The 241,281-nt window shown below is 40.4% G+C and overlaps 16 protein-coding genes and 2 long non-coding RNA genes across 25 annotated transcripts; 7 read left to right on the top strand and 11 right to left on the bottom strand.

The window, feature by feature from the left end:
- The first annotated feature begins 986 nt into the window (after positions 1-986).
- On the top strand, positions 987-23,665 carry bcl2l11 (BCL2 like 11). 5 transcript variants are annotated; one of them, XM_068327899.1, is made up of 5 exons: positions 987-1,320; positions 2,204-2,960; positions 3,237-3,685; positions 6,528-6,649; positions 15,415-16,830. In XM_068327899.1, the coding sequence occupies exons 2-5, from the start codon at positions 2,923-2,925 to the stop codon at positions 15,577-15,579; spliced, it is 774 nt and encodes a 257-aa protein (XP_068184000.1). In that variant the 5' UTR covers positions 987-1,320; positions 2,204-2,922; the 3' UTR covers positions 15,580-16,830. The 5 variants fall into 5 exon arrangements, with proteins under 5 accessions (XP_068184000.1, XP_068184001.1, XP_068184003.1 ...); XM_068327900.1 differs by lacking the exon at positions 2,204-2,960; XM_068327902.1 differs by lacking the exons at positions 987-1,320; positions 15,415-16,830 and adding an exon at positions 20,991-23,665 and having other exon boundaries at positions 1,361-2,960.
- An 8,439-nt stretch (positions 23,666-32,104) lies between these two features.
- On the bottom strand, positions 32,105-59,946 carry LOC137603993 (uncharacterized). The gene is made up of 3 exons (XR_011037376.1): positions 59,671-59,946; positions 37,686-37,743; positions 32,105-33,471 (listed from the first exon to the last, which is right to left on the bottom strand). It is a non-coding gene; the product is annotated as an uncharacterized lncRNA (long non-coding RNA).
- A 3,713-nt stretch (positions 59,947-63,659) lies between these two features.
- On the bottom strand, positions 63,660-92,015 carry anapc1 (anaphase promoting complex subunit 1). 3 transcript variants are annotated; one of them, XM_068327549.1, is made up of 53 exons: positions 91,857-92,015; positions 90,991-91,230; positions 90,506-90,670; positions 90,217-90,259; positions 90,017-90,114; positions 89,552-89,634; positions 89,267-89,340; positions 89,044-89,189; positions 88,824-88,963; positions 88,521-88,649; positions 88,061-88,279; positions 87,771-87,866; positions 87,558-87,648; positions 86,639-86,704; positions 86,397-86,534; positions 86,145-86,288; positions 85,661-85,721; positions 83,312-83,367; positions 83,078-83,209; positions 82,896-82,970; positions 82,353-82,472; positions 81,818-81,987; positions 80,367-80,458; positions 79,778-79,926; positions 78,513-78,591; positions 77,848-77,881; positions 77,585-77,658; positions 77,054-77,232; positions 76,477-76,563; positions 76,244-76,383; positions 76,012-76,130; positions 75,813-75,934; positions 75,476-75,616; positions 74,048-74,200; positions 73,762-73,843; positions 73,396-73,487; positions 72,927-73,061; positions 72,704-72,786; positions 71,794-71,872; positions 71,635-71,709; positions 71,204-71,256; positions 70,971-71,118; positions 70,683-70,879; positions 69,099-69,185; positions 68,866-68,983; positions 67,699-67,776; positions 67,510-67,577; positions 67,209-67,347; positions 66,726-66,812; positions 65,939-66,034; positions 64,963-65,206; positions 64,107-64,238; positions 63,660-63,987 (listed from the first exon to the last, which is right to left on the bottom strand). In XM_068327549.1, the coding sequence occupies exons 2-53, from the start codon at positions 91,204-91,206 to the stop codon at positions 63,845-63,847; spliced, it is 5,967 nt and encodes a 1,988-aa protein (XP_068183650.1). In that variant the 5' UTR covers positions 91,207-91,230; positions 91,857-92,015; the 3' UTR covers positions 63,660-63,844. The 3 variants fall into 3 exon arrangements, 2 of the variants coding, with proteins under 2 accessions (XP_068183650.1, XP_068183651.1); XM_068327550.1 differs by having other exon boundaries at positions 65,017-65,206; XR_011037324.1 differs by lacking the exons at positions 63,660-63,987; positions 64,107-64,238; positions 64,963-65,206; positions 65,939-66,034; positions 66,726-66,812 and having other exon boundaries at positions 67,275-67,347; positions 68,866-69,014.
- A 7,315-nt stretch (positions 92,016-99,330) lies between these two features.
- vip (vasoactive intestinal peptide) lies at positions 99,331-104,041 on the top strand. The gene is made up of 6 exons (XM_068327710.1): positions 99,331-99,452; positions 100,325-100,429; positions 100,867-100,971; positions 101,813-101,938; positions 102,446-102,557; positions 102,641-104,041. Coding segments are annotated over exons 1-6 (459 nt in total). The 5' UTR covers positions 99,331-99,450; the 3' UTR covers positions 102,650-104,041.
- A 6,974-nt stretch (positions 104,042-111,015) lies between these two features.
- Positions 111,016-114,352, bottom strand: fbxo5 (F-box protein 5). The gene is made up of 6 exons (XM_068327905.1): positions 114,268-114,352; positions 112,950-113,558; positions 112,497-112,667; positions 112,321-112,411; positions 111,698-111,901; positions 111,016-111,546 (listed from the first exon to the last, which is right to left on the bottom strand). Exons 2-6 carry the CDS (start codon positions 113,534-113,536, stop codon positions 111,286-111,288), a joined length of 1,314 nt encoding a protein of 437 aa, XP_068184006.1. The 5' UTR covers positions 113,537-113,558; positions 114,268-114,352; the 3' UTR covers positions 111,016-111,285.
- Positions 114,353-114,933: 581 nt separating this feature from the next.
- mtrf1l (mitochondrial translational release factor 1-like) lies at positions 114,934-118,383 on the top strand. Its single transcript, XM_068327746.1, has 8 exons — positions 114,934-115,705; positions 116,391-116,470; positions 116,635-116,739; positions 116,872-116,950; positions 117,093-117,256; positions 117,447-117,564; positions 117,885-118,021; positions 118,117-118,383. The coding sequence occupies exons 1-8, from the start codon at positions 115,240-115,242 to the stop codon at positions 118,327-118,329; spliced, it is 1,362 nt and encodes a 453-aa protein (XP_068183847.1). The 5' UTR covers positions 114,934-115,239; the 3' UTR covers positions 118,330-118,383.
- A 540-nt stretch (positions 118,384-118,923) lies between these two features.
- Positions 118,924-127,320, top strand: LOC137604189 (deubiquitinase DESI2). Its single transcript, XM_068328153.1, has 5 exons — positions 118,924-119,452; positions 123,459-123,531; positions 123,620-123,713; positions 124,336-124,477; positions 124,587-127,320. Exons 1-5 carry the CDS (start codon positions 119,405-119,407, stop codon positions 124,866-124,868), a joined length of 639 nt encoding a protein of 212 aa, XP_068184254.1. The 5' UTR covers positions 118,924-119,404; the 3' UTR covers positions 124,869-127,320.
- Positions 127,321-127,908: 588 nt separating this feature from the next.
- LOC137603885 (cytochrome P450 3A56-like) lies at positions 127,909-132,128 on the bottom strand. 2 transcript variants are annotated; one of them, XM_068327718.1, is made up of 13 exons: positions 131,416-132,128; positions 131,206-131,299; positions 130,955-131,007; positions 130,614-130,713; positions 130,239-130,352; positions 130,045-130,130; positions 129,818-129,960; positions 129,594-129,718; positions 129,345-129,429; positions 128,994-129,154; positions 128,678-128,904; positions 128,394-128,556; positions 127,909-128,298 (listed from the first exon to the last, which is right to left on the bottom strand). In XM_068327718.1, exons 1-13 carry the CDS (start codon positions 131,637-131,639, stop codon positions 128,224-128,226), a joined length of 1,650 nt encoding a protein of 549 aa, XP_068183819.1. In that variant the 5' UTR covers positions 131,640-132,128; the 3' UTR covers positions 127,909-128,223. The 2 variants fall into 2 exon arrangements, with proteins under 2 accessions (XP_068183819.1, XP_068183818.1); XM_068327717.1 differs by having other exon boundaries at positions 129,818-130,130.
- A 793-nt stretch (positions 132,129-132,921) lies between these two features.
- Positions 132,922-133,723, top strand: mrpl57 (mitochondrial ribosomal protein L57). Its single transcript, XM_068328011.1, has 2 exons — positions 132,922-132,951; positions 133,397-133,723. Exons 1-2 carry the CDS (start codon positions 132,922-132,924, stop codon positions 133,721-133,723), a joined length of 357 nt encoding a protein of 118 aa, XP_068184112.1.
- Positions 133,724-135,382: 1,659 nt separating this feature from the next.
- Positions 135,383-167,689, top strand: kcnh1a (potassium voltage-gated channel, subfamily H (eag-related), member 1a). Its single transcript, XM_068327193.1, has 12 exons — positions 135,383-136,007; positions 140,793-140,916; positions 144,046-144,152; positions 144,486-144,614; positions 145,499-145,617; positions 145,823-146,215; positions 153,299-153,456; positions 154,727-154,998; positions 159,890-160,089; positions 162,222-162,474; positions 163,576-163,772; positions 165,857-167,689. Exons 1-12 carry the CDS (start codon positions 135,935-135,937, stop codon positions 166,739-166,741), a joined length of 2,910 nt encoding a protein of 969 aa, XP_068183294.1. The 5' UTR covers positions 135,383-135,934; the 3' UTR covers positions 166,742-167,689.
- Positions 167,690-170,218: 2,529 nt separating this feature from the next.
- hhat (hedgehog acyltransferase) lies at positions 170,219-180,635 on the bottom strand. The gene is made up of 12 exons (XM_068327182.1): positions 180,350-180,635; positions 179,553-179,705; positions 179,395-179,459; positions 179,083-179,196; positions 178,791-178,985; positions 177,506-177,718; positions 177,054-177,228; positions 176,821-176,971; positions 175,554-175,589; positions 173,603-173,804; positions 173,220-173,364; positions 170,219-170,869 (listed from the first exon to the last, which is right to left on the bottom strand). The coding sequence occupies exons 2-12, from the start codon at positions 179,671-179,673 to the stop codon at positions 170,784-170,786; spliced, it is 1,503 nt and encodes a 500-aa protein (XP_068183283.1). The 5' UTR covers positions 179,674-179,705; positions 180,350-180,635; the 3' UTR covers positions 170,219-170,783.
- Positions 180,636-181,211: 576 nt separating this feature from the next.
- myoz1a (myozenin 1a) lies at positions 181,212-186,539 on the bottom strand. The gene is made up of 7 exons (XM_068326555.1): positions 186,440-186,539; positions 186,281-186,316; positions 184,643-184,729; positions 184,176-184,363; positions 182,730-183,012; positions 182,090-182,252; positions 181,212-182,015 (listed from the first exon to the last, which is right to left on the bottom strand). The coding sequence occupies exons 3-7, from the start codon at positions 184,725-184,727 to the stop codon at positions 181,784-181,786; spliced, it is 951 nt and encodes a 316-aa protein (XP_068182656.1). The 5' UTR covers positions 184,728-184,729; positions 186,281-186,316; positions 186,440-186,539; the 3' UTR covers positions 181,212-181,783.
- A 1,252-nt stretch (positions 186,540-187,791) lies between these two features.
- Positions 187,792-195,809, bottom strand: LOC137603847 (high-affinity choline transporter 1-like). Its single transcript, XM_068327661.1, has 8 exons — positions 195,468-195,809; positions 193,185-193,301; positions 192,866-193,021; positions 190,668-190,816; positions 190,438-190,581; positions 190,090-190,243; positions 189,787-190,004; positions 187,792-189,218 (listed from the first exon to the last, which is right to left on the bottom strand). The coding sequence occupies exons 1-8, from the start codon at positions 195,649-195,651 to the stop codon at positions 188,676-188,678; spliced, it is 1,665 nt and encodes a 554-aa protein (XP_068183762.1). The 5' UTR covers positions 195,652-195,809; the 3' UTR covers positions 187,792-188,675.
- On the top strand, positions 194,810-200,472 carry LOC137603849 (uncharacterized). The gene is made up of 3 exons (XR_011037331.1): positions 194,810-194,947; positions 195,477-195,606; positions 199,845-200,472. It is a non-coding gene; the product is annotated as an uncharacterized lncRNA (long non-coding RNA).
- On the bottom strand, positions 198,011-205,275 carry LOC137603848 (high-affinity choline transporter 1-like). Its single transcript, XM_068327662.1, has 8 exons — positions 205,092-205,275; positions 204,845-204,961; positions 204,171-204,326; positions 203,298-203,446; positions 203,071-203,214; positions 202,409-202,562; positions 201,056-201,273; positions 198,011-198,855 (listed from the first exon to the last, which is right to left on the bottom strand). The coding sequence occupies exons 1-8, from the start codon at positions 205,273-205,275 to the stop codon at positions 198,319-198,321; spliced, it is 1,659 nt and encodes a 552-aa protein (XP_068183763.1). The 3' UTR covers positions 198,011-198,318.
- A 3,515-nt stretch (positions 205,276-208,790) lies between these two features.
- Positions 208,791-214,439, bottom strand: LOC137604075 (high-affinity choline transporter 1-like). The gene is made up of 8 exons (XM_068328010.1): positions 214,256-214,439; positions 214,050-214,166; positions 213,380-213,535; positions 212,372-212,520; positions 212,145-212,288; positions 211,642-211,795; positions 210,253-210,470; positions 208,791-209,345 (listed from the first exon to the last, which is right to left on the bottom strand). The coding sequence occupies exons 1-8, from the start codon at positions 214,437-214,439 to the stop codon at positions 208,791-208,793; spliced, it is 1,677 nt and encodes a 558-aa protein (XP_068184111.1).
- A 755-nt stretch (positions 214,440-215,194) lies between these two features.
- LOC137603716 (high-affinity choline transporter 1-like) lies at positions 215,195-223,716 on the bottom strand. Its single transcript, XM_068327432.1, has 8 exons — positions 223,473-223,716; positions 223,225-223,341; positions 221,513-221,668; positions 220,108-220,256; positions 219,874-220,017; positions 218,543-218,696; positions 217,536-217,753; positions 215,195-217,120 (listed from the first exon to the last, which is right to left on the bottom strand). Exons 1-8 carry the CDS (start codon positions 223,675-223,677, stop codon positions 216,584-216,586), a joined length of 1,680 nt encoding a protein of 559 aa, XP_068183533.1. The 5' UTR covers positions 223,678-223,716; the 3' UTR covers positions 215,195-216,583.
- A 9,774-nt stretch (positions 223,717-233,490) lies between these two features.
- On the bottom strand, positions 233,491-240,055 carry LOC137604073 (high-affinity choline transporter 1-like). Its single transcript, XM_068328007.1, has 9 exons — positions 239,872-240,055; positions 238,684-238,800; positions 238,011-238,166; positions 237,784-237,932; positions 237,562-237,705; positions 237,017-237,170; positions 236,312-236,529; positions 235,616-236,065; positions 233,491-233,523 (listed from the first exon to the last, which is right to left on the bottom strand). The coding sequence occupies exons 1-9, from the start codon at positions 240,053-240,055 to the stop codon at positions 233,491-233,493; spliced, it is 1,605 nt and encodes a 534-aa protein (XP_068184108.1).
- Between the last annotated feature and the right edge of the window lie 1,226 nt (positions 240,056-241,281).

Genomic DNA, 241,281 nt, shown 5'->3' with positions numbered 1-241,281 from the left:
AACGTGTCCCTATATTCAGTTATTAAGGAACCAATCAGAAATGAGGATTGTAGCTCAAAATGACGCATGAAGGAACCAGACACATGCACATCCCTAATTTAAGATTTTTCAGCACTGTATTTCCTCTTTTTTTTCCAGACACACATGCAAGTCTTTCCTCAGAATAATAAATGGTGCTGGCAAAACTCTCAGGATGATGATTCATGGGAGCAACAAGCTCAAACTGGTTCTTCTTTCATGACGGGGGCAATTGCACTGTGGGCGTTGGTTTCATCCAGATTGTGAGCATCTCAGTTATAAAAAAAAATAAAAAGTGTTCTTTATGTTGTCTTGGTGCAAATGTGGGAAGGATGGTTATGAATTTAGATCACAGTTGATCCAGGATTACGACAGGAGCTCATCACGCTGCAGGAAATTGAGAATCAAAAGATTTTGACCAGATTTTGTCAATCAGCTTGTCAAAAAGTCTGAAACACAAGTGCGTTATTGTTTATTCCAAAGAGATCGATGTATTTATCCGGGGGTTTTTTTTTTCAAACAGGAAATAACAAAATAGAGAAAAGTCTCCTTGCTATAAATGAACACCGTTTCTCCCCACACTTTCATTTGCGTAGTTGTAGAGTTCAGTTTGAGCGACGCGCACAGGAGGAAACAGAAAAAACTAACTGACAAGAAGTACCGACAGTACAGCTCTAAAAATGGGATTAAAATCTGGTTACAATAAATCTGTAGCATGAAACTGAACTACAGACACAGACAGAGACGCATCTGTGGCTTCTGCTGCCACTTCCCTCCTGCGCGTCCACGCGTCGGCCAGCAGCCGCTGGAGCGATGCCACGGGGTCCTGGCCTGGAAGACAGGGGGAGACAGAGAAAATAAAACAGAGCCAAAGGAGAGACTCCACCCTCCAGAGGGTGGATCGTGGTTTCAGAGGAGGAGCGCCCATATCAGCCCGTGTTCAGAGGGTACATTCGGCAGAGGGAGGGAGGAAGGAAACACTTTCAGGGCAGGCAAATGCGCAGTTTCTGTCCGGAGTTTGTTTACCTCCTCTAGCGCAGGTTCCAATCGGACCAGGCGGATTATTCAGCCATACCTCCAACTTCGACAAAAAAAAACAACTCAGGAATTTATTCATCTTTATTAACTTTTTTTATTTTATTTCCACAAGTCGATGTCTTGCTGAGTGTGGACTCGTGGATCCTATTTGGACTTGCATTGATTTTATTTAGACGGATTTATTTTACAACCACTGTGTCATCGTCGCGTAATTGTTCGGAGTTAGCGGTGATGTCAAGCCGCTGACATGCATCACCCGTCCAGGTGAGTTTGGACAGCGCACAAAAGGTGTGTGTATGTATGTATGCGTGTGTGTATGTGTGTGTGTGTGTGTGTGTGTGTGTGTGTGTGATGGCAAATTATCACCGAGAAGAGAATGCCATGCGCACGCATGGACGCAACCGAAATGATCATCGTGTAATATCCACCTAGTACATCAGTAAAAGTTCTAAACGACCTTTTCCTGCTTTGTGAAGCTTTATAACATTCGAGTGACGTTGTTTTGGGAGTATGTCACTGACTTCTGCAGCGAGCCTCCGACTTTGCCGGTTTGTTTGGCGACGCAGTGCGCCATCAGTTCCTGTTATTGACCTCACAACCATTGCATGCGCGGGATTAAGACAATAAACGGTGTGCGCTTCTTTTGTTGCGCAGTTTATAAATTGGCATTTTAAACTATACGTATTTGCAGAGACTATAAATAAAACTTTTTTTAAAAAATAGGATGTTTTTCTTCAGGAATGGATTTTTTGTTGTTTGTTTCTTTTTTTTATTATTATTATAATCGACGTCACAAATTTCAGCCGCTTTTTTTTTTTTTTTTTTAAATTTACCAAATGTGGCCAGTCGATATATCAGGTCTTTCTTTTTTTTAAAAACCCAAGCGGGTTCACCCAGACCGGTATGAGACCCGCATGGCGACAAAAAGGAAACTCTCGGACTGCACGTAAGTCTATAAGTTTGCGCGCCCTGCAGGAGGCGCACACGCACCACTGCGCTTCGGAGAAGAAAGTTACATATACGGTACAGTTGGCTGATCGAAAGCGTAATCCACGTGATGAGGCATTCCACGTGACTTCTGCGTGTTTTGAACGTTGGTATCTATGTAATAATAAAGTTTCTCAAATCTTGGACTCTGAAATGTCAGGTTGTTCTGGATGGACCTTCGTGTCATCAGAGGCGCAGAGACTCCGGACGGTTCCCGCACGGTCACGGAGCGATGGCGCAGAATTTGTGCTGAAATCATCTTGTGAAACAGTTACGTGACGCCTGATTATGCACCTTGTCTTTGTTTTCCGGTACTGGCGTTTTGCGGGCTTCCCTTTCTCCCACCCCTCCCATCACCTCCCCTTCTGCCTTTCCTCTGTGCGCGATTTGTGTGCGTGTGTGTGTGTGTGTGTGTGTGTGTGTGTGTGTGTGTGTGTGTGTGTGTGTGTGTGCGCCTCCTTCCACACTCAAGTCTCTCTCCTTGTCGCGCACGGATCTGCGCCCAAGTCCTAAAGAAAGGTTTTACCAGTTGCGTGATGACGAGGCGCCGCGCCCGGCTAAATTGCGGCTTTTTTAATTATTATTTCTCATCGCGTAATTAATGCGTAAAAATGCGAAACGGTGAGAATCTTCATCGGATGTGCGTAAACGTTTTACCGGTGCGTGGAGACAAACAGTTGATCGTAATTTTAAAACATTTTGACGGAGTGGTGGATCATCGCCGATGCGAGTTAGAGTTTCGGTTTGAATCCACTGCGCTGAGGCGGATTTCCACGGGAAAAAACTCCAGTCATCCCCAATTATTTTCCTCACGAATCAAACCAAAAGGGCTTCGGTCAGCATCTTTGCTCGAACAGAGACACACCGGACGCCTCGCCTATGCAGGAATCACCGACGCAAAGTCTCGAAAGGCTCCGGTGAGTATCAGCTGCGGTGAAAGACGAGTTAGAACCCATTAACTTTAACATAAAAACCAACTTTTCGATCCATTTGTTGCCAGCATGAGCATAACCGGATATATTTGTATATTTGTACAAGTTCTTAAGGCATAAAACCGAAATGACCGGATCCAGCCGTGACGCAGCGGTGCGTCGCGTCGTATCCACCTGTAGCGGCAGAGCCGTGAGGCTATAGGCTGCCTGTCCAGAGTGATGAGAGCCCAGGCTGACGGTGACACTCTGTTCATTCAACAGACCACCAAACCGGTCCGATGGTTCGACCCCGATAACGACGAGTCAAGAGAGCGGAGGAGATCCAACACCCGCCGGTGCGTCTGGAGCGCAAATCTCCCGTTCAGACAGCGGCAGCGAGCGGAGCGCGGGCAGCCCCAGCTCCAACGGAGGAGGAGGAGGAGGAGAACCGGACTCGGCGTCTAGGTGCAGAACCGCTCGGATCTCCCCTCCTCCCCTGGACAGCCTCGGCGTGTTTCAGACGAGGTCAATATTCCACATCCCGCGACGCACCTCCAGCGGATATTTCTCCTCCGACGGGGACTCGTTGCCGAGCTCCCCGCTGTCCCCGAAGGCAGCGACGGCTGACAGAGCCACGCAGACTCCGAGCCCCACCGGCCAGGTGATCCAACACGCCCTGCAGTGCATGGCTGAGGCGCACGGTGGAGGACCGGGAGCGCACCAGCAGCACGGTGAGCAAAAGGCACTTATGCACGAAACCGATGATTAGTTGAACACACGGTTGAAGGTTTCTCACCACAAAGTCCACCTGCATAAATAGAACCCAAATCTATTTTTAAAAGAAAACAAGAACAAAAGCATCTTGATGATTTTTTAAATTTTTTTACTCACTGACTAATCTTATCCACGAGGGTATGAGGGCTGGATTTTACTACTCTGGAGTGACTCCATCTGTTTTCACATTCTGATTTATTGACTAATATGACTAATATGGCTCATTCAATTGCCCCCCCCCTCCCCTCCAGACGGAAATCCAGGAAAGTCAGGGTGAAACATGTGCATCGGTGCAGCTAAACATGTTTCTGTTGATCACTGAATCATGACATCGTTCTTCCACCGCGTTCAAGTGTGTAATACCACCTAACCCCCCTCACCCCCCTCCAGGATAGACTTCGTTCACACAATAGTAACATTTAATACACGTGTTTATTTAATCAGAGTGAAGAAACGTGGATTCTACAAACCTGAAGCCTCGCTTGTATCAAATTACATTCCCTTAACTCTTGGGTTTGGACTGAGACAAACACAAAAACACCTTGTGATTGTGTAACAGTGAGTGTAGATCTTGTTTTTTGTGTTTGCCATCACTCTCTCAGACAGACTAAGGAGGCTTTGTTAGACCTGCTGATGTTGGATCGCTGCCCTGAATTCAGCGAATCCAGCTGAGTCAGATCTAGAAGGAGAATTATGAAGCTTGACTTCAGTGTATGTGTGTGTGTGTGTGTGTGTGTGTGGACTGTTCAAGAAGAAGAACGGATGCAGCAATCTGTCAGTGACAATGCAGGAAAATTACTTTCTTTACAGCCGCGATAAATTAATGTCATGCAGGTCTTCTGGGTAGACAGTCCCACTGTCACAGATCCCAGATCTGATCCCTAGCAGGAATAATAAAATGATCTGGACACACATCTATAAATGCAGGAGACAGCTCAGCTGCTGTTTCTGTGTCGCCTCATCTGTCGTTGAATAGTAGCTAAATAAAGAGAACCCCTTACACATAAAGTACATATGATGATCCAGCAGATCCAGATTCCAATCCAGTGAGATATGTCAAATCATTCAACATGCATCACACAACAAAACAATTCCACGTGCATGCTTTTAGCTTGAAGCTAAAGCTACCTGCTGCTTGGTAACAATAACGTGAGAAACAGGAAACAGCCTTTATTTGGATGAATTTACTTTTATTATTTCACTTTGTTTTTTGATCAGACATACAGATGTGTTTCCAGAGAACTAAAACCTCCATAATCCCCGTCTTATTGTAACCTTTAGTCTCATGACTACTTTTTATAATAGCAGTGATTAGCTGCAGTGATTGCCTTGTGTCTCTTTCATGCTTTTACGCTATGAAGCCAGACGGGTGAGATACGAGTCAAAACAGAGGGACGGGTGTCTTTTGTGAGCTGCAGACAGAGACCCCCCTCGCCTCTCACTGGTATCTGATTCATCCGTCAGATAGGACGGGCGGGAGATAAATGCACACTCATAGAAAACATACAATCTAATGCAACGCGAATCTGGCTTGTGCGAGATAGAGCTTAAGGAGGATCCGTTTATCATCTGTTTGTTGCTGCTCTCTGACAGCCTGATTACAGCCGTCCTATCACAACACTTCCTCCGTCTGCAGCAGGAAGATCACATCTGCAGTCGTTTTCTTTTTATTCCGGCTCAGCCAGTTGGGTCAGATTTTATTCTAAAATCACCTCGGCTTGCACAAACGCAGTTTTAAATCCATCACATTTGCTGCCAGAAGCTGAGTCATGTTTGATTTTGCCTGAAAGTATTACAAATGTGAATTTTCTCCGAGTGAATATTGACTGTACTTTATAAACCTTTTCTATCCACCAAGCAAATTTCAGATCCAACATGTGACATCGTCATTACTAAACCATGATGTTAGAGACTTTTTTAAATTGCATGAATATGAACACAGCACGAGGAAAGTCGCACCCATCTTTAACATAGCCTGGCTTTCCGATGATGTACTCAATTCTAAATTATGCTATTTTTTTCAGAGAATAAAAAAATAAGTCATTTGATGTAGTTAAATGATGTCGCCCTGTTGGTTTGCTCATATTTTGAAAAAAAACTACTCGAATTCCACAATTAAGGCTGTTTGGATTGGTAAATTATAAGAAATCTGCATTAAAGTTGATGTTCGCATTTTTATCAGCCTAAAAAAATACAGTCTGTCATGCACTGGAGACCAGGTGACCTCCTCTGAGCTCTTCTCCTCTGGAGGAAAGCAAACTGCATCCGAATCCATGAGGAATTTAATCTCATTTCTTTTCTCTCGTTTGGTGTCGCCGCTGTTCAAACGGGGCACCGACCCCCTCCGGCTCGTGAGCAGCGATCGGACATCTGGTTTGTGATCTCTTGGAAACTTCACAGGAAAGGCCCGCTGTATTTTTCCCATGCTCTGACGCGTTCTTTGCAGCCACGGGTCACTCTGTTGACTTCCCCATATTCCCCATTGTAAACCCTCCTGCGGATGTTGTTCAGCTGGGTCGTCTCTTCAATATCTGAGGATGGAAGAAATGTTAAGTCTCGGTTTCACAACAGCGTTTGTGAGTCATTAGTGACGATGAGGTCGGAGCCTTTCATGGTCACGCTTTAGTTCTGACTGGATGTATGAAAACACATGAACCACAAAAACACGTTTATGCATACATATGCCTTCATTCACAAGTCGGCCGATAGACGGGTGTGTGTTTTGCAGGAATGAAGCGTGACAAAGATGCTGCTCAAATATTTTGGAACGGATTTACAGCAAATCTGTATCTGTTTCAGGATTCACTCCCAGCTCCTCTAGCATGTGGTCACAAAACGCAGCGAGGGACATGCAGACGGTGGCCATTGGACGAGAGCTCCGGCGCATCGGAGATGACTTCAACAGACAGCTCCTTTTAAGGGTCAGTGATCATGATTTTGCTTGTGTGTGTGTGTCGTTGCTAAGAGAAACTGTGGATGTTGAATAGCTGATTGGCTGAAAGAAGAAGACTTTGTACACTAACTCTAAGAATATACTCATATAGCAAAAAACAAAACAAAAGGTGCGTGAGACAAACATGCTGCCGGGGATGATGGGAAAAAGCCTGTGACCAGCTGGGGTTTTTTTTTTTTCTGCTGCGCTCCGGGTGAGAAAAAAAAAAAATCAAAGAGCTCCTGATCAGAAAATAACCAAGCAAACCCCCCAGAGCGGAAGGCAATCCACAGTAACCACCGCAAAGCGTAAAACAAATAAGAGAAAACAGCCATATGATGCAGAACACCATCGATCAGAGAGGAGGACAGACTGCTATTGTCTCCTGAACCAATGTCTGTCGCTGAACAAGAGGAAGAAATTCCAATATTCCGAAATTCGCGAAGGACGTCTGTGAACGTGACTATTTGGAAACGCCGTCTCATATCAGAGGTCGAAGCGCGTTGAGAGGAAGATGAGTTCGCTGACAACACATCAGGATGTGACAGTGTCAGAGTCTGATTTTTGATCTACTAAAGATGTTATTGTGGAGTAATATCAATCTGAATAATGCTGTTCATTTGTCAGCCTGACAGACAGGGTGTGTTGTAATTTGTAAAGTTGTAAGAAGTGTTCACTTCCTCTTGGCAACAAATTTAGATGTCGTGTCATCGCAGCTTCATTTACCCCTCAGTCAGAGAGCCGACAGGATATGTGGGAGAACGGAAATGGAAAATAAAAGCAAAAGGTTGGTTTGAATTCATTTGAACGTTGTCATAAAAATTGATCAATAACAGCTACTAATACTCAACTGATCACCCCCCCCCCCTACACACACACACACACGCGCACACACATGAAGTACACATAAAAAATCCATAATATCCCTCAAGCGATGATGTTTTTGTTACGCCTGTGGTTCTGCATCACATGCATCACAGCGCTGGATCCTTAATCTATCCTTCAGGCCTTGATTAATCATTGCATTCATCTGAATGATCAAATTCACAACCCGCACACTCCCTGAACATCAAGTTAGAAGCCTGGGAAAGTCAGGAGTTCAACAGCGGATCATATCAAGGGGGAATCGTCTCATATAAGGTCACTCAGGGTGAAGCTTTCGCGACTGTGACTCACAGAAACACGTGAGAACGTCCTGAATTCACGCTGTGACTCACCACTACCAGAAGGAAAGAGAGGTGATGTCTGCAAAGAACAATAAGAAGTCAGAATGTTAAAGCCAGCGCCCTCGCCAGGTGCTGGTGTCGCTGTGGACTGGTGCACCTGCATGGTTACACATGATTTCATAACCACAGCAGCGCAACGCTTTGTTCACGAGTCAGCTCTTTACTGGTAGGAAGCCAAGGAGGGATTGCATCCTTATCACTTTAGGTACTTGTGTGTTATGGTGTCTGCATCCGGTGCTTGGAGTTTAATGGTTCTCGGCGCACGGTGGAACTACAACCACCAATCCAAAGCTTGACTCCACACAATGCGTCCATTATCTGTGCAGAGGAGCTGGTGTGAGTCAGCGCGTCTGGTCCGGTAACCGGAAATTGAATCTAGCCCCCACACCCTGGAGGGATTACATCCGTCATGTGCAATGGATAAGTTGAAAGCTCTGACAGGAACTTGGGAAATTTGAAGTTTTAGTTTTTTCTAACAGGGACAACAGAATCATTAAGAATCAGCTTGATTCGCATTGGTTTTGAGTGTGGGGGCAGCTGCTCCCTGAACACCTCCCTCTGGAAGTGGATCCAGACCCAGACATACTTTGTCCTATGACTTTTGGAGCTAAAAATCTTTAAGTTTCAATTAAAAATGATTTTTCAGGATTTACTTCAAAATATTTCCAGAAAAAAAAACCCCCTCTGAATCATCACTCAGTTTCATTTGCTTGAAGGATTTAGACCCGGAGGCTGAGGTGCATCGTGTCCGGATACAGAACCATCATCATCGTCATCTGAGAATGCACCAAATGTCACCAACACACAGATGTTTTCTCTCCTTTCACTTCATTTTGTTGTCTCAGAAATTATTAAAATACACAAGAATACATAACAACAACATACTGTATAACAATGTGTCATAACAATGGGATTCGCTATTTGCCAAGAAATGATGGACAGCCAATATAATCGCAAGTAATTATTTGTTTTTCAGTAATCCTCTCATGCTTATCCAGTCTTTTTTTTACGTGTGCATGCGTACACACACACACACACACACACACACACACACACACACACACACACACACAGTCACATAGTTAAACATTTACACAACATGTGCGTGATTATGTGTGTGAGTTTGCACAATGTGTGCATTTGTTTTCAAACATCTGTAAATGTGCTCAATACAGTGTCTTCTGTGTGCGTGTGTGTGTGTGTGTGTGTGTGTGTGTGTGTGTGTGTGTGTGTGTGTGTGTGTGTGTGATTCTAGTGTCCGTGACAGTGTAGATTCATTATAGCTCAGCCCTGTGGTTAAAAAAAAACTCTCAGGGAGCAAAGCACAAGGTCTAATTATCCTGCAAACACACACACACACACACACACACACACACACACACACACACACACACACACACACACACACACACACACACACACACACACACACACACACACACGTGTTAAACACTCCAGACACTCCAGACACACACTCTGTCATCATTAAGACGGAGGTAAAGTCCCTCGTTCTAAGGACAGAAATAACAGTCAGATGTCACTGATTGGCTGCTTGTGTCTTTGTTTATCAGCATGTGTACAGATAAACATTTGTTTATCCACGAGCAAATAGGAGACTAAACACTTATTGATTGTTGCAGTCGCCCGTTTATAGCCTAATAGCTAAAGACTTTTGTTTTTGATGATTGTTTTTTTCGATTGAGTGATTGCGATCTTTTCTAAACGCTGTAGTGCACCGATTCCACACACGTGCATCCAGTAATGTGATGTTTGTGTGATAACTGGTCTCCCAGAAACTCTGTGGTACTTAGACTCTTCAGGGGGATTTGCCTCGAAGCAGCGGTGAGCTCAGCAAAATCAGTCTGGATTCTGGTGGTGGCGGCGGCTGACGGCTGTCCAGAAACTTTTGAAATGATGGAGTTGGTGAAGATTGTGTGGTGATGGGGAGACTGTGGGTGCCTCTAAATTTCTAACCGACTTAAATTATCACATGTCATCTGCTGTGATGAATAATTATCCTTTACTTCACTTGTGTCACGATTGAAAAACATTATTATATGTCTCAAAAGTAAACTCTGAGTGCAGCTGTTGCCAGTGAGTGACCCCAGAGAAGAGCAAAATCTATTGTGACAGCGGCCGTTCCTTCTACCAGAAGGTCTGGCAGCGTCCCATTCCCTTCGTCTCCTCCAGGATTCGCCCACTCTGGTGTGTCTGAGCAGCTGCTGAGCTTCAACTGGTTCTCATTAGTCCCTGCAAACCCATGCTGTTGACTTTGTCAGCTTCAATCATGGACGGTCATTTCTCTGGTGTTAAGCACCTTGTTTGCATTTTAAAACATGGTGGTTATGAAGGCGATGATGATTTACAGGGAAGTGATTTTTGGGGTGACAAAAAAAATCATCAGTGGTGTTTGTAGAGCTGCAAAATAAAAGTACAGCCTTGAACTATGTTCTTTGATGCTTCGCGTATGTTTTCAAGTGGTTAGTAATTTTAAGGCGTGTCAGCACAAACAAAAATGTAACATAGGACTTCATTTTTTGCATTTTTAAGTCTTATATGAGAGACTAGACAAAATTCACACAAAAAATATCTGAAACAGGTTTGCCTGTTGGGAGTTACTGAGGAAACGGTAAAGAGAAGAGAGAATGAAACAATAATTTACTCTGTGTGCGTAGTGTGTGTGGTGTATCTTTGCGCGTGTGTGTGTGTGTGTGTTTGTGTGTGAGCTATTTTTGACACGCAGCATAGTAAGCTGTGGTGATCAAACAAAATTTTTTGAGGTTTTTGTAGCTGAATATTTCCACTGTGAAAAGGAAGAGACAAGAAGAAGAGCAAGACGAGGTAAAAATAGGGAAATCTATGACGTCGTGGAAAGTAAGGGGTTGTTTATCCGAGCATGCATTCATTTTCCAGAACCAAAGCTGCAACCCTAACCCGAGTCCTTCTCGGTAGGTGACTCCAGTTCTATCATTCTTTGAGGAAAAATAAACTAGAACCTACAATCAATAAGGAATGGTGACAAGTTTCCACGGGCATCCAAGGTTGAGTCCCAACGTGAGACATTTTTCTGCAACCCTAAACCTTGTTATTACCTAACCTAACTCTAACCATAACCTTAGTTACAACTCTAACCATAACCCTAGTTACAAGCCAAACTCTAACCAGGACACTAATCATAACCATAACTCTAAACCTGGTTTTAAGCCTAACCATAACACTAGTTGCAAACCGAACCCCAACCCTAACTCTAATCCCAATCCTGACCCTAGATACAACTCTAACCCTAACCCTGACCCTAGTTACAAATCTAACCCTGACCCTAGTTACAACTCTAACCCCAACCCTGACCCTAGTTACAACTCTAGCCCCAACCCTGACCCTAGTTACAAATCTAACCCTGACCCTAATTACAACTCTAACCCCAACCCTGACCCTAGTTACAAATCTAACCCTGACCCTAGTTGCAGTCCTAACCCTGGCTCTAAAGTAATCGCTGATCCCTGACAGGATTGTGTTGTAGCACATTATCCATACAGCTCATGTTACTGCCAGTCTGTCTCAGACTTTCTTCATTCTAAGTATCTACTATACATGAATTAGACCTTTTACACTCTGTTCACGGCTTTTCATTTCATTCCATTCGGTCTTGTAATGCATGAAAGCAAATATTGGATCCTAGAGTTTCCCACCAACGTGTGAACTTATCATCATAGGACAAGTTTGAGCTTATTAAAATGCAATAGAGGCCATATAAAATTAAGGTAAATTAAGGTAACATGATATTGATTGTGATCGATAACCTGCTGTTAAACTAAATGTTAAATCTCAACTGATTTACATGGAGAAAACAAGCTGCTGAAAGGAATACGGTATCTTGTTTAAATACGTGAGACAGTCACATACAGTCCGGTAAATGTACAGTTGTGCCATGTGATTGGTTGGCGGATTGACAACAAGTTTGAGTCATTGGGGTGCTGATTTGCTTTTTGAGTGCACTTTTTTCCATGACTATCAGCCTTCTTGTATCACACAGTGTACATACGTATTGCACATATTTGCACATGCTAACTTTTCTAACACTACATGTTGTGCATCTTGTAAAGTATTAGAAGCCTGCAGTGTTGGAAAAATACGGATGGCTGCAGGTCTTCTCTTCTCAGATGATGGACAGGGTTGTTTGAGGTAAGAGTTTACTTGGCTGTATGAGGATTATCCATGTGTGTCTGTTTGTGCGGGCGATGTGCGTGTGCTTTCCTCTTCTGTAACCCTCAGCTGTAATGTTGAATATCAAGAGTGTTGGCTGGTGAAACTGCTTTTGGCTCTTCCAGCTGAGGAACACATCTGCTTGTGATTACAATGAAGCCTCTCGTCCTGACTGCGAAACACTGAGCGATCACCAAACCAACAGGCTAGCCTTGGTGTCTACATGGTTTTAAGAAGAACACAAATAATAACTAACTTTTAGGAAGTTATTGCTTGTGTTTTGATTCAACAAACAAGATGCATTGCGAGTTTTGGAGACTCTGGTGGTTGTGTTTTTAAAGTTCGTAGAGAACAAGGGTAGCAGTTTTCCCATGCTAAGCTAGTACACTCATGTGCTTTGTTGGTGCTTTTTAAGCTTCTGTAGCTTTATATTGAACTGAGATTGACATCCATCAAAGATGTGACATTCAAAAGGTGGCAGGTCCTGGTTTAGTTCTTGTTTGATAGCTTATTCTTCCATGTTTTGCCCTTCTTTGCACTTCCTGTCCCAGTTTGTTCATCTGTGTTACCAACTTTAAAATGTTTAAGGTTCCAATCCTCTGATTGTCCTGCCTGGATCTACCTTGTCTTGTTGTCTTGTATGTTTGTTTCTTGCTTGTCTGTTGTTGATCTTAGTCACAACTTCAAGTCCTGCTCCTTTTCCATCCATATCTCCATGTTTCATGTACTTCAAGTTTTCTTATTTCATGACTTTTTTTTTTGTCTCTTGTATTTTGTCTTTTGACATTTCGGATATACCATGTACCAAATCAGTGTTGCCGGCCTTATGAATTTGCTTTCTGAAAACTGTTGTCCTGGTTTAGGACAAACCATTAAGAGTGAAAGCTGTGAACAGAGTGTTTTCTACTTGGTGCCTCAGGCCTATAACTGGATCCTCACTCTATCAAATCACTTGAAATTAATGGCAATCATCACACCGGATACAGAATTTTGGTTTTCAGAATGTCTGATTAATCTTAAGACAAATATCTCACTTCTTCCCTTCACTGGAGTTTTGGTTAGTCAGGTAGAAATAGCCTGACATGGATCAACAGATGAAGCATTTAAAGTCAAATAACTTGTCGGTCTGTTCTACTTTTCTTTTGAGACTTTTCTTTTTGTTTCTTTTAAATCTGTTTGCATGGTCTCTTCCCTCACAAAGCAAACTACAGACCTTTTTGACGGCTGAATCACGACAGTGGTTTGTGAGGTGAGGGAAAAGCACAGAAGCTCTGCCAACTCTAAAACCCTAAAGCTCTCATCTGTCTTTCAAAGCTGCTTTAAGGAGGAACTCTCAAGTGCAAAAGTACGATTGCATATTTAAAGGCCAGAAATGGAATAAGCAGAGAAAATAAATCACCGTAAGAAAATTTCAACCCATTTGCAGGAGTTCAAAATTCAACTTTTGAACTCCAAATGAAACGGGAGGCTGAAGGGATAGGGCTTCATATGAGATTCTACGCCCTCCAAAGTCTTGATTTATGATAATAGCAGATTAGGATATGGAGATGAAACCGAATCCTTCCAAAAGTTATTGTTTGGCAGTTTTGCCCTTCTCTTCACTGTCAAAAATAGTTTGTCCTTTGATGACATTTGGGAAACCGAAGGTTTAGTTGTGGCTTTTAGCGATACAGGACTCGTCATACAGCTTTGTCCTACTTGTGGCGTCTCCTTATATGTTGATTTAGTATTAGAATAGTCTTAGGGTGACTATTACTGGGGAAAAATCCCATAAAAGAGGAAAAACCATATCAGAATTTCTCCAGATGTGTTTACAGATTTTAATGTTACTCCACTTTTCTTGTTTCATGGGAGATTTAATTTCAAACATACAACCAGTAATATAATCAGACTAAATGTCTTAGCGGTTGTGTGTGGGTACCACAGAGCTTTCATTAACATCTTACATTAGCATTACGGTGCGCTCTTGATTACATCCTGATATTTAGCAGTATTTCCAGTTAGCCTAATATGCTAACAATTATGAATTATTAAAACCACCCTTTAGCTTTTGGGAATGCAGTCTTCATGTATAAGGAGTGGCATCCTGCACACCTCCATTGTTTGTGTCTATGAACAGGAATTAAAAGCAGGCATCTCCAAATAATACAACACATCACAGATGACTAAACTTCAGCTGATTCCATTCTTTTAGGAATCTTTGAGGCTTGTCAAACTGGTTACGTACACAGCCCTCATATTCAAGTCTGACTGCTCTTTGGTCATCTCTGAGTCAGAAACAGAATTTGAAGTGCTGTGATTCATCTCAGGGTTAACTAGTCTACCCCTCACCTGTTTCCTCCAGTGGTATTACAGGTTTCTGTGGTTTGTTTCAGCTTACTTTCCAGATCAAACCGCATAGCTTTGATATTCCTCTCATGCATTCGTTCGTAAAGATCCAGTTTTTCAAAGAACAGTCTCACCTCGGGGCGAAAGGCTTATTCTGTTCCAGTGGATGTCTGGGAGGCGTTGTACAGTAAGACGAGACAGTGTGAGGGAACTACGACATTTATCAGTTTTGCCTGAAGGCGATGTTTATGCTACCAGTAGAAATGTATGATAATAGTAATGTTTGAAAGGAACGCCTGCAGACTGGACGCGAGTATAAGAAAAACATTTTAGGTGCATCTACCTGGGAATCTAGTCAGACTGTACTTGGCTTCCTTTCTCAGCGTATTTCAACTCTGCAAACTCAGCTTGTTGGCAGCTTTTTTAAAAGGGAAATTGCGACATTTGTACAAATAAAGGTCAGTGTAATCATGACAGAGTGTAAATCACTCCACCTATTATTACTCTATAATGTGCTTTACAGCTCAAGAGGGTGATTTCCAGCATCTGATAACTGCCTCGATGAAGTCATCAAGTTATCTTGAAGTAGCTTTTAGCCTGTTCAAGTATTGGACAGTGGCTTTATGATAAATGCTGGATTCAATCTTTCTGGTGTGTTCTTTTAAATTTTTTACATTTGCTTTTTGGTTTATCCATAATTTTATATATTCCTTATCTGTGTATTTTTCTACATGTTCCCAAGTTTCTGATCTAAATAAAAATTTGTGAAAATGAATTGTGGGGTACCCCAAGGTTCAGCCCTCGGACCACTCCATGTTTTTTCCATTGTACCTCCTCTGACATCAACAACCGTGGCTTGCTACTGGATTTTTCCAATCATGTATCTGCCCAAGCTTTCAAATTGTCACTGCCTTCACAATCACAATGTATTTTCAACATTATTTGTGATGGATTCTCAAATGTTCATTCTTGTCTCTCCCTTTCTCTCTCTGTTTAGGGAATGGCAGGCAGACATAGATGGGTTGTGATTCGTCCACACTTGCTGCCACAAATCCACCAGGAGCCCGCCATGCTGCTCTGCATGAGCCTCCTCCTGCTTCTGATTGGACGGATGATCTATTTGCAAGGCGGCATGGACAGCCGGGACCCCTCTCAGGTTTAACGTTCTTGAAAACCCAGCAGACGTAGCTATTTATCTTTGATAATGTGTGTGTGTGGTCTATCACACTTTGAATCTCGAATGTCCTTCCTTTTCCGAAATAAGGATAGAGACTTTGGACTGGACTATGGAAACTGGAGATGATTCTTCGACACCTTTAAAGAACTCTAAAGTGTTTTTTTTTTCATTTGTTTTGTCTGTTTTTCTGTCAGTCTCTGAGCCTTTTGTAATTCTACCAAAGAGCTGAGATTTTGCACTCCTTTCCAGCATAGAGAGGGTCAAATCTTCTAAGTATGCCACACCTGTGGAAATTCAAATGTGCCTTGTACAGTTTTGTTTGCTTTATCTTGTGTTAGCTTCTTTTATGGTGTTTTTACTGCACAGAGGTTATGAGTTGCTCGGGTGATTAACTCTGCAGACCCAGGGGTTGTTCAAGCACTTGGGTCAAGTCCAGAAATATTTTATCCCAACTTTTCTCCCTCGGAATGTTTCAGTCAGAGAACAATGAGATGCTACTACAGGTTAAGATCAAGATTTTGAGACTTTTGCAGGACATAATAATATCTTCATTTAATTTTTTTTCAAGATATTCCTACTGTGCAGTTTAACATTTTGTTACCATGAATCCATGAGTTACGTCTGCTTGAGTACGTATTAAGTTAATGATATTCAACTGTACATAAACAAAGACTCCAGAAATGAGTTAAAATCCAACGTTATACCATCCCGTTATATTAATTTCCCAGAGATTAAGGTGGTTTTGTTTAAAAAAATGGGAAGTAATTTTATGATTCTAGGACAAAAATGCACCCTGGACTGATCAGCATATACAATATTAAGATTATTGTACAGGCATTAATGGTGTCATATTTCAATATCATGATTTAGTTTTTATCCACAGCAGCTCTTCTGTTGTCAGGGTAACGATTGCTATCCCTTAAAAGGTATTTTACCTGCATGAATCAATCCTGCCATTTCAGTAAAAAAATGAGACTATTTCTCTTTTCATTTCTACTAGTTTATTAGACATTTCTAGAAAATTTGTAGACTTTTTATCCAAGTGTCTCATGACACTTGTGCAACTTTTCAAACAGCTATTTGTGTTCATTTGTCAAATGAACATAAACATATTACGTTTTACATAGTTCATTTTAACATAAAAAATGATTGTCATAATTCAGCATGCATGATATTTTTTGTCTTCCTCGATGGTCCGTCTACTAAATCTGAACCTCCTGTGTTACGCTGGAGTTTTTCTGTTCAGAGAAAAAGAAACAGAACGATTATGAACAATCCTTGGTCAACTTCCAAACTGTTCCAGAGCAAAGTGGTTTTATTGTTGGTTGATTTTTTTGTACTTAGACATTTTTTCATTCTTTTATTCAGGGAATTTGTCAACTACAACCGATGCAAATCAGGCCACAGGCATGTGGTCTGAGCTCGGCGTAGTAAAGCACTGCAGCAGGCTTCAAGTATTTGACGTAAATCTTCCTCTGTTTGCATGTTTCTGTAACCTCTACTGGGATTTAATGGTAAAGGCACACGATTTATAAATAATTTCAGAATTACTTTTATCACAAATACCAGCTGTGTACACGGGTTCCCAAATGATGGTGGGAAAGAAAGAATTAAGGAGTTTAATTAGTCCCGTTTACTCACCCTTTACATGTTGCATTGACAAACCTCACTTTGCATTACTCAAATATTTAAAGCATTTTTCTGCTCTGATTGATCAAACTGGACTGGTTTCAGCCTCGGGACTTAGCATTAGCAGCCTGGCTGTGTGCAGCTGGGAAGCATGGGCTTATCAACAAGGTCATGCTATACTTTTATTAGCGCAGTGATTCAGACGCTGCCAAGTTTCCTCAAGCCTACCAGGCCAATAAACCCTTGATAGAGAGAGATTTCTGGACCACAACCAAACAGTGAATCATGCACAGTCGAAGGCTATTCAGCTGACCGAAGCAAAATAGACAGAGTAGTACAGGTAGGACAGCACAGAAAAGCTAGTAACCTCGGTGAAACAGATGTTGGGATGTTAATTGGGTGAACATGGAACAAAGAGATGAGTTTCTTTTATGCAAAACCAAAAGGATGCTCAGAATGCTTCTCACCACAGCGACATAAAGTTGATCGATATCCAAATTCAGCCGAGAAGGTGGATGCAACAACACGAATGAATCACAGGTTGTGTGTTTTCATTGCTTTCATCACACCTCAGCTCATTTCAGCCACAATCTGCAGAAGAAACATCGGAAAATCCTTCAGAATCACTGACGACCGTCTCGAAGGGGTTGTAAGAGATAGCTGAGACCTTCTAGGGATGTGATTGACCACCAGAACCAGAGTTAGAGGACCAAAGGATACAAATCAAACTTAAATACACTCAAAACAGCCACTGAGAGACTCAAATGATGAGAAACGCTTTCAAATCAGCCACAAAAAGATGCTTCAAAGTGAAACACCATGATCAGAAACAACTCAAAGCAACCACAAAGAGTCAGACGCGTTGGGCGCGTAGAATTATTAGTCGCAGATACTTGTGAAGTTGTTGCATTCATTTATTGTAATGAAAATAACACGTTTTCACTAAGATCACCCGTTGCGTTACTGTATGCCAAACTTCCTGGCCTGGCTCTTCCTCTGCTGTGACATTACAAGTGCTGTGACCACGTGTTGATCTCTGATGTGTTGCCATGTGAAACCTGAGACCTCATTTAGAAGTACTGTATTACAGCTGGAGCGCGAAAGGAGAGCATGGCAGCGAGGAAACCGAAAGATGAAATATTGTTTTGTGAAACCGATATGGAAACCCGGTACGGTGTCGATTCATAGTCCGTCATTTTGTGGGGTTTTTTCAGACATTCAGGTTTATCTTATGTTTGTTTGTTTTTTTTGCTGACTTCCATCGGCGTTCTTGGAGCCGCCGTTTGCTTGATCTGTTCAGATTCAAACAGGAGAATCAGTCAAAGTCTATATTTCATTTTCTGGGAAACAAACATACTCAGCTTGTTAAATTAGGAATTAAGTGACATTTAGCAGTAAAGGGGATAGAGATGCGATGCTGTATTGTGCTTTGCTGAAAATTGCTGTACAGAAATGCATCCATTGGAGCTGCTTTGGTTTGACTCAAAATCCTAGCGACTCCAAATGACCCAGTACAACTGTAGCTACATGACGTTTTTGTTTAAACTGTTATTGTACACTGAAATATTGTAATTATGATGTTTTAATTGATTCAAACTGCTGTAAATAAAGTTTTTACATCTTTTTACATAAATTGGGTGTCGCCGTGGGTGATGTGTGCCTTCCTGAGTATTTGGTTTATTTTAATATCGTTATTTAAATTCCCATCATCCCTATCAATTTAGTTTAACTCAACCATCAGTTTTGCCGGCTATAATGAACTTAAATCACCCGGCGCTGACTTATAGATTTGTTTTCCATTTTCATATCTTATGCTGGAGGAGCCAGTTCTTCATGCTACATGAACTTACAGCTGCAACTGGTCCTGGATCCAGTTTAACCGGCGTCAGCAAAGACGTGGCGAGTGAGGCGACCTCTTTCCATCAGGACTTTGACGCTACAGCCTACAAAAGCTTGAGTTTATGTATTCGAATGTTTGTTCGTTTGTTTTCTTGCACAGTGAACTCTGAGCTGTATACTCACCCACAAAACCGATTGTTAGGAAAAAATAAATAAAAACTCATTTGAATTACGTTAAAACAATTTCTGAAAAAAAATATGTTTTGCATTAAGTAAACAAGAAAAGACGACTTGATTCCATAGTTTCTTGTTTGATGTTTTTTACTCTGTAAAAGAAAATTTAAAAATAAACGATCATCTTCAATATTTCCCTTCAGCGGCTTCAGAGTTCACCTCGGGTCAGCGAACTCGGCCGGCATGAAAACTGATTTAGGTGAAATGAGGACTTTTCTTTTTTTCGAGTAATTGTCTGAGGCAGACTCTCTGGATTTCTGTCTTCTTTTCCTGTCTTTATAAGAGTGTGTGTGTGTGTGTGTGTGTGTGTGTGTGTGTGTGTGTGTGTGTGTGTGTGTGTGTGTGTGTACACAGAAGCCATTTATGCATGTGATTATGTCTATGTGTGTAAATGAGGTGTGTGTGTGTGTGTGTGTGTGTGTGTGTGTGTGTGTGTGTGTGTGTGTGTGTGTGTGTGTGTGTGTATATAGAAGACATGTAATTATCTGAGCATGTGTTTGTGCCAAGTCGTGGAAGGCACCGTACTTTCCATGTCCTGCCGTTGAGCATGTGCGTGCGCGCGCGCACACCCACACACACACACACACACACACACACACACACACACACACACACACACACACACTTTCTCAGACATGTTTATGAGTCACAGCAGCAGTCCAGCAGGGTGGATTCCTCCATTTAAGACAAACAGAAGTGCATTCTAACTCCTTGTAGTTTTAAGGTGAGATGAAAATGAAGACATCTAAACACACTTTCATGAGTCAGGTTTAATTCTGAGTCTGACTGAAGAGAAATTTCACACGTAACACAAGCACTACCTGAAGCAGAGGCTCTGCTTTGTTTATTTGTGAGGGCAGTGAATGAAGTGTCAGCGCTGAATGTTCAGCAGCAGGAAGACACGACGTGATGAGCACGAGCTTCTAACTGCAGCGCGGAAGGCATTCAGAAAATGTTCCTCCTCTTCCTGCATCTTTAGAATCTAAATCCTTAGAATCTAAATTAATACCATTTGAAATCATGTGTCAATAATCAAAAAATAGATTTCTGGAACTATCCTTTTGCCAGCCAGATATATCCAAATATTTATTTCCTACATTTAATTTTACAAATCAACAAACATTTTTTGCACAGCAGTGGGCCATTCAAGTTTTCAATGTCTGGGGCTTTTATTTTGAAGGCCACTGGAATCTAGTGTAGAATATATTGGAAAAGAGATCCAAAATTTGCATACATAATCAGATGTGCTGCAAAATATAACCATGATCAAGGTCCTACACTTCACACATTTACTCAAACATCGATCGACGTCTTTTCGAGATATCGTGCAGACAGACTAACAAACGCGGCTGATTGCAGCTGGTCTACCTCTAATTGGCAGAAGTGGTTAATTAAACCTTCGCTGTTTAGCATTTATAAATATTCATGAATGACTCAACAGACTGCATAAAGTAGCTGTAAACAGCTGTTCAGTCTTAAATTTTAAAATGCGAGGTGTTTGTCATTCAAGCTCATCTGCGGCAGTTCAGTTATTGATAGCGATATTGATCCATCATTCATTTGAGCTGTCCCCAGCACGGAGTCCTACCTCTGGTACCTGACATAATACTTCTAATAACAAAACCCGCGGCATGATTACAGATGAACGTTAAATATTGCTACCACTTTAAGGTTCTTTTGTGGTTTGGTTGCAGACATTGTGTCGCCTCCAGATTACCAGGAGGTACCACAGGAAGAAGAGCGGGAAGAAGAAGAAGCTCTGCCATGGATGTGAAGCAGTTTGATCCACCAGTGGTGTCAGAGGCATTCATATGGGACAAAAGACAAACACCTTTATCACTCAGAAAGCACTCACACAACATTTAGGATGTATTTTTCAAGTGTTGGACTAGTAGCTGTGTCATATTACGTACGACGCACAAAACAATTCCTGCCAGTCGATGCAGAAATTATTATATCAGACAAATTCCAGAAGAAATCCCTCTATTTTGGTTTCTGACCATTTGTCAATTCAAATGCATTCCAAATTCAATGCATTGTACGACAGCTGTAGGTCAAAGTTAACAAGTTGGCAATATAGATGCTAGTAAAGCTATCAGAAATGTATTTCCAAAACTATGTATTTAGTGCATTAGTTCCTTTATTTTGGCATTTCAAATCACCCTTCCTGTGTTCGTTTCATTTTCCTGTTCTACAATTGATTGATTTTGTCTTATTTTAAGCTGTATGGTTTGTTTACTAAGGCCTCAAATAAATACAGACGATGGAGTTAAACCGGTTTTTTCAGTAAGTCATGAATTTAAATTCTAGACACACTAAAAATTTGGAACATTTTTGGTTTTTTCGTCATCTTACAATTTCACAGGTTTCTTGGTTTCCTTGTCAAAAAGCATATCAGTAGGATTACAGAAAAAACTTTTAACATTAACAAACATTATATTACCATTTAATGAATGATTTATGACTGTATAATGCAGTCATAGGACTTTAAAAATGCGATGTTTTTATTTGTGTACATCTCCGTCTTAAGGTGTAAGCTTCAAGTAGTGTTGAATGACATGAACACATTTAGTTTATTTCTAGAGACGCAGCGATTGAGTCGGAGGTCGGAATGGTGCATTCCAAACCGCTCGACTTTATGCTGTTAGTTGAATAAAAATAAAACTGAGAAGAACAACTGTTTTTACTCCAAATCAAATTGAACCAGTGTCGACCTCGACTGCAGGGAGATCGCTCCTCTTGTCGGCATCCCTTAGTGAATTTTTTGGATTTAGCATCCTCACCAGATTCGCTCAGGCTAATCCATTTGGCTCTACTGTTTGGACATCAACCAAACAAGAACCAAAAATTAATCCACGACCACAGGCAGCCGGAGGAATCTCTCAGGAGGAGATGATGTCCGGTTCACGTCAGTTGTCAGTGTCAAACCTTTAAAAGTATTGACTGCACCAACCTGGATCAATAAGTGGATCTACACCCGTTTCTCCTTCCATTTTTATTTCCAGTGTCCAGTGAATACTGTTCTTGTCTTCCATCTGTATTTACTGTATGAGCAGCTCTGCAAAGTCAGGTGCAGCGTTGCAGCTCTTCGCCTCTGCATTACATCAGCCTCAGCGCTGCAGCAGCAGTCCAGAATACCAATGTAGTGTAAAACCCAGCCGGGGTCATCGGGACCGGGCCATTCAGGACCAAAATCCAGAAGAAACTGGTCCCAAATCGCACATTTAAGGAAAGAAAGGATTTACTTGAAACAAGGCTGATTCATAGGGAATCCAAACAGCTGGTAAAACCGTCCAAAAAAGAACAAAATAAACCAATGGGAGAAGAAACAGGAACCTGACTGGTGAAGTGTGCCAGCAAAGACAGACGTTGCTGCAAAGACAGGCACCAACAAGTGAAGTCAATTTAACATCCAGATTTGCACAAAAGATTAATACAACAACTAAATACTGAAACAATTTTACCAGAGATTCCCAAAATGACTTACTGTATAATAATCAAATCACGGTAACAGAGACCTTATTGTAAAGCAAGTTGAAGAGTTCAGTGTCATCGGTTGTTGTTTGATCCGCAGGTTAAAAACAGACCTTTGAGATAAAACAGAAGCTTTCTTGTCAATTAGCCGTGAAAATTTTGAACCTTCAAGTTTTCCCTTTGGATCAAGCGGCAAAAATGTTGTTACAAAACAAGTTTAACTTAATTGTCCCGACCTGACATTGCACAACCTGCAGTGCAACAATCGGGGCACATTGCAATGTCGATTTCCAAAATGACACATTGTGCAACAGCTAGCGTGCAAAATCACTAATCCTGCTTGGCAGGACACTGGTTAGGGAGATGAATTCAGACGAGATGAATGCACCAACTAGAAAACACAAGCAACAGTTGTTCACCCAGCCGGCTGAATGTCTTGCAAGGAGTTCGATGAGAAGATTGGTGCCAGTTTCACAACTCTTGTCGTTAGCGAAAAAGCATGGCAGTCGCAAGGAAAAAGATCTCTACTGTAAAATGAATATTCCATGTCTTTCTCTAACCCTGCTCCATTGTTCTGACTGTCAACAACAATAAACAGACCAAACTAAGTGTTTACTTCCTTTGCATGTTCTCATACCAGCAAACCTACTGCCTGTCGTCTCTGCATGCTTGTAAGTTACTGTTACTGTACACGGCAATAAACACAACTGAATTATTGGAAATGATAAATTGTGTCTGACTGAATGTACTTCCTGTACTGGCTTTCTGGTGCTCAACTTAACTTCCTGTTTACAGCTCCAACATCCCACAAAAAGCCCCCCCTCCTTCTCCAATAGGAAATGCTGCACACAGACCACAGCCTGCAGCTAAATTTATGACTTAGATCAAGATTATTTTCATGTCGTATATGCTTTTCTAGGAGACCGCTAAGATTTAAATGCGAGTGTTTCGCTTAGGCTCTCACCTCCGATTCCTTTGAAGTCAGTCATTAAATTTGAATGTATGTTAATTTTCCAGAAAACACAGTTAACACAGCAGAACGTCTCATGTCAGCCTCTAAAGACTCACTTTTTTAAACTACATGCTTTAAAAAAAGGCTCCAATGTTGTTGTGTTTTGCAGGATATAGTCAGATATTACTATATTGAGCAGATCTATACCTTCCCTTTCTTTCTAGGCGTCTTCATTCCCCTTCAGGTGACAAAAAAATGTGGGCCTGGACCCACAAAAGTCATTTCAAATCTGACACACATGATTGAGAATTAATGCCTGTGATAAAAACCAATTAGACTTTTATGTGGCAAAGAAATAGCAAATGTTAGGAATGAGAAATGAACGCTTTGGACGAGACTACGTATGTGCAGTGTTGTTGCTGCTGCTTCTTTGCCGGCGGGGTTAATGACAGGTTTAATCGCTGACATGTCAACACGTCAGCCACTGACTCAGATTCCGTGTTCTTCTGTCTCATGATGATATTACCCCCAGACAGAGGAAGCTCTCATCGGGCTTTTGGCTTCACACCAGCCTGACGGCGTCTATTAGATGCTTTTTCATGATTATCCTTCCTGTGGTTTGAAGGAACGTTTGAAACCACGTGTTTAGCATGAAATAATCTGTATATAATTTCACGGCTGAGGGAATTTAAAGGATATAAATCAGACAAGCACTGCTGCGGCAGCTGGTAAAGAGATTTTAAGGTGAATAAATGAATAATGGCAAAAATATGATTTGGCATCTCATTAGTCTCCCCCATGTAAGGAGGAAAAGTTCAACCAGAAAGATACAGCAGACTTTGTTTCATACTTGCTGTATTTTAGCAAATCTTTCATGAAATTTAGGTTTACGGTGAGGAATTAGTGTGTCTAAATATTACAATTCTTTTAACCACATAAAACCATTTTAATGCCTTATTAGTAACGATATATGTCATTGAGACGAGTAAGAATCCCCCCCCCCCTTCCTGGAGCCTACTTCCTCTCTCGTGGTGCTATGTAATATTTCATCAGCTGTTTGTCTCGCTGCAAACAGACGTCCAGACAAACACATATAATCTCTACAAAGCCGGTGACGACCCTTTCAATCCCACTTTAAGCCGGGGTCGACTGGACTGGACTGGAGAAACTAAAAGGATATTTTGAAAGTATCCAGGAAAAAAATATTTCAAAATACACCCCTACCCTCAGGCTCCCTCCTCATTATTTTAAAGGCATGACTAACCAGTAGAAATAACCAACATGAAGCCAAAACGGTTTTGCGTCCATGAGTGGATCTGATTTGTTGTTGTTGGAACGTTTCAAGATCTACTTTTCTTACACAAATACAAAACTAATTGAATCAGGTGCGGCGGCAAAAACTCCACCAAAGCCTTCAGATATCAAAAGTTTTCTCATCTTCAAAAGCAGAGGTGCTGAAGCTGTTCTGTAACCTCGGGCGACTAAAACTTCACACTGCAAAAATTGATTTTCTCACCGGGCCGATGATGCGAGATAGCTCCAAAGTTGAAAGGCTTGTGCAACATCCTGGACAGGAATTCTCATTTATTGCTTTTCTTTACTGTAGAAATGAAGCGTCGCTTTGTTTCAAAGCATTACGTTTTGTTGTCTCGTTTTTGCATCATTATGAGTACTTTATGTTGAACTGTTCTGTGTTGCAGTTTGATTAAAAATCCATCAAAGAAGGAATAAATTCACTACATTAAAATATATTCCACAAACTACAATTAACTTTAATCCAGCTGTTTACGTGCAGGATCAGAATCAGATGTGGTGTCACAAAAAGACATGTTGATGCAAGATTTGTTATGGTCACACATAAAAATCAGTCATTTCTGTGATTAACATAACAAAATCCTACTGCTTCAAAACAGTTTTATCTATTTTGTCATAAATTTTGTCAAAACTGAACTGGAAAAATTTGCAAACTTTATTTTGAGATTTCAAAAACCCATTCAGAATCCCCTTGTTGATGAAAATCTGAATCACCACCATCTTGACTGCATTAATAAAAGACCACCCACTGCCCAGGATGGACGTCACCAGAGGTCCAGCTGCAGAGACATTAATCATCAAACTGTTCAGATAGAAATTTTTTCAAACTTGCAGCATTTTCTTATTAAAATCATTAATGTTTCATGGAGAAAGTATTTTATAAAAAAGGTGCTTTAATAGATGGGAGGACCTTTTCTAAATTTGGATGACTGCTGGTTATGACCAATAGAAATTATCGTGGTATAAACCTGCACAAAATGCATTTGACACTCTGGTGACTCAAAAAAAAAATGTGCAAAACTCAGGGAAAAAGAAATCCTGAATTACATTAACAGTGTCATTTTTTTTTCATAATAATGTTTAACTACTATCAGCGACTGCAACCCAAACATACGATTCCTCGCCGAACTCTACAAAAATATATTAAAAACAGTCAAAAGATGCTTCACCTGATGTTTTGTTATTACATTGCATCATATTGGAGTTGTTTTGATGTGGATGCAGAGTCGCCTCACAGTTATGTCAAACCACATCTAAAAGTTTCCTGGTGGGTTCTGGAAAATATGTGTCACTGAACCAAACCACAAAAACAATCTATGCTGGTATTAATACAAGACGAGATCTGAGAGTCTGATTCCCATTCAGGCTTATTGTGTTTGTCATTAAATATAAGAATTATAAGACCTGTTTTATTACATTTACAGTTTCTATCAGTGTCTCCAAGAAAACCCCCCCCCCGACCAAAAACAGTTAGTTTCACTAATTAAAAGTGACTGCAAAGCAAACCTGTAGACACACGATAGACCGACCTGACCCCCATCTGAGTCTCAAATCTTCAGGTACTTTCCTGTTGGGCCTCGCCCCGTTCGGTGCTTATCACACCACACTGGAAGCCCTGCCTTTGATTTGTTCACCACCAATCAGATTGTCATCCAGTCTCATCCAGGCGGGAAAGCAAAGGGTGTGGTTGATTCTCATCATACCTTCCAAAAGTACCCAAAAAGAGGAGGGGTAAAGCCCGGATGTGGTTCTCATTAGGTGGCTGAAGAGAGGGGAGTCTGGTATATATTCCAAACCACAAATGGTTCAATGGAAACTTCTGCATGTAACTGGAAACCTCTGATGAAACAAGAATCACCTCATCTGGTGTTTGGGACTGACGGCAACCAAAACCAAAGCGTGGCGTTTTGCTCACTGGGTTCCTCCAGCGTGGAGAGGCGTCCCGGAAGATGGAAGCTGCTCGGTTTGGTTGAATATTTTTCTTCTCTCTGAAGCTACCCGGGAGCAGGTGGGTGTTTATTATATACCTTCTGATATCCTGTAAACAACATAGAGCAATGTAGGAAGTAGAGCTCAAACCCACCTGCTTCCTTCTTCTCTCTCATTGCCATTTAAATATGGACATCTGTTCACCACGGCGTCATTAGTTGATTATGTCCACGCCTGAACATGCCCCCACAACAACAAGCATCGCCACCTTCTGCATGGGAGGAGGACCGAACCTGAAAATACTGTCAGTTTCTGGTTTTGAGATGTGTGCTTTGCGTTAGAAATCTTTTTCTGCATGTCTAAATATGTAACAACCTGCTTTAAAATAGATCAATTCACTAAATATGACCTAATATTAGCTGATCACTGTGAACGTAAAAGGATTCTCAGACACCATTAGTCAGCATTTCAGCCAATGAGGGGCTGTTGCCTAGTGACTCAGAAGTCTTCCAGCCAATCCGAGTCCTGCATGTATTTAACTGCCGTGACTCATCTTCCCAGCATTAATGCGACAGCTGATTGGGCAGTGATTCAGCCTACCTGTCACAGCCTGCTGACGTGATTGGCTGGGCTATTCTTGTACAGATATATAAGCACAGCAGAGATTTTGTGGATGTATTTAGTGGAAGAGGGAGACAGAGAGGGAGAGGCCCAATGATAAAACAGATGAAACAGAGATAAAATATCTTTCTTTGGGATGAATAAAGAATTTTAAGGGTAAAACCAAACTGAACAAGAAAAAAAAAAGTTATATATTCTCATTTCTGGAAATCCCCGTTTTTCAATTATTGAAATAATTTATGTTCATTCCATAAAAGACCGGGCATCACTATTTCTAAGAGTAATATTCTGTCCTGGTGGAGATGTAAGCGCGCACTTGTGAGTCCAGTTTGGTGAGAATTAGAAAGCTTATTTGGAATAGAAACATTGCTAGAATTTAAATGAACATTAGGGACACAAGAATTTCAACATATTTTCACCAGCGATGATATCATGACAGGTGACGTCAGCAGTTTCACATTTCAACATGTCCTGCCTGATGTCCGGTTTGTCTGAACAAGAAAAACGTGTGTATTCTCAAACGTGTGTGTGTTCACCTCCCGCTCTCCACAGCAAAGAAGCTTCTCCATTTTAACCAAAGCTCACTCTGTAGCTCAAGAGGAATAACAAATTCCCTTTTTGTTGTTTCCACATCTACTTGTCAAATTTTGTAAGTAAATAACACCATGGTCACATTTCATACAAAATAAAAAACAACAACAACAACAACATTCATTTATTACTTTAAAACTCCACTCGGTTTTCTGATGGGATAAATCTATGACAAATGTTCGCTAAGTGCGGCTGCATTTGTTCATATCTTTACGACCCATCCTCCCAACCTGCTATCTTAATTTGAGAGTGTGTCCAACCGTGACTGCTGGTGTACACAAGACAACAAAACAACAGGCAGACATGAGAGGTAACTGTAACAACTCATTGACACCGATATAGCTTTGACATTTCCAGTTGTCACAACGCACGTCCAACACAACTGATGCAAATCTTATCTCAACTACTTTCAGAATAGCACATTGTACCACAGTGGGTGTATGTGCATGTGTGTGTGTGCTTGTGTGTGTGTGTGTGTGTGTGTGTGTATGCACGTGGTTTAAAACATGTCCAGGCAGGATTGAGCCACTTTTCATTGAAATGAACAAAACAAGTGGGCTTTCTGCGCGATTCCATTTATGAAGATTTAGTAGTTATGCTGAAACACCAAGCGGCAACAACTGGAAAATTAATTTCCCAGAAGAAGAAAATGCTTCAGAACGTATTTAGTGATTAGTAATGGGTTGTGTGGAGTGTCATTAAACAGTATCAGCATACCGGCCGCTGAGTAGAGGTGCAGAAAAGGACACAAAAGTTAAGTTTTATGTTGTTATGAACCCTTTAATCCAGGTTGTTTTGAGGATGCTGCAGGAGAAGCACAGGGAACGTCAGACAGATCCACCCGCTGTGTTTGTAGACCTGGAGAAAGCAAATAATAGCGTGGCGAGAGAGGAGTTGAGGCATCATATGAAGAGGTGTGGAGTGGTGATGTACGTCACAGCAGTGTGGGACATGCAACAGTGGTGCGAAGTGATGAAACGGTGGAGAAGTTGCTGTACTGGGGGTCACTTTGAGTCCTTTGAGTCTGCACTGGTGATGGAGGAGGAAAGGGAGGTGTCCCCATTCAATACTGTGTTTTCTTGCTGAGGATATTGCGTTAGAACAAGAACAGGTTGGGCCGAACCCGGAGAGATGGAGGTATGCACCGCAACAAAGAGGAATGCAGAACATGTGTCTGAAGAAGAGAGAGGAGATGGAGGTGTGGTGAGGCAGAACAGACACTAAAAGGTAACCGAGTTCACGTCGTTCGTCATCTCTGCAGGGGAAGGAGGAGAGGGGTGAGGACAGGGAATGCAGGACAGGGTTGAGTGGATATAGAAGAATTATAGGATGGATCTGTGGGAGAGGGCCATCCAGGTAGCAATACCGATCGTACTTGAGTGAAGGCAGCGGTGATGAAGAGGAGGAGGCAGAGGAGGTGCTGAGGTTTGCTTTCAGTCAAAATAAACACATTAACGGAGGAAGGACATCAAATTCATCCTTTTCTTGTTCTTTCCGTTTGTGTTGTCGCTCTGGAGTAACACGTGTTGGCAGCTCTGAACTTTAACCAATCTCTCTGTAATGGTGTTGAACTCTGTCCTGCAGCCGACGCCCTTTACGCTTTGAGCAGCGAGAGACGGAGGACTCAGGAGGACACGCAGCTACCGATACGATTCATGATCCAACAGAAACCAGTCCGCAAAACACGCAGGTTCAGCACATCCAGAATAATCAATGTCAGTGAGAAATAAATAAATAAATAAATACATTTAAAAAAAAACCTAGACAATAAATAAACAAACAGTGAGAAGGAATACGTAAAACAATACAGGTATGAACCACACACAGGTAGGAACCAAACAAAAGTTGGAACCAACACAGGTAAGAACCACACACAGGTGGGAACCAAACAGAAGTATGAAGCAAACACAGGTAGGAACCAAACACAGGTAAAAAAAAATAAACAAAAGTAGGAGCAATACACAGGTAGGAACCATACACAGGCAGTTCCAAACAAAAAATAGGAACGAAACACAGGTGGGAACCAAATATAGGTAGGAACCACAAGCAGCTGGAAACCAAACCCAGGTAGGACTCAAACATGGGTAAGTCATACACACAGGTGGGAACCAAACACAAGTAGGAACCACACACAGGTGGGAAATCACGTCAGACAACAATGGATGGAAAACACGTGGATGGAGAAGTTTTACAGAACATGAAACAAATGGATGAAACTACAAAAAATGCATAAAAAAAGAATATAAAGCAGGGAGGAGTAACTATGACGTGATCTTGACTCAACGACCTTTGACCTCACTCCACATTTTATCTGCGCAGACAGGTTCAACCAAATTCTACAACTGAATTTTTCATTAATTCTGACTCTAGTTTAGAGGTTTGTCTGGTTGAACTAAAAGAAAACACACATTTACACGATTACAGCAAACAAAATGACTTCCATGTTTCATATCTGGCGCTCAAAGCTCACGTTCCACCCTCCGCGGATCATCAATTCTCTCCGCTGCTGTTTACATCCACAAATTTAAAAATAGCAGTGTGTAATATTTCACCCGAAGCCGACCAACGTGTCTGTTTAGCTGGTTTAAGCCCCGCCTCCTCATTCCATAACGATTTATCCAGGCCACGATGTGACTGGTTTCTTCCTGTCACATGCCTTCATTCTCCCCCTAATTTCCATCTGGTTGTTTTTGTCCAATTGTGCCGAAACATAAACCAACACTTCGACTAAAAGGCATAAGTCATTTCCTGGGTGTCCATGCATGTGCATCAAATTTAAATCGCTCCCATTCAAGTTTAATCGACTGTAGACGCCGTGAGCGCAGCACAAAAGGAGTGATGAACTCTACTTTCTCAAGGCAAAGGACTCAGAAATCACCTTTCATTTCTGCTCTGTGACTTCGCACAAACGCACCGGTGACTAATTCACCACACCGACACGGCGACTTGTCATCCTGCATCACAGAAACAATGTGAACTTGTGCGTCGAACAAACACGTGAGGCTCGAGGCTCGACACGCAGACGACTCGTACCGCCGCCGTCTTGGAGGGAAGGTGCCGACGAGGTCGCTGCTTGTTGTTAGCGCCGCCAGAACGGTGAGGTCATGCTGCGAGGGCGAGGCCCACCGTCTTATCTGGGCCGTATACCATCAGAGCAGCTGTGTGTGTGTGTGTGTGTGTGTGTGTGTGTGTGTGTGTGTGTGTGCCTAAGCAACACATATTCAAATGTGATATGTAATATACATATTACATGTGTGTCTGGGACATGTCTGGGCATATTCACAGTCAGCACCGCAGAGACACTGCAATTACTGACACACACACACACACACACACACACACACGGAACTGAACCAATCTGATTCTAATAAAGAGACCCGGTGTCAGAAACTGTAGCAAAAAAAAGCACAAATATTTTTAAATTTCCTAAAATAACTTCTGAAATAAAATTGAGTGTCCTTCCAGATCTGCGGTGGTTGTTATCCTACGAACTCGTTCACCTCCGCCGGCTGACATACCTCCAGTAGGAATCATGCAGCAGCAGTTTGTTCTGTGTTTATTTAAGGGTTATTGATGAACTCTGTAGTCTGGTTCAGTAATTATTACCTCTGCAGAGGAGTCGTCAGTTTGTTTGTCTTTCACAGAGTAAGATAGGGCGTTCTGACTGCTTCTGTTTGTCACACATATATGTGTGTGTAATTAATGAAAGGCTACTTCAAACATCAAAGAGTGTGAACATAAAACCTGATGGGTAGGGTCGATGTCTAAGGGTGCCTTCAAGGCCCCGTCCCAGTTCCTCCTCTTTAACCCGACCTGACGTTTTCCAGCGTCTTGTTAGTTCTAAATAAGCATGTTGCTGCCGCCAATATCAACCAATCTGAATTCATGTGCAGACAGAACAAAAGAATAGACAAAAATAACACATAATAAATGCATAAAAATATTTATTGTCCAAAACTACAAGAAATAGTAGGTACAATGTATTAAACTTTTTTTTTTTTACACCTTTAATACCTGCTGCCAAAGTTTCTTTACCTTCAGGTCACATTTTTCTCTCATCCCCACTTTGACTTGACTCATTTTTTAATGTTAATTTTCTCTGTCATTTTCTTGTTATAATTTTTTTGGCAACTTTTATCTGCTGTTGTTTCCTATTAATGGACAGAAACAATGGGGGAGGGCGTGAAAGCAAGCATACTGGGTGAGCATAGAGATGTTAGCATCGCGTCAGTATAGGTGAACCAGACACAGAGCGAACAGCTAGTTTCATTTGCTTCACAGTAAGGATTCATTTCTAAAATGTAAAATAAAAAGCATGCCAAGTTCAACATGTGATTGACCTTTTATTTCTGCTTGATGACAGAATGAATACATTATCAAAATTCATCTAAATAGGGACTGGATCCTGGATCCGAGGTCTCAAACCTGCCCTCAAATGTACAGCAAATTCAGCTTCTTCATTAACAATTACCCCCACTGGTGGTTATTTTTCCCAACAATATTTTATTTTTTAATAATCTTATTGATGCTTTGATTTAGGAGTCCAGCTAAAAAGCAGAATTAAATAAAACTCAAAATCAAGAGAAATCTGTTGTTTAATAATTAAACTGGTCACATAGAGGAAGCACTGAGGTGGAAAATCAATTGTTCTTACTACATCTATGCATCTTATATATATTTATTTCTCAACAGTTGACGATGAAAACAAATATTTAGCGATAATCTCTCCAAATAATATTGAAAAAAGCAGTTCACTGCAATTAAAGAAATACTGTGTTATCATTTACACATAACCAAATACAAGGATTTAAATAAAGATTTTTACATCTACGTTCCTTTAAAACGAGCTTTACTGTTTTTATTTTCTGTTGCTTCCATTAAAAGGCGGTCAGGATTTTATAGGTAATCTTTTACTCGTGTGTTAACCACCGGCTATGATTTCAACAGCATCAGCATGATTCACCGGGTGTGGAGGTTTTGCTCCACAGCAGCCCGCAAACTGGAAAATTGGTTTGGAAAGCCAAAAAGAAAAGAACAGTTAACAACACCGACGACCTCCTGCAGGTGTTTCATGGCCAACGCAACAGTAAAACAATTTACTCCCTCTATAATTTGTTCTTTCTTTCAACATTTGAGCAAATATTTCTGGAGGGAACTCCGTGGAAATACAACCAACTGCAAACCACACGACACAAGCGCCGCCTCTTCTGCCACTGCCTGTGGTCGCCACTTACCAGCTTCCCCATCTCATGATGATGATGTCATGACCCCAAACGGATTCAGCAACATCTCAACTGGAACAAAACAAGAGGAAAACAGAGTTAAGATGCTTCAAAAGAGCGCCGAGCGCTTTGGGGTGTCAGACAAGTCAGAAATATAAAGACATGAGGTGACACAGCGGTCACGTGCTTCACAGGCTGAAACGGTACGTCACAACAAACAAACCATACACGAATAAAATATTTGGTTCTAATATACTCTATTCAATATACTTTAGTACTCTATTTAATATACTCTAAAGAGTATGTCGTTATTGGTGGGACATGAAGCGATGACTTGTTCATCTTCTGCAAGGACTCCCTGCTGGTCTCTGATGTGTTACCATGACAACAATCTTAAAAATAATTTTAAATTTCCCAGTTTGGGATAAATAAAGTATATCTATCAATCTATGACCATCAGTTTGGGTTTTATGTGCTTTACTGCAGGACAAACAAAACATTTTATTAATAAATGAATGTTTGTATCGTACAATAAACATCACATTGACAGCTGCAGCCAATAGCCTTTCCATTACGGAGAAGGATTTTCATACTGGTCATCTGGTTTGAACATTTCTGTTTTAATTGTGAGAAAAGTTTCAGGTTGATTGTGTTGCTCTGACGACGGTCCAAAAGGTAAACACTCTTAATAAGTAATAAAAATAAAAAAGCAGTAAAAGCCTGGAATCAAAGGAGTGGAAAAATACTATTAGTCTAATATTATTATTATATTATTATTATTATTATTGATAATAATAATAATAGCAACAGTAAGGTTACAAAAGTAAAATAGTGAGAATAATACTTATAGCAATAATAATAATAACAGTAGTTATATTAATAGCAATAATAGTAATAATAATAACAATCATAATAATGATATATCAATAATATTTATTGTAATATGTAATAGTATAGTAATAGTAGAAGTAAAAAATTTGAAATAATAATAAAATAATAATTAGTAATAATAATATAGTCATAATAATAGTAGAATTATAGTAGTAGCAGCAGCAGCAGTAGAATAGTATTAGTAGTGGTGGTAGTAATAGTAGTAGCAATAATAATAGCAATAATAAGTAGTAGTAAAAGAATCAAGGAGGTTTCCTTATGATCTAATCTTTTGACCAGTCAAGTTGTAACGGCTCCACCTTAAAGACTAGTAATAGTAACAAAAACAATAAGGCAGTCACAGACTGCAACATCCCGCGACACCCCTGAATTCAAGTTGTTACCCTGACCTACTTGCAGAGGTCAAAGATCAAAGCTAGTGCTCTGACCTATTTTCATAGATCAAAGCTAGTGCTTTGATTTACAGTCTTACACTGATCTCACTCGTCTTTCTATGTTATCCCATTCATGAGTGTAAAAGATAGATAGATAGATAGATAGATAGATAGATAGATAGATAGATAGATAGATAGATAGATAGATAGATAGATAGATAGATAGATAGATAGTTTAATGATCCCAACAAACACTGACAATTACAAAACATCACCGCTTTGAAGCGGGATGTGATTATAATAATATTGATAATAGCAATTATTATTACTGGAATATGTAATGGTAAAGTAATAATAATATAACTAACAAAACTAATAATAATAATAATAAAATAATAAATAATAGGCAGCAATACTAATAGTCATAAGAATCAGAATCCTTTATTAATCCCCCAAAGGGGAAATTGCTTAATAATAGTAGCAATAACAGCAGTAGTAGTAGTAATAGTCATAGTAGTGGTAGTAATAATTATAACAATAATAAGTAGTCATAAAACAATTGAGGAACAGTTTTCCTATGATCTAATCTTTTTACCAGTCACCTTTATTTTAAAGACTAGTAATTATGCAGTTGATTTTACAGATGGCTGACATCTGGACAGTCGTCACAGTTGAATGAGTTTATTTTTACTACTCTGCTTCTCAGTGGAAGGTTTTGTGCATCACTGCAGATGATGTGATAAAATTTAAAGTTTGTTTTTTCAGAGGAACAATCCTTTAGTTTTCCCTGAATGGAGATTCAAAGTCAGACACCAGTTATAAATAAGATGGATCAATCCAACATCCAACCTGTGCACCACAACATCCAAAAATTTTCATTTCATGACAGGTGTGTGGTAATAAAAATAAGGTGCCCACTGAATAAATCTAATATTTCTGCACTGTGAAGGTATAAAAATCTAATATTCCTAACATGAAGTTTGTGAGGAGTGACAGGAAGTTTCTTCATCTGAAATAGAATCAGAGTTTAAAATTCTGTTAAGGTTTGAATGTTAAGACAACACAAGCGTTAAAACATCTATGGAATCTGTCTGACAGGCTCTTCCTCCTCTAATGAATGTCCAACTTTAAGTCCCACAGGGAGACGCTGATCAACGACCTTTTGAGAAGCACAAAAAAAGATCAATTACACTCTTCCATTTTTAACTTTAACCCTCTTTCCTCACACTTTAACAAGCGACAGACTCATTTCTCATCTCCAGTCATGCTTTTAATCATTCTGTTAAGAGCTGAGGAGCTGAGTGTTGAGTGCAGCTCATCCTGAAGGCTTGTTTCAGTCCTGCTTTACCACGACAAGAATCAACTATTTCCTTTTTTTTTGTGGAGATCCAAAACACCAAAAGAAAAAAACAATTGACCTGAAAGGTCACCGTAAAACAATTGTTTACACAACGTTTATGCAGGATAGGGACTTAAGAGGCTGTCCGGGGATCTTTTTCACTCAGGACAAAGACGGATGGCTGGGATGAATTATTTACCGACAGGTCAGGATCGACTGGTCCGACGGAGCTTTGTCTTCCCCGCATTTCACTCTGTCGGGGCAGTCGCAGAAGAAACACCGATGATTTAAGAGAGAACAGCAGGTGCTTTAAAAGCTTGATGCTTCTGTTCAGACGTTCCAACGGCTCATCAAGGGAGGAGTGCAAGAGAAACTGACCACAGACTCTCACATTTATCTATAACAGAAGTTTTAAAGGCCTGTTTGGCTTTTGTTAAGATAAAAGTTGGATTATCCTTGAAGGAATTTTTTGAACCAACCAAAAATATTTTGCAGATGCCTCAAATGGCTCACTGATATTTTTCTGTTGAGCTGAATAAAATTAAATGGAAATATTTATACTTTAGGGGTAATTGTCAAATTACTCATTATCCTTTTACCTTTATGCATTTTTCACGTGTCATATACAAATTTATTAAATGAAACAAGATTTTAAAAATCCTATTTTGCCTTAAGTATTGATGATATATATGAATTAGTTAGCGCTACATTTATTAAAGCAACGTGTTTTAAAAATTGGTAACTGGTGTCTTTAATTTGATTTGAGATAGTTGCAGGTAGAAGATGCAGGCAGAAATTATAATAAACTCAAATAATTCCTTCACAATCAAAACATGTAATTGATAATTCTGAATTTCAAATGGTTTCTAATGAACCTGTACACAAAACAGATAAAATAGGGTCAAGTTAAAAACCTGCTGCTTTGAAGCGATGTCTGCTCTCACAAAAATACATTAAGGAGTAGTATGTGAACATCTTCACACAAATAAATATTTATTATAGTACTGTATATTTTGGAGGCCAGTAAAAATATGGGAAGCATTAATATTTTGAAGAAATTTAAACCTCATCAGAGACGACTCCCTGAAAGCAACATCTAAGACGTGGGCGAAGGAAAGCGAACCTGTCAAACACAGTCCTGGGCATAAGTACCACCATCTCTTTCGGTTGCCAGGTATCTCTCTATGCTAATGCACCAAACACACCATGACACACACACACACACACACACACACACACACCATGACACACACACACACGCACACACTTCCCTCTATCTGATGTCAGGACACTTAACAGTATTAATCACTGGTTCCTCATGATGAATGGATGGACTCCACTTAACATAATTAATCTGAGCTGCTGCTGCTGCTGCTGCAGGGCTGCAAGCCAGCCAGCTAGTCAGTCAGTCCAGTCAGTCAGTCAGTCAGTCTGTCAGTCAGTCCAGTCAGGACTACAGTACATGAAGGAGGACGATGAGGCTGGAGGATGAGGGATAACGGTGGTTGTTTTAGGACACCAGGTGTTCCCCTGGTTTAGATGCTGTTTGGTATTAAATATGTTCATGACATGTTTTTACGTGTCATGTTCACACGTCATGTTCATGTTCACACATTGTTTTTGAAGTTAAGATTTACAGTTTATGAAGAGTTATGTTATCAGAAATAAAGTAGGATTCTCACCGGATTGAGCGTCACTGAGGTCAGAGAGGTCGGAGCCAAGCTGGCGGGAATTCAAACCCTGGAAAGGAGAGAAAAATACGAACCTTTGTCAACATCGGGGGGGTCAATCAAATAAAATGCATTCATTAGTTTTTTCAGAAGTGCTGCATTATTTCTCAACGCTGGAGTCATATTTGAATGTGACAGTCGAGGCGGTGGATAACCACACACACATGCCTACAGACGCCTACATTCACACAAAAGCCTACAGTTATTCATGACTAAAGCTTTCACACACAGACGCAACAATCCAGCAGCCTGCAGCTCTTATTCTTGGTAAAAATTATTATTATTATTTATTATGACTATTATTTATTATTACTATTATTATTTATTTTATTATACTTATTTTATTTTTTTAATTTGAATCAATGCAAAGAAAGTTGTTAATATAAATAATAGGGAATGTTCGCAAGCTCTGTGATTCACACACACAGACACATACACAAAGCACTAATTGTGAAATCTGTGTTGTGCTGTGAAAATATAAATCACGGTTTTCTCATTGCGTAACAGCTTTCAGTATTTAACATCAAATTCGGTTGTCTAGTGATTTTTTTTTTTTAAAGAATGAAAATAAAATAAAAAAGTGGTTTTGAAAAACGCAGAAATTTCACACAGGTTTTGTAAATTCTTCTATTTACAGATTTACACGTTTAGAAAAAGCTGATTATAACGGGGATGCAAGCCAGTCAGAACATTAATTAAACACTATTATCTACAGTGTACACATTCACAATTGTTTATAGAAAACTAAAAATATGTCAGATCTGATGTCTTACCGGTTCATAAACTAAAAATAGCAGCATATTTTAATCAAACGTACGAGTGTTCTGTGAAACGCTCTCTTGTGGGATAAGTTTATAGCTACAATAGCAACCAGCATAATAGTGGGCCTTATAACATCACCATAGCAACACAACAGCAGCACAAATGGACTAAATAATTAAAATTAATGTAAATTCCTACCCATGGAAAAATTTTTGTATCATAATGATTTAATTACAGGTAATATGCTGATAAATGTTTTTTTGACATAATTATAAATGTTTTTTGAAGTGCTGCTCAACCACATTAGAAAAAATGTCAGCTAGGTATTTAATGTTCATCAAACTTGCTATATGTTAACCATCTAAAAGGAAATCCTTCAAAAAACATGCCATGGTGGCAGGGTAAGTAGGTTGGCAGGGTTTGCTGGGTTTTTGATGAAACAACCAGGCAAACAAGCAACACAGGAACCGGGTTTCAACGATAGATCCTGTACGACCGAAACAAAACGAAAGCACCTGTGGAATCTTCCTCACGATAACGTCAAATCGAGTTCCCGGTGATAGGTGCTGAGGAACATGCCTCATTTTTAACACTGAACATTGAACAGGGGCCACGAGCAGAGAGGCGGCTTCTAGTAAAAAAGAAAAAGCATGTCAGCAGGTAAATGAAGCTACGAAAGGGAAGTGAGGCGTTTGATTTTCGGTAAATATTAAAAACGGAAGAGCAAAGAAAAACAACCTCCGGCCTCCTGCAGCAGGAGGCGAATGTTCTCCTGCAGATCAAAACAAGGATGTCCCTCAGAAACTGGTGGTGTGCATGATTTAAAACCAAGCATTTAACTCATCCCTGATTCTGAACCCAGGTCAGGTCCCCCACGTGCTTCCCGTCAAGAAAACGAGTTGTAGTTTATACCCACTTGACACCAACGGGATCGAAGGGTCGTGCATCAGTCAGAACACAGAATCAATCTATCGAATAAAGCTTCTGTGGTTACTATGGTTACAGCTGTTAAGGACTTTGTTGACTTCAAGCTTGAATACTTTGTCTGTAAACAATTTAAAGCCAACACGGGCTGACCGCTGCAAACTCCTGCAGCACTGATGTTTCTTCACACATACGAGTACAAACTGATGAGAAGAGTAAATATTTCCAAAATCGACAAGTTAATAACTGATAATAGGTACAAATTAGTACCGCCGGAGGCGTAGCTCGAATAGCATGACACCATTTGACCTTCAGGCTCCGGTGTATTCCATTCTAAGGGAAAACGTAGGATTTTCCACGACTGCATTTGAAAGAGGAAAAGAAATTTTTTTTAAAAAGGAAGTGTAGAAAATTGTCAGTAAATAGTCGTCTGGAAAACCTGACGTTAAAAGAGAGAAATACTGTGAAATGATCAATTCTATAAATGTCAGGAACTCAAGCGCCAGTCCGTAAAACAAAAGGGAAAAGTTACATTCACGGAATTCAGTCAATCAGGTCTGAATATACAGGTTTTATTTCTGTTACTACGTCCTGTTGAGGATGACAACACTTGTTTGAACTCATTGCTCTTAGTCAGAAAATGATATGCTAATTCGTCTTCAATTCTGACCTTGATTGAACCCAGTATCTGCCTGAGCAACAAAGTGTGGAAATGACAGCTCAGATATTACAGCTCAGAATGCGTTTCAAAATATGAATCAGATAACTCGACATCTGAACAGTTTCAAATCCAAAAAATGAAACAGAAATAAAACAACACTTGACTTAAGACTCCCCAAAATAACTAATCAATGAAAAGTAATGATATTTTAAATTAAAGCCAGTGTAAATTCAATATTAAACATTCAAAAAACAACATAAGGGCCAGGCTCCAGACACAAAAGCTCTTCTCTGATCCTGAGGACTTGTGCGATGCTTTTTACAGACATTATCACAGAATCGCAGCCTGACGCAGCATCTCTACGGGTGACGGCAACACAACTGAAGCAGTGCATGAAGGGTCAACATGTGACTCTGATTTGAATGTGTAAATGTCAGTTCGGTCGGACAGATGAGCGCCGAGAAGAGGAAACAAGTTCTTTCACACGTTCTCATGCATGCAAAGACAACACAATGCAGACAACATGCAGAAAAAATGCTCGCATGCATGTAAAATGATTTCATTCAAACACTTAAGTTTAACGCCTGTTTGACAAAAATACTGTACATGCAAACAAATAACACGTAAAACAGGAGCATGATGACACTGTGCATGTTAGAGAACACACTATGTACATGTACACATGCACACACACCGTGTAAACACACACACACACACACAGACCAGACTATAGGAGAAAAAACATCACAAATAAACATACACAAACAGTTGTGTGTTCACAAATGTAGCAAGAAGCATATTATTATGTATTATTGTCATTATTATTATTATTATTATTGTCATTACTATATAATTATTATATGATTATTATTATTATTATTATTAGTGCATACACATAAGCTTCATCTGTTAGCATATCTGTGCAAACAATTAATGATGATGATAACGATAAATATTATTATAATTCATTATCATGACCATGTGTACGTCAACCAATAAAAACAGGCATACTGTAAAAATACACAAACAACTACTGCACATATTGAAAAATAAAACACATGCAGTCATCAAGTCACATTGAGCATTTAACGTACGCACACACACACATCAACGCAGAGTTGATTTAAGGCAGGAGATGACGCTCAACGGGCACACACACACACACACACACACACACACACATAATCCTAGTTTTAAATGTCTAAAGAAAAATTTGCACATACTATAAAACATACACACACACACACACACGGAACATTGTGCAAACACACAACACAACAATTAAGAAGAAACAGACACAATTTACAACCTGCAGACACATTCACACACTTCAGCTACACGCTGATCATTAAAGTAGAGAAAGAAACACACAGACACACACGCATCATCCTTGTTTTAAATGTGTAATAATGCAAATTTGCACATACACACTGCGCACAAGTTTTATAAATGTATGTACAGGGACATTGTGCAAACACACAAAACAACAATTCATAACAGACACACAATTTACAGCCTGCAGACACATTCACACACTTCAGATACACACAAATCATTGAATTAAAGTATCTCCATAAACACACACACACACACAGAACAAGTTAGTGCGGTGATTAGTCAAACAGTGTGATGCCACCCACGGCCTGTGAGCACGCAACATCGGCCGACTGAAACCATAAACAAGTTGATATTCATTCATCGTCTCATTTAAATCAGGGAGGGTCAACAAACGACGGTTCAAGTCGAAACGTCTGAAGGAAACCATGGCTTTCACTGTTCCTGAACACACCCTGAAGAGAAAGGCCGGGTCAATCGATCAGAAGAGATAGAAAATATTATATCTGGGTGATTATTCAAGACTGGTCACATTCCTGCAGGAGACAAGCAGCCCGTCAGGTGGCTTAGGAGAAAAAGGAAAATGGGCCACAATATTTATTTTTGAATAGAATTTGAATATTTTAAATGTCAATTTAATTTGAGTCATCAGCATTCAGATTACTGCAGGTACCACAACATATATTCAGTGGGTAACTGAAATAATCCCTCCATCTCAGTTATAAGATTAAAAAAGGAAAAATCATCAATGAGTGGTGTCAAAAATTAGGGGGTGCAAAACTGTGCAAATGCAAATTTTGAACTAAATTAAAATTGGCAGCTTCTTGCAGTTTGGATAATAAGATTTGTTTTTTAAATCAGCATCTGTTGTTGCTGAACAGGTGAAAACCTTGTTGCTTTTTTTCTTCCAGTCGAAACTGAGTGGGTTGAATATAACGAACATTTGAAGACAAATTTCCCCTCATGCTCTGGTAATATTATCACTCCAAAGCATCAGGGTTTCAGTTTGACTTGAATGGATTTATTTATAAGGTGAAAACAAGCCTGATGCCAAACAGGGTCACCGAAGAGCAGCTTTGAAAAACAAATCTGACACAAATCGATGTAAACTTCCCCTTTCAGCATCCAACCTTAAATTTAATCTATTAGATTCAACAGTGTGGCAATGGTCATATTTTAGATTTTAAAATTTTTGGTTTGATTAATTTAGTTTAATTTCAAACCCCAAAAAAAGCTATTTCTATAAATTTTAACTTTAAAGTGAAATCATAAAGTTTAACCTAAAATATTCTATAAATATTACATTTTAAATGTGTGTAATAGATGGAATATGAAGAAGCAAATCGCTCCAATAAATGAGTAAAAAATGTTTGCGAGTGTTTAACCCTGCTTCACCCACACTCACAGTTTCTATGTCACCTTTAAAGGTTCATCGATCAAAGTAATTTCATTCTGATTCAGAGTTTCACTTTTACTGCAACTTATATTTCATTTTTTAAAAATGCACACACCATGCAAAGAAGCTTTATGTACAATAATACAATAACACAACAAATAAACTACCTAATATTCATTCCTCACACTCATGAGGCCTGTGACTAAAACACCAAACAGCCCTGATGACAATTTTCTAGCGCCTGACAAAAACAGCAAACACAAAATCGGACAAGAACCAAGGTGGACAATTTTTCTCCAGACAGCAGAGCCTGAGGTTTTCGTCTCTGTGGGATCAGTGTGCATTTTGAAAAAGTGAAAAGGAAGCTGACATGAAAGTCTTTGTTTCTCTGCTGCTGACAATGTTTGACATAAAAGAAATATGAAAATTAAATAAGAAGACTTAAAGTAAAAGATTTTGTATTAATAATAATCTAAAATAAATGAACACGCTACAGCCATCGGACTTATTTTTTATTTAATCTGAGAAAATTTCTAATTTATTTCCTACTTTTCTTTCTATTTATTTTTTGTTTAAAAATAACAAAAGGGAGGAGAAAAGAGAAAGAAACACAATGAGGCCATTTTAATCATGACAAAAACACAACAAAAAGAAATATGAGAGTATTTCAACCCAAGTAAATCCACTTGTCTGAAATTCTGCTTTATATTTACGAGTCATAGCATCAGTTTCACCAAGAAGTGAGAGTGGAAAGAAAAGATCTGATCTGAATCATCATCTTTAATGTCTTCTTTATCAAACCGGATTTGATTTGTGCGCTTTCGCATAAATCAAATTAGTGAAGCAGGCGCCTCGACGAACGAACGACGAGAAGAGTGAAAGGAGAAAAGGGAAAGTTAGAAGGAGCCTTCAGAGACACGTGGGAGGCTGAGAGAACAGAGCAGAGGCCATCAGATGGTTGCCGTCTCCATTTTGAGGTGACGTGAACATCGTGTGCTCAAAGTGCTGCGGGGGTGAAGGGACAACCAGACACGGAGAGGCCTCGTAAATGTCCAGCCAACGCCTCACGCCTGCGTTCTTCCTCCTGCAGGCTCGAGTCAAATGTAGACGATTCGGCTTATTTTTGAACTGACTGACTCTAAACCTCCAGAGTATCCTCCAGTTGATTTTTTCTTTTTAAATATAAGTGCGATTAGTGAGGGCGTTATTGATCTGCTGCAGACTTTTCAAACAATAACACTCAAACACTTAGCATCCTTAGCATTACCACGAGTGCGATTAACGTTCATTGCAGTTTTACGGCTACGCCGTTGGACAATCTTCCAGAAGAGGATTCATCGAGCCGTTTTGGCTTCTCGGAACTGATCCGAGGTCAATCTCCCCGATGCACTTGCAGGAAAATGTCAAACCGACATGTCACTTCCTACTGCTGATTGGACTATCAGCGCTGACTTCCTCTTTCATGACAAGCCGACATTTGCAGCACCATTTGCGCCACCAAGATGGACGGGCCTAAAAATGTCCGGCTCCCATCTCAATTCAGTCTAAAGCGTCCGCTCAAATGTCCTGAGGGTAACTGTCGCAAAAAACTTTCCATGATGAGATACGTGAGATATATGACATATGAAGCAGCGGTCATCAGTGACCTCACCAGCATTTCAGTAAAAGATTAAACTATGCTAAAAATCTAAACGTGAGCCTGAACCATGAATCCGCTCGCTGTCAAATCAAAGGATTTTATTCATAGTTGTATTTTTGCATAAATGTGGTCGAAAAAAGGGGAAATCAAAACTTCCTATTATGAGGGTCTCGGTTTATATTTTGCATGTGATTTAGTGCCATCTAGTGGTTTGATTACAGATCATAACCAACTGAGCACCCCTCAACCTTCCCCCTCGCTTGCTGGAGAAAAAACTAGATTCTCTGTAGTTTGAGTTTGGTTTGTCCTTTTGGGCTACCGTAGAAACGTGACCCACAGGTGGCAGGAGAACAACACTTCATGTTCGTTGAGGAGAACAAAATGAAAACTCCTTTTAAGATCTTTGTCTCCCTCCCTCATGTTTGTCGGTGTGTTTATCACACAACAGAGGTAATATGTTCAATGGCAACATATCCAGCTAGACATGAAGAAGATGGTCACTGCAGCAGACAAAAACAAATGAAACCTGATTTTAAACCTTAAATCTGACAGTGAAGACTCAGCAAATTTTAAAAAAAGATCTGATCTATTACGTAAGAGTCTCAGCTTTGATGTACAAACGCAGCTCATCACGCGTCGCGCCACACACGCCTCACCTCATTGCTCAAAATTTATTTCCCTATATTTTCACGTGATCTGTAAGATGATTGTAACACCGATCAGGTGAGACGTGCAGCAGCCGCCTGCACACACAACAACCTGATGTTCATTTTACTTTCCAGAGCGGCGCCTCTTGGCGTCAACTTCATGTCAGAATCAAAAAACGACCAATCGGTCGAGCTGTCTGTCCCATTTTATGCAGGAAGCTTCCGTCTTCTGTTGCAGGAGTGGTGATAAACATGGCAACCCTGTTGGGTCACTCTCCTCGGCAACGGACAACACAAATGAACTCCGGCCTCAGAGCCGATTCTTGCCTTGCCCTCAAGGTGACAAAGGCGGCAAATTCAATTTGGCAAAGAAACCCATATATATATATATATATATATATATATATATATATATATAAATTATATTATATATTATATAATATATATTATATATTTTATAATATATTATATAATATATTATATTATATATTATATAATATATATATAATATATATTATATAATATATACATATATATTTATTAGTATTAAGGCTACGGTAAGACGAAACTAGCCACTGGCCTCAAAAGAGTTTTGAATAGACAAGCAGTGTGAAAATCTAGGGCACCACTGAGGTTATATATAGGTTATATATATTATCAGGTTATGTGTATTACAAAAATCACTGTTCCAGAGATTAATCTGGGATAGCTGATGAACTAAAACCTGGTTCAACATCTGCCTTCAATCACGGCTTTGTCAGAAATAATGTAAAGTCACACTTTTTCTCAGTACCAGCACAGATCGGATGAAGCTCAAATGAGACGCAGGAGGTCAATGGGTCACATGATCCCTCAGCCTCACAGGGTTTGTGGTGTACTGACAGGTGAGGATGAACACGTGAATGTACATCACCCCTAAAAACGGATCATAGTCAGTTATTTCTGGGTGAAACTATTGGGTTTATTTCTCTTCCAGCAAATTCTAAGAACCAAAACCGAGAACAGGCTTGTGGGTTTCATGCTCAACTATTCAGAGAGGCGCTTTGGATGGGAGTCAACGGCGTCGCTGCAACCTGACATTTAACATTTTGTGTGCATCATTGCCACCTGTGGAGCCAAATAAATCCCACGCACCCCTTTCACGTGAACTCAACACCGACTCCTCTTTCCTTTCATTCACAGGAACTTTGTTTCCTCCCTCCTTGATCATTTCTGACGTAACAGCATTTGGATTGTTTACTTGTCAACAAATTCAAAAGGTCCAGAGTGCAAAGAAACACACAAGCATCATGGATGTTGTTCACTATTGCAATCCCAGCATCCTTCTGGTGTAAACCCTCCAGAAAGTTCAGCTCATCCTCCAGAGGCCATCTCTATACACAGCAACCCGTGAATTTAGTATTTTTAGCCCCCTGGGTGATGTACCTGTTGTTTACAGTTGTGTGCAAGATTCAAATGAGTTTTCCTCTCAGTGTTAATGTTTAAAGGTCACGCTCGTCTGCTCTAAATGCCACGGCAATGCGTGGAACATCAGGAAGTGCTTCACACTGCAGACAGAAAAGTGACATTTCTGACAGGAGTTGAAGCAGGTGGTTTAATATTTCATCCTTCTGGAAATGACACCATGTGATCGTAAATATTTCAAATACATCATCAAATAACAATTATTAATTTACATATAGTCTCTGGACCCAGGCCGGTCCGGTGTATTTAACTGATGTTATTATTTAAAATGTCTCTGTAAACTTAAACTTAATGTTCAAAGATGCTTTATACAAACACAGCAGTGTTTTTTTGTGCGCCAAAAATGTTGCTATAATTATAAACCTCTCAGTATTTTTAAAAGCATTTTTGATGAGTCATTATATAGCACATGAATATCCGAGGATGTTAGTTTTTTATGCTTCACGTGCGTAAAATCTTGATATTTTCTACAATGTGTTCCACCAGTTTTCTGCAGATTTCACTGATGGTTTCAGAACTGCTCTTCCAGCCTGTTGCTGACTGTAACTTCACATCTAATCTCACAAAATTGTAGTAACTAAAAAAAACACAGTGTGTTCACTATATATAACAGCTGCTCTACCCATATCACTTCTTCTTTGTAAATCCCCAGGAAATCCATCCCTGGGCGTCTGAAGACATCAGAAACATCAAACTTTCTATTTTGCTCTGCGTCTTTATCAAGGCAGAAGTGACATTTTTCAATGATGATGACCAATAAAATCTTCTGGAGTTTTTTTTTTTTTTTTTGCAGGGGTCATCAAAGCATGAAGGATGGAGTTTTCAATCTGTAATCCAGTTTGGAGAGATTAAAAAAAAAAAATCAACTGAAGTCAGCGGTGACGCTGCGCGTCCTGCAGCCGCTGCGGATCTACGGTGCGTTAACGTGATCCGACGGGCCTGCGCTGACGTCATCGACGGAAGAAAGTAATAAAATCACCTGTTTTTACTAATCTATCCTTCAGAGCAACGACATAGTTTTCTTGTATTTCCGTACATTTTTAATTAACGTAGAATAAAACGCATGCTTGTTTGTTTGTTTGTTTTTTGTTCGACTGAATATCTGTTCTTTATGATTTGGAGCATTTAAATCACAACATTTGTTTAAGATGTGTTTTAAGCTCTGCTCCAGTCGATCCATGATCTGATTGGACATTAAAAGCTGCCTTTAGTCTCTTCTTAATATCCAGTTTCTGCTGACTTAAAGCGAGAGATGCCGTCGGGTTGAATTTTTATCTTCCTCACAACCGCAGGTGACTCAGAAACACACAAACACGCACGGGAAAATAAAGATATGAAACTTAATATAGCTGTTCAAAGAAGCTGTTCAAAGAGAAGGAAATTCAGACGACGATTTCACAGATTAGGAGCTGTCGCTGCTTGAAATCTGTTGTGGGATTTGCGCGAACCTTCCAAAAAAGACGCGTTCGGTTCCTGTTGTTCAATCACTGCGATATTACATCTGAGGAAAAGTGGGAATGTGTGTATAAACGTTAAGTATACTAATAATTTCTTAGTTTATTCTGAAAGAAGAGTATTTTTAATAATTATTATTAATTACTATTATTATTTATTATTAGACATAATATATATGTAATTTTAACAAAATAATTAACTGATCTCTTATTTAAAACGTGAATTAAAACAATGAACTCCTCATTTCTTTGTGAGAAGGTAAAACAAGTTTGTCTCCTCATTCTGACCTTTAGTTGATTTGCCATTATTTTCAGTCAAGAAAAAAAACCTTTATTAATAACGACACAACCCGGCGTCACGGGAAAAAGCTGGAAAAAGCACGCTTTAGCCTCAGAACAGCGTTTATGACGTCATATTTGTATTTATGACGTAGCAGCGACGTGGAAAGGAAATTCCACTAATTTAGAAATACATTTTAATTCTTTATGTTACAGGTTTAATAATTCAGTGATGTTAAAGCTCTATCAAATATTGGTATTGGCAATATTAAAGCAACAATCCTCCCTCAGACATGAATCAAACTGGATTTCAAAGCAAGGATTTATTTTTTTGCGGTTTAGCTTCATTTATTTTGCTCGTGGTGTGTTTGAACGCGTCACATAAAGCATTTCTGATCAACCCATTCATTGTTTTAATGATTTCCTGTAGCTGCCGCCGATTTTATATCAAATTTCCATCAGTAGCAAAAAGAAAAAAAACTCTGGAAAGTCGTACTAAAATGTATTTTCTCTACATCCCATTTAAAAATGATTTTTCTATTTTTTAATAAAGCCTGAAATTTATGGTGGGGAGAGTAACATTTAACACCTCGCTTGGGGAAACTTAAAATATTCGGGGGGGGGGTTTACACAAAAATTTTATTTTGAACTTGGTTGTCTATAAAACCCTGGAAAAGAAAAATTCGCGGTGGTAAAAAACATGAATTCCTTTTCTAAATATTCTTCACAGTAAATCCAACAAAACCAGCTGATAATGGGACTTTAAATAAATACCAACAAACGGCTGGACACTATCAACCCGATAAACCCGCAAATTCAAGGAAATATTAGCAGGAATATATCAATATTCAGATGAGACAAACAGAAATGTATGAATCTTAACATATAAATAAATATCCACAGTTTTAATCAGCAGAGCGGTGACTATTGAGGTTTGTGTTGTCGTTTTTTAACAGAAAGGATTCAGAAACAATGTTTTCCGTGCAGTGAGAGCTGATCCACAGGCGTGGTGGGGGTGGGGGGTGGGGGCGAGTGGGGCAGAATGATGATGCTGATGATGGGAAAACGCTGGAACACAAGGTGCAATTCAGTGAGGAGGAGTCTCCCTCTAGTGGACAGAGACGGTAACACATCTCTGGACCCTCAGGTCTCCCCTCTAGGTTTCAGGTTCTTACACCCTAACAGTAAACCGTCTGATCCTGAATGGAACGCAGCCCAACACCGATGCTGATTCCTTTGCAGAAAAATCTAAATATTAAAATAGATATAACCATCTAAAGCTATTACAATTACTCCCCACCCCCCCACCCCTTCAGACATGCAGCGCCATGAAAACTATGGAATATAAAATCAGCACAAAAAATGTGATCCAAGCACCACAGCTACAGAATCAGTCATAATGTTCTGGAAGTGTTACCAGCTCTCAGAGGAAGAGGACGGTGTGTATTTTACTCATCATCATTCATGATGTTATGTCTGTTGCTTGGGAGATTTAGATGAATTGTGTTTTGTTTCACAAAGTTAAAAATGTCCCTCATGTCACCACCGTGGGTTTAAACACACAGGAAGAGAAGCTCCATTTGTTCACGTGTGTTAGATACTTCACATCCAATAACTACTTTAGTCAGAAATACAACAACAAATATGTAAATATTTTCTATTCTACCCTACTTTGAAATCGGCAAAAATAAAAGCATAATTATTTAGAATGAAAAAAATAATAATCTAAACACACTTTTGAGAATATTCAACATAATATGTTGTTTAATGGATTGAGCATCAATTCTATTTGTATTCTTTAACGCCTGGGATCAATACGTTGATCTAATATGAGAAATATTCATTCATTAAAATGATCAAATCTCTCAATGGAGTCATAACTAGATCAACTACGTGAATTCAGGTTTTCACAAAGCAGAATTTGCAGATTTATGAGTCATTTTTCTGATGTTTTTGCTGCCGGGTCAGAAAGCGAGAATACGAGTTTTTGTCATCATTATTCTGTTACGAGCGATGTTTGTGTCGTTCTTAGTCATTTACTGTATGTCAAACCATCACACACCGCGAGTAAGGGTGCAACAAAACACACACACACACACAAAAACAATTCTGTCCCCGTTTTGCTTGTTTTATTTTCTCGTTTTCTCTGTTTTATTGCAGCTTATTTTGGTCTGTTTTTGTGTTCAGTAATTACTGTAAGGCGCTCACGGGGTTAAAAATACCCTCGGCTTGTTTCAAGTGGAGTGGAGTCAGAATTGCTCTGTTATTTCACATCCTGCTGCAGCTTTTCTCTGCTTTTTTTTTTTTATAGAGTCAATCTATCCTCTAACGCTGGACTTATTCTTTCCTTTACCTCCGGGGGCAGGAAGTGATTTAACAGCGAGCTGGATTATTAATAAAATTAGAATCTTATCCATCCATGGTCCCTACAGAGCCTGAAAGCTCTTCTTTAACTGGATTATTTTTAATGTATTTGTACATACAGTACTGTATGTACAAATACATTAAATACACTGTTACAATACAAACATCAGGCCCATCCTGTGACGCTGCACAGCGTTAAATGATCTATTTAGAGTCACAGGAGGAGTTCCAGCCAAAAAACCAGTGACCTACAAATGTTTTCAGGGCGCTTTGATGTTTATTGATCTGGAACCTGATGATCTTCCTTGTGAGGCCGCGCCCTTCACCATTTACAGTCTGTTAAAAATGGAACTTGATATTTCTGCACATTATTCACACACAGATTGTTGTCCTCCGGTGGACGTCATGAGTGATCCTGTGCAGACGGTGTGTGTCTTTCACGGTGTGGGGGTGGTAGACTATCTGGTGCTTCTCGTAGCAGCAGAGCGCTGACTCATCTCTGTCGCACACCCTCCCACACCCACCCACGCCACGCCGCTCTCGGTCTCTGTCAGTGGTGGTGATGTTGGGCCAAGGACATGATACCAAAACCAACTGCAGAGCTCGATCCGGACGCGCAGAGGACAAAAACACACGTTTACCGTAAACGGTGGGTGGGGGGCAGAGGTGGGTTTGGGTGTGGTAGTTATGAAGAACGAGTGCAGGCGTGAGAAAAAAAGAGAGAGAAAAAAGATGAGGGTGGAAATATGAGATGTATAATTATGATGAGCGAAACGTTTTAAAATCAAACTTTCAGCAAGGGGACTTCTGTTCATTTATCAGACCTTTCTAAGCCGATTAGAGCTAACTTGGCGCTTGCTGACCCGCCAAATGGCATAACAATCGGTTTGTGCCGTTTGACATTTAACCTCTAGGTTTACAGCAATACCACAACCGGCCACTAGAGGGCAGATGAAAAATTCACTCAGAATTTAGGCAAAATCAGTGAATATTTTCGCAAAAAAAGGATTCAAAAGTCAGCAAAACTTTGAAGGACGACAACACTGAACACACACACACACAGACACACACACACACACTGTTAGGCCTCATGGCTGATGTAGCGTCTGCAGCTCGGGGTTAATAAACAGACGTCACAAACGTCAGCTAACACTAAGCCTAGCTTCATTTGGCTATGTTAAGCGTGACATGTTGTCTTAACAGATCACAGTGATAATCACAGGTCACGTGACCCTCACTGACCCAAACGTCACGCGTTACCCCCACACACACACACACACACACACACACACACACACACACACACGGAAAAATAGAAAACCAGGGCTGCTGTTTTCTCTTCACAGATGTGGTCAGCGCGTCACGCCGTCTGGGACTACATGACTAACGTCGGATCAGCCTCAGATGTCGAGGGCCAGACACAGTCCTCATGATTTTATTTCTCATTTCCACTTTCTCATTGGCATGAGAAAAAGAAAAGACTTTTTCAGGCTGCGCTTCACGAACGAATCCTTTCCAACAAGGCTTGAAGTTAAACCTTCTTTTATTCACACCTGTTTTCTCACGTCAGCAGAAAAAAAAAAAAACCGAGCTGAAATCTGTTTTCCTTTTAAACTTCACCTCGTTTTCGGAAACGTCTAGAACCAGAACCGTTGATCTGACACTTTTCTCTCAACCCGTCTGAACATGAAAACCCGAACGGAGACCTGCATTCCTTCTTGGCTTCACAAAAAAGCCAGCCGATGCTTCGAAGAAAAAAAAAGGGGGTTCCACTCACCGATACGTCCTCATCCTCCTCTTCGTCAGAGAGCTGTCGCAGAGAAGTGAGAAGGGCAGAGAAACAGAGAGAGGAAAGAAGAAGGGAAGGAATGTTTTAATCACTTTGAAAGCAGCCAGTCATCTTCCCACACACATTTCTGAGTGTCATACTCACAGAAACACACACACACACACACACACACACACACAGAGACATCAAGGGACCCCCCAAACGTACAGATGTAGAGAAAGAACGACAAAGTAATGAGGTGGAATAGAAAAGAGGAATGAATAGAATGCAGAGCAGAAGCAGATGACAGAGGGAGGAGAGAGAAGAGTGGCTCAGCTGAGTCATCATCCACCACTTCCTCCAAGAGCTCTCTACTAATGAGTGGCCAACTTTCTGAGACAACACACACACACACACACACACACACACACTGTTCTTCCTCTTTCCCTGACGTCACCACCTTGTGACCGCCTGTCGAGCGACAGCGCCCTGAGAACTCGACCCCTGCAGCGACCTCGCCGTCCGCGTCATGAGAAGCTGTACAATCCCAGGCTAAATTTAGAACGCTTGAACCCCCTTTTCCCAGAACTACATCCATATTTGAACTTTGTTGGGGAAGTGGAATCGAGAATTTTTGGGAAAGACGTTTGTTTGCTTTCCAATCCGTTAGATTGGTGTTGAAACGGAACCACATGTCTTTTATAGAAGGAAAGTTTAAGTTCAGAAGCAACACGTTTCCTGTTCCTGCATCATGAGGGTTTTCATGGAATCCCGACTCGATTAATTCCAACTATAGAAGCCAACACCCGTCAGACTCTGGACAATCACAGTAAAGTAGAAGGATCACGCACATCAGGAGGTTTTGGGCTTGATTCCCATTAAAAAAAACAGGAAGTGTGTCACATTCCTTTGGCTCTTTGGTCTGGGTTCTCCAATCAATGATTCTTATATTAACGTGAATAGAAAGAGGCAAATCCAATGCAATGTTCATGTCAGAGTAAGGTCGGCCTGATGATGTCATTAATGCGCGCCTCCTGACGTCTGTTTAGCGTAGTTTAGCATAAAGCTAGCAGGAGGCAGAAGTGATCATCAACAGCTGTTGGCCTGACTGATCCAATCCCTTTCCTTTAATCTGCTTTCAAGTAGAAATACATAAATGAAAAGTCTGGTTTCCACAGGGGGGTCTGGTTTCTCTGGGTGGGTCTGGAGTCGCCCACCCCCACCCCCACCCCCCAGAGAGGAGAGGATCTGACTCACCTCCTCCTGAGTCCAAACAGCATTAGTGTGCAGTCAGTGCACTGAGACTCCATTGTGTTTCTGATTGGTCCACCGAGACACAGGCAGGCAGACAGTGTGTGTGTGTGTGTGTGTGTGTGTGTGTGTGTGTGTGGTGGGATGACTGAGACACTGAGGAGGTGAGTTATCCCGAGATAGTGTGGGAACCGATGAGGATTTCCCAATGTCTTCATCTTAAGAGTTTTTAGCGTGGGTGGTAATGTGTGTGTGTGTGTGTGTGTGTGTGTGTGTGTGTGTGTGTGTGTGTGTGTGTGTGTGTGGTCCTGTGGGCAGTACGTGTAATAAAAACAGAGACGAACCGTGTGTTTCCACTGTGACTAATTCTTGAGTAAGACTACCAGACTCGCTGCTGCAGGTGGTTCGTCTTTGTTTCTGAGGGTCGCTGAAAAGTTGACCTTCATCAAAGTCGAGTCCGACACTCCTTGGAGTCGTTACTGTTTGAACTGGGAATCTATATCAACTGAACGACACCCATGATGATGAGTCATGAGACAAAGTGGTGGAGAAAACACACCAGAGTTTAGTTGTTGTTCAAACATAAACGATGAACATTTAATACTAAAAGTTCTCACACTGAAACATTTACTCATCCAAAATCAAATGTAATAGAAGTTGCTTTTGTGTTGTTGATTTGAAATCTTTCCAGGATTTTTTTTAATCATCTGCTGAGGATAAATTCAATAAAAACGTGTGTTCATTCATCAATCAATCCATCAATACAGTCCCATAAACTAGAATAATCTAAAAAAAAAAAAAAAGTGAAATCTTTTGCGATCAAAACAAGTTTATTTTTCGATTATTGTAGCTTTTTAACAACGGCTAAGGCAAACACTGTTCACTAAAATGCTAACAATGTAGCATTTGGCTCAATCTTTGTTAGTGGTGATGCTTTTTTCTTTTCTCTAAAGGTGGACACAGATTTTTGTTGGGAATCGTTCCTGATTGGCTGAATCTGATTCTCCCGGTGGAGATCAGGTGACACACAAAGGAGCGTTTGATACGTTCACCTTTCATTAAAGGCCCGAGAAGATGCACACGCCCCATCTCGCCAAACTCTTAAACTTCAATTGTGGCTTCAATCAATAGCCGTGATAAAGAGGATTCTCACACACACACACACACACACACACACACACTTCACTGATCTCTATGACTGTGTGAAACTCAACCTGGCTGCTTCTCATTGCTCTCTCCAATTGATTTCTTTAACTGTGTCAATCAATATCGCCAGCTGGCACCACAACCCATCAATACCGCCCACTCCACGGGGTGAATAAAGAAGCTCCAGGGGGTTTGGAGTTTCTTTATTCACCCCATGGAAATGACACTTTGAAAGAATTCACTGATCGTGTGCTGAGGGCAGGAAGGCACTGATCATGAATCACAGTTGATGAGGATAAGAATGATGATGATAGATGTTGAAACACTGCCCTCTGCTGGCAGGAACAATTATCTCCTCCTCGACAGGTCAAACAGGTCAAAAGCCTTCATGGCTAAATGTCATTTCATCAATTACTTTAATAAAGACAAGTATATAAATGAGTTCACTTAACATATGGAGTGGCAGACTCCTCATCAGTTGAAGTACTTAAAAATAATTTCCTTTGTCTTTTCGAGCTGTAAATTTTAAAAATAGGTTTATGTACCACAGTTGTGTTAACTTGAAATCCAGTTGTAAAAATGCTAAAATTCTCACCTAACCTGTGAGGTGGAAGATAAAAAGTCTTGACAGGTGATAACAGAATTTATTCATATATCAGAACCAAAAAAATTTTTTAATTCACTAAACATGACATTTTGTGCATTGCATCATGTCAGCTTTGCCACTAGAGGGCGACATAAGCCCGTTTTCAGCACAGGGTGGCGCTGTTGTCTGCGCCTCATTTAAAAAGTGTAGTAAAAACTGTGCAGAATCCAAAAAAGAGTTTTTATATATATAAGAAAAGAAAGTTCTGCTTTCTAACATGTCTGACTTGTTAAAAATATTTTCAGGATGGATTATTGTTGTGTCTCAAACATAAACCAGCTCCTCTGTCATCAAGTGCAGCAACACTTTATGTATAAAACATGCATGGATGCTTCTTGACCTTTGAATTCCATTGATTAAAAAAGCAGATGTGTGAATTCATGCGAGTCAAGAAGCAATTTGCATTTTTCTAAAAAAAAATTTAAAAAAAGTAAGTTGTCAGTGAAAACTCTTCTTTTCTGAAGTTTCAGGCTCCGCCACCACCACTTCCTCTGCTAGCTTCAGGTCCTTACTGGAAACCAGTAGCTGTGAGTGAAAACCCCACCGTGGTAGCGTGGAGAACATTATTTAGTTAAATAGTTAGCTACAGAGTAAACTCTGTAAGTAACACACACCCTTTCACCCAGTTGCACCCTATGACAGCACTGGAAACCAGTTGTTTACCTGTAAAACAATGAACGCTCAGTGTGTGTTGTGCTGTTATAGTGCTATTGCTGCAGGTCAGGGAGAGGCTTTGTGTAAAAGTTCAAGTGCAGATAGCAGATATGGGATGTATGAGTGCATCCTGCAGAAATAGAGGGTGTAGCTCTATCCTGTTTTAATCTGCACCATCCGAATTAGAAACAATCAACTAGGCGTGCAGCATCCACTGATATGCAAAACCCTCTATGTCGGAGGCAAAGTAACGCAAAACAGTGATAAAACACCCACGCTGACTGTGTCCTCTAGGTTATCAGCTGATAGGAAAAACACGGTACGATAAGATAAAAATGCTGCTGACAGGTTCTGCTGATCATCCTTCCTCTAAACCCGCTGTAAAAAACAACAGAGGCTCCAGATATCTGCAGAAGTGACTCCTATTCAAACATCCAGCCATGCACTGTGCACAAAAACCCTAAAATACACACAAAGGCCTCCACATCTTCATGCAGTCTAAATTCAGATAGTGACATCATCACTCCCTGTTAATGGTTCAATTTAGAATTTTGCATTTAAAAAAAAAAGCCTCAAAAGGAAGACATTTATTTCTCACCATCCCTCAGGCTTCAGGGGTAAATTTGAAAGATGCACCACAACACCTGCAAAGCTACAGCCGAGGCAGCTGCGATGACTTCCTGAAAAGTTCATCTTGGAGATAAGAGTTTTTCCTCTCTGGATCCTTATTACTATATATAACAGCAGAGGCCTGACAGTGACACATGTGTTTGTGTTAGCATGCACCACAACACAAACTTACTGTGACACTGCTGAAAGATGGTCTGAGGGATTTTTTTTGTGTTTGTGAGGCTTTTGCAACTGGCAGCTGTAAAAAAAATTTATCTGTTCCATTGTTTTTGTTCAGGTGGGAAATCATCCAAAGAGAATATTTGAAATTTCACACCTTGAAAACTAATTACAGTAATCTGCATGACATCACCTCATTCTTATTTTATAGCATAAAAATAAATGGTAAGAGTTCATGCTTTAACCTTAAACTAGGGTAATTACCTCTTGGGTAGCTCCCTATTTAACCCAGACAAGTGAAAAATTAACAAAATAAATTCTAAATGTGAGCGTGTTGCTACAACATGCTAATGAGATCTAAAACCAAACATGGCTCAGTTTTGCTGCCCCCCAGTGGCCAGGAAGAGTCACCACAGGTTAAAGTTCAAGCTACCATCGTCAAAGTTTGTCAATTAAAAAGTTAAATCCAGTCTTTATTTGATTGGCTGATACTTTAAAGCCAGATGAAGATGGATTCTAAAGAATTGCTCCTCGTGAAGCTAGGCCATGTCTCTTTCCTGAATCTCCATAGCAGCATCTCCTGCGATGTCCGGTAATTTTAGCCGTACCGAGTCGCTGGGGAGTCTCCATGCTCACTGACCCACAACACAACGACCACACACAACAGGCAGAGAGGACATTCTTTACTGCGATCGTAGTTATGACCAAGATGCAAATTCACCATGGCGACTAAATTCCTGATCACCAAGTGCAAACATTGGTAGGGCAAACTCCTGGTGACATCTACACAAAGTGTACTGGGAGTTTTCTGCATGTGGTTTTAACATGAGCTCCGGTAAATATTTAACACGTTCAGGCAAGGAAAAAGTTTTACAGGTGAAAGAATCAAATGCCATTGTGCCAAACTTCCCAAATCCAGGACCTAAATTGACATCCGATTGAAGTTAGGAGTGCAAGATATTTTTCTTATGTACTTTGAATGCTTGGGATGCAAAAAGATGCAAGTGACAAGAGGAAGCTCGTGCTGCTGAGGTCGCTGGGAAATCGAACGAGGAAACTGAGTTGATGTCTTTACACCACACACATTTTCTGTTTCCCGCTTCACACACCCTCTTCCTCTTTTCCATATTTAGCTCATATCCGGGTCGGCGGCTCTAAACTTCTCAATGTTCCCGCCGCATGAACGGAGAAAACAGGGGCAGGGAAATCCCACCTTACTCATTATGAAAGATAGATTCACCAAAGTGCCACAAAGGGTTCATTTGCATCTCACTGAAGGAGAATAAAGTTGGTGGGGGCATGAGGGGGCGACCAACAATGGCCAAAAGGGAAATTCATTACAACTACATTGATTTGAAGGAGGAATGCTGTGACTGTAACTGTTACGTTGGTGAGTTTGTGACTATTGGAAATTTTAACATCAGAGCAAAAGGAAAGAGCCCACAGCTTCATATTGAATCATATGAAACAGAAAAAAAGACTAGTGTGGGAAGGAAAAAAGTCCAATCAAGGCCCACTTAGTCTTCAACCATAGATCGAGGTCCTCGTCAGCGGACGTCATAAGTGAGCAAAGCCTTGAAGCTTCTCCAGAGCTTCTGTGATTCACCTCCTTTATTTGTGGAGTTTTGTGTTCTGAGATGCATTCCAACGCAGGAATAACTCAGGAAGTGGAAACCAATTCCAGGTTCCTTGAGGTTATGAAAGAAATGTAACGCTTGAAATCAAATCTGAAACATATTCACGTTGAAGAGGATAAATTCACACAACGGCACACAGCAGCCACAAGCTCCCTCAGCTAGAAATGTATTTGTTTGTGTTTTATTCCTCATGTTTGTCTCATTTTCTTTTCACTAGTTGAAGCATAGAGCATGAACATGGATTACCTTTAAATAAAAACATCTACAAACAATTTTGAATCTTATTTTCAATAATGACAGACAAACTACTACGCAACTGTAGTTAAACTATGAAACTAAACATTTGTAAAAATAAACTGTTTAAAAGTTACCCCCAAAACTACCGTGTACTATTAATTCTTTACTGTGATGTTCAGATGTCACAAACTAATCATGTGATTTTCCTCATGCAACAAAAAAAAAGAAAGAAGAAAACTTATAATACAGAAGAATTATCTTAATAGGGAAATGAATTGCATTTGTCCGAGAGAACTTGAACGTAGCACTTCCCGAGCGCCTTCCCTTTCTTCAGGCATTCGAGTGACGCCCGGTGCATCCTGGTCATTCTTTCCAGGAGGTGACGCTCACAGCCAGACGTTACGCGCGGGATCAGGCGCGCAGCTGCATGAGATCAGGTGACGTCACAAGAGTTGGACTGTTTTGAGCGCAAACCGCGTGCTGTCCGTGACGCTTGTCCCGCACACATGACTAAACCGCAGAAAATGCTGCTGCCCATTACAACCGATGGGAAGGAGAAGCCATTCAATGCTTCTGAGAAGGGGAAGAGGAAGGTCTGGTTACTATCTCTGTCTGACACCACATACTTCCTTTTATCTGCGCGCAAAACGCCCATATGCGTCACTGTGCTGCACGGCGCTCAACGTTCTCAACTTTTTAGAATGTCTTAACAGCTCTGGAATGTTGAATTCAGTGCAGTAAAAACACACAAATGCATAAATATCCGCGTAACCACGCATTAATAAGTCAAGATTATGCAGTTTTGTATTCTCAGAAGGAGCGCAGCTGATCGGATGACTTTTACGCACAAAAATTCAAGACGGAAAATGAAGTGAGGGACTTACCCCGCATCCCTGGTGATGCCAGGCTGGCAACTCTTCACCTCGTTTTTCTTTTTAAACTCAGCCAACATCTCCGGGGAGCGATTTTGCAGCAGCAGTTGATATTTTCTGTCACTTCCAGGCTTTTGCAGTGGTGACTAAAAATCTTCCTGAACTCAATCCCTGCGCGCGTTTTCTCGCTGTCTGTCCTCAAGAGACTTTCTGAAACTTTCTTAATTGCTGCACCGGACCTGTCTTCTGTGGTTCAGCCATTCATATTGCGGGGGCTGAGAGATCAGCCCTGTAGCTTAATGCTTTTTTTTTTTTTTTGGTCACACCCACCTCCTGTCGGTCCTACCCTCTCTGCTGCACCAGAGGCCTCCTCATGAATGGAGCGCTTGTGTCGAGCGCGCATAGACGCAAGGGGAACGCGAACACACCATATTTCATTTAACAATAGGTCATAGTACAAACACACCTACCACTGACCTTCAGGGATGAATCATCAGCGTCAAAGTCGTGGATTAAACGACTATAACAATTTAGTTCTCATGCAGAAGTTAATATGTAAGTGGTGGAAGTTCAGGAGTTAAAAACAGACAGACTAAAGTGCTCATTTTCTGTTTCTGGAGTGAGAACATTCTGCCAATGGCATTGCTGGCATAAACCTTTTACAAGAAATAAGGTAAAATAATATAAACGTTTTTGATTCACTTTTTGCTGCAGCACAAAGTCTTACAATAGAACAGCGTACAGAAGTAAACGTGCAAAAAAGATGTCAAGGATCACAAGGAAAGATTCACTAAACACTGAAACTTCAGTCTGAGTCCACAGCCAGCCACTCTGATTGGATGTGAGTTTACACAAGAACAGCCTTTCCAGGAATATAAAATGTCAAGTTTTCTGTTCCAACAGATCTTCTAGATGTGAAGATATTTCTTAGCTAAACAAAATGAAGCATGGATGCCAGTGCAGCCATGATACATCATCTGGAAAGCATGAATATCTGCACAACTGACATATTTCACTCTGGACCGGAGCTGCTTCAGAGTTCAATTTATTTATTAAAACAGAAATATTAGCCCAAAGGACTGGCTGTCCTCCTCTCCCTCACCTTTCTCCATGTTTTCTGAGTGCATTGTGTAAACATATAATAAGCTGGCCCACCGGAAAAGTGATGGTGTTTCCTCCTATTTGACTGAATTAAAAGCAGAAGCTCTGGGCTGACTTCCCTGCTGCTTGTTTTATTAAAGCTTTTGGATGCGTTGCTCAAAGTTTGAAAATATATGGAAGCATCAAAACACACAGTTCTGACCCGCGTGTCCACAGGACGGATACGAAGGCTTCCTCATGTGATGGCGAAGCGAGAACATTCCTGTTGACATAATTTTTCAAACCGTGTGCTAACTCTGCTGCGCTGGTGTTGACACTGAGGATGTTTGAGAAAAGGGAAGTGAAGCTGCTAGGTCATTTCAGGATTATGAACTCTTTCCTGTATGAGTGCTTCAAAGACTTTGACCCCAAAATGACCCAAACCATCTGCTAGATCTCCATGCTACTTCTCCAGAACAATTCTGATGTTGACGTCTATCCGCTTTATCAGATCTGGACTTCAGATCCTGTTTTCCTTGGTGGGATCTATAAGTCAGGGCTCAAATGAAACGCAGCTCAATACTTTGTGCTGCCGTTTGGGAAGTGAAGAAGCCACTCTGTTGGAGGGCGTGCTCGCTGTGACACACACGGATTGGCTTGTTGTGGAAACCAACAACAGGATTACTGTACATCCTGGAGGTAGAACCTTTTCCCACAGACTGAATAAAGACAGGCTTGACAAACATCCAAACACACACCTCACTGCAGTCTGGGTGAAGTACCAATCACACATTATTACACAATCTTAGACTCAGATGGGAATCCAAACACCATCCACAATAATCTCCAGGGAACACAGTAACAAGTCGGCTCCCATTCTGCGCCAGAAGTGACTTTGATTCAGAGACAGATCAGTTGTTGCTACTGCTCTTCCATGAGTCTACAACACTAGAAAACGGAGCTGCCAACCTTCATTATTAGCATAAGATAATTAATCACAGGGCATATCTGAATATCCTTGTGATAGGGGCCTTGCGGGAACAGAGAGGTTTACGACTTCTAGGAATTGTACAGAGCTTCTTGCAGGCATGGGTTTGTGCATCATGCAGCCACGGGGTGGGTGAAGGCATGACATGCTTTACTTTGTTCTCAATAAAATAATCCTGTTTATCGAGCACATGATTATGCTCTTGTGAGTCTTGACCCCCCCCCCCGTGACACTTGAGGATTTGTCAGTGCAAAAAATGTTTTGGTTGAGCAAAGCATCAATTGCATGGACTGTGTCTCGCACGTTCTCGCATACAGGGAGGCCTCTTATGGAAATCCTGGGGTGTCGTACGTGCTCTGTGGTTGCGAAGCTGCTTGGAGGTCGTTCCAAATCATCTAAAATGACATGGGAGAAAGGTTGCGGTGGTGAAACTGTCGTTTAACTCGAAGGGAACTGCTCCGGTTGGTTCATGATGCAACTTTTGTGGTGTCGAAACTACATATTCAAGTGGCTTCATTTACGATCAGCCCAAGGCGTAGCTATGATACAACAGTTTAATCTAATCAGCATTCAGAATGCCTCACCCATCACATTTGATGTGTCACCTTTTGCATAAGGAGCGTTTTTAAGCGTTTTTAATAAGCTTATGCTTTAAACTCGAGAACGCCCAGAAAGGCACTTCAACTCCTGAAAATTGTCAGAAATCATTTGCAAAATGATGTGGACCAGATCCTGAATTAATTTTCACTTTCCACCAGGAATGGAAACGGGCCTTAACACATGCAAACACAAACGATCAGGATCTTGTCATGAGTTCCAGGTACTTTGCTTCATCCCTGACAGACATGTTGTGTTTAAAACGTACTTGGGGCTCGCTGTGGCCCTTCAGCACTGCAAAAATTCACTTCTAAAACAAGTTAGCTATAAAAGCTCAGTTAAGACAGAGAGGCCTTCAGTGGAGACTCAGTCATTATTAAAACCAGACGTGTGATGAGCTTAAAAACACTCCCTAGACGCTCACAGGCTGGGTTAGTTCCTGTTAACCCCGCGCTCTTTATTGGTTAATGTCATGAGACGTTTTCCTGGAACGTTCAAGACATGATGACATGGCATACGATGTGTTTCCAGGAAACAATACACATTATCAGCAAGCTGAACACACACAGGCTTGGTTATCTTCCAGAAAAGACACTGGATACCCTGTCAAACACAATACTTCACTCAACGTTAGGCATGTTGGTATCCTGACTACATGTCTTCACTCAGGGGCGAGTTTTGCTCAGGCGATCGTATGTCCACCCTGAAAAAACGAACACGCGATTACGAAAGACTTGGTTTTCAAATAAAGCACTGCCACGTGTTGTCAGGTTATATTTAAAATCACGTGAGGAGTGTCTGGTTGGTTCTCTCAGAGGCCCGTTGAATACTTTTGTTCGGCAGGAAGCGCCGCAGCGGTTAATGATGGGTGGGCCCGCAAATTCAACAGATGTGTTGAATTCCATGCAGTGTCCACCCACACCAGGAGTTATCCTCAGAATGAGGAAGAGTAGATTTACAGCTGATAGATGGGACTTTGCTTTATGTGATTATGACCTGCTGGCAAAAGAATATCCTGCTGTCAGGCAGCTGGAATGTGTTCCTCAGCTTTGATATACTGAAATGAACCCAGGTATGAAATTCCTCTCATTGCACAAGAAATTAAGAAGAGTAAACTCGACATGAGCGCACGGCCGCTCTGGGTGCTGCAGATCTGCAAGAAGGGTGTGGGATACTTGTATGTTGGGATGTTTTTCATTTGCTTTGGAATGTTCTCGGTGTTGGTTACACACAACACCTCCTTCGACACCACCAGCTACATTTAACTGTTGGTGTTTTTATATAAGGGAGCGGTCATTCGGGGTTGGGTCACAAATAAAAAACATATGAGCAAATCTGAAAAGCCAGTCAGTGATTTATTCCAAAAATACCACAATGTTGACAAAGATATGTCCTACACACACACACACACTCACGTGCACACACACACACACACACACACACTGGACATGACGGACTTGAGGCCCGGGACCTACATCTCTGAGAATTTGCTGACCCGTTGATTACCAACGAGCGCTGGGATCAAAACGCTTGCAGCGGGAAGCCCTGCAGCGTCAGCGGTCCTGATGCAGAACCGAGCAGGATGGGAATCAGCCTCAGCAGGTCTCTGAGGGGGATGCCCAGCTGGCTGCTGCGCGACAACAGATCCCCGAGCGAGCTGCAACCTGCAAAAGAGCGAGAGGAGAATTCAACCCGATGGCAGTTGTGTTTGGACAGTAAACAGAGTGTTTACTGGCAAACAGAAACACACACTTGTTTAGCCGTAGCACGCTGTTTGTCTTACCCTCCAGCTGTGTGTGTGTGTTCCTGAGACAGGGGATGGAGCGGTACACCAGGAAGCAGGCCAGCATGGCGGACGGGGCGTTCTGAGGAAGGGCCTCACCCCTCATGTAGGATCTCAACAAGGAGCTGTTGCCTAGGAGACAAAATGTTCATCAAGACACAAATCACAGATTTAATGTCGGTAACAGAACTCCAGGCTTAATCCTGAGTTTACAGTGTGGCGCGTGCGATGTGAAACGATTGTGTTGAACAACACATTTACATCCTTGTCTGTATGTACCGGTTTCAGAGAAGGAGCAGAAGTAAAAGCATTCTATCATGTCTTACATCATGACCGCTGCTTGAGATCTCCTCTGATAGATTTCCTTCAAAACAGCCAAGAAATGTCATGAAAAATTCATGTGAATGGAAGCAATGTTCACCTCATCATCACCGTGGTTGAAATACCTGTTTCCCACGCCTCTCAGTGCACCATTGACAACTGTGTGTGTGCCTGTGTGTGTGTGTGTGTGTGTTATGGAATGTGTGATTGTTTGACTGTATACACATTCCGCCCTGACATTCTAGTGCCTCACCCTGCACAGGAAAACATGCTCAAACACATCCATCCTCTGCGACTCGACTGGTGACACTGAGACTAAATAAAACTTTAGTCTCGTGGAATTAAAGCACAAAATGAGAAAGTGTTTTTCTTGTGTTTTTCCCGTCTCCTGTGGAGAGATGACTGTCTGAGCTGCTGTTCCGATGGTTATTTATGTTATTGGTTTATATATTAATGATTTTCATGGTTGATTGTGGATAAACAAATTGTGAAACTAATAATCGATTGTCAAAACAGTTGGAGATGTTTTAGTCACTTTGCAGTCGTCTATCAGTCCAAAACGAATTCCTCCATCTTATGTCCTCCTCACCCCCGAGCCAGCCGTCCAGCGCCACATCCACCATGTTCTTCATGACGGGCAGGAACTCTGAGGTAAGTAGCGCCTCGTGGCTGTTGGAGCGACCGTACAGCACCCGGCTGTCCCACAGCTCCACCACTAGACGCATTTGCCACAGGGGGAAGGTCTCCAGCAGGTTGCCCCGACGCACAGCACCGGCCGCCTGAGACACAGAGACGACACGAGGTAACGCACCCTCACTTTAGACTTCAGCTAAGTCTGTATCTGTCACTGGGTTTCCTTAAAACCTTATATAACTGATATCCGGTACTTTCTATGGCTAAAAAATGCAACTCAGGCCTGCCTGAGGTGGATCAACCAATCTGCTGCCTTGTCGCCCATCTCTGCACAATTATACATGAACATTGTGAGGTGCGTGCATCCAGTTCTCTGCCAGCCACAGTTTCCATAACACCCTTCTGCGTTTGTTCACACACATCTCCTCACGAACATAATTACAGCTGCGCTCATGTAATAACTGTTTCAGCGAAAGTTAAATATAGGCTCTCGGCGATAGCAAACACAAAGGAAATCAACATTTAAATGTACAGGACTCCTTGACACGTCAGTGAAATGTACGTAGATCAATTTGATCAAGGTTAAATGTAAATGTTAAATGAATAAGAACACCCACGTAAATTTTTAATTAATTTTCAAACTAGGGATGACTTTCAGAACCGGTTCCAAACCGGAGTTATCAAGACAATCAAATCTCAATTCTGTTTATCAGTTCAATACATTTAAAGTTACAGTTTCTGTGATGGCGATGTGCAACTTCTCCAGTTTCAGCCCCACAGGTTGGATAAAGTCATTTTATGTAGGGTAGGATACATAACTAACATGACTATGTGTGTGTATGTGTGTGTGTGTATGTGTGTGTGTGTGTGTACATCACCTGCTCAATAGCGATATATGTGGGCAGCATCTCTGGACATTCCTGTGTCACACATTCGTACAGCATCGCAGAGAACAATGCAAGAGAATCCCCTCTCTGCAAACAAGCAAAGAACAACGGAACATTATTTGTGCGGTTTTATTTTAATGACATCAAACAAAATGACTTTCACGTTATTTGACTTTACTTCTACTGTCCTGCACATGACGTGTTTGATGAACCCTGACTCGTAAACTGGATGTACTCACGTAAGACACACCTACCGCCGACAGCATCATTAAACCTGAACAACTGGAATATACCTTCCAGGTTATCTCGAAATGAAAACCTCAAAACAAGCGTGACCCATTAAAAACGGGTCACCGCCGCGGTCTGTGCATATCTGCCCAAAGGTAACTTAAACACCAGCAGCTACTTCCTTGAATTGTGGAAATCTATTCCCTGACCTTCGGAATAATGCAGACACCATTAGTCGTTGATGAGTTTAACAGAAAAAGGATTTTTCCAGACTTCTTTTTCATCAACATTTTACTAATCCTCTGAATGACTGGATTCAGGTTTCTAACTACTGTTTCTGTATTTCGAAAAATCCCTTTTGATTCCACATCAAGCAGCAGCCTGCAATTTTTTTAAGCTGCGACCATGAAAGTGCTTCGCCTGGTGGAACCAACCCACGTAGATTCGGGTTACTTTTGGTAAGTCTCAGGACAGTAACATGTCTGCATGAAATTACAGAGCAAACGTAGCTTCAGAGGGCAGCTCCATCTATATCTGTTTGCTAACTCACATATTTCATTCCGTCAGATGTTTTACAGAAGAACTTGGCGAAGGAGATCAAGGCGGGCTCTGAGGTGAACGTGGAGATGGTTTCAGGCTGCGAGGAAAATAACAGGAGAAAGTCGTAGTTATTTATATGAAACCATGAAGATGAAAAGGAAGTAGAAACACAGGGAAGGAAGAAGAAAAACATGAAGGTAGTGAGGATGAGTGGAATAAAAAATGTGTATTTTTTCCCCCTAATGTGACCAGCAGGGATACTGACAGAATTTACTGTTTCCATCAAGGAATGAGTAATAATCTGTCAACCACACAGCTGCAGGGTGATCCTGCTGGGACCGGAAACAACCCTCCACTGGGACGGAGCTCCATTTAAGTCCACTTCCACTTATTGGCTGAGATTAGGATCCTCATGATCAACACTGGAACTGGTCGGACTTGTGCTGATGGAAGTCAGTGTTTAATGTGTTGTGTGACGTCTCTGTGTGTTCACCTTGAATGCTCTGACTCCAGAGTTGTGGTGGTTGACGCTGGAGGCCAGCAGGCTCTTCCAGCCTTGGGGGTCATCTTTGTAGGGCAGCTGGCCGGCCCGTAGCTTCACATACAGAACCCCATCTCTGGACAGGATGGACCTGAGGGAGGGGGAATATACACATATACTAACCTGGGCACAGAATCAACACATAAGATTTAAGCTTCTCAGATTCTATAAATCCATCTTTGGAATGCCCGTAAGACTTCAGGCTTGAAATAAAACAGTTTGAAATAAAGTGTCCTGTCATATCTGCTCGTACTTCAGATGCTGGGTTTCTTTGCTGAGGTCTACAGACAGTTCCCAGTATCGCGGCCCCTTCACCTTCACCTGCAATAAACAGAAATTAGAAAGCAAGTCTGCGTTCGACTCATTTGACACCTCATACAGTAACAGATCGATCAACAAAGCTGAACGGTGACGTTTCAAAACGTGCTGCTCTGACACTTACCCGTTTTAGAAGGTGCAACTCAGGAAGCATGGTTGGAGCCATCAGTTCCACTGTCGTCTCCTCGTACCACTTTGTCTCCTGAAACAGGAAAAGCCGTCATCACAACACGCAAAAGAACAAAGGATCGTGTCTGCATAGTTAAAATTAAACTCCTCATGTTCCATTAAAAAGAAAAAACTATTTATTTAATCAACCGTCACAAACTTAGATAATATGTACAAATATTTGCATGACATTCAAGGAGTCAAGCTGAGCCCAGCGCTGTGAATTAAATTGAAGTGCGGAGTGAAGTCAGAGGTGGCGCTCGCTGTGACGACGACCGCCGTCCTTCATGTGTGGAAATATTCAAATAGAGGCTTAAAAGCTGATGAAGTTTTCTAAATCTCACAAAAACATCCCACTCACAGCATTCTGAGTGGTTATACAGCGGAAGCAGAAATCAATTGCTGCTGAATGATCTGAATCTAAAACAACTTTTGGAATGATTTTTTTATTTTTTTTTATTTTATATACTGGTTTGATCCCCGAAGGGAAATTAAGAACCCACACTCTAGCTACTGATTCAAACGCATGCATACATATATATTTGTGAGTACAGGCCCCTGTATCACACACACACACAAGGGGGCCTGTAGGCATGCAGGGGAGGTAGAGTGGCAGGCAGCTCCTTCTTGGTGCGCCTCAAATGAGCAATTTGTAAAGGGGACGGCACCTTGCTCAAGGGTGCCTCGGCAGTGCTCCGGAGGTGAGCTGACACCTCCCACTGTCAGCTCACCTCCGGGTATTTTTTTGGGGGGTGGGAGCGGGAATCGAACCGCCGATCTTAAATCATAGGACGACCCGCTCTACCGCCCGCTTTACCACTGCCACCCAAACGTAAATCGTAAACGTAAATTGATGACGTAAATCCTTTGACAGGCATTAAAATATACACGTAGGCATGGCCAAGAAGTGTTATCTTGAAACATGTATTGGTCACTAGTGATGTTAAAGCGACAATTAAACAAACAGAAAAGGAGAGGCAGTATCAGATGAATGGAAACCGTCTTAAGTCTTCTATCCAACAAAAGAGGAAGAGCAGCAATGTGTGGTTACACAACACTGGTTGGATTTCATTTCTAAAATACCATGGAGAACATTTTAAAAAATGCAAAGAACTGAACCGGCCTTGTAGGTGACCTCTAAGAGGGCATAGCAGGGCTTCAGGGAGTCTACGTCCACAGGGACCAACAGACGTGGCTCGGCAGCCAGCACGGCCAGGTGTCGCAGTGCCTGCAGGTGGTAGCTGTAGCAGGAAGTGCAGCATTAGCACAGGACTGTTGATTAAAGCAAAATACCAACAAAGAAATCGACACCAGTTTGTTTTTGGTTTGGTGCGGTGGTGGGAGGGGTGTCCTCACCGGTTGTCAGTGCTGTGAGCAGGAAAGTGTGGATAAAGGGCGCACAGCAGAGCAGCTATGGCTGAATTGGAGGTGCTCAGGGTGTACCTGCCAACAAAAACACAACAGAGATCTAATGTTAGTTTTTTGATTTCCAACCTGTAGGAATGGCGGGTCAGAACCGCTGTTCCACTTTAAGGTTTCCGATTAATACAGGTTTGTGTGCTGGCGTTTAAAAAAACTACCTCTACCTGGATAAGGATTCATTTGTAATTATCACAACCTGTCAAAACTGTCAATATCACACAAGTTAAATCTGACTTTTTTATAAATAAAGTGGGCGTGTGTTCTCACATAGTTGGCGTCATCAACAGCCACGACAGATTTGAATGTACTTAACAGAGTCCTTAAACATAGTAGCTGGCAGGTAATTGTCCACTTGGGTCCAGTTGGATCAAGCGGTAATTGCTGCCCGTACATAAGGGGTCAGGAGTGAGAGGTGTGAGGTAAAAGGAGGTGCCCCCCCCCCCGCCCCCCAGTTAAAAAGTTTCTTGGGGCAAAGAATCAACTACACTCGACATAATTTATGCGTCTCTCAACTTCACACATCACAACAATGACAATGACTAAGGGTGACTATGAATGAGGGATGACTGGTATCCAGTCGGGACGGAAAACCTCACCAAATATCTGATCAGAGCAAATTGACACAGAAATTCAAGTGTAAACAGACGTTTTGGGGTTTTGACATTTAGAATTAAAAAAAAATCTAACTCAACAGACTAAGATCCACGAGTCATCAGTTTCTCACATGTTGATCTCTGTTGTTTTCAACTTCCCATGCACAGACTTCCCCAACGGAAGGTCCCCCCCAAAAAAGAAATTTTGGTTGTTGTTAACGTCTGCTTTATCAAATGGATGTGTAGCAGAAAAAGTAAAATAGTTCACAAAAAAAAAGTATCTTAACAAATGTACTGGAAAATCCATCCATTTTCTTGTAGACAAGACATCCATTAGTCCAAACACAGTGTGAAAAAAATATTTTCACTTTGGTTTTCAGCTTAAATAGGAAGAGAAACTAACTGCGCAAACAGAGAGGGAGTGAATGAGGGAGGGAGGGTGAGGAGGCCCACAGCGTTGACAGGGAAAAGTAAGAGTCAGAAAATGAATGAAAAAACAAAACAGAGGAGTGTGATTGGAGTGATGGCTATGAAAATTTTTAAAAACATGAATACAAGAACAGAAATGAGTGAGAAACAAACGACAGGTATGAAGAGGTTGAGGGAAACAAAAATGAACTTAAACCTCTGCAGACCCGAGCTAACGCGCTTGTGATAACGCACACTGAGGTGCGTGACATCTGAACCGAGCCTCTGCAGCTGTGATAGCTTCGAGCTGTCAGGTCTAAAATAAAACTCCCTCAGATAAAACACTGCTCATCTGATAACAGCCACCAGCAGAGAAACGTATAATCAGACAGTCGGAGTGGTTTCTGTTGAACAAACACAGGCAGGGGTCAACCTGGTTTGGGTTAGTGCGTCTAAACGCACAAGGCAGCAATCAAAACAGACTAGCGTCTAATGTGTGTGTGTGTTGACATCCCACCTGCCCCCTCCCAGGAAGAGCAGACCCAGCGCCATATGATGAGCCATGTGGAAGCCGTAGTTCATCTCGCCGCCGGTTCTCTTGTGGAAGAAGCGACAGAGCTGCAGGACCTTCAGGTTCCCGGTGCCGGACATCACCATGGACATCGCCAGCAAGATCATCGACAGACCCGTTTGGAGATTGTAATATCCTGTTTGCTAGAGGAAACCAGGCAGAGAGACCAAATTGGGCCCTCGGAAGGCTTTTCTTCAATTAAACAAATACAGACAAACGTATGCAAACACTTACAGCCGCAGCTGTACCAGTGAAGGACATGATCTTCATGAAGGTCTTGGCAAACTCGTACAGGCAGTCGAAGGCGTCGGAGTTTGCTGAGCCAGCGAAGCGTAAGCCCAGCGCCATACAGGCCCCAGCTGTGATGTAGTCTTGGGCTTGACTGAGAGGAACGAAGAAGCATGATTAATATATGGTGGTGGGTCCTGGTGGAGAAGATCACGACCAGCCGAATGTTGAACACTCACGTCATGGTTTCCATGTTGATGTCCTCTGAAGAGTCAAACGTTCCCCTCATGATCTGAAAAAACGCAAATAGTCCACTTTGAAAAGTTAATTTGAAAAAACTGAATCGGAAAAAACATTAAGGAGATTACAAGACCACAGAAAAGAGTTCCTGGGATTTTCGTAGAATAAATCGATTTTATTATGACTCATAAGAGCAGGGTGAAGTTTAAAAAAAGTGAGCAAAAAGCTCATGATGTGTGGAATAATCCCCAAGCCTAACAAATGACAAAATCAGCACCTTCTGAAACTTAACCTGCAAAAATGTATTAAATGACGGAATAAACAGAAAGTCTGAGCTAAAGATTCTTCACAAGTCAGAGGGATGTGTTGCAGCATCGCAGCTTCAAACACGTCAACAGCCCAGTAATGCTCAGTGTCTGTACTTCCTCACCTGAGGTATGTTACTCTTGACCCACTCGGGATTCGGCAGGATTTCATCCCACATGATAATGCACCGTGCCAGAGTCTGAGAGGGTGAGGAAGCCAGATAGTCAGAGAGGCATTACGGAAAAGTCTTAAACATCAGAAACATCAATAGCGTCACACTAACCCTGAGCAGCAAAAACTCCGGCTTGATGAAATCCAGTAGGAACCAAGTATCTGGAGGTTTCAGCCAATCAGCGATCGACCTAGTGGACAGAACCAGGTAGGGATAAGGAGGTGCTAATACCCTCTTGAAACACCCTCTCAGCCAATAGACAGACAGCTTCAGACGAGCCGTGAAGGAAGCAGGAACTTCTTGACCAATTGCAGAGCGGTAGGAGTTGAAGGCTAGAAGGAGTGCTATGAAGCATAATGTGTCATCTGGACTCATTGAAGATGAGGACCTCATATGGATGATATAGGTGGAAAAAAGAAAGCACCATACCTCAGCCAAATCATGCTGTTATGCAGGCATAACCATCCTCTTTTAAAAAATTACAAAAGATAATGTATTTTTACATTTTTTAGTGTTATATTCCAGGATAATTTGGAAGTGAGTCAGTTTCTTTTTTTGGTTCTCTTTTTATAAAGCAGAAAAGGAGCGGTAGAACAAGAAATTAGTACATGTTGAGATGTAGAGTAGGCGCACACCCTTGGGCGCTCAGCCACAGACAATACGTGTGAGGAAAAATACCCAGTGGGTTGGATTAGCTTTCCAAAAATAAAGGCTCTTCACTCAAGTTCAGGGGACTGAAGATCAGCACCATGCTGGAACGCGTTAGCCAAAGAGTTTTCAACTTGAACAGACACTTGCCAATTTGTATTTTACGTGAAGCTAATCCCACCCGCTAAGTGTTTTATTACAGAAACAAGTACAAGTCATCAGTGACAAGACAGATACATAACCAAATTACAATTACTGAACCTGGTGGAACTGGAAGTACTATGAATAACTTGTATTTTACATTTATAAAAACACCGTCTTGTTACGTTCCAAGCTTAAAAAAGATGGCCGTCTTTCTTAGCTGTTTTCTCACCTGTTGTTGGTCTTAAGGTAGATCATGGCGAGGGCCAGTGTGGCCCCTGGACATGTCACATCAACATTTATAGTGTCACCCTCCTAGTGTTTGGATAAATCAGAATAATAAGTCATGCAGGCTAACAAGAACATTACACAAACCTGAAATAATGTTCGTATGACTGTATCACGTTCACGGTGGTTTAATAATGAAAGCATCACAAACAGCACTGTTCATCTACCTTGATCTGGTAACTGGGAGATTTGTGTCTCTCCCTGTTGGCTCCAGCCTGAGCTCTGCGATGGCCACCCACCATGTACTGATACAACTGCTCAGGGACATTCAGGTCTGTCATTCCGATCAGGTTACTGCCATGCTGCAAAAAAAAAAAAAAGACAGAGAGAAGGAGAGCAGGAGGATGGGGAAAGGAATGACAGAGGACGGAAGAACAGAGACAGAAACACAAAGGGATGAGTAACAAATGAGTAGAGAGTGAGAAAACAGCAGAAATGAGAAAGTGAGAAGAAGATATTTATCAACTCTTTAGTGGGGAATTCTTTTTTTCACTGTAGTATTTTTACACATGTCGGATTGAAACACACTCACAACGAATAAGAGATTCAATGCCTTGATCAAGGGCACCTTGGAAGCGCCCAGGACGTGACCTGGTACCGTTTTTAGAACATTAACATGTTTGATCATGGACTTACTCCCAGACAGACCATCCCCAGCGCCAGTCCAGCAGCCAGAGAATAGGACTCTCTGTCGGTACAGTACTCCATCTCTGGACCTGGAGGTCGACCTTAAAGACACACACACACATGCACACAAAAACACACACGTCAGAAAACAATTAAAAAACACTTTAGCATCATTGTTTTCAAAGTGTTAACAAAAATCTGCTTGGTAAATTTTCAGTCGATCAACTGATGGTTTGAACATATCAATGCTTTTCCAAAGCGTTACTCAGCACCTTTCCTTACAAGGTGACAGTACTATAAATCTAATAATTAAAAGTTTGAATTCTAGTTTTGTGTGATTCTTTTTGCTGCACGCACAAACACAAACGCACACACCTATCTCAGACAGCAAGACTTCAGCGTTGTGTCTGTGTCCTGTTCCCTGGTACACCAAACCGATGCCGATGACTGCAGCAACCTGCAGAACACATTTACAGAATTGTGGTTACATAGTGTGTGTGTGTGTGTGTGTCTGTGTGTGCGCGTGTGTGTGTAAACGTTCATAACCTTGCAGATTCAGTATGTGTGACACTTTGCAGAGACAGTTATTGCTATGCTACATGCACACTCAACTCATGGTGCTCTATTGTACCGATGCTTTGCATCGGGTGCTCAGGCCTACCTGGACGTTGTGCGGAACATCAAGCTCTGTGGAGGTGGGAGGGAGGAGGGCAGGGATGTGTATGCTGAGCAGACGGGTAATTGACATGTCCATGGTGCCCAGTCTGGCTGAGGAAACGCCCAGAAGTAGACCGATACTGGTCATCTCATGGCCCTGAGGGAGGTGCGAGGACAGAAAAAAGCATTCACTCAAAGAATGTTCAGTTTTAGTAAAACATTAGTTGACATGACTTCCAGTGTCATCTGCTCTGATTTTGGTTAGTTCACCTGTGTGTCTGTGTATGTCAGCTTGACAATTTGGATATTTTTTATCAATTATTTTTATCCATTTAATGGTTAAAATTCTTAATTTTTCTGGTGGATTTACTGTAAAAAATAAGAAGAAAAAAAACACCAACGCAATTTTTTTCTAAAAAAAGGGCTTCTGCAAAAATGTGAACACACTGGAATGGTTGAAAGATGAGGGACACACAGAAACACACACCCCGCCATAATTCTCTCTAAAACCACAACCACGTTCAGTTCCACTGAAGCAATCCAAAGTATGTCAGCGTTATTTCTGCTTTACAGCAAGAACAGAAACTCACAGAAAACCACCAGATACAGATCGGCCTTACTATCGGCCGCCTCCACAGCGTTCATTCAGACTGAAATGCTCTGTTACACTACACCTCCACCTACTGTGTAGCTCCGCTGCATTTCTTGCCATTTTCTTTGGACAATCAATCCAAAATGTTTTCTAAATATTCACTTGTATTGGTATAATTATAACATACAGTTGTAATTCATCTTAATTATTGGTGAACTTAATTAAGATGAAAGTTCTCAACTTCTTCAGATGGGATTTTTGAACACAATAAACATTTAAAAAGACTTCAAAGGTAACTTATCATCAACCATTAACACAAGCGTTGGAACAGTGTTTTCTAAATGGTTCTGTGTTGGTGAATTCATATTTTTAATTCATTCTTTTCAGGAAGTTGACACCTCTATTTATCTACCTGAAAAAATTCCAGAAGGCGATTTAAAAAGAAATGATTAAAAATCAGAGATCTTTGATCTCAAAGCCACATCTTTGCTCAAACTCTTTCATTCAGTAAACATGACTTTTGACTTGCGGCATCCTGTTTTTCTCACCTGAAAAAGGTGGATTAGTCGCTTCATTTCAAAGCCCTCAGAGGACAGAGTTTCATTTGACTCTCTGTTTGTATCTCAAGTCACTTTTTATGCCTCATGTAGTCATCTAGTTAAAAATCTAAATGTAGGAGTGCGAGTGTGCAAATTATAGGATGGGTGCATCCTTGTATAAACTATATTTAACTGCGTGCATCACCTGTTTGCACCAATAGAATAATAACTTATAGCACTGTATGATATAAACTGAGCACAGACACGTGTACAGTGTGTCCTTTTGTGCAGGTTTCCATACCTTTGTGAGGTAGTCATGTATGTTGAGCGTGGCCAGCTTGGTGAGGTGGCCATTTAGGCCCAGGGCCATAAGGAAGCCTGCATATTCATTAGCAAGCTCCGGGCTCTTTGGCTTGTTGTAAGCTATCCATGCCGAGTCCACCTTCATAAACAGAAAAACATCACCGATGAAAAAAATCATTCATATGTTTACAGTTGTAGTGTGAGAAAACTGAACTACTTGGACCAGAGCTTTAGACATCAGATGCTCGTGCCTCACAGGTTTTACAGTTTAGTATGCATGCGTGTATGGATGTAAAACTACACACAGTGCAGTGAAAATGCCGTGTCAGAGTGACCTGTGAAGCTGGGGCTATTTTGAGTCCGGCGGCTACTCCATTATGAAAACTGGGCCAGCTGGTCATGTTGGGAGGAACATCGATGTTACCGCTGTTCAAATCCACCAGGCCGGGGGCTCGGCCTGGAGCAAAAACACAGAAATAAATATGAATATAGACTCAGAGTACTTCAGATGCAACAACTATCAACATGCTTCACCTGTCAGGTTTAGTTTTGGGACGGGTAAAGGTTCGGTCGGCACAGGGTGGTAGGAGAACAGAGTGAAGAGGCCTCGGCCCACTGGAAGAGCCATGGTCCTTTGACACAGCTGCAGGAGTCTGGAGAAAACAGAGATGTGGAAATAAAGGAAGAATAGAATTAGGAAATCCAGTTAGAGATAGAGGTGTCAATATTCCAAGAGTAATCTGTCCTCACAAAATATTACGCTCACTTGTTCTCTTTCTCCTCTATGTACTCGTGGTCAGACACCTCTGGCAGCTGGACGACACTGACCCGGACCGGCCTGGAGCTCTGCAGGAGCCTCCTGACCTCCTGTACCCTCAGATCCTGACTCCAGATCAGTCCTGTCACCTGCAGGAGAAAGTAATCACATTTCCCCTGAGGAACTCCTGTATTTGTAACACCTTGCAATATGCCTGCCTCACTTTGACAACTAATGTTCACCTCCTGAATGATGTCAGACATCCCATCTTCTTCCTCGTCTGCTTCTGTGCTGGCAGGAGGCTCCAAGGACAGACCGGAGCCCACGGACTAAAGATGCACACACACACAAAGAAATGATTTACAGCCTGTTAGCGAACATTTGAGGTACTGCATTAGCATACAGATAGTGCTAGATCTTTTCTTAACTTTAATAACTAAATGTCATCAAGACGTTATTAGAAGTTTAGTTTTGGAAGCTGAATCTTCTGTGCTGCAGACTGAATAATGGAAGTATTACATGCTTAAACTTAAATTCTGTTATCAGTGCTTGAAATCACTACTTACAGACATATGTTAATATTATATAAACATATATAATATTAAAAACAAGATGTGAAAAATGACAAAAATATTTGGTGCTTTTTCTAAAAGCTATGAAGAAATGGCTAAGTTGCGAGGCCTTGGATGGATTGGTGGGATTATCGTACTTTGATTGTGCTCACAAATATTATCCAAGAAACCCGACGGGACAAGGTTTGAATCGAGAAGTATGATGTAGATCAAAATAAAGTGTTCAGTGCATTCTTGTCACACTCACAGCTTTGCTCTTGGCACGGGTCATTTTGTGGGCTTGTTTGGTCAGATCCTGCCGCCCAATCAGCATACAGACCTCCTCTGACCAATCTGAGCACGGTTGCTCCCGACAGTGGTAGATGGCCTCACGGATGGGCAAAGCCACGCCAAAGGGGACCGACTCCAGGTCTTTCAGAGTGAACCCTAAACCAGGAAAAAAGAGGAATACTTGGTACACAATTGAGTCAATCAAAATAATTATAAATAACAATCTTGACATCTTTATTTATTACACCACTGCACATACCTTTTTATATCGTACATACCTGTTTATTGTGTATTTTATTGTTGGCTTTCTATTAAGTAGGATTTTTGCTCTTTGCACTCTGCATTTTTTATTTGTGAACCAATCCTGTTTTATGTGCCTTCAATTGCCCCTTTGGGGACAAATAAGTTTTTGGAATTGAATTGAAAAGCTGTATTATAATTTTCTTATTTTATTTTTTGGGGGGGAGGGGAGGGGGGTCCTTCATCTGTATACAATCTAAGGTTTTACCTTCTGAGGTTAGCCAGACGACCAACTGCTCAGCCAGACTCCCACTGGAAGATTTCACCTTCACACTGCTCTGTCTAGAATAAAAACATTGATGTGATGAAAAACTGGTGCTTAAAAAAATAATGATGAATAATTTTAGAATAACTTTTCAAAAATACATTTGTTAAGAGGTTTGCCTTCTGGAGATTCTGACCTCCTCAAGGACACAGATTATAACAATTGCTTTTCAAAATGCATTCCTCCCTCATCACCTTGGGACTCACCTTCTGTAGTGTTGTTCGCTGACGCACTTCTGGCCTGAGAAAAGACAGGAAAAGAGGGAGGGTAGGGGTGAGAAAGGATGATCGTGGGGGGTTAGGTCAGTGGCTTGATGTCTTCCTACATGTTTATTCAACCCCTCAGACTTGTGCGACTCCTGAGGGAAACAACTCTTGACGGCTTTTGTTGATTGGTTACTAAAATCCATTAATAAAATAAAGGCGGCTTCCTTTAGAGGTGAGATGAAGGTGACATTTCCACACGAGTGAAGGATTTCACTTACGTGGGGCAATTTGTGCTGTCTAGTTTTGTTTTGTCTTTGATAATTGTTAAATACCGCTGAGAAAAAACAGTCTTTCTGGATTCTCACAGACTGTAAACAAAGTCAAGGACCGATCCTGCATCACTGGCAAAGAAGCCGATAAAATACCGACAGAGATTGTTGTCGTGTGGGCGCAGTATTGTGTTTTTGTAAAAGCTTAAACAAACACATGACATCAGATGCGAGTTGCGACGTCGGTGCAAAATGCCTTTCTTTCTTATGTTACTGGAAGCTGTGGGACTGTCTGGAGATAAGGGCTGCCTGTCAATACACCCAAACAGGGTGAAAGGGTTTGACACACATAGAAGACAAAAAAACAAAATGATCAATAAGGCTCGAACCACAAACCTGCAGAGAGTTTGACCAGGTACTTGGACACATCTGTAGACGTAGCGTTTTCATCTGCAGTGATGTAGAGAGCGTAACTCTGAGAGGCACAGAAAGATAGCAATAAAGATAACAGACATCGTACAACATGATCTTGAAATGTTTAACTACATTCATGCCAAAAACAATATTTTTTTTAAACACACATTACAAAGGTAATTTAGACTTTTTGAATTTACATTATTATTGATTTGATTGAAAAGTTTTTCAAGCAAATAAAAGATTTAAGTAAAAACATCATGAATAAAGTCTAAACTCATAAATTCCTACCCCTGTTCAGAAATGTCTTACCTTCCTTCTTAATTCTCTCTCCATCATCATACACATACACAAATACATACACTTATGTGTGTGTGTGTGTGTGTGTGTGTCTGAGTGTGTGTGTGTGTGTGTATCTTCTGACTAACACGAGCTAATAAATAAAAACTAAATGCGCGTCAGCAGCCTCCTGTAATGAGTACACGAGGCTGCTGTAGTTAAAGGAAGGTGAACTAAAGGGCGTCTCTTGACTCATTGCTCCAGTAATATCATTTCTATTCTGACTGGAGATGCCAGCAGACGGGTCTGCGAAAGTACAAGCCAGCTTACTCTGAGAAGAAACTGTACAAAAGTGATAGTTAGAGCTGCCATCTCAATGAGTAAGCAGTGAGTAAATTAAAGGGTGTCAAATTTATCCAAACATTCATGAAACATAAATCTAGTTTAAGAAAACTGAGGACAAAAACTTTCCATTTCTGTGTAAACTCTGACTATTAAAGTTCCCCCAGGACAAAACTTTTCCACTAAAATATTTTGGATGATATAAAACGGCTTGTCTGGACTTTTCCACAATTTAAACTGCTGTGTCTTTAATAAATACCCCTCATTCTGCGTGTCCACATCTCCAGCAATACCGTGGAGTAATTGCTCTCCGTGTTCATAAAAAGAATCACACACGTTACACAAATGGATATGTGTCTATCGAGGCTGAACTCTTTACCCACAACATCTCCCACTCATGCATGTGCTCTCACCAGAACGCCTGGGAACAGGCGAGTACAAAACATGCTGTTTGAACCAAGACCCTGAAAATATTGCAAAAGTTTTAACAGTTGAAAACTCTCAAGAACGTTGATGAAAATCTGAGCAGAATCACTCCCCAATGTATGATCTGTATCCGGTCTTCACCTGTGTCTGTATAGATGCTGTTGAGATATTTTTTTTACTAAAGCTATGAGCAGGCATACCAGAACCAACAGCTTGGTCCTCTGGCAAATCCCGGGCAGGTAAGGAAAGGGCGGGACTTCCTCCCCTCTTAGACAACTGCTGAGCCAGCTGAGCACACAGGGAGGCTCAGCTCGCAGGAAGGGCGCACGCTGCATCTGTCCAAAAAGGGCTAAAGAAAGAAAAGGTGAAGAAGAAGAAGGAGGACAAAGGGGGAAATGAGTAGAGATGAGAAAAGCAGGATTAGAGTGAGTGTGAGGAACACAAGGGGAAAAGTTTGGAGATGACTGAGCGTTTATCATGTTAGTTCGGATACTTTCCTTTTGAGGTCTCAGCCTCCGGCGCTGCTGAGAAAGCATCATCTTAAGATGCCAGTGAGTCAGAGGTCAGAATTATTTCCTCCCGTGTTTATGTTATCTCAACCCTCACATGTAACCACAACTAAAAATGCAGTGACGCAAGTTTGACATGGACTGCATTTGTGTTTGTGTCTATAAAACTACTTTAACAATGATATAAAGTTTGAACTGGATGTCCAGAGAGATGACAGTACGGCATGTCTCCTCCGTTTCCTGGCTTGATATCATCATGAGACGATAAATTGGGTCTTACCCTGGTCTATGAGGCAGCTCTCTTTGAAGCCGCTCATTAATGAAGGGTAATCCCTCCAGTACAAATCCACATACTCCTCCAGCTGAAGGTCACTGCAAGCAAAAACAAATCAATTCTAATATGTTAACAGAGCCATGCAGCGATGAACACATCGCACCTCAGAGACAGAAACAGCGTAAAAAAATCAAGATGTGTTTGCAGAGGACGCAGCCCACCCTGTAGCATGATGCCAAACTGAAGCTGGACATCAAATTTAAAAAAAGATGCACATCCTCAAAGAGCGTCTGTGGCATTTAACCCGGCAGCGAGTGGTAATTAAACACATACGTCGAGGATGAAACAGCCAAGACTTATCATCACTCCACTTCCCTTCAGATAATCGATAGTTTTTAATCGCAGCCTCGAGCCCTGACGCTCACACAGATTCCGCCTGTGTGTATAGAAATAATTACCAAGTGTACAATTAGCGACTTAGTACAAGTTATGAGAAACCCTGTAAAACTAATCTAGTAATCCAGGTAATCTGAATGTGTACTCCATCCTACTTTCAGCCTTCCGGTTCTGATGCTGCCACGGGGTCAAGTTGCTGTACAGTCTCATTAACTTGTGTGTATTTTTAGGGAAATTTATTGATATTTATTAATCTGTACATTAGCATTTCCAGCTCCTTGTGCATTTCCACCTTCACTCCTCCTACATGAGGAGGAGTGAAGGTGGTGAAGGAATGAGTACTGAGCACCACTTCCTGCAGGGAAGGAGGCATATTTAACAATTTATTTGTTTTTGCAGGAAGAAATTTCCTGCCACGGAAATTAATTTGGGCAAATATGAAGTGAAAGAAGGTGGCCAACATTTTTCAGTCTCCTCTTTTTACCTTACACTTGTTTTTAGAATTAATTCTTCAAGCTCTTAGTCAAACAATGGTGAACTAAAATGAAAGAACTAAAAGAAATTACTTGAAACAACAATCAGGATGTTTTTACGTCCCAACAGTTGACTGATAAAGCAAAAAGAGGGGAGACATTTGCACCACACTTCACAACAGCCCACATACTAACAACACATGCCAATTACTGTGAAGAGTGCTTAACTCTCCCACTCCGTTATTATCATCGCCACCAATCACACCAGACACTTGAAAGCCTGTTGAAGTTCGTTGCTCGGTACACGTCACTAAAGAGTCAGGATAACACCCAGGCTTTCATTCAAAACAATGAAATGTTTTTCTTCTTTTTTGACAGCCAAAGCAGTTAGACTAAAAGTGGACAAGTGGGGTTTTTTTCTTTGTTGTTAAAAATGGCACACATTAAAAACAGCAGTGTCTGTATTTTTGATTCTAAGTTTACTCCTCATATTAATTTAGTAATCCAAAAGAATCATCTGACCATCCAGCAACCATGTTTATGTTCCCTAACAGAGATGTCAAAATCCCTCCTACAGATAAAAGTTACCTGGCTAGCTGATGCAGCAGACAGACCAGAGACGAGGCTCTCGCTCGCTGCAGCTCGTTCAGCTTCAGCTCCTGATAGAGCAAATGGAGAATGTAGAAGAGAGCGGGAATGTGAGGGAAGAGAGGAGCTGAACTGTCCAGCTTCTGAGACGGACTAGGGGGAGAGGACACCTACGACACAGGAAGCACAAAACAGAAAACAGGACATAAAGCAAGATGCTGCCACTGCACAACGTAGTGAAAAGTCGCTGTTAAATGAAGACAGTCATGTACTCTCTACGTATACACCGTAGTGTATATTATATAAAAGTTGATATAATTACAGTATTTTTAAATAAGAATAAACAACCCTGGAATTACTGATGAACAGATTTGGTAAATTTGTCTTCAAGTTCATACCTTGCAAAATGTCTGTGTAATCTCTATTTCACAACAAACAGCGTCATTCTATTCATTATCTGAATTTGGAAACACATGTGCAGAAATGCTGTCAAACAACATGCAGGGAACGACTCCACCCAGTGTGAACCACTCACAAACGACAGGCCCTCAGTTTCTGTCAAAGTCTTGTTAGCGCCGCTGCAGTCTAGTGGACCACAGACCAGCTGAGAGTTCATCTGGCGCTTGTAATGACAGCCCATCAGGTAGTCCCAGTCCTTCAAAGAGAGTGAGAGACGAAGACAGAAGGAAGTATGTTCTCTGACCCGTGATGTACATTAAAAATCACAATAGGCTTTCAATATAAAACAAAGCATTTCCAGGATATTTCATTAAGAATCTGGAAAAAAGTGATGCTTTAAAATATTTTTTATCATTGTCATGTATTTGTTAACAGTGAATGATACTCAAGATGATGATGATGGAAAGAATGAGAAGTCTGGAGATCAATATGGACATATCTTCTTGTACTTTGCCAACATTACCTTTTATGACAGTTCTATGACATTCACTCTGGTAATGAAGTGTCCTTTTTTGTTGCGGTCCAATTTCTCCCACAAAGGTGAAACGTCCGACAGTGATTGTACGTTACCTTAAACTAGACATCACGAATGACAGCTGCTCGGACTATCGTCACTTACCTCATCAGAGCCACCATCAGAGGGACGCGCCTTTTTAGCTGCAATCACCGGAGAGAGGGGTACTTCAAAATGCAGCTGGAGAAGAGGAAGGGAGGGGGGGACGGAGAACAAGGTCAGGAGATGAAGATTATTGGTTTATAAATGAGGTTTTGGAATTTTAGAATGTGAAATTGCTCGCTCACATTTCGCGTCCACGTGAGACGTTCAGTGTTGTACCCCATGAGTGTCATGAAACAGGTGACGAACAGATTCCATTCCGCGTGAGCGCTGGGACCGCCGGGGGCATTGTAGATGTTGTACCACTTCACCAAGACCTGTAAAACAGCAGGTGAAGAGGCTTTACAGACTCCTTAGTGAGGTCAGAAAAGTAGAAGTTGAAGAATTGGATTTGTATTGCAAACATTAATTCTACAAACCTTCATGGCGGCTTCTTTGGGCAGGATGAAACGAATTGACTGGAGACATTTCCTCACTGAAGAAATAGGAGAGAGAGGGACAAAAGACGTTTCATAAAAGCTTTTCTCCTTTCTTTGCAAAAAAAACCAAACAAGGCAGTCAGTCTGTGCAACATCCCGCGACACGCCTGAATTCAAAATTTTACCCTGACCTACTTGCATAGTTCAAAGATCAAAGCTAGTGCTCTGACCTACTTTCATAGGTCAAAGCACTATGGTCTTAAACTGGCCTTCTCCCTCGTCTTTCTATCTTATCCGGTTCCTGAGTGTAAAAAAGTTGAAATTTGAACTTGACCTACTTTTCTCAAGGTCAAGATCTCATTTTCATCCCCTTTGCGCCCCAGCAATGTGCCTTTTGTTTCATCTTTCTGTCTGCGGTTGCGAAGATATTTGGTCGACTAACAGACGGACCAACGGACAGACGAACACATGAACACTGACAATTACAATACATCACTGCTTTGAAGCGGGATGTAAAAAGGATACTTATTGACATCTTTATTGATGACGCCACACACTCAACGTTAATCGTGTTTGGTTAATCGTTGTTCTCTCTCCTCATTATGTTCCCTAACAAGAGTCAGCAGCTATGTGATCATGACTTTCGTTTTTAATCCACTCAAAAAATTTTCAAAATATTGAAATTGATAAAATCCTATCTAGGGGCGGATCTTGGGCCAATGAAAGGTTGACTACATCACCAGATATTTTGGCAGAGTCGGGATGACTTTAGAGTGAAAATGAAATACGCAACCGTGGACTACTCATAATGTTTCACCAATAAGTTCCAGAGTTCCAGATCTATTGAATTAAAACATAAAGGACAAATATGTAGAGGGGTAGAGACGTGGCACTGCTGCAAATACATAGCTGGGATTATTCTGATTCAGAGTTGTGGAAACGGATTTCAAGAATCTATGAAAGAAGTTATATCCAAACTAAAAATTGATCTGGTTCTGCTGTCATAGAAAATCATATTTTTTTTAACATCCGTTTCCAAGGTTGATGAATTAAGTAACGTGATTAGATTTGCCGTGAGGCAGATCCAAGCAAAGTATTGTCACAGCAAAAATCCCCGTAATGTGTGTGCAGTGCGCTCCACCACTGGCGAAATGAAACAACGATTGATGAGTTCTCATCCATCACTCACGCGCTCCCATTTCTTCCTTCAAAGGCCTGTTGTATAATTAAGCATGACAGTGACGGTTTATTGGGGCCAAGTAAGGTTTTCAAAGAGTCAGTCTTGCTCGGGGAAGATTTTTTGAATAGTTCCCAATCAGTACTTTTCAATAAATGCATGAGTATAAGATCAGAGCATGTTTGAGCTTCCAGCCTTTTCATGAACACACACAATAGATTCATTTAACTGAATGGTTTTCTACCGATGGCGTCTGTCCCACCTAGACGAGATTTGGCCTTTTCTCCTTAAAATCATAAAAAACAAAAAAGGAAATTAAAAAGGAGTGAACACTACAAAGGTGATTAGTGTTACTAATTCTCCTGATAACTCCGACCAATAAGATTCCTTCTTGACATCACAAGGCCAACTTAATTGAATATCCAGAGTGGGAAAGGTCAAGGAAGAGGTGGAGATAAATGCCATTTAATTAGAAAGGGAACACCTCATCTGTTGGATTGATTACTAAATAATGGAGCGAAATGCATGGCAGACATACACAGAGTCAAAGTAATGCAGAACCTTAGTGATGCTAAAAGTTTAAACATAAAGCTTTAAGGAAAGTCAGAGGAGCTACAGGACAGCGATGGATTTAACTTTATGACTTATCACACACCAGATTGAAGGAATGATAAATGGGAGATTTTGAAGTTAACAACAGAAATAAGTCCTTTGAAAGAAATCCAGCTGCTTTTATAGCTGGTTGTATTATGTGTGCGTGCATGTGGGTGTGTACCTGTATTTGTCATGAATATGCACAGAAATACAATACCCCAACAGAATATTTCTTTCAATTTACCCACAAACATCAGCTGCCCAATAATTAGTAGTAGTTATTTGTACCAAAAACGTTTTTCTATTAGTGTGAAGAAAAAAATTCCCAAGCTATATTTATTTATAGTCCAATTATAATGAGCATGTGTGATGTGGAAAATGGATGAGGATTAAAAAAAAATGGACACTGAAACAAGAGTTTTTTTTCCATGTGCATCGGATTTTTCTCTCAAGGCTGCATTAAAAACCTGGATGTGTGTGTGTGTGTGTGTGTGTGTGTGTGTGTGTGTGTGTGTGTGTGTGTGTGTGTGTGTGTGTGCGTGCATGCGTGCGTGCGTGCGTGTGCGTCTCTCTCTCACCCAGCTCGGATGTCGCAATCTCCGGGATAGAAATCCTCAGCATCGTGCCACAGCTCAACTCCTAGAGAGACAGAACAAACACAAACCTTTACTTCAATGTCATTATCAGGGAAACACAGATAGAACGACTGCGCTAACTAATCATAAATAGAAGCAAAACATTTTAACTTGTTATAAAAACCCGCTGACACTTCGATAACTCAAGTCAGTAAATAGTCTTCATATTCTCACATCGCAGAGTCAAATGAGTAAACAATAAACGTGGAGGATGCGTCACAAGATGAGAAAACTCACTCACTTCTTCCTGCCTCACAGGAAATATTTAACACAGTTTCAGTCTATTTGTCTTGATATGTGTGCTTCAGATGGACTGGATGGATGTTTAATGGGTAGAATTTAAAGCAACAACAGATCAAACCACTCCTTCATACATGTGTTTACCATTTTAAACAATACATTCAAAAGTCACTTCTTGTAATAATACCAGAGTGACCCTGTTGGAGACCGGGTCCCGTAGGGCATGGATGTAAGGCGTGGCTTGTTGGAAAGTGTAATCCTCTAAAAATGAAGCTTCATGATGTTTAATGTTTGGACTTCTCAGCTCTGACACGGGTGATGGCATGGAAGCCTGAAGGAGAAAAGAGGATTGCAGTTTCTAAGTGATTTAGTGGAATTCAGGACGTGTCTCTCCACATTAATCTCTGAAACTATTAAAGCATGAACAGGATGTCGGTACCTCGTCCAGCCTTTGGAGATGCCTGCTGCCAGCATTCGTCGGAGTGCTAACATTCTCCAGCGGCGTGCTGAGATGAGGGAGGTGGTTGGTCAGGTTGAAGGTGGGCGACAGGAGTCCAGGAACAAAAACCTTACTGACCTAGAGGAGGAATCAAGAGGGACAGACAGGAAGTGTCATTCCCAGCACGTAAAGACTCCTCCATATCAATCTGCTGCAATAGACGAATAGGACCGAAGTCTTACCCTGGTAACTCCGGTGTAGAGAACCAGGCTGCCGCAGGCCTCCAGCACCAGCATGGCATCAATATTCTGATGATCAGACTTATAATGTCAGAAACATGTTCAGCTACCATAGTAGCAAATTAAAATGACTTCATGACAGAACACTGCTGCCGTTAATTCTGGACCATTATTGTAATTTAAAAGTTGGGCCTGTAAAATGTTCGAAAATTATTTGATAAGCGGTTGATGATGGACGGATGGATGAATTTCATAATGTCAAAGTGCAATGAAAAAACAAAGTCATATACTGAACTTTTAACATCCAGGGTTTTAAAGAAAATTCTTAAAAATTCTAATATGATTAATTATAAATATTGTTGCTTTATTTTTGCAAATTGCTTTGGCTTCTATACAATTGAAACAAGTTTAGCATAAAAACACAACTAAAAAATATTAGCTGCACTGCTGTTACACTTTTAACCCTGATTTTTGATGTTTTGCCTGCACTGCCCCTTTATAAATCTTTATGCTGACTACAGTATATGACCAAAGGCCTCGAGAGTAAAATACACGATTTATATCAGACCTCTGTTATATCAACATCTGTGATTGAATATGGGAGATTTAATTACACATGTGATTAGCTGTCAAAGCTAAACATTGTGCCGTAACCTTGGTTACAAGCATTAATTTAAACACACACACATGGAAAGTTGTAATCATGTTATGTTCTTCCCAGGTCACTACTGCACGCCAAATGTGAATGGAATTATAACCCCGACCTGATAAAACAGCTGATTAATAAACTTAAATTTAAAAGAAATCCTTCAAATAAAAAAAGCAATTGCAAAAAGTACCTTAAAACTTGATTTAAAAAACTGGAAATTACACATTTTATTTTCCTGTCACTCTGTAAATCTCATACATTCAAGATATTTACCTGCAGAGGCTCGGCATCTTTGGCAGGGATGCTCGTGACGGAGGCAAAGATGAGCTGAGACGTGTCGTTGCTCTCAATAAATTTCACACATCTGAGAGAGCAGGGAAAAAGGGGTTAACTCATCTCGATGTTTTATTGAACTGTACGTTCCATCATATAAAGTACAAGCATAATAGTAGGGCCTGGAGAACATATCCCTTCTTGGTTTTTGACCTGAGCTGCTGGTGAGATTCCACCAGAAAGCAGAGGTAGCGGTTCTCACAGAGGTCAGAGGACAGGAACACTTTAGAAGCCTGGCTGCTCATCTGCCTGTAAATAAAAGAGGTGAAAATTAGTGTGAAAGGACAGCAGGTATAAAACGAGAACATCAACAAACATTACTGTGCTTCAATATTTCTTAGTCACCAATGTAAATTGATTCATTCATTCCATTCATTTTCTGTACCCACTTTTGTTTGCTGTCGCGGGTCATGGACTGATGTAAATGGCCTGTTTGCTTGTACCTGTGAATACCAGCAGTAACCGTCTCACTCCATAGCTGCTCCATGCAGAGGTCAGGCATTATGGGCTCCAGCTCAGGCACCAACATGGTCTCATTGACAGTACTGCTCAGAGAGGGCAACAAGCCGTGCTGCCCCCTGGAGGACGGGCTTTGGAAAGACATGTTGAACCGAGATGCAGCGGAAAAGGACGGAGCAGCCATTCCTGGGGAGTGGGCACGGCTGGGGCAGAAGAGAAAAAAAACAACTTTTGACATTCCGTCACGTTAAAGCTCAGATTTTATTATCTTATGAACATAAATGTTACGATTTTTAAATCAATAACGCGTGTGTTTGCTTACATCAAACTCAAAACTAAGTTCACTTGTTTACCTTACATTTTGATCTTAACGAATACACACAGTAAAATGCAAATCAGCAGCTTAAAAATACGTATAACACAACATTAAGCACTTGCACTCACCTGAGAGCGGCCATGTTGGAGATACTCGGGGAGTGAACACGGGAGTGTGACCCTGGTGAAGACACAGTCAGCCTGCTCTGGTGGCCATGCAGAGTGCCGTAGTGGAGAGGAGAGCTGGTGCTAAGAGCGCTATGCAGGAGCAGAAAACACAACACTTAGTCTATTAATGGAGGGATATATAAGCTGCTGAATGTCCTGAAGATCAATGAAACTATTATTTTCCTTACTTTCTGTCCAGATAGTAATCAATTTATCAACTTATATCTGCATCTCTAAGCAAATACCAAATCTCACTTTAGTTACCTCTGTCCCATCACCCCACTGCCACCAGGGGAATCCAGGCGAGAGATATTCCGGAGGTAGGGGTTCAGGAAGCCTAAAGCCACCATACCCAACGATGTGCCGACTGGATCCGCAGGACGCCGGAGGACTGAAGAACGCTCCTGGAGGTGGCAAAAGTGTAGATGTTAGGGACAGGCTAACACTTGTGTTTATTCATATGTGCATCTGTGCGATTGCTCACATCAGCTGTAACCTTGCGTAGGAACCAGACAGAGTGTGTCCCCTGTATGGTGTCATAGGTGACAACTAGGGAGGGCTGACAACAGCTGAACACGATCTTAATGGCAGCATCTGATGCGTATTGCACTCGAGAGCCTTCATGCATGCCTGGAAAAAACGCACGTAAACACGAAATCAGGTCAAAATAAGGGAGAAGCGGGTGCCGGAGTGTTTGTGTGTCATACCTGCAGGTTTACACACTACTGGTGCGATCTCATCTATGGGATGCAGCATACTGAAAAATGTGGGCAGAGGTTCCCTGTAGAGAGAAATAAGCCAGTTATCTGACAAACTGGTTTGTATGCATATGAGCACAGTGTATTTGTGAGTGTGTGACTAGGAAGCCATCAGCAGTGTAGAAAAACTGGTTTATTCTGTGGGATTCCATGTGTGTCTGGATTTGTGTGCCATAAACCTGCATATTTCTGTACTGTTGTGTATGTGTGTGTGTGTGTACTGTTAAAATTTACCCGGGGGAGATTAGCTGTGCATCAGTCATTGTGGGTTTTCGTTCTAACAAAAGTCCAAACTTGGTCGCCCAGACATCTGAGACCTGGATGAGACGTCCACATAGATAGGAGACATTTTTAAACAAGTCGTTATGGCTGTAATTTAATAAACTATAATAATAAATCATTCTAGAATTTTTCTAACAAACATTTACACTTCTCGATGTCATACATCCAGCCCCTTAAATTTAGAATGGTTGGTTTTTCTAAAGACTATTTGTGCCAGTCTCTCATCTGCTCAGCAAACTGAGGATTTTGAATCCCTGTATGGACAAAAAAATGTACTCAAATTAAATCTAAAACTAAAATATGTGAAATAATATATGTGATATGTTTTTTGGCCCCGTTCAATGCTGCAGTCGATTTGAGAGATTCCACTTGGTAGGTTTTCTTGAATCACATGACAACTTTCTATCCGTTTCTCACCTGGAAGGGTAGCGGTGAGATGAAATCTTTTCCACCCACAGTGTGAACATTGACACAGCTACTTTGGATGATGCAGACAGTCTGCTCTACTTCATCCTCTGAAAAACAACAAAGAAGATGTCATTTTCATCAACATCTGTTTAAACTGCGATGTAAATATAAATGTTTCAAAGGCAAAAGATGTGTAATGATAAGAGTACCATCTTTCTTATTTTGTGGAACAGCAAAGTTACACCATAAAGCCTGCAAACAAAATAAACAAAAGCATAAATGCCAAGAAAAAATTCTAAAATACATTAAAATTATGCAAATTTACAACTGATAGAAATGATAAATCACCATGAACTTCCTCAGATTTAAGATTTATTGACGATTTAACAGCAAAACACAACTTGACAGAAAGGAATATCATTAAAATTGGCTTTGTTTTGTTACCATGTATTTAGTATGTAGAAACATGAATGAATGAAACAGCTTTTAGTAGCCAACCTGGTGTACGGGGCTGTCAACAGTGAAGGCTTTGTACACGCTTGAGGCCTGGGTCCGACTACCCTGGCTCCAAACGACCACGGTTCCTGCTGTATAGAGCTCCTCTTCAAATTCCACATCCTCCTCCCTGACGCCCACGCAACCTTTCCTGAGCTGCCAGAACTCCTACCAATTAAAACATACAGTACTCATTAGCTCAAAATGAAGAATTCACTGTCCTCAGTAAAAACTTTAATAAGTTACATGTACTTGCAGTTTTCACTTTTACAAATATGATACCTATTGTATTCCCCATTTTGATAGTTCTAGACATCAATCATCCACTCCCAAGTCCACGGGAGATGTGGGTTTTAAACCAGTAACACACCTGATTCAAAATTATCTAATTTCTGTTGTTTTTTCTCTTTTTTGTAAAGTTTTTGCTCATGCTGGTGCCTATAGGAAGAATATTAATGACATGATGCAAAAGCCACATATCCTCTCACCCTGTGTCTCTCCTGCAGACTGACTTCCCGCAGGGATCCGACCAGGCCAGCGGCGCCATCTGACGACCACAGCTCTGAGGCAGGTTGGAGCTCTCTGAGCTGCAGGTTAAAGGCGTTTGGATGGTTCCTGCAGTGTTCACGTCCAAATGGGACAAACGACTGCAATTCCCCTGCTGCGATCATCGTGGCTGTCTCTTCATACACGACGTCCGACATGAGTTCCAGATATCAGCATTATTTCTGAGAAGAAAGGAAATGACGATTAGAAAACATGTCAACAAAAGATACTCACACACACACACACACACACACACACACACACACACTAACATGCACTAAAATTATCACACAAATAATACCGTTTTTCATTAATACCATTTATTTTATCATTCATATAAGACTATTGTGTATTATGGTGCTTTAAGTACGAATATGATTGCCTGTGTTCGAGAAAATGTGTTGATGGCTATGGATATGTCTGATGACGTTAGCATACCTGTAATTAGAAGTTACAGAGCTCTGACCTAGCTAACAAGCTAGCACCACTTACCTTACAGCGTTTCATGGTATTGTTATGAGCCGCGTATGACTCAGTAATATGACAATATTATCATGTTGGCTCTGACAGATGCTAAATGCTAACGGCTAGCCAGAAATTTGCACGAGACCCACACCAAAACAACAACTGCAGATACCGTGGCTACATAAACACATCGCGAATGACAAGCTAGCTACAAAGTCCTCTTCTGCACTAGCAAGCTATAGAATAACACCCATACACATCCATTGAGTTACAGGCTAGCATAAGCTAGCTGACACTAGCTTCGGCTAACTATGGGATCACGTGGACACTTTTAGCAGCTAACCTGATAATAAGGAAAAGTCTGTTTCTTGTCGCGGAGTCCGTTTCTTTCTGCTCGGGCACAGCGTCGTCACCAGTGACAGCATTCAAGCATCCTGGAGTGGGTGCCGAGCGGTGAGTTTGGCTACAGTGGGTTTCAAATGAGCGCGGACATCATTGCTGTCCCGACATCCTCTTCCTCCGAGAATCAGCCAATCAGCGGCCGGGAAGAAGGGCGCTAGGAGCGGGCAGGATGCTGTGGAGCGTCAGCGCGTCAGGAAAACTTATTTTAGTGTTTAGTTTTATTTTAATAAAATGTGACTAATTATGAAAAGTAAAACCGTATTGTGGTTTATGATGTAGCACCATTCCGTGTTGCCACAGTGATTTAATAATGAGGTTATACCATCTTACTATACTAAACTCTATTCCATCACCTGAATTTGTATGTTTGTATCATTTATATTTATATTTACACTTATAATTATATGTATTTATTGTACATCTACTTGCCTGCATGCAAGGTTTGGTCACACGTTGCTGTTTTTTGTGAACTGTTTGGAGTATTCTACTTGCATCCTGTGACAAATCTATGATGCTCGTCTTTCTGGTGTTATTTTTGTTCTGTCTTTTTAAGAGAGTGAAGATCAACAACAACTTTTTTTTAAAAAAAAAAATCTTGTTCAATGTAATGCTTTCATTTGTCCAATACATGTCCCATTTCCTTCCTCCAGAAAGAGTGAAAGCAGAGGTCAGGCTTAGCATCGGCCACACAGCCTGTCAGTTAATTAAATGTGGAATCTCCATCTTGCTGAATTAGGTATCTGCAGTTAACACAAAAAAGCACGCTCTTAAGGACTGTCATTATAATTATGTACCGCCACCCTCGATAAGAGTCTTAATATAACATACAATCAACCACTAATTTGCATGCCTTTTAGATTCAATCACATAGTTAAAATCTTCAGGATATTCACAAATATTGCAGTAAGGATCACCGTCACCCCAATTAAAAATTAATAACCTGATATTTAAATGTGGAAATGGTCTGTAATCACTAGCATCTGTTTAAAGTCACAGTAAGATTCAGACTGAGACAGCAGTTTGGTCTTCATGGAAATTAATAGTATGATTTTCATGAAATACAGGCTGCTATTTATGTCATATAATCAACACTATTCAGCATCATCTTCTGTAAAAGCAAGTCTGTTGTAGAATAAGGGTTGTTCACTCTGAGAAAAATGTTATATTATATGCAACTCCTTCTGCATCTAAGAAATCAAATTCAGCAAAAGGAGGTCATGAAATATCGTACCTGAGCAGAAAATCAGGAGTTTGGGCAGTATGGGAGCTGATGGATGTGATGGATGTCACACAACAGCAGGGTACGATCTGACTGAGTTAACTCTCCCAGACAATATCAACTGAGCTCCCTGGGTGGTGTGTGTGTGAGTCAGAGAGAAAACTTCATCTATTAAATTTGATGGGAAATATTAAAGAGTGAAGTTGGTCTTCGCAGGTCTGAAATCATAATCACCGCTTGTTTTTTTCTGTTTTGTGTCTCTGTATCTTAAAATTAATGTTTTGTTTGAGGGATTCATTGGTTTCTGGTTGCATCAGTGCAACTTCTTGGTGTCAGACAGAATACTTTCCAACTACCACCTTCCAGATTTTCTAATCAGAGTTTATCTTCTGATCCCAGTATATAGTCAACATCACTGAATACATTTCTGAAGGTTAAAAGACAACTAAGAAGATCACACAGAGGGTTTCTGGGTATTTCAAGCAGACCACACATGAAGTAAAAGGCCTAAACTTCCAAAGTTGTGGGCAAAGTCCTGCCTTACAGAACTGCAGCTCAATAACGTACGCACATTCACATTGCCTGACAGACCCCTCATTATACTCATTTTGCAGCGGCATCTGGGCTGTTTGAGGTGAGGTCATCCTGCCATGGCAGGCGCTCAGATTTCATTACTGCTGAAACATCCATGAGAAACAATCGTGGTTGGTGACGCACTGCAGCCAACCATCAAGGCTTGATGGCGAAGTCCCACTCTAGTGGTTATGTTCAAAAATCTGCACAGAGGTGATGCACCCACAATGAATAATCCGGCAATGTGTCATCCATTAATTTACGGTTTTTACCTTCGTCTATAACAACACATCCATATTTTATTTGTTGTAAAAATGTGTAAAAATAAAGAGCACCTCCAAATTGCACATGAGGGCAGTACTCGGGTAAATGTACTCAGTTACATTCTATTGATTGAAAGAGTAAAAGACCTCACTCAAGACATTTTGACATTTCACGTGAGAGAGGCGCATCCACAGCTAATGACGTTAATGAGGGCTCTGTCACATTCAGGTGTGCTGGTGACCCAGGCTGCTCAATAGCAGTGCGCAATCTGAATGGAATGCAGCCATTACTGTGTCACAATCTGAGAGGTAAAAAAGTCTGCAGTGGATAAAAGATGAGCGTGAGAGGGACGAGTCTTCTCTGGTTGAATGCACTTTATATTCATTAGAGAGCTTTCAGGGGGAGATAGATAGATAGATAGATAGATAGATAGATAGATAGATAGATAGATAGATAGATAGATAGATAGATAGATAGATAGATAGATAGATAGATAGATAGATAGATAGATAGATAGATAGATAGATAGATAGATAGATAGATAGATAGATAGATAGATAGATAGATAGATAGATAGATAGATAGATAGATAAATAGATAGATAGACAGACATGAAAGCCGCACCCAAGTGCAACGTGGTTAAGAGCTGTGTGTGTGTGTGTGTGTGTGTGTGTTTGTGTGTGTGTGTGTGATGCACTAATTAAAGTCTCAAGATAGCATTGCGGTACGTAATGTCTGCCACAGGGCTGAATCCAGGCCAAATGTATTTATGTATTTAGTTAATTGAGGATGCAATGAAGAGCTCTGGTCGTCTAATTGATCTGTACAGGAGGCTGCACACCAAAAACAGGGCCTCCATTAGAAGAACCTCTCGGGACTCGTGCCCTGATGAGAGAGTGGCGTGTGTGTGTGTGTGTGTGTGTGTGTGTGTGTGTGTGTGTGTGTGTGTGTGTGTGTGTGTGTGTGTGTGTGTGTGTGTGTGTGTGTGTGTGTGTGTGTGTGTGTGTGTGTGTGTGTGTGTGTGTGTGTGTGTGTGTGTGTGTGTGTGGATTACTGTGTAGGTTACACACTTCCTATTTGACTTTGCTGCTCGTTTTTTGCATGAAATACTGTACATGAAGGTATGTGACAGTGTTATTATATTTTCCTTCGGACAGGTTGCCAGATAGCTTTCTGATCCCTCCGAAATACTGAAGAGATATTTTGCAGATGTTTCTCATCACATTCAAAGAAAGAAGAACAAATTTACATTTTGAACCTGGAAACACCAGATGAGATTTGCATCAACTGTCCAACACAGCAAAAATACACATTTGACATGTTTTTTAAAGATATCAACTGCCGTCACTTGCCCAAACTTTACTAAAATGGTAAAATTATGCACATGAGTTGAATGAATGCTGTCATTGGGTTAATCAGGGAGGGAGTTCTGTGTCTACAATGTGTGCTGGAAGGATGTCATTTTGCATTACTTCATTATTTCTGCTCATTTCCCAAATTCCATACGGCTGTGGTTACCTACTGTCTCCATTTCAGCTTCGAATGCAGCCGGTCTCCTGCTGCAGCAAACCAGGTTTGGCCATCAGGGGAGTTTAGCCGTAATTCGTCAGGCTAATCTCCTCTTGTTGTCGAAGGCAATCCATCACCAAAGCCAACCGGCTCCAGGAGGAGACTCTTCCCACATGGGAGATGGAAACCTGTTTGACACCAACACCTGTGAGGACATTTCAGATGAGCATGTCATTTGTCTGAGGAGGGATGTCACGATGATGTTGTTTCTTTCTATACAATAATGACGCATATTTCATGTTTTTAACTCTATGTTTTGTTTTATTTTTAACTTTTCCTTCTGTATCTTTCATTTCTGGGGTATTTATGAGTTAGGATGAAAATGCAATTAACTGTTGGGTTGTGCGAATAAGCATTAAGCAAAGTAAAAAAATTACCATGTGATCTGTATGAAGTAAATCACAAATCTCATAGTTGATAATAAGTATTATTAGAATACTGATTTTATTCCAGAATAAAAGTTTTTGTGGAGGTAAAATCAATTTTGAGGATTAAATAATAAATGGCTGCCGTGGCCTTTTGTGATCCCATTCTCCACTTCCCTTCTCTTTCTCACTCTTTTGACCATTGTCTATCTGAATCTTATCTGAGTGCATTCTTTCCATCTGACACAAACACACACACACACACTTACACACACACACGGACACACTCTAGCGAGTCCCATCAGCTGGTAATCTGCCATCCCATTTGGCACTCTATGGTTTTCTAATTGGATAATGTGGTGCAAGAGAGACATTCGGCCAGTCAGGGGATTCCCTTTATCTTACATCGTACTGCCTGAATGGAAAGTCGTGATGCAAAGTCTCTCTTTATGGAGACATCCAACTTTTGGACCAGAGAGTCGACTCCACTGGGGGACAATTGTGATGTCTGTGGATAAGCAAGGAAAACAGCCAAGATGTGGATAACCCAGCAGAAATCAGAGCTTTTCATGATAAGTCTTGATTCATAAGCTGCAGGGCAAAGGTGACAAATATCTAAGAAATGACAAGCAAACAAAAATGCAGCAGGTAAAGGCTGTTGGTTCAGGTAGAGGAGGCTGAAGGACAAATGAACAAAGCAACACGGCAGAAAAGCCTGGAAAAGATGGGGCTGGTTGAAAAATGAGACAAGTGTCAGGTGACCTAGAGGCAACCATGGTGACCATCCTCAAAACCCACCAACAGACTGATGTGTGATAATAATAGCATAGGTGGAGCTCCCCTTAAGCTTAAATACAAGCAATATTCCTAGATGCTTTTTTGTTCAAGGATGACAAGGTTATTTTCCAGTTTTTTCAACATTTTCCCTTTTTTGGTGCGGTGATCGACAAAAAAGACTGGATGACCTAGTAGGAAACAGCACAAGCAGCATCAAGCATCAGCGGTGCAGTATGGTTAGCCAAAGTAGAATAATCAGAGCAGCAGAAGACATTACATTCCTGCTGTCGTCAGTCGTCTGTGTCATCCTCTGTGCAGAAGTGAGACCGCCGCTGGTCTATAGGAACGTTTTCATCCGTACATTCCATCAACATAATAACGCTGATGTTTCCTCCATCAGCTTCCTCTTCCTGCATGGATCTGTCTCCAATCACTGCTGTCAATTAGGCCAGCTCCCTCTCCCATAGACTTCTGCTTAATCTACTTTCTCTCTGGACTGATCACATTAAGGTTCAGATGGTGCCATCATGGTTAAGAAGAGGGAGGAGTAGAGGAAGGCAGGGGTCATCTGGTGACTGGAGGAGCTATCAAAGAACGGCAGAGGCCCGATGATGCAGCGGCCAATAAAATTTGTTATCATCATCAGGTACGCAAATGCAAACATGAACAGACGTGAAGCACTTTTCAGAAAATGTGACTCAACTGATAAAAAGGGAGATGGTGGATAAAAAAAAAATTTAAACAAATCAGCTGAAAGGAACTTGATTGCTCGGTTCATTCCTACAAGTGCTTGATGAAAAAGATTAGCAAGTCCAAGAGAAAGAGAAACTAAACCGGATCAAACACAGAACCTCATCTGTTGATGAAAATCAAGAATACATATTGTCAAACAGTCCACAGCTGGCTTGGAGGTTCATGAATTCATCCTGTCTTTATTTCGAGGTGGAATGGGTATTTATAAAATCAGAGGTACGGTTTAACAAAAATCAGTCTTTATAGATCCTTTCATCAAATGAAGGTAAGCAGACAAGAATGGAAAAAAAATACAGAGCAGAAAGAAGTTACACTAAATTACAATTTGAATAAAACAGAGTGACGACACCAGAGACCGTAAAATCTGACTAGAAGTTTAAATGTTAACAGCCTTTTGAAAATGTAATGAGAAATATTAGTCAGACAAAATGTCAAGCAAATTCCAAGTATCTCTATAAACCCATGGTGATTGGGAATGAGGACAAAGTGAAGGTCAAAACTCAGGATAAAGTTCACACAGATGGTATGCATTATGCTAATGGTGCTAATTTTTGGATGAAACAAATACATATTATAATAAATAAAATCAGTTGACCTCTAATAAACCAATGGAAATATCACAACTTCCATGGTGATGATTGATGGATGGATGGATGGATGGATGGATGGATGGATGGATGGATGGATGGAAGGATGGATGGATGGATGAGGCACCGTTCAGCATGACTAATTCTGTATACTATTTTTGCAGAGTGAATTGGACCATCAGGGGCACCGTGGGTGGATTCAGACTCTCTTCAGTCCTGTGTGGCATCGTTTTAGCACAACCTGAAATAGAAAACAAAGTCAGTATCCGGCAAACGCCTTCAAAAAATGTTATTGTTTTTGTCTTACATGGTAATCTGCAGTCTCCTTGTGCTTTTATTCTGCAACACCATCAGTTCAGCTGAGAGCTTTACTTCCACGGCTCTACACAAGCAGATAAAAATGGCTGCAGGAGGATTTTGATGGCATTGTTGGGGAATTAAATATTGCTGTCATGACAGGACAATGAAGAAAACCCCCCAAAAATTCATAGCTTCATATTAGACCTGTAAACACAAATCATTCCATCCTGTATGTGACATATAAATGTACTTTAATACGGGGAGGGAGATCATCCATAAGGAGGTGCATCAGACTTTTTTCATATAGTAACATTTGCCTGTTTTATAAAATGCATGTCAAGCGCATCTAATAACTGAAGTCACGTGAAAGGTGTGTGTGAAAAGAGTTAAATTGACCAAGTAGCACCAATTGTCAGAATAGTTTATCAACTTTATACACTTGATTTTTCATGAATTTAGTGTTTTTTAATAGCCTGAAATGTTAAAATTGACTATTCTTCATCATTGTACCTGTTTTACTGGTGGTTATTTTGTCAAATTTGACCTAATCAACAAAATGTTTAAATGGTTACGGCACATTTCACACTGTGCAATGACAAACTTTGTTAAATGTGAGTAGAAAGTCTGGAGTTGATATTTGTTTAATGTAAGAGTACTTAAGAATTTGTAGATTTGTTTAGTCCCTGATGAAATATTGAAGCTTTCTTGTGAAAATGGACTTGATTATTGAACACTTCGCGTTGTAGCCTTCAGTTCTCTTTCATCACCCTCTTCCTCCTTTCACAAAAAAATCCACTGTTCAAAAACCCCTCTAAGTTAAGTTAAGTTAGTTGTTCACACGAATAATTAGAATGAAGAGAGGGGAAAAAAAAAACCTCAATGACCAACCAATGACGGAAGCAGCGACCTAATGACGTCACAGGCCCTGATCGAATCTAACGTCCCCCCTGCTTCATGAGAAACATCCAGGTGTATAAAAGGGGAACAGACCTGAAAGCGAGGAAGACGAAAAGACAAATAGAGTGAGGAAGCATCAGCTGAACTAACAGGAGATACAGAAGCGACACGAGATCAGAACTTTGGACGCGCAGCGGGCGAAAAAGCAGAGCAGAATTTTCTCCAGAGCAAATGTAAGCTTCATTATTATTATTATTATTATTATTATTATTATTATTATTATTATTATTATTATTATTATTATTATTATTATTATTATTATTATTCCTAATTACTAGATTATAAATATGACTGGATTCGTTGGTCGTCGTGTTTTTGCGCACTCCAGAAAGTCTTTCCACAAGAATGTGTCCTGAGTCTAGCGTGAAATTAAGAATTTATTCCAACACAGACAGAAAAAAAAGACAACTGAATTTACTTCGTGGTCTCTGATGAAAATAGAAACGCAGTGTCCACGTAGTGCAATCAGACGTTTTGTACTCGTCGCTGTGCGTAATTACGCATTGGATTCGGCAGAGTTGGCGTCAAAATTCACAATCAGCCTTGTAATTTGGCAATAATCGAAATTCTTTTTGTATAAAACCTTATTTTTGTTTTGCTTCGATCTGACCTGCTTTACTTTGAGAGTCAGAGAGAAGTAAAAATGAAACAAAAAACGATTTGATAAACGTGACATGAAAATATAAAGCACTTCCAAGTCAGTTTGATGACCTTTGAGGAGGAAGTATTTTGTTGGTCTTTTGCAGGAATATGACGATCTGTGTTCTCTATGGAAGAAACAAAACGACGGAGTCCCAACTTTAAATTCGTCTTTGCTACCTTGCGTAGTCACGCATTCCCGTATTTATTTTTTGTTCGTCATTCAAAAATTAAAGATGAAAAAAATACTCATTTTTCAAAGATCATTGTCCAAACCTCTCTGGATATTGACCAAACAATTGTGCGTAATTTAGGATAAGGAACAAAACTTACCTGGTGACGCGTAAATGCAGAATTAGAAGTTCATTGTTTTCCAATTAGAAACCGTTACCTTTTCCATCCTCAGGTGTAAAGCCATGTTACAGCGGACCGGCCCCCAGCTACTTTTCCTAATAGCCCTGTGCAGTGTGTTATACTCACGGACCCTGAGTCTCCCATACGCATCCATGAGGTAAGAGACGCATCTTTTGAAAGTCGACTGCACTTCAGAAAGAGTATCCCTCAAGAGGATCCGAGACAACAAACAAATTCCAAATTCAAAGTAAATCTTTTTAGGTTAAAATTCTATAGAATCTATTCCGTATTATTTCTAATAACCATGTAAACAAAGATGAGACAGGAATCTTTGTTGCTGAGTCATATCTCTCACGTTACTATAGTAACGTCTTCTCAAAAAGACGACTGATTCTTTCATGGTACCGTTTGATAAATTTCAGATGACAAGGAGTCAAATCGGAAACCGTTTTTATTGCTTGCTCATCATTCATCTGTTGCCACGACAATACCGGCACAGTGGGAATAATTATAACCTACGCGTCATCAGAATTTGAGGTCTTGCGCGTCCCTGCTCGCTTGATTTGAACGGATCCGTTCTGTGTGGCTCCTCAGACCGACGAGACACGCGGACGGTCTGTTCACCAGTGGATACAGCAAACTCCTCGGACAGCTCTCCGCACGGAGGTACCTGGAGTCTCTGATCGGGAAGAGGGTCAGGTAGGTGACCCCCCCCCAACCCCCCACCCATCCTGGGGTGGAGATGATTCCAATTCAAGCTCTTTATTGACTGATTTACAAACTGACGCACTGGTGTTGTTTAGAGGAAATTTGGAGCTTAAAGTCGATTGTCCCTTTTGTTAGTGGGTCAGATATAGTTCTATTCAGTTGTTCAGTGAAACTACAATCGAAATTAAACATTTATACAAACTAACTTCTGAAAACTGAAAGAAAAATAGATGAAGACTCTACTCGAAAAGCAAAACTATCTATCAAAAGTGTTGAATTCCAGCTTGTCGAGCTGGAATCTCCTCATCGTGACACATTCTGCATTAAAACTTTTGAGGGAAATTTGAGTCAGTTTGTTAAGATTGAAGATTGTAGTTTTAAGATGAATTTAATGTGTTAAAAAAAAAAAAACCAGAATGTGGATTTTTCCTTGAATTTTTGATTTGAAAGGGAAGCTTAAAATTCCTTTACTTATGCATTCATTTGAAATAAATAATAAAGTTTTATTTAATCCTTTTCTGATTTTTATATCGGAGGAGCATAAAACAATTTTTTTTAAAAACGTTTTTACCTGAGGAAGACCATCTTCATATCAAACTGACATTTTAGAAGGTTCTTCCTGCTTGATGATGCATTTTGTAATTGATTAAACATTTTAAAAGGTTAATTTAGCCATTACTGCATCGTAACATTTTTGTTGTACAGCCAGGAGGGATTCCCAAAAACACACACAAACAGAGCTGACTCAGAGCTGTTGTGATTTTGCATGGATCCTTGTTGCCCTCTGAACTAAGGCGATGCTCTGATGCTCTGGTTCTCCTCCTTTGTCCAGTGATGAGCTGATGGATGAGCCGGTGAAGCGCCACTCAGACGCCATCTTTACAGACAATTACAGCCGGTTCCGCAAACAGATGGCCGTCAAGAAGTACCTGAACTCAGTCCTAACAGGAAAGAGAAGGTAGAGATTGGTCCTCCCTACCACCACCCGTCCATTATCGTTTCATTATCATGCTGTAAAAACATGATTCATGCAGCTGAAATCCACTCAAAAGTTGTTCAGTTGACTGGAAACAAGATGAGAAATAAATATAAAATCATGAATCAAAATTCTCCAAATTTAATATGCAGCTTTTTAAATGCGTGAAAAATATAATTAAAAGTTTATATTATAAACTCCATGATTAGATGTTGGCCTTAGTGATGGATGCAGACCTGTAACAGCTGTCTGGAAATCACAAAATTTAATTGCGCTGGTCAGCGAAACATTTTTTAAATTTATATCACCTTGATTTTGCCAGAAAGTCCCCGTAAGACTGAAAATCAGTTTCAAAAGTGAATCCTAGTATTCACATTTGGAAATACAAGACAAACACCGTCTTCTAGATGTGCCATAGATGGATTGTGCTTTATGGAATTCCACCCTACACCCTCTGACCTTTTCCTTCTTTATCAAACGCTGGGACAGCCTCGAGGATCCTGGAAACAGCGACTCAGAGGAGTCCAGGGATGAACCCACCGCCTTCCAGGACAACTACAACGACCTCAATGTAGATCATCTCCTAAACAACTTTCAACTGGTAGGAACACACACACAAACAACTTTTGCAAAGAATATATAAAGTGAATTATAGTTCAACAAACCTTGTTCTGTGTGTTGCAGCCGCTTTGAGGAGAGGCCCATCCTCCTGTCAGTCCCTCATGTCATCCTCATGAAACCACCCTTCCAGAAACAACGAGTATTAATCCAAAGAACATCAAGTCAACCAATGATGGCGTGCTCTCCGATGTGGTTATATATTTATTCATACACACAGTACATGTTTACACCGCATAAAGGCAGAGTATGTAGATCCTGGGTCAGAGACTCCGAACGTGTGTCGACGTGTTTAGTTATTACTAGGCAACACAAAACAAAACCACAATGAAAACGTGTTGTTTCATCAACTTTCAATGGAGCAGTGTGTGACCCAACTAGTAAAATTTGTTCAATTTGAGTGAAGCTGGTCCCATCAGCATCCAGGAAAAGATGACCCACTGAATGTCAGCTTTCAATTGTGTGACTTCCCCGTTTAATTAAAGCAGATTTACTATACTTTAATGTAATGTGATCAGTGCTTGTTCAGTCAGACTGGTCTGACTTATCTATAATTAATATGAATTTGCTAAAACATCCTTAAAGTTTTACTAGAGTTTAAAAGTTTAAATTCCTCAGAGTTGACGCCAGCACCAGCTGCAGGAAGTTTGTCCGGTCGGCGTTTATTTAAAAGCTTGACCCATTGAATGTCCGATGGAACAGCATTTAATTAATATTGTACGTCTCCCATTGAATTTTAGTGGATCTCTCGTCACTTTAGCTTTAGCTTTAAGAAACCAACATCTGTTCAATAAACTTTGAATAGAAAATCTGTGTGATTGAATTCTGACTCTAAATGTATTTGTTATCCCTTCAGTTGTACTGGAAACAGTTATTTCTCTAATTTTAGCATTGACCATGTGTCTGATTGGATAATTATTTATTCTAACTACATGTAACCTACATTTTCATTAACTTGCAGTGGATTATCTGAGAAACCTTGGTTTGAGAAAACTTCTACTGGTCCATTTCCATTCAATAGAGACAGAAACAAATAGTTACTCTGAAATAGTTGACTCATTGTGGTGATTTAAATTAACAGTTTCCGCAACACTTTTCAAAGGTGCGACCCTAATATGCTGACTGGATTGTTTTAAACAATTTAACACGGTTGTTTGATGATTTAAAAAAAAACTACAGGAGAAAGAGGATGTTGAAATCATTTGGACACAGATGCATAGATTCACTTTATACTATTAAATATGTAGAGCAAAGATGTTATAACTGAGCATAGTTCTGCCTTTAGTTGGTATAGTAATGTACACCACTCACCAAATAAAAGATATTGGTTTATTTTTCAACCCTGAGTCTTGTCTGGCTGATTGCTTGATGATTGGAATCGTAGGGGAGAAGAAATGAACAGTGGGGATGACGCTGAGATGAACGAAGACAACTTCAGCACCACGGACAGCAACGCTCTCCTCACAGTCAGACATTCTCTGTTTTCATGTAATTTCAGTTCTTTTCTTGATTTAAATGAACTGCTGTGATGTTCTCCTATTAAATGATTCAGTTTACAGCATTAAAAAAAACTCTGCAATGTCGATTTAGTCCCATTCCATGCCATGCAACTCAGTTTTAATGGGAGGCAACTCAGTTTCAATGGGAGGCAACTCATGACAGCGGATAAAGTGGTTGTGAAAATGAATGAATGAACTTCAGTCTTAGTTGGAAGAAATTCAGGCTTTAATGAGAGGCAACTTAGGCTCTAGTTGGAGGCAACTCAGTTTTAATGATAGGCAATGTAACTGTAATAGGAAGCGACTCAGTTTTAGTTGGAGGAAACTCAAGATTTAATTAGAGGCAACGCAACTTTAGTGGGAATCAACTCCAACTTTATCGAGACAACTTCAATAATTCAATAATGCAGGCTTTTTCAACGCTATGTGAGACAATTTCAGCTCTACAATATTATTAAAAAATACAAAATCAAGAAAAACAGTTGCATAACTATTAAAATAAAACCGAAGCATGGACAACTCAAGATGTCCCACCAATCTGTGGGATTGGATAAAGATGTATTTCATCATTATGGGCAATGAAATAAATTTTTGGAGGGAGACCGTAGCAGATAGTTGTGGGAAGATACCAGCATGACAAGCTGATTCATCCATTTAAAGGGATGTTAGGTTTGTGTGAAAAGAAAGAAGTTATGTGTAATGAAAAAACTTCATATTACACCTCCTATTCAGCTGCTTTTACAGTTTTAATAAAAGTAGGCCACATTGGATGTTGCCAATGGCCTTTCAAAGAAATTTCTAAGTATTTCATACTATTAGCAGACCAGGTTTTCCACAGCTCTGCTCTGGAAGAGAATGAGGTGAGGGAAAGAAAGTGGTTGAGGTGCAAATGGATGTTGGTTTCAGTCCCATCCTTCACACGTTTGTGGTATTAGAAGGTTTTCTTAGTTTCCTCTTGAAAAGCTTCCTGGCAATGCTGCAGATCCTTTGTCATCAACAGGATGATGTCTCACACATCTTACAGTTTGTGCCAAAAAATGTGCTTGTTTGTGTTCACTAAATTCTGTGGTTTGAGGACAACTGCTCTGGCAATATAGCCGTTGTCATCTTTATTGTTATTTATTTATGTGAATTTTTGTTTTTCTGTGTTTTTTTGGGTAATATTCTGCTTAAGATCACTTCTTTATTCAACCAGTGGAGTTACCTTCTTCCATCCATATGAAAGAATTCAAGTTTAAGGGTTTTACTCTCTTTATTCAGTTTTCAGCTTTTTATAGCTGCTGTTTTTGTAATTTAAATAGTCATAACTTACCTTATTAATTTATGTAAAACTCATTCAGAGTTGAATATCAAACTATTTCATTGTCCATTCATCAAGCAGGTTTCCTTTCTCATGCTGTACTTCTTGTATTTCTAAAACTATTTGCAGAACTATTTCACCTGTGATGCTACAGCTGTGCTTTTCAGTTGTGTTGAGTTTGTTTTTAGATAATAATGACTAAAAGCTGGTGTCAAGTTCAAATGTAATTATGCATTCTGTTGTGACTCATTTTGTTAAGAAATGCCAAAACGGCAGCGGAAATTTGACTCATAAATGTCATAAGCAATGATCTGCAGGGCTGAATCCACATGAGAGAATCTCCTAATTAGAAAGGGACGTGTCCCTCAGCCTAGACGAAACTTTGCCGGTTCAGCATTCCTTCAAATGGATTTCAAGAATCAATCGGTCTCATCCTATCGTCTGAGTACAGAGAACAGAAAGACAGAACAGACACACAAATTAAAGCAACGACGTCATCCTGAGGCTGGTGATGGTTTCAGACTCTAAGATCCCACATGTTCCACCAGGTGAAGCTAGAAATCTCAGAAAGGTGTGCCACATCCTCATCCTCAAGGGGTTATTAAAGGTGTCTTATTAGCTGTACCTATGTGGTGTAATGAGCCCTTGTACCCTCTCCTTTGTACACCGATGGGTCCATCTTTCCGGTCTTGTTAATCCCAGGGAGATTTTTCCTGGTTATGTGAAGTCATGACACGTTTTGGGATTGTTTTCCTCCTCTGAGCCAAACCTATTTCTGTGTTTTATCTAACCTGAAGCTGCCAGTCTGAGTCATGCATCTGAGTGCCCACCTCTGCGATTATCCAGTTATATCATTTTTGAAAAGTAAATATTGCGTGTTATACACATCTTACCCTGCTTGTATTTCTGGGCTTGTCTGTTTGTGTGTTCTCACCCTCTTGTGAGGGTTTGATCATCTCAGAGTAAAACTTTGATCTCATGAATGTACTGTAGATATGTACATATGTGCGTTCACTCCTTCTGACTTCTTTTTTTAATAACTGCCTGATTTGTCGAGAGGTTTTCCATCATTAACTCTCATCACAGCTGATCTTAATGGAGCAAACTGAGTGAAAACAGACCGACGGAGCGAGAGCACCCTTTTAACGCTGAGGACTGCGTGTGTGCGTGTGTGTTTTTTATACTTTGAGAGATGGCATAGACGTAAACAGAGAATAAACGGTGATGCTGGGATTGATTTTATTCTTACCCTTCTGTTATTCAGATGAACTAAGAGAGGAAAACACAATTGTGTTGATTTTCCACACCAGCTCCATGTCTCACAAAAATACAACACATTCTCATCTCTACGATTGACACTCGGACGCTCTGTCATGACCGTGGGCTTCTTATCCAGCTACTGCCTGCCACATGGCCTTCCTAGCATGGGCTAAGCATGAATAAGGACGTATGTTAAATTTAAGAACAAAATAACGCAATCAGATCCATGACTTGTGTTTGCTTTACGAGGTCTGAATGTGTGTTGTTGCCCCAGTCTTCAACACGACCTCTAACCCTTTTTGGGGCTTTCTCATTTTGTAGAAAACAACGTACTGTGTTGTTGCTTTGATTGCCTTGTATTGACTTAGGATATACTTTCATTGGGGGGTGCATTAAAGCCTTGTGTGCTTTATGCACATACATAATGCACAGTTTCATTGTGTGGCAGTTACTTTTATGGCGTTCTTATTAATTTTACATTTCTTTGAGAAATTACACGACCAACATGACAAAATCACATCAATAAGAGCCTCCTGATGAACCGTCTGTGTCCAAAAACAGGTTGTCCACCTGATGAGTTTGTTCTGTTTTATTTTTATGCATAAAAAAAACAAACTCACCAGCCAGGCTTTAATTTTACCCTCCTCAGGCTGTTGACTGGCTTCACTTCCTGTTCCATTTTTATTTCCCTGAAGGTAAAGCAGTGACAACTTCATTCCAGGGCTTTTACAGTTCATCTTTGATGATGTGGAAGTCACTGCACATTAAGATCATCAACCTGACACACACACACACACACACACACACACACACACACACACACACACACACACACACACACACACGTGCGCACCCACACGCACGCACACACACACACACACACGCACACACAGCCAAAAGGTTTTTTAAATCCAATGATAACCGCAGACTGCAGCAGATGATGATTCACTGTTTACAACATGTTTTTAATTGATCATAATTAAAGATTGTCCTGAGTCTGCAAATTCTGGAATCAAACAGTGACCACCAGAAGGTCGACTACGACCATGAATGAACCACCTGTGAAGGAGGAAGAGCCCATTGTTGTTAATCTTCTTAAAACGTCATTTTATTTGAAAGGAAGGATGCACAAAACCAATGTGTCCATTAAACCCAGTTAAAATCACTCAGACTATCTCCGCCACAGTAGGCAAACCCATTGTGCTGCTTACCAGGACTGAGGGATGATGAGGTGAAAGAGCAATGTGTGCCATTACCTACCTTTCTGTCGCCACACATGGACCACCTCTTAAAGACTAAGATGTCTTACAGGACAGTTCTGACACTAGAACAGCATGTAGAAAAACGTCTCTGAAATATTGAATTCCTTGATGTCTTCTTGACATATTGAATAATTGATCTGCTCCTACCCCTTAGAATCACTGAATTATCTATAAGTAAATGGTGAAACCCTCTGGCACTGCTCCATAAAGGATGGCACAATCAGATTTTGCATTGATTTCAGATACCCCAAATGTAATTTCTGATTTTGACTTGTATCCAGTACCACACCTGCAGCGTCTGGGCAAAAGCTAAGTATCTTGGCTACCACTTAAAAACACAACCAATTCCCAAAAGGTCCAGTCAGCTTTGGACCAAAGGGCCAGAGAGAGCCTTAAAGAACATTGAGAAGAAAATCCAGTTTTGTTCCATTCATCCTCCAGCCGTCGGTTGGGGCTGTTCCCTAAAGGATTACCAACATCAATTGACCTGGTAAATAGAAGACTGTGCTCAAAGGAAGTGCATTATTCAACAGTGGAGAAGGATTCGCTTAGCATTCTAATGGGTGTCAATTGGACTCTCACATGTGATACCTCTTGAGCATGGGGTTTCCCCATAAGGTGGAACAGGGCATTAAAGTGGCTTGAAGTGAAATGAAAGATATAAACGGCAGAAAAGAGCTGTTGATGCCCACCGTTATTTCTTTGATAAACAGAAAGACAATGCCCAAGTATCTGTCCGGCCGTTCCAACGACGCACCAGAGGAGGGGGAGACTATGAAAAAGTTGCATATTGACATGTATGATCTTGATGCAGGTGGTTGGGTTTATTTTATAGTTTGTAAATTGTACTGAGTTTGTTTCCCACCCCCCCTGGGTTTGATTGTGTGGGCTAGGCTAACGTATTAATTCACCTCCTTATTTTTCATTCACATATGTTTTTTCGCTTCACAATAATGTAATTTTACTTCAATTCATCTTTAAGGCATTTCTTTTTTTCAGACATTTCCAGTTTTTCTTCGTATTGATTGAATGATTGATTTCATTTCAAAAGCGTTTAAATGATTCCTTTTTTCATTCTCCTTGTATTGTCTCTAATACAGTGGTATGGCCACGATTTAGAGAATATGTATATTTTTTTCCTCTGTTCTTCATTTTGAAATTCATAGGTTGAATTGATACTCATACTTTCATTGTTTTAAAGTTTATTAACACATAATGAAAAAAAGCTTACACTGTATTTTCATTTTAGCCCGTCAGTGACATCAGCAACAACACACACACACACACACACACACACACACACACACAAACACAAAGATTTTTCAGACTCCTCCAGGGGCTTTTACAATTAGCAGAAGGTCTGACAGTGTTGGGGATGTGTCTCGACGCGGCAGCAGATCAATAAATCTGCCAGATAAATGACCCTGAGTTACTAAAGCAGTGAAAGGCCACAGCACAGACTAATCAGCAGCAGCCACCACAGTGACATCAATAGCTCCAACAGGTGACAAAATAGTCCATTGGCGTGATGCGCAGCTGCTGTGGCATACTCCTTTATGTCAATGAAGTATAACTAGACTTCTGAACATTTCTATTCAAGTGGCTATACTTGCAATAAACCTGTTTAATTTTTTGTTATATTTAGTTTTATTTGCATTTCACAGAAATGTAAAGAACCCCATTGCTCTGCATTCATATATGTTTTGTTTTGGCATTGAAAAAATGATTCATTGACTAAGAGAAAAAGGGAGGAAAAAAAGTAATCCGGGAGAACACACGTCCTCAAACATTCACAAAGACAATTCTAAAGGTGGAAAACAGTAGGTTGACATTTGTATGTACAGGACCCTGCTTGACAGTGACAGATGAGATGGTTAAATCTCACAGCGCCACATATAAAGCTCATTTTTCTGTGTCAGAACCTATATGGGAAACACAGTAGAGGCTTTTCCTGAGCGACTTAGAAGAGTTTCTTTTCACACCTACAAAAGAGAGATAAGAAACTCAACCGGAAACGTTGAAAATATCATAAACATAAAAGAAACACAGCATTACTTTTATGTTTAAACGTTTGGTGTTTATAGTGGTTTTCTACAACCAGGTCTAGCTGACCAGCTGACACATGAATGCTGAGTGTTTATATGCATCATAGCACACACACACACACGCACACACACGCACACAAATGGTAAACAAATGGTTCATCCTGTAAATGTCAGAGGTAACTATCTCGTGTCAGTGAGGCTATTTGCAGTTTCATGTCTCATCAAACGAGTCATGACTGATTCAAACAAACTTCCTTTTTAAGGGAAGCTATTTTTACACTGTGGTGATTTTTTAAGGCAAGCGTTGCAATAAAATGCGTGCAAATTATAAAGTGGTGGCCTTTAAGATTTTATTTATCTTATTATTGGAGGTGAACTGAATTTATATTTATTACTTGTGTTTCAGAAAACTGTCCTAATAATTAAAGCATGTGCATGCATGCACTCATGTAATGTTAAACACTTGAAGTACTTTAGTTTTTACAGTCACTGAATTTCAGAGAAACTGAGTTAAAAGGTTTCAAGATGCAAGATTAGAAAGCCGTGGGGGGGGGAGGTGTCTGATGAGCTGATTTCATCCTGAGCAGGATATGAAGGAAAGAATGCTGCCCTCTGGTGAAAGAAGGCCAGACAGACTCACTGAAACTAATGAAATGCAGCCTCAGCACTAGTGAAGTCTGGAGAAAAAAGTACCTTTAATATCTAAAGAAAATGTGAACTATAGTGATTCCACATTTTATTCACATCTTTAGTTGAAGGGAATATGGACAGGTTTTTAAAGCAACCCATGAATCCTCAAACTGCTAATGCCATTTACTCACCTGTATGTGCGGAAATAATGTGATTGGAGCGATGCTCCCGCATTGTAAAAAAAGAAGCACAAGAGTTTTTTGTTTTTATGATAAAGTTTTATGTATTATTTACAGCAAATACAGTAAATGTGAACATTAAGACCTCATAAGGATCAACATTTATTTAAAAAAAAATATTTAAACTCTTTAAAATACATGATAAGAAATTTATATCCATTTCATTTTAAAACATGATAATAAAACTGTACAATTTAAAGCTGATTACATTTCTCTCTTTTTTAGGTAGATGTTTTTTTTTTCTCACAGACAAGAGTTTTAACCAGATGAAGCTTTCTGGTTGATGGTCTCAAGTTATGTTTTACAGCTGTGATAATGAGTACATGTAGCAGAGGAACAGCCACACAATGGACATCCTGAAGGCCTTTCAGGCTGAACTCCAGCCCAAGCTTTGTGGAAGAATCATTTGCATCATTACCAGTCCAGAGAGAAATTCCCAGTTAAAAGTTCTTGAATAAAACCTGAGTAAAGCTCCGTCACAGGCGCCTGATGCTCCTCTTGCTCCGAGCGCTGCCTGGTATGAGCGGCTTGGATTTGGACGAAGAGAAGTGGGTTCTGGGCTGGATCACTCTGCATGGGGTTGATCCGTGGAACGCCTCCTGACAGTGGGTGCAGAAGTCAAACTGACAGCTGGCGCGGGTGCAGATCGCTCTCTGAACTTCTGGCGAGTGGGTGGCAGGTGAGCCACAACGCCTGCATGGACGCAGAGACTCGTGTTGCTGCAAGCTGCTGGCAGCCTGGATGGACGAAGCAACACGTGAAGGGATATTAAAAACCAGTCCATAGAAAGAAAATGTGCATAAACAGGCATTTGACTTTTAATCCACAGAAGAAGACGTGGTAAAAACGCTAAATGAATGAACCCATAAAACAAATGCAGATACTCACCCGTACGTATTCATTGAAGCGTGTGCATGGGGAGTTGGCAGTCTTTTTGCTGACCTTGCAGCTCTGGGTGGATGTGAGACAGGAGGAAGAGGCTGTGGCAGTGTTTGATGAGGCCATTGTTTGCATGCAAGACAAAACCACTCTGGACACAGTCAGGTCCCTCGTCAAACCGCTGCGAGGCTGTTTCAGGGAGCTCCTTGACTCCTAACGAGTATAAATAGGAAAATAGGATGAATTAAAACATGAAAGAAACCTTGAATAGAACGCTGTTATAGGCTTTAGTGTGTATAAAGTGGACGGGAATAGTTTCATGTTGACATTAAAAAAAAATTGTAAAGTGGCTGCCAAATTCAACACATTTTAATATAAATTTGTGTTCCATATCTCAGATTGTTCACATGTGTAACAAATGTGCAGGAAAAACAAAACCCGAAACTTATAAAAGTTAAATACAGAAATAAAAATGCCTGAACCTCCTCTGCATGTATGTGGGGTGTACTGCTTTAACTGTTTTATTAAATGCTCGACAAGAATCTCATTGATAGAGGCACCAAAGTGCTAAATTCCTGAATCACTAAGGCTGTGTGTGACACAGTTGTGAAGGTTTGTGTGTTTTTCCTTACTCTGAGTGCTTCCTCTGCTCTTTGACATCTATTCAGAGCCGCAGCATCTTCACAAATGATTTTCCTCCATGTCCGGCTTACTTTCTTGCATCTGTGAGACAAGAAGAGGTGAAAACAAATTAGTACCTAAGAAGAATGACCTGTGGTCTCAACATACAAGACAGTCAAGTACATACCTGATGAGATCCATGTCTCCCAACAGGACCAGGATGTCACTCAAGATGCTTTTCATATTCCTGGCCAGGAGAGATGAAAATATGTCGACATACTCCAGGCCCATATGGCCTCCGACCACACGATCCAGTAAATGATCCTCTGCTACCTTTGAGACGACGCTCCAGTCATACCTGAGACACACGAAAATCACTGTGATTCACTCATTTACTCTGTTTTACAAAAGCTACTTCACAAGTAGGAATACTGGATTTGGATCATTGCAGAAAAGAAGTTTCTGTTTTGCCATTATTATGCTTTTACAAATACAGTACAGTGATAAAAGAAACAGTCCACAAATGCCAAAATTCCTACTTTTCTGTCCCTACAGACAGACAAATAACTATGCATGTGTGTAAAATGCATCTAACTTACAACAGGTTAAAGTAATAAAACTGTTGTGAATATGATCCTACCTTTTATTCTTCTGATAGCCCTTGGAAAGCTCTTCACACACAGCCTGCTGGAACTTAAGTATAGGTAGGTTTCTGTGATGGTCGGCGGGCGTGGATGACAGAGAGTATTTAGCAGTTCTTGTCAGATGGCCCATTGAAGGGGTAGTGACCCCCACAGCAAGTGGATGGCTAGAACTCAGAATTCTTTGGCATTTAGATGGGGAACTATCTGGTGATATAACTCTATCCTGACTAGTGGCAGCAGTAATGGAAGGTTGACGAGTTGAGCTTGGGAATTTTCCCATGAAGTGGTCATCCTCCCCCTGATGATCATCAATCTGACTGTTTTGCAGGGAGAGATAGCCACTGTCTTCAAATCCGTCGTCCAGAGTCCTGTCATGGTCCCTGTTGGTGCTGTTCTCCTTGTTGTGGACCGCTCTGGAGCTGTTGTTGAGGGACACCGACACAGCAGTCACCTCCACAGGTGGACACAGAGGTTTGATCGGGTGGAGTTCCGGCTTTACTGGAACACATTTGAGGTTCTCCACGTTGGACACTGCGGCCTTGTACCCCGGGAATTTCATGGTGGCTTTCATACAGCAAAGCATATACGCTGTATTACGAAGATATCTGAATAAACGAGATAAATCGGGTTATTGTTAACTTTTATATGCGACCGGGTAAAACAGGAAAAGCAACATGGCCTACCGCATGCAAGCCAACCTCGATACTTCTAGTTAAAGGTCGTAAATATAAAATAGCCCTTAAATAAAATACTCTGTGAAAGGTTAATATTGAGTTTTAATTTAGTAAGAAATGCCTCTGTCTCATATTTTCCCAACAAAATGTTAAATTTGGCGCGATATACATTTGGCGCAAAGACAACAGTGACGTAAAGATACTTACGCGCTTTCGGGTTGATGCACAAATTCATATCAAACAGTAGGAAAATAAAAGTAAGTGAGCAAAGCATCATTAGGCTAGTGTCCGCTCTACATTATAGGGTAAAGTTCTATATTACTGTGTACAGCTTTGTTTAATATGACTAACATGCGTTTACGCGCGCACCATCTGAAGTAGCACGAAAGTAGTGCAAAGCTAACCTTACAAAAGTTAAAAGTGCCATGTTTTATGCAACTTCCTGCAAATATTTAAGTTGTAATTGCTAAACGTAATCTGAAATGCAGTAAAGGTTCATTCAATTACAGCCTGCGAAAATCGTAAAATACCAGCTAACGTTGTAGACTGAACGTCGCTATGGGTTATCCAATAAACATTGCAATACAATTTACGCTATTCACAGGTTAAGCTAGCATTAGAATTAAACCAAGACTCTTACCTTTCTTTTATTGGCGGCTAAAGCTCTTTCCTAAGTCCTTAGTTTAAACGCCGAACTACCTAACTAGTACCCGCTCTAACTAGACTGAATCCACATACGAAAATCCGCCAGTGGCTCCTCGGAATTTGAATTACGTGCACAAAAGGCGCAAACCAATCAGAGACTAGAGGGCGATGGCGCTTTAAAAAATCAACCAATAGGCGTTGAGATTGTTGGTATCGACGTAGATGCGTATCGACAGCGGTCCGTCTGGTATCTATCGTCCGATGTGAAACACGACTGATAATGTTTTATCTATGTAAATAAGTCACAATGTAGTCACACAAATTAGAATTTACGAGAATATGAAATTTTACAAAATTCGGTGAAAGTCGAATATTTAAAAAGCTAAATAATTTTGCTAAAGAGGGTTATTTAAGGAGGCTATTTCACAGTGGCACAGTGAAAAAAATGAAGAGGAAGTTAGAATATTTTACAGCCAGTTTCAGGTTGGAGATGGTTCAGAATATGTAGATCAGACTGAGACGATTGTGAAATAAAAACTTTGTGCATATGTCTAATTATATGGTGGCCCTGTGTGAATTTTATTGTTTCTGTTTCCTTTGCAGAAAAAAAAAAATCTTACCAACCGCGCATGCGTGATTCATTCAATATGGCTGCGCCCTGGATACGTGCGGTAAAGTCGGATAAATTTTTAAGCTTGTATTAACAATCGCTTGTTAAGAAGTTTTCAGACAATTTATGACTGAGTCTGATTTCTTCAGAGCTATTCCAAATTTCGCGGGAAACCGAAAAGTTGTGTTTTCATAGCTTCAAATCAATCACAACAACACTGACCAGCTGTAATTCTCACGCATACTATTATTAGTAGTTTAATTCATACATGGAGGTTTGTTGGAGAAATGGCGTAAAAAAAAAAGATGTTTTTGAAATGCCGTCGCTTGCATTTATCATAAAATCTGAATCAAACGGATGTTAGAACAGCTCATATCAGGATCTGCTTACACCATGGCTTACAGAAGCGCTATAAACTTCATTCTAAGAGGAAAAGGGTGCAAATTTAATCTGCAAACATCCCATTTTCAAAGATTCTCAAATGTCCGTAGGCAATCATTAAGATGTCATGCATCCACTAATTCTCACTGTGTCAGAAGCGCAAGAACTCTTCACACCGGTTCACCACTGATGGTGGCTAAATTACTGTCAGTGGAAGAGTTTTTTTCCAAGAAGTCTCTGCAGGAATACCTGAAGAAGATAGAGACGGAATATAATGAATGCTTGAAAACAGTCAACAGCTGTGCACCGGAGGAACAGGGCATTGACGACGAACTGACAGCCAAAAGGGCCAAATTGTCTGAGCTGACTCCTCTTATCCACTGCACCAAAGAGCTGGCTGCTAAAGAAAGAGAGAAGGCTGAGCTTGAGATACTCCTGAAAGGTGAGAAATGCTATAAAGTATATAATTTTGCATGTAAACAAATCTATATAATCTCATTGTAGAAATATTATACAAGGTTTTGGTTTTTTTTTGTGTTTGAAGATGTTTTGCCTCTCATTTCAAAGGATATTTCAGTTCTAACAGTGGTGCGGAGTACAGACATCGAAACTCGTCTTAGGTCGTGAGTCGTTAAGGTGGCACATTAACATGTGAGCAGCTGTCAAAATCGTATAATGTGACTGTAAAATCACCAAGTGGTTGGTGGTCTGGTGGGGCATCATGTGAGTTGGTGGTATTATTAGCATTTTCAGTATCACTCGGTTGTGAAACTTTCTGAGGAGAGAAACTGAGATTGCATTTTATATGGATGGTGGTGCATGCCCCCACCTCTGAAGGGGCGCATTACCATTCAAAAGTCCTGCGTGCTCCATTCGACATACCTGCACCCTAGAACAAAGAGGAAAATACCCATTTAAGTAAGTTGTGATAAGGATCTAGTTCTTTTAGACATGTGCCTTTGTCATAGAATTCAAAAGAACTTCAGAAGAGTTTTAATATCTGTACTCCCTAATGGCCAGTAAAACTTAAGGATGGAGCTTTGTCAGACCCTAAGCTTAAGATTCAACCGTAACCCAATTTATTAGAATCGAAACCAACCTATATGTTGTTGTATCTTTCCTCAAAGACGAAGACCCTTCCCTGCGAGAGCTAGCAGAGGCGGAAAGAGAAAGCTGTTTGGAAGATATTCAGGATCTCAGTAAAAAGGTAAAACTGAGACCCTATTTTTAACTCAAACTGCTGTGGCATAAAGGAAGCAAACTGTTGTGTGGAGGCAAACTGACATTAAACTATAAACTGATGTCTACATTTGTTCCTCTAACATTTCATATATTTCTATGCACATGACATCCACCTGCTTAATCACTCAGATCCTGGACCTGCTGATCCCAGAGAGCGAGGCAGAATTGAGCGACATTGTCCTGGAGGTTACAGCTGGCGTTGGGGGTCAGGAGGCCATGCTTTTCACTGCTGAGGTTTTTGATGCACTGTTTTATTTTACTATTACTTTCACTTGCTCTATAATTACATTTCATGATAAGTTAGGCCTGAATGCAAATCAACTTGCAGCATTTTCTATGTAATCACAATTTCATTTCCTCTGTAAGATGTTTGAAATGTACTCGGGCTACGCTCAGCACCGTGGCTGGTCCTTTGAGGTCCTGGAACACATGACCAGTGAAATAGGTCAGCTGACATTTATGCTATGCTGGTTATCATTTAAACTGAGGATTTTATTTCTTATTTATGACACTATTTAAGTCCTCTTTTATTTTTGATTAATTTCACAGCATTGCAGTCACTGGAACTATCATTTACTTTCATGTAGGTGGACTACGTCATGCCTCAGCCTGCATCAGCGGCCCTCAGAGCTACGCATGGATGAAGTTTGAGTCGGGAGTCCATCGAGTTCAGAGGGTTCCCAAGACTGAAAAGCAGGGCAGAATGCACACCAGCACCATGACTGTTGTTGTGCTGCCCCAACCCACCGAGGTACAGTTTTACACAATGGATGGCACAAACAGAAGCAGCATGCTCACCTCTGAGAGTGACCGTTAGTTTGTTGTGATAGGACTGAATCAGAAGTGTTCAAATTTGCTGGGTTTCTTTGTTTGTTTGCAGCATAATGTAAGCTTTGTGTTTGTGACATTTATCATTAACAGAATTTGCATTTTCCTCTCAGATATCTTTAACGATTAACCCGAAGGACCTGAAGATAGAAACTAAGAGAGCAAGTGGAGCCGGGGGTCAACATGTCAACACCACAGACAGTGCAGTCAGGATTGTCCATCTACCAACTGGTAAATAAAGCCTCACAAAGTACTACAATCCAACAATTTACCCGACAGAATGTGAAAAAAGTGCAAAAGACCATTTGTAATAAGAATTTCTGATCTCTAAAGGCAGCTTTTTCCACCTCCTTCCTGAGAGTTTGAGTTTAAATAACATTCTAAATTTTAAACGTAGACACGTCTTTTTTTTCCACATTTAATTCTATAGAAAAGCCATTGTATCAACTATTCTCTCAATAGCTGTGAAGGTAGATCATCTATTCCTTTGTTCTATTCTTGTGAATGCAATGTTGTACAAATTGTAATTTACTTTTTTGTGTGTTTGTCAGGTGTCGTTGCAGAGTGTCAGCAGGAGCGCTCCCAGCTGAAGAACAGAGAGAAAGCCATGAAATCTCTGAGAGCCAAACTGTACGGCATGATGTTCGAAGAAGAGACCAACAAACGCTACAGCCAGCGTAAACTCCAGGTCAGATAGATGGAGTTTAATCTGGAGACATTCAGATGTAGCATAAATGTTGTAACTGTTCACATAAGGGCATTTGATGTCCTCTCAACTTCCAGATTGGCACCAGAGGCAGATCAGAGAAGATTAGAACCTACAACTTTTCTCAGGATCGTATAACAGACCACCGGATCAGCATGACGGTACATGACATCAAGAGCTTCCTGCTGGGACAGGACCTGCTGGAGGAGATGCAATCATCTCTGCAGGAGTTCTCCAGCCAGGAGACGCTCATGGAACTGTTAGAAGAAAATGAACAGAAGGACTTATGAGTTTTGACTGTGAATACCTTAAATAAAGTGGCATGCACATTCGCTTTTAACATCTCGGTCCATAAAGATAAGTATTAAATTGGTGTTCATGAATGCAACTCATTCTGTTTAGTTTTGTAGAAGACACTCGAAACCTCACCGCAAGTAACAATTTAAATAAGTAACAAGGTAGTGTTTCCAAACAAAATTAGAATTTTTTTTTAAATAAAAAATAAATTAAAACATCATTTAAATTGTTCCTTGCAGTCAGGTTCCAGCTTCCCGCAAGGAACAATTTAAATAAAATAATGAGTTTACGTTTCCATGTGAAATGAAATTGTTCAACAAAATCATTTTAGCTCTCACAATCTTATGATCCGAGCCAAGAGACCTTGTTAACAGTTTAAACAAAGCTTCAGACAAGTTTGTTGAAGGCATCCATATACATTGGTCTACTGTTGTGTAGTTCTTTTCGGTCTCGTTTACAGTAAACAAAGCGATTGACGGAATTCTTAGAAAAACTACATAACCCGTCGTGCTCGCACCTCCACAGGCTGTTTAATCGGTAGCGGATTCATCGCTCCGCTCAGCGTTGCACTCTCACTCGCCTCTCAATTTTCTCCAGTCGCATCCTGCCTTCAGCTCCAGCGCAGCCGTTAGCTAGCTACGAAGAGGGTAGCAAAAATATGTATACAGTACAGAAGAAACGTGTTTTTATCTCAACATTATGACTTGGTGAAAAATTCGATTGAGAGGATGAATATGCGATTTTTTTCGTGTTTATACGTCTACCAGAAGAGAGAACCCCCTCGGTAAAGTCCTTTTTACTTCGACATCTTTAGCTGTTTAGCGACTCGGTTCGTATTTGACGAGCGGGCTGCTCGTTATGTTCGCCTTTGACAAAGAAAAGTCAGATGTCGGGCTTTAATACGATCGTTTTTATCGGGCTTTGAAATTTAACTGCCAAGCTGATCGTCTGTGGCGAAAGTGCCAGGAAGAAGGGGAGGAGAGAGGTCTATTTTTGGGAGAGTTTTGATCGGGGTGTTGCGGGGGAGGAAGACGCTAAGACGAAGGGACGGAGGGAGAGAAGATCCGAATGCCAGTGATGGCAAACGAGCCGATCATCCTGAACGTCTATGATATGGTAAGTGGAAAGTTCGATGCCACGCGGATGAATATTTGATCACTTTTGCTCTACTTTATCCAAGAATAAAGGAGTCCCATCCGCGTCAAGAGGAGGTGACGTAGCCTTTTGTCTGCCTCAGATGTGTGATAACAGTCACGGACCGACAGATGTTTTTGAGACGATTGCAGCGGCTAGTTGTTAGTTTGACCTTTCACCTCCTCAGATAGAACCAGAGTTCGGGTTCGATGCTCTCCGGATCATCAGAACACGTCTGATCGACCCACCTGGGATTGTCTTGGTGACACAGTTTGAGTCACTCTTTTGACACCACACAGGAGTGAGTCAATGGGGGGTTGATGTGTTGATGAATCATTGATTGATACGGATTCCCTGCTGTGGACACACTACATTTACAATGGGAATTGTCTTGTTTTTGATGAGTGGGGGTGGGTGTTGTCCTACTCCCCTTTATCTTCTATCTTAAGTTTGATTATTCCTGTTTTATCCCTTGTCAGCTGATGCTCAGTCCATCCTCACAGCCCTGAGGTCAGGATGTTTTACAGCCTACAGAGTGACATCTGGAATGATGTTTTCTTTCAAATACATCATATCTCATATCTCCACTTCCTTCCTGCCTCCCTCCCCCCTTTGCCTCACTTCTCTACCTTCTTCTATTTGTTTAGTCGTTCCCTCGCCTCCTCCCTCTCAATCCTCCTGCTTTTCACATGATTTGAAGTTCACATTAGTGTCTTATCAGTCAGGACCAAAGCGCCGTTGTCTCCGCCTCACATCCATTCATGGCTTCAGGGGCTTTGACACACTTTTGCATGCAAAGGCCTACAAAAAAACCAACGCATCTGACACACTAGTGTGGAAAAGTGCCGTTACGCAGCACGCCACTTTAACTTCAGGCTACAATTCTCTATGTTTAAGCTCAATAGCGTGTAAATGAATGTATACACCCTTTTGTGCCATGTGATTGCACATGCAAATTACGTTTGTAAGAATCTACCGGTTCACTGGAATATCAGAACAGGATGTCTTATGAGGCTTAATGTAGGTCAACTCATGCGTTTGTGCTGTATGATTTTGTGTGCGTTCATTCATTCATACTCCAACACTCCTTTTGTAGATTGATTAGCTTGATCAGGTTTGAGTAGTGTAGGAAAAGCGACCATCTGACAGCCGGTGGGACGTTCACTGACCGACTAGCTGTAGGAATCCATAGAGAATGGGTTTCATGGTGTCGAGATGTTTTATAATTGTGTGTCAGATCGATTACAGTGACTGTGGGCTGAATAGTTGATTCACTGGGTGAACAAATAGGAGGCTAACTCACTGGTTCTGTCCGACTCTTGACTGCAATCAAAGGAGATTGTTTGCATTGTGGGTAATACACAGACCTGTCTTCTTGCTGAGATATACTAGATGAGTGCTTGATGTCACTTATTAAGTTTCTATCTCTGTTGTCACGTTGATGCCAGCGGCTACACTAAGCAGCTGGAGTCTCGTTTCCTCCTTGTGTTGCAACATACTTCATTCCAGTTATCTGCTAACCTCAGCAAAAAAACCAAAAACAAAGCATGAACAAGGACGTGAACGTTCCCGTTCGGAGCATGACGAGAGCATCTCTCTCTTTTCCAAGCCTCCTTGCTGGTGGTGCAAGAGAGAAGCGCTGCACATCAATCAGAAAGACTCCACATGAGGATCAATGCTGTCACGTGACTTTCAGTAACGCCGCTCCTTCTCCTCCACGGCTACCGCCCCCGTTAGTTCCTCCCCCCTGCCGTCCATCTAAGTGGATTTCCTGGCCAGCTCTGAGTGCTTTAGTGCGGCGCTCTAATGAGCCAGCGTTATCTGCACACCTCCCGTCTGCCTGTGGCTGGGGGTGTGTGTGTGTGTGTGTGTCGGTGTGGTGATGTTCTTGGTGTTATTGTGTACTTGTGTTATTTCGCAGCGTGGGAAGGCGCGTCGTGCAGGGTGTTTCCAGCTTGTACCCACAGCTGGAATTGACAAGGTCAGGCATGTGTAGATAAAAGATGAATCAACCTTAGATGCTAAACATGACATTCCATCTGACTATTTTTTTATTTTTCCAGTTTAATGTATAAAATAAAATGATTATTAGATGCATCCATCAGTTCTACATGAACCAGCTTGGTGTGTGACAGAACCTCCGTTTTTGTCCAATTTTTAGACACGGGGAAGAATTTCAGTTGTCTCTCTAAAAGGATTTCCTTTAATAAATACTGTATTGTTGTTTTTATTTTCATCCAGATGCCAAAAAGAAAGAGAAGACACTGAAACAGAACTTTGTTTGGTTTCATTTCAGTCAGCAGGGATGAAGTTCCTCCTAAAACGGAAGACGTTTCATGTCTCTTTGCTCTCTTAAGGCTTGACGGGGTCGGATGAACCAACATTCAGCTGGCTTTATTCATCCGTGTCTCTTCTTCCTCTTTTTCTTCTTTCTTTAAATCAGAAACAGATTTGCTGTCATGTTCGCGCGCTGCGCTTGGATTTTGCTCTGTAGAGGAGGCAGGTTTTAACAGGCTTTCACATAGCGAGGACTAAGATAAGAGTCTTATTTCACCGCTGCTGGAGGGGTAGCATACGTAACTAGCAGATTAGCTCACTTGAACCACAACACACACATACACACACTCGTCCAGCGCCTGCTTTTGGAATAAGATGTTGGAGCATCAGTGAGCGTCTCCTTTTCTGGGAGTCAGAAAAAAGCTTTTTATTTGAACCTGAAGTTCGCTTTGAAGAGAAGCTCCGGATCGAGGATTAAAGCGACGAGGAGAGTCTTGTAACCCTGGTTTCTGAGTGAACTGTTCTAAGCCACAGACTGTAGCAGGAGAAGCAGGACTTTATTGTTGAGATCAGTGTGGCAAACGGGATCTTACTGATTCCGTAGTTGCCGGGTTCTTTCAAGAGAGTTGTTAAAGTGAAACAAAAAAAACCTTTTGGTTCCAACGACATTTTGTGGGAACCTTGGTGATCCGTGTGTTGGTAAAATCTGTAACCTCTCCAGCTGCTATCCTCCCCCCAACAAGGGAATGAGGGATACGAGTCCTGTGTACCTGCTGACTTTGAAAGATGCTAGTCTGCCCTTAAATGTGATTCCAGTGGCGATCATCGATCAGGGGGTTAAAACACACGACTGAGTTTTGCTGAGATCAGTTGGATACAGTCTTCATAATGGAAATGTTCACCGTCATTAACAGTTTCAGTTGATGGAGTGGGTAGAAAGAAGCAACGGATGAAGTATGTTTCACCACAGATGGGATCTGGAGTATTGGTCCAAAATTGTGCTGAAATGGGCAACTACAGATAAATTACAAATGAATACCTGCATGTTGTTTCTTTTGGACTTTTTTTCATCGTTTTGATCTTTATAGTGGCCTTCCTCCCTATTTATTAAATAAAGACAATGAAAATGAAATGAACTTCTTTTTAATCCCTCATTTAAATCCAGAAAGGTGATGCTCCATTGAGCATAAACTTCAATCCTGATCAGTTCATCGTCTGTAACCGAATCGCACTGAGCTCACCAGACGGGTCACTCATCATACCTGCTCCAAAAGGCAAACAGCCGGAGGCAGACGCGTCCGTTTACTTTGAAACTGTCGCAGACGATGCTACAAAAAACAAAAACTCAAACTGGGACGTCCAAATGAACGAGCAGGTTGTAACAGGTAGTAAACGCCACACCGGAGAACAGGAGTAGCCACGCTCGTCTGGATAAGAACGGTGATGATGTCCGATATAATTCTATCTCCTTACTGAGTTATCATTCTGATAAATCACTTAAAGCTTTCTGCCACATCTCCTTCTCCATTATCTTTATTTAAAGCGAACTCTGCCCAGCAACAGCCTGTGTCAGAGATCCGCGCTGCTGCAGCAGTTGTGTGTCTTTTGTTCTGTATGTGGATCCGTGTGTGGTTCTGTGTGTGACTGCAGCACCGGGGCGGGGGCAGGTGAGACGCCAGACTTTTTTAACGCACCTCCTCTCTGTCTCCAGTACTGGATCAATGAGTTCACCAGCTCTCTGGGCATCGGAGTCTTTCACTCAGGGATCGAGGTCTACGGAAGAGGTGAGTCTAGGTGGCTCCACGCGGTCCGGTTTACTTCCTGGATGCCACGCAGTTGTGACTTTGAGAATGTCTGTGTTTTTATTTTTAGAGTTCGCCTACGGTGGTCACCCATACCCATTCTCAGGGATCTATGAAATTACACCAGGAGATGCGACGGAACTTGGCGAGACCTTTAAGTTCAAGTGAGTGTCGGATAGTTTTTTTTACGTTTTCTTTGCACACAACCGGCAGCTGGATGTATTAAAAGTTAAACGTCCGTCCTGGCAGCGCAGCATCGAGACTCTGTCCACAGCTTTGTCAGCCAACAAGAGCGACTGTGCTGCTGCTATGTGTTAGTTCTGCTCTAGTTGATCTGCCCCGTGGCTTCAGGCGGACACACACACACACACACACACACACACACTCTGGCTGTCCTCCATGGATTCCACTCCACCATAAGTATGGATCATCTGCTGTGAAAGACTCGGCTGCCAGATAGCGAGCGTATCCAGCTCTGTCCAGGATACTCTCTGAGTAAAACTCTGAAAGTGAAATGATGGAATATAAGTGATGAAGCCCATTTAACGGGCCGCTCAGTCTGTTGGGGTGTAATCCAATAAAAAAAACCCGACCATGCTGATATACTCTTGAGTGTTCTTTCTTTTCGTCCCTTACTTAAGTTCGTCAAATTCATTCAGACTGAGGCGTAACGGTTGGAAGAATACTAGTAGACGAGTCACTTAGAAGATGTTTAATGTTCGCTCTGTTGGTAATAATATCTACTACCTCTCACCTCCGTCCCCCCCCCCCCCGTTGTCTCTACAGGGAAGCCATCGTTTTGGGCAGCACCGACTTCACAGAGGAAGATGTGGAGCGGATCATGGAGGAAATGGGGAAGGAGTACAAAGGCAACGCCTACCACCTGATGCACAAGAACTGCAATCACTTCTCCTCAGCACTGTCAGAGGTACACACACACACACACACACACACACACACACACACACACACACACACACACACACACCCTCAGCTCCATGTTGGGAGTAAATCTACCTTCCCCTCCTCCTCCTCAGATCCTGTGTGGCAGGGAGATCCCTCGCTGGGTCAACCGCCTGGCCTACTTCAGCTCCTGCGTGCCGTTCCTCCAGAGCTGCCTGCCCAAAGAGTGGCTGACCCCCGCCGCCTTACAATCCAGCGTCAGCCAGGAGCTCCACGGAGGAGGAGGAGGCGAGCTGGAGGAGGCGGAGGACGCCGCGGCCACCGCCTCCCTGGCATCCATGTCGCCGCGCTCGCCCACGTCCTCCTCCAGCCCTTCCTCCTTTCCTCGCCATTCCCGGCATCAGCCGCGCCGGTAGAAGCTGCCGCCGCAACGGAATCTAGACTGTCAGGTCACATGATCGGTCCTGCCGCCGCCAAAAGATCCACGGAACTGTCCTTTAGCAAGGACGTGAACTCGGTCCAGAGCGGTGGAAGGATTTCTCCTCACGGAAGGAGGACCAAGGCAGGTTCTCCTCAGTGGACGTGGAACTCCAGTACCCCCTCCGGACCCAATCCAGAATTTATCTGCCTGTCAGTATTTTACCAGCCAAACTGCACAGTCGGCAGTTAGCCCACCAGAGTGTATCGGACTTTAGGAACGTTTCCCAGCCTCATCCGGATTCTACCAGCAGCTTTACAGCGGACGGTGCTGATCCCATTCCTTTGGAGTGTTGCTTTGTTCAGTTTCAGCTTTATTCTTATTTTATTTTATTTTTTCTTGAATCTCTAAGAACAGAATCTCCTAATTATAGTGATCTACTGCCATGAGTAAAAGCACCACCAGAACCAGAGAACCAGAACCAGGAAAACAAGCTGTAAATCTCACGCCTGAACCTGCTCCTTCTTTAACATGAAAATGCCGGAAGCATTTTGTGACATCAACGCAGTACTGTATTGACCCCAGACACTCCACCAGAGAGGCTGTCTCTGGCGATCCAGTGATTATTGATCACCGATCGATGTATCCAGACACCGCCGTCTGAACCGCTCCACTCTGGCAGACGCAGTTTAGTTTGCGATCATAATTTGATCAAATGCGATCACAAAGTGCTGTCGTAATTTGGTATTCAGCTGGGTAACGTTTCGTGTCCCGAATTCTCAAACTGGTAAAATTAGAGCAGCAGGTGGAATGGAATCTGGAGGCTTCGCCTGGAAATGCTGCGTGTGCGTCCCGGACGTCAGCCCCCTGCTGTGGAGGCCGGATAGGCTGAGGGCACAACTTAAACGCCATAAAGACAAATAGCGAACTGTTTCTAAACGGGTGAAAGTCATTCAACAATTTGATATTCACGTCTGGAGTTTCTGTCCAAAATCATTCATTTGTAGCAGCTCTTAAAATCTGACCTGAGAAACACAGGAAACTGGAGCCAGTTGGTAAACGATTTTCTTTCTTTCAACGATGTAAGAATTAGTTCAGTGGGCGGCTTTGAGCTCCACGGGCGTGAAACATTACAAAAAATGTTCTGGTGTCATTTTTAAGTCAGGGGTAAAATTTTGAGTTACACGTCACAAAATATAATTTATTTCCTGTGTAGAAATTCCAGAAAGCGTAACGCACAACTCCGCCGACACTTTAAAGCGTTGAAATTTGACACGAGCGCCTCGTTCCGAACCGTACCTGCTGTCGACAACAACACACACATGCTGCATAAGCCATGGATCCTGTTTTAACCTTGATCGTGTTCCTCCCGACACGTGGACTCTGGCCTTTTTTGTGTTATTTGTTCGATCAACTCAGGACTCCAAAAGGCTTTGTAAAAATAATCCTTGAACCTTTTTTTATCCCACGGTTTACGTTTGTACGAACGTCGCTCGTTCTGATGCAGTAGACACTCCAGAGAGCTGAGAATGAACAGTTTTATACTCTTTGATAGGAAAAAAAAAAAAAGCTTTTGTTTACGACCTGGATTTGTATATGTTTGTTTACCTTTGTGTGTGTGTGTGTGTGTGTGTGTGCACACTTACGTTATACATAATTTGACCAACTGCTGCCAACTGGGACACGTGTCTCGCCTACAAACGCACAGATATTCGGCAAATGAAATCAGTTTGTGTGAATGTAGCCGGTTTATTTTCAAATCGCCACATGCTCCACACATTATGTTCCTTTTGTCCTGGAGCTCAGCAGTGGGATTTCACTTTCATACGGTGGCAGATAATTTAGAAAATTTCAACTCCAAGAAACACAATGTCAGCAACATTTCTCATTAAAAACCAGCATTTTTCTGTGATTTGGAGTGAAAGGCTTTAAAAATGTTGTGTTTGTTTCATTAAGTCTGATTGAGGAAATGTTCTGTTCATGTTTTATCTGTTGCTCCTGTGTGGTTATAAACACCCTGAGGTTTCCCTTACCCCTTCATAGCTTAAGGTCTATTTCTCCGGTTAATGACAATTTCTGTATTTGCAAATCAATGATTGATGAATGAAATGCTAGTTGGGTTTAATCTTCGCATTTTGGCCTTGAATTTCAAAACGAGGGGTGAAAACTGTTATTTTACGTTTCAGTAGTGATCATTAATAGTACCTTCTCTCAGGCCAAAGATAGACACAACTTCACCAGTTTTTTCTTTTTTTTTCACCACACACTGTAATGGACGTCTCATGTTTAAACTTGTGGGACATTCATACCTCTGAAATGAGCTATGAATGTAAATTTGGGAACCTCAGTCGTCATACCTTCAACCGTTTTACAGTGAACTTTAACAGCCTTTATACCGTATGAGTCAGATTCTACCCTGTTTAATTTTATTAAAGAAAAGTTATGCAATCTGTCGCTTTTTCTGGTGTGGATGCTTGGATGTATTTTTGGCTGTCATGCCGGCGTCGGCCACTGGATGGAGACGAAGTCTAGTCAACGTTTACAAAGCTCCAAGTACAGGAAGTCTTTTGCAGTTAATGTGTAGATTTCGTATCATTAATGTATGAACTTAAATGTAAATATGTGAGTAGATTATTTCATCACATCATTCAATGAGACTTTGTGGACACGTAAGGTAAACTAGTTTCTACAATCAAAACCATAATCCTACAAGCTTCATGATCAATAAACCCAACCCCTGGAGTCTAATCACATTGGTATCATAAGTCTGATAGGAACTTGACAGAATTTGGCCCAGGATCTCTTAATCGCACGTCTATCAATTATTATCTCATGGTAGCAAAGTTTCCATTAGCTCTGCATATTTAAATATTCCGGATCCCCAGATCGACAATATTACACATGTCCAGATGAGATGTCATTGTGTAGTCAATGAAAAAAAAAGAAAAAAGAATCTGTGTCCAGACGATTCACTCAATCTCTCATGAAAGTTCGACAGGCAGACAAGCCGACGCTGCAGAAATGAGATGGAACACGACTGCTGCTTGGATCAATTTATTTAGAATTTCTATCAGCCCCTTACCAAAAGACTTGAGGAATATAAAACATTTGATTGATCAATGCTGCAAGAAAAATCAGCTGTACAAGGCAGAGAGTGTATTTATATATATATATATCATAGATACTGTGCAATTTCCTCCGGGATTAATAAAGTATCTATCTATCTATCTAATGGCACTGGTGAAAATGCAAATCTTTACATGCCATCCTGTTAGCACCACCAACACTTTAAATCTACAAAGGTACAAGCTAAAAAGCACTATCCGGGTACTTGTGGAGGCGCACCTCTGGGGCTACTGTTTCCGGGGAACAAAGCGGAGTTTTACGGGTGTTCTTGGTTGAAACTTCCAGTCAAATTCCAACGGAATCTACAGGAAGAAATATAAAATCAGGATTTTACTATTAGAGCCACATAAATGTGTGTTAATGTGTGTGTGTGTGTGACGCTGTGAGTCAATCATACCACGGTCTCTTTGCATGTCTCCACGGTGTACTTCTGCAGCATACGGACAACGATCATCTTAAGGACAAGGATGGCGAAGCGCATTCCGACGCAATTACGGGGACCGACCCCGAATGGCATAAAGACGTAGGGGTTCACCTCCTCCGCATTAGTCTTGTCGAACCTGAGCGCATCAGCCAGAAACAAGACGATCAACATATCTGAATTAAAACTATGGTGCTGGTATGCGGGTGTCTGTCTCCTCCCTGAAGAGGAGAGGTGAAAAGTGAAAGCTGGATTCTCACCTCTCTGGTCTGAAAAGTTCAGGTGAGCTCCAGTATTTCGGGTCTTTGTGTAAAAGGTGCAAAGGAATGGCAACCATGGTGCCTTTGGGGATGGTGATGCCGTTGATCTGCATGGTTGTTTTGCACATCCTCTCAAGCCGAGGGGCCGTGGGTATCAAGCGCTGTGACTCATTCAAGACTTGGTCCAGGTACTGGAGGCCCACCAGAGCCTCGTACGAGACGGGAGCCTGGAGGTAAAGATAAACCACAGATAAACAGATGAGGGTTGGAACATGATTTCATATATTGAAACCACATTCAAACGAAGTTACTGTACATCTTTTGGCAAGTTGGAGTCAATTTCCTCATGCAGGGTCTGCAACGCTTCAGGATTTGTGGCCAGGTTGTAAAAGAGGTAACAGAGGGTGGTGCTGGTGGTCTCATACCCGCCGAAGATGAAGATGAAAGCCTGGGTGAGAATCTCGTGTTCAGTCATACCTATGAGAAAATAAGGATAAAGAAAAAGTTCACAAGTGCAGACATTTTCACATTTATCCTCACACAGAGATATGCAGACATTTAGGAGGAGGCTCTTTGATGTATTTTTCAAACCAGACTGGAGCTGAATAAATACACAGCAATCTTTAAAAAGGGTTGAGAACGATGAATTTATGCCACTAGGTGGTACCTTTACTTGGCTGATCATTTTCGTCCTTTATGTCCGATTCTGGTATCTCGTTCTGAAGTAACACCTGCAGGAAGTCTCCTCGAGTCTAGCACGAAAGAGAGAACACTTGAAATTACTACGAAGCACATCGACTTAAAACGCAACAAGTTAAGTACTGTTTTGACAAATAATCTTTGACTCTAACTAGAGCGCTGAAGGGGCGAGGTAACCAGATAACTGGACTGGTGTTGGACAATGTTCAATGCTTACGGATTTTTCTGTATGATGCTGTTCTTTGAACTTCATGAGGATGTCGTAGAAATAATCAAGGCTGCGTCTGGGAAACATCTCAATCTTCAGCAGCGTCAGCAGCCGGGAAGCAAATGGAAACATCACTGAGAGGAGAACCAAAGTGTTAACGAATGTCTAGAAATCCATGCTGCTCAGAAGATTGAATGACCTCCAGCTGGATCTGAGGTGGAGGGAGAACGTACTCAGAATTAGAAGAGGCCACAGTTTGAAGTTCATAATTTTTGTCAGATGAGAGACGAGTGGATCTTCTGGGTTATTTATGGAGTCTGCATCGACACTGAACGACACGCTGGTCACCACATCCAGACTGTAAGGTGCTAGTAATCTACAGCAGGGGAAAAAAACCAAGTGTGCCAATAGGAATAAACATGGATGGAATTCATCGTGCATAAAGAGACCAACTGCGCACTTTTTCACATCGATGGATTCACCGAAAGGTGTCTTTCCAAGCTTTTCAACAAGACGGTCTGCGTAGTGAGCAACGATGGGAAAAACCTTTGAGACAGACATGCAGGGAATGAACAATTTTAGGGTTTCCAAATTCCTTGAGTATATCTAACATTGCAGTAGAAGATGACAGAAGTGGTTGGTCATGACACTGACCAGCTTCAGCCTTCCACTGGTGAAGCATGGTGAAACGGCGCTCCTTATTCTCTTCCACCTTTCATCTTTAACCACAGTGATAGCGTCGTCCATAGGTCCCATAATAAAGTTGTCCTGTGAACAGTGAAGAGACCTGAACCCTTAGACCCTTGTCTGGAGGAGCAGTTTGAAAAGGTCAATACATTACTTCACCTATGAGTCTACAAAATTCACAAGCAGCTTCCAGTGAGAACACATGTTGTATTTTTGATATGTATATGGTATTAAAGGTAATTTATTATTCACTAGATAAAACCCAGTTGGAGTTTTTTTGTTCTTACCATGGCTAAACATCCCTGTAGAGTTAATGTTAATGTGTCAAGAAGTGTTTCTTACCCTGCGGTTGGTAAAAGCTGAGTAGCACTCCTTCACCATGACACTTTTAATAACCTCAATGTCTGTCACTACTACAACTGGCAGGCGTCCTTCATATAATCTGGAAAAGAAAATCACGACAAGGAATGCCGGATTTATTGGTTTGATCAAGCAGCGTTTTAAAAATAGATTTCAATCCCATTGTTAGTCAGTTTCTGCAAGGACAAAAATAATCTAACCTTTCTTTAAATATAGGTATCTTGATGTCTTTTTTTTTTTTTAATCATCTCTTCTATTTCCTTCTTCTCTTTTGTTTTTCATTGATTCAACTAAATAAAAAAATAATTCCGGCTTTAACTCACCTCCAAACATCCCCGTACTTTTCTCTACACTCACGGTCAAAAGCTACGAATCCCTGCGAAAAAAACAATTAAAGTTTCAAATGATTAAAAAGGACGCACATCTTCCGATAAATATGGTAAACTGAAATGTGTTGGAAATAAAAATGTCATGATGTTCAAGCCCAATAAGAACACTAACATTAATAAACCACTTACAAACCACTTACACTAATTAGAAAGCAAATCTAATTTTAAAAAAAAATGTATCTCACCTTTCTAAAATAAAACGTTGTGCCAAAAAAAGGAATAGGTCTTGGTCCGCGTATTCTCAGTTTATTTATATTCCTATAGGGCCATATGGAATACCTGGAATAAAAAAAGAAAGTCGTTCAAAGCGTGTCCGGGAGTAAATAAATCATGAATAGAATAAATATGCGCCATAGCGGGGGAATAAGGAGTCACAAAGGTGAAAACAAACTTACAGTAACAATAAAGTGACCAAAAGAGCCACCAAAGTCCATGTCGTTGCCGAAAATAACATGAAAGAGAACATTTTTACCGTTTTTCCCCGAGTGAAAGCTGAAAAATCACATAACAAAGCGGAAACAGTCAGGGCAACAAGAGAATTTAAGTAAGGGCAGTGGGCGGAGCAAAGCAGCTCCGGGAAACAAATACTGTATTTGTTACGCAATGCCGGTGACGTCATGCATATTAATCACAGCGGTAAGGTTTCACGTGTGGACCTGCTTGTTTGTGGCATTTTCATTAGGCGCGAGCGAGTTTTAGCAGACTTCCTTTTCTGATTTGGGCTCGCGTCTGGTGATGAAACCGGAAATATCGAAGCTGGCTTCCAAAGTTGCAAAATTTAGTCAACAACTGCGTCAAAAACCAAGTGACTGACTTTTCACCTGCAATGACAACTCAAAAACACACTCGGCTGATTTTTTTTTTTTTTAAATTTCGTAGTAATCACAGTTAGTGGTTTTTAACCACAAATACAACCGCGCATCAATTTTCTTGCGACTCCTGTTTTGAGCCTTCTCATGCGCCGTAGATAACACGGAAGTTAGAATCCTTGTCACTGGTGACGACTATTTTAAATATTTCCTCGCACGTTTATTAAGAAAACTGTCCGACACTGGTGTTTTTGTCATCCACTCGTCCGCAGGAAAATAACGTTTCACATAGTTCAAAAAGAGAGGTAAGGAACGGAAATGGAGTTTACATTTTAAGACACTCGTAATGTCCTTTCAAGCTGCCCTTGGTAAGGCTAAGCTAATCGAAGCTAGCCTCACGCTGTTTGGCATGTTGCTTTTTACTGACTTTATAACATTAACTTCTATCCCTTTTTACTATAATGTTGTGGTAAAATTGGCGGCTTAGGTGGGCGCAAACATATATAACTAAATGATATAACTAAATTCAGAGGAAGCGGCCTTTATCCATTCATTTGTAGACAAGCATGAAATCCCCGTGGAATTAGATGTGTTTACACGATTACCACTATCTGTATATAAACACTGAACATTTTCCTTAGTCGGCACTGTATTATGATGACATTGTTGTGATACTTTACTATCAAAAACACACAAGTAAAACCAATCAGGAAATTTCATCAGCATCCTGGTTGTGATGACATTATAAATTATGTAATTTCCCTGAGGGCAACACACCCTATGATGATGATGATGATGATGACGACAGTGCCTTACTCATGTCAATTTAAGCAATCATACCAATTTTTATTGCTTTAATTTAAAGGGTTCAAAAAGTTGGAATTGAGTTTTAAAGACAGTAAAAAATGTGCAGCAGCATCCTAATATGTGATGAAATCTTTCTTGGCCTAACAACAACCAGTTTTGTCTCTTAACATTATGCCACTGTTAATAAAAGTTTTCTTAAAGCTGCGTTAAGCAGTTTTTTTTTTTGCCCACAAAGGCCTTTGTGAGATAATGTCGCTGATGTGATGTCATTCCACTGTTGTAAAAATGGAACTGTCTATGTACCAGAGGTCAGCAGTGAGGGAAGTCGTCAGTGTCAATAGCCACAGCACTGAAAGAGACCTGTGTGATTATCAGCTTACAAAAGGGATCATATTCCTCGAGTAAATGCACAGTAAACCAGGGAAAAGGCTGGATGTCAAGGGCTAGGGTTAATATTTTACAATAGTGAGAATCTGGTAAATGTTTTAATCTAATTATTTGTATAAGACATTTTTTTAAAACAGACTGCTATAACTAATAGTTAACTATTACAAACTGTAATAGCTTCTAAACATGCAGCCTTATCACACAATGCTGCCCATAACTGTTTTGACACCACAGGCTCAGGTTTATTTTTTTTGCTTCTTACATCTGTGTAAGATCTTAGGGTTAGTCGCAAGTCTTCTGCTGTGCTGACAGCTGTTTCTGGCATGGCTGCTCTAATTGTTATAGCGACTGCTAATCTGTTATTTCTTTTCAGAAACAACTGTCTGCCATGTTCCTCACACTCAACCTGTTGCGGAAAGGAATCCCCGGGAAGCAGTGGATTGGAAAACATCGTCGCCCACGTCCAATTACCTGGCAGATGAAACGCAACACGGTGAAGCAACTGGAGCGCGAGGCTGAGAACGAGTACTGGCTCAGCCGGCCATACATGACGATGGAGCAGGAGAACGGTCACGCCGCAGAGCGCCGAGCTCTGAACTGGCAAAAGTTAAAAGAATCCAAATTTGCCAATTTTCCCAAACACAAATACATTGACGATCACCTGAGTCATCTGAGAATCACCAAGACGTGGTCAAGTTAATGTAAGCAGGGAAAAGACGTGGATGGACTGACTGACAGGATGACAGCATAATTTGTATCAGGAGAGAAACAACATCAAAAGTCAACAAAGGCTGTTTATCAGATCTTTAAACTGTGGGACTGTGTCTGACTGAATTCAACCTGCGTAGAGACCGGTGCCTAGTTCTGCTTGGGATAAAGAAAAGCTTAAAAATCCTAACTGGTCTTTATTTTGCCGCATTAATTAAACACACTTCCAATCATTTTGCCAGAGATTATATAATCTCCAACAGTGTATGAACTGGTGCATTGTCTTTTAGGAAATTGGAGAGAATTAGAATTATGCTCTTTACTGTAATGCTGTTGAATGCATTCTAATGATCCACCTGCCATTAAACATGAGCGACACTGAACCCAAACGCTGCTGAAATTTAATTTTTTAATCCCGTAGAAGTTTGGAAAAACCTGCTTATGAATGGATTTTAAATGGTTTTTTCCCCTGCGTGGTTTGTGATTGAGGTTTCGTTAAACCTGTGTTTCTGCTGGTAACAAACAGCTGTGGTGACATTATGATGCCTATAGACTTATAGTATCGCAACAGGCTGATTGTGACTCATTGTCGTGAAGGAATTTGACCTCTGCATTCAAGACACCAAATTGATAACTTGGTTGTTGGTCTTGTTTATCCTGAATAACCCTCAAAAGTTCATTATTGCATATGAAGTCAGCAGGTAAGCATGGGCTCTTTGGTATCGCCTCCGGTACAACTTTCATGACCATATAAGGCTTGAAGGAGCTTATTAAAATCTACTTCTACACGAGCCTCCAGTCCCACAGGAGGGTTAAATGTTTTCAAGAGGACTTTATAGTTGGGTATAAACCATTTATTACATGTCCAGTATTTTAAACCAGTGTGTTTGCCTCTTTGGATCAAAAGCCGTACAGCCCGGCTGATTGTGACCTTTGTAATCCAAACACATTACCTCACTGTGCCAACACCCTGGATGTTTGGTCGGAGCAATCCAATCAGATTTATGAACTGCAGTTCAACCCAGAAAATTTCTGTCCTGCCCTTTTGTCTTAATTTGCACCATTATTTGAGGGTTGTCTTTGTGTGCAAACTCCGAAGTAAAGGAGTCGGTGTGGAAAATGCTTTCTGTGAAAGTGCCTGAAAAAAACAAACTTTAATCAGTATTAAAGTTCCTCTAGGACGCCAGTTTCAAGAAGCTCAGCCCAAGTAATTCTTTGTGGAATAACTGAACAGAATTGCAGCAAATTTCCCTCAGTTAGGCAATGATCACAGGTCACTTTTTTCTAATTTGATAAGCCTTCATTCCTGCGGAGGAACAGATTAAATTATATAAAAGGGGCAAAAAAATGAGTTTAACCTGTCAAAGAAAAAATCTTGGAAAAATTGTCCAAATTGTCCCTGCATAAAAATACAGATAAAAGATAAAGGTATATATATATATATTAAAAAAGTACTTATAAGTGATACCGTGGGTGTTTGCTTAAGACATCTGAAATGAAGAACCAAGCAGTAGAGGTCTGTTTTATAAAACATGCTTAGAGATTAAAAATATATACAGTATTTAAATATTTTCATTAGGTTCAAATGAGACGAGTCTGTCAAACTTTTTTTTCTTTTTTGATCTTTAATATGAAGATTATGGGTTTTTTTTTTTTTACAAAATCTTTTAACAATATCCGCAATTAAAAGTAAGCCATGTGAATTGAAGTATTTTACCATCTCTGTACTGGAGTATTGTAGACGTATAAAGTCCGCAGGACAAAGATACAGGCAATAAAATCAGAAGTAATGACTACATTCATATTAATACTAATATTTGGGATCAGAGTAGCGCCTGATAAAATATTTCCACCGCTGGAGTTTGCCTTCCTCGTTCTGTCCACCTGGTGGCGCTCCAGGTCCTGTTGGCCCCTGTGTTGAAGCAGAGACTCTTCCCCCCTCCTGCATTCGTGCGCCCAGGCGTTGTTTTTGTCTCCTGGTTGATGAGGTGCGTGGCTCAAGAGGCGCCAACGCACCGCAGCGCACCGCACCGCACCGCACCGCACCGCACCGCACCGCACCGGGAAACCGAGTCATGAGCGCCCCTGACGCACAGCGCGTCTGTGAGGAATGCACGCAGCGCGTCAGAGCGGGGAGAACATGAAGACGAGCGACACATCGAGGAGTAAAAAATCACCCGCAGACGCCTGAGTGAAGAGCAGAATGGCGGGGGGTCGGAGGGGACTTGTGGCCCCCCAGAATACTTTTTTGGAGAATATTGTCAGACGGTCGAACGGTAAGGATGAGGATCAATAGGGTGTATTGGAATGAGATATTGATACATTCAACCTGGCCTCTCTTTAGAAAGCAGGTGAATAAGTTGAATTAACCAATTAACGGACCTGGAAAATGAAGGATGCGCAGGAAACCGTGAGGCGAACGGAAAAGTTGATTTCTATCCAGAGCTGCGCAGCAGAACGCAAAAACTGCCGGAGTGTCGAAGCGCTCGGTTCCCCCCTTCACGGGAGGTGTGATAAATCTATTCCCAATTAAGAGACTGAATTTAACACTGATTACAGACGGGGTCGGTGGAAATCTAAAAAGTGAACAGACAGACGTGTGTTCTTCTCGAAGTGTAAATAATTTGTGAGCGCGCAGAGGAGCAGAATTTAATCCGAGGGATCTCTGGTGTAAAAACAAATTATCATCGATTCTTCCAGAAGTTGCGTATTAGTTTGAAATGAAGCTGCTTTTACTGCTGGTCTCATTTTTTTATAACAACGGACAGCATCTAAATCTGAAACCGAATCATCTCCTGTGTGCTTTTTTTTTAAATTTATTTTTTAAATGTCAATTTGCGTGGATGACTGTTTTAGTTTCTAGAATTGACGTTGACTCAAGAGTTATCAATAAATCCGCCAATCAGCAGGATTACTTTGGTCAAATTGATTTCAAACGGTTGAATCGTGTTGTCTGTCTTCATCCAGGCTGACTGGGGCATTTCCACAGCACCATAAAAAAAACAAAAAAACAAATTCAACCCCTGCGATCTGGATACTGCACCAGGAATATTCAGGAATATTCAGCTAATCAGACAGTGATTCCCTGGCCTGTCTGTTGTTTTAGATTCAATACTTCTAAAACTGAATGTGAAACAGAATAATTAGCTTTGTGCCTCTTAACATCACATTAGTTCTACAGAAGCTTAATTTGTGGAGCTTTAATATCCCCCCCTGATGAGACGTTTGCTCAGAGTGAAGTTTGATTTCTTTTTTTTCTCTATTATTTATGTTCAGCTTCCCCAAAAGTGCTCAAACCCCAACTGGTGTCTGTGGGTATGCAGCCCTCCCTGTCATCTCCTTTAAAATGTGTTGTGACAGAAAGGAACAACTTGTTCAGAAAGGATGAACAAGCCGCTCCAGAATTAGGCTTTCTTTGGATGAATGATGCCAGGATTTGGCTCCCTTCTAATTTCTTAAGGGAAATCCTCCCCATTAAAACAAAAGCAAATGCACCCTGCATGTTTTGCTTATGACCTTGGGCGGTCTGTGGATTAGCAAGCAGTAAATCTCTCCAAAGCTAGAAACAAAAGAGCCGTGACTCTAATCTTCAGGATGCCACTGAGAAACAGTGGAGTGACTTGTGAGAGGAACAGCGGTGGGTAGATGTGCAGAAACAATGGCATTTCCATTTTGGGGCCTTTCAGCTCTTAATTTTTCGATTACCAGAAACAATAAGGGCAGTAAAGAATGTCTTAATAACTGACATCTATGTTGTGTTTCAAAATTGTGTTACATCAATGTAGCTCCACTGTAAAATTTTGCCTTGTTTTGAAATGTAGGCGAGCATTCAGAAACTCTATACGCAGCCTATTAAACAGTATGTTTTTAATCGAAAGTCAGTATAATAAAGCAACTGCTTGAATTATTTGTGGTTTGATCAGGAGACACTCTTGGTTGAATGGAATAATGCATCAAAAGATGTGGTCATTTTTATGCCTAAAAGAGTTGGTGGTGGAGACTCTTCGGCGATCAAAGACAAGAAATATATCTCCCCTGGGAGTCCAGATACTGCTGCTGGTGGTGGTGGCTGATGACTCTGCGGAATCTGATGATGAAGTTAGTGAATCTTTGAGGATTGGGCAGTGGACAGTGTAGTGTGAAATGAGTAGAGCAACAGAAAAAGGCATACTTGGAAAGATTGCAGCAAAACAATAGATAGCAGGCAAAGAATATCACTATGCTACTGGATAGATACTATCAGCTGATGGCTGTGCGATAGCTAGCATCAAATTTATCTGTTGGCAGCTGGCCCTCATGAACAGCTCTGATATTAGTTCAAGATTTTGCCTCAATATTTTTGCCATGACTGCAGTTAGATCAGATTTTCTGATCAGATTTACTGTAGAATACCGTAGATACCAGATCATCCCTTCAAAGCCCAGGAACCTCTTTAAAACATTTACCACTACTGTTTTGGATGAAAAAACAAAACAAAAAAACAAAACAGGATATAATGGAAAGGATAGTCTGTTTAATGTTGGAAAATAATTAAAAGGTGCAATTTTTAATAACAGCTTCTGAGGCATGATATTGTGAATGTGACTCACTATCGTCTTAGTTTTTGCACAGTGTGATATGCAAATTTAACAATTTCCAGCAACAGCCAATAAATAAGTTGATTGTAAACATACAATAACTTATCTTTTAGTTAGAAGGCAAGGAATAATTACCATGAACACAAAACAAACATTATTCTAATCATACAAGTCGGTATTTGCGTAATTTGGTGCTCGCAGGTATTGCATAGCATTGACTGAAACCGAGTTTTTTTCACAAATCTGCTTTGATAATATTTTTCATACTGATATAGAACAGAATGTCTGCATTAACTTATTGTCACTATTTTTAAAATTTTTTTAGCCTGATGTAGTTAAGCCAGGAGGGTCGTTCATGTTCTCCAACGCAGGATAGCTGAATTCATGAACAGTGTTGTAACCACCTGTGTGTTTATTTTGCTTGACACGTCCCGTCTCCTTTGTGTGACACTCAACAGATGTTTCTCACTGCAAGCTGTTAACCCTCTTTTCTTTTCACGTATTTCAGTTTGGACACTGTCACATAGACAGACAGGTACTTTAACATTTAGTTCGCTGTGTTGCTTATGTTTCTATCTCCTTTTAATGCACAACAACCAGTTCTATACCAAATGCTGTTAATTTACAAAGACACTAACTAATTAGCCGTGTTGGGAATTTTGAAATCTTGGTGAAAAAAAAAAAAAATCTGCTGCAACCCAGCAGTGAGTTAACAAATTCAGGGCTAATAAGAATCCCAGAGCTTTGGACTTAATTCCTTTTTTACGCTCCTCTGATCATTTGTAAAGTAACACGTTGGAATGGAACATCTCATTCGACATATTCTGTCTGTGCTTTTATGCTGTTGTTCTTCATTCCAGTTTCATTTATTGTGGTGTGTGTGTGTGTGTGTCTTTAAATGTGGTCTAAAAATAGCCTTACTGTATATGTTTGGTGCCAAGTGATTTTAATTCCCTCTTCTGCTATTTCACCCCTGTGTCATCACATTGTTGGAGTCTGTGTGCATAGCAGGGTGGTTTGCTGTGAGATCTGCAGTACAAATTAATTATTTTGTCAGATTTTATCTCCAATTATCTTAACTCCTCATCTACTATTAAACCCTTTTTATTGTTCTCCTTTTGTGCCTTTGTTATGCTCAGTTATGTATGTCTTAAAGTTTTCGATAAAGAACATTAATAAAGTACGACCGTGGTAGTCTGACACTTTATTTCTCACAAACAGAAAGATAAATATTCTGACTTATTTTCTTACTAAATGCATTTGCATATTTGACTTGTCTTTAAAATTACCTGTTCAGACATTTGAAACAAATCAAGTGGGCAGCTTTAAGCTCTTTAAGTCATACACATTTTTTCTTGACAAGTTTTTACACAATGCAATAATTCATATTTTATTATTCTTTTTTGTTCAAAACGTTGCTGCTAAAGTAGAAATAGATGGATTTTTCTCTGTTAATAGAATGAATTGTGACATAAAAAGCATTTTATGTCACCGTTTGTAGTTGTTAATTATAAAACTGAGCTTAAATTGAAGAATCAAAGTAAATAAGCTTCTGCAATATAAAGTTATTGAGATTTATTGTCTTCTTTTGGTGCCTTGTTGTAAAAAACACTGTATCGACATTGATGCACCACATTTGCAAAGGCATTTTTAAACTAATGTTAAAATAGAAAATAGTACTAAAGAACATAAATAATCTTATTTTTAAATAAATTTAGAATTACTTGGCATCGTAAGTGGTATGAGAAGTTCTGCAAATGAGCAAATACTAACAATGTGAAGATGATGAAACCTCCCCAGTCTTGTAAAAACCTGTCAGTGAACTATTAGTACCATGACTCCTTCCTGGAGGAGTGTATGCTGGGTTTTATATTTACTACATTTGCAATGGAGAATATTAAAATACAAAATCTTTCCACGGAAAACAAATAATTGGCAGTTTGGCAATCAAGAATGTAGTTAGGGAGGTCAAAGCCTTACTAAAATGTTACTATGGAAACAACCAAAAGTAATTTGAGTGTAAAATTCATAATATTTAAAATCCTTATTATGTAATGTGACTGATAGGGGAGATATGCTCTGCAAAAAAAATGATTAGAAATGGAAGGATGGACAAAATTGTGACGTCGCTGTTGATTCATGACTGGGGAGATGAGAATTCAAGGGGGAACATATTTGTCTGCTTTCTACATACGTCTACCACACTTACTTTATAGTATAATCAAAATGTCAAAAGTTCAAGATTCAAGTTCAAGATTACACAATGAAATTGGTTTCGTATCAGCGTCTTGTAATCCTATGAATAACATTCGGTGTCAACTGCAGGTCCACCAAGTCCTTGAATTTCCTTTTTTTTTTTGGTTCAAATGTCAAAGAACTCAATCTTTTACACCCAAACTACAGGTGCAGTATTAGTACGTGGCAGGAAATACTGTAATCCCAGGAGTTATTCTCCCTTTTTCTTTCCTGTGTACTTTCAAACAGACACCAACTTTGTCCTGGGAAACGCTCAGATAGTGGATTGGCCCATTGTCTACAGCAACGACGGTTTCTGTAAGTTGTCGGGGTACCACAGGGCAGAAGTGATGCAGAAAAGCAGCACCTGCAGGTAGGTAAAAGGATGTGTGTGTCTTTGCATGGACGTGTGAGAACTACTAATACAAAAGTGGTAAAATATTCGCTCCATAAAGGTATTCATGCATACATGATTACACACGCTCTCCATCAATCACAGCGGCTTTTGTCTGCCTCTGCCAGATTTCAAGCTAATTACAATGATGTTAGTGTATAAAATTAGTTAGCACCGGCATATTTAGAATTCATTTGATAGCTATTTTGCTGTATTAGATAAGCAAGATTAGCCGCTGACATTACAAGAACTTGTTACAGCTGCAACTATCGTGTTAATCTGGATAAGCTCGACCGTCGAAGATAGAATAATCGCACTATTGATGCCGATGGATCACAAACGCAGCAATGTTGACTTCCTTGGTGAGGTTTGTTTGATGTCACAAGTGCCTGCAGTAAAACAAATTGCGTGGGGCTCTCGGTTACATCCAACAGAGAGATGTAGAGTTGCAATCATTGTAAGTACCACAATAGATGATTTGTAAAGGTTTGACATTATTTTCAATTCAATGTATTGATTTATGCACCCTCATGTTGAGCTAATGGTCAGGGGGGCTTATTTACTGGTAATGTGATCATCCTTTCTTTGCTGTATTGTAATTGAAAGTGCTGCAAGCACTGCCCATGTAGAATGCATCGGCGGTGCAACAAAAATATTTCATCAGTTTATAATTCAAGAGTGACTGCTTCTGCTTCAGGATTATTCAGAAGAAAAAGACTATCTACATCCCAGCTATCAGCTCTGCAGGACTGAACCGAGGCACAGTCTTCATTCTATAGAACCACAACATTTCCTTATGTCCAAGCACTTGGCCACAATGTCCAGGAAACACCGCCTTTATCAGGCAGAAACCTCAAACAGACCCGAGATTCAAGTAGGACGGTCCTCAGCTCAGAATAAATGAGATAGAAAGATTAAGTCGTAGACGTCCACCTCAATGTCGGGATTTATCATCAGACTCCAAAACAAGCCAAATTTTACAGCGATCTTTCTTGTAGTTCTGGACTTACTCCCATGTGGATACGCAAGAAAATGACGTCAACTTTAGAGGAATCACTCAATCATTCGTGGCTCAAACCTCATGGACAGTTACCAGCTACTTTATGCTGCAGTTTGCAGTGTGAAGAACGAACAGTATAAAGAGGTCAGAAAGAGACAAACTTCTTCACACTCGGTCTCACTCTGAGAATCCAGTTCAGCCTCTTCCCCTTGGCAGAGTGTCTCAGCAGAGGAGGGTAAAATCAAATCATATTCTGCCGTGTTGGAGTGATGGAGAATGAGCCTCAAAATCATGATTAATGCGGTATTTCCACAAGTGAAGACAGTTCGCCTGCTCTTTCCTTCTAGCAGTTGCAGAAAGCAGACAACTAAGACACACGTCTGTGATGTAATCAGGCTGAAACAGTTGAAACTTCCATATTGTCACAGAATGAAAAAGCAACAGTTTGGGCAGCTTGTGGATGCCCTCACGATAAATCCGTCGACACAACAGGATAAACATGGTATTTTTAAAAAAAGAAAAGCATGTCTGGACACGTGTGTGGTCTGAATGAGCATTCCAGCCTCCAGTGTGTTAATAGAGACACGTGGAAACAGCCGCTGGTAGATTTAAAAGTCTGGGACATTTTCCTAATAGTCAGAGCCAGACTATTACTGATTTATACCCTGAGGTCCCAAAGCGCATGTCTTAGAGTACTTGCCAATACAAATATTGAGTGTAGTGCGTGATGATTGTTGTAGGTTTATTTTGCATGTTTATTTTTAGCTTGCAAGAGCAAGTCTTACGTCTGTAAGAGAAAGGGATTTGGATCTGAAATACTCTCTTTCAGATCGTATAAATAGAAACGCCAACGTAAAATGAGTGATTCCAGAAGGATTAGCTGTGCAACGTACATTATAGCATTTAGCAACGTCTAGTTTGTCCACTGATGTAGTTTAAAAACCCAGGGAGAACCCCAGAGAGCTGCTAGCATGGCTGTTAACGCTCAGTCTTGATCCACTCTAGAAATGTACAAGAGTGTTTTTAATTTTTTTTTCAGCAAAAGAAACAATTGCTTTTGTCTTTATTTTGTATTTAAGTAATTTAGGACAGGCACAGCACGCCTGAAGTACACTAAACTCAACAATATTGACCTTTTTTTTAATCTCGAAAGCATTTGGTTGCTTCAAATAAAGGTTTTTCTTTTTTGATTTTATACATAATTTGTGCCTCTTTAAAATCCACCAGAGCCTCTTGTATTTTTTCCAATATCCTTCCACATCTTTAATCATTTCGTCTCCAAGTTATTTTCCATCTTACTTTTCTGTCAAAACATCTTAATGATGCTGATTATGAGGTAATAAAACTTTCCAGAGCGAGGACGTTTGATGTTGGAGAGGAAGACTTAAAAAGAAAATGTAAGGTGGAGTGTTGAGTTTAATATCTGAGCCTTTTCTGCCGAGCGAGTGGGAATCAAAGATGCTACCTCCATTCAAAATGCTCTTACAGTGTTTTATCTCCAGTGATGTATATATTTGTCTTATAGCTGATCCTGTAAACACGCATTGACAAACCTGTGAGGGATTATTTTTCTGGAGGACAGACACATTACTCAGAGAGAGAAGAGCCGTCAGTGGTTTTTACATCAAGCACTGCTCTAAAAAATCTGCTCGGCATCAGAATGTAGTCTCATTAAATTTATCCATCCTTTTTAGATTTCATAACAAACTCAGTTATATTTAGATCATGCTGGAACAGGCTGCCACTGAGGGTGGCGGTAACAACTAAAGTATGATGAATGTCTCTGCAGCGTGGCTAAATGTGCTCATGCTTTCTTGACCCATCTTCAAATTTAATTTGTTTTCGAGGGGAACTTTGCATTTGGCCAATTAGACACTAGGCAGCATTAATCTTTTTAAAAATATGTTTTAGGGTGCACTGGAATGAGTTTTAATCTGTTGTTCACAAATTATACACTCAAATTTAGATAGAAAAGTCCAATAAAGAGACATAAAAATAAAACAAGAAAGATGGAACCACAAGATCGTCGTCCTCAGTGCCGGGGAGAGCACGCTTATCCAAAGTACCGCCGTCTATTAAATATTGATCTTCTCCTTCGTGTTTTCCAGCTTCATGTACGGGGAGCTCACGGACAAGGATACGACGGAAAAAGTTCGACTAACGTTTGAGAATTACGAGATGAACTCATTTGAAATATTGATGTACAAGAAGAACAGTAAGTAGCAAGGAAAGAGATATATGTGAAGTTCCACCCTCTTGTCATGTAAATGTATTCAGGGGCTCTGTAACATAAAGCCCCGTTCAAAGGCAGCCCAGAACCATTTTACCTAAGAAGAAACAAACCAATTGGTTGAGTTCCATTCACCAGAAAAATGTGATATTGTGTTTGCTTCTAATCCCAGGTGTCACCTCCCTCTCCTTGCAAAAAAAAAAAAGACTGAAAGTCCATATCAGTTTATTTGATGCAATCAAAATTTATGCATGTGGTTCCCGTTCTCCTAAAGCAAGCAGGCAGTGCAGATCAATATTTATCTCTTCTTACATTCAGGAACACCTGTTTGGTTTTTTGTGAAGATCGCGCCCATTCGAAATGAACAAGAGAAGGTGGTCCTGTTTCTTTGCACGTTCAGCGACATCACAGCCTTCAAACAGCCCATTGAGGACGATTCTTCCAAAGGTAAGTCGACAAATTCAATGAAATCCCAAGTTTCGCATTTGGTGACAAAACGAGAGAGCTGGAAATATTGTTAGTCCGTCAGAAGTTGCCGTTCAACCCCGTGAATCTGCACAGGGTAGTAAAATCCAAATCAATCCAGGCACCTGGGGGCAGCTAGAATAGAACAGGAACTAGCCCTAGTGGAGCGACCATACACAATCATGACAGGTAGTGCTCGTTGCATCACTAAACATACCAGAATGGGGTTTCCCAAATCAAGAATAGCTGTTTTTTCCACCCCACTGACAGCAGAAAGTAGCTATAAATACAACATGAGGTAGTGAGCAGCGTGTTCAACCCGCCTGACACACAGTCGTTTTAATAGTCACACTCCCTCCAGCTCTCTCTCCACCCTCTCCCGAGGAAAATGCTCATAGATTCTCCACCATGTTCACTAGCTAGTCGCTAAGTTTCACTAACCGTCTGGATGTGGATGCTAGAGAGAGCAGTGAAAGATTAGATCAGAAACAGCAAGAGAGAGACGATGTGAAGCTCCATTGAGCTGAAGAATCGCTTTAAATTGCCCAAACGCACCGATACCATTATGCAGATTATAATAACTATAGCGTTTTGTGTAGGATTGTGAAGCCCTGACAAAAAGTAAACGATGGCAGTTAACGTCAGTCTATTATAAAGCCTGGATGCGCCGCGTGGCCGCGTGACAAAGAAGGTTCAGCTGCTCACTGATCTCAAGGTTAATCACAATTTTATTGCCGAAAAAGCACTTTCAGGCCTCGATTTTCCAGGTTACAGAACTTTGAAGGAAACAGTTTTTTTCCTCCAGCCGTGAAATATTGAAAATCCTCATGTGAATAATGCATCTTTTGCATGTTTGTGATCCTCAGGCTGGGGGAAGTTTGCCCGGCTGACTCGAGCTCTAACGAGCAGTCGAGGAGTCCTACAGCAGCTGCAGCCCACGGTCCACAAAGGGGAGAACGTCCACAAGCACTCCCGCTTGGCTGAGGTATGGAGGATGCGCATTACGGGAGAAAACAAGGCAGGCGCGGAGAAAACAAGGACGAGTCCTTCTGATCTTGTCGACTTCTAAGACTCAACACATCTTTTCTTAGGAGCTGATGAGCTATCGGCGCTGCCGGCGTCGAGCTGCAGTCGTGCCGGCCTCCTGTTGTGTGCGTTTATTATCTGTCTGACTCACTGTTGTTCGGCAGGTGCTGCAGCTAGGCTCAGACATCCTACCCCAGTACAAACAGGAGACCCCCAAAACCCCTCCTCACATCATCCTCCACTACTGCCTCTTCAAGACCACGTGGGACTGGGTCATCCTCATCCTCACCTTCTACACGGCCATCATGGTGCCCTACAACGTCTCGTTCAAGACTAAGCAGAACAACGTGACCTGGCTGGTGGTGGACAGCATCGTGGACGTCATCTTCCTGGTGGACATCGTTTTGAACTTCCACACCACGTTCGTGGGACCCGCCGGCGAGGTCATCTCAGATCCCAAGCTGATTCGAATGAACTACCTGAAGACGTGGTTTGTAATCGACCTGCTGTCCTGCCTGCCGTACGACGTCATCAACGCCTTCGAGAACGTAGACGAGGTGAGCAGGTTCTGCGCTGAAGTGTAAGAAACCGCTTGTTACTTATTATTTGTGTGTTGTTGTTGTTTTTTTTGGACTGCCAACATCTACTCGATGGATTCTCATGAGATCTGATGGGAGTGTTGAGTTTTGTTTTGTTTTTTTTAAAGATTTGAGTGAATCAGAATAAAGGGAATAAAGATTGGGGCTGTTTTTGTCACCAACTGCTCGACAAGTTTTCTCAAATCTTGGTGAATGAACCGTTGAAATTTGGGCTAGCTCCCTTGAGAAATGGATCCAAGCCCTACGGGCTGGGTGGATTAATGTTTCACTTGTGTAAAAGGGACTGTTAGGTCTAAGTTACTACGACACCGACTGGTCTGAATGATTACTGTGGGGAGATATTACTCAGCATCTATTTCTAATCTATTAATGTTTTCGTCAGGATTTTTGGCACCTACCACGACAGTATTTTCCAGCTTCTTAAATGTGAGGATTTCTTTTTCTTAGCACAAGTTTTACAAGATAGCACCTTCAGCACCCTCAGCAAATGTCAGGCGAGCTACTTTGAAAAACTAACAGAGCGTTGCACAGCAGGGGGTCTGAGAGCATTAGTTAACTAAGGATTGTTCAATAAAGATTTACTTTTGGGGTGCTAACATATTGAACTTCCTTTTGTAGTTATATTCAAGTGCATAATTTATGCTTTGTTTCATGCTTCAAAAAGGCTATGAAAAAAGTTTTGATCATGAACGAGGAGAAAGTTTTATACATGCGTTCGTAGACGGTAACAAATATAGTTTAAACTTAACGCTAACAAATTGGACGCTACTCAGTCTGCACAGCCTTTTGCTCTGAGCTGGGAGCTAAAATGGTAGCGGTTGTAATTTCTAAGGTGATTGACAGGCTATTAAGTTTCCACACAAGTACTTTGCTGCATCTCGGAACCGCCGTACATCAGCTCCCTTTCACCGGTTGTTGTTTCAAACACTGACAGGGAAAAGTAAGCAGCACAATAACACGCTTGTTTGTGAATTCGTAAATGTTGGACTGTAATGAGGAAGGTTTTTGTGGAGAGCCATTATTACAGGATCCTGAGATAATTGACGCGTTTTAATTTGAGAGTGCATCATTGAGACGTAGGCTCCCTTTAGTCCTCACTGATGCTGAACAGCATTAGTGGCTAAACAGCTGCTGAAAGCACTGAGTGATGGGACTACATGCTACGCTACCAGGCTAGCAGGAGGAATGAATGGATTTCTGATTGAAACTGTTTCACATGCAGCATCATGAAAATATCTGAAACATCATCTCAATTATCTGCACTGGATTAAATGTCAAAATTACTTATTTCAAAAGTTGGAAAAACAATTCTAAGAAATCGTGGACTTCAGTTTGCCCTTCTTGAGCCTTTGCTATCACATCTTCTGCATTTTCATTTTGTTTTCCACGACTCCAAAGACTGCAAACCTATATTTTTTGCAATCTTGACCTTGTGGAAAATTCCTTGACTGACATAAAACCTGCAAAATCAATTTTATATGTGAAGGCAAAAAAAAAATGATTTGACGGCCTTGATCTAGATTGAAAGCTTGAAATATTGAGCCCTCAAGATCACAGTTTATTCCTCCAGCACACAAACACACTGATTAAGTGGAGCCCCAGGGCCCTGCACTTCCCGGTTTTCATTATGATAATGCATCATTGTGTGTGCTTGCGTGTGCTTAAACATGTCACCTCTCATGACGTGCGAGTGTTATTGCGACATCTTGGCAGCATAAAATGCAGTGAAAGCAGAACGGTGCACACGTCGGCTCTCGGGGGCTGTCAGGTAGCAACCGGATCAGGGGATAATATGAAATTCTGTCATTTAAAATAAAGAACAAAAAAAAAAAAAAGCAGGAGTGTTGGTGGGCAGCCAGTCGCTTTTGCAGTTGCAGCATTTTGGACATTTCTATCTAGTCTTTCAACCTTTCAGCAATTTTTAACGCTGACAAGTTGAAGTGGCCGGAGCAGAAACAGCAGAAAAACAACATTTATTGTGATTCCGAGTCGACATCGACGTCATTTGAGCTTTTCAGCATCATCACAAAAGACAAGAAAATGTAAAATGGCTTAGATTTAATTGCGGCTGCTGCCAATAATTTAGATAATCAGTTCAATGAAATGTAAGTCTTAGACTTTTTTGACTGGAGACTGAATATCTTTGCCCTTTGGACTGTGGATTGGCCAAAAGAAATGCCAGTTTGAGCTCAGGGAAATTGTGATGTTCATTTTTGTACTGGAAAATAATTGCCAAGTTGATGTTTACAGTTTGAAACCTGCAGTGTTTCCTGTAATGTTTGCTTTTAGAATTCTCTCTCTGATGCTTTGCAGCAAACCTGGACGTGCTTTCATGTAATTCTACATTAAATAGTCATGAAAAAAAGTAAAGATGCAGAACAAGTTTTCAAAATATATCTATTGTCAATTTTGATTTTCAAATTTTGACTGTCTGGACTTGTTATGCATGAATGGAAACCGAATGTCAGGCAGAGTTTACCTTACTCCCTGCAGTGGTGAGAACAGAAACCCTCTGAGCATGCTCAGAAGTCAGAAGCAATGCCACGTATATCAACCACTGTCAATTTAAGTGACATAAAGCATCACTCTGTCCCACTGTGTGACTTTTAAATGTGTTATTAATAGCTCAGGATAATGTAAAAATTCAGCTACACCTCACTTTGGCCATCTAGCCTTTAAAAATTCAGCTAAATGAGCTATGATGATTTACTAACTACAGAAACATCTGATCAGTTACATGGTTAAATGTGAGAATTTATATTTTCGCTGTTAAAAATTCAGGGATCCTGTAGCTGTGTTCCAACAGTGATCAATTAAACAATAGTGAAAATAATATTTCTCTGCAGCCTTACACAATCTTGTTGTGTATTTCTTTACTGTTAGGGTATAATCTTTGTAAATCGTCAACGCTACGACCGTCTGCATCAGGTTAATCCGCCCGTGTCTCTGCAACCATTCCAGCAACTCCAATTTGCTCCCAATTGCTTTGAGGCAATCCAAGGCAGGGGTAAATGAGAGCGAGTGAACAATTGCCCGTGTTATTAAACCGGCCCCAAAATATCTCGCTGCTGCTGCTGCTGCTGCTGCAGACCTTAATGACTAACATGAATAACTGTGATGGCTGTTTTCCCCAGAAGGTCTCCAAGTTAGCAAGAAGCAGCTGTCAAAGTTTGTCTCCACAATCTGAATCCATCCTCCGTCACTTTGAGAGCGACTGAAGCGCAATAATCGATCAATAATCAGTAAATGAACCTCTTGTTTAACAGACTGACGGAGCTTTCAGTGCATGGTTTACACAAAAGGTTATTTTTATGTTTCTATTTATTTGGAACCTTTATTGGATATTGATTTTCTATTTCTTCTCTCCCTCTCTCTTTCTTTTCTCTCTCTCTTCTTCTCTCTTTTCCCGTATTTGTGTTTTGTTTTTGTTTTCCTTCTTTTCCATCCCTCCGTTGTGTTTGCATGGCCACGCTCCGTCTTCTGCCTATATTCATGCATGGGACACGATGGGAAGAATTGGAATCACCGAGCTGTCACTCAAGTAGGCTTCAGTTTGATTAGAATGTGATAATGAACAGTTTTGTCTTTTCATTTACTTTCACACCTGACAGAACATACATGTGCGTGTGTTATCATGAAGCACCGCTTTCCCCGTGCCATCAATTCATCCAGCGTTTCAAAGACACGACATCAGAAGCGCTGGTGCGTGAAATAAATGCCACAGAGAGCACCTGAAGATCTGTGCTACTTGTTTTTTTTTCCTGCTTTTCATGACGTGGCGATAGCAACAATCAGACTGTTGTGTACATTTTGAAAATGAACGATGGCATCATTAAAGCTGCAGGAGACCTCATCCAGTCCCCACTTCTGTAATAACATGCCATTTGTGACAAAGTGACTGCAGCGTGTCGCTGCAGTTGAACTTTCAAGGTAAAAGTGTCTATTATTATTTAAATTATTATTATGATTAGTATTATTATTTCATAGAATAAATGCAAAGTATTATTGAAATGCAGATATATCACAGAAGGAACATGAAAAGAAAATTAACGGAACAATTGAAAAGAAAATAAGGTATAATTTGTAAAAAAAAAAAAAAAAAGGTGAACAAATTGGTTCTTGAATTGCTTTTCTTTTTTTCTTTTGTTTTGCTGTAATTATTCTATTTATAGCCTGTAGCGAGGCTCTGGAGGATTACAGATATTGTGTTAAATCTTTTTTTTTTTTGGTATGATTTGTTGCCAGAATATTAAATGACGACTGCGATGGCGTAGCTGCTGTTCAGTAGCGACAAGCTAATAATACCAATTACAGTTGAAGAAGTTGAAGGACTTTCAGACGCTGCTGAAAGAGTCGCATGAATTTTTTGATCAAATGATTCCGTGCATGTGACGGAAAAGATCACGTGCCTGCAAGAATTAACCCCCGAGTTCAAATGCTTCCAAATGTGTTTCTCTATGTATGGAGGTGGTGTATATGTACCAGGCAGGATTGCTTAGGTCAATCCTAACCTTAGATCAGGTGTGTCAAACCCATTTTCACCTAGGGCCACATCAGCATAATGGCTGTAATCAAAGCGCCAGATGTAACGTAAACGTAAAATGTAACGTAAATGTAATGTAAAATAAATGTAAGTACTCTGAATTTATTCCTTTTTTTAATTTTCAAACATTACAATTACATGAAATGATGTGGCGGGCCACTTTTGGCCCCCGGGCCTTGAGCTTGACACATGTGCCTTAGATTATGAATAGCAGCATCAGCAGTCATAGCTAACCTGATAATCGCAACTGCACGGCCTTGGCACGCTTCACGGCAAAGGGGATACAAGAAAAATGGTGTAAAGTGCATCAATTATAGCAGAAAAGCGATGCTAAAAATGAAAATACGGCATCATTCCTTTAACGTAATGGCCCTGTGTCGGACTGTAGAATTTAAAAATGCAACGTTAAGTTCTGGTGGAAGAAAAGCAATTATGAGGGGTCGCCTGATCCGTGGTTAGGATGCACATTCCGCACATTACTGCATATATTTTTGTTCATTTCTGGATCGCCGGCTTCACAAATGCTTATTTTTTGTAATTTGGACGGAGCTGTTTGTCTGTTGAAGGGCCTTTCAGACCCCGAAGTGATTTGACCTGCGGTTTATGCGAAAAGTCATCACGGAACAGCTATAGCTGGAAATAATGGGCTCGGTAATGCACCGGCGCCGTTGTTGTGTTACGTCTGAATGGCCCTTTGTTAATGCGTGGCTCTGGTTTTGATGATGTCTGTTCCGCATAAAGGCTGCTAGTAGGAGAAACACAAACCATCTAAATCCCAAGAAAAACCCAGTAGTTTTTTTTTTTCTTCGCTCCTGTTTATGTCAGAGCCGAACAAATGAGACACATTGATGAGGGTTAGAGATGCTGGGTTTGTTTGGGAGCTGTGGAAAGCCGTGTTTTCTCTCGTTTGCCGTTGGGAGTTGTAACCTCCTGGATTCAGTCCCATGTGAGAGTGGCAGCAGTGTTCTCATTGCAGTCTCTGATTCAGGACTGTTTAGCTTATTGCTGTTGGCATGAAGAGACAGCAGGGCCCGCCCAAGCCTCCAAGGGGCCCTAAGCAAAACATGGTATTGAGACCCCTCTATCAGTGTCGATAATACTGATCATTCGCAGGTCTACTATAAACTTATTTAGTTTTTAATCTGTTATTACAAAAGCACTTGTGAAACTCAGTGTGAGAACTTCTTGTTAGTAGATTGTAATCGACAATGATAAAGATGGTAGAGGCAGACAACAAATTTACAGACTTGCAAAAAAAACAAAAACAGACTATTAATATTTAGCAAAAGTCAGCAAGTCAAGTAATTAAGCAATTCACGCAAGTAAGATGCTCCATTGGTGCCTAAAATGTGCATCAAACGCGCCGCCCCAAGCAAACAGGCCTCATTTGGCATCTGTAGATTGTTTTGTTTCTTTTTAAATAGAATAAATTTGATGTTGTCTTGAAAATCACTCAAATATGCAAAGCAATTGTAATCTCGTTTTAATAATAAAATGCAAATATATTTTTTCAAAATTAGCTGCTCTTAGAGGCCTCCTTTTGGTGGTCAGCACTCAAAGCGGGCGCTTAATTCTCTTATGCCATGGGCCTGCTCTCAGAAAGAGCTTCAACTGAGGAGGATTCCCTTGAATGATCAGTTTTAGAGAATTTTACGATGGATTAATTCACATCCCCAAAATGTTTGACCGTTTCCTCAGTATCTTTCCTATTTTTAAAGTTTTCTCCCAAGTTATGTTTGCGGCACGTGCGGCAGAACTCTAAAGCCTGATTGCACTAATAATTGAATTGCGTTGCTGAGGTCTGTAAAGTGATTTTAGAGGAGCTGAGGTGTCTGGCAGGCAGCTCGATCAGATCAAGTGACAGCGAGCGCTGCAGTCGGACTCGGATTGCAGACCACAGCACATTAGCAGGATCGATACGGCTGCCACCACACGAGCACAATACCACCAGCAAACTGATGGGGTTGTCTGTTTGAATCCCTCGGCGTTTCAGTATGCAGCTGCTGAGTCGACATTTTCCTTTATGTAATTTACCCTCGAAGTTTCACCAACATATGCTAACACGTTGAAGTCATCAATCTGATCATTTTTCATAGTGGGAAATCCCACTATCCCAATGCGTGTCTCTTTCTCTCTTTCTCTCTCTCTCTCTCTCTCTCTCACACACACACACCCTAACCGTCTTCCTGTGGGCAGAGAGGACCGTACCACCTTCTTTCTATACAATCAATAATTAGTGTGTTCCCACCATCATATTGATCACAGCAGTAATCCTCCTAATGAAGCGGGGCAGTCTGTGATGTCATCCTGTGGGATGGAGGCCTTCCTTCACGTCTTTCACGGGGTTTTTAACGGTCTGTCTGTCCAGAACATCCAACAGTTCAACTGAAATGTGTTTCCTTATGACTTTAGCGTGCGTCGTGTTTCAGGTGTTGGTTAACATTGAGGATTCTGTTTGTGGCTGCTGACGTTTGCTTCTCTGTCTGCTCCTGTTCCAGGGGATCAGCAGTCTGTTCAGCTCCCTGAAGGTGGTCCGGCTCCTCCGTCTGGGTCGGGTCGCACGTAAACTGGATCATTACATCGAGTACGGGGCGGCCGTACTGGTCCTGCTGGTGTGTGTGTTTGGACTGGCCGCTCATTGGCTGGCCTGCATTTGGTATGTTGATCATTCATTCGTTCATTTCATTGATTATATCATCCTATCAGGATTCATTACTGCCAAGTAGTAGCAGTAAGTGTAGCTTTATATAATACCCTTGCATGTAATGAGATAGAAATGACGTCGCAGTTTCTGATTGGCTGCCATCTTCTATCGCTGTGATGCATTAATGTTAGGGCCAATTAGCATAATGAGAGCAGTGATTAGGCTAATGAACGCTTTAATTAACAGTTATTTTTACACAACATGCTCTTTTTTAAACATTAAAACGGTATGCTTCTCATACCTTAAAGCAAGAAAGAGAGTTATTACACTTCCCAGAGAGTTTTTCCTCATTAATATGTTAATTTATGGAGCGCGGGGCTCTGAAGCATAATCAGATCATCTCCTCTACGGGGGGCAAGTGTGGTGGAAGCATTAAGTTTCCGCCATGTGTTGTGTTTGATTTATTATGTTTATGAGAAGGACTAAACACATACACACACACACACACACACACACACACACACGCACACACACACACACGCAGCCTGAGAGACTGATGCATGCAGATGCCAGCCTGACAACTTTATGTCTTGCATTTGTACACAAGCAGGAAATATGCTTGATTGTATTGATTTTATTATAATGTATTTCTAGCTATATAAAGTAAACACAGTCACACACTTTCGTGCATGCTTCCAATTGGATGTTACTTTATGTTTCCTCTTAATGTTTTTCGAGCTGTACCAACACGCAAGACTCAAACACGTAACTCACGCCATTTGCAAACCCACGAGCGGCTCCAATTGGCGTGATGAATGGTGTTTATTGGGCCAGACGCTGTCCAATGAAATACGTCCTGCATCATTTCGCTAAGTGGTTACCATGGTTACACACTGAGTGACAATTCTGGTGTAATTATTCACAGTTATGAGACTTGCACCCTTCAATTGGTCAAAGTTTTACACCGCGATAGATGTAAAACACATCGTCATCATACGCCTCAAAACAGGAAGCAGTTTTCAATCTTTTTAACACAAATTTACATCTTGTAGTCAGCCTTAATTAGCAAATACTAGCATGCTAACATGCTTAATTTAGCTCGTAAAGGAGGTGTGCCTTCTAAACGTCATTGCTACAGCACTGTTATGTGGTTAGCATGCCTGAGGTGTTGCTGTGCTAACCTGCAGCCTCACAGCAGATGTGATTTAAGTTCAAAGAGTGATTCGTGTTCCGTTTGTCGCTATGACTGTTGGGAAAACACAACTTCCTGTCTGCGCCGCAGGTACAGCATTGGCGATTACGAGGTCATCGATGAAGAAACCAACCTTTTGCACAAGGACAGCTGGCTCTTCATGCTGGCAGAAACCGTGGGCATGCCGTACCGCTTCAACGCCAGCGGCTCGGGGAAGTGGGAGGGCGGGCCCAACAAACAGTCCGTCTACATCACTTCCTTGTACTTCACCATGACCAGCCTGACCAGCATCGGCTTTGGTAACATCGCCCCCACCACGGACGGAGAGAAAATATTCGCCGTAGCCATGATGATGATCGGATGTGAGTGAAGGCATTTTATCTCTGGTCTAATGTCGCTAACGCATGAGCAGCTCCACTGTGCTCCTTTGAGCCACAATCCACTGAGGTGGGTGTGTAAATGAATTATGAATAGAGCCATCAAAGTACTTTACAGATGATTAGCTGAGCAATATTTCCAGCTCTACTGTAACTGAGAATATGCAGGTCAGGTTGAATATAGTTTGTGCCAGAACTGCTGAACTGCAGTTTTTATTTAATCAACACTTTCCATGGCTTGTTCTCTGGCATGTTTTTGCTGCTCGGTGACTCAGTCACACACGGAATTCCGATTTAGTCCAGAAACACAAATTATTTTTAGACACAGCTTTTCTTTGCCTATTTCTATTTTTGTTATCTCCACCACAGTTGCAGGAAAAACGTAAAGATAGATAGATATATATACTTTATTTATCCCAAACTGGGAAATTTAGGAAGGCTGATTGAGTGGGATTTGACACATGTAAGTTGTAAGCACATTAGAGTGTTGGCTCCTCCTCTCTACCTCGATGATGTCAGTTCACGCCCCCCTGCTTGGCCACGCCTCCTGACAGGGTCATGTGAACACATGGATTTCCCGCTTTATATAAAATCAACGTCAGATTGAATAAATAAATACTTAAAATTCAATTTAAAGATTGAATAAATAAATACTTAAAACGATGTGTGTTCAAAACATAAAAAAGGGGTTGTTACTTTGCTATAAACAATCGGAAGTGACTGATGACTAAAAAAAAGCTAATGCTAATCAAACAAAAATTGTTTCGATTTGATTGATAAGTCAATAAAAAACTATTTCTCATGCTGATTTGATTTCTCGTGTTGATCTGAAATGTTGTAGACATTCTAGTTCCCATACTAGCTAACTCTCTTGCTAACATACACGTGGTTGTATTGTTTTGGGAGCTTTAATCGGCCATATGGTGTCTCTTCATGAATTCAGTGATCCCGAGGATTTTAGTACAGAACAGAATGTGACTCATGTTCCAGGCTAGCAAGCATGATATGGGTTAGCCCAGCAGCTGCTGGAGATTATCAACTGGCCCTGCATGAGTCCTGTTCATCAGCAAGCTTGGAGGACAAGATGCTTCTCAAAAATGCACAAATAGACTTCCAGTCGTACTGTTGTGCTGATCTCATCTCAGGCTTTTGAGGCAATTTTCTTTTTGCAGTTTTTCACGTTATGTTTGTGGGTCTGGTCGGGTTGGCTCAGATGTTAGAGAAGCTCTTTGAATCACAGCTCTTTGCAGAGTTTTAAGCCACTGCATCACCAGTGTATTGGTGTACTATACGTATGCTATATTGTAGCCTGAGGTGGAGTGGAACTAAATGCTTTGATTTAATATTGATGATCCTTGTGTGACATTCACACAACAAAAGAAAGCTTTAATATGAATTTAATTGTTTCGCCAGTTTCAGTGTGAGCTCTGTTCCTCATCCCTACGTTAGACTCATTACCTCAGCCTGCTGTGTGATATTGTGTTGAATTATTGAGATTTTCTGGAACGTAATGCATCACTTAGAGTTTATCCGATACGGTGAAATGCTTGGGAAAAATAATACACATAGCTGCAGTAGAAGATAGCAGGCCCATTCCTCAAAGACTGGATTCTAACAGAACAATTTTTTGGACACTTTTCATTTAAACAGTTGAGTCATAAATGAAACTGGAAGACACAGCAGATTCACTGATATATGAATTAAATGGTTAAAAAAAGAACAAAGCAAGCAGATTTTCATAGCCTGCCATTCTTTTCAACTCTCAGTCCCACACATTCATCATTAGGCATCACCTGATTTGTGGCTGGTAATACGGCGTGCAGCACGGCATCGTTATTTGTGACTGCACACGAAGTGCAACTCCACAAAGCAATAACTGACATCATCGGATCAATTTAGCACATTGCTCCCTCCGATCCCTCTGCAATCACTCCGCTCCACAGTGGTACTTTCTTTTTTCTTTTTTTTTTCTTTTTTTAGTTCCAGCAACAATTTCTTCCCAGAGGCACGAGGTTGATTGTTGCACGTCACTGCACCTTTTTTTCTTGTGGGGCTTTTGGACTTAATGAAAACACTCTCTGGGGGACTCACAAAGCTCAACTGCAGACTTTTCAAAATTTTGATTGTGAGATAGAAATCATCTTAAAGTGTAAAATAACTAAAAACCAGACAGCCTCAGGAGGATTGTTGTAGATGCAATCGACTGCAGTCCATGGCTGTTCTCCATGAAATATAGATGCCCTGATACTGTTCTATTTTTACCACCAGCACTAGATCAGTGCTGGCAGTAGAATATCACAGTGTGACGAGGTATTTGGGGGATGATGGGGAAGGGATGCACTATACATATGTCCTGTTTCTATAGCAACTGTTGGCCTGGGGCTCGAGTTTCTGACTACTGTCTTTTAGCTGGCTTCAAAAGAGCCAGCTGTTAGATGCTGAGCAACGTTGCAACAAAGTTGTGTACATCAGCAAGTAAAGAGCGACGTTGGGATGAAGCATCTTTCCACCGGGACCCATTGAGTTTCCTTTGTTACGGCATCTTTCTGCTTTCCAGACAAACGAGCGTTGCCATCTGCGCTAAAACTCAAAGCAGCAGCGATTCCGGAACTTCACCAACATCAATTAAGGGACAGCTGTCAAACTGTGTGATTCAATAGACCTTGTTAAACTCTTCTTGATCGGTTGACCTGCTGATATTTAAATATGTAACACCGAGAAAAACAAGAGGATTACCTTTGTTTTTAGGCGCTAAATATCGTATGGCGTTTGTTGGCGAGGCTGCACGAAGGAGCGATGGCGATGAAAAGAGGAGAGCTGCGGTTATCCTCATGCGGGTTTTTTTTTTTTAGCACTTTTTAATTAGTATCATTCCCTGTGCAATTTTTCAACACTTTGTTTGTGCACTGCAGAATAAACAAACACACACCAACACATGCACAGGTTACTGTCATCATCTGAGGATAATTGAAATGTACGGCTGGCGTGTTTCCTCTCCATCCCTTCTAGCGGGCCTAATTAGGACTCCATTGCCAAGAGAACGCTACACACTGAGCAGACATCTGATGGCTTTGATCCACGCACACACCAGCTGTTGCACCGGTTCAGCCACCTCAGAGACACACGGCTATACCGCTATGCCTTTTCCTTAATTTGTCTATCACAGGACGAGTTTAGGAAAGTATCCTAATTTAATGGGACACATTCTCACCACAGGCAAAGCTGCAATTGTTGCTCCTTCCCCTTTCATGGGAGGTTTGTTGATTACTTTTAGAAATAATGACTTGTAGTTAATTTTCACGATGATTAAGGCTCTCAGGGATCTCACTGTGATCAGTGTGGGAAATTAACTGTGTATCTTCATATCTATTTAAACAAAAACTGATTGAAAAAATGTTTGATTTGGCCAGAATTTTGGTTTAAAACACTAAAAAAAAAAGTTAACATCAACACAATGTGGAAACAAATGTATTGGGTGTTGTTTTTTTTTAAAGATATCTATTAACTGTCATACGTGAACAGTTTGGAGTTTTCATTCATGGGGTGGGGAGGGAAGAAACAATCTGGCCTGAAACCAAAGGTGAAGCAGGCTTAAAAAGCCTCAGGCTAAGCAGCCCGATGACGCACATGTGTAGACATGACGCACAGGTGTGGAGACGAGGCTCCGCCCACAGACTTGGCCCCGCCTCCTGCCACATTATGGCTAAGCAACACCAACCAAACTAATGACATTCTGGTTGTTACAGCCAGCTTGTTGACCGCAAAAAAATACAGGAGATGTACAGCGGGTGGCTCCCAAAGTTAACACAAATTTTTTGTACAGCTAATGTTCAACATAACTAGTAGCATGGCATTAGTTAGAGCGACCACCTTTGCACCCCCAGCGTCTGCTGCAAGAAGTGACACCCATGGTGAATTGGCAGGCGGGGTTAAGTAGCCTAAGAACACTGACCAGGTGTTCCCAGTTACTTGATGTTAATTCTGAAAAGCTGAGGATCTGCTCAGTTGGCAAACACTTAAACCAAATTAAAAATCCTTAAAGGGACAGAAAAGTCAAAAAGGACCAGGAATTTGAAGTACATAATTAAACAAAAGGATTGGTGTTATTTTTATTTTTTTTATGATCAATGGAGCTTTAGAAAAACAAAATTTATCATAAGTTATGGAGCGCGCCATGACAGCGGGAGTGTAGACATCACTGTGAATCCCTGTCAGCGCCATTATATAAATACATAGCAAGCGACAACGTAACCAGGGGTGTAATTATCTCGTATAATTATAACCCGATGTATGTGGAGGATGTGAGTTTGGACATCTCGCAACTCATCCCAGGTGGCTCCATCTGAATCAGATTCTGACAGAAATATCGAGTTATAATATCCCGTTTTTATAATTCGCCGTTGACATATGACCCCCACGTGACCATTGGATACCGAAGCTGCTGCAGCACAGATTTTAGGGTTTTCTGACCACAGGGATGATGCAAGACATTAGGAAAAAAAAATTCTCATTTTTTTCATAATGATAAACAAAATATATATCACTTTAAAATGAGTTTATTGGGTCTTTAAGAATAATAATACAAACACCTCATTGCTTATGTCCCTACTACCCCAGCTTTCACTGCACCCCCCAGCAACTGAATCCTTGAAGCATCTATAAGGGGAAGGAGGGAAATAAAGGAGTAAAGGACACAGATGAGAAATACAACCATACACCCTTTAGCACTTTAAGAAGATCTCCATTTCCCTCTCAATTCAAGATGCAAACAAAATCTAAACTGATGCATCAAAGCTCTCTTCTCTGAAATACAGATTCTTTTGAAATCGTCTTCTTAGATTTTTTTCTTTTTCATTTTCTCCATATCATTTTCCAGCCCTCCTTTACGCCACCATCTTCGGTAACGTGACGACCATCTTCCAGCAGATGTACGCCAACACAAACCGGTACCATGAGATGCTGAACAGCGTCCGGGACTTCCTGAAGCTCTACCAGGTGCCCAAAGGTTTGAGCGAACGGGTTATGGACTACATCGCCTCCACCTGGTCTATGTCACGTGGTATAGACACTGAAAAGGTGCGTCATGCTGTAGCGGCTCTCCTGCATCTTGGTGTTAGTGTTAGCTTCCTGGTTATGATTATGATAAAGATAACTGCTCATGAAGTGTGTTTCATTTCTATTCGATTCCATTACAGTTGTTATGGTTGATCAAATTCTGGAACCAAACCGAGATGCTTTCTGAATATAAAACAGGTAGTCCTCAACATAGGAACGTAATTGGTTCTAAGAGGTTGTTTGTAAGTTGAATGGCTCATAAGTCATTATTTATTAAATTTCAATCTATAATCACCATTTAGGGTCATTAAAATGTCGTTACTACTCTAAATACTAAAGTACTATTACCTAAGACTTACCAGAAGGTATTACAGAACATAAAAACAACACATAAATGAAATGAACTCCTGTAGTACCACAATGTAACATTAACATCTCTATCTCTGCTGAATGAATTTTCTCCCAGGGGGTGTAGAGGCTAAGCCAAGCTTTTATCCCATGAGGTATTCCATCATGCAGATGTGAATGATGCGCTGATGCACTTCCTGGTCATCAAAAATGTGGCATAACACTGTTTGATGACTCTGTTTTATTTCATGAAGTTTCCCAGTTAACTTGCCCAGTAGTTAACATCAAATGGCAAAAAATTCAGAGTTCCGCGTTAGCGTCAGTTAATGCTTCTGGGTGGAAACCTAACCCGAAAACATTGGTTCCACATCATTTAGCTCCTCCAGAGGGACAACCTGACAACATAAAGACAACACATTATAAAATAATATACAGGTACAGGTTGTTTTGAGTTAAGTTGTTCTCGATTATACGTTGGTCACCACCGCCCATTATCTTCACTTTGCAGCGATCCCTCGTTACTCGCGTTTAATGCGTTCCAGGACAAACCACAAACAACAAAATTCAGCGATATTGCGAAAATTTTTTTATTTGATTACGGAAATTTAAATGTTTATGAACCCTCCCATACTGATATTAAACCACCTTCTATCTTTCGTACCTTTTCCCACACTCTTATACATTATTTACAGCACTTTTAAGTGTTTCTTTACTATGTATTTAAAATCCGCGATGAGGTGAAGGCAGGAGCCTTGAAGCGTGAATTCACAAGGGATTACTGTGTCCTCCACGATTAACAGTAAAGTATAAAAGGTACGAAGCCTGACGCTCTGAGAGGCTCACAGAGACAACAACCCACAACAACAAGAATGCAGCAGTGCTGCCCCTGCGGGGGTTGTGGTAGAAAGTGGAACAGCAGGACAATAGTCTGACATGGCGGCATGTGTTTGTTTGTATCTATGAATGTTCGTAAGTTGAATGTAAGTTGAGGACTACCTGTATACATAAAAGTCACTCTTCATTGTTGACTTGCTGTTGTATGCTAATATTTAGTAGCCTATCAGCACACATAGTGAGTGCTGCAGTTTTCTGTTTTTTTTGTTTTGCATGGTAATCAATATTTACCACCAGGCCAGCTTCTGAATTCAGATGAAGCTAAATTTGAATGATTTAACTGGTGCTAAAGCCTGAGAGCTTAAACATGACCATATCCCATTTAATCAACATGTAAATCAAGTTATTTTAACTCAAATTAGAAACATAACTTCTGATAAGATATGGATTGACACTCTAGGATACATTAATCTGTCATTTATAGTCGAAATGCTAACGCTCCTCTACATATGTAGCTCTTATTTTTCTGGCTCCAGGACGCGCTAGAGGGGCTAAAAATGGCACATAATCCCTCACTGCTTGACGTTCATCTTCAAAGAGATTTGTTTTACAGGCAGCTCTGTGACCGCCGGCATCCTGATGATCCGGTGTACTTGAACAGCAAGCTGCCACTCAGTGACACTGAGCAGAGTGGCAGCTGGACTTCCGTGTTACCTGTGTGTGACTGAAAACACAGAGTCTGATTCAGTTAACACACTGGCTTCCTTACAGCTTCCTCTAGCAGCAAATCTGGGGTTTTTTTTGTGTGCAGAATTTTCTCTTAAACTGAAGTTTTAGCAGTGGAAGGTCTTATTTTTTTATCCCCCTCTTTCTCATTCGTAGTGTAGCATAGAAATAATATAATTCAGTATAATGTGATGAAAACTATTCATTTAGCCTCAGGCCTTCTTCTACTCTCGCTTCTTTCGCAGGTGTTGCAGATTTGTCCAAAGGACATGCGAGCCGACATCTGTGTTCACCTCAATCGGAAGGTTTTCAAAGAGCACCCGGCTTTTCGACTTGCCAGCGACGGGTGTCTCAGGGCGCTGGCCATGGAGTTTCAGACCATCCACTGTGCCCCCGGCGACCTCATCTACCACGCAGGAGAAAGTGTGGACAGCCTGTGTTTCGTGGTGTCGGGGTCGCTGGAAGTTATCCAGGATGACGAGGTGGTGGCTATTTTAGGTGAGCCCAGGGCTTTTGAAGGGTCGAATAAAGCGATACGGCTTCATACAAAAGCGCAAAGCATAATGAGAAAAAGTCATGTAAAACATTAGAAAGCGCAAATTATCCAATAAAAATATCTCATTGTAATGTAAACTTTCAAGTCAAGCCTCGAGCTATGAACTTAACGTCCTCTGAAGCGCCTCAGAATGGCTGTCAAAGGCATCGATGGGTCCCATTGGAGGCAGATCCTCATCAGCTGCCTTTGGAAAAAGCTTTTATGAGCTGCTGGCAGTCAGATAAAACCTATAAACTAGAGGTTTTCTACCCAAAACAAGACGTGAATATATTAATTTTTCATAAACCGAACCCTACTTGTTCCCAGAACAGCATCACTAGCAGCAGCGCTAACATTCACCAACCAGCCGTCTCAACTTTCACAGGATGGGATGTGACCGGTAACGTGACCGGGATCCCAACAAGGGATTTTAATTCAGAATCCCACTTTTTTTTTTATTATTGCAGACTGATTTCTTTATTTTTCCCTCCAGGTTTTGTGATTTGCATTGAGGTAGATCTGATCCTGAGTTCACTCCTGAACATAAGGAGCATAAATCCAACTCAGAGCACCTCTGAACTGTAGTAACCCACACCTAATGCATATTGATAAGCACCAAGCCAGACTGATGACTAACGGTGTGCATTTATGATATTTGTGAACGCAGTTCTCCACTTACACCCTGATAACACTTAATGAAAGTGACTTCATCTTTCCTTTATCACAGTTAAATCCCAACAGAGTAGTTTCTTCAAAGTCTTCCATCTGATGAGACAATTGATTGATTAAGTGAATAATTGATGGCACAATCTGACAGGCCATGTTATCTGTTTTGTTTTCATCAATAGCCTGCTATTGGCTCCTTTTTGAAGCAATCAATACACCGTTAAGCTAATACATTTGGCCTGGATGAGACTGTAATGGATCCTGTGGAGAACCCTGGATATCTGATAGAGCGGTCATTGCTTTTGCATTTTTGTGTATTTGGTCTGTATTTAGTGCATAATTTCGTAATTGCCTGTTTTCAGTCATGTGACACAGTATTGATCAATGTGTCTCCGCAGGTAAAGGGGATGTATTCGGAGATGTGTTCTGGAAGGAGGTAAATCTCGCTCAAGCCTGCGCCAACGTGCGAGCTCTGACCTACTGCGACCTCCACGTCATCAAACGGGACGCTCTGCAGAAGGTGCTGGAGTTCTACACGGCGTTTTCCAACCACTTCTCAAGAAATCTGCTGCTCACTTACAATCTGCGTAAGAGGGTGAGTGACGCAAATGGCACCGATATAGAACAATTTACGTTTGATGTTTGAGTGAAATAAACCCAAAGGAACCCTCCTGAGGGAGGCGATGCGCGGTCAGAAACATAACAGAAGATGAGTCTGTTAACAGAACAAGCAAACAGACTTGTGATGACTGATGGAGAAGCCTGCAGCTTTTCTTCTGACCGCTCAACCTCACCAAAAACACATCTTGTTTCCTGCGACTGAAAGTCATGCTGAAAATTATGGCTGCTGAAATGTTTCTGCTCCGTGCTTCATCAGAGACCACATTTATAATGTTTGCATGGTAGTTCTGTGCAGAAGGCCTGAAGGTCTTCAGGATTTTCTGCACTTCATAGTCACTAGATTCCTTATGGGAAAATAAAGTTGCTATTTCTGTTGTCAAAACCTTGAAAGGCCTGATTTTGGTTGCGTTGCTGTGTCTGCGGTGATCCTCTTCAAGTAAGCATGCTATGAGTTTGACATGTATAGACATGAATATAAAGAAAAAATTCAGTAGCTTTTAAAAAAAATTGCACCTGGGGGATGAAATGGGAAATATTGTTGATCAATGTTTACTACATCCTGCCAGAGTTCTGCTCTTTGTCAGCTCAGGATGTGATCCTCCTCCCGACTGCAACAGCTTGAGGCGGAAAAAGTTCAAACAAAACAGTTGGATTTTCCATTACTTGAGTCCCATTTCGTTTTCCTACGCTCCGACATTAGCCAGGAGCAGCTTGAAGACCGAGCTGATCTGGCCTGGCTTCTGTCCTGAATCTCCTTCTGTTCCTCCTGGGCTGGTCCAGGAAAACAGGAAATTGTACTGTGGCTGAAGAAGCTGCTGGTTAATGTCTTTATCACTGTGGCCGGATTCCTCCAGCCAGCTCATGTATGTCACATAAATAGCCTTTATTAATTTCCAATAAACAGCCACGATATCCTGAAGCCACCACGTTGTATTTCAAACCTCCTCTGTCTTTGAAAATGAACAACAGCTCACTTCTACCCATCGTTACCTTATTTATAACGAGGTCAGTCCACCCAAGAGAGTGCAAGTGAGATTGAATTGCCCACATATCAAGTGGCAATCTCATCTGCTGCATGAAACTTGCCATTCACCAGGGCCCACACTTCCTGAATATATACAGCAGGGAAATTCAGCTCTAATGGAGCTGGTGTATCGTTTATTGTGGAGCATAGCTGTTACGAGGTTGTCTTCAAAAGTTAAAAAGACTTTTGGGTATTACATTAGCACATCATGCAACTGTACATCCTCCAGTGGAGTGGAGAAATTAAGTTTCTTTTCTGTCCAAGACATGTTGGTGCTTCAAAGTAAAAATAAACCAATACATTGACCAGATCAATACATCAGCCACCAAAAAATTCATGGACAAAAATTCTGTTGTTTTGAGGTGTTCAGAAACAGTTTCCCCTTCTTCTTGTTGTCTGTTAGCTTAGAATGGAGACTGGAAGCAGTAACTTCCTGGAGTGTTATCACTTGAGGTTGCCAAGTGGTGGTTTTATGCATAATATATAATGTCTCCATTAGTGACCTTTCACCAGGCTCGTCTTTTTCCTGATTTTAGCCTCGATGTTAAGCCTAGCTATCAAGCTATTGATTCCAGCTACACATTTCCATCACTGACTTAAAAAGATGTGTCAATCATCTCAGGCAGCAGTAGCTTGTTTGCCATGATGAATTCCAACATGCTCTTAAATGTATAGTTCTTAGCTTTTAATTGGCAACAAAGGGGTTTTGTTTCTAATGAGACAAGACCTGCTGCGAACATCTTGACGAACAAGTGTCAGTCAAAATTACAGAGGGGAAGGGTAAAGCTGAAACTGCTAATATAACAGCTGAACACAGCACTCCATTAGCATCTTTATTCATCACAGTGTGTCTAAAGCCAGAGGCATGATGTGAACTTTCTCTTCCTGTCGTGGGAAAAGCCTCTTTAGGGTGACATTTACGAACACATTTTGAAACATCTTCCTTTGTGAGGTAAACACAGTTTAGGTCATTCAAACTAAACTGACGCATATTATGACGGGCAATTTTTTCATAACTTTATATCCTCTTGTAGATCGTCTTTCGAAAAATCAGTGATGTGAAGCGAGAGGAAGAGGAGCGACAGAGACGTAAAAACGAAGCCCCTCTGAACTTGCCACCAGATCACCCGGTACGAAAACTGTTCCAACGCTTCCGCCAGCAGAAAGAAGCCCGAATGTCGATTGAAAAACCAGAACTGTCTGAACACGATGTCGAGAAGGGACCCTTGTATGTGGACATCCCCATAGCTAACACAGCGATTACAACTACCAGCATTGTCACGGTAACAGAATGCCCAGCAACACCCTCATCTTCAACACCTTCATCTTCAACTCCCTCATCTTCAACGCCGCCTAACTGTACTCCCTCGGCGCAGATGAAGCTGCAGGTGCCATCTCCCATTTCTTTGGTAGGAGGTCGCCCTGTTGAGTCGCTCAAAGCCAAAGGCTGGGGTCGATTTAAGGAGTCCATGGCCAAAGCCGATAACTGGAATAAAGTGTCTAAAGCTGAATCCATGGAGACTTTACCTGACCGGACCAAGGCGCACGACTCACAAATGCCTCTGAAGAAGACAGACTCATGCGACAGCGGCATCACCAAAAGTGACCTACGACTGGACAAGGTGGGCGACTTCCGTTTGACACCCCACGACCGAAGTCCCGTCCAACCCCCGGAGACCAGACACGCCTTCTACCCCATCCCAGAGCAATCACTTCAGGCCTCGCTTCAGGAGCTCAAACTGGAGCTAAAGGACGACCTCAACAACCTGAACATTCGAGTATCCGGCCTGGAGGCGCAACTGACCGAAGCACTTCAACTCCTCAAGGCGAGGAAATTGAGCGACAGCTCCTTACAGCCACTTTTTGACATTTCTAGACCGGCTTCGCCAGAACTGGACAAAGAGGATGTGTTCTCTTGAAGGATGGAGGAATCACCTGGCGACAGTCAACAGAATTCAGATGGAATCCGGTTCACATCCAGATTACATGGATCCAGATTACGAAGCTGCACCGGGCACCCCGTTTAGATTAGGCGTCAGTGTTGTCTTTCAAACACAACAGCCTTTGTCATTGGGGTGTTTGAGTTGGTTGACAAGGAAAGGCAAGGTGATAGCCTAGGTTTGAACTCCGAGGTTCCATAAAAACCTACGGCTCTATGCTTGTACATAAGTTTTGTCTATTTTTCCAGTGCACTTGAATGGAAATATTTTATCCTGAATCTGTTTACCAGATTTTTCAGACTTTGAGAGTCTCAACAGGAGATCTTAGTGCGTCTCTGTTGGAGGGCTCCAATAGAAGCAGCATGACCCACCGGTTTGTTATGGAATCATTTGTATGAGATTCTTTTGCATGTCAGTTAAAATAGAGGCTCAAATTGCAGATGGTGCGTATTTGATTCATTGAGGCCACACAGTGAGCCATTTGCATTTCAGTCAGACAGTGAAAAGGGATGATATTTACAGATATTGGAACGTTACTTAGAGTTATTTCCTTAACCAATTGATGGACTCTTTCATTATATCAGCTGCCAGGATCGTTATGAATTATACAGCGATTACGCCGGCCAAGCAATCAGATATTCCACTGTGTCTTTACGAGTTCTATAAACCACAGCTAGATGGGCTTCAAGACAAGTGCAATGGCAGTGTGGCAACAGTGAACAAGTTCTCCATCTTTTCTTATAGCCAGTATTTGTTCTTCTCTTATGTAAACACAACAGCACATACATGTTGCATATACACTGATTGAGACCCGTACATTTGTAGCTGTGGCAGATGGACCTTGCAAGGCTGTGTCCCTTAACCGTATTCTAAAACTGTCAGGAATAAAGAATGACCTTTTGCTTAACATTTCTGAAATAAAATTTATGGGGAAAAACTTCATTGTGCAGATGTGCTCATGTAAACACAGTTTGATTGTCACTGGAGCCTGGATGATATTTACCTCTAATGGCCACTGAGGTACATTTTTATATTTGTGACAGGTAGGATGATATAATGTGTTTTGTGTGTACAAAAAAATGCACACTATGATGACGCAAGACCCAAGCTGACTAACAAAAATGTCAAATAGAGGAAAGTTTTAGGAAGTTGTTTTCTTTCCTCAAATTTTCAAACGAGGCGTTTGAAATACATGACTGGTTTTTACGAAACTTGGAGTAAATATTTGGAGGCAGAACTAACTTTTTCTTGGCTTCTACTGACTAAATCAGGACCAGTAGAAAAGGGGAGAAATTTATGATTCTCAAGAAGCCTCTTGTGATAAGATTTAAAATCAGAGTTTTGTTATGACACAAAGTTGCATGATACAGAAATATATTTATGAATTTGTTGAATTTCTATAAAGGATGTTATTTTATACCTAAAATGCCGTAATTTTAAAAAAAATGTTGTGAAAAAAATTCTTTAAAAAATCAGTTCAAAGAATTCACAAACCACATCTTTACATTATTCACAGTTCAAAACTTTTTTGCCTTCAACCCATGCTGGTCTGATTAATTCTATCTTTAGTGTACAGTAAATATATTCTGTTACATCGCAAAGAATACCCAATATTCTTCATTATTTATTATTCATATGGATAATTCATGTTCTCTGCATGCTCCTCTCAGACAGACCCATTTTCATATAGCCCATCAAAAATTTAACTTCCTAAAAATAAATGTCATGTCATCAGAGAGGTGAGAACTCATTGGGTTTAGAGACAGTATTTATGGGTCTTTCTGGGCCCATTTCACAAAGAGGTTTGATTGTAGAGCTGGAAACAGCACTAAAATCATATTGCTGTGACCTCTTTCACAGTCGTATTCATAAAGCTGCTGCCCACATTGGGAGCATGTTCGGAAAGCTGGAGGGCCGGAGGTGTCTCTGACAGAAGTATAAAAATATGAAATATAAAAAACAGATTTAGCAAAATGTTCTTACTGGTGAGGGGGAAAGTCTACTCCATGCAAATGCCCCAGGATGCAACAAAAACCAGGCATCAATTTAATGTCTTCAGAAGCACTGAAATGTTTAAGACCCGACTCCACGGCCAGTGATGCCCAAGTGATGCATTCAAAAAAAAAAATCAGAAGCTGTCGTCTCTATGGAGGATAGCGCCCTCCGTCAGTTGAACCTGAACTGAAGCCAGTGGTATTTAAGGTGTTGATGAACTGTGATAGAGGAAAGCAATAAAATTTACTTTGGAGCTCATTCTGTAAATTCACTCTTCTAAAAACCTTAGTCACGAACAGAACCAGATTTTTAGTAATTATACAAAAGTAAAGAGGATTTTTGCGCGACTACATAAGATGTGTCGTGTGGAGGGTCGTCTCACCTACGCCTGTCTCAAGAGGCTGAATTTTTTACCAACACCATAAATATACCACTAAAATAAGAAGAAGAGGCACTTAACTCTGAGACAAGACTGTTGAAAGCAATGTGAGGTTCTGTGATGTAATATTTATTAAAGAGAGAAAAGGTCCAAGCTGTGACCAAAAGATATAAAAACCAGGTGACCCTTTAACAGCTTCAACATATTAAATCTGACTTTATTCATGTGACTTCTGTTAGCGACTGAGAAATAATGTGAAGGATTTCCAGCCAGAAGAAGGTCATAAATACTAAAAATGTTCGGGTTCAGGGACAAATCAATGGAGGGTGCCTCTCCCCCTAGCTAATTCTAATCCCTAGAATAATCCAATTCACATAAAATAAAAAGATGAAGAGGTTTTACAACAGCATAACATACCTATTAATAGTTTATTTCATTTTCTACCCTTGACATACTGTAGGACACAGAATTAATATTTTAGACCTACAGCTGCCCGCCTCATATCCCGTTCGTTTTGTTGGCCAGTTTCAACTCAGTCGGGGACATCGCTCTAACAAAGTGATGCTCAGCAGGTATATTCTCACGCTGATCTTCTCATGTCGGATCGACTTCAGTTTCGTACTCATTTAAGAGGATTCCTCACCTACAATCCCTTCTCACACTCATCCTGCTTAGTGCCACTCAGGTGTTGATCATCCCAAGAACAGAAATCAACTAATGAAAACACGCAGCCTAGATTACACTCTACTGTACTTGTTTTATTTAATGACAGAGAAGCTTTTTAGAAAACTATATACCACTAGTAGAAAATGTAAAAAACAAAGCAGGCCTGTGCGGGTAAGATGTTCAAACGTCCCCAATTGGGACGGAAAAAAAGAGCTGATCTCAAATCTGTGCGTATGAATTATAATCTGTAGCTGTGGATTATTTTCTTACATTTCTCCTGGCCGCTCGGAACACAACAAAAGGGATATATTTAAACTTTGATGATGAACAAACGCAAACTGATTGATGGAAGGATTTTTTCCCATGACTCTTCGTGGGCCTTAATAAAAATTGAAAAAATGTAATCGACAACTGGATCGGAATAAATTATTTATTACACAGTGACGTGTTGTGAAAAAAAAGACAAACACTTTCAGATAACTTATGACCCAGACACGTTTCTAAGGATAATTAGAAAGTTTGCTAATATCTCAGCTGTTTCTTTGTTGAGGGAAATAACATTATCCTTGTAGAAGAAGTGTTCAGAATCAGAAACACTGCTGAGCCACATCTCACACAACCAAGAACAATTCAGTCCCATACTTTCTGTAATAATTTCTAGTAATGAAAGGGACCCAATGGAGCGTTTTTGGTGAGAAAGTTGACAATGCAGTGGTACTGAATTTACAGCTTTGCCCTCATTCTGTTCGGGTTGTATCAAATTTCCCCGGCACAGACGACTCTCAGGAAGAATCGACATCGATCCCTTCCAAAGAGATTTGGTCTTTTAGGCGGAGAAAAGTGTCTGCTCAGCTGCGCTTCAGCCAAGTTAGCACAGCTTCAGTGGCACTGAGCCAGGTCCGTTACAGAATTACTGGATGGCGGGAACAAGGCCGGTGGACCCGGTGGTCCGGCAGCACTCTGAAGTAAAGTCAAGATGCTTCACGGTGGGAGAGAAGACCACTCAAGTCCAATCTGAGCAAAGCAGTAGAGGAAGGCCAGCATAGGTGGGGCCAGGGTAGACCACCCTGAAAAAGACAACAGGTTTAGAAATCAGGTTATCCTGAATCAAGGCTCTGCTCCTCCGGGTAGATTCGCATTCTTTTATGAGAGTAGAGTGGAAATGATAGCGTAGATGATTCGGTCAGTGTTGTCCATGTTGTTGTTATCCTCTTCTTCTATTTATAGCAGCTTCTCAGAGGGTCGAGCAGGACCGTAAGGACGGCGCTCTGCACCCCCCCCCTCAACTGGCTTGCCTCCAGATTTGCTCACTATCTTGCACCTGCACCCACAATGCGCTATTCTTTTCTATTCATGTTAAAATCGAATTCACGTACACACAGGCTGCTTTATGCACAGCTGTACTGTCAGTTTGCTGTGTGCAAAAAGCTACTAATGCTAGAAGACACATGTTCTGATGACGGCTGCGTAAGTTATGTTATCGTTTCGTGTTTCCATTTGTCTTTAAAAAGAGCCTTCATATTGTTCCACTGAAAAGACAGTCGCTGTAATTATTAACCAAATTTCAGGTCCATGGGCACTTTTGAAAAATGCATCTCCAACACCTGAATCAATTATTTAAAGCCTTTCAGCAGAGGGCATCTACATGTACCGTGGCCTCCCCTTGGTGTCGTGCCAAGACAACCAAGTGTTCTGTCATTGCAGGTATGCAAATTTCATTAACACCCTCGGTATGAAATCTAGACTCTCCAACCAATCATCCACCTTTTGCTTTTATGAATCTCAAACCAAGAGCGAAAAACAGAATCAAACAGAGACCAACTAGTAATTACTAAGGCCACGCAAAGGGAATTAAAAACCTCCTTCCACTGGTTGTGTGTTACTGTTGATGTAATTGGGCAGTGGTGTAACTACATCTTTCTTTCGCAGCTTTATTAGCGAAGAGCTCCGTGAGTACAGACGCAGTGAAAAGGCGACTAAAAACTAAACATAAAGCTCATTAGTGGACGGGATTAAGGCCTGCTCTCGTCAGTGGAGCAGTCAGTGACAACTAGTAGGTTTAGCTCTTCATCATCATTAGGCTGATAGAGACGACGGCTAATTCTTGTGTGGATAAGTACATGTGACCTTCTCTGGCCGTACATCCAGGAGTGGCTGTGTCTGTCCGCCACAACGGTCCAGGCTGGACCAGCAGGAGGTCAGACGCATCGACATGACATTTATGGTGTCCTACTGACTTTAGCCAATGGAGAGCCACCGGAGAGTAGGAGAACATAAAACGGAGCTCATTTAAAATACATCCAAATGTTTTCACAGTCAGATTTTAGAATTTAATGGGATGATTCATCGCCTTGACTTAAGACTACTGTGTCTACTGGGATGTGAAGAAAACATCCAACCTAGTCGAGAACCTCAGTTTAGCTTATCGCTGTACCTGAATAATTTACAACGGTTTAACCCGTTGCTAGCTTTAGCTTCCTGTTTATTCACTCCTACCATGTGTGCAGCGTTAGCCTGAAAGGGGTCAGGAGTGCTTGCAGTAGCATCAAGTTTGGCTCAAATTGTTGTAAACACAATTTACTGTTGGCCTGCTGGTTCCCAAACTTTTTTTTTTTTTGCTAAACCAATTGTGGAAAGTTAAGATGACCTGAGCCGCCTGGAGAAGGTCACGCCACACTCCTGCTGGGCTGCTGGGCTCACCTTTACCCACACGAAGACCAAGTGACATCATGCGGAGAGAACATGCCCTCATTTTTGATGAGCAGAGAATCTGAAAAGCTAGGCTCACCTGTGACCCTGATCACATGAGGAAAAGCATCGCTGAATGAGTATTTCTGTCTTCAAAATTCAAACCATTGGTTGGTGTCAGGAAGGAAAAAAATAAAGACTTCTGTTTCCGTGTATCAGAAGCGAACTAAGCTCCGGCTGCTCGCCATGAATGGAAAGCCTCCAGAAGTGCCAGCAATCTTGCTTTAGGTACCAAATGAGGCAAATAAAAACACAGGGAGCAAAACAGAAGCTGGCACAAGCGTAAAGCAGATGACTCACTGTTTGGGATAGTTTGTCTATGCAGATGCAAAGAGAGTCCTGGTAAAACCTGAGCCTCAGCATCCACTGACGATACCGCTAAATATACACACCAAACTGCACCTTTTTTAACCATTTGATTATGTTTTAAATATGTTTTTATCCATCAAAGAGACCCAGCTTCTCTCCAGCTGCTGCTTTGACACAGTATCTTAAAACTGCAGTCATCTCTGGGGGAGAAATCTCCCACAACGCAACTAAACTGTAACACGAAGGCCAAGAGACCAATAGTCAACAAAGACACCAACTTCTAAAAACCCTCCAAGTAAGCCCCACTAAATAAAAAGACACATGGATGCTACTAAGTGAGCGCTGAGGAAGGCAATTTACCTTGAACGAAGACACGGTTCCAGAAGATTCTGCCAACGTGAATCCCCCCAAGGAACACCAAATTAGATAGGATGAGCATGGCAGTTGAGAAGGCAGAGAGAAGAGCAATGCATCGCCTTTCCATCGCCACAGAGATATTCTGCTCCTGGGAAATCAGTAAATAAATAAGTAACTAGCAGAAGAGCCAGGAGAGATTTTCAGTGGGAAAGAAAAGCACCACGCACTAATAAACTGCGAGACCATAAATCAGAAGGATTACACAATGTGTGATGAGGTTTTATGTCCGTTGGAGATTATTGACTGTTTCCAAAGATTAAAGAACAAGGGAGGAAGGACAACCTCGACGTCTCTACGCTTCAAATCTGATATTTGTGCACACTTACAACAAGAGAGCGAATGTAGGAGGATGCAAGAAGAGACTTAAGCCCGTTTTCTATCAGAACTCCAGCCCAGTTCATCAGAGCCCAGTACTGCAAGTAGTCATGGCCGCCGTGCCAGAGGCAGACGAATCCAAAGGTGAGACCGGTGGAGAACACTTTATAAAGGTGACCGTGGCGTGAACCTCCCAGCGGCACGTAGAGGTATCTGGAACATGGAAACTGAAATCTTTAAGTGCAATAACATCGATTAAAAATAATGTTTCAGACAACACAAAGGAAACAGCTGAATAAATTTTGCATTATTTATCATGTCCTGTTTGTTTATTGACTGTTTATTGCTGCTCTGATGTCCAACACAGAAATCGAGGCAACTCCAAGGAAAACAAATCCTTCTGAGCTGCTCAAACTCTGGAACCGGATTACTGATTCCAAAGGGGTTTATCTGGTTCAATCGGGTGGGGCATCATTTTTGGAGAGGCAACTCATATTTCTTCATCAAAACTGCAAATCTCCACCAGAAAACTTTCGTTGTGTCGTCAAAAAAAGATAACAGATCACACGGCGTAACAGCAGCAGCTGTATATTCACGCAATAGCCCCCTCACTGTGAATAATATTTCACCAATCAGCGAAGAAAGTGGGGCCCGCTGTGATGAAAAATGCTCTCCGATATTGTGAGAAAGCCGTCCGTCCCGGAGGTGCCTTGAGTTTCTACATGCTACATTACTCTGACACGCTAACAAACATCCCGCTCCGTCTTGTGTTGTAGAGCAGGGAGCTAATTATCTCAGTCACCCTGTGGCTAATCAATGTTCCTGAAAGATGAGCCAGCATTTTCTGAGCCTTAAATAGAGCGGCCAGCTTGGCCATATTGGATGATGAAAGTAAAAAACAGATGGAGAGGAAGAAGCAGGGTGAAAATTAAGCACCTATCCATTGATTTAAATTAATTAGATGTGCAACTGATTCTGCAGAGATGTTAAATATGATCACCTGTAGACATACAGTACATGAATACCTTGATCAGTTTTATATAATGGAAGTAGATGTTCTTGTTTAATGCATCCATTAAATCATTTGCATATTTATACAGACTTTATCCCACGGGATTGAAGGGTCAAACTGCCATTCTCATTCCAAGCTACCAGACCTCAAACATGTGTTGCCGTGTCGATGGACCAGCAGCACACAGGCAGGACCAGCCTAATGGAACAGCCAAGAATGAACCACTTAGCAGCCCAGGGAGATTAGGTGTCAGTGAGTCATGTAAAGCACATAATTTAACACCTACGTGCTCACGGAGCGCTTTTCAGACAGTTTCAACAGAATTTCACAAACGAATTAGAAAAAGCTTTAAAAGCAATTTCACCAGAAGGGACGAGGGGGCATCACCCTGCATCCAAAGATGGATAATTACAAGTAAAGCCTTGCAGCAGGAGAGTAAAACATTTCAGACGCACATGGATTCAAAAGGGGAAACTCAATATAAGGAGCTTCATTAAATCATCTGTAAAGCAGATGCATGCAGATGCAGAGGAGGTGAGAGAAAATGATTAGCAAATAAATTACCAAGATGTTGGAATCTCTTCCCAGAATATCTTAGTGTTTTCTGGAGATCCTGCACCTTAGTGTTTCTTAAATGTCGCAAAATGCGTCTGGAGTGGATGAATCGTAACAGGCTGAATTCAGTCGGTGCGTCATTAAGAGGAAACAAACTAACGCTGCACACAGCAACACATAACTCTGGTGTTACGTGTGCACATATTAAACAGGAAGGTATTTCTCTGGGGTACAGAAACAGTAACACAACAAAGGAACTGTTCACATCATCATCACAGGAGAGTCTCCATTCATACACAGCGCCCTGTTAGATATGTGATTTAGAAGATGTTTTACATTTTAGGAACCAATAACTTCTGAAATATTCCATCCATCCCTCATGAAGAGCCTCTTACCTGATGAGCCATCGATATAGACCCTCATCAAAGTGCCTGAGAGTGAGCAAGAAGAGAGAAACCCTGAGTAACAGATTTACATAACAATACAGCACTAAGAGCAGCGGCCTCCACATGAGCTGAGGCCGGTGCTGCACGCGTGTCGCTGTGTCATTGAACAGACTGTAAAAGAGCATTTTTATGTGATCCATTTATTTATGTCTATACTGTATGTCCCTGTGGCCTGTAAACCGAAGCGGTTTTGACAGTGATGACAACGGACAGCTTTATGCATTCCATCAATGCTGTCCACTTCGGCCAGCTCAGCACACACACACTCACATTCACACACACACACACACGGGTCAGACTGGAGAGCACCGGCTTTTTTTCTTAATGCACAGCCATCCTCCCAGTCCTGTTTAGAAAACACGTTTTTATATTCTTTAAATCCATTTGGAATTGTACTGATTAGCCGCTGAAACGCCCCAGTTTAACTCCAAGCCCCGTTCAACGTCACAATGAAATGAACGTGGAACTAGATGCCAAAACAGTTTCAACAAAAAACGATTTTAACTTTAATGAAACGAGAATTTATTGACTCCTGTGGTTGATTTCATTCGTTTCCTATACGCGTTCCAACCAGGAGTCTTTATTCTTTCTTTCTTTCCAGCTAAAAGGTAAACACACAAGACACAAATTATGAAAGAAGTGGAAATGTTGCCCGTGGGCGTTTTGTTTTTCGAGTCTCGCTGATTAAGGTACTTCGCTGTTGTGGAACAAGAACTGCAACGGCCATTTTCATTCTTTTAAGCAATTGTGACCCCTTCAGCAGAAACGAGGCATCGTCTTTCTTTGCCTCTGGAGCTCCTTCTTTTCCACTCTCAGAGAGAATGCCCCAGCATTAAAAAAAATTAATACAATTTTATACTGATGCTCTTAGTAATAGTGTGATGAACATGCACAGACACGCTGCCAGATGCTAACATGATTGACGATATTGTGCAAAGCCTGCAGCATGTTTTAAATGTGATGACGCTCCTACTAAACCGACCACTTCACCTTGAATCTGGAAGACGACCAGGTTCCCGGTGCAGAGGTCAACTGTTGTTGTGATTGCCGATAATGACAGAAGATGACTCAGTCCACTGTGACCAGCGTTACTTCTAATTGACTGCGAGCACTTGAACCTACCTGTACCTGCAGTGGATGCTAGATCGTTGCGGCGTTGAGGTTTTATCTGTGTAATATTTGTGTCGGTGGCATTGGCTTTGCTGTAGGAGTTTACCTCCACATCCCTGTGAAGCTGTACATGATGCTAACGCAGCGAGGAAGGTTCGGGGGGGACAGGTTATCCAGCATCGCCAGCGTGGATGGAAGGCCAAACAGAACCAGGTACTTCACGAAGAAGAACTGGACAAGTGCCAGGGCGAGTCCGCCTGTCATAGACAACCAACCAACAAAGCATCCAGGTGAGACAACCAACAAGTGAACCAAGTGAACAATCAGAGACAGACTTACCCAAGGCCCAAGGAGGAAGAATTTCTAAGTAGGTCTCATTGGATTGGATGGAGTGCATGTACATGACATGGATCATGTATTCCGCGATACACCACCAGAGTACGATCCGTCCAGATCTGAACACCAGGTACCAAAGAGCAGATTGGTCTGCGTTAGCCTCAGCAGGCCTCCGCATCTAAATGTGTGGAAGGTGAGAATGTTGTTAAGGAGTGCTGGTTGAACACGAGATGAATAATGATATATAATTCTACAAAAAAGATGGAAAATAAGGCATTAAAATGTGCAGGAGTGAGACTCTGACAAATAAACGGTTGGTATTTTTGCAGAAATTTACTAAACTTAATAATAACCACACGTCAATCGCCCACAGAAGCTGTTTCGCAGGGAGAAAACTGAAAAGGTGATTCAGAAAACCAGTTTAATTCAGTAGGGACATTTATTAGCTTAATTACCTGTTCAACATAGTCTTTGTACGTGATAATTGGTCCATTGTAGAAAAAAGGATGATAGAAGGTGTATGAAAACAACCAACAGAGCTGTACAACTCCACCTCGGTCCAGAGGGCACCAGCAATGCTCCAGGCTGAAGCTGATGAAGCGCAGACCACAGACAGCAACGCTGAAGAGCAGCAAATAATACTCTTCCTCAGTTTCGTACCAGCCTTTCTGTGCAAAAAAAGAAAGGCCAATTATCTTTACAACACTTTCCTGCATGAACTTATACCAGCAGTGGCAGCTTGATGCTAATTATAAAGAATCCTTTAAAGGTCAACCTTTGTTTAAAATGTGCCACAGATCAAACTGGGAACATTAGCAGATTATACCAGACATAGGTAAAACGTTATTAAAATCCAAAAATACCTATTCTTACTTATTGTGGTTGTTTTTCATTTTCAATTTTTTTGATTTTTGATTATGAGGGCTGTCTGCTGGCAGCTGTTTCCTCTATCTGAAGCTTTTCCGTTTCTGAAGCTACAAAATGTTATTCATTTATTTTAACTCTGTAATTGAAGACATGGAATAACTGATCTAGTTCTTCCCCTGCTGGCTTGCGCCCTCTTGTGTCGTTTGCAAATATAGCATCCAGTAAGAAGTCATTTACAATGTTTGGATGATGTGTGTAATCTAAATAAAAAAGGGTATACATTGTTTATTGGCTTTATTCCTTAATTATGGAGGGCTTTTTGGGTTCTCTTTATTTCCTAATAATCTTTTAATGATGTTGTGACAGTTAGATGATGAAATCCCCAAATTCTTTGCAATTTTTTATCGAGTATCATTATTCTTAAAATGTTATTCTATTTGCTAGAATCCACAGAGTGGTGATCTCCTCCAGCTCTGTACCTCAGAAAGATGCCTTTTATAGCCAGTCATGTTGATAACCTGTTACCAGTTAACAATTGACATGTTGTCTTTGTGTTTTCAATTAAAAATGAGGTTTTAATGTTCTGAATGCATCCCATTCTGCTTCTATTAACATTTTACGCAGCACGCCAGCTTTTCTGGAAATAAGGTTGTAGGGCTAGAGGGTGAATTCATACAATACCAGTATACAAAGAAACAAGCAGCCCTTACACATCCTAAATATGAAGTCAGTTCAAGTAAACATTGAGCAACATAGCCACAGTAAATTTTAAAAGCAACATGTATTTAACTTGTCTGCTTTGTCTGACAAATAAAAGAAAGACAGCCCTCTAAAATAGTTAACAAATATGAATATCCAGGTGATAAAACACACCTGGATCTCTTGAAGAGGTTTGATGTGAAGCGTGGTGAGCAGCAGCAGGTTACAGGCCCACGACAGAAGAGGCTTTCGCATGTGGGCCACTGAAAACGACAGGCCCAGATGCACCAGCAGAACACCAACTCCTTTAATCCCCAACACACTGCCGGCTGCTAAGAGGCCATATATTGTGATGGCTGGCACCCTAAACTGTTGATGGAACATCAAGCATGTGTTCATATGAAAGATCTCTCAACAGATAGCAAATATGTTCATTACATTACATTCAACAGCAACCGCTTCCTACCTTGTGATAGAAAATGCTGGTCAGTCTTGATATCAGCCCGTGACCGATGAAAGTCCAGAGCAAAGACTTTTTAGCCCATTCAGTCCAGAAACTCCACTCAAAGTCTGATGGGTCCTGAAAACAAGAAATCACTTCATCATGAATTTGAAACAAATTCTGAGAGAAGGTTTTGAATTGTCTTCATGCTCAAATGGACCTGGTTTTCATGCATACAATTTATCACCCAAATGGGTGACGCTTTTTAAAAACAGCTTTGATTAAGACAGCAAACCAGAGCTGGGCTTTAGGCAGCAGTGTCAAAATGGAACTTACCCTTTTAAAACCCTTCAGGAGGCCTTTCTCCAAATGGAATTCCCTCTGCAATACTGCGTCATGCTCTGAGGCACAAAACAGGGGAATAAGAGCTTATCTATTCAACTTTTCTTCTTGATTTATTTAACCATTGTATGGGTATGTGGTTATCTATATACCTCTGCAGAACCTGTGCAGCTGGTAGAAAGAGTACAAATGAGAACCAAAGGACAGGATCCAATACGCACACATCTCCATCCATGACAGGGGCGCCAGCTGAGTCTTTGGTTCAGACTTCATGACGGAGAATTACTGTGGTAAAAATGGTCCACCTAAAACACAGTGAGACGGTCAACCTGAAGCTGAGGTTGCTGGTGAACAATTGTACTTTGACAGTCAGCCTCAAACTTTCTATGATTAGTATACATATTAACCTATACAATTTATTTCAAATAGACTGAAGTCGTTAAATTTTTGTTTGTTTGAGATGTTCTGAAACAATTTTATTAATTGATGTCATTATGGAATTCACACACATGATAAATGTGCAGATGTGCAATAACAAATATTCTGAATTCAAATCACAATTTCTCGTTCAAAGTTAACATTTTTTTTAATTTCCAACGTAGCCTGAAATCAACAACGCCAAAACCCATCACTGTCGTTGCTAGGTAACACTGCGCAAATACTGTTCCCGAATGGGCAGCGCAAAGAAACTACACTCGCTCGCTGCTAACTAAAACAATCAGTTATGAACGCTACGCTGACATTTTAGAATAACATAAAACCACCGTGAACAACTCGTGTGTGTGTGTGTGTGTGTGTGTGTGAACAAAAATATGTGTCTGTTTGTTTTATTCACAAGTTTTCCTGCCATCTGAAAACTTCCGCAAGCTAACGCTAACCTACGGGAATAGGAGTTAGCTAAGGCTACGGCCAGCTAGAAAATCAAACAAGGCACAAGTTTGAGTGTTACCTAATGGTGTTCTGATGTTGTCCATGGCGTTGCGCTTAACTGTTGACCTACTGAATGGATAAACCAATGTCGCGACATTAACGTCAATACGCGACATAGCGGAAGCTACATTTTGAATCGGACTACAGTAAGGAACGGGGTGCCTTTCGGTGCATCTAATTTGCTAACACTTGCTGCCTCGATAGGTTAGGTTGGTTACGTTTTAGACGTCGAAAGTGATGATTGGTGAAAATCTAGTTACGAGTGTCAGTATTAGCCAATTAGAAGCAGAGTAGGCGGGCTTTGGCGTCTTCATAGTAGGAGTCTTAGACCATAACGTACGCTATGTTCACCATTAGACGATACTACTAGTCCTTGATACGATTCATGATTTAGCCTATTAATGTAAAAACTTAGTTGAAAAATTTAAATTAATTTTTCATTTGTTAAATAGATAAACATTCTCGTTTGTATTGACTCTATAGTGCAGAAAGAATCAACCACTATTTCAATTTTATATTGTATTAATAGTACTAGTACTACTATTAATACTACTACTACTACTACTACTACTACTACTACAACTACTACTAGTACTACTACTACTACTACTACTACTACTACTACGAACAATAATAATAATAATAAAAATAATAATAATAATAAAAATAATAATAATAATAATAATAAATGCTGTGCTGTATAAAGTTGAAAATGCATCCGATAAGAAAAAGAGTGTTGAAATAGCGCCTCCCTTCATTTGAACTGAACTCGTTCACCACAGTTCAGAATGTTCACATGCAAAAAGAATGAATCGATGCTTTTATTATTTTATGTATGCAAAATAAAATTTCCCTTTTCATTTTAAGCATTCTGAGAGCTGTTCCAGTTTTTAAAAGATTTATTGTGGAGAGAAGTAGTTGGCTCAGTAAATGAGCAAATGAGTCTATGCATGCATGGATTAAACAGGATTTTGGATTTTCATTATTCAATAAAGGGTCAAAGAATCAAAAAGGCACTAAGACAAACAGATATTGTAACGAGCTGACATTATGACATTGTAAACAACATTGATATAACAGATCTGTCCCTCAAACATTATTCACTCTTTCACTGACAAAATCTGCAACTTATCATCAGCTTTTCTGACAAATTCAGGGAATTTTTCGACTCGACTTATGAACACACAGACATTAGATGTTTCACCTCCCTGTAACGTATACAGCTTGTTTCTTTGCCTCACACCCAAATACATAGCAAAATAAGAACATGCCCACAGTTCATGTTTGTTTTCAATTTTCCACACAGAGGGATTTAAATTCATCAATAAAACAGTAATTTGTAAGCTTGTCTATCACAATGTGAGTGCATGCTAACTTATATGCATGCATCCATGATTGTGTGTATGTGTCTGTGCACAGTGAAGTGTGGTCACAGTACAGTATGTTTATTTTTTCACAGCTCGTCGGTCTCTCCATCAAAAGGCACAGCATCTGTCTCCATATGAATGCTGCTGGGCTCACCGCTGCCCACCCAGCCTATTGGAGTGCGATTAAAGGAAGGCCGGCAGCTGATTTCCTGTTGGTACACCACAGGCTCTGGCTCCTTTTTGGTCGCCTCAGCCTCTGGCAGCTGGAATTTCAGGAATTGATTGGCCTTTTCAAAGCCGCCATAGGGCATGGCACACCTAGTAAAACATGGCAAAATTGGTCATTAATCTTCACAGCCTTTTTGTTTATCACAAAGCCTTCTGGGAAATACCTGTTGAAGCTTTTCCACTTGGGGAAATCCTTTTGTTTAATGGGACCAGGCATTGTAGTTTTCATAGTAGCTACTAGAATTTCATCCCCCTTCATGGCTTTCTCCCATGGTGACACATATACCTTCACCAGACTGCGCTTCTTAGTGGTGTCGCTTCCACCTCCTATTTAGAAAAACACCACAGCTACAGCATATGGCACACTTTGATGAGGTTTGTAGCTCTTATTCAAAATCCTAAAATTATATTCTGATAAGATTTGATTCTGTGGATCATTTATATTGAGGAAACAATATATGAAAAATGAAAAAATATTTACATTCACTTTGTCATTTGAATTTGTGCCTACAGATATCAAGTTAGCAGCAGAATCATCTATAATGTACAAAAAGACCGAAAACAGGAGGAAACAATTTGGATGAATCTGTCACAATGATTGAACCTTTTCCAACCACCATATGTTAATTCACAAAGTGTCACATTATTTGTCGCTCATTTGCATGCAATCACTGTGTATCTCTATTACTAGAGAGACACAGTGACCGTCGCTTCCTGTGAATTACGCAAAAGCAAACAAACTACAGAAGATATGCATACTGTATTAAAAAATTTTTAAAACAGTAGTTAAAAGTCTTTGCTAACCTTTCAGTGGAGACCAGTCACTTGCTCCTTCTCCTTTTCCACCTTTCTCTTGGGCATCCCCACTCACACCTCCTTTATCTCCTGCACCTCCTGCTCCTCCCACTCCTCCTGCCCCCGCTGCTTTACTTCCAGGCTTTGGAGGAGGCACAGGGACCCCTCTACCAGCATGCATTCCACCATAATTCACCTGTCCAGCCTCTTTGCTAAGTAAATGCCCACCAATATTTATCATCTGACCCCCCATCTGTCCACCTAGAGAGGGAACAAACTTCTGGAGGTTGTCCTGAAAGAAATACAATCGGTGATGAAAAACAATGTATCGTCTCCCTGAAGCTATAATTAAAAATTTTTTAACAGTTGACAATATTTACAGAAGAAAAGATTGCTTTTTAATTACGGAAAACGAATTACATTTCCTCGCAATGAACTGCATAGCCCAGGGGTGGGCAAATTTTTTGACTGGTTGGACAAACAGGCAGGCTATTGGGGAGCAGGTGGACGGAGTGTGCACATGCAAATGAAGTAAAAACCATTATATAAAAGGTTTTGGCCTTTAACAGGCAGCAAAGCAATCATACGTAAGGCTTATTGTGAAAAGTATTTTACAGCTGCATTTATTCATAAAAAATATTATGTAGATTAAACAAGCTTGGCGGGCCGGATTAGAAAGCCTAGTGGGCCGTACATGGCCCGAGGGCTGTAGTTTGCCCAAGCTTGGCATAGTGTGAGGTGGAAGGAGCCAGTTTTAGAAAACTCGGCAAACTCGTTTTTCAATAGACAGTTATACAAGTTCTGAAGGAAACAGGTCTTTTCTCAGAGAAGTCAATATCATGGACTTTCAGAAAGTGGTCCACAACAGAAAAATATCTTCATCAGTCAAAAGGGTGACCACTGAGCCGGTTGATGGAGTAGTCTGAGGGTGTCAAATCAAGGAAGGATTTTCAAGTAGGCCAACCTGGAGCAATCCTTCTGCATCCACCACACCAGAGGCCATCGCCCGACCTCACCATCATGGCTTCCTTTGGACATATGCCCCAGAAAAGTCAAGACTGTGCCTAAATATGTTGTGTTGTGCCAAATTCACAGTCAGAGCCAAGGTGATTGGAAGCTGACACATTCTGTTAAGATACTGTCATCAGCAGTAGTGTATTTTATGTTGGACACCTGGGGATCATCTTCCATGCTCTCACTGATGCCGGTCAAACAGCAGTTCATGTCTTAACCATGGAGTAAAAAGAACATGGTCCAACAAAATCCTTCCGTTGACATTGAGGTAATGGTTGAGTACACAAAGGCTAAGCTATCCCTTTCTTTCCCAACACAGATGACTTACAATTTTCCATTAGCTAAAATTGAAATACTGACTTTGGACTTCATCTATTCTCTCAAAGTGGAATTATGTGCCTGCAATGAGATGACCTCAATCAATACAAAACATGCTCTCACCATTGAGTCGCTGGTAAAGACATCTGGGTTGTTCTCATAAATGAACTTCTCTACCCTCTGTTTCCTCATCTTGAACATCTTGGAGCCTCGGTTCTTCAGCAGGGAAAGCTCTTCCAGCATGATGTCTTTGGGAGTCCTGATCTTTGTTCCCAGGTCAAACTCTGAGGCCTCTGGCTCTGATTCATACTCTAGAAAATGGACATTTGAACAAATGAGCATTATATTAAAATTGCAGATAGTTTGTCAGGTAAAGTAAGTCACCATGTAAAGACTTATGCTAATGAATGTTTCTGTTTTATGTTTTTATTCTTGGTTTTAACTTGCACTTCAGGCATAACCCCGACGATCCTGTAATGTTAGAGCTCCACTTACACTACTCTTTATCAGTCATCCATCTATTTATGGATTCTATCTTGATTGAAATGGAAATCTGCTTTCATGTTCAAGTAGTTTCATGCCAGTCTTACCATCCTGCGGGACATGTGATAGGTCGGTGATGATTTTGGAGATCTTTTTCCTCTTGTATAGGGGGGCAGGTTTTCCCAGAGACATTGCTTGAGGGTCAGGGAAAAAATGGTGCTAAGACTCATAATATTAAGGTTAAAAACATTCAGAAAAGAAATTTTGATTGAAACTAAACACACATTTTACTAATAAATTTAGTAGAAAATTAAGCTTTTCTCTCAAGAGGTGCTAATCTTAAAAGCATTTCATTGCTAAGCCATGTTAGTGAAAAATAGAAAAAAGAGGAATTAAATGCAAGCAATATTTACAATGCAGCTATTTGACAGTATTTTGCTTTACCTCACAAATTATATAAAAAATACCATATTTCATATTTCAATACAGTATTTCCTTTTAAATTTACTTGCAATTAACACAATCGCCATTCCAACTTCTTCATGCCACCAACAGCCCCTCTATTGTTAACCTAGGCAACCCGAATGTTTTGATATCAATCAGTCCAACAGACAGACAGACAGACAGACAGACAGACAGACAGACAGATGGGCAGACAAACAAACAGACAGACAGTCATAGTGCTGCTCATGATTCAAGTTCAAGGGAGGATGTCAGTGCCCTCAGATTCCCAGCATTCCCCAGTGAAACAGATGTCTTCACCAGAGGAAACATATAGCTTTAGGTGTGTCTCAGTTGTGTTTGTGGACACAGGATCCATTTACCAATCCTTTCAACATGAACGGAAGAAAAGCATGCTCTGCTTTAGACAGAAAATTAGCATTGCAATCCTGATGGTATTCTGTAACAGTAAAGTGTCACCATCATAAAATACGTCAGGAGCAAATTGCTCACTGTTGAATCACTTAACCCAATATTTTATGATCTGTGATACCTCTCTGATCAGGGGACATGCGTCTGGTTCTTTTTCACATTATATTTCGTTCTCCTTGCATATCAGCTCCTTCAGCTCTGTGATATTTTCTTTAGGGCTCAGTCAAGTGGCAAAACATCACATCACATCTACTGGCTGTAACTCAACCCACTGCAGCTATTTTTAAAAGACATTTCCAGCCAAGACTTTTTAGCTACTTGTAATGGCGTCATTCGGCTATCAAATAAGCTTGACAAAACTCTTGAGGACACAATGCAGACTTCCAGCACACAATTCTAACTGTATGCTGAAACATCTCTCAAAACATGAGCGAGATCTAGAGCATCTCTGTAAGCTAACAAGTGAGATTTTTGGACAACGTTTTAATTGCCACAAATAACTATGGCTAAGGGATTCCTTGTGGTTTGATTTACCCAACCCCCTGCCAGGGTTAGATGACACTATATAAAATCTTTGCAAGGTCCCCAGAGAGCGTTGGTCAGCACATTCACACATAACTTAGGTCATTTTAAGATGTACCAAAAAAGTGGCTCCCGAAACAGAATCAAGCAAAGTAACCAGGTCTACTGGGTTTTCCAGGTCATCCTCTTTAATTCTTCCCCCTGAAATGAGCTGCACGACTCACAGAAATTGTGATTGGGATCATAATTTTTCCTTATTTTTATAGTTGTTGTAGAGACCAGAATACAAATCCAATACAGAGTCTGATTAGTAGAACAAATAAACAGAGAAGGGTTGCACACCCACTCACCGGGTTTTTGTTGTAATCCTGGGAGGAGAGACAAACCTATAAATACCAAATACAGAAGAGAAAACCCAAGGCTCAATGGTGATTACGAATTATCAAATCCCTCAGAGTCTCTGACCCTTCGTATGGCTGGACCCAGGTCCCGGGAAGTGCAAAACCCACCCTGCAGTCCGATGGCAGATCTTACAGAGGGTTGGGGGTTTGGTTGGCAGCAATGTTGGTGTCAAGACGGGAGGAGGAGGAGGTTGAGGTTAGGAGAATGAAGTATGAATAGGGATTGGATTGGAGGGGGAAGAGAAAGGGGGGTCTCTGTTGGCCAGTTGAAAGTGCTGATGGGGATATTAAGGGAACAAAATCATTCTCACAGATGGTTTGGAAGACTATATTTAGCAGCAAATAAGGAGGGGAAGAGAACTGGGCTATATAATAACCCCCGAGGTCTCTGGGGTGTGTTGGGGTAGACAGAGTGAGTGTGAGGTTATGCACCTGTGAAATATGAATGGTTAAGCATATGTGTGTGTATTAAAGCTATGTCAGTTTGTGTTTCAAGTTGTCTAACCTGACAGTAGATTGTCACATTTTCACTTTCTTTGGTGCATCGTGTGTCCAAACATCCGGTATTAGATGGATACAATGGTTTGTGCACACCTGGACTGCATCCAAAAAAACAATCGCTCAAACAAACGATGCAAGTCCTTTGGCATTTGGTCAATTTTAAGAATGTCACGAGAACAGCAGCATGAATACATGAGAAATGATTTGTTTTGATGTGAAGTTATTTGAAACATTTTGCTCTACACCCAGAGCAACAACTAACGAGTAAAACCCTCAACGCCCCAGAACAAACATTTCGTTCTAAACGTCAGTTCAACATTTACTTCACGATGTCAGGGTGCAAATTCTGATGTCAAATTCCTGAATGACATTTCCGGCACAATTTGTTCTTTTGTTTTGTGAAGGTTGATAGAATAAATACAAGAATGAATACCTTGCCGCCCAATCTCACTTAACAGTGGTGTATTCTATGTTTTTGCTTTGTGTATTCATGCTTTCCGTCATTGCATTAATAACTCATGCATTTGATAATTGAGCTTTTTTGTAGTTTCTGAAAAAATGGAGAATATAACTTTCCCGTGGAGGAGAGACAAATACTTGTCTAGATCAAAGATATTATGTAAAATCTACTGCCAGTTTGCAGCCTGCATTACGAATGACTCATGCACTATTCTCACGTTGAAACATGCAGGCAACATAATCTTAGGGGTCCTAAATGAGCTCCAGGCATCACCGACATGAGCTTGATATGAAACTCCGGGTCGTGTTGCTTTGGGGGAGACAATGAAAATGGGTTCAGCAGCTTGCACAGTTTGCAGGCCGTCAGTTATATTCATGGACCTGTTGATAAAAATCATATCCATAAGGAATGAAAACATCTGATAGATTGCACGACTATCTTATTGTGGATCTAAATCTGTTTTTCAATCCATGTTTTAATTCATGAAATACATCTCCAAACAGGTTACATCAAGAGCAAATCCTTCATTATAATAATGTCCTAACAAATTTAACAGGGTTTAGAGTGAGGAGTGTGACAACTAAATGATCCACTAATTACTCACTGTCAGGTTGGAATAAGAGAGTCCACAGCACCACTCAGTGACTGATGTTCATCAAGACATGAGGAAAAAAATGTTCCCAAGATATCCACTTGACATGCGACCACCAGGCTATTAAAACTGTACAATCTTTACATCTCAGGTTGAACAAACATAGAAATCATGATGTAGTCACAGAACAAAAACAGAACAATGAAGATAAAGAAATAAAGTAGTAAATGAATCAATGCAACAAGAAATGCATCCATCCATCCATCCATCCATCCATCCATCCATCTTCAACTGCTTATCTGAGGCCGGGTCGCGGGGGCAACAGTCTCAGGAGGAATGCCCATATTTCCCTCTCCCCAGACACCTCCTCCAGCTCTTCCGGGGAGTTCCCGAGGCATTCCAAGGCCAGCCGAGAGACATAGTCCCTCCAGCGTCTCCTAGGTCTTCCCGAGGTCTCCTCCCGGTAGGAAATGCTGGGAACACCTCCTCAAGGAGGCATCCAGGAGGCATCCGGAAAAAATGGCCAAACCACCTCAGCTGGCTCCGCTCGAGGTGGAGGAGCAGCGGCTCTACTCTGAGCTCCTCCGTGGTGAATGAGCTCCTCACTCGAGTTCCATTAATTTGTTATTATTTACTCCATTATTGTCACACTCAACTGCTATAAAACAGAAATTTCTCCCTGCCGTCATTCCGTACATATAAATTCTATGGTACAACGTATGAAGTATGAAAAGTACTTTAAAAATATGAATATGAAAGTATCTAAACTGTAAACAAACACAAAAATATTGCTACTTGGCAGCGCTGAGAGGTTGGTTTGAGCCGTGATTCAGCAGCTCATTCTCATTGTCTTGTGTGGCGCCATCTACTGGTGCAAGTGGTACTGGTTCGTGCTGGACTTTCACTTGGAACACATCCCATTTCTCAGGAAGAAAACCTTTGTTGAAGAAGAGAGCTGATAGATAGGAGAACAACAAGATGGCAGCAATGGCCGACAGCATGGAGATGGTCTTAACTGGAGCATACTGGACGTACACACCATCCTCCAGAGTGCATCCCGGGAAATGTATGACTGGTTCTAATCCAAGTGATTTTTCTCCACTTAGTAGTCTCAGCAGAAATCCTACAAAAAGGCCTATAACCACCCCATAACCATTGGAGATGTTGAAGAACAGGACACAGAGGAGTTGAGGGAAAATTATGACGTAGGCAACTTCAGCACTAAGGACCCAGAACACCAAGATGCTGTTTTTCAGATTCGTGAGTGACGTTCCAAGCACACCCAGAATCACTACAGAAGCACGGACCACCCACTGACTCTCTTTGTCTGAAGCCTGTGAAGGGAAAGAGGGAGAAGATCAGATATACCACATGAATGAGACAATCCTATTTGAAGGACGCTATTCGCTGCTTTCTAATTTTGTTCCTCCTTTGAAAATGATCTCTCCATTATTCCTGTGATATGTGATGTGTCTGTAGTAAAGGTGGATCTCAGGCCAAGTTGGGTTCAGTACTAAGGTAGGTTGAAACAAGGTAGGTTTATTTGAATGGCACCTTTACTTTACATTAACTAAAAAAAAAAAAAAAAACAGCAATAATTTAAATTTACCTTTAATTTAAATGATTTGAATTTGCAGCACAAGCATTTATTTGGTTAAATAGAATGCAATGGTGAAGAGAAAGGTATTCAGTCTTGATTTAAAAGAGCAATAAAAGAACAATGATGGTAACAGATTGGCAGTTCTAAGGAAGCGTATTCCAGGGATGCTGAGCCTTAAATCTCAATGCTTCTCCACTTTTATTTTGAATGGCGGAAGATACACAATGGCTTTGGCCAAGGCATTAAGACAATTTCTTTTTCAATATCCTTGAGCATTTTGTTTATCCTTTTTTTAAATTTACCTTAGGCCTCAAAATGATCTTGTAAATGTTGGAGGTGAAGACAGAAGCTGCAGACAGCAAAGCAGAGTCCACTGATGACATCACAGCAGCGGCGATACATCCGATACCAACAAGGGAGACGAAGGTCGGCGTGAGGCGCTCCAGAGCAATGGGCAGAACCAGAGCGGCTTCCCCACGTTCATACGGAGAAGGAGAACCATAGGTGGTCTGGTTCCAGTCTGTTGTAGACAGCCTGAATGTTAACAGTTGGAGCTTATTGTGAACCTCTATTTCTAACACAAACACAAGGCTCATCATGATTACCCGTGGACGAAACAGCTGCCCCGAGTAGAATAACAGGTATCCCAAATAAAATAATGACAAAAGCAGCGATGATGCACGTGAGCTTGGCTGTGGCCGTGGAAGAAGCTGACAAGGTTCTCTGGTGGAAGGCCTGGTATCCCATGTTCCCCAGCGACTAGGAAGTACATCAAATCGTTGTTTTAATTGATTATTGTTGTGGCATTCACAATAGTATATTTCCTTATACCTGAATTGATTCAAAAGCAATGCCTTCAGTTAGTTAAGGCAAGAAATTATTTTTCATCTTTTTAAAAATATCTATAGAGACTTGAGACTTGAGTGAAATAGGACCTATTGGTCTTTCCTTACAAAGACTAAGAACCCATCCAGTAATATCCAGGCGTTTTTCAGCTCTGGTTGTCCAATCCAGGGAGCATGTAAGGTGTTGTTTGTCAGCGTCTGACTGATGTCCAAGGTGGAAGGGTTCATCAGAATGAAGGGAACGCAGAGCCACTGCAGAGACAAAAATGTCACACAGCTTTTAATCGTTAAAGACAAAAAAGAAATATTACAGGATGGATAAAAGTGTACAAGCTCACCAAGGAAAAAAAGATGAGGATGAGCTGTATAACATCTGTGTAGGCCACAGAGTAGAGACCTCCCAAAACCGTGTAGACAATGGCAACAGCAGCAGAGATCCAGATACAAACAGAGAAAGGTAAATCCAGGACCACAGTCAAGGTTCCTCCTGTCAAACACATTTTATTATTCAAAAATTATATTATCATATCCAGTGTACATTCATTTTAGGAAGTTAGGATGTTACATCTACAGGTATATTTATTTAACATTCACCTTTCGTCTCATTAAAGACATTCTATTTTCAATTACTTGAGTGATTTTGCTGGGTTTGGATGCATATTGTAAAAAATTATGTTTAGGGTGTCTATTTTAGGAGAATTTTTTAATCCAATCACAGACATATTAATGAGTCAATTTTTTATATGACAAAATCACCATACTCATGGTTCCCATACACTTGGAAGAAAAAGAAGCATAGAACAATGTAAAACATGCAACAGTGAAGGAAATATCACAAAAATATACTAAATACAAAAAAAAGATATTTCCATCTAAATAGGGATGTTAAAAGTTAAATAATGGTTGAAAAGGGGTGATAAATTAAGATGTCCCATAATTAATGAAACAGAAGTAAGTTTTCAACCTTGATTTAAAAATAACTGAGTTGGCATCTTGAACATGGAGTTCATGCAGGTCTTCATAGGTTAAAAGACGAACCTCAAAAACGGCTCTCACTTGTACTAACAGCCCAAGTAGAGCTGCTAGAATAAGTGATGTGGTTATACTTTATATTTTTTGCCAGGATTCTGGATGAGACACAGACTTCTACAAGAATATTGGGGCAGATCATAAAGGAGTACAAAGATTACCCCAAGGTTCACATTTTGACAGTGAAGCAACTGACAGCTTGATTTTGTCTGCATTCCGTTATAGAAACTATACTGTATATTACATGGCCCTCAATTACGGAATTGGAAATGGTTATTTGACAGACGTTGTGTGTCATCAGTCTAGCAATGTGGTTTTACACCATATTCACAGATAATAGAAGCATGTGCATTAAACAGCAACAGACCAAAAACGGATCTCTGGTGTACACCAGACCTCACTAAAGGAAAAGTACAAATAATATTGCTGTAATTTAGACAGTGGGGTTAATTTTCTTTGCTGGCTGCATTTCATCTACAAATGCAGCCAGCAAAGCACTTTCACGTAAAGATTTGTGGATTAATGTACTCTTATTTAAGCATTGTTTTAATCTAATAAATTCTGAAGACTGAAGACAGACCCGATAGAAAGTGACATATTAATTATATAAAGAACAGAACTACTAACAACTGGAAGCAGTTCTTTGAAGAAGTTCTACGATATGTGGCCTGTATGCATGTTGAGGTATTTACCAGGCTGATTAAGGGACCAGGGGAAAGTACTTCAAACACTGCAGTCAGAAAGATCGTGGTTCACAGCCTGAACAGAATTTGGGCAGTTGTGCCTCTGGCTGCAACATTCTTTTTAAGGAAATTCATCCATATATTTATGACAGTCAGAACATCATCAACACCAAAGATAATGGCTGACATAGTCGACGTTATACTTTAAGGTGTAAAGCATTTTTACAATAAGCAATTTATGGGCACTAAATGCCCACATTGAAACTTCTGATTATATGAGCATCACAGCACTGAGTAATCCATACGAAAGACATCTTTGTCCCTTAAGTAATCGTACGTGAATATTTTTTAATCTACTGCAGTAGTAAACGAACGCAGTAAAGTCTTGTTGCTAACCACTGACATCAATGGATGTGACAAACAATAAATCTGCTTGATTTATATGTAAATATACATACATACGTGTATATACTGTATATATACACACACATTCACACACACACACACACACACACACACACACACACACACACACACACACACACACACACACACACACACACACACACACACACACACATACACAGAGAAAGGGGGAGAGACAAGTTTGTGGTTGATGTTGTTGTTGTTGTTGTGCACTAAAAGCGACAGTAAATAACCATTTTAGAGTTTAAACTTATAAATAGGTATTAAATACTGACTTTATGAAAGTTTGAGGAAGTAGACATGTCCACAATGAAAATGTGTGTTACCCCCTATAAATATACGTCAACACTCAAAACGTTTTTGTAAGTATAAATGCAGTTGTAATGTGTTTGACTTACCTAAACCAATTAGTGTTCCAGGCACCCAGGTCACATCAGTTAAAACTGACATAAGGCTCAGTCCAACTGCTACGACTCTTCCATACTTGAAGTAGAAAAGATCCAGCATCGTCACACAGTTGCTGTCTCTCATCGGCTTAACAAACACCAGGCCACCTTCATGCAACCAAAAGATCAAATTACAGTGAGAATAAATAATCAAATGTGGAATGTAGGAATGATAATTAGATTTATATATATTTTTACGTTTGTATGCTGTGTTTGTGAAGTTACACATTAAGGCATGCAGTATCACATTAAATGTCATTTGACCTCTTACCAAAAACAAAAGATATGCTGTATGCCATTAATATCATCAATGATGAGATCAGTCCTCCGGAGGGAGTGTACATCAGCTCGACTGTGCCGACAATAAAGCTTCCCCCGACCCAGGTGGCTGCAGGATGGATTAACACACAGGAAATCACTTGATGAATATTAATCTCATGAAAAGTTCCCACCACAAAACCATTTCTAAAACTTCTGTCACCCAAAGACTTTCAGGAAAACCTTCAAGGAAGGTCTGCTTTTGTTTTTGTATTGGAAACCAATGCATTAAAATATGTTAAACATATATAGCCTTTGTAGAAATAAGTTTCTTGTCCTTTGCACAGAAAACTGTCAAGGGTGCATTCCTCATTCAAGGGAGAAAGCCTTAGAATCTAGAATCACACTGAGGTCATGTTTGTTTAAGTTCTCAAACTTCCAGGTCAAGCTATATCAGGAAGCACAAAAACTAATCAACTGGACTTGCTTTAAGTTGGTTGGAGACATTTTGCTTCTCATCCAAGAGTCTTCTTCAGTTCTGACTGACTGGTAGAGAGTCTAGATACTTCTACTCCTCTTGGTTCCAAAAGAAGATGGAAAGCAAGGTTCTGGCCACTTCCACAGGTATGCAGATGACACCTGGGTTAAAATCAGAACCCAAGAGGTGGAAGCCTTTACAGACCACATCACCAAGGCCAATAGCAACATCAAGTTGATCTTTGAAGATGTTAAGGACAGTGTCCTGCCCTAATTAGACTGTTAAGTACACTTAGAAATATATTGGAACCATTGGGGTGTACTGTAAACCCACCCATACCAGCCAGTATCTTTTTTTTCCCTCCCCAGGCCAAAATATCCCCACCAAAACGAAAGGACCGGTCAAGGAGCACAAACACACCAGATGTTATTAAGCGCTATACTGTATAAAAGTTCATTTATTGATTGATTGATTGATTGATTGATTGATTGATTGATTGATTGATTGAACAAAAGCAACAATGAATACGAGGGCTGAGGACAAGCAGAAACTAGTCTTCATCAAATAGGAGTAACTTGATCGTGATCTAAGTCACAGAAGAATTTAGAAGTGATAGTCACACCACAAAGCATAACTGTTATACCATATAAAGACATAAACATACACAGTGACTCATGATAGGATGCTCTATTCCTATGAGGGTAGGAGGACGTTTCTGTGAAACTATTGTAGTCAATTTGTTCCGGGGTCTTCATGAGATTAATCTTAATATTTGTGTCAGAAGAAACCAGTGATGAAACACTTGGTGTGAATATCAAATATAACTCAACCAATTCAATGTTCTAAGATTATATTCTCTCAGTGCAATAATTATTCATAACGAAGTCTCCAGCATAAAAGTTCCTAAAAATCGCAGACATAACAATAGCCAACATTAGGAGTGTTTCAGAAAGATTTTCAGTAAACACAAGATTCCAATACAATTAAAACCTGGAAACACACAAAGACAGAAACTGGTTCAACCTCTTGTCAAAAGTCAATGACACAAACAGAACAATGTAGTGAGTGAATGCTATCCAGTGCAGTTAGGAATGCAGTGATCTACTTTGGCGAGACCAAACAAGCCCTCCACCAGCATATAGCTCAGCACACGAGCAACAACCCCCAAGGATTAGACTCAGCAATGAGGATGAGAATACAATGAGGTATTGTATTTGGATTAGAGCTGAACTGGAGGTTTCTTCCGTTCTGACTGACTCATCTTTGATGAAAGGTGAAACATCTTCAACCAACCTTAAGTGAGCCCAGTTGATTCTTTTTTGTTCTTCTTGATTTGTTAGTTTAAAATTCAACAAGAAGATTCAAGCGGCAAAATTAATTTCTCTAACTCTGGGTTAATAAATATTTGATATCAGTAATTCAAGCATTGTGAAGGTCCAATCTCCTTTATAAAATTACTTTATCAGTGTAAAGCCGACTGTAGCCTTTTGCCATGCTTATAAATAATTTCCCAAAATATTTATACCTCTATATGATATTCTGAGAACTTTAAAGGCCATTTCAATAAGTACTGTAATTACTACATAGAAACAATAACCAATAAGTGAACTGTTTTAACATCCTGTTCTGTGATTTTATTGTTGTACTTCCTCACAGAAAATATTTGTACACAAATTCTCAAATTCTCAAATTTTTCTTGCTCAAAAAGTGTCTATTGTTTGATTAACAATTTAGTTATGAATATAATATGAATAACTTCAATAATCATGCATTTATGTAATTCACTGGAAGACAGTTTCTATTATTTTTGCTACTCACCTGTCATAGTGAAGATCCCTACCAGCCAGTGAATGCTCCGATTTCCCAATAAAGTCATCTCCATTCCAGTGGCTGCACTTTCCTTCTGTTTCCTTTTGGACTTGAAAGAAGCCCAGATACCAGTCCCAAAGACCAGCAGGTAAAAAAACACCATCGCTATCACTCCTGGAATGTTAACAGTCATTCTGGTACCTATCCCTGTGAACTGCACTGAGCAACTGACTGAGTCAAAATGAGAATGTCACGCAAGGAGAATATCCTGCATACTCTTTACATATAAACTGCCATATGTGTGGTTGTCATTCCAGGTGAATGCCCTACCCCAACACTTTAGAATAACATTGATGAAATCTGTATGTCTGAAGTCAGTCTGTCTGTGTAGGTAAACGAACAAAAAAAAGGTTAAAAAAAAAAAAAAGAAAAGCACACATGAATCAACTGGATTTACTGAGGTTTGTTTATCAAACTGTGCAAAATATTGTTGTCCTCTCATCCAAGAGGCTTCTTTAGAGTCCAGATACTTGTACTGCAATTGGTTAGAGCTGAAGAAACCTCTAGGATGAGAGGTGAAATGTATTACTTTAGTAATTATTCAAGGACAACAATATTTAGCACAGTTTGATCTTGGCTCAAGTATTTTATTATTTATCTCACGATTGTGAGTCTTATGTGACTCTATGCATTTAAACATATTTGATCATTTCAGTGTCATCCTGCTCATTCACAAGATTAAATTTTTATTCTTCTGATATAAACTTAATGTGTTTATACAGGACTGTGTCCATTTTTCTCACTTATCTTTATAATTTAGTTTACAAACTGAGTTTATTTGACAGATGTTATGAGCAACTGCAAAATATCCTAAACATTGGTGAGTCACAACTGTTCATGACAGGGCATGTTCAATGATCGGACCACAGTTTTTCAAAGACAGACACAGGCGGTAGCATGCGATAAGAGACTTTTTAAAGAGCATGCCCAAACAGGGAATGGTGTTATTAAATAGGATGCTTGAACTTTTCCACTCTGTTTGGCACCACAGTACTTTTCCACGTAGGATATATAAGGTATTCAACATCTTGCAGGATTCTTTTTTATTTCTTTTAATGGTTCTTTTAATTAAATCAATGCTGCAAATGTGATCATTGGTGTGATGTAGTTGTATAAGAACCTTAAGCATGCAAAGGTTGAAATGAAATATTGTTTATCTTTACACAATAATGTCGATTTTAACAAATAAACCTGTTATTTTCCGCTGTGTACCTTGCATGCCGAATCCCTTTTCATCACTCACAAACTCTAGATAGCAGACAGGATTACAGGTCTGACAAGGCTGTCAAAGTGGTAAACAGAACAGGAATTTGTAATTTTCCATAAGTGACTAGTTCAGCCTGGTTGGAACTCAAACAAGTTCAAAAACACTATTGGACTTGTGCGCTTAACATGCTAGTGGAGTAACATTTAGACAGCTCTGGTTTTACACTAATAGCAATTACTCTTATATTTACAATAAGTGAGAAGAAGACAAAAAATATGGGACATATATTCTTATTTACTATAGAGTGGGAGAAGTAAATAAAATAACAATTTTTTATAGTTGTTAATGTCACTGTTAGGGCACCATACTCATAAAATAACATTACAACGCATTGTGCAGCATGAAGATGGTCATAAGTGGAACATATCACACATACACACCATCCTCTACCTACCTACCTACCTACATAGATACTTACCTACCTACCTACCCGCTAACCTACCTTTCTACCTACCAACCTACCGACTTACCTATGTTTTTTTTAACAGTGTCCTGCACACGCTGAAGAACCTCAGCCTCCTCAACAGGTGGAAATGACCTTCATGTATCATGTATGTCTGTGTTATATGTCGAGTCTATTTTGTTGTTGAGGTGAGCTCCCAGGACTTTGTAGTCCTCCATGATCTCTATTTCCAAACCATAGATCTTCACCGATAAAATTAGAAAGCCTCTGACTTTGTCATTTTCTGTAAAAGATGACATTTCCGTTTGCCTTGAAGGAGTTAACAGTTTCATACGTCCATCAGGAAGACGCTTAGGAGGCATTTGCAGGCCCAGAGGGTGAAAGCTGACACCCAGTGACACACACACACACACACACACACACACACACACACACACACACACACACACACGGAGTCTGTAGTCATGGAAGTGATGGGAAAGGAGAGTGGAAAGCAGGGACTTTTAGGGACGTCCCAAATGTGTAACTTGTAGTGGAGGTGGTGCTTTGCTCAAGGGCACTCAATTTATGTGAATAACCACTTTATTTTGCAGTTAAAGTGCGTAAGTGCAAGTCTAACAACAAAAATGCTTATGAAATATTGATATCAAAAAAATCAGTCAATCAACTTTTATTTACAGGTATATAGTGCTCAATCAAAATTAGCAAACATTTCAAAGCGCTTTGACAGACAGAGAATCCTAACTGAACCCTCCAGAGACGTGTAAAATACTCGTAAAGTTGATGTGTATCAAACCTTTTAAAGAAGTTAAATTGCTAGAATTTATTACTGTAGATTTTTGTCATTCTACTCGTAACATCCAAAGATGAGGAGGAATGTTTTTGACTACATACAGAATACCGACAATAACCTTTCTATACTGATGTAAAAAAAGGAAACAAAAAACTTTTCAAACGTTTAACCTTTTTTTTTTTACCACACCAGGAATTTCAAGCATTTTAGCCATTTTTAACAGAATTTAAATTTTAACTTCTTTTTTCAATCACAAATAATCAAGCTTTTATGATTTTTTTTTACATCATGACAGCATTTTAATGTCATCACAGATCATTAGTGGATTAACTGCTTTTCATTCTCTCCCACTAATCATGGGCTGTGACATGTCACTCTGGATTTTCTCACTGTCTCTGTGGCTTCCCACTGGTGTTAGTGGAACTGCTGAGTGCTTGACTTTCACTTTGAACACATCCCACTTCTCATGAAGCAAACCTTTGTTGAACAGGACAGAAGACAAGTAGGAGAACAACAAGATGGCAGCAATGGCCGAGAGCATGGAGATAGTCTTAAATGGAGCATGCTGGACATAAACACCATCCTCCAGAGTGCATCCTGGGAAGTGTATGATTGGTTCTAATCCCAGTGATGGTTCTCCACTGAGCAGTCTTAATAGCAATCCCACTAACAACCCCATAACCACCCCATAACCATTGGAGATGTTGAAGAACAGGACACAGAGGAGTTGAGGAAAGATTATCACGTAATTGAGTTCAGCTCCAAGGAACCAGAACAAAACCACACTGTGTTTCAGGTAGGATAGAGATGTTCCAATCACGCCCACAATGACCACAGAAGCACGGACCACCCACTGACTCTCTCTGTCTGAGGCCTGAAGAAGAAAATGAAGAATATGAGCTGAACATTACATTATTTATACCACCTTTTGTTAAGTTTATTCTTTTATTACGGTCACTTTAATTTACATATTGCTGCTCTGTGACTCTATAACCATAGATAAATATACGATATTCTTATTTAAGTCAAAGGCAAACACTTCTAACCTAGATTCACACAGGAGGGGGAAAAAGCCTTTGACAAACCCCTTGGTTATTTGGAATACCTGGTAATGCATTTTGGTTTAACCAATGCTCCTGCTGTGTCCCCTCTCACAGCTTTGACTTCCCAACCTTTCCAATGGACGACATGGGCAGAGACAGCCTTCCAGGAACTCAGGGGTAGTTTTATGTTAGCTCCAGTTCATACCCAGAGCTTCAATTGATTGTTGAGGTGGAAGCTTCTGAGACAGGGGTAGGAGGTCTATCTCAACATCTCCCACTGACCATAAATTGTATTCTTTTGCTTTCTACTCTCACAAGCTGACCTCAACAGAGTGGAATTATGAAGCAGAAAACTGTGAACTTCTGGTTGTGAAGCTGGCTTTCAAAGTGTGGGTCATACCATGGCCTTACTCTGTCAGTGGTTTGTCTGGCCAACTGTGGACAGGGACACCAGGAAATTTGTCGCTGCTTGCTTGGTCTGGGTGGCAAATAAGATATCTACATAACCCAGTAAGGGCCTCCTGTGCCCATTCGTTCTTGATCACACATTGCCTTGGACATTGTCACAAGCTTTCCCCCTTCTCATGGTAATACAGTCATCTTGGACAGGTTTTCCTCATTAGGAAATTTCATACCCCTGCCCAAGCTGCCATTCTCCAGGGAGATTGCAGACCTCTTGGTTCCCAATGTTTTCCATTTACATGGTATTCCTGCTGATATCATGTCTGACAGAGGACCCCAGTTAATTTCTTGGGTACGGAAAGCTGTCTACAGAGCTCTTGGTTATTCTGTTACTGTCTCCTCTGACTTTCATCCACAGACTAATGGCCAGACCAAGCGGGGCAGCCAGGAACTGGAGAAAGCTCTACATTGTGTGGAGTTGGCAAATCCCCCCCAGTGGAATTCTGAGCTGCCATGGGTGGGATCCACCCACTCCATAATTCAGATGTACTGTTCCTGAACAACCATCCTTGTTTCCAGACATCAGTTCAGGCTCACATGCACTGTTGCTGCCACATGTGGAAGATGGCTCTGCAGCACTTCTGAGGCGTGCAGAGCCCCACCTTCATTCAGAAGTTCCAAACCTGCAGGACCAGTTGGGCGCCAGTTTGCACCAGTAGGGGGTGGGGTACTGTCACATTGACTGTTCTAGTGGGTGTGGTGAGTGATTTCAGGTGTGCCAATGACTGAGCAGAGCCTCAGTAGCTGTATCTCCTCTGGCAATCAGTCAGTCTACTTGCACTCAGCCCTGCCACATCCAGATTGTTACCACTGTTCAGTTAGTACTCAGCACAACTTTGGTCTGACATTATTTCCAAGAATTTTTAAATTTTGTTAATTCTGTATTTCCCTGTTTCCAGTTTTTGACCATCTCCTCTGCTTTCTGCCTCACCTCTGCTCCACCTGCCTGCACTAGGAAGATTTCAGTTTGCTCTCATCGCTACCTCTGACTGTTCAAATAAACTTTAACATTTCACCTGCTGTATCTTGTTATTCTTGTTTTGAGTCCAAATATTGCTGCACTTTTAAGAGTTAAGGAATAAAAATTTCTGTTTGTTCATTTGAATGTAATCATATTTTGGTATTATAAGAAGAGTATTCTTTTCAGTGCTTCAATGCTTTCTTAGTCACTGATGACACCCAAGAAATCTATGATGGCCAATAAGTGAATTTAGGTTATCATTGATGTAAATGCCTTTCAAGGGAATGGCTTTGGAGGAAGGGTCTGGTTGAGTCTCCAGGTGTAATTTAAATGTTTGTTCTGTTTGACATCTTACTGATACTATCATGAAGAGAATTAATTTAGAATGACTAATAATTATTTGAGTTTAGGTTATGTCCACTAAACATTAAAGTCCTCTCCAGACCTCTAGAACAAGAAGCGGTTAAAAGAGTCAGCTGTCAACTAAACTCTATTGAAAAAAATCTTGAAAGCGCTTGAGGCACTTTGCCTTTGAGTTCAAGTACTGTATGTGCAGAAGTAGAAGGTTTTATGCTTCCCCTACAAATGAAAACAATGCACTATTTTACCTGAGGCCTCAAGATGTCCTTGTAAATATTGGAGGTGAAGACAGAAGATGCAGAGAGCAAAACAGAGTCCGCTGATGACATCACGGCAGCAGCAACACACCCAACACCGATGATGGAGATGTAGGTTGGGGTAAGGTGCTGTAGGGCAATCGGCAAAACCATAGCTGATTCCCCACGTTCATATGGAGATGGAGAACCATAGGTGGTCTGGTTCCAGTCTGTTGAGGGAACCTGAGAGTTAGCAGTTCTTGAAGACTGCTTCATTGAACCAGTTACACGTATTAGACTGACGAGTTCTCCTGTGCAAAGATTTCCCAAAACAGGGAACTAAAAATGTGTTAGGTGGTGGTCTATGAGACCATTACATACAAGTTTCAATGTGATGTCTCTGTTATGGCAGCTTAGGTATGAGAGGCTCTGGAGTACAAATCAGAGCTTTCCTGTTCATCATAATAATATTAGTGTTGTCAATCGTCAGCCCTGAAAGTCTTGTGAAACTCAATTAATAGCACCGTAAGTATTCAATAGGCCATGTTTTCTTTTTGCTGGCAGAGAAAATGAATACATCTTTATGATCATCTGGCAGTTTATACACCTGTCAGGCATACAATTATTTCCACCTGCCCAATATCACGTAGATGCCAGTTTTTATGCCAAGCAGCCCTCAATAGACTTATTTGATAAGTACATTCCATAGGCACTAGATTGGATTGATATCTGAGTAATTTGAAAGCCAGGTCAATAACTCAGACTGAGTGTTGTACTCCTAAAACCAGTCAATAACCATTTTGGATGGTGCTCCTGATGCTCACATGCCCATTTTTCTTAGTTGCAGATGACAGCATGGTTACCCTTACTGGTTTGTTGCTATGCGGCCCCATGCACAATAACATGCAGTGCTTTGAACCAGTATGAACATCTTCAACAGTCTGGGCCACAGTAGCTCATTTGTTCAATCGAAATACATGGGTCAGCCTTTGCTCCCTGCTTGCATCAATGAGCATTAGTTGCCCACGATCCTTTGGCCAGTTCACTGCTTTCTTTCCTCTTACTATTTTGTCCGATTCTGACCATTTCAGACCTGGAACACCCAACAAGAGCTGCCGTTTTGGAGATGCACTGACCCAGTCATTGGGCCATCAAGATTTGGCCCTTGCCAAATTCAATCAAATCCTGATGCTCATCTTGGGACCTGTTTGTTTGCTGCATAATATTGCCCACAACCAACAGGTACCATGATAAAGAGCTAAGCAGTGCCATTCACTTTGCATATCAGTGGTCAAAATCTTATGTTTGATTGGTGCATGTGATTTAAATCGCTAATATTCTAAACCTCAGAAATATCATGGTTACCTGTGGATGAAACAGCTGCCCCAAGCAATATAATAGGTATCCCAAATATAGGATATATAATAGAAGCAACAATGCATGTTTTCTTGGCTATGGCTGTTGACGATGCTGACAAGGTCCTCTGGTGGAGGCTCTGAAATGCTGTACTTCCTAGAGCCTTAAAAGAAAATAAATCTACTGGTTAATAAGTTGTAGTACAGCCACACACATTTAAAAATGTCATCGAAAAAACATTGACTGCTCTGTAACTGATCCTAGATCCATCATGGAAAGAAAAATAAATCCAGATTAGTGAAATTGTCTCATGCAACACCAGGAAAATGAAAGTTGTAAAAGTATAAGTCATACTAGCGGGAATATCAGACTTCGTTTGTTTTCTTTTTTTACTTGGTCATCACAAAAAAACAAACCGCTATGTCCGACAAAGCCCTATTGGCTCCAAGTGTGTGGGACGGACGAACGCGAAGACGAAAGCCGCTGCAGCGTTACGGTCCGGCCATCCGGGTAGACGCTGGTTAACTAAATTCAGAGAACATTTAATTTTACAGAAAACTTTACAGAAAAATAATCTCAGACAATAACTGCTTACAAACTAATTGTTATGATCATTCATGTATGAAGATATCAAGATAAAGATTATTTTTTACAAAAAGTTGGTGTCTTACAAGAAATAAAAAGTCATCAATCAAGAGCCAGGTCATTTTCAGCTCTGGTTTACCAATCCAGGGAGCGTGCAACGTGTTGTTCATCAGTGTTTCCCTGATATCTAAGGTGTGAGGATTCATCAGAACAAAGGGAACACAGATCCACTGCAAAAACAAAAATGTACATAATAAACACACAAATCATCATTTACATTGTAACTATTCAAGCAAAACTTGTACAAGCTCACCAAGGCTATGAAGATGAAGATGAGCTGTATAATGTCTGTGTAGGCCACAGAGAGGAGACCACCCATAACCGTGTAGAAAATGGCAACAGCAGCAGAGATCCAGACGCACACAGAGAAAGACAAATCCAGGACCACAGTCAAGGTTCCTCCTGTCAAACACATTTCAAAAATGTAAATGAAATTATATTTTGCAATTTGTTGGGTGAATATAATCATGTCATGTTCACACATGCAAGATATAAGATCTATTGTAATAAGCCCTGGAGCCTGACTCAGTTGATAGAATTCATATTTCATAGAGTGTAATTTATGACAAGGGTTGTGTTTTACGGGAACCCTCGCCAGGCCTTTTAAAGAAGGACTGGTTCCACTTTAACAGCAAGATCTTATCTCTTACTAAATATAAATATCAAAATGAATATATATATATATATATATATATACACACATACACACACATATATATATATATATATATATATATATATATATATATATATATATATATATATATATATATATATATATATATATATAAATAGATATAAATATAAATACTGATGGCCTGCATTCTAAACGTTCTCATTTTATTTATACATAAATTCTGCCCTTCATTACTTTTCAAGGAAAAGGTCTGTGATCTGGAGGATGTGTAAAGTGCTTGCAGCTGAATGTAAATGCATTGGGTTCGCAAACTGGTATGTATTTCTTCAAAATTTTAAGATATAGCAATGTTATAGTTATGAGCACTACTGGATACTGAAAAAAGTTTTAAAAATGTTCGATAACAGGGGAAATTCTTGAAATGTTGCTCCCTATTAAATACAACAAGCATTAACAGATAAAGGAAATGTACACTTGAAGAAAATATACCTAAACCAATTAGTATTGAGGGGACGCAGACTAAATCCACTAATACTGTAGCCAGGCTCATTACAGCTGCTATCACTTTTCCATACTTGACATGGAAAGGGTCCAGCATCGTCACACAGTTTCCTTCTCTCAATGGCTTGGCAAACACCACACCACCTTCAGTGAAACAAAATAAAAATCACAATTACAATACATAGTCAGATGAGGGGGGAAACAAAGGCAACCAAAAGATTAGATGTAATATAAACACAGTAATAGCTTTTAAAAGGACAAATTGAAAAACATTTGTGTGTATTTTTGTAGCATATTTTTTTGCTAAATATTTATCGGTACTCCTATCATGTATGGAGACAAATGTGTGCTTCATGGATATTTTAGTTCTCTTTAATTAATGTGAGAGAACATAACCTACAATGAACGCAATTCAAGGATCATTAGTAAGCATTTGTAAAAGGATTGATTTACTGGACTGGATTGTGTAAATATGCAGCCCAGTTACCTTCAGGGGACTGAAATCATCAACAGTGATGAGGAGTTTCTTTTGCAATGACTTACAATGAAGCTAACATTACTGACATTACATTACATTACTACATTTAATGATTCCTAGCCTCAGTTTAGGTTTTTTTCCCACATCATTAAACAACATTGTGAATTAAATTTTAAACACTTACAAAGTAATAAACTTGAACTGTATGCCAAAAACATCAACACTGTCCAGATGAGCCCAAAGGATGGAGTGTACATCAACTCGACTGCACCAACAACGATGCCACCTCCAACATAGGAAGCTACAAGATTGCAAAACAGGATTTAAAACCAATACAGGATTTAGGGAACAAACACAGTTTGGAATAAATGTCACTGATAGAATTATGACAATTCTTATGGTTCATCAGTCTATCAGGTTTGCTTCCTCACCTATCATAGTGAAGATCCCCACCACCAAGTTAATGCGCCGGTTTCCAAGCAAAGTCATCTCCATAGCAGTGGCTGAACTTTTCTTCTGTTTCCTTTTGGACTTAAAAGAAGCCCAGATACCAGTCCCAAGGACTACCAGGTAGAAAATCACAAGCGCTATCAATCCTAGGACGTTGACTGCCATCATGCATTTGATAATTCCCATTAACCTATGCCTTAGAGTCTGATATGTAACTGACAGCATTCCAGAAGTGAACAAAGCATGCCAAACTTGCTCTGTAGGCAGATCTTAAACCAGTGCTCATAATTATTACAGACAATGGAAGTCCCACCTTCTTGGAGTGGCACTCAGTTCCTCAGTAATAATAATAATAATAATAATAATAATATTATTATTATTATTATTATTAAGCCTTTATTGTCCCACAGTGGGGAAATTTGTGAGAATAATAGTAATCATCAATGGTAATATGCTATTTCAGTCACATCACACTCTGGCATATACTTAATCTAAATGGTAACGTAAACATGTCATTGTTGTCCATTCTTGACGGGCATTTTTCATGAATCAAAAAGAAAAAATAGGGTAAATATCTTACATTGGTAAAGGGTAATTTAAAAACTGTACTCTGGATCCAGATTATCATCATATTATCTAATAATCATCCATTCAAACTTTGACTGACACAATTTTGATCAAGGGAGTCCAGTTTCAGGACCAAAGGACTTCCATCTCTGCTTTTTGCAGATGACGTTGTCCTACTGGTCTCATCAAACCTGGACCATCAGTGTACACTGAGGCCATTTGCAGCTGAGTGCAATGGGACCAGAAAGAGGATTTGTACCTCCAAATTTGAGGCTGTGGTTCTCGACCAGAAAACAGGCCTCAAAGACCAAAGAGGGCAAAACCCTCTTTGGTCTTTGCCCCAAGTGGAGGAGTTCAAGTATCTTGGGGTCAGGTTCACGAGTGAATGAAGAATGGAACGTGAAATTGCCAGATAATTGATGCAGCACCAGCAGTGTTGAAGCCATTGTACAGGTTTGTCATAGAGAAGAAGGAGTTTCGTCAAAAGACGGAGCTCTCGATTTCCTGGTCTATCTATGTTCCTACTCTGACCGACAGTCATGAGGTTTGGGTCATGACCAAAAGTACAAGATCCCGGATGGGTTTCCTCCGTAGAGTGACTGGGCGCACCCTCAGAGATAGGGTGAGGAGCTCAGTCACCAGGGAGGAGCTCGGAGTAGAACCACTGCTCCTTCATGTCGAGTGTACCAGCTGAGGTGGCTTCGGTATCTGTTTCAGATGCCTCCTGGATGCCTCCCTGGGGAGGTGTTCTGGGCACGATGCATCAAAATGCACTGCATCAAAAATAGTGAAAGTTCTGTGGTGGCATCATTTCATTTACAACAGACAGGATTCTGAAGTGATATTCCTTCATTAAAAAAGTCTGAATTATTTAGTGAACATCACTGAATGGGCTCAGGAACGCTTCTAAAAGCCATAGTTTGTATCGTAAGCAGTGGATGTGTGAACAGGGCCAAAGCACAGACTCAGAGCTGAATCCAAAGTGGTTTAAATCAATCCTCTGGACTACAACAAAGTTATGGAGAATTTATTAAGATGTCACGACAAGCGGGGTATGGACCCAAATGTAGGACACAGGTGGAGAAGCTTTTGTCCATGGTTTAATCAGACAATCAAAAGAAACTCCAGATACTGGCAAGAATCGAAACAATACGCAAGCAGAGATACAAAACGGCAGAACTACAATATGAAACTACAATACGAACCAGCAAAGAACACAGACCGAACCTGGCTTAACATGTCAATGATGAATTGCATTGATTCAGTTATTGTTTTTGCTTTCTTATTTGACCTATACACCACAATTTCACGTAGCCCAACATAAATATTTACAGGGCATTTTATTCTCCTGATTATCAGTACCAGCTATTCAAAATATTTAATTTAGTGCATTTTACAATGGAAGTAAATTTAATTAAGAATTAAGTTCAAGTTATCATTGGAGTGGCTCTCGAACACAATTCAGGTTTCTCATTTGACCCGTTGTAAAAATGAATTGGCCAGCCCTGAACTGGATGAATGAGAACCTACACAGACTCAGAGCTGAACAACAAACAATATTATTTTGCTGCAGAAGGGGAAGGAGGAGTCTTAGGGCAAGAAGCTGGTAACAAGAAGGGGCTGGATGATTCCTGAGATACGAGGAGCTTAAGTTAGAAACGAGGAAATACTAGGAAAAACACACTGACATCTAAATAACTGGGAGTTGGCCTCAAGTGGGAAGGTGGACACAGGCTCTACGGCATGGATTGGCCACAGATCTTCTCCTCAAATGACAGTTGAAACCAGTCAAACCAGATCCAAACACATTGATGTCTTCACATTCATGTGTTCACAAAAATTAATTTTAAAAATGGTGACTTTGGTTCTCAAAGGTACGTCTTGGTTTCAGGGCTTGGACCATGTGGCATACAGAATTTCCCTTTGTGCTAAATATCCTCAGAATTATTGATGATCAACACTTCTGCTCACTTATGATTCAATACTAATTGCAGATTTAAAATTATGAGTATAATCATAGCACAAATTGTACAGTGGTGGACAGCATTGCAAAACTGCCCCAATGTGCCATTTCCTTGCAAAACAATGTATGACTAATATGACTAAGTGTCAGTTTAAGTGATCTGTGACATGTGTCATCAACTGGGAGTGGTGTCAATAATTTACATGCCTAAATTTTTCCACTCTTTCCTCCATCCACCTATTTCCTTGTCTGCTTTGTGTTATATAGGTCTGCTGGATTCTTTCCCAACTGACTACATGCAAAAAGTGGGCCACACTTCAAGTAAGACCAATTCAATCCAATCCACTTTGTTGCTGTAGCACAATTGAAGTAAACACAAGGTTTCCAAAGTGCTAATGATAAGACAACAGCTTATCACTGAGTCATAAGAGAGACAAACACACACACACACACACACACACACACACACACACACACACACACACACACACACACAAACACACATTTTTAAAAATTGTCATGTTATGTCATATACTTTAATAATAATAATAATAATAATAATAATAATAATACGGGAAATCAGTAGTGCACTCTATTTAACAAATCACATGCATATATATATATATATATATATATATATATATATATATATATATATATATATATATATATATATATATACGCTCTACCACGGAGCCACTGTCGCCCCCATCTGTGGACAATTTAGAATAGACCAAGTTACCGAAGACAAGACCGATGCCTGATGAGTCAGTGGTATGCTTTTGAGTGGCAGATGTCATGGTTTTTAAACTTTGGTTTATGATGTTCATTAAATGCTGCTGTCGCAAAGCTAAGCGTATTGGTCTTTTTTATTTTCCTACATTTTTTATTACTGTATTGTTTAATTGTTCTCTAATATTGTCCTCACATCAAAATAACACAAAACTAAAATGCAAGACATGTCAGATCAACTGACAAATTATTTTGTCATTTCTTGTTTTTTCTTTTGGTTCTCCATCATATAACATATCCTGTCATGACATGCCCTGTTTGTAATAAGTTCATTCCTTTCACCTGCTCCGACCTTCCCCAACTATTACCTCCACCACCCCGTAAGCACACGGAAGCAAGTGGGGGTGAGCAATTCCTTTTAAGGTGATTGCACAATTTCATTCTCCCCCGTAATCATGGGCTGTGTTACATCACACTGAAATTTCTCTCCGTCTCCGTGGCTTCCCACTGGTGTTAGTGGAACTACTGAGTGCTGGACTTTCACTTTGAACACATCCCACTTCTCATGAAGCAAACCTTTGTTGAACAGGACAGAAGACAAGTAGGAGAACAACAAGATGGCAGCAATGGCCGAGAGCATGGAGATAGTCTTAACTGGAGCATACTGGACATAGACACCATCCTCCAGAGTGCATCCTGGGAAGTGTATGATTGGTTGTAATCCTAGTGATGGTTCTCCACTGAGCAGTCTTAACAGCAATCCCACCAACAACCCCATAACCACCCCATAACCATTGGAGATGTTGAAGAACAGGACGCAGAGGAGTTGAGGAAAGATTATCACGTAATTGAGTTCAGCTCCAAGGAACCAGAACAAAACCACACTGTGTTTCAGGTAGGATAGAGATGTTCCAATCACGCCCACAATGACCACAGAAGCACGGACCACCCACTGACTCTCTCTGTCTGAGGCCTGAAGAAGAAAATGAAAAAGATGAGCTGAACATTACATTAGTTATACCACCTTCTTCTAAGTTTATTCTCTAATTATATAATCTTATTTTATATACAGTATTTTTACCCTACAATTCTTCGACTGGCTAAAATACTGGATATTTTTATGACAGCCACAGGCAGACATTTCTAATCTAGACTTACACAAACAATTATGTTGTCTAGCATACAATCATTACTGATTGAAAAAAAAATAATTAGGTACTGACATTATGAACAACTTAGAGATTATTATTATGTAGAAGTCTTACAAAGTGGCAACTTTACCATTTTATTTCAAGACCCGCAGATGTCAATGTAGGTTAAGAAATAAAAAATCGACAAAGGTAAATTCCTATTTTGGTCATTTTGGTAAAGATGTCATAGTTAGCGTCAGATTTTCCCTTAACTTCTGTTTGTGATAATTGTGAATGTGCCATATAATCACAACATAGTATTAAGTGAAGCCTACGTTATTTGATGCTTAGAAAATCTTTTTTTTTTGGACGTATTTGGGTATTTGAAATACAACTGAATGCCTTTCATAGGGGTCCAAAGTGCTTTGTGAAAAAGGTTGGCATGATTGAGTCTCAACATGTAATAATCAATTTTTGCTCTGCTTGATATTTTACTGATACTGTCATGAGATGAATTTGTTAAGAATGACTACTAAGTGTATGGTTAAGGTTATGTGCACTAATCATTACTTACCTATCCAGAATTCCAGGTCAGAGAACCCTTAAATGAATTTATTATTTCCAGGTGTTAATAAACCTCTCTTGAAATGGATTCAAAGAGATTGTGGCAGATGCGTTTGAGTTCTAGTATATGCAGAAGCTTTTATGTTTATGTTTCCCCATCAAATGAAAGCAAGTGTAATATTTTACCTGAGGCCTCAAGATGTCCTTGTAAATGTTGGAGGTAAAGACAGACGATGCAGAAAGCAAAACAGAGTCCGCTGATGACATCACGGCAGCAGCAACACACCCAACACCGATGATGGAGATGTAGGATGGGGTAAGGTGCTGTAGGGCAATCGGCAAAACCATAGCTGATTCCCCACGTTCATATGGAGAGGGAGAACCATAGGTGGTCTGGTTCCAGTCTGTTGAGGGAACAGTGTTCGAAAACCATTTAATTGAAACAGCTTCACATACAACATGAGTCCAATATGTTGCCCTGTGCAAAGATTTCCCGATACAGTGAAATTGTAGATGGTGGTCAGTGAGGCCATCAGACACAAGTTTAGATGTGACATTTTTCTTGTGGCAGCTCAGATATGACAGGCTATGCAATGTGCAATCAACATCTGAGATAGAGTAGCTCATCTATTCAAAATACATGGATCAGCCTTTGCTCCCTGATTGTCAAGAATCCCACAAAATGGGCAGAGGGCACCCAAAAAAAACCCGACAGAAAAGCAGGAGGGTTGAGAGTCTCAAAATATTTAATTAGATAAGCAGGATTCAGGTACCGGATAAATCAGTCCAACGGGCAGACAAATCAGATGAAAAGAAAGGCAAACAGGCACGGTCCAGGAATCAGCCAGAATCAGATACAGGGTCAAAACTCAGGCAGGTAACAAAGGCTGGAGAGTCAGGGCGAACACTGAATATTATGGCAGGGAGTTGAGGGATAACCCGCGTTTATAAGAGGTGATGTGCAGGTAAGTGGGGAAAAAGCAGGTGAAGTGAATGAAATGATTGCGAGTCAGGGCAGGATAAAATCTAAAATGACAAAATACGTTAGATGATGGGGAAACAAGAAATGAATGGAATATTTATTTTTCATTAATGAGCATTGGTTGCCCAGGACCCTGTTGCCAGGTCACAGCTTTTCTTTCCTTTTGCAGATTTTTGCCATTCTGACCACTTCAGGTCTGTTTAAGACCAGAAGAGCAGCTGTTTTGGAGATGCGCTGACCCAGTCATCGAGCCATCAAAAGTTGGCCTTTGTCAAACGCAATCTAATCCCAATGCTCACCTTGGGACACTATGTTCACTTGTTACCTAAAATAGCCAACAGCCAACTGCCTTCAAGAGAACGACATAACCAGTGCCATTCAATTTGCATGTCAGTGGTCATAAACTTATGGCTGATTGACCGGTGTATCTGCAGTGCACTGGCATTGTGTCCAGAGTGTCTCCAGCCTCTCTCCTCTAAGTCCATGACCCACAAATGTGTAAACAGCAATAACAAAGGTGAATGATTGAATGAAGGGTTGGTGTATGTGATTAACTTCTCTAATATTCGCAACCTCAGAAATACCCTGATTACCTGTGGATGAAACAGCTGCCCCAAGCAGTATAACAGGTATCCCAAATATAGGACATATGATAGACGCAACAATGCATATTTTCTTGGCTACGGCTGTGGAAGATGCTGACAAGATCCTCTGGTGAATGCACTGATAACCAGTACCTCCTAGAGCCTTAAAAAAAATCAAAGTATTGGTTAGACAGTAGTAGCACACACATCCAAAAATGATTTTGAAAACACACTGACTTCTCTCAAAATGATCTTGCATTCACCATAGAAATAAGATTAAACACAGAATAAATTTGGTGGTTAGAGGAATGTGTCTCGTGCAACACTTAGGCTATTTTCAAAGTCACACATTGAGTCAGTGACTGCTGACTCACTGGTGACGAATAAGGCCACTAAATATCTGCAATTACATGATAAGTTGCTTTGTGGTAATTACTCACACTTTTCTGTTAAAGTAATTAATTTGTGAAGTTAAGACAAAAATTGCATCATAGGAAAGGTTGTTGCCTTACAAGAAATAAAAAATCATCAATCAAGAGCCAGGTCATTTTCAGCTCAGGTTTACCAATCCAGGGAGCGTGCAAGGTGTTGTTCATCAGTGTCTCCCTGATATCTAAGGTGTGAGGATTCATCAGAACAAAGGGAACACAAATCCACTGCAGAAACAAAAATGTACATAATAAACACACAAATCATCATTAATATTGTAACTATTCAAGCAAAACTTGTACAAGCTCACCAAGGCTATGAAGATGAAGATGAGCTGTATAATGTCTGTGTAAGCCACAGAGAGGAGACCACCCATAACCGTGTAGAAAATGGCAACAGCAGCAGAGATCCAGACGCACACGGAGAAAGACAAATCCAGGACCACAGTTAAGGTTCCTCCTGTCAAACACATTTCAAAAATGTAAATGAAATTATATTTTGCAATCTTTTGGGTTTGGTGTTCATACAAGCAAGTTATAAGATGTATTTTAAGTAATCCTTCAGCTTGACTCAGTTGATGTTTATGATATTTATGGTTGCACCAATTCATATGCTATAATTTTAACCAGGGGCATGTTTTACAGGAAACCTAGCCAAATTTAGACAGGTCTCTAAAGCTGGTACTGTTGCCACTTTAACAACAAGATCTTATCTCTCACGAAATTTGTTTTAGTTCTCTTAATTATACTATTTGTTCATACAGTATTTTGTGTTTGTGTTCTTTGCATATGTGATGGTGTGTTTGTGCAGCATGTTGTTTCACTTTTATTTACCAAATAAAAAAGTTTTACCAAGATCTAACTCCATCTGTTTCTGAGTATCCCGTCCCCGCCCCAAAAGTCGTTGAACTTGTCTACTAGATGAATGTGTTCTACAACACTTGCAGTCTTAGAGAAGTCACCTCTGCATAAGAAATATTAAGTGCTGACGACATAGTCATCTACCCAGTGGCATCCTCTTTAGATCAAGTTGTTGTGCCAACCCAGTATGTCTACGTTAATATGTTTATGGTAGTATGTCTATGGTATTATGTCTGTGGTAGTATGTTTATGGTAGTGTGTCTATAATAGTATGTCTGTGGTTGCATGTCTATGGTAGTACGTTTATGGTAGTGTGTCTGTGGTAGAATGTCTATGATAGTATGTTTATGATAATTTCAGGTTGTGAATATTTTATTTAAACCAAAAGAATGATACCCTCAATAAAGTACAACAAGCATTAACAGATAAATGAAATGTATTAATTGAAGAAAATGTACCTAAACCAATTAATATTGATGGGATGATAGTTAAATCCACTAATACTGTAGCCAGGCTCATTACAGCTGCTATCACTTTTCCATACTTGACATGGAAAGGGTCCAGCATCGTCACACAGTTTCCTTCTCTCAATGGCTTGGCAAACACCACACCACCTTTATTTGAACAAAAGACCAAATCAAAATTAGAATGAATAGTCAAATAAGCATTAGCAATAGCATTCATTTAGTGCATTGTGCAAATGTGCAGCTTTGTCATCTTGAGACTAATCAGACAGGGAACAGGCAAACAGGCAGAATCCAGGAAATAATACAAGGTAATACAAGAACTGGAATGCAGAAGAGTAGGACAAGACAATCTGGCTGCCAATTTAGGGTTTAGCAGAGCATATGTAGGGTGGAGACTGATGGGGGTATCATTTGCGGGTGGGTGCAGTAACACAAATGATGGACATGAGCTGATTGAATGGGAGCAGAGAGGAAAAATACTGAGGTCAGGAGGGAAAACTGCAAATGGAGCTGTGATATGAGATGTTTCTTTAGCAGTGACTTGTGATGTATCAGAGGTCACTTGTATTTAACCACATTTAATGATTCCCAATGTCAGTTTAGAGGATTTTTTTTCATATAATCAAACAATAATATTTTGAACGTAATATTAAACTCTTACATAGTAATAAACTTGAACTGTATGCCAAAAACATCAGCACTGTCCAGATCAGTCCCAAGGACGGAGTGTACATCAACTCGACTGCACCAACAACTAGGCCTCCTCCAACATAGGAAGCTACAGGATTACAAGACAAGATTTAAAACCAACACAGTACTTAGGATAATTCTTATAGTTCATCAGCCTATCAGGTTTGCTTTCCTCACCTACCACCGTGAAGATCCCCACCACCAAGTTAATGCGCCGGTTTCCCAGCAAAGTCATCTCCATTGCAGTGTCTGAACTTTTCTTCTGTTTCCTTTTGGACTTAAAAGAAGCCCAGATACCAGTCCCAAGGACTATCAGGTAGAATATCACAAGCACTGTCACTCCTGGGATGTTGACTGCCATCATGCATTTGATAATCCACATTAACTTATCCTTTGGAGTCGGAATATTTTAAACAGTTAACTGAAGTTAACTGAGTGACAGCATTCTGGAAGTGTACAGAAGCGTGCCAAATGTCACCTAGTGATTAGATGATGATCCCTACACTGTGGATTGGACACTTTGTAAACTGTTATCCAATAATGACCTTTGAAACCAGTCCGACCAGATCCAAACACAACTACATCTTCGCACATCATAAGAAAAAATTTTGTGACTTTGGCTTTCAAAAATCCATGCAGGTTCTGTGAAGCAGGTCAACCACCAGGTGAACCACGTGGCATTAAGAAATTCACTTTACTCTAAATATCAGAATTATTAATGATCAACACTTCTGATACCTTATGATTCCAGACAAGTTGCATATTTAAAATTATGAGTTTAATCATAGCACAACTTGTACAGTGGTGAACAGCATTGCAAAACTGTCACGATGTGCCGTTATACTCGACAAGCCATGTGTGACTAATAGAGTAGCAGTCTAAGTGCTCTGTATGTGTCATCACCTGGGAGTTGTGTAAATAATTTGCAATTCCATATTTTTCCATATTTTGTCTTTCTTTCATCCACTTCCTTGTCCACTTTGTGTTTCACAGGTCTGCTGGAGCAATAGTTCCTAAGACTAAATATATCCAACATACAGATTACTTGGAAATGACATGCATACCACTTTTCAAAATGCAGTAAATTGTATTAATATTACACCTCCAAAGGCCTTTTCAATGGCTGACTGATAGCATGTTGATGAAAGCAAAAGCCAGTTGCATTGCACTGAACTACATATACTACAGAACTCACATTATGTTTGGGGGTGTCATCCCATCCTGTGTTTTCTCGGGGTGCTGGTGGGTCTAAAATGTATAAGGATGTTGTTTTGACTCTATTATCTTTAACATCCCTGGACTTTTAGGGCCTTCAGTCAATAAGTGACATCTATGACGTTTCAACAATTTTTATGGCTTAACTACTTTGACAACTCCCACTAAGATAAATATCTGGAACTGCCCACCAGCTGGTAAGAACTGAGGAAGCATCTTTAATGAGGGACGAAAGATCTTCAATGTTGTCCTACAAGTCCAGCGAACTTCTGTGTTCAACGCAGAGATCTACCATGACATGGATGACTGAGAATACCCAGAAAATATTTTGCTATACTGATTTAAAAAAGAGTTTTCAAGTGTGGTGACAAGTACAGTAACAGTAACAGTACAAATATTTATTCATCAAATTAAATCTTCCATAGGTTGGTGTAGCAGTCCACAAATGTAGCCGCAAGAGGGCACAAGCCAGTGTCTTATTGTGCCGGTCCCAAGCCCGAATAAATACAGAGGGTTGTGTCAGGAAGGGCATCGGACGTAAAACCTTTGCCAAATTAAACATGCAAATCAAATTTATGACTTCCAAACCAGATCAGTCGAGGCTCGGGTTAACAACAACCGACATCGGTGCTGTTCACCTACAGTGGAAATTGGACTACTGTTGGTCGAAAAAGGAGAGGAGAAAAGTGTGTTCACAGGAAGAGAAAGAAGTGGAACAATGGATGTAGTGAAAGAGAACATGAAGGTAGTCGGTGTGAGAGAAGAAAATGCAGAAGACAGGGTTAGATGGAGGCAACCGATTCGCTGCGGTGACCCCTGAAAGAAAATGCCCAAGGGAGAAGAAGAGAGGAGTTGTAGCATTCCACAATATCACTGACAATACAAAAAGACAAATCTGTCAATACTCAGCAAATATGAAGAAATAAAAAATGCGTGAATTATGTAGTTGACATTATTAACATAGTTTGTATTGTAACCAGTGGATGGGTGAGCAGGGCCAAAGCAAACTTTGGTTTTTGAAGTTCTTTTCATGCTACTATCTTTACCTCTAAACTCCCTGCACGTTTGTTTTGCTATACAGATTTAAAAAAGACTTTAATTGTGGTGGCAAGAGGTTTTCTGAAGACAGGATAGAATACAATGGTACAAATATTTATTTATCAATTCAAATCTTGCATAGGTTGAGTAGCAGTCCATAATATCATTGACAACACAAAGGCAAATTATGTAGATACTCAGGAAATATGAAGAAATTTTAAAAAGTTGGGTGAACAATTCCTTAAAAGGTGATTATTCTGTCCCAGTGATTATGGGCAGTGATACGTCACTCTGAAATTTCTCTCCGTCTCCGTGGCTTCCCACTGGTGTTAGTGGAACTGCTGAGTGCTGGACTTTCACTTTGAACACATCCCACTTCTCAGGCAGCAGGCCTTTGTTGAACAGGACAGAAGACAAGTAGGAGAACAACAAGATGGCAGCAAATGCAGACAGCATGGAGATAGTCTTAACTGGAGCATACTGGACATAGACACCATCCTCCAGAGTGCATCCTGGGAAGTGTATGATTGGTTCTAATCCTAGTGATGGTTCTCCACTGAGCAGTCTTAACAGCAATCCCACCAACAACCCCATAACCACCCCATAACCATTGGAGATGTTGAAGAACAGGACGCAGAGGAGTTGAGGAAAGATTATCACGTAATTGAGTTCAGCTCCAAGGAACCAGAACAAAACCACACTGTGTTTCAGGTAGGATAGAGATGTTCCAATCACGCCCACAATGACCACAGAAGCTCGGACCACCCACTGTTTCTCTCTGTTTGAGGCCTGAAGAAGAAAATGAAGAATATCAGCTGAACATCACATTACACCTTCTTTTAAGTTTATCCTCTTATTGCTTTCTTTTTAATATTCATATTACGTCTCTTCAATTCTATAACTATGGCTAAAATGCAAGATATTGTTATTAAAGTCACAGGCAAGCTTTTGTCATTTAGATTCACACAGGTAAATAATGGTCTTGTTGAGCATGCAATCATTACTGATAATTTAACATTAGTCTATCAGAAGAAGAAATTCACTTTAATAATCCAGAGAACCCTTAGATGAGTTTATTTTGTCCAGCTGTTACCAACCTTCTTTTGAAAAGGATTCAGACAGATTGTGGCTCTTGCTTTTGAGTTCTAGTATATGCAGAAGTAGAAGCTTTTATGTTTCCCCACCAAATGAAAGCAAGCATTACCTGAGGTCTCAAGATGTCCTTGTAAATGTTGGAGGTAAAGACAGACGATGCAGCAAGCAAAACAGAGTCCGCTGATGACATCACGGCAGCAGCAACACACCCAACACCGATGATGGAGATGTAGGTTGGGGTAAGGTGCTGTAGGGCAATCGGCAAAACCATAGCTGATTCCCCACGTTCATATGGAGATGGAGAACCATAGGTGGTCTGGTTCCAGTCTGTTGAGGGAACCATAGAGATATCAGTTGACCAAATCTGCTTCATTGAAACATTTACACAAACAATGTAAGTCCAATGTGTTGCCCTGTGCAAAGATTTTCCCATGCAGAGAATTAAAAACGCTGTAGCTGGTGGTCTGTGAGGCCATCAGACAGTTTCGATGTGGCTTCTCTGTTGTGGCAGCTCGGGTATAACAGGCTGTGCAGTACAATGCAGAGCTTTGTTGTTCATCCTGAAAATATTACTGCCGTCAATCATTAATCCTGAATTTCTTGAAAAACCTAAGTTGAAACACAGTAAGGACTCAGAAAGCCATGTTTTCTTTTTGCTGTCACAGAAAATGAAAGTATAATGAAGTCTTTGGGTTAAGAGACCGTCATATCATCTTGTGGTTTAGACACCTGTCAACAATGACATTATGTCCACCTGCCCAATATCATGTAGGTCCCATGTTTCATGTCAAAACAACTCTCACCCATCAAGCTACAAGAACCGGACTTGTTTGGATTGGATTGAGATCTGGGAAATTTGGAAGCCAAGTCAACACTTCAGATTCAATGTTGTATTCCAAAAACCATTATGTAATCATTTCTGAATGGTGCTCCTAATGCCTTAGGACACAATGTTTACTTGCTACCTAATATTTCCCACAACCAACTGGTATCAAGATAAAGACCTAAACAGTTTCATTCAGTTCACATGTCGGTGGTTATAATTTTATGGCTGATTGGTGTATGTCACTTTTTTAACTTTTCTAACATTTGCAACCTCAGAAAAATCTTGATTACCTGTGGATGAAACAGCTGCCCCAAGCAATATAACAGGTACCCCAAATATAGGATATATTATAGAAGCAGCAATGCATGTTTTCTTTGCTATGGCTGTGGAAGATGCTGACAAGATCCTCTGCTGGATGTATTGATATACAGTACCTCCCAGAGCCTTAAAAAAAAACAATCCATAGGTTAAACAGTAGTAATATATCCACACACATCCAAAAATGACTTTGAAAAAACATTGACCGCTCTCTAACTGATGCTGCATCAATAATGGAAAGAAGAATTAACATAGAATAAAGTGGATGGTTAGAGGATGTGTCTCCTGCAACACTAGGAAAATGAAAGTTGTAAAAGTAAAATTGATCAACCGCTGACACACTGTTTGTGTGACCGCTAAAGATCTGCAATTAAATTATCAGCTGCTTGTTGCTTTTTTGAATTTTAATTTAATCTAGTTAAGTTTCATGGAAGAACACCTTTAACCTTTAATAACAGACACATAGATTCGGAAGACATTTAATTTTACACAAATCTGTACAGAAAAATAATCTCAGACCTCAAGATACCAACATCCGACTTATGAACATTTGTAGATACAAATGTGCCGCCATATGTGACTACTGTGGTGCTAACGCGCAAAGATCTATACGATGACACTTCTGCCACTCAGTAACAATAACTACTCTCTCCTCCTCCTTCTTCCTTCACTCTAAAGGTAAATTACATTATGGAACTACAGTATTTTACTCATTAATGTGTTGTTTTTATGTCTTGTAACAGTTTCTGGTCAGTCTTAGGGAATAGTGCTTTTTTTAATTTAGAGTCGTAATAGCATTTAAATGACCTCAAAGGGCAATTATATATTAATCCATCACCTATTTGTTTGGCTTCACAAGTCACAGGGATTTCTGAAACCTTTTCCGGTTAACAAGGGGCGAAAGGAAGAGGGGACATTACCGATGCATTACCAGTGCACTGCGGAGCCACACGAAATACCGCAACCATTCACACACACACACACACAAACTCACATCTACAGGCAATTTGGATATTACCAATCCACCAAAACTGCACATTTTTGGAGGTGAGAAAAAGCCAGAGAACCCAGATAAAACCCATACAGACATGGGGAGAACCTGGATACTTCTTGCTGTGAGGTAACAGCACTCCCCACTGTCACTACAATTTAGGAACAATTGACCCACTTGGAATCAATGTTATTGAGGACTGTGTTGTAGTTTGAGGACTACCTGTACACATACTTAAATATTTATATTATAATCAATTATTCATGAAGATATCAAGACAAAGATTCAATGAAGGAAAGGCTGCTGCCTTACAATGAATAAAAAATCATCAATCATGAGCCAGGCCATTTTCAGCTCAGGTTTACCAATCCAGGGAGCGTGCAAGGTGTTGTTCATCAGTGTCTCCCTGATATCTAAGGTGTGAGGATTCATCAGAACAAAGGGAACACAGATCCACTGCAAAAACAAAAAATGTACATAGACACAATTTCAAAGCTTAATTTGAGAAGGTTCAAACAAATTCAAACAAAAAATGTACAAGCTCACCAAGGCTATGAAGATGAGGATGAGCTGTATAATGTCTGTGTAGGCCACAGAGTAGAGACCACCCATAACAGTATAGAAAATGGCAACAGCAGCAGAGATCCATACGCACACAGAGAAAGACAAATCCAGGACCACAGTTAAGGTTCCTCCTGTCAAACACATTTCAAAAATGTAAATAAAATTATATTTTGATATCTTTTGGTTTTTGGGTGAATAAAATGATGTCATGTTCACACATGCAAGATATAAGATATATTTTAATCTACTCTTCAGCCTGATTCAGTTGATATTAATGTTAATTGTGGTTGTGTAAATTCATATAGTGAAATTTATGACAAGCAGTGTGTTTTATGAAAACCTTATACAGACTTTGACAGGCATTTCAAGCTAGTACTGGTGCCACTTTCACAAAAGGATTTTATCTCTGATTAAATATGTATTACCACATAAACTATTTATTATATTATTTGTTAACATATTATTTTATGTTTGTCTTCTTTATATCTGTGTGTAGTGTGTTTGTAGAACATGTTGTTTCACTTTTATTGACCACATAAAATTGCCCCGCCTCACGCCCTACGTCAGCTGGACTAGGCTCCAGTTCCCCGTGAGCCGCGCAAATGGATGAAGCGGCAGAAAAAAATCAATGAATAAAAAAGCATAATTTAACAAGGAATTGTTGAAATTATGATTGAAATAAGGAAGTACTATATAGAAAATTATTTACAGTAAGCAAGTTAACCAAGCAAATACAGAGAAATGGGCTGCACTTTGTGTTTTGACTCCACTTGCAAAATCCATGATGGGACTGAGTTCCCAATGCTCAAGTGATGGCGTATATCTGAAAATCGATGTTTATCAAAAAAAACGGCAAATTAAAAAAAAGACTGTCATGCAGTCCCATTGAAGTGAATGGACACTCATGCCTTGACGCTACAGCAATGTATGACAAGAAAACAAAATCTAGTCAGTCAACTTGTGATAAATAGTTGAAACTGTTTGTTGATGAACGTGTTCTTAAACATTTGTAGTCTTAGAGAAGCCACATCTGGCTGAGAAACACAATCATCCTTCTAGTGGCATCCTCTTTAGATCAAGCTGTTGTGTTTCTGCAGGATATGTAAAGAACTTGTAGTTGAATATAAAGGTGTTATATAAGCAATCATGTAAATCATAGAAAAAAAAAAGATAAATCAATATTTAATAGTTATGAGCACTACTGAACAAAGTTTTTTTTAAAAATGTTCCCTAAAAAGGGAAATTCATAAAATATTTGTCATATTTTATAGCATTTTGTGGTTGTTTCATATTGTGAATATTTCATTTTGCCAAAGAAATTTTACCCTCTATAAAGTACAACAAGCATTAACAAATAAAGGAAATGTATAAATTAAAGAAAATGTACCTAAACCAATTAGAATTGAAGGGATGGCCATCAAATCCACTGATATTGTAGCCAAACTCATTACAGCTGTTATCACTTTTCCATACTTGACATGGAAAGGGTCCAGTATCGTCACACAGTTTCTTTCCCTCAACGGCTTGGCAAACACCACACCACCTTCATTTGAACAAAAGACCAAACCACAATTAGAATAAATAGTCAAAGGAAGGGGGTAAAAAAGGCAACTAAAACATTGTATGTAATACTACTACAGCAGTTTCTAAAAGAAACAAAATGACATTACTGCAGGATCTTCATCAAAACAAAGGGGCTTTCTCCGGAGAAGATGAAAACAATGATGATCAGCAGTGCAGAGGAGTTGGTGAAATACCAGCAATAAAGATGGACAATAGTTGTGATTACACCAAAGATTAGTACAACAGAATCACTTCAATAGTGGGAGCTCTACACTAATTTTGGACACATAAGGGATTCCATAGAACAGTTGAAAAACCATTCAACATCATCAATTTCAGAAATATGGATTAATGACGACAAAGAAAGAGATTTCTGATTGGAGGGTTGCCATTAAGTTTGAGACATTTGAGCATGTTGATATCTGTTGACAATATAATGGAATGTGAAACTATTAAAGTGTCTGTCACAAACTGGTTAATTCTTGGATAAACACTGTCTTATCTGTTTGAGACAGGTGAATATGATCATTATATTCTTGTGTAGAACACTGGCAAGGTCAACTTCTTGTTTTGACTATCTATGATCTTAACAAACCTTGTTGTTCCTCGGAAGAATCTAATCATGGTTATCCTCTAGGACAGCGGTCCCTGACCTTTTTTGCGCCACTGACCAGTTTAAGACAATATTTTCACGGACCAATCTTCATTTGCTCGATAATCATTAATGACGTGAGGACAGCTGTATTCTAATAATAAATTATCCACAGTGGTTTTATGTAAAATGCAGACATCAATAGACAATAAACCTGTTTTTCATAAATTGATAATGAACATCTCTGTAAACAAAATTATTATAAGAAATTATTATAATAAAAACTCAATTGAAGTGACTGCACAGATGAGGTTTATTTTGAAATATAGTTACTTACTATCAGTGCATTCAACGTAGGAGAAATACTGATCATTTCCAATAAAAGGGTGAACAAGTCAATCAAATAATAATAATTACAATAATAAGAATTAGTGGATGGGGACTGCTGATCTAGGGGTAACTGGAGACAATGAAACCTGAAGTGTGTCGCGGAAATGGAACCAGGGTTTTCGATACTTTTTGGGCGATCTCAGGATAATCTGCCTTGACTTTAATTCAGAACACTGGCGCGGTTGTGGACACTTAATTTAGGGGTAGCGGCTGGTAACCTGTCATGTGACCGAGACCTGTCAAGCGGGACAGACACATGCATTTGTCTGAGCGTCATTCCACACATCACTTTTCAAAATAAAACATCTTTCAGACTTTGAAATAAATAAAGCAGAAGTAATGGAATTTACCTATTAGCTTCTACCCGTCAGCCCTTTTTATTCAGATTTTGTTGTTAATGTTGCAAATGTGATGAAGGTGTAAAGTCTGCTACATTAACATGTCCGGAAAAAAAAAAACTAAAAAAAAAACGGATTCCCAGTATCACTCTATTTTTGAGGAATATTTACGCATGATAAAATAATAACATTGTAAATGTAATTTTAAACTCTTACTTAGTAATAAACTTGAACTGTATGCCAAAAACATCAGCACTGTCCAGATCAGCCCAAAGGACGGAGTGTACATCAACTCGACTACACCAACAACGATGCCTCCTCCAACATAGGAAGCTACAGGATTGCAAAACAGTATTTAAAACCAATACAATATTCATGAAACAATCACAATTTTTACCAAATTTCACTAATAGTTTGATGAACTATAAGAATGATCATCAGTCTATCAGCTTTGCTTGCCCTACCTATCATAGTGAAGATCCCCACCACCAAGTTTATTCCACGGTTTCCCAGCAAAGTCATGTCCATTGCAGTGGCTGAACTTTTCTTCTGTTTCCTTTTGGACTTAAAAGAAGCCCAGATACCAGTCCCAAGGACTATCAGGTAGAAAATTACAAGTGCTATCACTCCTGGGATGTTGACTGCCATCATGCATTTGATAATCCACATTAACCGATGCTTTCGAGTCTGATATCTCAAGTTAACTGAGTGACAGCATTCCAGAAGTGAACAAGACCATGCCAACCCTCATCTGTAAGCAGGCCACATACCAGTGCTACAACATAACAATCACAAATAGCAAAGTCCAACCTACTTCCAAATTTGCTCAGTGCCTCAGTAATATCGTTTATTTCTCAGACACATCAGACTCACATAAGACGTGCTTTGTTATTCAGTCTTTGTTATTCAGTCTTTGTGGGCATCCTCATGGACAAGTACAAGTATAGAACACAACAACCCAGGAACTTTAACAATAAAGACATGTAAAGACATGTAAGACTGTATCTGGCCTATCTGCAACTCTCTGTCTCTCTCTTTCTCTAATCCATCTCTATCTCCATTGTATTTCCTTTTTTTTTTAAGGTTTCATTGTCGTCAGTCACAATCATAAAAGGATTCATAGAATCTGAAGAAATTTCTGTATGCAAGGGACAAGGTCAGAAACCATTATTGGATGACCGTGATGTTGAGGCCATCAGACGACACTAGATCAAAAATAGACGGGATTCTGAAGTGATGTCACTGATTCAATAACAAACAGGAGGTAGACAAGGTTCATAAAGACTGGATCATGTATTCAACGTCACTGAATGGACTCAGGAACACTTCTATAAGCCATTGTTTGTGTGGTAGCCAGTGGACAGGTACAGAGAACCAAAGCACAGGTCAAGGAGCTGGCAACTGCTGGAGTTACTGCTGAGTGAACTGTTCCATTCTGGCAGAGAATGACAGGAGAGCCAGGGTAGGTAAGCTATGTGGTGATTAAGTAATGACCCCCACACACACACATACCCCATGACAGAGACACAAAGAAGTGACACAGGCTCAACAAGGAGGATTGGACGATTTGTAAAGTCTTCTCCACAAAGGACTTTTGAAACCAGTCAAACCAGATCCAAACACTTTGACATCTTCACTCATTACAAAAAATATGATCACATTTTTTTTAGACTTTGGCTCTGTAGGCTCTGTGAAGCAGGTCAGACCTTTTTTTTTTGCTTCAGGACCTGAACCATTGGCATTGAGAAGTTTGCTTTGCCACATAATTATTAATTTAATTTACTCACAATTATTGATTCAATACTTGTAACAGCTGTAAATCAATACTATTAATTGCAGATTCATAATTGCATACCGTGTGGGCGTATAATTTGGTATCCAATGGGATCTGGAATCTATTGTACAATTTCTGCACTCTTACTTTTGTTGTTAGGTTTTGTTTATGTTTGTCTATACTATACAGTCATGTTTATATGCCTCTTGTCCTTAAACCCAACCTGTATATCCCTATGTACTGTATTGAACTATGGGAGAAGCACATTGAAGATCTGTTGTTCAGCAATAAATGACATGGTGGAAGTTATTCTTGTCTTATTTCATGTAGTGTCTAAGTAGGAGGCATAAGCCTTAACTACAGTGATACAACTGTCATAAAGCAGAGGTGTAGTGCTGTGGTACTGTTTACTATAGGGTAGGGATACATCTATAATTATTGTCTATAGTATATAAAGTAATTGCTTTAGTTGCCAATTTAAAAGTCCTGAAGTTACCGTATTTTGCGCACCATTCAGCTCATTGTACAAAGAGGCGCGGTCTAAATTATGGAGTTTATTTCTGTACTTTGATATGTTATTTTCGACGTGCTGGTGCTTTCTGTGTGCTTTTTCTGTGTTTTGTGTACTTGCTATGCTGTGTGCGATGGAGAAATCAATTTCCCTGACGGAACCTCCTTAAGGGATGAATAAAGTTATACACTACTCTCTCTACTTTTCCACACGGCGCACCTTATTGGTCGGTGCATGCTAGCTAACGGAAGCAAAAAGGTGACTGTGGTTGAACTGTGTTGTACTACGTATTTAAATTTTAAAAAACACACCGACATTATTTTTTAAATATGTTTTTATTTCTTTAGTTTTTGATAAATCTGTGTTAAATCCTTCGAAGTCCTCATCTTCGGTCTGCATTGAATAGCTCGGCAATTTCACTCTCGCTGACCGTCTGGTTTCCGGGTGGCTGTCCGGTAATGATGCCGGCTTTAGCGAAACATATCGGACAAAAGTCAAAGCAGACACGTTAGTCCAGGCATCCGCAATCCACCCACATATTGTGGTGTACCTCGCTCAGCACTGCCTCCAGTCCTGATAAACGTGTGTTCACATCTCTCATCCATCATTCCACGACGCATGCAGCTTAACTTTTAAAGGCTCTGTTTACACCAATGTTGGAGTTCTTTCATTAATCCTCCCAGGATGATGGCAAGCTCTGAATTCAGCTGCTTGATGTGGTTTTTTTTATAGAAGCGGTGGTGTGGACGTGCATGGAGTCACAGATCAAGAGAGATGGCGAAGCGTGAAAAAAGCCACCCAGTCTCTTTACGTGAACCGGAATAACCGGAACTGATAGTGTGGAGCTTACATGTTTCATCGTAAGCATGTCTCTTCGCTGACGCCATTGTCGGGGATCTTTAGCCAAACAAATGTGATTATGCAGCATACCTGTGGTACAATACCGGCATTTACTGTATACCGAATACCTACCGGATTCGTGCCAGACGTAGCCTCACGTCATGTTCTCTAATTGGTCCTTTGCTGCCGGTGTACGTAGCGACGTAATACGTCAGGAACGTCAGTTTATGGGTGGAACGCAAAACCGGAAACGTTAAAATTACGTTTCTGTTCGGAACGAACCAATTGGCAAAAAATTCTGGTTCAAAGCCTTGGTTTTAACCATATATAATGTTGACAAATCTTGCTGTTCCTAGAAAGAATGTAAACATGGTTATGCTCTAGGTTATATCTGTGACAAAGGCTAAAATGTTGAGTTAGAGACAATGAATGTAAGGTGTTATGACTACACTGATAAATTAATGGATGGTTGAAACAACTATGTACCACAATGACTGTCAAAATTCAATGTATGAAAAGTTACCTTTGCCTTTCCTTCTCCTCCTGACAGGACTTGCCTAACTAGATGCCTGAGCCACCTCAACTAGCTGGACTTGTTGTAGAGTAGCAGCAGCCTTACATAATATAAGTCCCGAACCGATAATTTAATAACTTTTGGCTAATAACATAATAATTAGGAGTTGAGGTTAGGAGTTAGGGTGACGGGTTGGTTACTGTTCGGTTACGGTAATCACGTAATCCAATGGCTACACATGTAGAGAAGTTATTGAGATCTCATGCAAGAACTATAATTTGAAATAAGAAATGGATTATTTTGTGTAGATTTATTTTCACCAGTACTGCCAGTAAGGAAGTCAGGTAGTAAGATTGCTAAAAGAGAAAAACCCAGACCAGAACAGACCTTAGTGAAAGCTTCAATGCACGTTTTCACAGACACTATCTTGGAATAATATAGATACTCACATTCAAAGACTAGACTCTTCATCAACTTCCACTCTACTTTTTTCTGTTATTTTACACTGTTTTATTTAGTTGTTGTTGCACTGCTGATTGCAAAGCAATAGGCTTTTTTATTAGACCTACCTCTCTTTCAAATCTCTGTAGATATTTAGTGCTATTTTTCAAGCACTTGCCCAGACCAGCGCTTGCCCAGACTAGCTTATCCTATGTCTTTCCTTTCCGGATGACAAGGACGGCAATGTTATCAAACCTGAGGACCTTCACTGTACTGCTCACGTTTGTCAAGGTCCTGATCCCAGTTATGAAAAACATTGGTTTTTGTGACAAAAACAACTGTCTCTCCACAAAATGCACTTTTATAAGGACTCCTATGTGAATGTTTGACTCACTCGTGAATAACGCCCCTTCTTCAGTGTTGTTGGATCCTCCCCTCACCTTACTTTGCCCAAACCTAAAAATTCACACTGGAAAAATGTGGTTTGCTTTGTTTGTGATTGTCTAGAGATTAATCACCGGTTACCTGTTTGTGGTTCAACTTATTTATGGGATAAAAGTAAATATGATTTTGGTCTTATAAAAAAATTGTGAACCTCAGAGAGGCTAGGCTGAGATGGTTTGGACATGTCCAGATGGGGGAAAGTGAATATATTGGTGGAAAGATGCTGAGTTTTGAACTGCCAAAGAGGAGGCCAAGAGGAGGACCAAAGAGGAGGTTTTGTGGTGTAGTGAAAGAGGACATGAAGGTAGTTGGTGTGAGAGAAGAGGATGCAGAAGACAGGGTTAGATGGAGACAATTGATTCACTGTGGCGACTCACGAAGGGAAAAGCTGAAAGGAGAAGATTTCCAGTAAAAAAGATGTGGCAGCAGTGGCTCAGTGGTATATATATATATATATATATATATATATATATATATATATATATATATATATATATATATATATATATATATATATATATATATATATATATTTTTTTTTTTTTTTTTTTTTTTTTAAATTTTATTTTTTTTTTTGTTAACTGTTGAGACTGACTTCAGTGATTTGAATTGCAAAAACTTCACAAACGGCAGCAATGGTGGGCATCCCTGTGCCCACCTGTCCTTTCTCACTCTATTTAGGTGAAAAGAAAGGCAGTATGACTGCTGTTCTCTGTCAACTACATGGCAACCATCAACACTCCTGTAGTTTTTTTTTTCCATTAAACCACTTTGGTTGCATAAACTACCTCCTTTGTCTGTTGTGGTTTCTTGTGGTTACCACCAAGCCACATAAGAACTGACATGTCATGCACCTGTCACCATCTTTGTTCCAAACTATGTCATATCTGTTTTGAATGACAGACAGACAACTCACATTACTTCTTCTCACTGCCACAGATATCACACCATCCTCCTGTTACTCCCTGATGTCACAATGTAAAGGTGCAACACACTAAATCCTGCAATCCTGCTTCTCTCACCTGATGATGGGGAACCACAGTCCTGTGTAGCTGCCCTCTAAGCCACGTGCACTCCCTGCATCGATTTTTTCTGAGCAACCCCTCCCTAATGGAGATGTATTCCATTATGTTGATGGTTCTACATCTGGAGACCCCGTTGATGGCTCAGCCTTGGTAGGCTTTGCTGTGGTGGACAAGCATGCCATGGTTCTATCATCCTCCCTTCCTAATAATGTCTCAGTGCAAGCTACTGAATTGATTGCCCTGACACAGGCATGTAAGTTGGCCTCTTCTAAATCTGTCACCATCTACACTGACTCTTGTTATGCTTTTGCTTTCACCCTTGAGTGAGGCGCCCTTGAGCGAGGCGCCCTTGAGCAAGGCGCCCTTGAGCAAGGCGCCCTTGAGCAAGGCGCCCTTGAGCGAGGCGCCGTCCCCCTCACTAGCTGCTCAAAAAAATAATTAGAATTTTTATGAAATCTGACAGACAACTCATTTCTCACAGTAACCTCATTGCTACCCACCTCCAAGGCATTCTCTTACTCTCTGCGACCCAACTCACAGAGGCAGCAGCTTCAACAAGGAAACCCAAGCTTCCCTTTCCCCGGCTACATGAACCAGCTCTGACTGGGGGGATCTCAAGGCATTCCCAAGCCAATGTTAAGCTATAATCCCTCTACCTTGTCCTGGTCTGCCCCGAGGTCACCTCCCAGCTAGTCGTGTCAGAAACACCTCCCCAGGGAGGCACCCTAGTGGCATTGGCACCAGATGACCAAACCACCTCAGCTGACTCCTTTCTATGTGGAGCAGCAGCAACTCCATGGATGAGGATGGATGGATGGACAATGCAAATTTCAAAAATGTATATAATGTTAATTTACTTTTGTACTTTTTTATTATTTGTCTTATTTGCTAAGTGTTCATACTTTCTATAGCCATGGAAATGACTCTTGGAAAATGCCACAATAATGGGAATTTCCCAACTGTGGGAGTAAAAAAAAGAATATTGTATCTTGTCTGAGAGCAATTGAACCTCCGCCAATTATCGTAGTAGAACATTTCTACACACTGTCACACTAAATTTCAGGTAGGATAGAGATGTTCCAATCAAGCCCACAATGACCACAGAGGCACAGACAACCCACTGATTCTCTCTGTTTGAGGCCTAAAGAAGAAAATGAACAAGATGAGCTGAGCATTACATTAGTTATACCGCCTTCTTTCAAGTTCATTATCATATTGCATTTACAAATTGCTGCACTTCCCACCGGTAAATAATAATGTTATTTTGCACACAATCATTACTGATAACATGACTTCAATCTTAAAATAAAGTTATAAACGACTTAGATACTGTAGAGTATTATTGTTAAAAATAGTTCATTCTCCAAAGAACTCATTTTATATCAAGACCACCAGATGGCAATGTGAGCTCAGCAATTAAGAAATCTGACTTAATGGCACACCTCTTTTGGTCATATTTAACTGTAAAGATTTCACCTTTAGTCTCAAAATGTTTCTTAGCTTCTATTACACTTGTTTGATACTTTGGATTGCACAGTATAATTAGTACATGGTATTAAGTGAATCCTATGCTTTTCAATACTTTAATAAGTGTTTTGGTTTATATTATGTGCACTGATCATTACTTTCCTCTCAGGAACTCCAGGACAGGTAGTAGTTAGGTGAGTTTGTTACCTCCAACTGTGAAAAAACCTCTCTCAAAATGGACTCTGTGTGTTGCCCTTGAGTATGTGCGGAAAAAAAAGTTTTTGTGTTTCTGTGTTTCCCTACACCTAAAAAGAAGTGCAATATTTTACCTGAGGCCTCAAGATCTTCTTGTAAATATTGGTGGTGGAGACAGAAGATGCCAAAAGCAAAATAGAGTCAGCTGATGACATCACTGCAGCGGCAACACATCCAACGCCGATGATGGAGATGTAGGCTTGGGTAAGGTGCTGTAGGGCAATCGGCATAACCATCACTGATTTGTGGCGCTCATATGGAGATGGAGAACCACAGGTGGTCTGGTTCCAGTCTGTTGATGGAACCTGGGATTTAACAGTGGATCAAAACCACTTCATCGAAACTTTTACACATACAGTATTACAATATGAGAGTGATGTCTAAGTAGTGTGGTATGTGAGGCCATTAGACATAAGATTCAATGTGGTATCTCTGCTGTAGTAGCTCAGATATGACTGGCTCTGCTCTATGCACCAAAGTGTGTACTGCAGTGCTGTCAATCATCAACCCTGAATGTCTCGTGAAACTCAAGTTATAGCATAGTAAGTATTAAACAGACAATGTTTTCTTTTAGCTGTCAATGAAAATGAACATTGGGTTATGAGGACATTGTGTCTGAGAGCTGACACGGTCAGAATCCTTGAAAAAGAATTTAAACCAAGGACAACCAAAGTGAAAATCCCTGAATATGAGTCAGAAACGCTGGAAAGACATGGAAAGACCAATCAAACAATCTGGCAATGATTCAACTGTACAGTACAGTTTAATAAAGGATGAGATAATTGGGGGAAATAGAAGCAGCTGTGGCAATAGAATGAGTGTGTCACCCTTTTTAATGACTAGTCTGGATGGAAATCTAAATATCTAATAATCTGGTCTACAAAACTCCAACGTGTCTCAGTCTACTCAATTTGGGTTCTACAGTATAACAGGTATCCCAAATATAGGATATAAAACAGCAGCAGCAATGTATATTTTCTTGGCTATTGTTGTGGAAGACGCTGACAAGGTCCTCTGGTGGATGAATTGATATCCAGTACTTCCCAAAGCCTTAAATGAAAATCTGTCAGTTCAGCAGTAATAGAGCCATATTGGTAAATGCTTCAACATGTCTGAATATTATTAGTTGTAACATGCAATTTCCCAATTCCCAATTTGTTCAGTCACCTATTCAAAGCATGTAGAATCTTGAGGTTCTCCTGACTAATGTGTTTAACAGCATCCACCCTGTGTGTGTTTGATGTCCGACCCATACATGTTGTTCAGTGTGAGAGTGGTTTAGTAATGGGTAAAATGATATTTAAAATGCATGATATTTGAGAGAAAGATGTTTGTCAGTATACATAGTGTACAGAGTACCTACTGACAAACCATGACTTCTGCATGTTGATTCATCGTTGTCATCTTCAATGAATCACCATCAGGGGCAGTGGGCTATACCCTTACAGTTGCACCAGGATGCTTTGGGGACTGAACGACTGACCTTCTGACAAGCGGACAGTGCCCTTATCTTCTGTGCAACAGCCAAACGCAAACCTGGCTATCTTGTTTTCCAGTTCACATATTTCTCTAATCTACAATCTAGTGGACCTTATCACATCTTATTTGTCCAGGCCTTGGACATTCTGGCCTTGTCTGTCAAGTTTAAGCGTCGGGGGCCAATACTATTGGCAGTTATTCATGAAAGTCCCATCAGGGCTTCCATAAATAACTAGACAATAAGAACATTGTCAGTGACAGGAGGGTGGAGGTTTCCTAAGTCAGAGTTAGATGAGTCTGAATGGATATTAAACCAGCAAAATTCAGGTCTTTGGTTCTGAAAAGATAGGAGTGTGATTAACTAAGTCCATTACTCTCTCAGTGGTACCAGAATCCCATCAGTCATTAGGAAGGCAAAAATGGCATTGTATATTTATATATATACATATATTTATATACGTGTATATATATATATATATATATATATATATATGTGTGTGTGTGTGTGTGTGTGTGTGTGTGTGTGTGTGTGTGTGTGTGTGTGTGTGTGTGTGTGTGTGTGTGTGTGTGTGTGTGTGTGTGTGTGTGTGTTTATCACATATGCATGCATGAGCATGTAATCTATATTTATCTTTATTGCTTCATTGAACCCTGCAAGGATCAATGATCATAAATCAATTTCCTATAATGTACGTCTACAATACAGAAACCAAGGATTAACACATTAAATTAAATGATATTCAGTTTTATTCAGACAATATATGCAGTACAGGAAACGTCAAAGTGCTGTTTTCTGGGGTTATTGATCGATGTGTAGCTGCTGTACAGCCAGCCTACCAAAGAGGGCGCCCATGTTCACAATGAATGAAGTGTTGAGTGATGGACTTGTTTGCAACACAATTGTTCCAAAGGGTTCGAAGCCCCACAAGGCCTCATTTGAACATCAGTAGAGTTTGACCAGACCTTAAATAGGGTGGAGTCTGGTTGGAGATTGGATGCAGGTGGCTGCAGGAACACAGCTGACAGTAATGGGAGAATTGAGCAGGAGTTTTATTTGAAATACTGAGGACATGAAGGAAAACTGGAACTGGGTCTGTGACAATAAAAAGCATACATTTCAGGGGGAGTTTTTGTAGTTTATATTCTGAAAAATAGATTTACCAACCAATCAATCATGTTATTGTTGAGAATGATCCCTTTTAGTTGCATGACTTAGAATAAAGAGAGCATCAAGTGAGTTTTTTGAATTTAAGATGGGGAACAGTTCCCCCTAGAATTATGTTTCTTGTCATAAAATTGCAAAGAATTGAAGGTTCTATTGTCAACATTCATTGTCCAAAGTCAGAAATAAATGTCAGATGTCCGTAATCTTCAGTCTGTCAGACGAAAATGCATTCAGAATAAGATTCTTTAGTGATATCACTGCATCAAAAAAAAGGATCAAATCCTACAAATCCTCTGTTTTATTGTGTTGTGTTATCTTCATTCTAAATGTTCACTTAAGGTCTGAAATACATTTTTATATCAGAAATCCTGCTTTATTTTGCTTAAATATCTTCAAAACAGAGAGTACGTCAGTTGCTGGTTTAAGAGGTTAATGTAGTCATCTACTACAAAATGATTCAAATCAAATGGGTATTAAACATCCTGCTAAAGTTACATCTTCATCATGTATTCTTAGTATAAGAATACATAAAGATGAAATGTGTTTACCTTGAAGGACTGAATAGTTTCACACGTCCCTCAGCAGGAGGCCGTTACAGAGCTGAAGGACAGAGGCTGCAAGCTGACACCCAGTGTTTGGTCTAGTCTTACAACGTTATGCACAGATCCTCTTTTGTGAGTGGTTGAATCGCTTGGCCTTGTTTCCACATTAAAGGCCTGTTCTGGCAAAACATCTCTGGCCCAGAAAAGAGTTCACAAAAGGACAAACTTCGTTTATTTTTTAATTTTAACATATTGAACTTGACATAATGGTCTGGTCTTGCCTAAAACTGATGATTGTATACGAGTCAGATTGTAAACATGTAATGCTGAGGCTGTGTTAGTGCTGTGTCATTAACAAGAGTTGGTGCATCAGTCGATTTAAATGAGACAAATAAAAACTTAGGATCTTAAAATATAATATAGAACTTGTCATAAAAATAGCATTAAACAGGACTGAGCCAATCACTGGGTGAGTAGATTTAATGTGTTAAAATTGATGTTTCTACATTTATCTGTTCTGTCTCTGTTTACTTCCTGCTTGGTTATGTAAATATGTCATTAGCTCATTTCCAGCCATTGGTGAAAACGCCTAATCCTAGAACCACCCTGAACTGAACTATATATACCCGAAAAGTCATCAATGTCTTCAATCTAGATGACCTGACATTTTTCAGATTGAGCTAATCACTCTCTGGCTCTTACCATCACATCCTGCTCTGATAAATCCATCTGACTGTCAATCAAATGTAAACATCTGCATTTTGTTAATCTCAATACACCATAATTTAAGTAACATCTACATGTCAAGATACCTGTTTAGCAAATACTTTATTTAAGAATACGAATGATCCCAGTTCAAACGATAGAATATTTATCTGAAATAAAACTGAAAACACTGATTAACTATGGTTAGTGTTATGAAGGCCAAGGTACATGTCTTACGTTCCACAGTGTTATGGCTTAAGAATATATTCGGACTGAGATAAAGCCTAATCTTCCCAAAGTGTGTGATATCTGTGACTTCCAATATTTCAGTGTTGTGACTTATGGTAGTTTCCGATAAAAGCGTGGCCTCCAGTTCAACAAAACAGCAGTTTTGCTGTTCTATCTTTGGTTAATTTGCTCAAACTTTCTCACCATTTTTTTTTATTGTAAATGTTACTTTCTTCACTGTGTAGGTAACAATCGAGTTCTTGAGAGGGGCTTATTTTTTTTGCTTCAAATATTTGCTCCAAACTGTTTGCTGCAAATGTCATGCTTTAAGAATAAACATCGTTTAAATAATGCCACATATTAATAACACCAGAATTCTCCTTTCATTGATCAATGAAAAGGCTGTGATTGACAGTTCATGAGTGACTGAGTGCACAGAAAGAGCCACGTTATACAACTTTCTCTTGTTATTTTTTATAGGTTTTAGTTTTATTAGAGTATAGGCTCAAAAATACATGAATGAAACACACGATTAATTGAAACAGAAAATTGTTTCCCACCACAGATTTTTAGATTTCTATATTAAACATCCATCCATCCATCTTCTAAGCCCACTTCATCTGCTGTCGTGGGTCGCAGGGTCCTGGAGTCTATCCCAGCCGACTGGGGGCGTGAGGCTTGGGATTCTCCGGGCGCGACGCCAGCGCACCGCGGAGCCCCAACATGCACGCACGCACACACTCAATTTGGGATTGGCCAAAAAACTTGAAGCGCAAGTTTTTGGAGATGGGAGGAAGCCGGAGAACTTGGAGAGAACCCACACAGAATGGGGAGAACATGCAAACTCCGTACAGTGGTAGGTGGCACGTGTCCCAAACGGTAGCGCTGTCACCTCACTGCAAGATGCTTGAAATGGGTGGATTAGTGGATGGATGGGTGGATGGAATTATGACCTTTGGAAACTGGGAAGGGTAGAATGAACAGGAACAGGGAGATGTCACACAAAGTGTTCATGAGAACGAATGCACACAATATTTTTCAGCTACTTATCAGCATTTTCTGGTCTTTTTTACACATAAACAATTTGAAGCTTGCTGTATGCTGAGGACATCCTAACAACTTGGGTGAACCATTAGCTGTGTTGCCTCAGTCTGAGGATCATTTTTGCACAATTTGTCATCGTCTTCTACAGCACCATTTATTGGCGTCAGTGGTACTGGTGCGTTCTGGGCTTTCACTTTGAACACATCCCACTTCTCAGGAAGAAAACCTTTGTTGAAGAAGAGAGCTGACAGGTAGGAGAGCAACAAGATGGCAGCAATAGCCGACAGCATGGAGATGGTCTTAACTGGGGCATACTGGACAAAAACACCATCCTCCAGAGTGCATCCTGGGAAGTGTATGACTGGTTCTAATCCTATTGATGGTTCTCCACTAAGCAGTCTCATCCCAATACCTACTATAAAGCCTATAACAGCCCCATAACCATTAGAGATGTTGAAGAAGAGAACACATGTGAGTTGTGGGAAGATTATGTTATAAGCGATCTCAGTACTAAGGAACCAGAACATCAAGATGGAATTTTTCAGGCTGGTGAGAGATGTGCCAACCACGCCAACCACCACCACAGCAGCTCTGATCACCCACATAGTCTCTCTGTCTGTTGCCTGAAAGAAGAGGAAAGAGGAAGAAAATTGTTTAAACAAAGAGTCCGGCCAATCATGTTTGAGCGTAGAGTGGATGGTAAATGTCTTTGATACCAGACCAAGTTAGACTTTATGGTTGGATCTTTGAACCTTCTGCACTATATCTTAGAAAATTGTTCACTTGGTTCTGAGTATATCCCACCCACTAACAGGTCTCAAATTGGAACAAATAAATGTGAACAAACTGAATCTTTTTTTAAATTTTACCTTAGGCCTCAGGATGACCTTGTAAATGTTGACTGTGAAAATAGAAGCTGCTGAAAGCAGAGCAGAGTCGGCTGATGACATCACAGCGGCAGCAATACACCCCATACCAATAATGGAGATGGAGGCTGGCGTAAGGTGCTGCAGGACAAGCGGCATAACCATAGCTGATTCCCCTCGTTCATATGGAGATGGCAAACCATAGGTAGTCTGGTTCCAGTCTGATGCATGGACACAAAAGTTTAGAAATGGTCTCACTATTTTTTGAGTGCCCTCCACCAACAATTTTAATGTTAAGAGACTTTAAGTATATCAGTTTATTTGATAACTGCACAGTCTGGAGAGATCTATTTGGGACCATTTGGGATCTGTCCCTGGACCTTGGTCACTCGGTCGCTTGGTTGGTTAGTTGTTTTGTCTATAACACAGCAAACTTTGCCAAACTGCTAACCCTTCCATAAAGACGTGTTTTGTGAAGGCTTTGCTTTATACATGGCTGACATTCAGCGGGTTTTGCAAACTGCTATTCAACAGTGATATTTGAGCTGTCATATGCTTGAAATTGAGTGTGCTCACAACTCATATAAGCTTTTTTTTTTTTTTTTTTTAAAGAATAAGCAGTTCACAACACATACATTTGTACATAACATATTGATCTAACAATGTCAGTTAATCAGTCCTTCAGTTTCTCTTTATTATGATTGTTACCTGTAGATGCAGCAGCTGCTCCAAGGAGTATAGAAGGGATCCCAAACACGAGTATGACAAAAGCAGCAACAAAGGCGGTGGTCTTTGCTACAGCTAAGGAAGATGCTGACAAGATTCTTTGGTGGATGACCTGATATCCCAAACTCCCCAGTGCCTTAAGAGTAAAGCAGTTGTGTATTCATTTAATCACGGAGATGGCGTCTATAGTCAAATGAAACTTTACAACTACATTTAGAGACAAACTGATTCATACAATAGATTGAACTTTTATCATCACTCTGAAGATCTCTGTAAAGAAAGTACATTTTTTATATTTGGCAAGGTCCACATTGCTTCTTCCTTACTGTCATGATACGAGTACACAAATAATATGAAGATAAGTGTTACCCTAACCACTAGGTGGCTGCACCTGTAACTGTTTACATGGTTACTATAGCTACCTGAGAGAATGCAAAGCCATACTTGAGTAATTTGCTCATACTGTTTACTAAAGACATCTTTTCATAAGTTTCAGTTTCTGCTTAATGTACAAACATTACACTTACAATGAATAAGAAGTCATCAATCATTCTCCAGGAATTTTTCAGCTCCAGTTGACCAATCCAGGGAGCATGTAAGGTGTTGTTCATTAGTGTCTGAGTGATGTCCAGGGTGGAAGGGTTCATCAAAGCAAAGGGAACACAGATCCACTGCAGAAACAAACGTTTAAGTGATGAGCAGGTGTCATCGGCCAGAATTTATAGAAAGTGATAGTATTACCATCTCACCATTGCAATCATGATGATGGTCAGCTGTATGACATCTGTGTAGGCAACAGAGTAAAGACCTCCCATCAGTGTGTAGGTAATGATTACAGCAGCAGAGATCCAGATACAAACAGTGAAGGATGAATCCAGGACCACAGTCATTATTCCTCCTGTCAATTAGAGTTTGTCATGAGATTTTATACCTATTGTATATAACAAATATAAATATTTCTATGTACTTTTTTTACCTAAAGCAGTTAATGTTGAGGGCACCCAGGTCACATCCATAATTATTGAAGTCAAGCTTGGTAGGGTTGTTACCACTCTTCCATATTTCCTGATGAAGGGGTCCAGCATCGTCATATAGTTTCCGTCTCTCATTGGTTTGGCAAACAAAACACCAACTTCATTTACAAGGAGACCAGAAAACAGTTAGGCCAAATAATCAAATTAAGGGAGTGTGAGACAAAATTTGACATTTCATTTAAAAAACAAAAAATAACAAACAAGCATGAAACATGATAATCTGATCTTCACAATATGACTCCATGACCATGAAAGCCTCCCTAGAATCTGGAGTCACAGTAGCATCATGACTGGTTGGACAATCACTCTAGAAAAAACAATTCATTGATGGTGGGGGGTTTTTCAGCACCTAGATCAATGGAATTGGTGCAAGTTCGGCTACAGTCTGATTTTAAATCAAGATTGAATCATTGTCGTTTGTTGTCTCATGATGGTGAATCTGAATCAGCATTATCAATACAGATGATGATCCAGACATCTGAATCTCATGGACTATTCAAATTTCTACAAACGTGTGGAAGGGTTGGAAGGGTGGCTCATGGGTCACCAACTCTCAACAGGTGACAAACGTACATACTTGAAATTCTGATGGTAAATCTCAAAGAAAGTACATACCTAAAATAAAAGTTAATACGTATGACAATAACAGCAGGATTGCCCAGGTTAGTCCCATTGACGGCTTGTACACCATCTCAACAATGCCAAGAATGAAGGCTCCTCCAACCCACGTAGCTGCAAGGCAGATAATGAGTAATTATTTAAGGTATTGAGTGAATGTAACTAAAGGACAGTGTGAAATATAATGTCTGAATTGGGTTGCAGCGTAGTGTAATGAGAGGTGTTGTGGAGTCCGGGGATGGGAATTTAACAAACGGCTTCTACTCGTCAGCCCTTATTTTTCCCCAGATGTTGTTAATGAAGGTGAAGTCTGTTATGATAACATGTCCGATAAAAAAAGAAAAAAAAAGAAAGAAGAATTATTCATCACCGTAATTTTCTAATGTTGCCTATGAATGACCCCTATGCTAACGGGAGCGCAAGTGAACAATTTTTTTGTTTAATGAAGATAAGTTAGTAAAAGGGAGGGAGAAGATACAATTGGAAGTTAAAATAAAAAGACTGACAAATCTGAGTTCCTTTGTTCTATCAGTTGTTGCATTTCTAGAAAAGAACTGTTTTTACATTTCCAAATCTTTATGACTTCATTATGGTGACATCAATTCATCCATCTATACTGTGCTGCAAAAGTGAGACTAAAAATCAACAAAAATAAAAGGGAATAAAGTTGATCCACTACATAGAATTTGCCTTTAACAGCTGTGCTAGGGGCTAGTCTTTAAAGACCCAACTCATCTGTGTTGTCTTTTTTGAATTCACTTGAAAACTGAAAAATATCACTTTCAGTTCCCAGAAATTTTCAAATTTCAGTTTCCTTTTCAATTTTGTGTTGGCAAAGTAACAATTAACATCAAATAAAAATAACTTTGACAGCCTTGCTCCCCCTTAGGATGCATTTAAACTTTTCTAGTTTTTGAAAAAGTAAGACATCCTCGCCTCCAGATCTATTTTCAGACCTTTTCAGACACTGTTTGACAATTCTCCCCTGAAATTTATCAAAATAACCATATAAACTATTATATGGATTTATATATGACTTACTGGAATCATAGGGATTTAAATCTTGATTTGGATGAAGAGAAAAACTTTTACTTAAGAGATTTTATATTCCTATCAATAATTCAATTAATTTTTTTTACGATTCAGTGGTTTTTAAAGATAATTTGTGAGATCTGCTTTCCTCACCTGTCATAGTAAAGATCCCCACCACCAAGTTAATGCTCCGGTTTCCCAATAAAGTCATCTCCATTCCAGTGGCTGCACTTTCCTTCTGTTTTCTTTTGGACTTGAAAGAAGCCCAGATGCCGGTGCCAAGGACCAGCAGGTAGAAAATCACCATTGAAATCACTCCTGGGATGTTGACTGCCATAATTGGTGGATTATGTGGCTCTTCTTCTGCCTAATGTCAAACTGACTGATCTGCTTAAAAGCTGTTTTTTTTAAAACTTGCCAGAAACAAGAAAGACAAAATATGTCAGTCTTGAGGTGACATCATTGGCCTTCAGGACTTACAAGATGGAGTCTGGTGGGGGTGGTTTTTTTTCATTGTTTTTTTCTGATTAGGGAACAAATTCTCCTGAGTTACTGCTTCACTGTATACAACACTGTGACCTATTTTGCTTTTTAACTCCAATAATCAAATAATTGGTCTGTGCTTTTTTTGTATGTGTGCAGGAAGAAAGATATTTGTAATAATTAAGTATTTTAACCATTAATAAAATTTTACATTTCTAATTTTTATAATAATAATAATAACAATAATAATAATAATAATAATAATAATAATAATAATAATAATAATAATAATAATAATAATAATAATAATAATAATAATAATAATAATAATAATAATAATAATATGCCAAAAATGAATTGAACTGAAAGTTTGACCACTCCAAGAAGGAATGTGTGGCCACATGGTGGAACACCTCAATCCTGCCGCTGAACTTTAACAGAAACTGTCAAGGCGTTTATCCTGAGAGGTCAGATGCCTGAGTGACTGGTGCAGTGTTTTTTAAGTGCAAGCACTCCATTATGTGCATTATTTGGGGCTGCTTGAGGGACATTTCTCTGCTTTGTGTTTGGCTCTTTTACCTGAGGGAGTTTACCTCGAGCATGTCAGGGCAGCACCAGGAGGCTCCTTCAACTAAACAGATTATCAAAGAAAGGTGGAAGATCTGTAAATACCAGCAGTTTGTTCTGTGGAATTCATCTGCTACCGTATGTTTTAATGTCCTCCTCATGTATTCCCAGCTATTTGTAAGAGGTTTATAGACTTCACGTACTAGAAAAATACAGATAAAAAATAGTTTAATTGTGCCGCCATGTTAGGAGGGCAGATCTGGAAATAGAAATGATGGAGCACAAATTAGAGGTGGGTGATGGTTGTTTACGTAACTTAAGTATAATTAACAATGCACAGGTTACGTATGCATGTCTATTGGTTGATATATACATGTATATATGTACTGTATATATAATTTATTTTTATACTTAAGAGGGGTTTGGGACTTTTTTAGAAGACTGGAACTTTTTAAATGGGGGAAATTTATTTTACATAGGAGTAGATTGATTTACGAGCTCAGTCATAGAACA

The sequence above is a fragment of the Antennarius striatus genome, chromosome 11, assembly GCF_040054535.1.
Source record: "Antennarius striatus isolate MH-2024 chromosome 11, ASM4005453v1, whole genome shotgun sequence".
Lineage (NCBI taxonomy): Eukaryota > Metazoa > Chordata > Actinopteri > Lophiiformes > Antennariidae > Antennarius > Antennarius striatus.
This window is presented reverse-complemented; position numbering and strand designations above follow the sequence as displayed.

What these genes read in the sequence shown, in the direction of transcription:
- myoz1a (XM_068326555.1), bottom strand. Translation starts at nt 184,727, where the DNA reads ATGTCTCTGGGAAAACCTGCCCCCCTATACAAGAGGAAAAAGATCTCC. An exon ending in TCTTTACCAGCGACTCAATG is followed by an intron (nt 183,013 to 184,175) that starts GTGAGAGCATGT and finishes TATTTCTTTCAG; the next exon opens with GACAACCTCCAGAAGTTTGT. An exon ending in TGACTGGTCTCCACTGAAAG is followed by an intron (nt 182,253 to 182,729) that starts GTTAGCAAAGAC and finishes TTTTCTAAATAG; the next exon opens with GAGGTGGAAGCGACACCACT.
- LOC137603885 (XM_068327717.1), bottom strand. Translation starts at nt 131,639, where the DNA reads ATGACGTCACCGGCATTGCGTAACAAATACAGTATTTGTTTCCCGGAG. An exon ending in GTGGCCTCTTCTAATTCTGA is followed by an intron (nt 129,719 to 129,817) that starts GTACGTTCTCCC and finishes TTCTCCTCTCAG; the next exon opens with TGATGTTTCCATTTGCTTCC. An exon ending in GAACTTTTCAGACCAGAGAG is followed by an intron (nt 128,557 to 128,677) that starts GTGAGAATCCAG and finishes TGATGCGCTCAG; the next exon opens with GTTCGACAAGACTAATGCGG.
- kcnh1a (XM_068327193.1), top strand. Translation starts at nt 135,935, where the DNA reads ATGGCGGGGGGTCGGAGGGGACTTGTGGCCCCCCAGAATACTTTTTTG. An exon ending in ATTGATGTACAAGAAGAACA is followed by an intron (nt 144,153 to 144,485) that starts GTAAGTAGCAAG and finishes TCTTACATTCAG; the next exon opens with GAACACCTGTTTGGTTTTTT. An exon ending in AGCCATGATGATGATCGGAT is followed by an intron (nt 154,999 to 159,889) that starts GTGAGTGAAGGC and finishes ATCATTTTCCAG; the next exon opens with CCCTCCTTTACGCCACCATC.
- LOC137603848 (XM_068327662.1), bottom strand. Translation starts at nt 205,275, where the DNA reads ATGGCAGTCAACGTCCTAGGATTGATAGCGCTTGTGATTTTCTACCTG. An exon ending in GGGGATCTTCACTATGATAG is followed by an intron (nt 204,962 to 205,091) that starts GTGAGGAAGCAA and finishes GCAATCTTGTAG; the next exon opens with CTTCCTATGTTGGAGGTGGC. An exon ending in AGGACATCTTGAGGCCTCAG is followed by an intron (nt 198,856 to 201,055) that starts GTAAAATAGTGC and finishes TTTCTTCTTCAG; the next exon opens with GCCTCAGACAGAGAGAGTCA.
- LOC137604073 (XM_068328007.1), bottom strand. Translation starts at nt 240,055, where the DNA reads ATGGCAGTCAACATCCCAGGAGTGATTTCAATGGTGATTTTCTACCTG. An exon ending in CCATCATCATGATTGCAATG is followed by an intron (nt 237,706 to 237,783) that starts GTGAGATGGTAA and finishes TTGTTTCTGCAG; the next exon opens with TGGATCTGTGTTCCCTTTGC. An exon ending in TGAAAGCCCAGAACGCACCA is followed by an intron (nt 233,524 to 235,615) that starts GTACCACTGACG and finishes TCTGTCCTTCAG; the next exon opens with CTCTGTAACGGCCTCCTGCT.
- anapc1 (XM_068327549.1), bottom strand. Translation starts at nt 91,206, where the DNA reads ATGTCGGACGTCGTGTATGAAGAGACAGCCACGATGATCGCAGCAGGG. An exon ending in TCCACAAAATAAGAAAGATG is followed by an intron (nt 90,115 to 90,216) that starts GTACTCTTATCA and finishes GTTGTTTTTCAG; the next exon opens with AGGATGAAGTAGAGCAGACT. An exon ending in GTCTCACGTGGACGCGAAAT is followed by an intron (nt 82,971 to 83,077) that starts GTGAGCGAGCAA and finishes CCTCTTCTCCAG; the next exon opens with CTGCATTTTGAAGTACCCCT.
- LOC137604075 (XM_068328010.1), bottom strand. Translation starts at nt 214,439, where the DNA reads ATGGCAGTCAACATCCCAGGAGTGACAGTGCTTGTGATATTCTACCTG. An exon ending in CAGTTCAAGTTTATTACTAT is followed by an intron (nt 213,536 to 214,049) that starts GTAAGAGTTTAA and finishes GTTCAAATAAAG; the next exon opens with GTGGTGTGGTGTTTGCCAAG. An exon ending in TTGATGATTTTTTATTTCTT is followed by an intron (nt 211,796 to 212,144) that starts GTAAGGCAACAA and finishes ATTTTTTTTAAG; the next exon opens with GCTCTAGGAGGTACTGGTTA.
- hhat (XM_068327182.1), bottom strand. Translation starts at nt 179,673, where the DNA reads ATGAAGTCTGAACCAAAGACTCAGCTGGCGCCCCTGTCATGGATGGAG. An exon ending in AACCTCTTCAAGAGATCCAG is followed by an intron (nt 177,719 to 178,790) that starts GTGTGTTTTATC and finishes TTTTTTGCACAG; the next exon opens with AAAGGCTGGTACGAAACTGA. An exon ending in GAACCGTGTCTTCGTTCAAG is followed by an intron (nt 170,870 to 173,219) that starts GTAAATTGCCTT and finishes TGTCTTTTTCAG; the next exon opens with GGTGGTCTACCCTGGCCCCA.
- LOC137604189 (XM_068328153.1), top strand. Translation starts at nt 119,405, where the DNA reads ATGCCAGTGATGGCAAACGAGCCGATCATCCTGAACGTCTATGATATG. An exon ending in GGCGAGACCTTTAAGTTCAA is followed by an intron (nt 123,714 to 124,335) that starts GTGAGTGTCGGA and finishes TTGTCTCTACAG; the next exon opens with GGAAGCCATCGTTTTGGGCA. An exon ending in TCTCCTCAGCACTGTCAGAG is followed by an intron (nt 124,478 to 124,586) that starts GTACACACACAC and finishes CCTCCTCCTCAG; the next exon opens with ATCCTGTGTGGCAGGGAGAT.
- vip (XM_068327710.1), top strand. An exon ending in CTCCCATACGCATCCATGAG is followed by an intron (nt 100,430 to 100,866) that starts GTAAGAGACGCA and finishes GTGGCTCCTCAG; the next exon opens with ACCGACGAGACACGCGGACG. An exon ending in GTCCTAACAGGAAAGAGAAG is followed by an intron (nt 101,939 to 102,445) that starts GTAGAGATTGGT and finishes ACGCTGGGACAG; the next exon opens with CCTCGAGGATCCTGGAAACA.
- fbxo5 (XM_068327905.1), bottom strand. Translation starts at nt 113,536, where the DNA reads ATGCTTTGCTGTATGAAAGCCACCATGAAATTCCCGGGGTACAAGGCC. An exon ending in GAGCAGAGGAAGCACTCAGA is followed by an intron (nt 111,902 to 112,320) that starts GTAAGGAAAAAC and finishes TATACTCGTTAG; the next exon opens with GAGTCAAGGAGCTCCCTGAA. An exon ending in GCTTCAATGAATACGTACGG is followed by an intron (nt 111,547 to 111,697) that starts GTGAGTATCTGC and finishes TCGTCCATCCAG; the next exon opens with GCTGCCAGCAGCTTGCAGCA.
- mtrf1l (XM_068327746.1), top strand. Translation starts at nt 115,240, where the DNA reads ATGTTAGAACAGCTCATATCAGGATCTGCTTACACCATGGCTTACAGA. An exon ending in GCTTGAGATACTCCTGAAAG is followed by an intron (nt 115,706 to 116,390) that starts GTGAGAAATGCT and finishes CTTTCCTCAAAG; the next exon opens with ACGAAGACCCTTCCCTGCGA. An exon ending in GATTGTCCATCTACCAACTG is followed by an intron (nt 117,565 to 117,884) that starts GTAAATAAAGCC and finishes TGTGTTTGTCAG; the next exon opens with GTGTCGTTGCAGAGTGTCAG.
- mrpl57 (XM_068328011.1), top strand. Translation starts at nt 132,922, where the DNA reads ATGGAACTGTCTATGTACCAGAGGTCAGCA. An exon ending in CTATGTACCAGAGGTCAGCA is followed by an intron (nt 132,952 to 133,396) that starts GTGAGGGAAGTC and finishes ATTTCTTTTCAG; the next exon opens with AAACAACTGTCTGCCATGTT.
- LOC137603847 (XM_068327661.1), bottom strand. Translation starts at nt 195,651, where the DNA reads ATGACTGTTAACATTCCAGGAGTGATAGCGATGGTGTTTTTTTACCTG. An exon ending in CAGCATATCTTTTGTTTTTG is followed by an intron (nt 193,022 to 193,184) that starts GTAAGAGGTCAA and finishes GGTTGCATGAAG; the next exon opens with GTGGCCTGGTGTTTGTTAAG. An exon ending in AGATCATTTTGAGGCCTAAG is followed by an intron (nt 189,219 to 189,786) that starts GTAAATTTAAAA and finishes TTCCCTTCACAG; the next exon opens with GCTTCAGACAAAGAGAGTCA.
- LOC137603716 (XM_068327432.1), bottom strand. Translation starts at nt 223,677, where the DNA reads ATGTGGATTATCAAATGCATGATGGCAGTCAACATCCCAGGAGTGATA. An exon ending in TCCTCATCTTCATAGCCTTG is followed by an intron (nt 220,018 to 220,107) that starts GTGAGCTTGTAC and finishes TTGTTTTTGCAG; the next exon opens with TGGATCTGTGTTCCCTTTGT. An exon ending in TTGATGATTTTTTATTCATT is followed by an intron (nt 218,697 to 219,873) that starts GTAAGGCAGCAG and finishes TTTTTTTTTAAG; the next exon opens with GCTCTGGGAGGTACTGTATA.
- bcl2l11 (XM_068327899.1), top strand. Translation starts at nt 2,923, where the DNA reads ATGCAGGAATCACCGACGCAAAGTCTCGAAAGGCTCCG. An exon ending in CAAAGTCTCGAAAGGCTCCG is followed by an intron (nt 2,961 to 3,236) that starts GTGAGTATCAGC and finishes TTCATTCAACAG; the next exon opens with ACCACCAAACCGGTCCGATG. An exon ending in ACAGACAGCTCCTTTTAAGG is followed by an intron (nt 6,650 to 15,414) that starts GTCAGTGATCAT and finishes CTCTCTGTTTAG; the next exon opens with GGAATGGCAGGCAGACATAG.